This window comes from Zootoca vivipara, chromosome 2, assembly GCF_965207765.1.
Source record: "Zootoca vivipara chromosome 2, rZooViv2.hap1.1, whole genome shotgun sequence".
In the NCBI taxonomy this organism is placed as follows: domain Eukaryota; kingdom Metazoa; phylum Chordata; class Lepidosauria; order Squamata; family Lacertidae; genus Zootoca; species Zootoca vivipara.
The window spans coordinates 92066883-92355240 of NC_142584.1; the positions used below are offsets into that span (position 1 = coordinate 92066883).

The following is a 288358-nucleotide window of genomic DNA, read 5'->3' on the forward strand; positions in this document are numbered from 1 at the left end:
AGGCATTCTTAGCTCACATCTCACTCAACATGGGCTCAGTGAATTTGGCAGCGCTCAGACAATGGCTCCTCAATGACCCTCTTTAACCTGCAAGATGTGGGACTTGCAAACTGACAATTTTAGCATAGTGTAGAGTAACAGAATCATAGAAGGTGTTGGAAAGTACCCATTGGTTCGGGTCCTACTCTTTGGTGAAGGAGAAGACAAGTTTCCACCATTTTCCATGTGAAAGCCCTTCAGATATTTGAAAAATGCTATCATATCACCTCTCTCCTCCAGGCTAAACATACCCAGTTCCCTCAGCCATTCCTCATAAGTCTTGGTTTCCAGACTCTCAGTACAGATTTGTCTTTTACATTGCCTGTCCAGAAAACTTTCTGGTTATGTTTTATGTTGTTTGGTTTGAATGAGATCAGCATATTTACCTTCCATTGTGTGCTCCTTCCTGTGTGTCAGCATCACCTAGGAGCAAATCTACATGTGATATTCAATGACCTGATTCACACATAATGCTAAACCATGATTTATTTAAGAAACCATAAGTTGTCCCACAAACTTATCAAGAAAACAAAGGCTTGGCTTCTTCTCCAGCTGCTTGTACCTTTGGAGCTTGGTGAGTGTTTGGGGCATTGTGGTCAAAGTTCACATGTGCTGGGGGTGTTGGGTTCACATGTAACAGCATGCTTTAGTATTATAAAACAAGCCAAAGCTTCAGGTTGTCATTTACTGGCTGTAAACAAGCCATACTTAAGCTTGTTGACAAGATCCACACATAATGCTAAACGATGGTCCAGCATTATGTGCGAAGCAGACCAGTGTGTCTTTGCATCTAATGAGCAGGGTTCTTGAAATGCAAACTGAATCTGCTTGGGAGGCTGATCATTAACAGGATCAAGTGAGGCACAGATGGGAAATTCAATCACTTTCTTCCCTGCTGGGGTCCAGAGGAAAATCTCCTTTCTAAAGCTAGCCTTTCTTTGGGAGGAAATCCCACATTCCCACCAGTGGTGCATTCCATGTAAAGCAAATATAGCTTCAGAAGATGGATTTTCCTCAGAACCACAGCAGGGGAGAAGAGGATTACATTCCCTGTCCATGCCTCCTCTGATCTTTTTAGCTTCAATCCCACACACCCCTGCAGCTGATGCAACATTTGCACATTAGATGCAAAGACAAATTTCCCCCGTGTGTACTGGATTAATGCACCAGTTATTTTGAAAACATTGGTGCTGTTTGCTTACCGTATCAACTTTCCAGATATACTAAATTCAAATTCTTCCCAGACCAGTGATGCAGGGATAGTCTCAGATGCTCACAGTTAATGACGCAGTACATCTGCATGGACATGCAACTTAGCAAAGTGACAGCTAGTACAAAAATCCACCTCCACTGAAAATGAGACCCACAATGATATGTGTAGTACTGTCGAAATGGACAAGGGCATCACATGAACTGGGAATTGAGGTAATTAATGAGTAGCCAGGTACTTCATTTCAGATGCTGTTGAACTCCAATTCCCACCACCAGCAGCCAGCATGGCCAATGGTCAGGCATAAGTGCAACATCCAGTTGCACCAGTTCCCCATCCCTGTCTTAGCCATTACAGTGTAAGTTTACATGCAATGTGAGCTCAGGGATTGTATGGCTCCTCAGCCAGTTAGCATCCTCCGTATATATGCATAAAGGGCACTTTCTGGGACTGTATGGTGCAGTGGAAATTTTTTTACAAACTTGGGAAATAAGTCTGGATACCAGTAAGTATGTAGGAAATAAAATTGGCTACCTCTGGACTAGATCTATCCATGTACCGTGTTTCCCCTTTTTTAATACGTAGTCAGAAAGTAAGCCATGGGAGGGTTTTTCTAGAAGTAAGATAAGTAAGACGTACCCCGAAAGTAAGCCACCATTGTTCCTGTCACCTCCTCAGGCCCTCCTGTGTGCTCAGGGAGCCAGCGAACCAGCGACAGGCGTGGGGGGAAAACGCGCCTCTCAGCTGATTTCTCCACCGCCTGCTGAGCGCACAGGGAGAGGGGGGGGAAGCCTCTTCCTGCCCCTCTGGAGCAGGCCTGTCTTTCCTATTGGGGCTACTGGTGCTTTCCTTTTCGACCCTGGGAGGCAGCGAATACATCCAATGGTCAGGGCGCTTTGGGGCGCCCATCTCTTCCCGTCTGCACCTTTTCACCTCCTTCTGGGCCAGCACGCGCCCTCTTTTGCTCGCTCCCTGCCTCTCCCGTGACAATAGGCAGCGGCGGCGGCAGCCACAGCCGGCTGCAAGGCAGAGAAGCTAAGCCCAGCGGAGCCAAGGTGCTGTTGAGCGGCTGCGGGCTCCCTTTGGCCGGCCTTCCTTGTGTGCGCCTGGCCGCGATGCGCCTCCCTCCTCCTCCTCCTCTGGTGTAGCAACGGCAGCGGGAGGCTCTTCCTCCTCCGGCAACGGCAGCGGCGGCTCCCACTCGGGTATGCACCCCTCCAGCCAGCAGCCGGCCAGGCGGCTCCCACAAGGGCTGCAGCGGTGGCTCCACCCGCCTCCCTTTTTCCACCTCCACCACCTCCTCCGCCAGCCAGCCAGCCTCGTCGCCGCTTTTGGGCGCCTGCCTCCGTCCTCCTCCTGCTGCTGCCCAGCTGGGCTCCAGCTGTCGCTGCCCAGCCGCCTCCGCGGCCCCCAGGGGCTAGCAGCAGCAACAGCAGTGGGAGGACGAGGATGACACTGCTGGGTCCCACTGCCTTGAACCGAGTGGCGCTGCTGCGCGCTTTGTTGGGGCTGCAGCAATCGCTGGTTCCAGGCGCCTGCCTCCTATTGCAGCGGCCAGCGTTGCTGCTGCTGGCTCGGTACTCTCCTTCCGCGTGGAAGGATTGGTTTTTTTTAAAAAAAACCAAGATTGCTTAATAAAAAATAGATTGCTTAATAAAAAAAACCAAGACACCCCCCGAAAATAAGCCATAGGCTTATTTTCTTGAGTAAAATAAATATAAGACGGTGTCTTAAAATGTGGGAAACACGGTAGATTAGGGGTTTTCAACCTGATCCCTACCGCCCACTAGTGGGCGTTTCAAGATTCTAGGTGGGTGGTAGGGGGTTCTACGGCACAAGCTGAATCCTTCTTCCATTGAGCACTGGTGGGTGGTAAGGAAATTTTACCATCAAGAAAAATGCATTAGTGGGTGGTAGCTATAAAAAGGTTGACTACCCCTGATGATAGGGACACGGGTGGCACTGTGGTCTAAACCACAGAGCCTAGGGCTTGCCTATAAGAAGGTCGGCGGTTTGAATCCCCGCAACGGGGTGAGCTCCCGTTGCTCGGCCCCTGCTTCTGCCAACCTAGCAGTTCGAAAGCATGCCCAAAAGTGCAAGTAGATAAACAGCGGGAAGGTAAACGGCATTTCCGTGTGCTGCTCTGGTTTGCCAGAAGTGGCTTAGTCATGCTGGCCACATGACCAGGAAGCTGTACGCCGGCTCCTCAGCCTATAGAGCAAGATGAGCACGCAACCCCAGAGTTGTCTGCGACTGGAGCTAACAGTCAGGGGACCCTTCACCTTTACTTTACCCCTGATGTAGATGAACAAAGGCATATCGCCCCTTTCAACACAGTCCATGCTGCATGAGTTCTGCCTTCCTACCATAATAAGGGACATTTTGCTCTTAAATATTAAGCGTATTTCTTACTCACCCTGAGTTCTTTTAACTATCCTGGAGATAACTTTTCACATCACCAACAGACTGTAACAACAACAAAAAACAAACAAACAACAACAACAATTTTATTATTTCTATCCCACCAATCTGTAGAAGGATGGTGGATTTTCAGAATGTTGCTGCAGTTAAGAGGCACTTTGAAATCAAGTGGCAGGTGTCATAATGTAGGTTACATTGATTTGCTACCAATTACTGACAGCTAACAAGAAGCATTTAATGATCTAGCACCGTACCCACTGTGCAAAATCAAACACTGTTTTTGTAAAGAAAAAAGAACCATGCACTGGTAAATGTTTGGATCACACTTGGAAACTAAGATTTTGTGTCTATTCTAACCTAAGAACTAGACTCATCCATCAACAATGTGGAATTTTGTGGATAGATGGTTGATATCTCTTGATAGCATCTAGGATTGATGTCCTGTATGCTGGGCTGCCTTTGAAGACTGTTTTGAATCTTTAGTTAATTCAAAATACAGCCAGGAGGCTCTTGACTGGGAGTGGCTTCCACTCATTTTCCAAAGCTAATTCGAAATGCAACATGCATTCACCCAGTCAAAGTCATGTAGCTACCGGTAGCTTTAATTAGCCATGGCGGCCTAGGATCAAGAGCTCAGGTCCGGGTCACACCACTGCAAGTATCCTGTCCACATTCTCAGGCCTCCAAAGACTGGAACTGATCCCATGAAATAGGCCAAGACACTACATCAAATACCACATTAGGCATTGCTCTAAAGTTTGTTTTAAAGTTCTGAGGCAGAAGAAAAAGCCTGAAGACTCCATGAAGATGTCTGAATTCAAATGGGACTCAATCAGTATGCTCACTGTGCTTGAGAGAGATTGAAACTAAACTCCAGATTGCTAGTGATTTTTTTCCTTCATAATTGCTCTTAACTGCAATGAAGCATGTAACAAGATATTATGTGCTGATGGGGGAAAAGAGACTACTACACAATCCTTGCTCAGTGAAAGCTCATCATTTATATCAGTTATTTCACTTCTGCAGAGTTACTAGCTGTCTTTTTCTACCACTGCTGAGTGGGGAAGAGATCACAAGCTTTCAGAGTAGGGACTGAGCCTCTGGCCTCGACTACCCAGAGAAGCTATCCAGCACTTGTGGTCATGTCCTGCTTGTGGATTTCCTTATATAGGTATCTGGTTGATCACTGTGAAAGCAGGATGCTGGACTAGATAGACCTTTGGTCTAATCCAGAAGGGTTCTTGCTAATGAAGCTCTGAGTTACAAGCTCTTGCATGAGCATCTAACAGGCAGAAACAGGCAGCTCCACCACCCTTACCTACAGAAGGTCTCATGATTCCTCAGAAGCGCAGTATCTTGGAACTGCCTCCTAGATCATTGTTCTTCAGATTGGTTGGGCAGGACCTATTACTGAGATGCTTTCTAACCATACAAATACATGGCTAACAACAAAACAAACAACAACACGATACTGTCTCACTAGAGTGGTGCATGCTCTAGTTATCTCCCGCTTGGACTACTGCAATGCGCTCTACGTGGGGCTACCTTTGAAAGTGACTCGGAAACTACAACTAATCCAGAATGCGGCAGCTAGACTGGTGACTGGGAGTGGCCGCCAAGACCACATAACACAGGTCCTAAGAGACCTACATTGGCTCCCAGTACGTTTCTGAGCACAATTCAAAGTGTTGGTGCTGACCTTTAAAGCCCTAAACGGCCTCGGTCCAGTATATCTGAAGGAGCGTCTCCACCCCAATCGTTCTGCCCGAACGCTGAGGTCCAATACCGAGGGGCTTCTGGCAGTTCCCTCACTGCGAGAAGCAAAGCTACAGGGAACCAGGCAGAGGGTCTTCTTGGTAGTGGCACCCACCCTGTGGAATCCCCTCCCATCAGAGGTCAAAGAGATAAACAACTACCTGACATTTAGAAAACATCTGAAGGCAGCCCTGTTTAGGGAAGTTTTTAATTTGTGACATTTTATTGTATTTTAATCTTTGCTGCAAGCCGCCCAGAGTGGCTGGGGAGACCCAGCCGGATGGGCGGGATACAAATAAATTATTATTATTATACATATTAGTGCTGAAGATGGGTCCCAGATCTGAAAAGGCTATAAAGACTATTGTTCTAGATCACACTGACAATTCCACTGCTCTCCCTTCCATCAAATCCCTCCTCAAAATTCACCTTTTCTTTGAACCTTTTGGTACAACTCCCTAAAATCGCCAGAACTTTGGGTGCTTTAGGTCCAGCACAGAACAATACATGTCTCTCTGCCTGCAGCTTCTAGCATTCACATACACCACTCTCCCTATTGTTCTCCTACATAGCAGTAGGTGAGGCTTTCCCCCAACCCATTTGTTCTATGGCACCAAGCAACTTCTTTGGTTTTGCTAAATCGTGGTACTTTACTAGCCAGCCAGAGCCATTCACTTGACAAAGGATGGCAAGCTTGTTCTTATATATTCTGCCACCATGGATACAGGATCCCAAGAACTGGAAGGGTCCAGGGTACCCTCCAGAGCGGCCACCTCACCCAGCAAACTCATAATGGTATAAAGTGTGATTTGCGCTGTGCCTGGGTGGTTACTATTTTATCTTTTTATTGATTCACTGCACCATGTTTTTGTGTATATATATTTATTGTAGTCTAGGTGCATTTTCCCCTTGTATTAATTTGTGGGGGTCTTGCCAAAAATCAGTATAGAAATAAACAAATGCTGCTGTTGATAAAAAAAATAAAGAGTAGCAGCGGTAGTATGAACTGTTTCAATGATTATATGTTATCTTCTCTTTTTTTCATTTGAAACTGGTGAAGAGATGTTAGCTGCACTTTTAATTAGAGCATTTCCTGTACCCTCTAAAAATAACAGATAGCTCAGCTCACTAGAGTTCCAAATAGATATCTGAGGGCTGATAATGAAGTTTGACAGTCATGTCACAATTCTTTGGGATAGTATTGGAAATGTGCCAGCAGTAAAACACACACTCTTTCTTCTTCCCTGCTTCGCTGATCAGAAAGAAAGCATTTGCTCTTTAGTTATAGCATCCTACGAATGGTGTTCAGAAGCAAGTCCAGGTACAATCCAAACTCTGACCCAGCTCCCATATTACTCATTTGCCATAGGTTGTTTTTTTTTAATCTTTGCAGTTGAAAAATTACTCATAGAGAAATTAGTAAAAAAAAAAGCAAGGGGTAGCAGAATCTGGGAATCTGGGTGAGTTAGCTTTACTTTCTTTAGCTTATCAGTGGGGGAAAACATAAGATAGTTTTCTGCAAGGTACTGTACCGCATGATTCTAAAGATGTTTAGTCATATTGATAGCTATCCAGCAGAACTTTTCCAAGTGGTGAATAGCATATTGAAATCTGATCCAGATTGGGGATGATCGAATCCTCAGAAAACTGAGGAACACTATGAGGATAAAGCCACTCTTATCCATGCTGAATTTCTATGCTGCTATTGATACCGATCCAATGGAGGTGGTCAGAGTACCACCCGGCCATGCTGGTTCGGATCAGTTTCAGTGCTCAGAGGGGTTTGCCTGGTCACATGTATGATTGGCCCTTGCTGCTCTTGGCTGGTGACTGCTAACAACAGGAAACAGACTAGGTAGGTGCAGAGAGTGGTAAATGCCTTTGTGAATGAGGCCATGGTATGGCCACCTTGGAAGAGTCCCTCTTTGGACCCAGAAGACTGTTTAACCCAGTCACTAATATCCCCATTTGGGGCAAGGTGCTTGAGGTAGTGGTGTTGGTAGGCCAACTTCAAAGCATGGTTGGATGACGCAGAATTATCTGGACCTATTTCAGTTTGGATTTGGCACCCAAACAGTGTTGGTTTTTTTAATGAATAATGTTTCCAGGCAAAGAGACAGTGGGAGTCCAGCCCTGTTAATTCTCTTGGACCCCTCAAAGGCTTTTCATACTGCTGACCATGCTAACATACTGACCTGTGTATGTGAGGTGGGAGTTAAGCCATAAGTGCTATGGGGGTTCAGTTGTTACCTACAGGACCAGCTTCAGAAAGCAGCAATGGGGAGCTTCTGCTTGGCTCCATAGCACTTGTGCTGTGGTGTCCTTCAGGGATCAAACTATAAGTCATTGGGAGAGGTCATCAGAGGGTTTTGATGAAAGCTCTTCTTCCTTTTCATGAGGTTCTGCAGGTGCTGAACCCACCTCACAATCTTGGTTTCTTGCTTGTAAAGTCCTAAATGGGTTGAAACCCAAAAAACCTGAGGGGACGCCTCTCCTTGTACCAGGCTGCCCACGCTAGGGATGCTCTTCTTTGCATGTCAATTGTCACGGGAGGTCCTGTTAGTGATGGTGCAAGATATCACCTTCTCTAATAGTTGTGCCCCACTTGTGATATGCCCTCCCTCACAAGGACAACAGGCACCCACATTGCTTTTATGTTAGTGCCAAGTCAATATGTATTCGTTAGCACAGGTATTTTTAACTGCATTTTGATTGATTTGTTGTTGTCAGAGTTTGTTTGTACCCTCTGAAACAAACCCTGTAATCAATATCAATGAAGCTAGGTTAAAATAAATAAATAAATAAAAAACAAGTTGTGCTGTGAGGGGTCCTCCTTAGAAAGCGTGTTTCCAACTGCAGCCTTAGCATCCATTACAGTTTGTCATCTGGCAAATATTTTTGAATGTTGTTTTTTTCCTGGAACATGGAAGTACTATTTCATCACAGCCGCTTTTGTGTTCTGTCAAAAACAGTGGCTTGAAAGGTTTGACCTGAAAGGATAGTTAACACACACACACACACACACACACACACACACACACACACAAAACAGCTAGTGGGGGTAGGCAGGAGGACAGCATTTCTGTCAGGTTGCTTCCAGACAACCTGTCTATTTAGCATTCGTCCAGATTTGTTTGCAGGAACGTTGGGGAACATTGTGTCAAGCAATTCTTATCCCAGACTTCCGAATGCATTTACCCATCACTTTATTGCAAAAAGTTCACTTTGGGGGAGAAGCAGCTTTGTTGTGCAGGAGCACCAAATTAATTTAATTGATCAACTGGAATTTGCTGGGGTGTGGTAGAATCCCACCTGGAAATAGCAACAGTCTGGAAGTGCCTTTGCCATCCTTCCCATGGTCTGTGGGAGGGACATGCTCTTCTTCCTCCATCCTGACCTCCTAATGGCAGGACAAATGCTTCACATGAGCCTTTTTTTATTCAGTCAAGGACGCAGCTCTGGCCCCTACGTACTGCATGGATTCCTCATGGCTAACTATGGACAGACACATGCTACTTTTCTTTACCTCTGCTTTCCCTTGTTCATTTACTTATTTACTTATTTATTGCATTTCTATGCCGCTGTCCTGACAAGACAAGCTTCCTGCAGCCAATCAGAAGCCGCGCCTTGGTTTCCGAACGTTTTGGAAGTCGAACAGACTTTTGGAACAGATTCCATTCGACTTCTGAGGTACTGTAGCAGTGGCCCCCATGATTCCGAGAGATATTGTGAGAAACAGTTTGTCACGTACACAATTGCAGCTACAGGATGTTGTTCCCCTCCCCATGGCCACGGCCAGTTGCTATAAGACTATTCTCTTTGTACTAACCAGTGAGAAAGGCTCCCTTTCTCTTATCTGTGGAATGTTGCTTAGAAGAACCAAGAAAGTATGTTCAGAACAATAGTGAAGGCCATGAAAGAATGGTTGAGCTTATGTGAGAAAAGGGGAAGTTAACCTTAAAAGGAGTGAGGAAGGATGTGGTTTAACAATTAGCTAATTAGCTAATTAGCCGAAGAATTGATGCTTTTGGATTATGGTGCTGGAGGAGACTCTTGAGAGTCCCATGGACTGCAAGAAGATCAAACCTATCCATTCTTAAGGAAATCAGCCCTGAGTGCTCACTGGAAGGACAGATCGTGAAGCTGAGGCTACAATACTTTGGCCACCTCATGAGAAGAGAAGACTCCCTGGAAAAGACCCTGATGTTGGGAAAGATTGAGGGCACTAGGAGAAGGGGACGTCAGAGGACAAGATGGTTGGACAGTGTTCTCGAAGCTACGAACATGAGTTTGACCAAACTGCGGGAGGCAGTGCAAGACAGGAGTGCCTGGCGTGCTATGGTCCATGGGGTCACGAAGAGTCGGACACGACTAAACGACTAAACAACAACAATGAATATGTAATGCTTCATGTTTGTCAGCCAGAAATAAAGTATATAAGCCTCTGGGCAACCATGGCGAGGTGCTCACCTTTTGGAAGTATCCTCTGAGCCACTGCCTGCTGTCAGCAAACAATAAATTTACCTTTCCTTTTCTCTATTGCAGCATTTTGAAGTTTTCATTCAGTCTGCAAACATTCAATGCTTGGAGCCAGCAAATGGAGATGGCTCATAGAAAAGAAGTACAGTAATAACCTCAGAACTTATTGGCATAGAGAGGGAATGGTCTTGGTTTCATGACTCAGATTAACAAAGGGTTTGCTTCAGTTCTGAGGCAGAAGTCCATCTCACCAGATTTTATGAAGCCTTTGGTTCTGGATTCCAATTATATGCACATTGGTAATTCTGGTCTTTGATTTGTGCTTAGCCTTATTATTAATTATATTTATATTTATCCGAAGATCGCAGGACGGTTTACAGCATGAAAAATACAAAATGAAAACACAATATACAACCCTACTAGTCACTGTCCCTCAGGCTAACATGACCAAGACATCATACAACTGTGAATGGTAAATTTATCATGCATACTGAGAAGGACTTCTATCATATCTTCTTCCTCTGAGGAACTGTATGGTCTTGTTCTAACCAGACCTTGTCACCACTGGCAACATCAAGTCCACGCCTTCAAAACACACCCATCAAGTGCTTAAGAGCACATATGCTGTCTTCAGAAATCTGCGGGAAACAACCACAGAAATTTCTGGATGTTTCTGTTATGTCTCTTAACCACTTTATCATCCAGAGTTTAAAAGCTGTTACAAGACTGGCATATTAAACAAGCCCAAGTTTAGTTAACAGTTAGAATAGATTTATTGCCAATCTGGCTATAACATCTGCACTGCTAAATGACTTGGTAAAAGAAAAAAAAATGTGTTTTGTCTTTCTGCCAACATTTTGGGTGGCTTATAGAAAAGTTAAAATCTGCAGAAAAAGGTGCATGTGAGGCTGATTCTTTTTGCAACACATGCTAAGGAATTAGAAAGAAATTTTAGCAAGAAATGCTAAGTAATGTTGAAAGGCAAATTTAAGAGAAACAAATTCACTAAATAGGGAGCATATATCTTGTACGAGATCCAGCAGGCCCTTCATATGTATAAAATGGGTTTAGTTTGAGCAGAGGATAGGGGATGCCTAGACAGGCATAGAAGCTTCTAGGCCTAGATTGGGGAGGAGACAAAGGGGGCAGGTGTCCCAGGTCGCAGCTTGGGGGGGTGGCAAACAGCATCCTGCCCTGAGCTTGAACCATGCAGCATTCAAGAAACACGGCAGGAGAAAGGGATGAGAGTTTGTGAAAGAGGAGATGGGGACAGGGCAGCCATTGCTGCCGCCAACCCAACACAGTAAGCACCATGGAGGATGCATCAGGCCCTGGAAATTTGAATACATTGAATTAATGTAAAGTAGCTAGGTGTTCCCTTACCACTTCTTTTCCAATCTTGGGCTGCAGCTTCCTCCTTGCACCGTTTATTCTGTTATCACCAGGTTGGGCACTGTTTTCCTTTTGGGTGAAGTCAGAGACAAAGTATGTGTTGAGCATTCCATCTTCTATCTGTCGCTCAATAGCATTTCTCTGTCTTCTCCGTGCAGAGGATCTCTATACATACTGGTTTGTTCTTTCTCTTGCTTCAAAAGTAGCAAAAGAAGCCTTTTTAATAATTATTTTAACCTCTCTTGCAATTAGGGTTGCCAGACTCAATAGATGACAGGACTTCTGTGCCTTTAATTGCCCTGCTCTCTTTTGAGTCTGGAAACCTTAAAGAGAAACCAGCAGGCCTTTTGTTTAATTTCCAAGCAAAAGGTCTGCTGGTTTCTCTTTAAGGTTTCCAGACGCAAAAGAGAGCAGGGCAATTAAAGGCACAGAAGTCCTGTCCTCTATTGAGTCTGGCAACCCTACTTGCAATACATTGATTACGGTAGATTTCCCCAAATCCACCAGCTAATTTTAACATTCATAGTTGTTCTTAAATAACCAGGTTATTTAGCTAACTAATAAGTGTATGCTTTTTTGTAAACTAATGAGGCCAAATTCATGGTGGGCATAAGCGAAATAATTTTCATTTTTGCCTGAGGGGCGGGGGGAGGGGAGATTTTTTTCTGATGAATGATATTACTTATAATACCCAAGAATAGTACTACTTGCAGCATCTGCTATATAAACAAAACAAACGTACCCTGTTTCTCATATTTTAAGACATACCCATAAAATAAGCCATAGCAGGATTTTTAAGCATTCAAGGAATATAAGCCATACCCCAAAAATAAGACATAGTGATAGGCACAGCAGCAATGCCGGCCGCGGCAGGAGGAGGAGGAAAAAAATAAGACATCCCTTGAAAATAGGCCATAGTGTGTTTTTTTGAGGAAAAAATAAATATAAAACATGTCTTATAATATGAGAAACACGGTAGAAACAAAACAGCAGCAGCCATTATGGATGAGCTCTGCTTTCAACCGGATAATACAGCACTTTTTAAATCAGCCAGGTGTCACTTTAAAGGACAGCAAAGAGATCTGTGTGCGGTAATACCTAAAGCCTCTTCTATTCTTGGCAGCTGTGAGTAACCAGGTTTTAATAAAGTATAAATGTATATCCACCTGCTTACAATCAGATGTATTAGGTGTCCTTGGATTTCAATATTTAAAGCCCTGAAGCTATTTTATTTATTCTGCTCTAGAGCAGCAATAATAACAAGATGTTGCATTATTTGCTATCCTGCTGCTTGTTATTACAGAAATGTGATTGCTGCAGTCATTACTATTTGTGAATAGATTGAAGGAACCCTTGTTGCTTTGTTTTATGCATTTTTATGTCGTTATGTGGGAGGTATGCTTTTGCCTTATCACATAATGTCAGACTTCATGTGAGGCAGCGAGAAGACTTGCTACGATCATGCGCTGGCTATGTAGGAGGTATAACCTCGGAGTTATCAAGCAGTGTCAGAATCTCTTAGCAAAAAGCTTGGGAGGAGACAGTATTCTGAGAGTGTGGCCCATATTAAGAATGCTTTAGGGCAGGCATCCCCAAACTTCGGCTCTCCAGATGTTTTGGACTACAGTTCCCATCTTCCCTGACAACTGGTCCTGTTGGCTAGGGATCATGGGAGTTGTAGGCCAAAACATCTGGAGGGCCGCAGTTTGGGGGTGCCTGCTTTAGGGAAACAAAGCTTATAACACATATTGGATGGTCTTTACCAGGCTTCCTCAAACTCGACCCTCCAGATGTTTCGGCCTACAACTCCCATGATCCATAGCTAGCAGGACCAGTGGTCAGGGATGCTGGGAACTGTAGTCTCAAAACATCTGGAGGGCCAAGGTTGAAGAAGCCTGGTCTTTATCCTAGGGCAGGCATGGCCAAACTTGGCCCTCCAGCTGTTTTGGGACTACAACTCCCATGATTCCTAGCTAACAGGACCAGTGGTCAGGGATGGTGGGAATTGTAGTCACAAAACAGCTGGAGGGCCAAGTTTGGCCATGCCTGCCCTAGTGGTACCAAATGGCAAAAGGCAGCCACTGATGGTCCAGAGCGGCATGGAAAAACGATCTGATCGCTGTAATGTTAGTCACTACCTGGTGTGAAATGGTTTGGGACATAGGGAGTTGGCTTATAGTGAATCAGACCATTGGTCCATCTTTAGCTCTCTGTTGCCTACAGACTGACCAGCAATGCCTCAGAGATATGAAGGTTCCAGGAATGAAACTTGTGATTTGCACCCCAACGTCCCATGTTCTGCCAGTGAGCACCTCCTGTGCAGCATTCATAAGATTCCCGCCAAAGTTTTCAAGGTAATTGGCATCACACAACCACATTGAATGCAAGGGAATGGGTAAGTTGTATGTTTCGTGCACTAGTTTTCAGTGCATGAAGCCCATAATTCATCAATAAGAGGGGCATTTCTGTGTTGGCACACTCTGAAATGACTTCCTCCCCCCTCCCCCTCCCCAAATAAGGCCTGCACCATCAGTGATGCAATTTCAGTGCATGCTGAACACTTTTTTTGTTTGTTTGTTTACCATGGCTTTTGCTCGTTGCTGATACTATTCATGATGGAATTTTGTACTGTCTTGTCTGCCTGATGGTTTATATTTGTATTATATTTCTAATATCGACTGTATTTGCATTGTATCTTATAATATTGCTATACACCACCTTTGGAGTTCCACATAACAGGAAGAATATAAATATTTTAATAAATAAATATATATATTTGTAACTGGCTTACTGACCGAACCCAAAGGGTGCTCATTAATGGCTCCTCCTCATCCTGGAGAGTAGTGACTAGTGGGGTGCCACAGGGTTCTGTCTTGGGCCCAGTCTTATTCAACATCTTTATCAATGACTTGGATGATGGGCTTGAGGGCATCCTGAGCAAGTTTGCAGACGACACCAAATTGGAAGGGGTGGCTAATACCCCAGAGGACAGGATCACACTTCAAAATGACCTTAACAGATTAGACAACTGGGCCAAAGCAAACAAGATGAATTTTACCAAGGAGAAATGTAAGGTACTACACCTGGGCAAAAAAAAATGAAAGGCACAAATACAGGATGGGTGACACCTGGCTTGAGAGCAGTACATGTGAAAAGGACCTAGGAGTCTTGGTAGACCACAGACTTGACATGAGTCAGCAGTGTGATGCAGCAGCTAAAAAAACCAATGCAATTCTGGGCTGCATCAATAGGGGTATAGCATCTAGATCTAGGGAAGTAATAGTACCACTGTATTCTGCTCTGGTCAGACCTCACCTGGAGTACTGTGTCCAGTTCTGGGCACCACAGTTCAAGAAGGATACTGACAAGCTGGAACATGTCCAGAAGAGGGCAACCAAAATGGTCAAAGGCCTGGAAACGATGCCTTATGAGGAACGGCTTGGGGAGCTGGGTATGTTTAGCCTGGAGAAGAGAAGGTTAAGGAGTGATATGATAGCCATGTTCAAATATATGAAAGGATGTCATATGGAGGAGGGAGAAAGATTGTTTTCTGCTGCTCCAGAGAAGCAGACACGGAGCAATGGATTCAAACTTCAAGAAAGAAGATTCCACCTATACATTAGGAAGAACTTCCTGACAGTAAGAGCTGTTTGGCAGTGGAATTTGCTACCAAGGAGTGTGGTGGAGTCTCCTTCTTTGGAGGTCTTTAAGCAGAGGCTTGACAGCCATATGTCAATAATGCTTTGATGGTGTTTCCTGCTTGGCAGGGGGTTAGACTGGATGGCCCTTGTGGTCTCTTCCAACTCTATGATTCTATGATTCTATATATAATTAGTCACCAAGCCCTGAATTCTTATTGGATAAATGACACATTTTCTCCTTTCACTTTCCTTGCATCTTCCTGAGAATCCTTGACACTTACTTCAAGTCAAATGGATAAGTAAGCATATGGCTATTGCCAATCTGATTTACTCTTGATAGGTGTATCTCTAAATGGCAATGAAGTCAGGGAACTGGTATGGTGGCTCATTTGCATTTAATGGAGAAGCTACCAAATGCATCAAACTACCCGTGAACAGAAATGCAGCTGTTTACACTTCTCCAAATTCTGCAGTGCCAGTCTCCAGCCAAATAATGTCTGCAAAAAAATCACATAGAAGGGGAAGTGTGCATAAAATGCACACATTACTGAAAACAAGAAACAAACAGCATACAAAGTTGTATTGTATTAGGGGCACTGCAAACAAGCATGCATATTTTAAGGAAAATCTGCTGCTGAATTTTCATGAGGACTTTTTTTTTGAAAAAATAATAATTGCAAACTGATATGGAAATGTGGAGAACTGAGTTTAATACTGGAGGAAATGAGAAACTGAAATTTTCAGGTTCACCGACCCCTACATGAGGGGCTGTGCAGTTGGTTGGGGTAGGGTTGATAGGGAGCCTGGCATGAACCAGCCCCATATAGCTTTGAAATGAAAATACCCCAGGCTCCAATTCCCAGACCTACCTTCACCCCCCTCCATTGAAACAAGTGCTCTTCCCTGGCTACAAAATATGTGCACATTGAGGTCTGGCATTTGTGCACAAGAATACTAAACATGCCGCTCTTTTCCTTCAAGGTGAAGTGTTGCACAGAATGACAGAGACATGGAAAGTGTCACTGCTTTTCACACAGGTGCCACATTTGCTCTGGGAAGAACATTTATTGGCACTATGTTGAGTGGGTTTTATACGATGGTATAAATATGTCAATTAGTATTTCATTTAGCATCTGTGACTAATGCTGCCCACGCTGAGAAGTTATAGCGGGTGCGTTTCTTGCCAGAGGGTATGTTTTTGTTTCTTTATTATTCAAATAGAATGCCGGTGGAAAATTTCAGCAGCGGGGAATAGGACAGAGAATTACAGGGTTTCTTTCTAATGGAGGATCAGGGATTGGTTAAAAGCCTTTTAAGTGGAAGCTTGGGTCTTAATTCCCTTTTCCAGTACGGAATTCGGCATCCCACTCTGCCTTGTAGATCAACTCCTACAATCTTCCTCCCTGTGTGCAGGCAGTTATAAAAAAGTTTTTTAGAACTTTCTAAATTTTGGCAGCATTTCTCATCTTGGGAATCGAGTCATAAGCTGGTTTATGCAGAAGTAAGTTCCATACAGTTCGGTGACAAGAGGCCTTAGGAGGCTGCTAGTAGTTAAATAAACCAGTGTGCAGTTAAGTACATCTCGGGCTGCAACCCTAATCTTATTAAAATCAATAGGCCTTAAAGATGTGTAGCTTACAGCCAATTCAAATGCTCAGGCACAGGGAGAGTACATTCCTTCGGCACCACAATAGCTTTCACATAAGGAGTCGCTGTGAAAGCATTGGTACAAGATTGCACAAAACCTACACACTTCAGAGAAAGTGTCTATGCTAAAGGAAACTTTAGCATATAAAATTGGACTTGGGGTATAACTGGAATAACAAACATCTAACCATCTAACATTAAACATAGAAAAGGAACAGCAATAAGGAGAGGGGCTGTAACCAGGGGGTTGACCCCCTCCAAGGGCTGAGGCCCAGAGGGGGTGCAAAAACCATGCCCCTCCACTCTGCCTCAGGTTTTGGGGAAGCACACTGCTCCCCATGACTAGAAGTGACCCCTAGACATGATACGACTCCATTCTAAAGCTACTCCACAGCACCACAGCTATATAAAAGTACCCCCTTTACATTTATATTTATGCAAATGAATAAAATTCTTCCCAACCCGTTTACAAAACCGTTTACACATAATGTACCTCGAAACTTGTGAAGCACCACCAAAATACAGCTATCTAATTTGGAAATTCTGAAGCATGTTACAAAGGAAAGGTATAGTTTCTTCTTCTTTTCATTATTGTATTTATGCCAGTAGAGGGCACAAGCTGTTAAATCACATTATTTACATACCATAATACCAGCAGCTTTATACAATTCTTAAGGTTGGGTGTGGGGAGAGAACAAGTCCTTCTGTGGAATTTGACTGCCGTGTTACAAAACTGATAATCCCCCCAAAAGATTATTTCAACAGCTTTCCTTTTTTTTTTCCTGCTTCATTGACTCACTTGGTAGTTATTAAGGAATGTGCTGCCATAAAACAGTTGTGTGGGCTTTGGGATTGACTTTAGGAAAGCTAATAAATAAATGTTAATGAGGCCAATTAGAGTAAAAACAATTACATTTGTTATTTCTAAGCTATAAAACACTCAAGGGCTTGTCTTTAAATAATGGTTATTGGAACCGCTCAGCGCTTGCAGCTTTTAGCAGCCACAAGTTCAAAAATGGAACATTTATTTAACCAGAAGGTCAGGGCAGCAATCTGATTTCCACTTACCTGAGGGTAAGCCGTACTGAACTCTGTGGGTGTTCTGAGTAGGGAAGGAGGAGCAATTTGCTACATATCCCATTTTAATGTGATACTATCCACACTCTGCATTTCTCAAAACAATATGCAAGCCAACATGCACCTGTCCCGCAGAAGTCACACCACTCCAATTTTTGCAATGCAGGTCCCCAACCAAATAAAATGTGTGTATTAGGGAAAAGTGTGCAAAGAATGCATCCATTTCTGAAAATTGTATACAAGCATGCATTATATTGAGGGAATTTGCTTGCAAAAATGTGTATAATTGGCAAAACTGCATACAAATATGTGCATATTAGGAGAAATGTGTGTCTTATTCGGGACTGCAAAATGAACGTAGCAAACCCTACTGTATCCAAGGGGTGCCATGCCATACACCCAGGCCTGTGCAGAGGCCCCGGGTGGGAGTCTTATTAGAATAATTATAAACTAAAAAAAAAAAAAAGCAGCTGGTCCATGGCAGGGCCCCCGGCAGACTTAGCCCTTTAAAGCCCGGGGTAAGTGTACCCGGCTGTGTCCCACACACCCCCTCTACTGCACAGGCCTGAGTACACTGATTATACAATCTTTTTCCAGAGGTCTAGGTAGCACTACAAATTCTCCTGTTGTTTCCAGTTACTGTTACCAGTGGTGGGTATAGTTTTGGAAAGCTGATATTCATCCAAATGTATACTCGTGATCTATCAGGATGGACAGGCAGCTCACATCACTTGCTATCTTAGCCATCGGGAATGACATCACTTGAAGTCTCAGTCTTTCAGCCAGTAGTAGGGTTTGTACATGCTAAAGATAGCAGAGCCACATTCTAAGCTGTAGGATTCTGAGCAGCAGAAGCCGACTCTGGACAGACAGAGGAACTATTATAAGTTTTGTTGCTAATGTTTTGGTTTGTTTATGCTTTGTAGCATTTTTCTTTCTTTTAGTTTTGTTGCTTAATCAATTAGTCGTGTGTGACTCTTCGTGACCCCATGGACCAGAGCACGCCAGGCACTCCAGTCTTCCTCCCGGAGTTTTGACAAATTCATGTTGGTCGCAACCATCCAACCATCTCGTCCTCTGTCGTCCCCTTCTCCTTGTGCCCTCAATCTTAGCCAACATCAGAGTTTTTTCGGGGGGGGGGGGGCTTTCTTTTCATATGTGTTCTTTATTTAAAATAAAAATATAGATTGAAAGATTATGAAAAGTTTCCTGTCATCTTGTCAAGTTATGCTGCTGTGTGTATGTTAAACTACACTTTGTCATTTTAGACAACATATCTTCACAGCCTAGTCAAAGTTTGCTTTGGAAAGGAACAGTTTTAGTAATTACTCAAAACAAAGGCAACATTCCTTTTCGGTTTCAAGAGAGTATTTATTATAATATTCTCTTTCTTTATAATAAGGGAAAGCGTGTCTGTATTTTTGTCTTTTAAAAAGAGTAGAGGAAAATATATTTAAAACAATTACTCAATTTTGAAACCAACCTCTTTCAGCTTTCATTCATTCATTGTGTGCGTTTGTTGCTTGCAGTGCTTGATAACACTGCCTCAAAGGCCTGCCGATTTTTATCTACAAGGAACGAAAACGAACTAAAAATTAAATTAGAGCTAATTGATGGAAGTTGGTTTTTTGTAGTTAGGCTCTGAACCATGGGCGTAGGCAGGGGGCAGGAGGGGGCAGCTGCCCCCCCCTAGAAGCAAAAAAATTAATGTATTTTACAGACCATAACCAGCACTTTTCCCCTCCAAAAACTGAAGTGGAAAGGGCTTTGCTTTAGCAAGAGCAGCTAAGTCTCCGCTTGCTGGGGGGGGGGGACACAGCAGTAACAAAGGCACATCAAATAAATAAAGCAAAGTGGCTACCAGTAGTTAAGCAGTTAAGACAATGGAGCATATATCCCCAGGCAAGATTCGATAGCTGACCATTTCACCCTATTGTTCTTAAGTGGGAGCTGTTAATGAGCATTCAGGAGCATTAAGAGTTCTATTGGCGATTTAATGAGGGTGCAGACTCAGGGGATTCAATTTGACTAAGGTGGCTCTGCAAGGCTAAAAAGAAGTGAATAAGAAAGGGGGGGGCTGTAGCTTTGACAGAAACAGTGATGTTTATAAAAAGCATTGGTGTTCCAGTCTGCCCCTCCTCCTGCATCTGTATACTGTAAATCAGGGGTGGCCACCTCCCAAGAGACTCTGATCTACTCAGAGTTTAAAACTGGGGGTGATCTACCCCCTTTTGGGGGGTTCAGGTCAAAGCTGTTGAGTTTTTTTTAAAGGAAGGGAAGCCCTGTTTTTTGGGGTTTAGGTCAAACTTGTTGAGCTTCTTTTAGGAGGGAGGGAGGTCCATTTTTGTTTAGGGCTTCAGGTCATAGTTCAACTTTTTTGAGGGAGGAGGAAAATTTTGGGTGAGCTTTTTTTAGGGGTGCCAGTGACCTACCAGTGATCTACCACAGACATCCAGTGATCTACTGGTAGATCACAATCTACCTGTTGGACGTGCCTGCTGTAAATCAAGCAGAGAGAAAGCTGCTTACAAGGCTCCTGTACATGCAGAGTTCCAGCATCCCAGCGTCACCCAGAGGCACCCACAAATATGAGTTATCCCTCTCTCTATTTCTTCCTTCCTTCCCTCCCTCTTCCATCTTTAATAAAATATGGGGGGGGCAGATAAACCCCACATAGAAAGCCCATCAACATGGGGGGATGACTCTTTCAAATACGGTATTTACCAGTAATTGGGGGGGGGAGGCACCTAGGCCTCTAGGAGTTGGCTGCTATGCCTAGGAGTAGGGCAATTCAAGAAAGCAGAACGATGCATATGGTATGGTAATATATCAATAGAATCGTAGAATTGTAGTCGGAAGGGACCACAAGGGTCATCTAGTCCAACCCGCTGCAATGCAGGATTTTTTTCCTAAGGTGGGGCTTGAACCATGGTTGAAATATTATGCTGATATGCAGCAACGCCTCGGAGCCGTCGTGGCTGCGGCCATGCCTTGCCCCGCCCTCGCCCGCCCTTCCACCCCCTCTCGCCTGCCCGACCCTCCTGTCCTCTTGCTGCAGAGTTCCAGCATCACAGCGTCATCCAGAGACACCCACAAATATGAGTTATCTCTCTCTCTATTTCTTCCTTCCTTCCCTCCCTCTTCCATCTTTAATAAAATACGGGGGGGCAGATAAGCCCCACATAGAAAGCCCATCAACATGGGGGGATGACTCTTTCAAATACGGTATTCACCAGTAATTGGGGGGGGGGGCACCTAGGCCTCTAGGAGTTGGATGCTATGCCTAGGAGTAGGACAATTCAAGAAAGCAGAATGATGCATATGCTATGGTAATATATCAATAGAATCATAGAATTGTAGTCGGAAGGGACCACAAGGGTCATCTAGTCCAACCCCCTGCAATGCAGGATTTTTTCTTAAGGTGGGGCTTGAACCATGGTTGAAATATTATGCTGATATGCAGCAATGCCTCAGAGCCATCGTGGCTGCGGCCGTGTCTTGCCTCGCCCTCACCCGCCCTGCCACCCCCTCTCGCCTGCCCGACCCTCCCGTCCTCTCCAGCCAAGCAGGGTAGCCGCCAACGCTACCAGCCCCAGAAGCGCAAGGTGGCCGCTGCTGCCACCGCCACGATGTCATCAGGCCCGTTGGCCCTTTAGCCCCGCCCACTTTGTGGCCCCTCCCCTTCTGTGCCTTGGCCCCGCCCCTGAACGACCATGCTCTGAACAGCCCACAGGTATCCTGGTCAATCACGAGGTCTGTTCTTGTGCAAGGATCTTTATGTGGTAAGTAAATAGCACCTAGTTCAGATTGACAACGAACAAGCACTGGCTTGGGCCATGAACAACACTTGTGTCTGCTTCACAGCTTTGGTACCCACAGATACTCAATGCCTGAATAGGGCTATAATCTCACACTAATCACACTGCGTTCTAATTATGTGGCAGTGTTAGCTGTCACCCAGTAACAAAAACCACAGCTGATTAACAATATGAATCTCAGGTAATTAACAAGAGTGGATCCATTGCATACATTTGCATGTGGATATTTAAAATGATCCGAGGCGTGAATGACAATTCCTTTGTTTTTAATTATATGCATATATGATGGTTTGCTTCAGATATTTGTAAATTACCTTTTAAGATTGTAAACTTCCTGAGATTCCAGGATTTAAGTAAGTTGCTGCATGCATGGGAGCATGTACATTTGCACAATGGGACTCCCCCCCCTCTCCACCTGCATGTCCCCCGCACCCTATAAATCTGCTCTGAAGGATTGAAGGAGTCTCCAGAACAGATATAAGGGGCACACAGGAGGTACACAGGAGAAAGGGGGGAGAGGACAACTCAGTAAGTTGATTTCCTTCCATGAACATGCCCCCAACTACGTTGAATTCCATCCATTATTTCCTATGTGATGTGCCCTTTTCAAGATGGTGCTCAGTGCTTAACTTTTTTAAATGAACACTGCCAGATTAACCAGTGCCACCTTTCTAGATGATGGGGGAAGTGTTTAAAATGCATTCTGATTAATCTATAAAATGTTGCTGCCCTAGGATTTGTGAATGAATCTAAACACATAGAGGTTGTCACCTGAGGTTGTTACTCCAGCCTTATTTGCTTATTTCAGTATTCCACTCTTTCTACAAGTAGCTCAAGTAAACATGCATGGCTCTCTGTCGTGGTTTGGAGGAGACTGTATCAACTGCTTCTCTGCATTATTCCGAATCCACACACACACCCTTGACATGTTACACTGTTTACTTAGTTTCTCATCATTTTTTCTGTGTTGTCACCATTTAAATTACTACTAGTAAATAATAAACCTCAGTTCACCCACCAGTAGCTGCGGTTAACCAGCACAGCACGCACACCACTCTTCCCTGTGCGGAGGCTACAGCTAAGGTGTTAGGAACAAACTTGATCAGATCTGGGATTTTTGAAAAAAGGCCACAACTTTATTGATTCCAAGTGTAAGTGAACTTTGGCTCAGCCATTGGGTGTACAGTGGTACCGCTACTTACGAATTTAATGCGTTCCGAACACACATTTGTAAGTCGAAAAAAATTGTAAGTCGAATCCCATAGGAATGCATTGGGAGAAAAAATTCGTAAGTCGAAGCAACCCTATCTAAAAATTCGTAAGTAGAAAAAATCCTATCTAAACCGCATCCAAGATGGCGGACGGAGCTCCATTTGTAAGTAGAAAAATTCGTAAGTAGAGTTATTTGTAAGTAGAGGTACCACTGTATATGCATTTCAGCCTCCTGATGGAGGGTTGAAACCTTTTTCAGGGTTGTGGCAAAGATTTTGGTCTCCTCAAGACACCAGTCTATCAAGGTGGCCAATTCTTGGGCCACTGCTGGAAGTTCTATGGCCCATCTGCTCTACGTTTGGCTTCTGGGCAGAGACTTCCACCTAGAGCTCTCTAATGGGGTACCCTGAGTACGCACCTGTTCTTCGGTCACGGTGATGCACCAATTCACCCAAGACCTTGATGACTAGGATGGGAAGCATAAAACTTCCAGATGGGCCCCACCTGTTTGAAGGCAAATTCTGTCCCAGCTCCGAATTCAGCAACCATTGGGAACCATAGTAAGGTCAGGTAGAGTGCAAGGAGGCAAAACATGCAGTGTACCATGGAAGGAAGGAAGGGTTTACTCTTCTGCCAACTGTGCTGAAAGTGCCAGGCACACTTTGCTTTTAAGGGTAGCCAGAGGACCAGAGTGGAAGCATACATGTCTTAGTCCGCTAGTGAAGCTCTGCCCACTAAGGTGCCCATAATTGGTCAGTTTAAATTAAGTATTTGGCAGGCAATCCGTGCCTTGCAATGCAGCTGACCAGATGATATTCAACGGCTGGTCATGGATGTGAGTCCCAGCACCTGGGAATGGTGGCTAGCCAGTGAGGGGCTGCAACCACCACCTTACCTGTAACATGGCCAATGGCCATTCTGACATTACATTTTCCTTAAATTTAAACAAACAAAACTGATGACCCAGTTGATTTTCAGATGTTTCAGGATACCTTTTCCCTGCAATTTCAAGTCCCCCAAAACCCTACGTAAAATGCACATAAAACATTAAAAATTATTTCAAAATAATGCAACAATGACATTAATTTAAAATATAACATTACCTTAGTTGAGTTTTTTGGATTTAAGCCAAGCTAGTTCACTGCATGAGTAGGGCTGCATGGGATTAGATCAAAGTTGTCAGGTTTAACTGTGTAGTAGATCAGTTTTCTAAAGTCACGTAACTCTGTTTAAATGAATGAGCACCTCTTGTCGAACAAAGGCTGGTGCATGACTCTCCAGCTATCCCAATCAGACAGAATAAGCTGCAGTGATCTTACTCTCATTGCATGATTGCTGTTGAAGCAGATGTAATTCAATTGGTTTTGATGACGTTCCATCAGCAGGAGACCAGAGTTACAATGGATAAATTGGCCTCACTGGGCCAAAATTGACAAAAATAACACCACTACAGCATTTTATTAGCATGTTATGCTGTTTACTCTCACTGAGGTTTTAAAGGACACCAAATGTGATTGATTAAGGACTTAATTGCCAATGTAAAACAACCAAGTAATTAACATGAAGAGAAGAGTGCAAACTAGCACAGGGATTTCATCAATACAGAATAAATGCAGCAACAGTGTTGCTTATTTTAAAATATTGCACGTCAGTGTCTAAGTGTTTATATATGATTTGGTGCTGTTTTGGGGAACAGAGGGTGGTATTCAACTAGCTTTTACTCAAAGTAAACCTATTGAAATGGACCATGACTCAGTCATGTTCAGGGCAGTCTCGAGCAGGTTGCGCGCCCTGGTACTGAGGGGCGGAGATCGCGCCGGCGCCCCCGCCCTCGCAGGGCGCAGCATGGTTTCTGCGCGGCTTTGCGCCACCGGGGGTCTACCTAGAGCCGGCCCTGATCATGTTCATTACCTGAGTCTACTCTGAGTAAAACTTAGTTGAATATCACCCAGAGTACATAACAGATTTATTCCAGTGATGAAGTTGATGAAGTTGAAGACACTCTCTGTTAGACTGCAGGGCTCTAGAAAAATGCCTGGCAGAATTATTGAACAATGTGAAAATCTGAAACCTTTGAAATGCTTCAGCTTCAATGCTAAGGTCATAGAAGAAGAGCAACACAACTAAAATACCAATCTATTCTCAAGGTGTATAAAATAATACTGTACCAAAAAATACTGCATTTTTAACCATTTCCCATCAATTAATGAGAAAAGAAATATCTTTCAAAAATCAAAGGGGGTGGGACATTTTGGTGAAACTGTCACAAGGAGCAAGGTTTCACCAGTGTTCTGCACTCTGCAGCCTTCCTGGGTGCTCATGTGTCAATTAAAGCCCAGATATAATGAGGTAACTCCTTCCATGGTGCTTTTTCAGATCAGGAAGTTCAGGCAGATGGAGAGTCTGAAGAGTGCTAGATAAATGTTTACAGGAAAGGGGGAAAATGTATGCACTATCCTTGGCTACCTCTTAACGATAAAGTCAGCTCAGAACCCAAGATTAACATTCTAATGATTTTTTTTTAAGAGCCCTGAAAATAAAACAGAAAAATGGGTACTTTTTTCACAGGGGAAAAAAGACTTATGAGAAACTGGAAGATGGGTTTCAGCACAGCATGTTTATTAAGCAAACACCTGGTGAAACCATTCCTTAGGTGAATGTACAATCACCAAACAAGCCTTTCTTGCACTATGTGTTTTGAACGCGTAAACAAGATGAAATACAGAGTGAGTAATACAGAGTTAGGGGCTTCCCAGCATTAGGAAGAGCCTTTTCTGTGATGTCTCTGCGTCTGTGGGGGCATGGCGTGTGTCCTGGGAGCGGGGCGCGCTGCCCACAGGGGCATGGCGCATGTCCTGGGGCGGGGCATGCCACCTGCAGGGGCATGGCGCCCAGCATGGGTGGGGGAGCAGCTGCAATGGCACCCTACCAGGATCACGCTGCCGTGGGCAGTGAAAAGCAGCAGCAAAATAAGAACATAAGGAGAGCCTTGCTGGATTAGAGGAACAGCCAATCTAGTTCTGTGTCCTGTTTTCCCACAGGGACCATCAAGATGCCTCTGGGAGGCCCCAAGCAGGAAATGAGGGCAATAACACTCTCCTCTGTTTTTCCTCAATGACCTGGTATTCAGAGACCTCAAGGAGCTGGTATTCAGTGCCTCTTATCCTGGAGATCCTATCATGGCAAGCTGCCATTGTAGCTTTACTGATATGTCTAAATACCCTTTTGAAGCTGTCCACCTTCCTATGCTCCAGAGACTGCTCTGTAAACATATTTGCATGGTAAGGGGTACACAAGATTTGAATAATATTCATACACTGCTGGCTTTGTGTATATAAATCCAATTTGAGTCTCTGCATTTTGATCATATGGGACAACTTGTGAAGGACACCCGCCCGCTGTGTGGTGTAGATGCAAATACCACCCGCCACCCAGAAATTCAGCATGATAAGGCTAAGGAAGAACCAATAGGTGTATCCCCTCCCAATGTATAGCTCACTCAATCTACGTCCTTGACAGTTTCAACACTATTGTTCTCTCTGCAATCAAGGTGTTTCCAAATGTAATTAATTAATTCTCTACTCTTCAACAGGTTCCTATGGTGACTAAGTGGTGGATGCTTCATGTGAATTAACCCTGTGAAGTCAGAGATGATGGTGGATAAGTTTGGTTGTTTCCATTACTACTACAAAGGGGGAAGGCCACTTTTTGTCTTTGTTTTCACCCAAAGGCATAGTGCAACCCACTGAACGTCATAAAGATTGAGAATTGTCGGCCAGTTTGCTAAAGAACCATTGTAGTTACTTGGGAATGCAGCTACTGCTAAATTGCTACTCTTAATAATTAATAATTTTATTGGTTGAGCTGATTACCTAATATCCTCATTGTTTGTTTCCTTCAATAACTACACATTTTCATAAAACAATTGCACATGATTAATAGACTATATGAGACAGTTTTTGTTCTAAAATGTGCATCGCTGGGCCACCACAAATACATACGGTATTTCTTCATATATGAGTCTCGCAGAAATAAATATAATTGAGGAGAAAAGACAATTGCTTCCTTGTTTTGCTCATCACTGATCAAATTACACGAACAATATTCAGAAAGAAATTGTTTTCAACAACAAGTTTTTTGCATATCTTAAGTATTTACTATACTGTACTACAGTGGCTACCGAATTTCTGAATTAGAACTTAATAGGTGGTTTGTTGCTGGTTTTTGTTTGTTTGTTTGTTTCACTGCATTTGCTTATGTGTAATGAATCCAATTATTTATAGGAATCATTCTTGTGTTGGAGGTTAAATCCTCTTCTTTACTTCTAATTGCTTGGGAAACAGCCTATTGTTAGATTTTGCTTTCCTCCTTGGAAAGTATTCTAGATTAAACATTTTACAGTTATTTATTCTGCCAGTGCTACACTATTTTGAAAGTAATTGCAAGGGCAGAGGAACAAGGCAGAGAGCTGCAGTTTGTCATCACTACATATGGTATCACCTCCCTTTTGCCAATGCCAATATCGGGTGCTCAAATGTATGCAATGTATTATTTGCCAAAATCCATTAAGAGAACACACTAGATTTAGTAGATAGCAAAATGCCCTCCAAAAGGCAATCCAATCAATGCACGATGTAATTGCAAATAAAATAAAATAACAAAAGTTACTATATTTGGTTTAGACAGGTGGGAGACCAATAAACAGAAAATACTAATACACATGTTCTTCCCTCCTAGATAATGAAATTTGCAGTCAGAAGCCCTGGAAAAAGAACTGATAAGTACAAAATTGATCATATTTGAATGCCTAATACCTGCTGATGTCCAGATTAAACATTCATAGTCAGGTTGAAATTACACCGTTTGTTAATAAAGAAATGTTAAAACAGAAGTAGCAAAAGCCATAAAAAACTCATCAGTGGTAGTTCTCATCAGTCACTTATCTGTGATATACAAATGGCCAGGGGGGGGGATCAAAAGATAGTGCTATCATCCCCTCTTCTCATAGTCCTTGATTGCTTTTAAATTTTCATCTAACAGCCCATGAAATCATTCCACAATTTTCATTTATTTTTTCGTGTGTGATTTCACGGTGCCGTATATCAGTTTTCAGCACATAGCCTTCCTGGCATCTTCTTTCTGTAACAAATTCCACTGCACATTATTCCAACCTTTTCATTTATTTTTATGGTAGTCACCCTGGTCTGATCTATGATCTGTCTACTTGAGGGACATCCCCCCCCCCAAAGATTTTCCTCCTCTTGGGTTGTTACTTGTACAGTATGTCCAGCAACTGGGAAAGCTGAGTGTCCCTAATCTTTGGCCATTGCTCTCATTTCTCCATGTCAGGTTCTGGAGCATGGTATTGGTCACCTCATTGTATGACTGGAAACTATAGACAACTGGTAACCTATGCAACTATTAGATGCTATGCAACTATTAGATGTTTACAATAATTAGAATCACTGGCCCACCCATGAGCATAGCTGCCAAGTTATCCCTTTTTTTAAGGGAAATTCCATTATGCTGAATAGGCTTCCTCGCGAGAAAAGGGAAAACTTGGCAGCTATGCCCATGAGGCAAAGTGAGTCAACCACCTCTGGTGGCAGGATCCACAGGGGGAGCAGATTTGGCATCAAGGAATGCATTGCCTGCTGCTGTGATAACAGCAATGGCTGCAGTGTGCTCCTTGGAAACCGGATCTGAGGCCTCCTCGGCAGCTTCCCCCCAATGCCATCTCTACAGCAGTCTCTTGGCAAAAAGAAGGTGCTGCTGGTCTTCTCCCACCCTTGTTCCTGATGCAGGATCATAGCTGTAGAATTGTAGAGTTGGAAGGAATCCCAAGAGTCATCTAGTCCAACCCCCTGAAATGCAGGAATCTCAACTAAAGCATACATCCAACCTCTTAAAAACCTCCAAAGAAGGAGACTCCACCACCTTCTGAGGGCGAGCATTCCACTGTCAAACTGCTCTTACTACCAGAAAGTTATTCCTGATGTTTAGTCCGAATGTCCTTTCTTGAAGCCATTGGCTTGGGTCCTGCCCTCCAGAGCTGGAGAAAGCAAGCTTGCTCTATCTTTCATGTAGCAGTTCTTTAGGTATTTGAAGATGGCTATCATATCTCCTTTCAATCTCCTCTTACCCAGGCTAAACTGTGGGAACGTTCAGGGAGGCAGGAGAGGATATGTTGTTTAATGATATCCTTCCCAACTTGCGTTAACAAGTTCTATAAGCAGAGTTTAAACATTACCCTTTACATGCACAACAGTTTGCTTGTTGCAGGCTAGTTTTAGTCTTATAGGATTTCCTAGTAAGATCCCTTCTTGTCCCTCTTAAAAAGAATAAACACTACAATCTTATTAAAGTCAATATAAAAGTAGTTTACTCACATTCATTCCGTTCACAGTTGGATCCCTGAAGGCAGACTTATGTTACAAAAGTATATACACATGTGGAACTATCCCATAAAGGAGTTAGTTCCTAAGTGACTGCAAACAAGCAGTCACTTCTCCTAACATATAGAAAATCAAAATGGGGAAGAGCAGAAAGAGAGAGGTGTGCTCCCTGCCTTGCTCTTGTTACCCAGGCAGAGAGAGCACCAGATTAGACCACACCCACCTCTAGTCACATGCAGAGGAAGTTTGTCCCAGTTCAGGAGGAAACAAGACGTTTTCTCCTGGCTGATTCAAAGGATCCCCTAGCATGTCCACTCTAGGAATGTTATACTTGACTGCTATGTGTTTCAGATCTCACATACACATACCCAACTCCCTCAACTGTTCCTCATAAGGCTTGATTTTCAGAACCTTGATCATCTTGGTTGCCCTCCTCTGCACTTTATTCCCCCCTTGCGGCTGATGTAGATCTTCACTCATCCCTTCTTCCCTGACAGGGTGAGATCCATTTTGTGGTTTGCCTCAGGTGCCAAAATATTTTGGGCCAGCCATGAAAACTATAATATACATACCTGCTGGAAACATAGACTAGCAGCCTCATACCCAACATTGGTCAGGAATTCCAAGAAACAGACAAGCAACAGTGTTTAAAGTCAGTGGGTAAAATCAGTGCAAATGGCTTATTCCACCATTTTGATTCAATTGTATCTGAACACAAAGAAAAGCCTGCTCTTTGATCCTAGGAACCACTATGCAAAATCTGATTAAAAATCAGTGCAGTTTTGAAAGGTTTAGTCTACCACCAGGAATCCAAAAGGGCATTTAAATGTATCCAAACACAAAGGAAAACTTGCTCCTTGGTCTCAGGAACCATTATGCATTTTTAAATGATATATTAAGAGGTGTACAAATGCATAGCCAACTCTAACCAAATTGTTACCGACCACCCAACTCCTTCTGACCCAACTGGACTGTCCTCATGTTTATGTGGTACCCTCTCCTTACCAGCCTCATAACACCACTACAGTGTACCTTACTGTTCTCTCAATCCCGATACACCCATTCTCTATGGATTTAACCAAATACAGTGGTACCTCTGGTTAAGAACTTAATTCGTTCCGGAGGTCCGTTCTTAACTTGAAACTGTTCTTGACCTGAGACACCACTTTAGCTAATGGGGGCTCCTGCTGCCGCCGCGCCACCAGGGCACAATTTCTGATCTCATCCTGAAGCAAAGTTCTTAACCCGAGGTACTATTTCTGGGTCAGCGGAGTCTGTTACCTGAAGCGTTTGTAACATGAAGTGTTTGTAACCCGAGGTACCACTGTATTGCTTGGCCAATCTGATTTCCGACTCTGTACCTAAACTTTTATTATTGCAATAAACTGTCCAAACACAGGTTCCTCCTGTACACATGTCCTGACAAGTTTGTTGCACGTGGCAACAATACTTCAGGTTCTATTTTCTAAGCAGCCCAAAGCAAACTTTGCCACATATTTATTAGTATAGGTGCTACTGAGTTAAAAAAAAAAGCAAATTTCTATCCACAAGGAATAAATACATCTGCAACGTGGCAACTCAAAATATATGTTAACACGTTCTTTTGTTCTCCAAGAGTGAAAATTAAGCAAATTAATATAAATCAGTTTGGCTTTTATTGTTGAGTTGCTTGGAGATGTTTTATATGAAATGATTTATAAATGAAAATAAAGAAACAATAGTGCTACTTCTGGGTTTTAAAAGACCTGTGATTGCAAGCGGGGAGTTTAGCATTTCCAGATTCTACAGCACTTTCGGGGGAAATGCCATACTTAACATAGTCTTAACAAAATATTTCTTTCTTTCTTCCAGTAGCACCTTAGAGACACAAAAGCTCATACCAACGACAAACTTTGTTGGTCTCTAAGGTGCTACTGGAAGAAAAAAAAATTATTTTGTTTCGACTACACCAGACCAACACGGCTACCTACCTGTAACTTTAACATAGTCTTGTTTGCCATGAACCTACCCCAAATCCCAGTGCCATGCACTGATATGAAATGTTTTCAACCCTAACCACATGGAGAGTTGTTTACATTGTGCCTCTGATACAGAAAAAATCTGGAGTTGACCTCTTATTCATCTGTTTCAGTGTTTGTTCACATCAAACCTTGAATAAAAACTTGTTACTGTACTGTCAATATTAATGCTGCTTCTAAATCGCACAGATTTTTTTTCCACAACAGGCATCCTGACATTTTTTGCAAAAAACCTTAGCTGCTGTCAAAGTGCAACAAAGCTGAAGGTACTGAAAAATATAAGCAGATTAGATTTTATGGCGAGGATTGGAACGGGGGACCCCTGGAGTGGGGGTTGTATAGCTGATGTTATGAAGGAAGCCTGTGGTGTTCAACATAAGTTTAAAGAGATTCGCCCACATTTCCTTCCTCTGCCAGGCCTCCTCTGTACTGATTGAGCAAATAAAGCAAGGCTGATGAAAGGAACAAACTTGCATCCTTTCAGCATGATGATGAGTATATTCTAGTAGCACTAAGATTATGGCTTTGTCATCATGGAGGGGGGAAATGGTCAGTTGACTGTAGATGTGTGAGGGGTGAACATAACAAAACAAAATCACGTATTTACCATTTTCCCACAAGGATTGGTGGCTAACCTGAACCACCAACTCTTTTCTCATTTTCCTACCTACTGCTGCTTCAACTACTGTTGTTCCTCCTCTGTTTTAAGCTGCTGCATTCCCCAACCAGGGGCTACCCTCACCCTTCAATGTCACATTCTGTGGAAGAAGTCATTCTCAGAGTGAGGCATTGTGGGTTAGGTGGCCTCAGAGTATGCCTGCACATGGCAGTGGCAAACCCTGTTTAAAGTTTGAGACTGGTTAAATTTTAAACTGCAAGTTCTGCCATCTTGGCAAAGTTGTGGCGGCAGCAGCACAGGTGCTGTCTATGCCATCTCAGCCACAATGGCTCACTCTGAGGAAGGATCCTTACTAGTGGTGGACTGCTTCATAGCTAAGTGGTGCTCCATAACTCAATGGCGGGGTGGGCAGGCAGCAGGAATCGCAGTGGGTAGGTGGCAGGTTTTGCCCTGGCAGTGGTATAAGTGGCAGGCAGGCAGCCCATGGCTGGCAGATGGGGGGGCACAGTTTGTTCCCTCTTGTGATCTAAGACACATTTTCTTGCTACACACATGTCCTGTGTAGATAATTATATGAAGTCATAGTTATAAAGCCCTTAATACCTAAAGACCATTTGTGGAAAGTCTTGTGAACAAACTAAGAAGATTCTCTTCTGCAACTGTTGGGTTACCAAAATCTGCATTGTTAATACTCTCTAGAATGGGATGGAAGAAGAATCACTTGGGACCCAGAGACTGAAGTAGTTTAGATTCAGCTCAACGCACAAGGTGAGACATGAGGCATATGTGTGTGTGATTAACTTTGGTCTCACCAAATTGTAAAAAAACAAGTGAACTTCAGAGACCCTGTACTTCAGGGCAGCCAAACTCATCAACTTCCAGCTCCCATCCAGACTGTGCTGGCTGTAAATCATAGATGCTGTTTATTTGCCTCATGTTTACTTTAATCTCAGAATCATTAATTAAAAGATGGCAGTAACAGCATCTCCTCTTGGATTATTTTTGAAGTGCCTCTATAGTGACAGTTGAATGACAAGTAGGTAAGAAAAAACAACCTATATACCGCAAAGTGCTTCAGAGATTTCAATTAAATTAAAATAATTATTAACTATTGGTATTACAAGAACATCCAGAATTCCCAAAGCAGGATCAAGACCTCATTCTGAAAAGTGCTTTGCAGTTTCAGCAAAGCTGAAAATATTTTTCCATCCTCAAAGTATTTAATACCTGTTCATTACTTTAATGCAACCTTTGTGTGTATGTGCATGTGATGTAATTTGATTGTTTCCATAATTCACCCTGGGATCATGTATAAATGAAGAGCAGGAGAGAAATTCAAATAAAAAGTAAATAAATATCCTTCCTTCTCCCTCTTTTCCCCACCATCCCTCCCTCCCTCAAACACACACACTCGCATACACCAATATATGTACTAACATTTTAGCATTAGTATTTTCCCCATTATTCCCCCTTTATTTGAGAAAGAGACAAACTAGAAGATATATTAAATGACTGTATGCATTTAATGTTTCTTGTTCTTTACATTAGAAATGACATGCACAGGGAGCACCCACAATTAGTGAATCTGGAAGAGATTTAACTATTTCCTCCTACACCTCAGTTTAAGTTTGTTTGTTTGTTTTTTTTTAAAAAAAACCCTCCAAAAGCTGGTATTTGCCCTAGATAGAAACTTCCCTCTGGGGGGAAAGGTAACTTGGGAAGTTAGTTTTCACCAGAACCATAGTGGGTGGGGCGGAAGGTTAACATCCTTCCCCATGATCCACAGGCCCCTTTCTACAGGCCCAGCTCTAGGTAAGGTCCTGGTGGCGCGGGGCTGGCGGGGGGCTCGCGGCAAAGCCGCGCGGAAGTCGTGCTGCGCGCTGCGAGGGTGGGGGCGCCGGAGCGATCTCCGTGCCTCAGCGCCAGGGCGCCCGACCTGCTTGAGACGGCCCTGCCTTTCTATCTCTAAGCTCAGTCTCTGTCCTAGGCAGAACCACCTTAACTCTTAGCCAATTGTTTTTTGATGGCAATCAGCAGCATGCAGCCCATATTTTTCTTAGGCCTTGTGAGGTTTTTGAGTCTTGAGTCTACTCCACCATCTTTCATCTGCTACTTAACCCATCACTCTCCCAGCACCCTAAGATACCTTCCCATTCACGTTTCCCATTCAGTCTCTATGCATAGCTTCTTCTGTTCCTAGACCATGCTGCAGTTTCCCCAGCAGAACTGATCTTACAATTATTTCCCAAGAAAATGCAAGGTATAGGTTGAGCTTCGGCCGCTGACTATTCCAGGTCATTCTAGCAGTAATATTCTCATTTGTCACAGTCTCAAGGTGTTGCAGATTCCATAGTACTTTCCTTCCCCCTTTGAAAATTGTGAAATACAATACTTTTGGATTTCTAAGCACACACATGTATGCAACCTTGGGACCTAGAATTATATCTTAAGTATGAATATCAAGTTTCACAGCTCTGTACTGATGCCCAAGGGAACTATCTCATTTCAAGGGACATAAGTAGTGCCTGAAAACAGATTTGTGGATTGCATCTTCTTGGAACCTGGAATGCAAGTTACATCCTGAATGCACTTACCAAGATCCATTTACCCTGCTTCAATGGTCAAGGGAGATATCATATTACAAATAAATAAATAACCAAGTTTGAAAACTCTGAATACTTTTATTTAATCAGACCTCAGCTTCATTTGGGTAAAAAAGGAATGGGTCTTCTACTTACATATAGTGATTTTCTAAATGCTGATGATGTAATGCCTTTTTAGTACATGATGAAACACCGGAAACATCCTTAAGCTTGGATATTACATTGATGCTGATAACGTTACAACCCTAGTTATAAGAGGAGCAAAAGAGGTGAAGTAAACAAGCAGTAAGTAGGTAGAGGATGAGACAGGTTGGTCAATCAACTTTCAAACATTGGATGCGTCTCCAGAAAACAGATATCAAAGAGCTTCAAAACTGTAAAACTAGTTAAGGCAAAGTGGCAGAAAGAACCAACCCATACCTATAAAGGCATGCAGGCTTCCTTCACACTACTGCCAAACACACAGCCACTGGAGTTTGTGGCTAGTAGGTGCTTTAGCATCAAGGACATGGCTAGGAATCTGCTTCTCCTCACATGTTTGCTGAAGATATGAGGTTGTCTCCATGTCCCCTTTCTTTAAGATAAACTTTGCTAGCCTACTGCCCCCCACAAGATGTTCCCAATACCAATCCTTGGGGGTGGGGTGTCTCCATTTTCTACATCTCTCCATTCTGAAAACTGTCCATTTATTCCTAGTCTTTGCTTCCCACAACTTAACCAATTCCTGATCCACAAGAGGACCTTTCCACTTATTGCTTGAGTTTTTGGCTTAATCTTGAGTTTTTGGTGTTGAAAGTTGCTTGACAGTCCAAACAGGTCTATAGGCTTGTTGACACTCTCAAAAAATTCTGATAGTTTTGGATCATTGCATGCTGGCTCAGTTTCAGTAAGGTTTGTTCTTCTATATCAGGCATCCCCCAACTGCGACCCTCCAGATATTTTGGCCTACAACTCCCATGATCCCTAGCTAACAGAACCAGTGGTTGGGGAAGATGGGAATTGTAGTCCAAAACATCTGGAGGGCCGAAGTTTGGGGGTGCCTGTTCTATATACTTGTATTTCCTAGGAGTTTTCCACCACCTTTACCCATAGGAGCCTCAACATTCACAGATATCTCCATCAGAGACTTTGTCTGGAAATCTTGCCACCTGAGTTTAAGCAGGTGATTACCAGGTGACTATATTTTCAATGGGGACATATCCACCTGCAGCAATCAGTCAATGTTCATTTGATGCCATTGAAAAGCATAAAACTATTTCACCTTACTGTGTTCTCTTCTTTTAGTTTGAATGGATGTTATTGTTGATAGCTCTTTTTATTTGACGCATTTTTTGTTTTTAATTTATTATTGTTCATATTTACTGTTTCGTTTCTGCCATCTTAAGGCACTGCCAAGCTGGGACATAAATTGTAGAAATAAATAAGTAAAATAGCACCATAGCACAGTTCTCATTAATTATATGGACAAATAAGTGGCCATCCATGTTCCCTTAAATGTTAACAGACCATACAATATGAAGAAGCATTCTCAAGTGCTGCCCATTTGGTCTGTTCATATTGCTGAAATTTCCTAAGGAACTAAACCCTTTAAAACAGCAGTTGTTTTAATGAAATTTTCTTGTATACCTTAATTACCACATTACTTGCAAAAATTCTGTACTGTGAACATTGGAAGTCTGACTCTATAAAAATCTTCATTCAGCTCCCACACTGAAGAGACACTCATGAACTTGGCACTTTTTCTCCTGGGCTTGTAGCCCAGAAATTGGTTGGAGCTTTTACTTAATCCCCAAAGTGCACGCACACACATACATATGCACATACATTTCTGTGTGATTTTCAACTTCCCAGTTTATTCTGTTTTTAAGAAATGATAAGCTGAAAAATGAGAGCCGAAACAAGCAGTCTTTTTCCCACTACATGATCAAATGCTTTCTGTCTTGGTATGAAACTTTTGTTTACTCCATTGCCAAAGCAGGAGGCTTATTCATTAGACTGGTAAAAACTATGAAAGCTAAGATGGCTGTGGCTACCAGACTTGCAATTGCATTAAATCCCTTCCAAGGCTAATCAGCTTTTCCCAGAACATGCAAGGCAAAGTGTAGCTACAGCCACCTTATTTTCTACACAGCTTGAATTTAACTTTGTACAGTATTTTCCAAAGGGGGAAAGCTCTCTCCCCCTTTTAAAAAATGCCACTTTCTCTGCTTTTACATATCTCTTCAACCTGCTTAAAATAAATGTTCTTTCGAAAATCAGGGAACAAGTCACATACTAAAAAATTCAGAATGCCCCACTGTAGGCTATTTGCACTGAATCAGCAGCTTATAAGATTGCATATTGGAGACTAGTACTAAAACCCAAACATACGTACTTTCTTCCCTGGCATGGTATATTACTGACACAAGGAAGGGGACAGCATTGGATCAGCACTGTAAGTGAAATATAAACCCAGGAAACACAACATCATGCTTCTGTTTTCTGGCAGGCACATAGTAGTTAACCCCCCCCCCCAAAAAAAAATATCAAGGGCATTCCCCAGCCAAAGGATTGCACATGGCAGATAATGGAGCAGTTGCAGCAACAGGGGGCCACATCCCCTCCACCAACTTATGTATCTTCCCAAGCGCCGAAACTCCTCCTGCCTCTGACTCTTGCCTCCTGGCTTGTATAGCTCCCCACAAATCACTACCCCCCCTCCATGTCAGACCCTAGCCCCCCTTCCCCCAGTGTGCATCCTTCCAGTCACTGACAATAGAGGGTGAATAACAACCAGGAGAAAATTGTCAGTGAAAACAGGCCACAACTAAGTGGAGTTGGCATGGTATTGGGTAAGGATCCATTATCTGAAGTTGGATGCAGCAACTCAACACACATGCTGAGGAATGCTATGGGAATTGACCAGCATACAAGGACCCAGTGTGGTGCCTTCCATGCAACTGGAACCCTGCTGCTAAATGTCAGATGAGTAGAGCCATGCCTTACCTACTCAAGCTTGCACCATGATCTGGTGTGACTCCTCAAGAGGGCCCCGCTTATTTGTAGATTCCGCCCAATGCCATTTCCACCCAAGTTGTGACAAATAGCTATGCAAAAGACACATAACAACTACCGTACTAGCCACTGAGAGATGTGCAAAAACATTTCAACCAAAGGCAAGTGGTGGTTAATAGAAAAATGTATTTCTAGCTCTGTAAACAAGCATCCACTCAACATCTCAGTGGAAGACTCTAAAACTGAGGGAGGACTGGGGATTAGGTCACAGGGAGAAAGAAGGCTACAGTTGGAGCCAAATGACTTCTTTAAAGGGGCTCACTGCCTCATTCCTTCCCAAGATCTCGCTGCAGATGAATCCCCATAAGATCCCAGGGAGAATTAATGCTCTTTCAGAAATGGACATAAAATTTTTAAAATATGAACAAGAATTGAAAATGAGAGTTGATAACCAGATTGGACGTAAACTTTGTTTCTCAGGTTTGGAAATATGAACACGCCACTTCCTGCATTGTAATCTGTGCAGTTCCCATGGAATTTGAGACGAGCAGGATGTCAGCAGACACAACATCATCTGGCTCTTTAGACTTTGTGGACTTTTGGAATTGATTTTGGATGTGAGAGATGAATTGCAGCAGAATAATATACAGATTCACAAAATAAGACTGAACTGTGTGGAAAGTGAAGGTGAAATGGTTTCACTAGAGAATGAAGAGAAGCACTTCCGGTCCGTCGCGCTGGTGGAAAGACGCAGAGACCTCGAGCTCCGAGGTCTCTGGCATCGCAGAGGGGGGGAAGTCCGCAGGGCGCACAGACTCCCCATAAAAACACCGGGAAGAGCGTCCCGGTGGCTTAGTAGCCCAGCAGAAGCTCCGGATGCGATTCCTCCGCTGCCCGGGAGCTCAGTAGAACGACCGAGAGCCAGCGGAGTGGAGTCGCGGGAGCCATCTTGGGAACCATCGTCACCTCCTTGAAGCGAAGCTCCGAGTCTTCAGCCTGCAAGCGGCGGATTCTTTCCAAGAAAAACAAAGATTTCTACAAAGTAAGTGAAATCTCTATTTGGAACTTTGAAAGAACAATTGGAAAATAGGAAGAGATTCTAAAAAAACGGAAGTCGATCTCTTCCTAATGGCAAATCAAGAGGCACATTAAATATCCCAAAGCCGAAAGGGAAATTAATTGCTTTTGTAACCCGAAAGAAAGAAAGACTTTCTTTTTACCCTTCTCAACCCCTGGAGCCGGCACCCTACGAAGCCCAGCAAGATTACTAAGGGGAAAAGTGCTGTGACAGCTGTCAAAAAGGAATTTAAAAATAAATAAATTGGTGAATGGTGTAATTTGTTTTATGAAGAAGTTAATAACAATGAAAATGGTTAGCCAAGATGCATGCTACCGTTTCGAAGGAAGGAAATTTCCATTGCTCTTTGTCTTCTAATCTCCTGTCTGCTTGCGGTTAAGAGAAAAATGACAACACCCTATTCACCAGCCTTCCAGAAAGCTGTTTTGAACTCTTTGCAAATACTGATAGATCTCTACAAGGGACTGCAACAATCCAGTTCACCATGCACTGATATTGTGGCTCAGGATCAAAATTCAGAGGACACTTTTGAATGTGAAAGGGACCTTGAAAAATATGTACTGGATGAAGTACAACAGAAAGTTGAAATGGAAGAAGACGAAGTCAACTATGAAGAGAAGAGTTCTAGTCCAATTGAGGAAGCAACTGCTGTGGAGAAATATTACCAACAATGGGAAATGAACATTGAAGAAAAGGGGGAGGCTGGAGAAAATATAGTTGGGAGAAGTCAGATTGAGGAAATGCAGAAGGAGGGGAAGGCAGAGGCTTGGATTTTGAAATGGGGTAGATTTGGCGTGGGATGAGAAATTAGTAAAATGATATTTAGGCTGGTCGAAAAACGGTTTTTGAAATCTTGGCTGGTTAAAGGAGATGCTGGACTAATTAGGGGAAAGACTCTGGGGAGGGGAGGAGGGTGTGTTTAAAAGAATAATGTTAAGAGTTTGGTTTGAGAAATGATTGTATGTAAATAATTGATTTTTCTTGAGGGAGGGGGAGGAATGGCTGGGGGGGGAATTGTAGATTTGTACATTAGTATTGTTATATTTAGGGACGTGGTTGGGCAGATAGCTGCCTATCTTCCTCCCTATTGCCCTGAAGCCCCTGGTGGCAGGGGGGGCTCTGGGGAGGAGGAAGGGGTGGAAGGAAACCCAATCATAAAAATGGATCTTCTTTAGAAGGTCGCACCCCATGGGTTCCCCTTGTGGCAGGAGGGGACCTGTGGGGAGGCAACACGAAGAAGGAGGGAGACAATGTTGATATTTAATGAAAAGGCTTGGAATCAAGAATAAGAAACCCGCTATAAACATATTAAGAAACTAGGGAAACCAGGAAGAGGAGATCTGAGGAAGTCACAATCACAATGTTAAGCAAGTTAGAAATGGATATTTTTTATTGTTTGTTTGTCTGTTTGTTTATGCTCGAGGATCAGCTGGGGGGAACCCAAACCTCAATGCTCCTTCTATCTCCGGGCCTCTTGGTGGCCAGGGGGCGGGGGATGGAGGAGGGGGGAGGACAAACTCAGCCTTAAAATGGACTACCTTCGGTCTCGACACCCGCAGGATCTACTGGTGGCAGAAGTGGACTTGTGGGGGGGAGGGAGGGAAGGTGGATGGATATGTTTTTTATGTTTTGTTTTGTCTATATAAAACTAATAAAAATTATTTTAAAAAAATAGAGAATGAAGAGAAGCAAGATGAACAAGCGGACAATGTAAATGACTTTATAGAAGAGGAGGAAGATCCATCAGTCCTGGACAATATAATTGAACTTAAAAAAGAGGAGGAAGAAGTATGGAATATTGTTCCCCCAGTGGAAGAGGGGGAACAAGACTTATGTTCGATTCAAGGAGTCCTCAAAGAAGAACCAGTGTGGAATAATGTCCTCCCAGTGAGAGAGGGAGGGCAGGATCTATGCTGGGGCCTGAGCTCAAGTGGAATAAAAATTGAGATAGGGCTGAAAAGTGGAAACATAGCTGGATGATATTGTGCTACAGTTAGAAAAAAAATGGGGGGGGCAGCAGGGGACAAAGAAGGGAGAGTGGTGGATAGGGGGCGAAAGAGTGGGAATAGGGTGAGGAGTAACAATGGGTTATTTTCTGATTGATTAAGATGGTCCAAAACTGGAACGTTTTATGGAACTGGTTGAAGCATCTGGGAGACCCGGATCCCAGGGGAAGGGGGGTAGAATTAGATCAAAGTGGTTAAAGGTTATTTTGATAGAAGAAAACATATTTGAATGTATGGAAAAAAATTGGGGTATAAATTGTGAGGCTAAAGGAAGAATTAGAGATGGATGGAAAAATAAATTTAGATTTGGATTAATGAATTACAGGTTGAGGATAGTTGATGGTTTTTTTTCTCTGTGTAGATTAGAATTGGTTGAGAGATAATGGAAAAATTACATTAGAATGATTTAAGATGATAAAGGAAAATTGCTTAATTTAGATTTAAAAATGGATCCAGTGTGGGGGGAATCAAGGAAGTCTACAATGTCAAGTTAATGTAAGAATTGATATGTTTCCCCCCCTTCTTTTTCTCTTTTGTTTATGTCATATTGCTATTTCCCCCCCCTCTTTGTTTCTATTTTTGTGAATTTTTGTATTTTGAAATGTTTGAAAATCAATAAATATTATTTGGGGGGAAAAAGATCTCAGGGAGAATTGGCTCCTTCCCTGTCTTTGATGATGGCTGCACCACTCTGCAAGCTCGTTCTCCATTTGATTCCTTGCTGGGCCATTATTTCCTTTGCAATAAAAGGTAGTTATGGAAATGGAAACCAAGACATTCATTTCCCATTCATCAAGTCATGGAGTACCTTGTTGCCCAAAGGATCATGATGGAAAACTTAAAATGAAAAGGGCTGTAAGAGTGAGTGTGCTGTAGTCTTTCATAATTTAAATGTCTTCAATCTGAGGCTGGTTGGTCTGCACTTTGAAAACATATGAACCCTCCACCACAACCTGACTACAAGAAGGTTGCATTGCATTCCCTACATGGGAAAATGTATTATTATTTTTAATTATATGTATTATTTTCTAAGAGAGTATCCTCACAAAGCATCTAACACAGAATAAAAGCTAAAGAGTCATCCATAAACAGTACATAAACACCATTTCAAACTTCAAATCAATAAAAAACTACAAATCAATAAAAAGATTCAGCACATCAATCTGAAGGCAAACAACAATCAGCCCAGCATAATCATAAAACACAATGAGATAGAAGAACAGCCCAACGGTTCCATAGTCAAATTAAACTCAATCTATAAAAGCGGAATACAAAAGTCTTCAGAGCCAGTTTAAAAATGCAATGGAGCGTCGGGGGGAGGGGGAGTTTCTAGGGGGCCTTAACCAGTATTAAAACTTTTGATTAGTACACGATGCTTCACCTATACCTTGCGGGGGCTTACTCCCTAATTTGGGGAAAACATTTGTTTTGGAGGTTCCGGTCGCAGGAATGGCTGACCCTTTTTCCATCTTTCCGACCTTCATAAGGAATTTGGCGGTTGCTAGGGGAGTAAATGGCAACCTCCCCACCTCTCCGGGGGTTACGGAGAGGGCCGCAGGCCCGCAGATGCCCCTAAACCCACCCCGACTGTTCAAGGGGCGGGGGGGGGGCCAGGGCTGAAAGCACTTATGGAGGAGCGGAGCTCCCCGGACGCCGACCTGCGTAGCGGGATCTCCATGATCAAAGAAGATAATTGGGCTTAAATTCATGGACGTGCTTCAAAAAGGAAGGGCAGAAGCTCTGTTTATTGCCAAGGAATTTTCGCTGCTGAGCGTGAGGAGTGAGGGAGTATATCATCGGCAAGAAAGATTGATTGGGACGCCACGAGAAGGGAAGTGAGTCTTCTTTATCCTTTCATACACTCTACGAGTTATTTTATACCTTCCCGGACGTGATGTCCTGTTTGTTTGGAACAAATGAGAAATGGAACTTAACTGTGTGAGTTAGACTCTATAAAACTATTGATATGATATGGTTAGAAGCTGTAAAACTGTTGAAGAGAGGGCCCCCCCCCCAACTGGACAATCGGAGTGCGGCTGGAAGCGTTTGGATTTATGAGGTGTGACGCACTTGGAATTTGAACAGCGATCTGAAGTTAAGTTCAGCTATAGGGCAAGGAGAGCTATAAATCTGTTAAGAGTTTCTACATAATGTGACAGCTGTGCCTATGCCCGGAAAGCTGTAAATTTTACTATGATCGTCTGCAAAAAAAAACGTCGAGAAGAAAACGAAAGTGATCTGAGCTTTTCAAGATGGCGCTGTTTTGTGTTGAAAGACCTACGCAAGAAGAAAGCACTCCAGACAAAGAGGATTTATGGGGATTTAGGGGGAGGCCGGACTGATTAAAACTCACACAGGAGAATGAATATATGGGAAATCTCATTTGATGCTTATTTCAGCAGCGGTGGAAAAATCGGATGAATGGATGAAAGAAGAAAATATTTTAGTGACTGCAGGGGAAGATCGAGATTATCATGGATTATGAGTGACTATTTGGACTTTAGAATAAAGACGGCAGTAAGCAGTTGCGAGAAAACCCCAATTTTTTGAAGCATGGGAACTCCAAAATTGTATATGATTTGGTATAATATTCGGTTTAATTGATATGGATTTGTATAATTTGGAATAATGGATGTGACATAGTTGTATTTTAATTGGAAAATTAATAAAAATAGATTGTAAAAAAAATAAAAAAAATAAAAAAAATGCAATGGAGCGTCGGGGGGAGGGGGAGTTTCTAGGGGGCCTTAACCAGTATTAAAACTTTTGATTAGTACACGATGCTTCACCTATACCTTGCGGGGGCTTACTCCCTAATTTGGGGAAAACATTTGTTTTGGAGGAAATAAAAACAGTTTTCATAAAATTAGCCAGGTTTTTCAGAGGAAGGGGTGCACATGTTCAAATCTGAAGGTGCATCTTTGCTGTTGGTTGGTTCAATCTGAAGGCAAACCATAGTATTGTAGAGTTGGAAGGAACCCCTAGGGTGATCTAAGTCTAGCCCCCTGCAATGCAGGATTCCCAGCTAAAGCACCCATGACAGATGGCCATCCAACCTCTACTTAAAAACCTCCAAGGAAGGCAAGTTCACACCCCCAATTTGGTGACCTAAATTGAAGTTTCAGGAACAGAACAAGTGGTGAAGTTGTTTATGTGAGCCCTTCACTGTGTTCTCAGTTTGATGGTGTTACTATAAAGCTGCCCAAAAGGAGTTGAGCAGTGACATGATAATGCAGAAGCACCACAATGAAGTAGGCTGGGTTGGGAGTTGACACATCTGTTTTACTCTTTGCCAAATTCAGAGGAGATTCATTCACCCCATGTTCTCAAGTTGCCTCATCAGTCTGGCTAGGAGAATGATTTCTCTGTCTGTCTGTCTGTCTATCTCACATGTGCACATGCACACTCACACTTTGTATTTTCAGATAGGACAAATCAATTAATGTGAAGCCAGGGTTTACTAACTGGAGTAGTGAACATTCTGGAGACTGTGCAGCTTCTCTTCCAAGTTTACATCCTCTGTTTAGGGATGCAAAATGAACCTGGTGCTGATATACTGCACACCGGTGGCTGCAGCAAGCCAGGCAGATTGGTTTCTATAACTATGCGCTGTAAAAGGATGCAAGAGTTCCTTTCAACTCCCTGGCTTGAGCCCAAGCCAAAGGCTTCTTAACGCAGGCAAGCTGTTGTGTGACTGCTGAAATGGAAGATTATTTATTTAAAGCAGAGACTTTTTTTCTTTTCCATCCCACCCCCTCAACCCCCAGCACTCAGAGAGCAATCAGTGCTAAAGGGAAAGATGGCAAAGCTCAGCGTCTCCAAATTGAAACTCAAGCCAAGGGTAGAGAAATGCCCTGCAGCTCATCCCAGCCTGTGAATGGCAATAAATAACTGGCTAAGGGGATGCTATTGAAAAGTGAGAGGAGGGAGCAGGACCGGTCGGCTCTCTTTCGAAATTTTTACTCCCAACATTAGCCTGAAGAGATTGTGAGGGATGCAGAGGAACCCCTTTCCTCTGGCTAAAACACCCCTGGCAGAAACTGAGTAAGCAAAAAAAGTGGTTAATGTATCAATGGAAAATAATAGCATCTGTTTTATCTTCTGGAGGACAGGATGGGGGGGGCGGGGGCTTGTCAGGTAATGTGGCATTTTGGATGGCCTGATAAACATAGTGCTGTAATATGGATTAGGGAATTCACATGTCAGAAACTTTTGACACTCCTGAGAGTCTGCTCCTGCTATCCATGCTTAAGTGCAGGTACATCCCATTGGAATGAAATGAGGCTGCAAACCTGCCCACATCGAAACCAAACATGCCCTACTTCTGAGCGAGCAGAATTGAGGTCATAAGAACGGGTTGCAGCCTAGTTTTTTTTTTGGGGGGGGCTATCCTCAGGAGAACTTCCCTCATCGCGTTGTCATAATACCAAATATTGGTGGTGGTGGTGGTGGTGGGGCCGGGAAGAGCGCCCACAGATCTAAAGAAGTCATATTAGTGTTAGGCAGGCTTGTTTCCCTTCTGCAGCCACGAAGCAATCGAAACTGGGATCAACTTAGTCCCAGCAACGCAAATCGCCTCAGAAATAAGTCCCTGGTTAAATGCACCCAGGACTGCAGCTTCTGCGTTGTTGCGGATAGCGAGCCCTTAAGGCGCGTCTCCCACGTCCGCGCCTTCCCCGCTTCTTTATCAATGAGGCGAAGCGGAGGGGGAGGGAGGAGGGGAGCAGCAGCGAGCATGTGCAGAGTGCCTTTTCCACAGGGCTCTGCCAAACAGCGAAGAGCGAGGGCGGTCGCCCTCTTTCGTATGATACACGCATACATACATACATACACACTGTACTTAAATATAGTACAGCAATACCTAAAACCCCCAGCCTCTAGAGCGTCTGCCCTTGGGAGAACAAGGGACACGAAGCACGTTCACCACCAACGCGCCGCCGTCCACACACACGAACACCGTTATTTCGGCAAGGTGACGTCCCCTTGTGCCGGGAGGAAGGCGCGCGGGGTGGGGAGGTGGGCGCTGCTAAAAAGGAAAATTAATGCGGGAGAACGTGCGAGAGGGCGCGCGCGCCTGTGTGTGCAGGAGAGAGATGTGAAGCGGGATGTTGTGTCTGTGTGCGCGCGCCCTCGCGCGTGTGTGTATGTGGAGGAATCCGGCGCTGCGCGAGAGCCTTTCCTGCTTTTCCCGCGTGCTCGCTCCGCGCCCTCCTCCTCCTCCTCCTCCTCCTCCTCTTCTTCTCTCCGCCCCTCGCCCTCCCCTCCCTCCCCTCCTCGAATATCGCGGTGCCGGCGAGCGCGGCGCTGTAGTCGCAGCTCCAGAAGAGGCGGCGGGCGCTGCGGGAGGAGCCGCACAGGATTACTTACCCAGGCTTCGCGGCTGCTTCTCGTGGAAGTGCTGGTGGCTCAGGAGGGGGGGAAATAAAACCGGAATAGAGCGCGCCGACGACTACGGCAGGTCGGTGGCCGAACTAGGGCGGGGGGTGGGGAGTTTCTGTCAGGGGGTCTAGAACAAAATGGGGGGGGGGGTGCAACGAACTTTTGCAACGAACCTAGTGGGGGTCTCCGCCCAGCCCAGCCTGCCTTGGTGGAGGTGGGGGGTTCTTCTTCGGTCCGCGTCTGCCGAGGGAGTTGGGAACAAGGGAGAGTTGGGGTGTGGGTCGGGATGTCACGTTTCCTAAGCGCCTCAATTTGCTTTCTTTAAACTTTGGGAGCGAAGTTTATTTTTGGGGGGTGGGGGTTGTCTTATGGTGGTATCGATGCCTGCCCAGGCTGCTTTCAGGTGGTGGGAAAGCTGCGAGACGTTTCGGCGTTCTTCTTTTATTTCTGGTGCTCTCTAAGCTTCTTTCTGCTTAATTGTTGAGACAGGGCGCTGCTATATTATTTGCGAGGCGCCAGGCTCAAGTTTTTGTGTTTATTTCTTCCCCGTCTCCTCGCCGCTCTCTGCTTGGTCCCTTTTTATTTATTGCCGGCATCATTTCCGAATGCACAAAACAAAAAGCCAGCTGTCACCTTTCCTCTTCTGCTGCTGTTCGCAGCAGCCTCCTTCTTTTTTAGCTCTGAGACGCCAAGTCGACGAAAACCTTGCATTTTGTGGGGTGGAAGGAAGACTCGAGGGGTTGTTCTCTGAGGCGCTGTCTGTCTGAAAGCAGCTCCCCTTGATCCTCCTGCCTCTCCCTTTTCTCCATTGCTGTTACTTCGTTTGTAAGAACAAACTCATTGTAAAAACAAAACACAAAACAACTCTTTGTACTGTATTAGTTTGATGGGATGGTAAGCAGAGAGCAAGTAGGCACCTCTGAGAGCAAACAAAAGTTCACTCCTTGTGTGTTTGTTTGTGGTGTGAGTTGTGGCTTCTTAAAGACTGATAGATTTGCAGTGCAAGCCCCTAATCAGAAGGAAGTGTTTATAAGGATTGCAGCCTTATTGTGGTACAAGCTTCCATGGAGTTGGAGCCCACTTCATCAGATGCATAAAGTGTTATTTAGTTGTAAATAATAATAATATGCAAGCTTTACAGCTCTGTGCTTTCACAGAGTGCATTCCTTCACTCCTGTGCTCATAGGAGGAAGCGGGACGAGGGAGGGAGGGTGGGTTTCTAATGTGCCCCCAAACTAAAATGGGGACAGGATATCAGCAAGGCAAAATCTCAACATCAATTGCAGTAAAAGAAATGAAGGCAGAATAATCCACACGAGCCCCACCTGGCGCTATATTGCTCTTGTATAACAATATTGCACTTAAAGCGGAAGGGGGGGAATCTGTTTTGGAAGTGTAGATATTATCAATGATTATTACAGAGGGCTGTCAATGGCTCACACCATCTGCATTACTCATGGGATTTTATTGTTAAATCACCTGTAAAACAATCACATTCCCCGTGTCTTTAATTTGTGTTTAAATGTTATCTTGCAGTACTGACTGCATTCCCTAAAAACCATTTTTTAAAAGAACCACCCCTGACATTTGGAGCTAGGAAAAATACTGCTCCATTCTCCTGTGGTTCTCCTTAGCAGCATGAGCAATGGAAGATGCTAATGCTGCTCTCTTCGAACCGATCTATAATGTTAGCTTTACTGACTGAATATCTTTTTTTGCTCTCACTTTTGTGAGCACTAGGGGTCAGATGGTTTCTGCTGATTATTAAAAATGAGCTTTCATTGAGCATTGCTTTATTTGTAAACTAAAGTGTTTGATTTATATAATCCAATTAGAAGGGTGACAAAACTACAGTCTCCCTCTCTAACAACCCCCAGTCAAAAAGATTCATTGAGAGTAAACTTGCTTTGCTTCATATTTCCAGTTTATAAACAATAAATTACATCAGGGATCCTCTTGAGACAAAAAAGATTTCATGCTTCATAGTTTGCTCTTGGTAAGGGATTGCAGATGAATAGGTGGTCACTATTAAAATATCAATTAATCTTACTGGATCATTTAGATTGGCAGGTCATCCTGCCATTCTAGGGCTATTCTCTATAACACGTCCCTTAATGCTTGGTACTTTTAATTTTGAATGTATTTGCCGGTCCATTTCTCAGTGTTAGATACTGTGACTTAGACTTACTGATTTATCACTCTTGGTTCTTTTGTGGCTGCATTTGATAGGGTGGTTCTGAATTCCTGGATTGAGCAAGAACTGGCTTTGATGTTGTTTAGGTTGCAGTTTGCAGCCTTAATACCAATTTACCTTGGAGTAAATTACAGTACCATTGAACTAAAGAAACATGATTCTAAATAGACTTGTACAGGATTGCACTGTGTTTGTTTTTACCAGTTGACTTGACCGCAGACATACTGGTATATTACATCTTGCTTTTTTCCAAAGTCACAGAGTGCATACTTCTCAAGAAGAAAGTCCCAACTTCAGTCCCTGGGGACTGCATTGAAAACTATATTGTATAATATGGCTTGGAGAATCCCCAGTCTTGGAGAGCCACTGCCAGTGGAGGGTAGACAGTACTGGGCTGTATGAACCAATGATCTGATTTTGTAGGTGGCAGCTTCTTGTATACACAGATGGTCAGAAAGACCATTGGATACCATTTTTTTGCATTCAACGAGGCTTGTAGTTTAATCCCTTTCAACAGCATGTGATAATGCTGGCAAATGCAGCACAAGCTGCGTTACCCAATTTTGACTGTTGTGGCTGAAGTTTTATGGGCACTTTGGAAACTTGTTATAAAAGAAATTTGATTTCTGACTGAGATGCTTGCATGCAGAGTTTCAGATAAGAGTGACTTTTTTAACGGACAAAGCCATAAACAAGAAATAAGGATTTATAACAGAGCTTCTCTCTGACGTTTATGGCACTGCAAATAACATTTCTGAGATGCATGCAGACAGGTGTGGAAATGTATTCATTATAAACGCATCTTGGTTTCAGAGGCACATGAAACATGATTTAAAAAGGGTGTTTGACAGAATTATTTAATAGAAGCTTGTAACATTTAGCTGCAGAAATCCTGATCAATTCTGGATCTCTAAAAAGTTCCACTTCCTGATAGTCTTGGTCACAACTAGATTTTGCATTTTTGTCTTGAGGGCAACTGATGTTCATACTTTGACATTTCAGAATTTTGAGATTCCAGATATGCTGGAATCTAGGCATTATATCTTCATTATATTTTCACTAACTATTAAGCCTTTATATGGCACAAACAGCATGTATCTTACGGTCATGCAGAACTAGGGAAGGAAGCCCCCTATGGAATATAAATAGAATAACTTTACACCCCCCCCCAATTAGGCATTCTTAGAAATTTAGCTATATGATTTTTTCCCTAATGTAAATTTCTGAACAGAATACCCAATAGACATGGGCATAACTTCAATGTTGGGCAATGTTGGACCTGTGTGAAAAAGTTCCAGTAGGATTGTACTGTACTGTATCAGATCTGAAGCTGAAACTTATTTAAATATTGATATCTGACTTTCGGTTTAATTTTTGAAAGGTTACTAATAAAGAAACGCCTATTATTCTCTTGTCAGGACAAAGCAAGTGTAATAAAAATTTTGTTTGGGAAAGACAGTAGAGTTAAATTTTGTATTGTGTTAGTCAGGCATGTATGAAAAGAAAACCACACATCATGCAAATACTTGTATATGTGCTTTTCATGTTCCTATCTTGCCTGGGAAGGTTGTGTGCTTATATATGGAAGATTTCACCTTTCACCATCTCTTTACATCATTGCTTTAACATGAAATATATCAGTATTGCATGCGTGGGTTCAGTAGCGTAGGAAGATAGGGGCGGTGGGGGTGCGCCGGCCCTGGCAGCGCGATCCCAGGGGCGCCATAATGGCTGCCCGCCCACGCTGGGCATCCTGCCCCAAAACACGCGCCATGTCCCTGGGGGCAGCGCACCTGCTCTCCACCCCTGGTGTGTGACTTGTCCTATCTGTGTAGCCCAGGAATAGGCAACATGGTGTCCTCCAGAGATGTTGTTAGACTTCAGTTCCCATAATCCTTGACTATTGGCCATACTGTCTGGGGCTCATGGGAGTTGTAGTATAACAACATCTGAGGGCACCATGTTGACTACCTATCATTTTTGTCTATTTTGAAGTGAGTTGTTCAAAACCCAGTATGCTTTGAGAGAAAGCATGTAGAGCATGTTTGGTTGTGAATGAAGAAGAAGGTTTGTAGCGCTGGATCAAAAGACCTGCTCTACAAGGTCTGTAATGTTCTTGTCTGCTAATGTTTCAAAGAGGCACTGAAAAGTTCTCTTTAGAGTCACCTTTGTATATGTCTGGTTGATTAGATGAAGCCTGTAATTTCTTTTGGATCAGGGGGAATTATCAGAAGCTGGTAGTAGCTTCGGGAGTTGTGGCACTTCCCATGGAATTTGGAGGACGAATTACTACATTTAGTGTTATACCTTCAATTTGTATCGCCACTGTAGGCCTGCTCAGAAGTTTCCAAAACCTAGAAGAACAAATTAGACAATCCAGAAACCCACTGTGTTTTTAAATTTAATCCAGTAAATCTAGGGTTGCCATATTTCAAAAAGTATAAACCAGGACACCCTGAAAGTTCATGAGCTTTTTTTTTAGGAAGATCCCAAAATTGTTGAACTTTTTTATTAAAAAAATTGTTGTACAAAAATGCCCAAAACCTTGTGATTTTTTGATTGATTTGCCTAAGATGCAGGACAAAGTGCCACATTTAGGAAATTCACCCCGGATGTTATTTGTACCTTTGAAATTGTATAATATGGCTTGGAAAATCCACTGCCAGTTGAGAGTAGGCAGCACTCGGCTGTATGAACCAATGATCTGATTTTGTAGATGGCAGCTCTAGTAAATCAAATTATTCCTGAATCAGAATGAACTGGAGTCCGTGATCTCTAACAGAAAGACTCAGTTTATAACTGAACGCCGTATCCAGCTTCTGAAAAAGAAGCCTGACTTGGAGATCCTTGGCTTGATAATGAAACGACAGCTGTTGATAGCTTTTCAAGTTTGGTAGTTTACACAATTGGTAAATGGAAATAGGGGCTAATTTTTAAAAAGAGTTAATGCATGTTTCAAAAGCAACATGATTTAGCATCACTATCACCTTGTGGTTAATCGGAGTAAAATGAGACTTGAGTCAACCCTTCCCAGTGATAACACTTGATGGCACTCTCAGCAAGAATATCACTTTATCTAACCAATTACACAGTGCAACCATCATGTTTGGCATGGCAGCTTTTGAGCCATACACTGCATACATAGGTAGTTATTGAAAGTATTTCTTGGTAGGAGATACTTGCATGACCACTTCTATCTATTGCCTTTATCAATTCTATTTCTGTCATTTTTGAAATGCCAACAAAATAATAATTTTAAAAGAAATGATGCATTGCAGCTTGTTATTTTTTTAATAAAACCATTATGATTTATATGTCTATTTATTCCTGTATTTTCTTTTATACATTTAAATACCACTCTTCAACCAAAAGCTTCACAGATCAGTTTATAAGGGAATAAAATAACAATAGCATTGGTGTAAGCTTTCACGCAAACACAAAATCAATAAAACCAGAAATTAATACTGCAGATTACAGTACCCAACATTTTAAAAGGCTGAGGGGCAAAAGAATATATTTGCAGCTTCTGTGTTAAAACTGGATCTAAAGTTCGTCTGAATTGGATCTAAGTAATGCATCATGCAGAAACTTTTGAAGCTGTGTGGCCTCCACTCATTCAAGCAGTTTGCCTATATTGATTGATACACTGGTTGATAGCTGCTGAAATTCTCAGAATCCAGGGAAACTTCCCGGGTGCAGACTCACAATAATCTCTTGGAAGATATGATATATCTTCTAATACAATTATCAAAGATTAGGTGGTAGATTCAGAAAATTTGTCCTACATAATTAAAAACAACATTAAAAAAACCCTAAATTTATTCCTTGTTTCTTCAGTTCTCTGGCATTTCCAAGCACCCTATTTACTCCCGTGCACTTTCTGGACCTATAGGACATAGCTTGGGCAGTATTACATGTTACCTAGTAGTTCTGAAATATGTTCATTAAAAACAACAAGAAAACCTTAAAATAGAAGTTGCATTTAGAAGAAATTCTGATGTATAAAGCTAACATATAAGAATCAACAAAGAAAGTAACTGAGTAACTGATTTGCATATTTTGAAATGATTCTTTTCTACTGTTTTGTTACTTTTTTGCTACTTTGCATTGTTCCTTGCCTGCAAAGGAAGTCTCATGAGAGACTGTTAGCTCCCCCTTCCATGCCCAGTGCTGTGAAATAATTTGCAAATGGATTTATAGAACAAGAATTTGTAAAACCCTTTTTCCAGCCTTAGGTCAGATTTTCCCATTTGTTTTGTGGTTACAGAATGAATGGGAAAGGGAGGTTTTAATGATAAGAAGAAAGCAAACTGTGCAGAATTCAATTGTTCGCTGTTTTCCTATTTCCAAAGAGCATTGTGACTCTTGATTACTACATCGTGGGTTGAAGTTGGTCAGAGCAACAGTCTAATATGGATTCTGTAAGAACAGGGAAATGGCTTCAATTTGCAGGCATTTCCTTATCAGTTTCTTGATAGAGATGTTTGGGTGACTAATGTAATCTGCCTCTCATTTTGTATCCAAATAGGAGAGGCCCAGAACTACTCAGTAGTATGCATTTGCTGGTTGCAGTAACTTTTGTTGTTGCTGCTGCCTGTTCTGCAATTCATGACCTAAAACGGATCTTTCTATCTTACTAGATGTATTTTGCCGTTTAAGATTGCCTGTTCCAAAAGTTGGGTTGGGAACAGCAGTGGGGCATCTGTTTTACCTTATGAATTGCCATACATCTGTGATGGCAATTCCCTGAATGTACCACGGGGAAATTTGTGCAAATGTCACCTGAGCCCTGGCTATACAGTTCACAATTTGAATCAATTAGATACCAGCATCTTTAAATATTCCCTCCACAATCTTGGCTGATAATGAAGTTGCTCCAAGAAATGAACAGAATAACAAAATGCTCAAACCATTGATTTTTAAAAGTTCTTCATTTAAACTTTTGAAACTTTGTATGCATGGGTGAATTTGAGAAATGCTGAAATATGAGGCTTTATCAGTTTGAAAAAGGGGATGGCTTATTTCTCCCTCCTTTGCATTAATTTATTTTTTACTTAGTTATAATTTTGCTACTATATACAACAACTTCAGTGGTAGCCTTTAAAATTTATGCAATCAAAGAAGAAGCATTTTAGGCATCATATATTTTCTCTACCGTACTTTCTTCTGAACATTGCAACTGGCTCTTGCTAGTGTTGGGGAGGTTTGATACATTGACCTGCAGCTTGGACCTGCAAACAGACCAGCAGTAAGCGCATGGTTGTGTCCAACTAGTTCCTACTCACAGTAGACCTAATAAAATTAATGGATCTTAGTTAGTTATAGTCATTTATTTCAATGGGTCTTCTCTGAGTAGGACTAACATACAACCTAGAGCTAGTAAGATCCAGTTCTCAGTTCACCTTCCTACTGCAGACAATTTCCTATAATTACTGCAGAGTAAGACAATTTCCTATAATTTTTTATATGAAAATTAAAGGGAGAATAACATTTCTCTCTCACACACACATAGACACACAAACACACTGTTCACAGATGTTTTCTGTATATTTTTTACATCCATCTGCCATGCTTATGGCTTTGTTTTGTACAGATTTCACAGTAGTGTAAAAAAGTTCAAAACAAACAATATTAAGCAAATATATCACATTAAAATTAAAAGCATCAGTCAAAATGTTAAGAATAGAAACCACCAGGAACAAAATTAGCAGATACACAATGTGATGCTTTTTTGAAAAAATATAAGTTTTAAGTTGCATTCTTAAAGACAATAAGGAGGAGGATTTATGTCAGTGTGGGGGAACCTGTGGTTTTCCAGATGTTTGTTTATTATTAAATTTATATTCTACCCTTCTTCCTAAAAGGAGTCTAGGGTGGCAAACAACAAGTGATAAAATAATAAAAGCATCTTAAATGTTTTCCGATGCTATTTGACTCCAACTCCCATCAGCCCCAGCCAACATGCTTATTCATTAGGGATAATGTGTGTTGAGTCCAGCAACATCTGAAGCACCACAGGTTTCCTCATTGTTGTTTTATGTGCTTCTCTTATAAGAAGATTCCAGAACATGGAGTTGCCACTGGGGAGGCCCTGCATTTTTATTGAAGATTATTGCTCCCATGTTCACACATGCAGAAGAATGGCAAATCGAAACATATGATACTACCTTATATTGAGTCAGACTTTTGTCCCATCCAGGTCAGTACTGTTGACACTGGCTGGCGGTGACTCTTCAGGTTTTACCAGCCCTACCAGGAGATGCCAAAGGCTGAACCTGGGACCTTCTGCTTGCAAGAATACCTCCCAGATAAAACACTGACCCATCCCCAAGTGAGAATGAAGTGGAAAAGTTTTGATGTCATAGAGTGGACTGTGTTATTTTGGGTGGTGAGTGGGGGAAATTGACACTTTCAAATTATTTCATATGTTAAAAATGCTCCATATACAGTCATACCTTGGTTTAAGTACGCTTTGGTTTGAGTACTTTCAGTTTAAGTACTCTGCCGACCTATCTGGAACAGTTTAATCCCCTTTCCATTACTTTCAGTGGGAAAGTTCGCTTCAAGTTAAGTACGCTTCAGGTTAAGTACGGACTTCCAGAACCAATTACACTTATACTTCGGGTTAAGTATGCTTCAGGTTGAGTACTCTGCGGACCCATCTGGAACGGCTTAATCCACTTTCCATTACTTTCAATGGGAAAGTTCACTTCAGGTTAAGTACGCTTCAGTTTAAGTACTCCGCGGACCGTCTGGAATGGATTAATCCATTTTCCATTACTTTCAGTGGGAAAGTTCACTTCAGGTTAAGTACGCTTCAGGTTAAGTACAGACTTCCGGAACCAATTGTGTACTTAAACCGAGGTACCACTGTATATATTTATATATATAAAGGTTGGCTTACTTTCCTTAAACAAGGAGATGAGAGGTTTTCTACTTCTGGGGGGAGGAATACCTGTAGTGAGCATGAGGTATGCTTGAACCTTCTGAGCACTCCAGGTTTCCTGGTAGGGGCAGGTGAGGAGGTCCATAGACATGCTCTGATAGATGGGTATTCTGGTTACCACCAGCAGGTAGCATGGTAGGAGCAGAAGGTTCCACTGGACCTCTGGCTGACTTATTTAGATGCCCAGAGAGATTGTGAGGCATACCTAAAGCTTTCAGTCCTGCCAGACTTGGATAGCCAGAGTACTCATGGGAACAATCCTATGCATTCTGTCCTGCCCCAGGCATGGTTTGTCAGTTTTTGTGCACCTCACATTTATTGTGGGCAGTTGCACAGGGTTTCTGCCTAAGTTAAAAGTGAGGAAACACCCTGCCATGTAATTTAAATAAAGGAAACCAATCCCTTTTCCTCCACCAAAGGCATGCAATATTTTTTCCACGTCTTGTTACTTTGCTGTGGATCCTCCCCCCCCCCCCTTACACAGATGACACAACAAAACAACTGAGCTATAAGTATCAGACAGGCTCTTTGAAGAACTGAAGCTGTTTTGTGGGATGTTCCCAATACTTTTCTTGTCCATCCCCACAAATAATAACTCTACCTTTTCTTTCTTTCTTTTTTCTTTTTGCTATTATATACTTTGATTCTTAAAAAAACGACAACCCTGAAATGCAAATTGTGACTTTAGATTGCTAGCTGCAGATATTCTGTGCAGACATGTAATACAATGAAATCTTTCTTGGTAATTTAATATGAATTGACTGAATCCATTCTCCCCCCAGTTTTTACATAATTGTGTTAGCTATTTATGGTTATTGGGTCAGTTTTCCTGAATGTGATTAATATAAAATAAATAAGCAGACAGAGTAACAGAACACTATTAACAATGGTTATACTTTATGCATTCATGAAAGTATAATCTCTATATGACTAAGCTCTTCTGCACTTCGGAATATATTAATTTTAATACATTTAATGTTCTTCAGCTTCTCATTGCAGTGTGCTATACAAGGACATTTTCTTCTTTTGCATTTGTACTTCATAAATTTGTCACCCTTTGTCATGGTATCTAAAATCTTTCTTGCAACCAAGTCCAAAGCCAAGATAGAAGAGTTAGTTTCACCATTTTTGTCAACGTACTTCAAATGCTGCTGGAGGTGATAGCCAAAGCACTATGTGCATGTAAACTGCCCTTGTGTGGTAGCTAATTTTTAACATTAAGTTGAGTTGCATATATTATGTATTTTGAGGACTATTTAGGTACACACCTCAGCTAATATGCAGGCAGGCTAATTTGTGTGACTGCAATCCCATGCACACTTACTTGTGTATTAAGTCTCATTGAACGCAGTGTCACTCCTGTGCAAATGGGGCTATAAGATTCCTGCAGTACAATCAGATGGGAGAACTGGGTCCAAAATTAACAAAATGAATTTCAGTAGGGTCAAATGTAAAGTTGCACACTTAGGCAAGAATAACCAGCTGCACAAACACAGATGGAGGACACCTGGCATGCCAGTAGTACATGGGAAAACAATCTAGAGGTCTTAGTAGACCACAAACCTGACATGAGTCAACAGTGTGATGCAGAAGCAAAAAAAGGTTAATGCTGTTCTAGCTTGCATCAACAGAAACATAGTGTCGAGATCAAGAGAAGTAATAGTACTGCTCTATTCAGTTTTAATCTGACCACTCTTCTGGATTACTGTGTCCAGTTCTGGGCGCCACAATTGAAGAAGGATATTGACAAGCTGGAACATGTGCAGAAGAGGGCAACAAAGATGATCAAAGGTCTGGAAACCAAGCCTTATGAGGAACAGTTGAGGGAACTGGGTATGTTTAGCCTGGATAAAAGAAGACTGAGAGGAGATAAGATAGTCATCTTTAAATATCTGAAGAGCTGACATTTGGAAAATGGAGCAAACTTGTTTTCTCCTGCTGCAGAGGAGAGGGCCCAAACCAGTGGTCTTAAGTTACATGAAAGGAAATTCTGACTAAACATCAGGAATAACCTTTCGTCAGTGGAACGGACTCCCTCAGAAGGTGGTGGACTCTGCTTCCTTGAAGGTTTTTAAGCAAAGGTTGGATGTCCATCTGTCACAGATACTTTAGTTGAGATTCCTCCATTGCAGGGGGTTGGTCTAGATGACCCTCAGTGTACCTTCAAACTCTAAAATTCTATGATTCTGTAATCTTAGACAAGTCTATTCAGAAGTACATCCCATTGAGTTCAATGAGGCTTCCTTAGGTAAATTACTAAAGGACCGCAGCTTTAGTGTCATATACAGCCTTTAATTACTTTTAAAGAAATTATTAAGCATTAGAGGATTCATGGATTTCAAGTCCCCTTATTTAAGGTCAATGTGTGTCTTTGTAAGAGTAGTTCCTGAAATTTATGTTGATAAGTTCTTAACTGTGCAGCACGTTTTTGTTTTTGCTTCTGCAGCTCTTCTGAAATTGCATTGACATGCTAGTAATTTTGAAATCTTGTTTCAGTCCAACAGAGCTTGACATTCAAAAGATGTTTTATGGCTACATATATTTATCTCTTCTATGATATTAAAGTATAATCAATTGCAGGTTTTTATAGTTGTAGATTTCTCCTGCAATAAATCAGTGAAGACAATCAAGAAGCTTTACAGACTTTGATTTAGTAAAGTGCTAGCAGTGTAATACTACTTTACGCTGGGGATGAAAGAAATCATTGGTGGCATTACTGGTGTAACCCAGCCTAGAGCAAGCAATTATGATAAACTTTGCTTAGCTTACATGATGGAGATTTTCATTATCCTTTGGCAGAAAATTCCATGGTGCCCAGTGTTGCAGGAATTGAGTTGTACTTCATTCAGTAATGCATGTAAGTCAGAATAGTTGGCATGAAAATACTAAGTTACTGCATTCTAAACATTTTATTTAGTTTTGAACATTTTGTCTTTTTTCTATGGGACTGGAATGGTTGTTTTACTCGTTCTTTTTGATCTAATACATTTCCATTGCATTAAGCTCATTGTGTGGGGCCCCTTTTGGAAGGTTTCTGTATTAAATTCAACATTTAGAGGTTGCATTGCTATGTTTACGCAGGCCGGCTTGGTTCATGCTTAACACTAAGACAAACCATGATGTTGTGTGAATGAGCAAATGCATGAGCTTTGAGAGAAGAGATTCTAGCACTTACTCCTACCCAGTTGTTTTGCCTCTGTGCTAAGCCATGTTGGCACAGTGCAGTAGCAGAATGAATGGTGAGGAGCAAAGCAGCTGTGGGTTACTGATTTGTTTTACAACTCAACATTAAGAAAACAAATGGTTTAGTGATGTGGCGGTGCTTCTCTGTTCCAGTCAGCCTTTCAGTTTAATACAGCTGCAGGAAAGTGCAGTCAGGGTAGATGTTTAAATTCTGCCCTTGTCATCATTCAGAGTTGTAAAGGCATTTAGCATTTTCTTCCTATTTTCATTAAGACTTATCTTAAAGCACCTTGCATTCTACAGTTCACAAATCAAGAAACATTACCATGCTTAACCTTAGGTTATTGCAGGCATAGGGAAACTCGGCCCTCCAGATGTTTTGGGACTACAACTCCCACCATCCCTAGCTAACAGGACCAGTGGTCAGGGATGATGGGAGTCGTAGTCCCAAAACATCTGGAGGGCTGAGTTTGCCTATGCCTGGGTTATTGTGTACGACTCACTTCCTAGGGTTCTCATGATAGATAGATAGATGATAGGTAGGTAGGTAGGTAGGTAGGTAGGTAGACTGTTACTGTTTACACCTGTCAAAACATGAAAGAGAAATGAACTGTGAGTCCCTGTCCATGACTTTAAATTTGCTCATACAATATAGTGCATGTATGTTTTAATTTATCAGTTTCAGGGTCTGCATGTACAGGATGAGTGCAATTATACTCATAGTGAATATCCCAAAACTAAAAAAAAATAGCAGGAGGTCAGAATAACTCATTCCAAAATCTATTTGGTGCAGGAGGAATGGTGCACATCCTTTCTTCTGGTTCCAGGTAATCCCATCTGTACAGCATAGAAGACACTAGTGTAAAGGCTATCAGCAGAAACAGTGCTGATTGAATGCCCTTCTCTTAAAAATGCTTTGTGCAGAAGTGGAGGTGAAATGACTAATCAGTGGTCTCCTCCTCTTGCTAGTACCTCTGCATGGCTTGTAGCACCTTAAAGCACCTTGCATTCTACAGTTCACAAATCAAGAAACATCATCATGCTTAACCTTAGGTTATTGCAGGCATAGGGAAACTCTGCCCTCCAGATGTTTGAGTCCCCAGTTAAGGACCAAGATGAGTATAGAGATGTGAAAGTGACAGAAGTGCAATATTTCCATTACCCGCCTCTTCTGTATGCATACAACTTTTCCTGGGCCCTTCTGTACTTGCATTCTTTCTGAAATGCCTGTCCTAACATTCTAGCCCCAGACAGGCTTTTAAAATCTATTGTATTTGTAAGCAAACCAGTGGAGGCTGTATCGAGTTTGTAAGTTGTTATCCCAGTTTATTGGTAATATACAGTAATACCTCTGTTTGCTAACTGTCCTCCTTGTGAACGCTTCAGGTTATGAGCTCCCGGAAGTAACTGCTCCCATTAGTGAACTTTGCCCCAGGATGCGAGTGGAAATCACGCGTCAGAGTCCCCATTTGCGAAAGCGTGCCTCAGGATAAGAACAGTTTCCACTTACGAACGGATCTCTGGAACGAATTAAGTTCGTAACCAGAGGTTCCACTGTAAACAGATTCACAGTGACTGAAATCTAGCAACTGCGGAACAGTGGATGTGAAAGTAGGTTGCTTACAGAAGTTACTAAACGTGAGATAGGTTGAACTCGGAGTCAAGACTTTTCTGTAGACCTTAGGGAACTGCAGTTAAAAGATAAGGAATCTTCTCTGTTTTTTCTCCTGGCATATAAATTAGTTATGGCATGTAGTCTGTGCTGTCAGTTTGGAAGAGTTAATGTGATGTTTACACCACCATTAAAAGATAACTGGGTAAGTATCTATCTACTATATATGGTGTTTTTGAAGAATTGGTTCTGCCTTGGGCAGTGGGAGGTATATGCCTCTAGCTCTTTAGGAAATGTACTAATGTTTTTGAATGTATGACTGCAGAGATTATTACTTTTTTTAAAAAAATGTATCTGGCTTATACTTAATTTTCTTCCCATCTGCTCTAATTTTTGCCTCCATTGCCTAAATCGGTTAAGAACATAGCATTGTGCAGATACATGAATTTGAGCCAACACATATTTGAGTTGAAGGAGCTGTGTTTTCCGACTATTCCCTGCATTCTGCTGGATAAAATTGGCATGTAATTTAATTCTGCATCGGCTGTTGAAAAAGTTCTTAAATTACAGCCTGCATTGTGTACAGGAAATAAATCTTGTACATATTTATTGTACCATTCGCCGAGTGCTTTATTCGTAATGCCAATTGAATATGCAGATGTACGTGGGAATAAATCTCATTGGGGCTGATTGGAAAGTATTGGATTGCAGAGTGATATGGAACTTTGAGATTGGTACTCGGTAAATAGGGGCAGTGTCAGTAACTGGCACCTCGGCACTCTTGTAGGTCTCACAGCTGATGCCTATCCTGGGTTGTCTTCTGCCACCCAAGTCAGCAGCCTCACCCTGCATAAGGGCTGGACCGATGTCTCTTTCTGTGTGCTACAGTGGTACCTCTGGTTGCAGACATGATCCATTCCAGGGTGCCGTTCACACCCCGAAAAATCTGCAACCAGAGCGGTGCTTCTGCTCACGCACGAAGCGCAATAGAGTGCTTCTGCGTGTGCGTGCGTGGCAAAACCCGGAAGTAAACACTTCCGGGTTTGCCGCATTCAGAAGCTGAAAAGACGCAACCTGATGCAACATGAGGCATGACTGTATTTTCTTTAGTTGATCTGCAACAGTTGTGCCTCCCTCTTCTGGAATGCTCTCCCCAGCGGCATCTGCCTGGTGCCATCATTAACATCTCCCAGGCAATTGACTGGTTTGATAAATGTTCTGCTGCTGAAATTTTGCTGCGTCTATTTATGGGTCATTGCAATTACTTTATTATAAGACATACTTTTTGTTTTTGTGCTCTTCATATGCTTAGACTTTTTTGTAGTGAACAAGCAATAAGTCAAATGAATGATAATTGTTCATGCTAATTATTTATACAATGAGAAGAGGACTAAAACTAACAAGTGATATTTTTACATCTTGGTGAATATGTTTGTTTTCCCACCCTTTAATTGTTTAAAAACTGGAAAGATTCTTAGATTTCTAAGAATCTTTCCAAGATGTATAATTTACTGCTGGAGTAAAATAAAAAAAATCCTTCAGTAGCACCTTAAAGACCAACTAAGTTTTTATTTTGGTATGAGCTTTCGTGTGCATGCACACTTCATCAGATACTGCTGGAGTGGCAAACAAAGGACGAGCAAACAAAATTGGCAATGATTGAATGGGCTAAAGATGTTGGGCATAATATAATGATCGAGGATTGGGAAAAGTTTTGGAAAAAATCGGTCAAGTTCACTGCATGTAAATGTTGAAAGAAAATGTTATGAAAACGATGTATAGGTGGTATTTAACTCCAGTTAAATTAGCAAAGATGTATCACACACATGACAATAAGTGTTGGAAATGCAAAGCAGTGGAAGGAACATTTTACCACATGTGGTGGACTTGCCCCAAAATAAAAGACTTCTGGGAAAGGATATATAATGAATTGAAGAAAGTTTTTAAAAACACTTTTATAAAGAAATCAGAGGCCTTTTTATTGGGAATAGTCAGGAAAGAAATACCCAAAAAGGATATCACATTCTTTTTATATGCCACAACAGCAGCTAGAATTTTGATAGCAAAATGTTGGAAGACTCAAGAAATAACGACGGTGCAAGAGTGGCAGATGAAAATGCTGGAATATATGGAATTAGCTGATCTGACCGGGAGGCTTTGCGACCAGGGAGAAAAATCGGTGGAAGAAGATTGGAAGAGTTTTAAAGTTTATTTGAAGAAGAATAGTATTGTAATTAAATAGAAAGAAATGGATCTTGATGTATATATAATGCTGTAGTTTAAGATTTGGTTCGGTGGTGAAGGAAAATATGAAATATGATAGACAATGGTTTTGTTTGGAATTAAGAATAAGCATAAGGATAAAAGGATTATGAAGTAGAAATTGCTAAAGTGGAGTAGCAGTGAATCGCAGTAAGGAGGATCCGAGGAAGTCGCAGTACAATGATTAGATAAGAGGTTAAGCATATGAAATTTTGTATGTCTTGTTTTGTTGCTGTTTGTGTATAATGGTTTTTGTTATTTGTAGTGTTTTGTTTTTATTAGATGTTTTTATAAAAATAATAAAATTTGAAAAAAAATGTTTAAAAATTGCTTATTAGGAAAAGATCCTTACATACTAAAGAATATAATGTCAATTTTTAGGCTTTGGCAAATTATTGATATTGAATTATCAAGTTATTATAAATGTGTTCTGGAATCTGAGCATTTCTTCCTGTTTTATATTAACGTCTCATTAAGTGGGCGTGACTGGGCAAAAAGGTACTATGGACAAATTGTACTGCATGAATGAATGATTGAATGGGAAATGTTGAAATGGTATAAATAATTGATACCAACCCTTAAAGAGATTCTGAGTGTTACTGTAAAATGAAATATGCAAGAAGTCAGCATATGTTTGAATATAATGAGGCTAGGCATGAGTTAATACGTTCTTTTTTCATCTGCAGACCATACATTTTAGATAAGAGGATAGAGTGCTGGACTTAGCTAAAAATCACGCTCTGCAATGAAGCTTGCTAGATGACTTTGCGTTAGTTACAGTCTTTGAGCCAAAGCTACTTCACTAGGATTTTTGTGAGAACTGGAATACAATGGATTAAAGCCCTTGTATGCCACCCAGAGTTCCCTGGAAGGAAGATATAGGGTGCAAATGAAACATTTAGCCTCAAAGACTGACTATGCCAGGCATCCTCAAACTTGGCCCTCCAGATGTTTTGGGACTACAATTCCCATCATCCCTAGCTAACAGGACCAGTGGTCAGGGATGATGGAAACTGTAGTCCCAAACATCTGGAGGGCTGAGTTTGGGGATGCCTGGACTATGCTATCATTCTGCAAATAAACTGTTCATCAGAAAGCAGGCAGTGGTTTATCGGTGGCATATTCAAGGATCCACAGTTTTATTTGCCAAGGCTTCCTTCCAGCTCTGGATATGCAGGGGGAGAGGCGATGCTCACATTTTTGGAAGTGCAGTTTAAGGTTTGGAACAAGATCCTTGAAAGACAACACAGCTGGCAACCACAAATCTTTAGTTGGTCATTGATGAATTAGGGTAGATTTGTTTACAACATATATGGTTTTCCTGAGAAAGTTGCTCCTGGCTAGTTTGGCTGCTTGTGATGTTCTCGGACAGGTTCCAGCCTTATTTTTGTGTATTCTGAATTGGGCAAGCAAATGTGGTTTCAGCCAGTCTCCCCCACAGTCATTTAGTAACAAAGTTTCAAGGTTGTCTTTCCCTACTCTATGTTGTGTAATCTATCTTGTCATCACAGTTGTCATCAATTCTTTTAGTTTATTCATTCTCATTTCATTCATTCCCATTTCCATACCACTTTATATTTAATAAAAAAATCTCAAAGTGGTTTGAAACACATTAAAACATCAAATAAAACAATCCAGAAAAAAAGAAGGAAGTCCAGATTACTTGAAGAAAGTCAAATATAAAGTATGCATTCAAAACAACATAATTAACAGGAAACTAAAATATTATCTTAAAGATTTCAAAACTAAACTTTACAAAGGAGGGCAACAACAGAGTGCACATTTAACACAGAAAAGTTAACAAAGAAAAATATTGAGCATTTCAAAAGAAAACATTACTAAAGGAAGTCAAATATAAAATGCACAATTAAAACAGAATAATTAGCAAGAGAATAAAATATTATCATAAGCATATCTGTTGTTGCCAATCCTACAATGGTGGTTCATCATGGTGGGTGGTGGCTGTGGAAGCTCAGGCTTGATGACCTGGGTCTGCACTAAGAGACATCCAAGATGGCCTCTGGCCTCTACAGCAGCCTCAGCTTTTGTAACTGGAGTCAGTCAGGACCCCACGCTCCTAGGCCAGTTAGAAAAAGGCCTGCAAAGGCAGGGGGAATTTCTTACAGGACCCCCAACCAAGATGGTCTCTTCTTAGCTTCTTTCCCCACATTTGTCTAACAGAATATGGCTATTTAATATATGTCATTCTCTTCTCCCTGAATGCGGTGTATGGTGGTAAAGGGTTAAAAGGAACTGCAACTGTTGCTCCTCCTATCTCAGTCAGTGGGATTTATGTTTTGTATATTTCAGCCCTTTACCAGTTCAGTTCTGTGCAAGATTGCCTCAACTAGACCTGTTTATTCACTTGTTTAATGAAGCAACTGTTCTGATGTTCTCTTGGAGTCACTGCTCTGGTGCATTGTTAACAAGAAGGTGTGCAATCATGTGAGTATGTACAATATGACATTGAAGAAGCAAAACAAAACAAAAAACAAAACAAAACAAACCTGTCATCCAGTGATCCCAAGGTTACCAGGAACTGTGTCCTTCAACTACTGTACTGTATCAGGTTTTGTTTTTTTTAACTAAACTCTTCCTGAAAGTTGATAACAAGGGAGATAGACACACCTCATCAGGGAAGGCATTCTGGAAACAGGGAAATGCCACTGAAAAGGCCCTGTCACTGCTCAACAGCAACCAGACAACCTCCAGTGGTGGCAGTGCCAATGAGGCCTCATCTGATGATCACAGGGCCTGAGATGGTTTACTGGGCAGTTTACTTTCCAAATAAGATTGTGGTTTAGTTTCTAATCAAGGCATTGGATTTTTGCAAAATGTTCAAGAACTTGGACCGCAGTTCTACTTGTTTCGTTTTTTTCAAGGGCTATATCCTTTCATTCATGTCTCTCATCAGTCCTATCACAACTGAGCTGCTGAGCTCATGAGGTCATAAAAGACTCTCTCAGAGATGTTTGAAGCACCTAAATTATTTGCTCTGATTAAAACCCAAGCAGGAGAAGAATTGCCAGCTTCCCTGGTAGACAAACGCTTCACATGGCCAAGTCTTCATCAGCCAAGGATTGTGTGAGGCACTTTGGCAGCCAGAACTAGCATTGCTTTGGCTGTCAAAGCTCCTACTGTGTTACATTGAACAGGGTTGATTTCAAGATATGTATAAACCAAATCAGGGCCGTCTTAAGCGCCCCTGGCGCTGTGGAGCGACAGATCCCTCCGGCGCCCCCCCGCCCCGTTTCCCAGCGCAGTGGGCGGGTGGGCGCAGTGCGCAGCGCGGCGGCGTACAGGCAGGCACAGCGCGGTTGTCGAACCGGCGGACCGGCCGGCCAGCGGGCGGGCGCAGCTCGCGGCGCCCTCCTGGCGGGCCGGCGCCATGATGCCCTGCGCCACCGGGGGTCTACCTAGAGCAGGCCCTGAACCAAATCTAAGGGTGGGGAATAGCGGGTGTGTGTGAAGGCCTTCTCCTACACAGGGATAATCCATACCCTTCCATTGCATTTGGCCTCCACAATGTCATCTCTCGGCTCTGTGGAAACTAATTGAGCCATTCACTTCTGTGGGGGAAGGGAAAGGCTCCTAAAACTTGTTATGATTGGGGGGCGGCGCTGTACTGTGGTTGGAAAGACTTGGGTAATTTCTGAATGAATTCAAGAGGAGCTTCAGGAAGCTTGCCCAGCTCTAGTACTAATGGTGAAGTTTTGGATCACAATGCTCATGAATTTTTGGAGACGTGTCGCTGCATTGCTAGATTGCTAGGAATGAGTGTTTAAAAAATGGCTCTTTGAAGATAACATGGATGGTGGTGAATTAAGTGACAAATCTCTTAAAGGCATCACCAGCACTGCTACATGTGTTCCTCTTAATGTGGCTTAGTCTACAATACTAGACTCGTATCTAGAAGTAAATCCTGTTCAGGGTCACCATGTCCCGTTTTGCTGCTTGAGGCAGAACAGGAAGTGCCACGCTGGCAATTATGAAAGATCAGAAAAGAGAAAGGCCACCCCCATTGTTCAGCCCGGACACTGAGGTCCAGTGCTGAAGGCCTTCTGGCAGTTCTGTCCCTGCGAGAAGTGAGGTTACAGGGAACCAGGCAGAGGTCCTTCTCAGTAGTGGCGCCTGCCCTGTGGAACGCCCTCACATCAGTTGTCAAGGAAATAAGCAACTATCTTGGTTTTAAAAGACATCTGAAGGCAGCCCTGTTTAGGGAAGTTTTTAATGTTTAATGCTGTATTGTGTTTTTAATATTTGGTTGGGAACCACCCAGAGTGGCTGGGGAAACCCAGCCAGATGGGCGGGTTATAAATGAATAAATTATTATTATTATTATTATTATTATTATTATTATTATTATTATTATTATTATTATTGATGAGCCTAATATAAATGAGATTACCTGGCAAAAGCAAGCTCATACCGTTTATTGAGTTTGTATACATACTTAAGGTATGATTGTAATTATATTTTGGGAATGATTCATGTTCTTATGTTGCTGCAATGTTTCATATTTCTGAATGTCCCATGGTGTGACGACCAGTGTCCCACTCTCTCTTACTATCACTGTGGCACAGGAATCCAGAGGGGAAAACACCCACCCTCTTCTCCTGCCGCCTCAAAAATAAACCCCTTTTACTAGTAAGGAGAGCCTTCCAGCTTACGTGGCCTGGTACCTTAGGAAACTCTAGGCTGTCCGATGGCATAACCTCTTGCCTACAGTACAGGGTCTCCCTCAGTTGGATTCCCCACTGTAAAAGTTTGCCCTTTTCACTCTGGCAACTTCTTGGCGCCTCAGGTTACCCTACAAAGCCTCCCCCGTGTAACCCCAGGACACAAACTGCCACCTCCCTGCCTGAGGTGAGTTTTGCCCTCTCTTGAGCCACCACGGCTGTGAGTCCTGGTACCTCGCTGGACAAATAAGGACGAACCTTTTTTGGCAAAACAGAGATGAAGTTTTATTGTTTTAAAAGCATAAGTGTTTCTTTTAACGTGTCATGTATTTATTTGCCTTGTTCCAGTTGTACAAAAAAAACCTCAGTCAAACATTTAACTTTAAGTTTTCCTAGCCTCTTCACTTTCTTCATACAAGCCACCACACCCTCCTCCCTCTCCCTCCTAACTGACCAAACGACACTCCCTCCTTTTGAACCGGGCACAGTCCCGCCCCCATCAGAGTTCTATGTCAGTCAGGCTGGAGGTGGGTTAACTCTTTGCCAGCCGGGTAGGAATAAACATTCCAAAAGTGCTTCAATTTGTCACACATGGTCATATTATATAGTAGTTGTGTTCTATGTTGCAAATCATGCTGGGAGTTGTTTCTTTTTGTTTCCCAAAGTATTTCTTAGTAATAAAAATTTGGTGTGGTATGAGCAAATTTTTGTTCTGAAAGTGTGGCCCAGATAAAAAAGTATGAGGATCACTGGTCCTGTAATCCTGGACGTGAGAAACTGATCGTTTTCCTTGGTTTGCCTCATATACTAGGTTGTACATATTCTTTCTACTCTGCGCTGTGCTGGCTTTTTTGTTCCATGATTTCCAATTTTCAGCTTTTCATCTGATGAACTATCTATCTCAACTCAAATAATTTCAGCTATTCCACTAGGGGCTTCATCCCATGTGACTATGGGTACAGCAGCTGCACGTGGAGGAATCCCATTAAGCATAATAGTGATCATCTTTCCACCATCCCATTGATATGAAGTCATGGGCACTCAGTGGACAAGGTGTTATGGGGAATAAAATGTCTCTGCATGCATTTCCTGTGCATTCAGTTAATGAATGAGATTTCCAAGCTTTCTTTCCTTGACTGAGTGGAGGGTAGATTTCCAATAAAAGCTTGATGAAGAATGCATGCTGAATGGCAAGGGGTCAAGCAGGGCTCCATTTTATCTGTTGCTCTGTCACCTCTGTAGGCTTGGATGTTCAAGGCTTTTATTTACAAGAATATAGACCAGGCATCCCCAAACTGCGGCCCTCCAGATGTTTTGGCCTACAACTCCCATGATTCCTAGCTAACAGGACCAGTGGTCAGGGAAGATGGGAATTGTAGTCCAAAACATCTGGAGGGCCAAAGTTTGGGGGTGTCTGATATAGACACTGCTTTTTCCACGTGTGTATTTTCAACATTTTTTTTTTTTGTTAGCAACAGATTACCAATGTGTTTAAGTCAACTGAAATAAATGGGTTGGTTCCAGGGGAAGAACCTTGAAGTCATGGTGTGCTGCGGGCAAACACTTGTCTTGAGACATCACAAAATACTTTTGCAAATGTCTGTGGAATAGCTGGTGCTAGCAGACCTTAGGCTTCAGAGCGGGATTGAAGGGAAGTAAAGTCAAAGGAAGTTGGTTGAAAAAAAACCTGGTTAAAATGCTTTAAATGAATAAAATAAAGTATATGATTGCAAAATATGAGCTGCTAGGAGAAGCACATAGCTGGAGTTTGGTTGTCTTTCTCATGCTAGGACTTTGCCCTAAGTAGGCAAAATCTCTTCCATACTGTGGGCAGCTCAGGCTCCAATTTACTAGCTTTAAGCTTGGTTAACTCTGCTGAATTATGTTTTATAATCTTATTTTTTAGTAGTTTTGAAGGTGTGGATGAGCCCTGTTGCTGGTTTGTTTTTTGGGGGTGGGATCGCATACTGGCAAATTCAGGTTTCACAATTACAGCTGATGCCGTGCAACAAACCAGCTTCCACTAAAAAAATTGGGACTTTCTGTGATAAGGAAAGCATATGGGAAAAGCACTGGAAAGTGTGGGGTTTGAATTGTGATGTAATGGCCAATTTTTACAGTTCAGGTTATTTCAAAGGTAACCATGCATAGGATTGCACTGCATGAATGCCAATGCCTTCTTGCTCTTGTTCTCTTCCCCATGTTGAAGTTGTAAAAGGAGAAGGAACATAGACATTGAGCAGTAAAAGTTGTACTGATGCAGTATGAGATGTTTGTTTCATTCTTTGCGCTTGTACTAGCAGATCCATTACAAATGCCTTATAAGAAGGTTAATGTATGGATGCACTTAAGTCTAAAGCTATTATACGTCTTGATTTTTTTTTAAAAAATATCCTATTCAGCAGCCAATACTTTACAGTCTCTGCTCTTAGATCCCCACACAAGCAGCGTGCTTGAGAACCTTTGCTTTGTTAGTACTGCTACAATTAAAAGATGAATCCATATTGGTGACTAAATGACATATTTGTCTGAAAATTAACTTGCTGCACTGGTGAAAAGAGAGACTCCTGGTGTTTTGTTTTTTAACCCCTGAATAAGGAGAAGTTACTTTTCGTAAAGAAGATAGGCTACTTTGAATGAGCGGGTTTGTTGGTACCTTCTGTTGGTTGTTTTGATAACATGTTTATGATGGTTTATGATTCCTTGTCTTATGCCCAAGTTCACTGAAAACCCTCTACTTCCCACGAAGCTAGGATCTGACAGAGTCCTCAGACGCATTTGGCTGGCACGAAATAAGTTTCGTTTTCCTTCCCCTCAAAGATTTCCCTGTTCTGTGGATCCATGTTGTAATCTGCATGTTGCAGATTACATTGGAAGAAGCAAATCATAGCATTGGCACATCTACTGTAGCTCATTACTGTCTAAACTGAATGGCTGTGTCTTTTCAGGAGGTTGAACCCAGGACCTTATCCATACAAAACATGTACTCTGCCACTGAGCCACCACATGAAAGCATTTTTCTACCATGATTTTAGGGGTTTAGGGGTCATTCCAATCCTCTGCAGCTTTTCTGCAAAGGCAGGTATTCTTTCTTGTCTGATTCTGCAATTTCTTTCTTGTCTGGTTCTGCAATTCTGCAATATGCCACTTAGCACCCTCACGTTACAAATAGGTAAGCAAATTATTTCCCCCTTGATGGTGATAACTTGGTGTTTTTCGTGCACAAAGCAGGGCTACTTGTTTGAGATTTCACCTGGGACAGGACATTCCCAGCAAGTATTTTAGGATTCAAGTCAGCTGGCAGACTGCCCCACCCCTAGCAACAAATTTTAGGTTGCTTGTTAGTAATGTGAGCTTGCTGCTTGCCAAGGGCAACTGCTATATACCGGTATGTGTGGTCATCTGTCAACTGTGCTTACTGGTGATTTTTAATCTCTGGCTTTTCCATATAAAGATTTGATGCAATAAGACTATGCAGAATAATACGTCTTTGTTGTCTTAATGTGTCCTTTGTTTCCTTGTCATACAGAAATGTAGCGATTTTGTTGCACCACATGGCATACTTTGTGGAGATGAACCTTATATTGTACTGCATTTCCTATGGTTTTATAAATCATCAGAGCCTTTTTGTCTTAGCTGCACCATTTTAAAAAGAAATGTGTAGCTGAAATCTCTAATTTCCCCCAGGCCATCAGCTGCCACTTAATACTTTTGAGTTAGCCAACAGCTACATTAAGAAGGCACAAAATGAACATTTCACATAATTTTGCATAACAAAAATGAAAAATCTGTGATCTTGTCTTGTCAAACGTCTTTGGCACAAACTATACAGCAGTACATGTCCTGTCTCTCTGCCCAACCCACTATTTAGTGTTTTGTTTTATGAGGTTTAAACAGTTAAACAGTAAATCAGAGGAGCGAAGATTCCTTAGGTGGCTGGCATTTTGACAGGACAAACTCTTAATTGTAGGTACATGTAATCTAATGTTACTAGCCACAAAAGACTAGTGGGCTATTGACCAGGAGCAAAATCTAGGGCTTATCCACACTTCCTCCTCCCCCACTTTCCCCTAGGGAAAGCAACTCTTTAGCGCTCAATTGGAGCAAACAGCAATTCAGTTTTTGTCTGGATTGACGTTTGTGCTGATTTAGCACCAAAGAGCAGGTTTCTCCTGGGAAAGGAGCGGGATAAGGGGAAAACCACTTAGACCCGTGCTTTCTAGACATGGGACAAGCAGAAGAGTGGACAAGCCCAGAGTTGAACTTTGAAATATTATGACTGGGTTCTCCTATAGTTTTAAAAAGTGTTTACAGGCACAATTCAGAAGCCCACGTTTTGATTAACATTACCCCTTTGTTGCCTTACCCCAGTTGTAGTGCTTCTTCCTTTGAGTTTTTTTGGGGAGAGCGTAAACCCTGTTCCTTAGCAACCTCTGCCCCAGTTCAGATGTAATAATCTCAATAGATAAACCTTGAGTTGTCATCTTCCCATACATTCCTCGTCCTTTTCCTGGCACCTCTTCCTTACAAGATCCTGGTTTGTATACAGCAGTTAAACCATAATATCACAGACAGTATAGTATGGGTGTTATGGGGAACTATGATTCCCCCCCCTCCAACCAAGTCAGATGATATGTGAGGAGGGAGTATGAGGGTATAAGGCTTGTTCTAGATCTGATTGTATTTATTGATGATTGTTGTCTGAAAGGGGCCTTTACCCTAATGTAATTTATAATGTCAAGAAATAGATTGTGGAATCTTCAGACTTAGTCTAATAAGGTGAAGATTGCCTATATGTTGTATGTTTCCATGTTTTCAATTTTAGCTCTTGGTTTCTTGCAAGCAAAATCAACATGTAGCCTTGCATTGATTTAAAAGTTATCACAAAGTTAATTTCAGGTATATTTTCAGAAATGCTACCCATCCAGTATTCTCAGCAGATGAGTTCATGTTTAGGGGTTGGCATAGATAGCTCAACAGAATTTTTGGCCTTGGCAAAGTGTTACCTTGGTAGACTAAACTATGAGGGTTTCTAGTTTTCTCAAACATTTAATTTAAACATAAATCTTTTTTAAAAAGAAATATCCGAATTTGGTTTCAGTTTTAAGCAATTACATTAAAAAGTTACTTTTCATTATTTAACTCAATCAGCCTGAAATTAATAAAATCTTTACAACCACAAAAATGTGCTGATTAGGGCAAGCCAAAAGCCAGAGACTGCAAAATTAAAACAAGAAGTGCATGGTAAAGTACAATAAAGTTTCTGATATTTCACTTTAGATTTGGGTCATTCCACATAGCTCTCATATTTAATATTCCATGTAATCTTATGTAATTACATTGAGTGAAAAAGTGTGTAATCCCCCCCCCCCTTGGGGCCGGAAAAGGATTTAATCTTTTTACATTATACCATAGATTTGATTCTACGGATTTTATCCACACACTCTGATTTTTGGCAAGTAACTCATGGACAGAATGGCGATGTGCATCTTTCCCTCCCCTCTCCTTTTTCCAATCATAGAAGTTAGAAGCCATTTCAAATAAATCTTCACAAGAAGAAGAGGAAGAGGAGGAGTTTGGATTTGATATCCCGCTTTATCACTACCCTAAGGAGTCTTAAAGTGGCTAACAATCTCCTTTGCCCTTCCTCCCCCACAACAAACACTCTGTGAGGTGAGTGAGGCTGAGAGACTTCAGAGAAGCGTGACTAGCCCAAGGTCACCCACCAGCTGCATGTGGAGGAGCGGGGAAGCGAACCCGGTTCACCAGATTATGAGTCCACCGCTCTTAACCACTACACCACACTGACTTCTTGTGCACTTCTTGTGTTTGTGCTGCTGAGGAACGGGTATCGTTTGTAATACAATGCTGCAAATAAAGTGTACAGTAGAGATAGAGAATTCCAGTTGCTAATGTATGTGTGCTCACCGGCTAAGATTAACACTTTGTGGCTTCAGCCATTGTCTAATTCACAAACACTCTTGTGGTTATTTTGCGTATCTTTTTGCCTTTTATATAGACCAGTGTTAGGGAAGATATGGTCAATGATCGGCTCCCGTGGACACAGCCAGTGGTCAGGGTCAGGGATAATGAAGGTATCATTCTAGTAATATCTGGATAGCCACAGGTTCCCTATCACTGTTTGGACTTTGGAAGATGCCTCCTAAGGATGGTAGAATGATTGGCCACCCCTGATGTAGCCAATTAGAAGCTGATTTGGCATTGAAGCAACCACATTTTCCTTATGCTTTACTGATGTGGTCTTATGTTTCTATAGATGTTTATGCATTTTATCATGTTTTACAATATGGGCTGTTGTATATGTTTTTAAAGCAATCCGGCAGTTCTCTTTAATGCTTAAAATATTTTTTTAAGTTTTCAAAAAATGCTGGCAAAAATGCTCTTGCTAAAAAAAAAATGCAGAGAGATAACTATATTGACACTGTGTAGGGAGTGGCCCTTGACTATATGTTTAAAATACAAAAATGGTAACTGTCACAGTGGCCGGAGTGGGCTACTTCAGAGTAACGACGCTACGCAGCTCTGCATTTTATTCTTTTATTGGTGCTGCGTATTTACAGTGCTGAAGTCATTGCTATTTACACGGAGTGATGTGGTCAGTCGGTTTCAGAACCTCCGAATGGCTTTTGGCGCGTCTTTCGCCAACACAAAAGCTTTGGCAGACCCATCCTCTTTCCCCTCCTCTTTCTGCGTAATTCCGGAGTTGGGGGGATGGGTCTCCCCCCCTTATTCGCCCCTTCCTGTCCCACCTGGGACCCTGGCTCCTCTACCTTGCCTGAGCCTCGGACCCGACTTCCTGCTTCCCCACTGGCATCGGAACTCTCTCTGCTTTCCCCTGTGCTCGGGGATGGGCTTGAACTCAGGAGGGGAGGGACTTCGCGATATCCCTTGTCCCTCACATCCACCCCCCTCCCAAGCTCTCCTTCACCCCTCCCCAGGTCCCCCCCAGGTGTCGGTGACGACTGGAAGCCTAAGAACTCAGTGCTTTCCGAGCCCGTAGGTGTGAACACCTCCCCCCAGTCCTGCGAGCCCCCCCTTCCGCCTGGGAGGACGGGAATCCCAAAAAGTCCGTGGCGTCAGAGCTGGTAGGGGTAAAAATGTTCTGCCAATCTGCTCCTTCCTCTGACTGGGTGGATCTCGGTGACACCCATACCTCATTCTCTGGTTCCTCAAACTCCGCTTCCCAGCGCCATGGTGAACTGCTCTCCCGTGCTTCCTCCCCCTCCCCCTCCCTTTCCATGTGCCAGGGCTTGGGTCTATGGGGAAAGAGGGCGTGAAATTCTTCTACCAGGAATTCCTCCTGTATCTGAGTGGCTAGGACCCATTCATTCTGTGACGGTGGAGCATCCTCCCATGCCATGAGGTACTCCAGGCCCCCCACCCCCCACCTTGAGTCCAGGATGGCCGTGGCCTCATTGAGTTGCTCCCTGCCGTCCCTCTCCCCCCCTCCCTCAGGGGTTTGTTCGCTGTCTCGGAGCCTGCTGCTTTCCCTGTACGGCGACAGCAGCGATCTATGAAACACTGGGTGCACCCTCATGTCCTCTGGCAGTGCCAGCCTGTATGCCACCGGGTTGACCTGTTGCGTGACCGTGAAGGGGCCCAACCTTCTGGGCGCCAGCTTTTTGCACCTCCCTCTGATGGGAAGGCCCTCCGAGGACAACCAAACTTTGTCCCCCACCCTAATGACCTCCCCCGGTCGCCTGTGGCGATCTGCCCCCTTCTTGTACGCTTCCTTGGCTCTCTCCAAGTGTTCTCTGAGCTGCTGGTGCACCGTCTCCAGTTCCTCTGCCCAATCCTCAGCCTGTGGGCCCTCCTCCTCCTCCTCCCCCTCCCTCTCTGGGAACGATCTGAGGTCGCGCCCGTAATTGGCCTTAAAGGGCGACACCCCTGTGGAGACGTGCACCGCATTGTTGTAGGCAAATTCTGCCAGTGGCAGGCGATCCACCCAGTCCGTTTGCCGCTGGCTGACGTAGCATCTCAGGTACTGCTGCAGAATGGCGTTGACCCTCTCCGCCTGTCCATTGGTCTGCGGGTGTCTAGCCGTCGACAAGCTGACCTCCACCTGCAGGAGGTTCATGAGCCGCCGCCAGAACCTGGAAACAAATTGGCGGCCACGATCCGAAATAACCCTTAAAGGTAATCCATGCAGTCGGAATACGTGGTCAACAAACAGTTTGGCTGTCTCTTCTGCAGAGACCGCCCTGGCACACGGTATAAAGTGGCACATTTTGGACATGAGGTCCACCACCACCAACACTGCGGTCTTGCCCCTGGAAGAAGGCAGATCTGTGATGAAGTCCATGGACACCACTTCCCACGGCCTGTGTGGTGTGGCTAAGGGCTCCAGCAATCCTGCTGGCGCTGCTCTGACCACCTTTGCCCGCTGGCAGGTGTCACAGCCCCGTACATAGTCTCGAACATCTTCCCGCACCCCTGGCCACCAGAAGTGTCTCATGACTAGGTGAGCGGTTTTGTCCCGCCCAAAATGACCCGCCATTGGGTTGTCGTGCATCTGCTTGAGGACCGTACGTCTAAGCTGGGTGGTGGGCAGGTACAGTGCACCCTTGTAGAGAAGCAGCCCCCTGCGTGCTGCAAAGTCTTTTGCCTGCTCCCCCCCCTCTCAGTTCTCTGAAGATGCGGTTGGCAAATTCATCCGCTGCCGTCAGTGCTGTGAGTTCTGCCTCGCTCACCACTGCTGCTCCGCAGGACCATGCTGACGGGGGGAAAATGTGCCTGGGTGCCGGTGGTGCCTCCTCCTCCATGTACTCTGGCTTGCGGGAGAGGGCATCCGCCCTGACATTCTGCTCTCCCGGGATGTAGTGTATGGAGAAGTTGAAGTTCGAGAAGAACTCTGCCCACCGTATCTGCCACTGGTTGAGCACCCTGGCCGTTCTCCAGAACTCCAGGTTTTTGTGGTCCGTGCACACCTGGATGGGGTGCTTGGCGCCCACCAGGAAGTGTCTCCAGTGCTGGAACGCAGCGTGGATCGCAAGAAGTTCCCGATCAAACACCGTGTAGTTTCGCTCTGGCTGGGTCAACTTCCTGGAGAAGAAGGCACAGGGTCTCCACTCTCTGTTGGCGTCCAGTTGCAACAAAATGGCGCCCACAGCTTTATCAGAAGCATCTGTCTCCACGCGTAGGGGCGCGTCCTGAACCACGTGGAACAGGTTCTGGTCTGAGGCGAACACCCTCTTGAGGCTTTCGAACGCTGCTTGCGCCTCTGGTGTCCACCTGAACTTCTGCTTGCCTCTCAGGCAGTCCGTGATGGGAGCCGTAACGCGAGAGAAGTTCTTGATGAACTTCCTGTAGAAGTTGGCGAAGCCTAGTAGGCGTTGGGCATCTTTGCGCGTCCTGGGGCTGTGCCAGTCCAGGATGGCCTGCACCTTGTCCTTGTCCATCGCCAGCCCCTTGTCTGACAGCTTGTAGCCCAGGAAGTCCACCTCCTTGGTGTGAAACTTGCACTTCTCCAGCTTCACATACAGGTGGTTCTCCTTCAGGCGCTGCAACACCTCCCTGACATCTTTCACATGCTGCACTGGGTCATCGGAATATATAAGGATGTCATCCAGGAAGACCAAGCATTTCCTGAAGAGGAGGGACCCCAGGACGTGGTGCATGAAGGCCTGGAAGCATGCTGAGCCCCCTTGCAACCCGAAGGGCATCACCAGATATTCAAAAGAGCCCAGAGGCGTGAACATCGTGGTTTTCCATTCATCGCCTTCCCGGATCCTGATCAAGTTGTACGCCCCCCTCAGGTCTAGCTTGGTGAAAATCTTGCCCCTGCGTGCCGCTGTCAGGAGATCATCCACTCTGGGCATGGGGAACGCCACTGGCTCTGTCACTGAATTCAGCCGTCTAAAATCCACCACAAGACGGCGCTGTTGCGTGGCTTTCTTGTCCACCCAGAAGACCGGGCTGCCCCCTGCTGCCTTGCTTTCTCTGATGAACCCCCGCTTGAGGTTCTTGTCGATGAAAGTGCGCAGATCCTCCAGTTCCTGGTCTGACATGGCGTACAGCTTGGCTGGGGGTATAGTTGCCCCTGGCACCAGGTTGATCTGGCAGTCAAAAGGCCTGTGCGGGGGTAGGTGGTCGGACTCTGCTTCGCTGAAGACCTCCTGCAGGTCCCAGTACGGCTTGGGTATCGCCTCACCCCCTTTGACGTGCATGGTGGCCACCGTGGCTATTGGAGGCCCCTCCCCTGGTTGGTGCTGCATGCAATGTTCCAGACAAAAGTCCGACCCAAACGTGATGCATCTCTGGTGCCAACTGATGGAGGGGTCGTGGCGCGCCAGCCAGCTCATGCCCAAGACGATGGGGGGGTCTGAGATGGTGGTGACGTTGAATGCCAGTGTCTCTGAGTGCCTTCCCACCGTCATTCTCATGGGGGGGGGGTTTGATGAGTGATGGCCCCTCCCAGCAGCTCTCTGCCGTCAATGGTTGCCACGTGCAGAGGAAAATCCAGCTGCAGAAGCTGGATTTGGTGCTCTTCTGCAAAGTTTCTCGAGAAGAAGTTCGCCGACGCCCCACTGTCAATCAGGGCGAGGACCGTCAGGGGATAGCCATTTGGGAGCGTGAGCGTCACTTCTAGAACCACTCCTGCTCTGGGAGGGGTGGGCTGGCTCTGCTCCTCTCTGTGCGGGTGGGTGGGCTGGGGCTGTTGTCTGCTGACTGTGCCTGGCTGCTGCCCCTTGTCTCCTGCAGCCAGGCTTTCCCGTTTCCCTGCTGTGGTACTGCGTCAGTGGGGGAGGGCACAACCGTTCCCGCCTTTCCTTGCCACTCCCTGCGATGTGGGCAGTCTCTGACGAGATGCTGGGGGGAGTTACAGAGAAAGCAATTCCCACCCCTTCCCTCCTTGCGTCTTGGCGCCGCTGGGGTTTGAAAAGCCCGCGCGCGCGCTATCAATCTGCATGGGTTCCTGGTCCTGGCTGGCCCCAGGCGTGGCTTGAAAGGGTTGTTGGGGGAGTGGCTTCTCCTGCGACCGTGGGAACCAAGCCCGCTTTGCGCGCGTTGCTTGCTTGTCGCTCCATCGGGATTCCTGTCTCACCCCCACCGCCAGAGCCGCTTTGCTCAGCTGATCCATATTACTGGGCTTTGGACCTCTCGAGAGCTCATCCTTCACCTCCTCATGCAACCCCAAGTAGAACGCCGCTTGCATTGGGGGTGACTCTAGTTCCCACCCCAATCTGTGCACCAGCATGGTGAATTTCGCCCAATACGCGCGAACTGTCATATTTCCTTGGCGTAAATTATGAAGTTCCTCCTTAGTCTGGTCCATATGACTATCGGACGAATACATCGTTTTCAAACCTTCTAGAAAAAGTTTGACATTCTTCATGCAAGGATTTTTTGTTGCGATTAACGGTCTTAGCCACTCCCTGGCTGCCCCGGTAAGGTGCTCCACAATAAACGCTACCCGGTGCTCATCATCAGGGAACTCATCGTGGTGCAGCTCAAGAGCATACACAATCTCCGTCTCAAAGCCCTGATATTCCCTCGGGTCTCCATTGAACTTGCTTACTAGGGTCCCGGCTCTCCTTCCTGGCAGCACTTGGACTTGGGGTGCCCCTCCCGCCTTGTTTTTCTCTGCATCCAGCTTGTTTTGGAGGTCTACCGCCACCGCCCTTAATTCCTGCTCTCTTTCCTGTAGCGCTCTCACCTGTTCCGCAAGTTGTAGCCGGTCGTCCTGGACCTTCTTAGTCTCTTCTTTAGCTGCCTTCAATTCCCCCTGCGCCTGCAGCGACAGCTGCTGCAGTTCTTGCTGGGCTTGCTCCGCGATCTGCCGCCATCTCTCCGCCTCTGACACGCTCATCCTGGCAACTCCAAAGTAGCCCCAAAAAGGATTCGGAGGTTGCTGTCACAGTGGCCGGAGTGGGCTACTTCAGAGTAACGACGCTACGCAGCTCTGCATTTTATTCTTTTATTGGTGCTGCGTATTTACAGTGCTGAAGTCATTGCTATTTACACGGAGTGATGTGGTCAGTCGGTTTCAGAACCTCCGAATGGCTTTTGGCGCGTCTTTCGCCAACACAAAAGCTTTGGCAGACCCATCCTCTTTCCCCTCCTCTTTCTGCGTAATTCCGGAGTTGGGGGGATGGGTCTCCCCCCCTTATTCGCCCCTTCCTGTCCCACCTGGGACCCTGGCTCCTCTACCTTGCCTGAGCCTCGGACCCGACTTCCTGCTTCCCCACTGGCATCGGAACTCTCTCTGCTTTCCCCTGTGCTCGGGGATGGGCTTGAACTCAGGAGGGGAGGGACTTCGCGATATCCCTTGTCCCTCACAGTAACAATAAATCTCCTTTCTACTTGATTGGCCAAACATATATAGTGCTTTATAGTATGACCAAAAATGACACATTCCTACCCCATGGAGTTTCTGTTTAATTTTTTGGCCTTGTGGGGTGAAAATGAGTTTGACAGGGTTGAGAGGCAATAGCTCAAACTAATTCCTTCTGCTGAAGGAACAACCCTTGCACAATTTTTTGAATTTTGAATAAACTCACCTTTGATTTTCATACTGCGAAGTTAAAAATGGAATAGCGCTTTGAATGGTGCTTCACTTGCAATTCAGGCTTGTATGATTTTTTTGTGTATGTGTGTTTAGTACAATGAGATTTGTCACTTATGGGTAGAGAAGACCAAATTTGGGAAATCACATTGAGAAAATACAGAATATTATTATCCGTATATTATGGATAATATAGTTTCTTTTAAAATCACGAAGAAGAATGAGCTCTTGACAAATTGCCATAGCTAACCCCGTGAAGCCAGGTTTGTGTATAAAAAAGAATCACTGTTACAAATACCAAATACTCTTTTTCAATGAAAAGAATCACTCAGTGGGGAAGTAGGTTTGCAAAAAGTGTGGAGGGAAAGGCAATGAATGAACTTCTATAGAATGAATATCAGTAGGGTTCTTCATGCGGCATGAGCAAAATGTTTTAAGAAAGTGAGAATCCCAGTGGGGTAGATAATATTTTTATTATCATTTATTAAATTTATATACTGCCCTTCACCTGAGGATCACAGGGCGGTTTACTGATAAGGAGTATGGTATTCAGTAACTGAAGTCTGGGAATAATATCACCTAAGATACATAATATCAAGCATTGGGATTTCCCTATTTGGCCTCTGGATTTGGGGTAATCCACTATATGTAATGAGGTCACTTCATCTCACCAGAGGACAGTCTGTTTCCTCACCGTCCTGACATAATCAATTTATCACACATTATTTTATTAATTTGGGGGAAAAAACCTGCAATAATGTGGAAAAGTATGATATAGAAACTATTGCTCACATTATCTAGCTGAATGGCCACTTCTCTTACTTGGCAAATAAGGACATTCAGAGGAAAAAATATATGTATTTGAAAATGGTCAATGTGCCGTATTAGCCTTTCCAGAAGCACAGCCAATATTCTGTTTTTCGAGAGCAGGCCTACCCATCAAATTTTGTTCGTATCATATGGATGCCTGAGACAGTTTATAATGGCACCGAAGTATTCTAAATAATATATATTGGGAGGAAGAAACATATTGGCAATAGGTAACTGATAAAGTCATAGGACTGGAAAGTAGTCGCTGATTTAGTAGTTAGAATACGAAGTTAGAATAAATGATTCTTAACCTCTCTGAATAACCTAATTAAAATATCCCCCACCCCCAAACAAGTAAAAAATTTTTTAAAAGGGCTATATTCTATTACATTGTCTTTTCATATTTTTTCTTTACTGTTCAGCTTAATTGAGGTTCCCTGTGTACTGCAGAGTTTCCTGCTGGGACAGGATCAGCCACAGGCAGCTCAGCAACTTCTACCTGTGAAGGCTGCTTTCTAGTAAGCAATACTGTTGCACAGATGAAGTGCAAAGATCTAATGAGACCTCCAAGGAGCCAAAGTGCCTGGCATTCTCTTCCTTTCTTTGTCCTTTCTCTGTTTCTTCTGGCACAGACATTGCTTTGCCCAGCTTGCAATTAGCATTGGCTCTTCATCATATACTGCATGCAGTATATCTCAAAACCAGCCTGTTTTATTTTTCATAAGTGACTAATGATATTTCTGTACGGTTATACCTCGGGTTGCGAACGCTGCAGGTTACATGTTTTCGGGTTGTGCTCACGCATGTGCAGAAATGCAAAATGACGTCATGCGTATGTGCAGAAGCGCCGAATCGGGTTGCGAGCGCGCCTCCCACATGGATCACGTTCGCAACCCGAGATATGACTGTGTTTAATTTAGCAGGATGCAACACTTGCATATTAGCACTGCTTACAGATATGCATTTACCATAACACATTTAGCTTATTTTCTTCTTATATTTGCCTCCAGGGTTCAAACGTCGGTGCAATTTTAGGGCTACACCAAAAGATGGGGTACTTTTCATAACAATTTTCACAAGTGAGGAAAAGCTCTCTCTCTCTCCCCTCCCCACACTTTTTAAGGAATCAACAGGATTTTGCAGCAAGTTAGATGAAGGTGCAGAGAGCAATTGATGATCTAATTAGCTGGTTCATCCAGCACAAAGCATTGCCTTCATTATCATTGACTTCTTTCCCCTCATTGATGTTGTATACACAATTAGATTTGTATACACAAATCTAATTGGTTAATTGTGATGTTATCATTTTACAAGTGATCCCCGATTCACTGGAATCACTCTAGGAAAAAGAATTAAGCCATAAGCAGATATAAATGTTGCCAAAACCACCAGAGAGACAAAGTGGCAGCGAATAGCAGCCAAATAGGATTGATATAAAAATAACTTACAACTATTAATTTAACCAGGCATTCTCAACTTTTCTCATAATGGGTTTATGCAAAGAAAAGAAAGCATTACTGTTCTAGTCAAAGTGAACTTGGACAACAGGAGAACACTTTTGTAAGGTCCATTTCCCAGAAGATCTGTTAGTTAATTGTATAATACCATCATAGATTATGTGCTTTAAAAGCACAGGAAAGCAGCACTACTTTTCAATATGTATTTCCTTTTACTTTGCAGATTTGGTAGTGTTAACGACCCTCTTGTTGCTTCTTCCATCTTCTGGGAAATGAAATTATTAGCGAGGCAATGGAGGAATTGGTTGGACCTTGCAATCTTGGCAGAGTTTGAGTTTCCGCAGATATGGGGGTAGCTGAAGCTTCCCATGACTGCTATATCTCTCTTTGAAAGTTTGGTAATTTGCTCTAGGAAAAACATAATCAAAATCTTCTGTCTTTCTTGGAGGCCTATAGCACCCACAATAAAGTCACTGTTGCATAGCTGCCAAGTTATCCCTTTTTTTAAGGGATTTTCCCTTATGCTGAATAGGCTTCCTCGCGAGAAAAGGGAAAACTTGGCAGCTATGCACTGTTGTTTCCTTCTCCTGCAGTTTTTACCCATATACTCTTAACCTGCCTTCCATGCTCTAGGTCAGGCACACCCAAACTGTGGCCCTCCAGATGTTTTGGCCTACAACTCCCATGATCCCTCGCTAACAGGACCAGTGGTCAGGGATGATGGGAATTGTAGTCCAAAACATCTGGAGGGCCGAAGTTTGGGGATGCCTGCTCTACGTCATGGATCTCTTTTACAGGAGGAAATATCAAAAGATAAGTAGAAAATGGAATTTCAGCCGGTGTATATTCCATGACAAACTTTTTGGCCCTGGTAGGTGTTTGGCCTGTTGTTCAGATAGTGTTTGGCCAGATTTGGATCTTTTTGCTGGTCTTCTCTTTCTATTGGTTTCTTGTAGTTTATTGGTTTCTTTTAGTTTATCACCTGGTTCCTACTTGTTGATTCTTGTAAGTTTGTTGTTCGTATAAACTAAAGAACAATATTGGTTCTTTCTTGTTGTTTTTATATAAACAAAATAGGCCAACTTCAGTGCCTCTTTTGAGGTGGGAGGCACATGTTTTTAATAAATACATAAAAGCTTATTTGCAGTCTAAAATTGGTATGCCAAATCCCATATAGTGGCAATTATGGGGAAGTATTTCTTAATTAAAATACTTGTACACCTTTCCATCTTAAACAAGATCCTCCATCTTTAATGAGATCCTCCAAGACAGTTAACACAACACTACAGGACTGAACCCAAAGAACACAGCACTTATTTGCCTAATAAAGTGGCTTGCAACTAGTTCCTCCATAGACCCAAAATATGTATAAAGGCACAGTCCTCAAACCACAGGCCTTATTTGCAAATCTTGCTGCCTTGTTTCTGAGTATTCATGGAATACTATCATGATAATTCATAACTTTGGGTGGTATTCAACTGTGTTTTACTTAGAGTATACCCTTGAAATAAATGGGACTGACTTAGCTGTGCTCATTAATGTCAATGCACCTACTTTGAGTAAAATTTGATTTAATCCCATCCTGTACTTTTTTTAAAAAATGAAAGCCACAGACATCTAAAAATCATTTTGAAGTTTAACAATAATATGGGCTATGAGTGTAATGAAACAACTTGGTATTTACGGTAAAGGGGAGTGAAGCAACATAAACTTTACAAACTTTTTAGACTGCAGTTAGTTTTGTTCTAAAATACCAAATGACAACAACAATAAAAAAATAAAAAAATTATCACTGGGGTGACTGGAAAATGTAACATCATTTAAATTTCTGCTGTATATGGAATGCAGTCTAAAATTGGTATGCCAAATCCCATATAGTGGCAATTATATGTTATATATATATATTATGGTTTTATAAACTCTTGGGCAAAAGCAAGCATATTAACGTTCAAGGAAGTCACCAGTAATTTTGAGGAAGAGTTCATTTAGTGGCTGAAATGAAAGGGAAATAAAAATGAAATGATGCTGCAAATGTCTTGGAAATATATGTGTAAATAGGAGAGCTTGTGGATCGTCTTAGCATGTAATCATAAAACAAGTCATGAACGTCTCTATAAACAGAAAATAGTATAGATGATTAAAATCCAAGCCGTTATGTGAGTACAAATTAATTTAGCAGAAATAGTTATTTAAACAGTAAAAGAGTCTCAAGTAGCTGGGTTTCTCAAGATAAGAAAAGACATTTTTGTGTCTTGGTGATTAGCAGGATGGTGCAGAAATACCTGTTGTTGTGAGTGAAATGAAACAATTTGCAAAGATAGTGTAATTGGTAATTACATGAGCATGATTTCGCTGGTAATTGTGGATTTTGACTTTCAGTGTGGAATCAGTAATTTGGGTTTCATAATCCAGACTTAATTATGATGATAACCTTTTCGAGATGAAGACAAAGCAAGTCTGTCAGAGGCTTCACAGTGAAGATCATTCCATTTCCGATTGCACCTCTAATTAAGACAAAGGCTGAAAATAGTGGTATGTCCCTGTAGTGCTTCCAACTCAGCTGTAGGGGTTTTCCTATGCTTCAGGCAGATTGTTGTTGTTTTTAATAATTTCTAGTCTGTTGTATTTTTAGACTTCCTTTACAAATAAAAAAGTAAGGGAGTGGTGCCTGTAGTTTTTGCAAGAGCCATCCATCCAAAATTCTGCATACCTGGCTTCTCTTTGGCTCAGTAGGAGTGCATGCAAAAAGCCCCAGGTTGAATACGTAGCATCTCTTGGGAGAACTTTGGGAGACTCCTGCCTGAAACCCCTGGGGAGCTACTGCCAATCAGCAGTATCAAGCTACATGGACCAATCGCCTGACTTGTTATATGGCAGCTTCCTTTGCTCCTAAAAAAGTTTGTTGTCACAAGAGAACAAGGAGCGGAAAGTGGGGGCTTATGGGTCCAGATCTGTGTGTCTTCAGCCTTGCCAATAAGCCCACCAAACTTTAAAACATTAACAGCACATCCTGCCCACAAATACGTTGATTAGATATTGGTGACAATTATTACCATACCCTTCCAAACGAGTGGACATTTTCAAGACTTGTGTGTTTTGTATTTTTATATTATTGCCTTCGTTCATCTCAGAGAAATTTGGCATATTGTGAGTTATCATAGGCCTTTCGGACTTGGCCCCATCTGTGAAATGTGAACTTCCTTCCTTCCTTCCTTCCTTCCTTCCTTCCTTCCTTCCTTCCTTCCTTCCTTCCTTCCTTCCTTCCTTCCTTCCTGTATCCATTTTTAATCTCTTTTGGGGGGGGATGTATGCAAAGAAGGTTATTGGCTCTTGTATTTTTGATATTTTTTGGCGAAGGTGCAGTTTAAGAACATAGTAGAAGACCTGTTAAAAAGGTAAAGGGACCCCTGACCATTAGGTCCAGTCATGACCGACTCCAAGGTTGTGGCGCTCATCTCGCGTTATTGGCCGAGGGAGCTTCCAGGTACAGCTTCCAGGTCATGTGACCAGCATGACAAAGCCGCTTCTGGTGAACCAGAGCAGTGCACAGAAACATCGTTTACCTTCCTGCTGTAGCCAGGCCCGGCTCTAGGTAGACCCCCGGTGGCGCAGGGCACCATGGCGCCGGCTCGCCAGAAAGGCGCCGCGAGCTGCGCCCGCCCACTGGCCGGCCGATCCGCCGGTCCGCCGCGCAGCTGCGGCTGTGGGAGCCGCGCTGCGCGCAGCGCCCACCTGCCCACTGCGCTGGGAAACGGGGCGGGAGGGCGCCAGAGAGATCGCGCTGTGCCTGCCCGCCCCCCCGCCGCTGCGCCCACCCGCCCACCGCGCTGGGAAATGGGGTGGGAGGGCGCCGGAGAGATCCGGCGCACCACAGCGGCAGGGGCATTTAAGACGGCCCTGGCTGTAGCAGTACCTATTTATCTACTTGCACTTTGATGTGCTTTCGAACTGCTAGGTTGGCAGGAGCTGGGACCGAGCAATGGGAGCTCACCCCGTCGTGGGGATTCGAACCGCCGACCTTCTGATCAGCAAGCCCTAGGCAATGTGATTTAACCCACAGTGCCACCCGTGTCCCCCTGTTGTTGTTTAGTCGTTTAGTTGTGTCTGACTCTTCGTGACCCCATGGACCAGAGCACGCCAGGCACTCCTGTCTTCCACTGCCACCCGCAGTTTGGTCAAACTCATGTTGGTAGCTTTGAGAATACTGTCCAACCATCTTGTCCCCCTGTTATGTTAGACCAAATGCCTGTCCTGTAAAGCACCATGTTTCCCATGATGGCTAGCCTGAAGCCTATAGGAATCTCACAGGAAGTACATGGATATAATAGCCTTCTTCAGGCGTATTATCCATGAATTTGTCTACCCCCCTTATAAAATCAATGCCTCATCTTCTGAAGACTCACATTATGAACTGTATGAAGAAGTACTTCCTCTTGTCTATCAAGAGTCTTCTACCACTTGGCTTCATTGTTTCTCACATTAAAAGAGAGGCACAATAAATTCTCCCTTTCTCTATTTTCTCCACATTGCACATACATTCTATTATATCCTTCACTGATGGGCTTCTCCAATTCTTTGTTAATACTGGTGGTTGTTTTCTGCACCTTTCCCCCCCTGTTGAGTAAGACTTCTGAGTAGACATGGTTAGGGATTGCACTTTAAATGTGTATACTTTTTTTTCTTGTTAACTTTAAAATGGGCTGCATCATCCATTGTGTTAAAAGCTCCAGGCTCCTTTAAAATACTTATTTAAACAATGGCCATGTCTAAAATATATATGTCAGAGTGCAGATGTCATCTAGCTATTGAAAATACCAATTTCAAAAGAAATTGCAATGCTGTCTGCTCAAAGAGGCATTAGAAGAGAAGGAAGATGGATTAGGAAAGAGGATGAGAGCACAAGAGAGATTTATCCAAGCATATTGAACTTTGGGTCTCTATGGGCAAAAGTACCCAGAAGTAACATGTAAACCTCAGTTCTGCCACTACTACTATTTGTAAAAAGAAAGAAAAAATGAAAGAGAAAAGACAGATAATGTTCTCCCTCAAGGACAGTGCCAGAATAATAGCTGGACAATAATGTTATAGGATAAATCCCATGGAGGATTGAAGAGGTTTTGTCTTGACAGTTCTATAATAATGTCTAGACAAAACAGAAACCTTCATAGAATCATAGAGTTGGAAGAGACCACATGGGCCATCCAGTCCAACCCCCTGCCAAGCAGGAAACACCATCAAAGCATTCCTGACATATGGCTGTCAAGCCTCTGCTTAAAGACCTCCAAAGAAGGAGACTCCACCACACTCCTTGGCAGCAAATTCCACTGCCGAACAGCTCTTACTGTCAGGAAGTTCTTCCTAATGTTTAGGTGGACTCTTCTTTCTTGTAGTTTTTTTTAAAAAAATGTATTTATTAAACAAAAACATACAAAAATACAAAACACGAAAATACAAAGTACAAAAAATACAAAGTACAAAAAATACAAAAACAAAAATTCTAATTTATAACCCTTATTTCTAATCTATTGACTTCCTCATTCCACCTCCTTCTGCGATTCTTTACATGTCATCCTTAGTAAACTCTAAATCTTATATAAACTCTAATTATTACTTTAATATTACCTTATTTCTCTATCTTTTACATCTTATCCTTTTACACTCTTATCTATATCTTACTTCTTAATTAAATTATCATTATCTTCTAACACTACTTATTTCACACCATTGTATTATCTACAACCTCTTTGTATCTCCCTCACATCCACTGATTCTAATCTATTATATGCTTATTCTTTAAATAAATTTTAAATTTCTTCCAATCTTCTTCCACTGCTGCTTAACTCCGATCCCGGAGTCTTTCTTTCTTGTAGTTTGAATCCATTGCTCCGTGTCTGCTTCTCTGGAGCAGCAGAAAACAACCTTTCTCCCTCCTCTATATGACATCCTTTTACTGTATATATTTGAACATGGCTATCATATCACCCCTTAACCTTCTCTTCTCCATGCTAAAAATACCCAGCTCCCTAAGCCGTTCCTCATAAGGCATCGTTTCCAAGCCTTTGACTTGTAATATTATATGCATATAATATTAAAAGTATAATATGTTAGAATTGTTTATAATTTTTAGTGGAACCGATAAAAAAAACCTCTCTTCTTGTCAAGATCAAGAGATCAAGATGGGAAGTTTGCAATATGATTTGCAGAAAGATCTGTTTCTAGGAGGAAGAAGGCATGAAGATATTGTGGGTTTGCAGAGTTGGTTAAAGAACATACCACTGATGGGTTCTGCTCAACCCCATACTACCCGTACGATGGCATCCATCTAGGTTCTGTTTTAACTCCTATGCTTTCTAACATCTCTGTCAGGCTAAGGAACCTTTTTCAGCCTCATTCTCTTCTGGGTGATCTTCCAAGGACGACATGCCAGTGGTGGGTGGGGCCAGAAACAAAAGTGGGTGGAGCAAGGAATGCATACTTTAGCTTTGTATGGCAGACTACACACACTCGCATACCCTACTCTGTCCTTCATCCAGAAAGAGGCATACAGCCAGGCTATAATACTTGAGATTAGGTGTGTGACATGCGGAGAGTTCTGGTTGCTAGCAGGGTTTGAGGTTCCCCTCTACTGATTTCAGTGAAGCTTTTGAGTGAGTTCACTTGAGAATTTGTAGAACAAGTACCATTGGTGTACTGATGACGCTGAACTCTATTCTCTTCATTATCCGAGTCAGGTGAGGCTATGTGGGTGCTGAATCAGTGTTTGGAATTGGCAATGGACTGCTTGAAGACTGATAAATGGATGAGATGGAGGCACTGTTCGTACCTAGTTTTCATGTCCAGGAAACTGGTGTTCAGCCTGTTCTAGATAGTGTTGCACCAGACAGATCAGGTATGAGATTTGGTGCTACTGATTTTGGCCCAGGTGCCTTAGTGCCTCAGAAGACCTTTTGGCTGGTTTGCCAGCTGCTGCCATTCCTACTTAGGTATAGCATTGACATGGAAATACATTCTCTGGTAGCCTTCAGGTGGGAATACTGTAATGAGTCAAATATGGGGCTCTTCTTAAATACTTCGTCGGTTTTGCTCTGTAACTGAAGCTATTGCTTTTTCTCAGTTTCTTCCCACCACTATTAAGTCCAGTTTTCCTAAGTTCAGTTTTCCATATTTCCACATCAGTTTCCAGTTTATTTGTTTTGTTTTGTTATTTAAGTCCTAATGAACCTACAAGTTTACCCTTAAGATTGCCTTACCCTAAATGTGCCCACTCAACTGCTTGTTGTTGTTTAGTCGTTTAGTCGTGTCCGACTCTTCGTGACCCCATGGACCAGAGCACGCCAGGCACTCCTGTCTTCCACTGCCTTCCGCAGTTTAGTCAAACTCAAGTTAGTAGCTTCGAGAACACTGTTCAACCATCTCATCCTCTGTCATCCCCTTCTCCTTGTGCCCTCAATCTTTCCCAACATCACGGTCTTTTCCAGGGAGTCTTCTCTTCTCATGAGGTGGCCAAAGTATTGGAGCCTCAGCTTCACGATCTGTCCTTCCAGTGAGCACTCAGGGCTGATTTCCTTAAGAATGGATAGGTTTGATCTTCTTGCAGTCCATGGGACTCTCAAGAGTCTTCTCCAGTACCATAATTCAAAAGCATCAATTCTTTGGCGATAAGCCTTCTTTATGGTCCAGCTCTCACTTCCATACATCACTACTGGGAAAACCATAGCTTTAACTATACGGACCTTTGTTGGCAAGGGGATGTCCCTGCTTTTTAAGATGCTGTCTAGGTTTGTCATTGCTTTTCTTCCAAGAAGCAGGCGTCTTTTCATTTCATGACTGCTGTCACCATCTGCAGTGATCAAGGGGCCCAAGAAAGTAAAATCACTCAACTGCTTAGAACAGCAGAATTGGCAGTTGTTCAGATGCCACATTATACCCGTTCCATTTTTGTAAGAACTCAATCATTTAGTGTGGCAGCACCTGCACTTTAGAACACTCTGCCTGTTGAGATCAAGCAGATGCCTTCACTGTACTATCCGGCACCTGCTAAAAACATTCCTGTTTAGACAAGCCTACCCAGATGCTTAGAAAGTTGAGATTCTGTTTTAGTAGCATAACTTTTGCATGTTTTCTAATATGGTTGTATTTTTTCTTGATGTTACTGTTTTATCTTTTGTAAACTGCTTTGAGGGGTTTTTTTGCAATCAAGGGGTGTATAAATTTTATTAACTAAATGAATGAATGAAAACTCTGCATTTAAATGTAAACTTATAGACCATCTATGCATATTTGCCATCAGCTGTAGTTTTGGAGTCAGAGTGTTGGCCCACTAAGTGAGTTGCCTAAGAATGAAGTGAGACGCAGAAAGAAAAATCCCTACTTCTGTAGTTTTAGAGTTTGGGTACAATTCTAAGGATCAAATTTAATGTCTATGTCCAACCTAATGGGTAATCCTGATGGTGTGTCAATAATTTGGTTATTTCACTGTATGTATGTATTAATGACTTTTGTAAGCTGCTATCGGGTAGCATTCAGGACATTGATCTTAGAAATAAATATATAAAATAATTTCAGTTTTTTGGGTGAGACTGTGGATGACAGTGCATTTCAAAGCATCTGAAGGAGTATTCAGATATTGGTTAAAGATTGCAACCTGTGTAAATTTTAGTAAATGTCTTAACATATATTGTGTAATTGCTTTACAATTTGACGTTGAAACAAATGCTTGGGGAGAATCCCAAGACATTTATTTTCTGCATTTTAAAAGCTGGTAATCTGGTTTATATAATATATGAAATATATTTCACTTTGAAATTTTGAAAAGTATCAATGAATAGTCTGAGGCAAACACCTATATTTTCACGAGCTGAATAATCATGCCAGAATATAATTGGAAACATAATTTTTCATTACTTTTGTAATTTAATCTCTTGATGCACTTGCGACCTCTGTGTCATGGTGATAATACTGCTGTTTCTTCAACGAGTAATTGAATAATGATGAAATTTTTGTTCCCCTCTGAGGTATTATAGAGCAGACTCTGTTATACAAATGGAACAGCAATACAAGCTCTGCAGTTTTGTTTTTTTAAAAAAAGCAAAAGTACTGTACCTGACTGAGTTTAAATGGCAAGATTATTAATACTCCAACTCAAATTCACATTGTGGTTCTTTTTCTAAGATAAGATGCAAGAATTATGCATCAGGGGAGTGCTGCCTTAAAGCCTTAGCAAATGTTCACAAGCACCCCTTTTAAACCCCAACATTTGAGTTCATTTAACACTATCAATGCTCTCTGCATTTTACCCTGGATGTGGCTTTCCCCTTTGTTTAATGACTTTCACTGAGAAGTTTATATGACTGTTGAGATTTCCAGTGCATGAAAGCATCAGTGGTTGTAGTGGATTAAAAGATGTGAAAGGCAGTGAGAACTGTTGGGACTTAACAGTCCACACATTTATTTGTCTTCAGCCCACAGACATCCAATACATACATACATACATACATACATACATACATACATACATACATACATATTTAAAATCTCATATTGGTACTTTTTGTAATGCAACCAAAGTCATGGAAGTGTCAAATATATTAGACACATTAGCCAGTACTTACAGAACACTGCAATTACCACAACTGGTTTTTAACATAGTTGTTTCTTTGAATCAACCTAATCATTTAATCCAGCCTCTGTACAGTACCCAAGCACTAAGGTTCGTGGAGATTTGTTGGGCTAACATAGCAACATTAGTGTGTGTGTGTGTGTGTGTACACACACTCACACACACACACACACTCACACACACACACACACACACCGATATATATATATATAAACAACCTGTTTCGATTTCCAAATGAAGATAATTCTTATAATGCTGAGCTGCATAAGTACCAGGAGGAAGACTAATTTCCTGGCTGCCTTTCATATGATCTTTATTGTATATCCATGATTGTGTCACCAGGCAGAATTTAGTAATACCATTGATGGTTCACGCTGGTGCAGAAATAGGAAATATGCTTTCATCTGTTAGGGGCTGGATGGAGCAAAGGTGAGGTACATTTCAAAATGGCCGAGGAGAGGAAAGAAGAAGCAAATCAAGCAAATAAAACCCCACAAATCCCTATGAACACAGAGGAAATCTACCATGTGCCTGTGACTATTATCTGTGAGGAGCTGTACTTGTAAAGCATGTGATTTCTCTGTGGAGTTTGGTCTAAGGTTTAAGAAAGCTTGAGTAGGTCTGTTGATGGGATTAGTGTGTGCACTTTAAAATTCTGGTATTTGTTTGACTGAACCATTGCTGTGCTTGAGAGTATTGCTTTATGGCAATAATTCATTTATTTATTTTTCTAAATTTGAGAATGAATTTGCATACACATCTAGATTATTTTCCTCTTGTAGTCAGAGGTGCTATCCAGGTCACTGGAATTCCAGTGCAGTTATAGTAATTAATAGAATAGTATGTTAGGATCATAGGAAATAACCTTATACTAAGTTGGAGGCATTAATCCATCTAGCTCAGTTACTGCCTACATTGACACATTGACTGGCAAAGGCTTTCCAGTCTTTCAGGCAGGGGACCTTCCTAGACATAGCTGCCAAGTTTTCCCTTTTCTCGCGAGGAAGCCTATTCAGCATAATGGAAAATCCCTTAAAAAAAGGGATAACTTGGCAGCTATGTTCCCAGACCAACCTGGGGGATTCCAGGGATTGAACCTGATACCTTCTGCATGCATCTTTGGGTTCTGTTTGAACTTCCTTTGAGTCCAGTTGGAACTGCCTAGAATAACATCTATGTCTACCATTTCCCCATTTCCCACATTTAAGATGAGTCTCCTCTCTGATGGTCCTTTGACATCGGCAAGATAAAGTAGATTTTGGAACACACCAACTCTGCTTATTGAAACTACAGCAAAAACAGTACTCCCAAAGAAATAAGATTACTTGATTGCTAGCTGGCACAGTGTGTAATTCTCTAATTCTAAGTATAGTTTTTTACCGAGCCTGAGTGAATAATTTTTTTATGGCCATGAGGGAGCGTCAATCTTCCTTCCATTAAAAAGTTCATTTGACAGGTAACTTGCTTTTCATGTGGTGAATCCTATAATTAAATTATTTGTGTATTCATGTTGTTTTAACAGATTAAAGGTTCTGTGTGGAAGACCTAAGTGTACTGTTCATTTGAGGCTGGACAAGAACTTCTAACTTTTGGCAGCTGAAGATGTTGTTACTATGGAAACAGATGTTCCTGCTTTTCTTTGTTGGCTGCCTTGGAGGTGAGGATATATGTTTATCTATAATTTCTAAATTAGAGCTGCAACTGAATCATTCCTTTCGAAATAAAATGTTGCAACAGTAAAGCTAAACTTCTCAGTCCATTAAAAATAAGTGCATTATAAAGTTGGAACATTAATGGGGTATAAAAACAACTTCATTTTCCTGTGTTGGTTATTACATGCAGCTTGCAAACACTGACATTCAAAAGAAGGAGGGCCATTCCCTAAAAGTCACAAAGAAAAATATGTGGTGGTGATAAACCTAGATGCATGCATTAAAATGAACACCGATATACTGAATAAATAAGAATGTATATTTAAAATATCACATCCAATGCAAACAAGCAGACAAATCAGCATAAATACCCAAGTGGTACAGCAGCAACAAAATTGTTTAAAAGTTTGGCAAAGGCATTCAGCATGACAAAATTATTTCTGCACAGCTCAGTGGTGGCTCGATCTATCCATTTTGAGAATTCTTCACCATGAGCAAAACTGGAGCATCCTTCACTGTTGAAATTGATGGTACGATGTTTCTAAAAAGAATAAGGAGTTGGGTGGAATTTAGTGCACTCAGGGTGCAGGGTCTAGAAGCAATAATCCACTCAAGGAACAACTTTATTTTGGTTTTGGAACAGTAAGAGTAGTGTGGCATTGAGCAGCACTACAGTTGGCTGATGTTCCAGTCCTGCCCAGTTGCCAGGTCCACTAATATAGGTCAATCTGATAAGCCCCATAGGCAACCTGGGGTGCTGTGGCCCAGCAGCAACCCTATCCAGCTGAGCTTTTGTACAGACATCAGCTTGCCAAGATTCATGAGGGAGACCCACCCAAAGGGAAGCAGGGTGCCCCTCCCCTGCTCACCCCCAATCATATTACATATACATTCTCAAGTTTCCTACGGTAATTTAATCAGCACATAAACCAGTACAATGCATATCACTGTTTATAAAAGTTGTGTATCTATAATATAAAACTATTCAGCAGAAATACAGTGCCACGTGGAGTTTGACTCTATCACATGTATTAACCATATCTTTGCATATAATTTTGCATATTGTTTGCTTTTGGGGGTGGATGGGAATCATGTAAGAAAAAGGCTCAGATATAAGACAGTGCTCAATGGAAGAAGTGGACTGAAGTAAGCAAAGGTTGATCAGGTTGAAACCACCAAATACCACGTATAAATACAATTAAAACAGATTCCTTCTCTGTTGCTAGTAAGGAACCACTGAATTTCATTAAGAAGGTCTTAGAAAGCTGTCTCCAGATGATTTGTTTAACATTGCATGAGGTCTTCAACAAATAACAAAGGTATTAAAAACAAAACCATACAGAGCTGTTACAAACACTGCCTTGTGTGCACTAAACTACTGTGCATCGTACAGTGAAGGAAGATGAAATATGCCTTCTTGGACTTTGCAAGCTGAACTCAAGTTATGAAAGGACACATATATACACTTCATTCATATGAAGGACAACAATCCTGCAACCACTTAAAATAGATGGAGATGATGTACAGTGCTTATAAAAAGCAGCTCAATTCCAACAGTTCATATAATCATAGAATTGTAGAGTTGGAAGAGTCATCTAGTCCAACCCCCTGCAATGCTCACAACAACCCCTGGTTTGGCTCGAACCACCACCCTTCTGGTTAACACCAAGATGCACCAAGCCATTGTTGTCACTGGGGGCTCTGAGCTCTGTTTGAACTCATGCTGCAATGCCTCAGTGTCCACATCCATCAAGTCATGGGACTTGAGGTTTTCAATAGCAAACACTTCATCAACATGAAGTTGGTGATATCTAAATACGAGGACAGTAGAGCACATGCTTTGCTTGTGAAGGGTTCCAGGTTCAGTCCTTGACATTGTGATGAACTTACCCTAGTAGGAAATATTTTGGTTTCCACCTGTATGAAAAAGGGTTAATACATCTCCAACCTTGAGTGACAGCACATGATTATGGGGGTGGGGTTATGGACATTCTATAAGGAGGGAACGGCAGTTAATGACAGTTGAGAGGGAAGAAGAGGGACGAGGGAGTGAGAGAGATATAGTGGGAAAATGGGGAGGTTTTAGTTGGATACTTGGATTAATCAAATGTACTGGTTTTATGGATTAATCGAATACTATGAACTAAGAGTTTAAACAAATGAAATCATAAAGAAATATACATGTTCTCCAGTTAAATAAAGCTTTCATCTATGTTGTGTCAAATTGGATGTTCCTCCTTGTTCCAGCAACGTATCTAAACTCAAAAGGGTGGTGACTGAAGAGTGGAGATAAAACTAAGCCTGAGGAGCAGGTGGATAGTTTGCATCTCAAAGTCATGCACAGGGGAGGCAAGTGAAGGGATACAGTGCCTTGAAGTAGCTAGAGTGCTGAGGCAAACAGCTGCTGAGGTGAACCTGAGTTGAGAGGGAAACCTTACTGAGGGCACAAGATTGTTCCTGTAAAATTTGCCTAGAGTTTTTAAGGATACAGAGCCACGTTATTTGGAAAGCTGGAATTGTACTCTATGTACTAGCAAACCCATAAATAAACAGGGAGTTTATTTGGGAGAAAGAAGGAATAAGGGTTTGTGTGATCCTCAACTGAATTCCTTCAGCACACTGTTAGTAATAGAGAAGCGAGGTTCGTCACAGACATTTCCAGGTAGAACTGGGAAAGACAGCTGCCTGAAACCCTGGAGAGTCACTCCTGGTTGGTGTGAACAGTACTGAGCTAGATGAACCAATGGTTTAGAATCATAGAATCATAGAATCGTAGAGTTGGAAGAGACCACAAGGGCCATCCAGTCCAACCCCCTGCTGAGCAGGAAACACCATCAAAGCATTCCTGACATATGCCTGTCAAGCCTCTGCTTAAAGACTTATTGATTTGGGGTGGCTTATTTCATCCCTATGGGTGGTTCTCCAACATTGTGTGAGCAGACTTTCACTCACCTTTCACCCCCAGTTTGATAGAGAGTTGCTTGCTATACTTGCACCTTTACTGATGCCATTCAGGTTCCCTGCTTTGCCTAACTACGGAATTGCTATACAGTACTTGCCTTTGAGAGGTGTTGGAATTCCTGATTTTGTCTGTGGCTTCATTCACTGAATGAGCAAAATGAAGGGAAGGGCTATAGTTGTTGCAAGTATTTACACCTGGGAGCTTCAGCAAGCCTAAGTGCTTCTCTGTAGTGACAAGGGCAAAACGAGAACTTACTCATACACTTCCACACATTGTTTAGCCACTAATTTGCTCTGTCTGTTTGTTCTAACTGTTCTCATAACAGTTCTTGTCCCCAAAGGATTTTGAAGGCTATGAGTGAGATTATAAACATCTTGAAAGTGCAAAGGGTAAAAGAAAAGGCAACGCTTCTCAATTTTCTATAAGTGGGAAAGCCCCTTGAGATGTAGGAAGGAGGGAACTGCTTGGAAAGCTGTGAGAGAGAACCTGATACAGCTCTGAGCTTTTATATGAGAAAGACATTCTAGCTGTGCTGGAAGTTTGACTATGGTGCATTTCATGGTATCTGTTCCATCATGTTTGAATGTAAGCTTTTCTCTGCAAGTTTTTTTAGTGACAGTTAGGTTTAAGCTATTGCTTCTGTTTCTGAACATGTATTGAAAGAGCCTTATGTCAGGGACTCTTTCGGTGAGCAGCATTTGCTTACAAAGGTGATTCTTTCTAATATTGAACCTAGTCCGGATCTAGACACATCAAAGAAGTGTTCCAGTTAAACGCGTTGTAAACTTTGTATGAGAAATCGGGTTGGCAAAAACAGAACTCCACGGCACCATCTGGTGTCACAATGTTATAATGCATATACTGTATAAGACATATAAAGCATTTTTTTCTTTGCCAATGTAGCTGAGTCCTTATAGACATGGACCAAATACTAGACTAGTTTTCCTCAAGTCTGGTTTTCCCATTGTACTTAGCCATTGTAACATTGCTGTATGAATCCTTTGGTGTGATTCATTATTTGGTATTTACCTTAAATCATTTCTATCCTATATTTCTATATTTAAAAGTAGGAAAGGCAGAAAACTAAGCTTCAGTCTCAAGATTGAATTAAACTGTGAATACAGCCACCTGATCCGGTTCTTGGGAGTCAGTGCACACTATCATAACAGGGATTTAAAGCATATTCTACATTATGCTCACACTGCATCACTAGCTCTTAATCATAGCCTCTGACACACAGTGATGGGAGAACCTTCCCTACGTCTGAATCAAAACGGCTCATCTAAAATTTGGTCTAAATTGGATCAAACTAAGAATATAAGAACATCCATAACAACCTGCTGGAGCAGGCCAGTGGCCCATCTAGTCCAGCATCCTGTTCTTACAGTGGCCAGCTAGATGCTTGTGGGAAGCATGCAAGCAGGACCTGAGCACACCAGCACTCTTCTCTCTTGCAGCTTCCAGCCGCTGGTATGCTTATGTCATAGAACTTGGCTATAATGGTTAGTATCCATTGATAAACTTGTTTTCCATGAGCTTGGATCACAGGTTAGGTCATCAGTGTCAGATGAAGAGTCTAAGCCCAAACCCCTCATCTCTGTTGGGAAACATGCTGATGCCTGGACACCTACCCAACTCCTAAGAAGTGGCACTATCTTCTGAAAGTCACCATTATGGTGCCTGCCCTCTTTATCTGACCAACCACACCCTTTTACCAGCCTTGCTTCATACCCTCCTTAGATGTTTTTGCCTGACTAGAATGTATTTGAGACCTAATGGAATAAATGTTATGATTTCCTGCTTGTCTGCGTGCGTGATACAGTTCTGTGTGGCTGTCCCTACTGTTAAAACTCTGTTTTCAGCCAACGGGGCAAGAGCTGTGCTTTCCAGCTGCTCCAAGAATGAGTAAATGTAAGGGCAGTCTGCTTGTAGAAAATTGGTTAAGGATAAAAATTATGATGATAACTTGTCCAATCTACACACCTACCCGGGAGAGATAGATCAGGTGAATTCACACAAACAAAAACAGAGCCCCCTAATTCCTCTACAGCCCTAATGTGGACCATTTCTTTCCAGAGCAGTTTCACAGCAACTTGCCTAAGAATGGCAGGACCAGGATTGGGCTCGCTGTTATCCAATGAGAACTTTATGAATTCAGAGTTTGCTTGTTTTTTTAGGGGTGGGGTGGGGTGTAAAAACTGTTTTCCAGTGTTTTTAGTACTGGGGTGAAACTGACGAGTTCTGCTCTTGGCTCTCCAAACATATACATAATTTTATTTGCAGGCTGCCTTTCCTTAGTTAAAACCATGCTCAAGATGGCTTACACCATGTAAAAAAATTGATAAATTGCAAACAAAATGAAATTAGTAAGAAACAATGAATAAAAATTTAAAAGTATGCAAGCTATTACCACATAACTCATAAGGAGATCTAAAATAGAGATACAAAATATTAATCTAAAGAACAGTAACACCCCTAAACAGCCCAAATGTCTGTTTAGCAGCCTCCACTTTTGTAGCTGGAGTCAGCCAGGGCCTCAGCCACCCAGGCCAGGTGAGAAAAAGCCTACAATGTAGGGTCTCAGCTAAGGTGGTCTCTGCCCATCCTATTCTGCTGAGTTGTTCAACTAGCATGATCTAGGGAAGGACTCTTGAAGACGTTTTTGTCCATCTATTGTAGGGCTTCATACCTCCAAATAAAATATGCAATAAATTGTGTCTTTTTGAGGTCATATTTTAAAGAAGCTTATTTGAGCTCTTGTTTTTGTTGTCATGGGATAATTACAATTCTCAGGATTAAGAATAAGCTGCAAAGGCAATTTATTCTAGCTGTATTATTCGGGATTCTGAATTCACTGGGATAGAAATAGCTTTGCAGAACTGTTGTTGTTCTAATATGCCAACTCAACTTTAGAGAAGATGCTATAATGAATCAAAATGTGTAAGAATGACTTAGTGGCAATTACATAATGTAATAGCAGATTTTATGTAATTCACCATTAACAGCAAGACATACATGTTTGGGAGTTTTAAGAGTGAAATGTATAACTTGTGAAGAAGAGAGCGGCTGGGGGATCTTCAGCAGTAGCATTAGATCACTAGCTTGAAATTCACAAATGTACTGTGAGCTAAAATGTTCAGTTTTCTTAACTCACCTGCTTCAAAGTTGCATTAAACAGTTAAATGTTTAAGTAACTTGCACAGTAAAAGTAGAATATATTTCCAATGTTATGGTCCTTTCAGGAGTTAAGTTCATTTCCCCGCCCTTTTGGGAATCAAGCTTCCCCTTCAGAGATGCATCACAAATTAGACTATATGAATTGCTACTGGAGTCTATAATGAAAATGTTTTATGAGGTCTTCATAAATAAGGTTTTATTATCTATTGAGAGCAGTGAAGTCCCTTCCAGTATTCATATAATACTGTACTAGTCATAGCTGGTAATACAAGCCTATTAATCAGATTAGCCTTGGTATGAAATGCATAATTTACAGTGACTAATATAATGCCAAGAAAATGAGCCACAAGCATTTGAGGTACAAGAGATTTAATTTGAATAATATTGTCTCTTGCAGATGGTAATTTTAATTAATACTTTTTACAAATTATGCATTGATAAAAACATTTTAGGTTATTAATTCATTGTCAGTTTCAATAATAAAATATGGCTTGTAGAAAACTTTGTGAGTAGTGGCGGTGGTTGTGTATTTAGTCTTCTTGTTTTTCTAGCACTTGCCTTTGAAAGCTTTGTAATTAAAAAAATGAGGCAGATAAAATCAAAACTCTTAAAACAAATGAAGACTGCAATCCTGTTACACATTTATCAGGGAATAAGCCCCATTGGATTTTATTTTAAGTAAACATGCAAACGATTGTTCTGTCAGATTGTGCTCCAAAAGTAGCATGAAGAATTAAACATTTTCAGCTTCAGTTTTACCCATACAGGTGGCGACCATTTTAGGCGCATCTAACTGACCCGCAATTGCCGACGCTCGGGTCTTTTTGGACCTGCCGGAAGGCAGAATCAGAGGGTGTGGAGGGACGGGGTGTGCTTATGTGTACTCCACCAATGGGGGGGGGGGGCGAAACGGAACCTCTGTGCAAAATGGTCACCACCTGTGCTGAAGAACAGTTCCACTGCTATTTTCTGTATCCTTACATGATGTTAGGCCAGTAGAGTATTCAGATTACATGTTTGCTATGCAAATTCTTTGAAATAAACTATCATTTGCTATCTAATCCAGATCTGATTGCATCTTGTTGTTGTTTAGTCATTTAGTCGTGTCCGACTCTTCGTGACCCCATGGACCAGAGCACGCCAGGCACCCCTGTCTTCCACTCCCTCCCGCAGTTTGGTCACACTCAAGTTACGGTAGTAGCTTCGAGAACACTGTCCAACCATCTCATCCTCTGCCGTCCCCTTCTTCTTGTGCCCTCAATCTTTCCCACCATCAGGGTCTTTTCCAGGGAGTCTTCTCTTCTCATGAGGTTGCCAAAGTATCGGAGCCTCAGCTTCAGGATCTGTCCTTCCAGTGAGCACTCAGGGCTGATTTCCTTCAGAATGGATAGGTTTGATCTTCTTGTAGTCCATGGGACTCTCAAGAGTCTCCTCCAGCACCATAATTCAAAAGCATCAATTATTTGGTGATCAGCCGCCTTTATGGTCCAGCTCTCTGCTGTCACCATCTGCAGTGATCATGGAACCCAAGAAATTTTGTACATTCCAAATTTTTACTATCCTAGATTGCATCTAGGATAGTCAAAATTTGGAATGTACAAAATTGGCTACTTTCTAATAGCAGCTAGACTGACCCTCAGACACTTTTGGAAATGCAGTAGATGGATAAAGTCATGGTGGAAATCTGGCATGACAAAGTCTGAATTTTAGCTATGTCAGAAGAGCTAACGCAAAGTATGAGTTTGCACAAAGGGAGATGCTTCATCATCATCATCATCATGATCATCATCATGGTTATTAAATTTAAAAGATACCAAAAGGTCTGGTCTGGTTTGAGTCTATTAAATATATAAATGAGGGAACAGGTGCCCCAAGTACACCAACAACATATGGAAGTTTATGGAATTCTTTAAGAACAAAAAGCCTTGATGTCAAATATCACTGACCAGTAACTTGGGGGGCTCTGTGCCACACAATGTCGACAGACAGAATAATCAGGCTGAACAGCAACCTTTGTTTTATATCTCATGTAGTTTATTTACTTTTATTACTTTCTGGGGATTTCTCTCATGTGTTTGTTGTTTATGATTTGTAGCCTTGTCTTTTACAAGATTGAATAAAAATTAATTAAAAACAAACAATTGATCATGAATCACTGGCATGCATTCCTTAACAGCACCTCATTAATGACAAAACTGCTCTGCCTCTAGGTTAGCCCAAAGCAGGAAGAAATAGTCCCCACTTGGTCTGTTGCTCTACACACATGTGCCAGCTAGCCCAAATGGTTTAATTTGTGAAGGACCAATCTAATCAAAATTAATCACAATCTAATCAAAATTAATCACAATCTAATCAAAATTAATCACAATCTAATCAAAATTAATCTATGATCCATTGACTTCATGAGAAATCCTTAAAGCCCGCTGAAATCAAATGATATATGCAACTATTGCTCCTTATTTCAGCAACCTTTCCTTCTCATCTTACTTCAAGGTTGGGTGAAAGGACACAAGAGGGGGTGGGTAGAAACAGCTGCAGTTGTTTATCTCACAGTGAAGAAGTGCATCCAGTGTGCCTAGATTTTGAAGTAGTTGCACTACCATCCACAGCTGAGTATCAGCAGAAGGGGAGCAAAAGAAAAATATTACCACTGACTGGCAAAGATTCTTAATACAGTCATACCTCGGAAGTTGAGTGCCTTGCGACTCTAATGTTTTGCTCCCAAACGCTGCAAACCCGGAAGTGAGTGTTCCGGTTTGCAAACGTTCTTTGGAACCTGAACGCCCAACACGGGTTCCGGAGCTTCCTGCAGCCAATCAGAAGCCACGCCTTCTTTTCTAAATGTTTTGGAAGTTGAACGGACTTCCGGAACGGATTCCGTTCGACTTCCAAGGTACAACTGCAGATAGTGCTATGGAATATATTTTTAAAAAACAGCAACAGTTTTCTCAGAATGGTGGGTTGTTGTGTGATGAGATGGTGTGCTTTAAAACGGATACATAAGCATCCCACAGCCAATAAACTGAAGTAATAAGCAATGCTTTTCCAAGTTCTGTCTGACCTTTTGTGATGTGATCAGCTCAATTCTGGAGAGATGGAGATGTTGCTGGTCTTCGCTTATAAACCTTGACCTCCTTTATGTTCTAACAGATGGACTTATTTGAAATTAGCTTTGCTGATGGTTTATTTTCTGCCTTGAATTGCTTTCTGTTTGTCATTTAGATCTTAATAGGAAGGATAAGAAAAGAGATCCCTTGACTTGAGAATTTGGATGAGTTTTTGACACTTGCTTATTTTGTTTTAAATGTAACCTTGAATACTGACTTTGTGGTAAAGGTGAGAAAGCACCGCCACTTCACTCTGCAAGGCTGCAACACTCAGAAGTGGATAATGGGTTCTACAGCACCAGTAAATCAAATGTTTCACTGACTTTCACTGGTTCAACTGATTATGTGTCACTGCTAATGTTAAGCTTTGGTTGTAATGAAAGGTCTATATAGAATTAATAGGGTTCATGGGCACCACCCGCTGCTTTACAACAGTTGTTTGAGTTAGTATAAAATGTGTGGTTCTAATAGCTAACATGTCTTACACTCTTTGTGATCATATTTTTGCTGGGTTTTTTTTTTTACCAGCTGTGTATGGGGTGGGGTGGGGATCATAAATTCCATGGAAAAGAGAGAAACGTGTGCGTGCACACTGCAACCACACACAAACACCTGTGTGCTCACTTGCCCTGCTCCTTGCCAGCAATTGGGCTTGAGAAAAAGTTTTGCAAATTTAGTTGGGAGAGGTGCAGTGATATCAATGTAGAGTGCAGCTGCCGACCGAAGAGTTAGCATTCCTTCCTTACCTACCTGCAGGCTCAAGGAAGATACCCCCCCCCCAAAAAAAGAACTAGAACAATTAGGCTTGAAAAAAGCCTTCTATTGGAGCTTATAAAAGGCTGTTTTAAAACCTAATTGTAGTGGGGAAGGGGCAATTTTATTGTAATAAATTGGGGGGGGGGGTAGAGAAGTTAACTCTTCCCAGTTATGACCTCCCACACCACCTCTCTGTCATTGCAATTAGGGTTTTTTTCCCCTTCAAAGAATGACCGCTTCCCCAACATAAAGGGGAGGCGCATTTTGCGTGGCCGCGTGCAGCCCCCCCTGGGATCCCTGAGGCAGACCTGGAAGTTTGGAGGCCGGCACTGCCTACCTGAGGCTGGAGGCTGGAGTCACCGCCCACTCAGTCAGCCGACCAATCTGGCTGAATGGGGCGTGCCAGGGGGATCGGCCAGGTAGGATCAGGTAGGCTTACCTGCACACAAAGAAGAGGAGCCATTCTTCGGAAGCAGCCGACTGATTCAGAGCTTTCCCACCCTCCACTCCCTAACTTTATGCTTGCTTTACAGGTTATTTACTTCCACAGGCTTCTTACTTTTCAGGTTTTTCTCCCACAGGTGTACACGCACGCAGGTGCTGCTACGTCCGGTCGCTGTTAAAGGGTTGGAAAGGACTTTCCCTGCATTGGCAGGTTTCGCCTTTCCCGTAGCAATTCGTCACAACTTTGGCGGATGCAGGCCTTGGGCGGAATCCTTTAGTCATTTACATAAAGGGGAGGGACGTGGGGGTGGTGACCCCCCGCCCTATTGCGGCGGCGATAACAGGGTTCCCGTAAACGGGCCTCGGGGGGGGGGGATTTGGCGAATCCACTTGGCTGATTATTGCCCTCCCCTTCCAGCGGCGGCGATCGGGGGGCGGGCTATCTGCTTGAACATATGTTCTCCAGAGTTAGCCCAACCCCCACTCATGCTGGACAACCCTGAAGATAACCCCACCCCCGGCTGGGGGCTGGGAGGGATATACGCCCAATGCCTGCGCCAAGGTCTTCCTACATCTGAATTTTAATAAAGTTGTGGCCAATTTTAATCCCATAAATACGTGGTCCTGTGTCATTATTCCGCTCGGGGCTGCCCCGGGGACGGGGGACGGGGACTCCGCCTGGCTGCGCAATACTTGTTTCAAGCCAAATTGTAGGGTGGGGGTAGATCTTCTTGTAGATTGTAGCTGGTGGGTGAAGATTAGCTCTTGTCTTCTCAGCGCTCTCTGCAGGAATATATCTTCATTCCCACCCCCACCCCTGCTCCAGAAAAAAAGAATTTGGGGTTGTGTGTGATCAGGGCCAACTTGCATTTTTAAACAATTATGTAGTTTGAGCCTCAGATAGCTGTTAGTACAACATGAACCTAGGAAACATAGAGCATATTAAGTGAAATGAGTAATTGAGATTGAGCTAGGTAATGGCTCTACAGTGTATATATATCAATAATTAATAATGTATTTCATCCTCTATTTCTTATTCAATACAGCGAGGAATAGCTAGTGAATATTCTTTAGCGCTTTCATTGAGTCTAATCATCCCCCCCAATATATATATATATATATATATATATATATATATATATATATATATATATAAATTCCATATTTCCTGAGGTGATGACATCAATTATGTTCTGGGTGAATAAGTTCTGGAGGTTAATTTATTGCATTTTTAAAACAACACGGTTTGTAGTACTTCTTTAATCTATTGTTTCCCCATTTTGCTACAGCCCTTTGGGGATTTGTTTGTTAGATTTCTTTGAACAAAACATGTGTAAAAGGATCAACCATAAAGTCAAATGCATATTGAAAAGGTGAACAGATTGCTCACACTTGCAGTTTGCTGTGTTGCGTAGAAAAGCATTACTACGCTATACATTTGGCATATACAGAAGACTTACCCTTGCTTACCCAATTCTGGCTGCTGGTGTTGGTTGGTGTTACCTGTTTTATTACTGTATTTACTAGAATCTAATGCTCACTGTTTTTGGCCAAATTACGTTGCAAAATTAAGGTGCACATTAGATTCAATGGCACATTTACACTCGCCAGCAAATACTTTTTTGGTTTCAAGGTTTTGAAAATTGAGGTGCACATTAGATTCAGTGGTGCATTAGACTCAAGTAAATATGGTAATTATTGCATGGCTTTATCTTTCATGTACACCACTGTGGAATCCTAAGATATTAAGCACCTTCCTTCTAGTAGCACCTTAGAGACCAACTAGGTTTGCCATTGGTATGAGCTTTCGTGTGCATGCACACATCTGAAGAAGTGTGCACGCACACGAAAGCTCATACCAATGATAAACTTAGTTCGTCTCTAAGGTGTTACTGGAAGGAATTTTTTTTTTTTGTTTCGACTACGGCAGATCACCTGTAACTAAAATTAAAAACTGATGGCTTTGTGCCAGTTAACAGAAATGGACATTATTAGTTCGTCTCTAAGGTGTTACTGGAAGGATTTTTTTTTTGTTTCGACTACGGCAGATCACCTGTAACTAAAATTAAAAACTGATGGCTTTGTGCCAGTTAACAGAAATGGACATTATGAGTTTTGCAAAACATAATTGAAATTCATTGTATTGAATATCCAATCATTTTGTAATGATAAAGACATACAATCATACCTCGGGTTACAGACGCTTCAGGTTGCGCACCACGTGAACCCAGAAGTACCCGAACAGGTAGCCTTCAGGTTTTGGTGCTTGCGCATGTGCAGAAGCGCTAAATCGTGCTCTGTGCATGCACAGAAGTGGCGCGGTGGGTTGCGGACGCTGTGGGTTGTGAATGTGCCTCCTGCACAGATGACGTTCACAACCCGAGCACCCACTGTAATAGGAACTCAGGGGCTCATCATGGGAGTTCCGAGAACAAAACCTAAGGAAACCTGCATTTCATAACTGCTTCTTTTGGGCAGTGCAATGTATCTTTTTTTGTTAAGACCGTTTGATAATGGCCTTGCTGGATCTCGCCAGAGGGGCATCTAAGCCCAGCATGCTGGTGGCCAGCAAGGTGTCTATATGGGAAGCCCACAAGCAGGTCCAGAGTACAGCAGCATACTCCTCACTTGAGATTCCCAGGAAATGGCATTTAGAGGCATAGTCAGTAGAGGTGGAGCAAACAAGGCAGCATTGCCCACCTGCCTTCCAAGTGCCAGAGTGTTACTGCCAGTTCCTGGGTGGGGTTGTGGTGGTGGTACTGAGGCATAGGGAGCTTACTTCCATGTGAGCAGCCATCATGGCTCCGTGCATTTGTCTATAAATAGCAGACCTTATGCATTAGAGAGAGAGTGACAGAGTTTATTTCTGTAGTATATAGAACATTTAAATGGTTCTGCAAGGGATGAGCCGCATTGAGTGCTGTTGGCATCAGTTAAAGTAAGAGTTGGTTGAGATTTTTTAATGGCTGTGGGAAAGTCATTGATGCTGAAGAGAAGATGATGATGATGAATGAAGTCCAACGGCAGTTGCTGAGAAGTTTTAGTGTCAGCATAGGGCAGGCTGGGGTCACGAAGAGTCTGACACGACCAAATGACTAAACAACAACAAGGGCAGGCTGGGTTCCTTAGGCCAGAATTGTACATATTCTCCCTTTTAATCTTTGCCATGTCCTATAGTCTGGTGTGGCAGAGAAAGGAAGAAGCTGGGATGGCAGCAGAAAAATAAACTGCTTCAGAATATTCAGGGGTTTAATGCCTTCATTCTATGAGGAGCCGTTTAACACCCACAAAATCCCCAAGACCTCTGTACAGAGCTCTCTGTTCTGGACAAGATTTCTGGTGAAAACCAGAATCAATCAATGAGTAAGAAATGGAAGAAGGCACCAATAAAGGGAATCATGGTGCTATCTTCCAGAAGGAATTACTATTTCTGCTGGATGTGAGGGAAAGATGCACATTTAAAAGTTCAGCATTGTGTGTGCATTTAACTCTAGAAGGAAAACTGTCTCAGCACAGCAAAATCTGTTCATTCAGTCTTTATGGTGTTCACCAAACAAAGAGAAATCTGTTGCATGACAACTCCACAGTACCATCTATTTCTTGATCTGCAGGTAAATTATTGGTGATGACTGAAAACTAATCAGCTGCCTTTTCATTTCAGCAATAGGCCAAACCCTTGAATAGAGAGCAAGGTGCTGCTGACAGCTACTGTTTTTCTCACTGTGTAGCCTTGAATCACTGCAGCGCTGCCACTATGGTGATGAAAATTACAGGGGAAGAAATATCTGCTTGTGTTCCATTTCTAAAGGAAAGTGAAGGAGACGAAACGACATTTGTGAAAAGACACAAGCAGGGCATGCCGTGTGCCTGGCTTGCCTGGCTTGATAGTACTATTGACATTGCCATTATAGCTAACAAGACACACACCAGAACTATAGAAATGTATGATTTGACAGAGTAGCTGTGAAGCAGCAAGCACTGTCTTTCTGCCAGAGTCTCCTAATGGGATACTTGTTCCTAAAAATCAAGCAGTCTACCTGATTGCAACCTGGCTGCCAGAAAAGCCTCAAGGTGCTTGTGGGTGGCCTGACTTTGAAGATAATTATTTAAGCAGAAAATGTGGATATGCAGTATTGTATTCTGAGGCTCTGCAGAAGCTTTACAACTGCAAAATGAAAAGATGTTTTGGAGAAAGGAGAGCTTTGTATACACCCAGGAACTTTTCCTAGTATGGTCTATTGATTTTATGATGAAAAAAATTGCATCCATCTCCTTCCTGCAATAGAATTTGGAAGTAACCTGTTCATCATCTTGAAGGAATTCATATTACAGATAGCACTTGCCCAGTTTGCAACTGGAAGTTTGAAATGCATCAATTTAATAGGTTTCCTAATTATGTCAGAGACCTTCAGGGCTTTAACTAGTCATATATGTATATGAAGCACAGTAGAAAGCAGTAATTAATGATTTATAGTAGAACACTATTTGATTTTTTTTTTTGTAACCATCAATTGCACTGAATTATGAATAGATGAAATTTAGCTCTGAATTTTCTGTAGGAAGTCACTCCCCTTATTTCTGCTGCATTTACTCAGAACAGCCTGGGCCTAACATAGACCATGTCTTGAGTTGATGTCAGTTGATGTTGTCATCAACCTGTACCTTATACATTAGTTTATGTGCATAGATGGCAAGGCAGTTGCCCCATAGTGCTGTGTTTTGCCAGTTCCAGAATATGGTCAAGAATACTACTACTACTACTAATAATAATAATAATAATAATGTGGTAATTGGTTCTCAAACTTAATCCGTTCTGGACGTCCGTTCCAAAACCAAAGTGTTCCAAAACCAAGGCACACTTTCCCATAGAAAGTTATACAAAATGGATTAATCTGTTCCAGACTTTTAAAAAACAACCCACAAAACAGGAATTTAACATGAATTTTACTATCTATCGAGACCATTGATCCATAAAATGAAAGCAGCAAACAATGTACTGCAGTCACACAATCAATCAGTAGCTGAACTGGGTTCCACACAGTCACAAAAACAAAACATACCTCAGCGTAACACTCAAAACAGATGTGTGGCACTTAAATCAGAAGCATAACACTCCAAACGGAGCATGTTCGGCTTCCAAAAAAAGTTCGCAAACCGGAACACTTAACTTCCAAGTTTGCAGTGTTTGGGTTCCAGGTTGCTTGAGTACCAAGGTACCACTGTAATAATAAATTTATTATTTATATCCCGCCCATCTGGCTGGGTTTCCCCAACCACTCTGTGGCTCTGTGGCTATGGTCAAGAAAGCCTTTGCCTAGCTTAAGATGGTGTCCCAGCTGTACCCATTCCTAAATAAATAAATTTGGATTGGCCACAGTCCACATGCTTCTTACATCCTGATTAACTTATTACGATGGGCTGCATATGAAGCTACCTTTGAAGTGTCTTTGGAAATTTGAGTTGGTCCAGAATGCAGAAGCAAGGATATTATTGAGTGTGGTACCAGGATACCTTAGGGGCTGCATCCTTGCATACCAGCCAGCCAGCCTGCCCTCTATGATCTGGTAGGGAGGCCCTTAGGCATGTCCTTTCTGTGACACAGCTGTATGTGTCATATACAATTGGCCCCTTCCATTGATGTTTTCCATCAACTGGTGAAAAGGTCCCTGTTTTTATGTGTTGAACTGTATAGGGCAGGCATCCCCAAACTGCGGCCCTCCAGATGTTTTGGCCTACATCTCCCATGATCCCTAGCTAACAGGACCAGTGGTCAGGGATGATGGGAATTGTAGGCCAAAACATCTGGAGGGCCAAAGTTTGGGGGTGCCTGGTATAGGGCATTTTTATCTGCTAAGCCTGGGATTTTTAAAGTTTCCACTGAGACTGGTTTATGTTGTTTTGTTATGGATTGTGGTATTTTGCTTGCTTTAAGACCCTTCCAATTAATGTGACTGCATTAGATGGAGGGGATGTGCATTTAAAAAAACAAAACCATGAATAATTCTATCAAATTCATAAATTCCCTCACAGTACCCTCCTTTACTAATATAATGCAGCTAAGGTATCCTCTTTTCCCTCACTCTGGGATGCCATTTGGCTCACCCCCCTTTCCCCCCTCATCCCCCCCATCTCATGTCCCTTGTTTTAATCTTTAGAAGTCAAGTGCAACTCAATGGTTCTCAATGCAATAATAGCTAATGATGTTTTCCCATGGCAGCTTCTATTTAAAGAGTCAAGAGGCAGACCCATAATGTATATAATTACACTGGCTGTTGAGACGTTGCTTCATTCCACAGAGCTTTTGTTTGTTTGTTTGTTTGTTTGTTTGTTTTGTTTTAAAAAGAGGCATTGCTACTTATAACATGATCAAAGTGCTGTGGGTGCCGGCACAAAAGGATTCAATTTGGCAATAATAAATACGTAAGTTAGTAAGAGATGCTGGTTACCATCACAAGAAAGCACTGGCATTATGCATTCTTAGGACTATGATCTCCACCCTGGGCTGTGTAACTGAAAATCTCATTTGGAGATATTATTTATTTATTTTGTGAAAAGCGTGAACCTACTTTATTGCAAAAACAAAAACAAAACAAAACCAACTTCAAAGTGGTTTCTGATCACAAATACCCTGTTTCTCATATTTTAAGACATACCCATAAAATAAGACATAGCAGGATTTTTAAGCATTCAAGGAATATAAGCCATACCCTGAAAATAAGACATAGTGATAGGCACAGCAGCAATGCTGGCCGCAGCAGGAGGAGGAGGAAAAAAATAAGACATCCCTTGAAAATAAGCCATAGTGTGTTTTTTTGAGGAAAAAATAAATATAAGACATGTCTTATAATATGAGAAACACGGTACAGTACGCAACATTGATTTCTCCCATTTAAGGTTTTCAGTTAGGAAAATTAAGAAATTCTCCCATGTTCTGATGAATACCAGGAACCTTTCAGTGCTAAGGATATGGAAAAGTCTGACATATCGTATTTTTCAGTCTGTAGGACGCCCCATGTATAAGACGCCCCCTATTTTGGGGGATTCCAATTTAAGAAAATGGGGGAGATGGCCCCCGTTTAAAAGACACCCCCAAATTTTGGAGATTAATTTTTAGGGGGGAAACCTGGCCTTATACACGGAAAAATACGGTATGTGGTCATTCTGTGCCAACTATAGTTAAGCCTGATTATTAGGTTCCTTTTTTTCATCTGTTAAAATTCCTCAGTTCTAAAAATAATTTCTTCGGGATGTGGGCCCCAACTAATGATAGTCTTATGTTCCGGAGTTTTAGTGAAAGCTAATGTTTCCTGGGTTTTTACATTCAGGTCAGGAGAGAGGTTCACCAGGTAATAGTCACAGGTGCATTGCTGTTATTTATTTTTGTCATGGTCACATATGTGAGAATCTGGCTTAAAGCATTTTTATCGTCCTAGGGAAGTGCTGTGACACCAACAAATGAAACAATGCATTTTATTCCCTAATCCCAGCAGTCGAAAGCCTACAGCTATTGGCACCATAGTGTCATTAATTCAGCTGTGACTCAGAGAAGAGTCTCATTTGAAATATTAGAAGCGCTCTCTCTCTCTCTCTGTGTGTGTGTGTGTGTGTGTCGTATTCTAGTTCTAAAAATAAAACTTATGTCAACAAGGATCTGGTAGGATGAATTTGCAGCCATGTATCCATCCATCCCCTGGAAGCATAAGGGATTAATTTGTTCTACATGCCCGGCTTCCTTATTGCTTCTATTAATTATTTATATAACAGTTAAGGTGTGCACATATGCTTCACAAACTGCACAGTACCATTCCCTGGCTAGTTGGACTTACTTTTAAGATATAGGGCACAGTTGAGTGCGAAAATTCAGGAGGGAAAAATGGAGGTAGTAGAATAAGGAATAACTCTTACAGGCTAATAAGTGCTTAGTGGGGGGGGGCGGGGAACGTTATGTGTTGCTTGGGATGTCTTCTGGCATCCCTGACAAATGTCTTAGCTAGGTAAGAAAAATAGTAGCAATATTGTTTAATAGGTAGGTGGAAATTCCCCGGTCTCTACAGCACAGCTGTGCCACTAAACTCCACCAATTTTATGTCATTATGGCTCTCTTTCAGCATTAGGTGTCCAGTAGCCAGCCGGTTCTGCATACACTTAACCAGAGTTGAAACTGGCAAGGGTATCATATACTGTAGATGGGTAAGCTATAGGAACGCTAATCCAACCTTCTTTGGGTAATAACTCAAGCATCTTATCATTGGAGTTGTTTAGAGCAGTGTTTCTCAACCAGTGTGCCTCCAGATGTTTTGAGACTACAACTCCCATCATCCCTAGGTAGCAAGACCAGTGGTCAGGAATGATGGGAGTTGTAGTCCCAAAACATCTGGAGGCACACTGGTTGAGAAACACTAGTTTAGAGGACATGGAGATGTAGAACCAATTTCCCCCTTGTGGTCATATTAAGCACACATGTTTCATTATGAGTGGATCAGCTGAGACACTGAACTTGCAGTTGCTTCCTGTGGTCCGTGCCCAGCTATAAATATCAGTACAGGCTGTGGGCTGCAGCAGCACATTGCCATTGTCCACTTCCTCTGGTTGAGCTGTCTTTGGCTAGTAAGTAACTGGGACAGGAAGAAACATAACTCATTACCAAAATACCGGTAGGCCTGAGCCGTGATAGTTTCACCTTTTCCATAGCAATTGCTGAGCAGGTTGGGTTGCAGTTCTGTGAATTTGTCACAGCTTTTCCTCTGATGATAGACAGTGCTGGGCAGGATCCATAGCATATGAAAGGATCCTCATAGGAAGTATTGTGGCTTGTGTTATAAACCCCCAGCCATAGCTTGGAGGACTGCAGTGGCTGCTACAGCAGTTCTGCTTGCCAGCTTACTAGAGGGATCCACAGGAACAGCTCATGCAACAGTGTGGCTTCTTGCCTGGCAACGCCTGGTTACCCAGCAAGTGGGTGAAACATTGGCCAGCAGGCTGTCTGTCTGATAGACAGACCTTTACCCCATTCTATGGCCAACCCTGATGTGCTGTAACTAGTGATGTTAAATTCTCCAGAATAATCTTTTGGAGAATATTCTTGATTAATGAGAATATTAGAGAATTATCATTTAAAATAGGAGAATATTCATTTCAATGCATTGAAAATGATATTAGTTAATATACATGTTTATTCATGGGTAAATTTGTTCAGATAGCAACCAAAAACTGCACAGATACTTTTATTCAATAAGGCAATACAGTGAATTCACATTCTTTGATTTTTTTGCACCAAACTTGAAATTGAAAATTCAACAAGTATGACTCATGTTAATCACTAAGCCTGCCACTAACCGTATATTTACTATCAACTTTGAATTCTAATTATGTTGTGTATGTATGAAATGTAGCTTTTAAAGTAAAAGGAATATATATATATAAAACCTCAGGTCCGCTACATGTGTATGTTCCTTAAAAAGCATATCTACGTGGTACAGTATTTTTAGTGCAACACTAATAAAATCAATATAAAGTTTAAAATAAATGCTATTAGTTCCATAAAATAAAACACAAATAATCAGTAATGACAAGTTACATAACATCAGGCACTTTGTATCACTGCAAAAGCCAGTTACTGGTACTATATAAAAAATATAGAAACGTCAACTGTTTAAATCAAGGCCACCTCACATGCTGCTACACAAAATTGTATAGGCCTGGGTACTTTAAGTGTATAAAGCAATAAAGCAGGAACTTCCTGCAGCCAATCAGATGTCGTGCTTTGGTTTTCGAATGTTTTGGAAGTCGAACAGACTTCCGGAATGGATTCCGTTCGACTTCCAAGGTACGACTATAGTGTAATTTCTGCCCAGTTGTAAGCATTAGTATAGGGAATAACATATTTCCTCTGTTTCTTTGTTGTTCTGTGGATCCAGCCTGCCCTTTGTTTCACTGCTCTTGAATTCCATTTATCTAGGCACATTCTAAAATTAATTCTAGAACTGGAGCATGCAGTTTGCCGTAGCTTTTAGTTCAGATCGTTTGCCTTCTCACACTTTCCCCTTTCAATTAATTCATGAAATTGCTGAACATTTCAATTCCAATAAATGTTTTTGGGGTTTTTTTTTTAAGAAAGCTATTAGTATTTAAAGACAGGCAGTTGATAAAGAAAACTTTTTTGTAGTTGCATCTAAATTGATCCTCAGTTGCTCTCTCTGTACAGCCAGAAGAAGAGTGTGTCCTATAAAAGGAGAAATCATATTAGAGATTTCAAAGGTACAGATGAAAAGAAAAGGGTTTATACAGTGATGATTAATGCAGTCTTCTCAGTAAAGTGCACAATGACCTTATTGGTTTTCACCTTCTGAACACTCAAGACATTACATAATAATAGAAAGGCAGTTGGATGATTTTTCTCTTTGTGAGTAAATAGAAGTATTGATCTCTTTTCTGCACTGCATTTAGTGTGAAATTCTTTCTAAAGAACAAAGCAGAGGACTGAACCACATAAATGCCAGTATCCTAATACTGTTGTGTCTGTGAAAACAGACAAGATTGGATAGTACAAATAATCTTCTTTAAAAGTAAAACTGTGTGTGTGTGTTTTAAAAGAAGATCTAAAATAGCTTGATAGTTCTAAAAAAAATAACCAGTAAAAGACTTGATCCAGTGTCAGGTGTGCAAGCTACCTGGGGCTGCACTATTTCAGATGTGGAACCATATGTTCAGATGTTTCAACATGCAAAAATCTAACATATTTTCCCCTTCCCCTATGTGCTTGTTTTCTATCAAAGAGACTGTAATTTTTTGGACAGAACAAGTAATCGGATATGATACGCCTTCCTCCCGTCAGCACCCTGCATCCTAAAGAGAGAAAATTTCTGGATGACTGTATCACATAGTTTCATAGCTGCCAAGTTATCCCTTTTTTAAAGGGATTTTCTCTTATGCTGAATAGGCTTCCTCGCGGGAAAAGGGAAAACTTGGCAGCTATGCATAGTTTATGAAGATAAATATTATCCCTGAAACAAGGGTTTGGAGTTTCTCAGCTATTGCTCAGGTGATTCGATTGTGAAGTGAGTGTTTAGTGTGGGCTTAGCTATGTGAGTTGCAATTAGCCCCGAGGACTTGGATGAAAATATATATGTTTAAAGTGAAAGCGCGCTCTTGTAGATGCAGAACCTTGTTTCACATTGCAAGCTGTACGAGGACTTACAAGGGAGGCACCAATCTATTCTTATTGATTGCATAGAAGCATTACAATCTAGGCAAATTCATATTCTGCACCAGGTAAGTACAAGGTTTAGCACCAACCCCAACCCCCCCCATCACACACAGATCACATACCAATTTCCTGGTTCGTGAAGATCCTGAATGCTTTCAGTGATAATCGGTGAACTTTCTGTGGTTTGACTTGAAATTGTAATGATAATATAAGACTCCGTTTATTTATTGTGTTGCTATCCCTCTTTTATATCCTTTGCACTCAAAGTGGTGACCCATCTGGAAAATATTTACTTGTAGTGGGTAACCTGTGGCCCTTCAGATATTGTTGTTCCTATCAGCCATAGCCAATATGGCCTGTAGTCATGGCCAATGGGAGGTGCACCCCAACAGCATCTGGAGAACGCCTTGTTAGTCACCCCTGGTTTATTGGATGCTCAGAATCATTGCAGTGCTACATCAGGCCATTTCTAAATTAGTATAGCACCCTTTTTGCTCTGCTTTCCCAGCAGTTCCCCTTCCCTTTCTTTTCCACCCATAGAGAGTTCTCCAACACGGTAGACCTCAGTCAGTAGTCACTAATGCACAGGGCCACTAGAAATTACATAGAAATGGTATTTTGATTATGCATAGTAGTATCTAGGGCCTGATTAATTACAGATGGTAGAAAGTATAGTGTAGAAGTTCATTTTTGGATTTCCCGCTGTAAGCCGAAATGATGGCTTAGATCAGGCATGTCAAACCTGCGGCCCTCCAGATGTTTTGGCCTACAACTCCCATGATCCCTAGCTAGCAGGACCAGTGGTTGGGGAAGATGGGAATTGTAGTCCAAAACATCTGGAGGGCCGCATGTTTGACATGCCTGGCTTAGATGGTTTTAGATGTTCCTACTATTGCTCTGTTTAATCACTATCTTTCAGACAGTCTTCGAGATGAGACCTCCATTTCACTGAAGCTTGTTATAGCTGCAGTTTTTGTGTAGCTCAGCGGTTTTCTCACTAGGTCCTTTAGAAGAGACCCTTAGAGATGATCGATAATGGTGAAAAAACTTACTGAACAACGGTATGCCCATCATTAAGGATCTTCCTCTGCGATGTGCTGCTGCAAGAGAGTAACAGATGTGTTCTAGGTCACACTCTCATGTCATATGGACAAATAGTGGTGCCCCCAAAGCCTGCGTCCCCTAGAATTTCTCCCCAAACACTGCAGTAAACTGCCTTTCATGTGGATTCCTAGCCAGAGCACTCAATGTGGAAAGCATTTCCTAAAAAGACATAAAGTTTTGGTGGGGGGACCAAGCATCTAGTCGGATGCCATCTTCTCTGGGAGATTTAATTATGTGTTAAAATTGCTCTTTTATTTATTGCAACTGCCACTATAATAAAATTCCGATTTTACTCACCGGGATATATGAGTGAGCTATGTACATTACAAATGGAATCACCCGTATTCTTCTTTTAAGCAAATACTGAACAAATGTGCACAGCCAAACTGACAAGGCCGAATCGATACAGCATAAGTCATGCAGCCTATATGTAAAGTGTATTGTACTGCTTGAATACTAAATGTTTGTGGATAGAGGAGGACTTGGTTGTTCATAGCTGCTTGCCATTGTTTAACAAACTGTTGTTCATTCACGAGGTTAAAAACTTTAATGCAATATAAAATGACACCACCAAAGCATCAGTGCTGGGTGGATTAGCACTTTTTAATGCAGGAAGGGATACCTTGCATTTCAGAAGATTTCTTTCTCACAGTCTGGGATGCTAGGCTAGCAAAGGAAGTTCATGTACAATAGGTTCATGATAGGCAAAATAAAATATTTTTTCACACAATGACATGGGGCTGGATTCAATTACCCTGTTCCTCTAGCAGAAGTCAGCACAAGGATTCCTGCTAGCACAGTGGGCTTTACCCTTTCTCCTTCCAGTGTGGTGTAGTGGTTAAGAGCAGTAGACTCATAATCTGGGGAACCGGGTTCGCGTCTCCGCTCCTCCACCTGCAGCTGCTGGGTGACCTTGGGCTAGTCACACTTCTCTGAAGTCTCTCAGCCCCACCCACCTCACAGGGTGTCTGTTGTGGAGGAGGAGGGGAAAGGAGATTGTTAGCCACTTTGAGACTCCTTCGGGTAGTGATAAAGCAGGATATCAAATCCAAACTCTTCTTCTTCTTCCCTGTGTCCCCCTCCTCTGACTATGGAGCGCTAGGGGGGAAAACCCAGACACGCATGTGGGGAGAGTAAAGGGGAGATCATTATGTTGGGCTTGCACTTATAGAACAATCACCTTAGCACTATAATGAATTCTACTGATAGGGTGGTATTTAACTATGCTTTACCCAGAGTAGACCTGTAGAAATTAATGGACTGAACTTAGTCATCTTCATTAAGGTCAGTGGGTCTACTCTGAGTAAAAAATTAGTTGACTACTACCTATTGCAGGCATCCCCAAACTTTGGCCCTCCAGATGTTTTGGACTACAATTCCCATCTTCCCCAACCACTGGTCCTGTTAGCTACGGATCATGGGAGTTGTAGGCCAAAACATCTGGAGGGCCCAAGTTTGGGGATGCCTGACCTATTGGGTTGTATTCAACCTCTTGAAATGAATGGGCAACTAACCGGTTCATTGATTTCAGTAGGTCTACTCTAGATTTTGATTTAGTCAGATACAATACAATAGTACTTTATTAACCAGTACACCTGTGATGATTACCATGGGAGAGGTTCACCTCACCAGCTCTGTCAGTAGAAGTCCTGAGCTAGAACTCGCACTTGTGCAACTCATTCATAAATGCATGTTTCTACGGTATGTAAGTGAAAGTGAGAAACAGTTAAAAGAAATGCCACTTTTGAAAACTTATTACAAATATTCTTTGACACTTATTAGAGTTATATTAAGATATTTACTGAATTCCATCTTTCTTAAAGGTTCGTAAAGTAATGACTAGATATGTTCACCTATTGTTATTTGCATGTAGGGAAAGAACATGTCCCTAGGGACTCGACTAAAGCGCAGAAAACTGCCTTTAATACCGGTTCCCCATCAATCTTTTCATGTGCACAATTTGTCAATCTTTTAAAATGTATGAAGGAATGCCATTCTAAAATAAAAAGCCATTTGTTTCTTTTATAGCTTGCTTTCTAATTAACTACTGTTGTGTTCACTATTGCTTTTACTGGAAGTAATGGAAATATAAACAGCCCCCAAGAGATGAATGCTTGGAATTTGCATATTTAATTTTTTCCCTTTGAAAACATAACAAATTAAGTCTGAGCAGTAATTGCCAGAGAAAGATGTGCAAGTGTTTCTAATACTATAAAAGAGACAGATTAACTGGGCCACTACCGCCCCAATTTTATTCCATAAACATCAATCCAGAATTCATCAATCATTTGTTCCATGAGTCAGAAGATTTATTATTGAGCATGATACCCTCTAAATATAACTGACCAAAGCAGTTGCCTAGTTTTTTAAATGATAATACACCTGGCAGAAGGCAGTGGTTCCCAAGTAAAATTTTTACAGTTGTACCTTTGAAGTCGAACAGCTTATTTCCCAAACATTTTGGCTCCTGAACATCATAAACCCGGAAGTGACTGTTTAGTTTGTGAACTATTTTTGGAAGCTGAACGTCCGAGGGGGCTTCCATGGCTTCTCATTGGCTGTAGGAGCTTTCTGCAGCCAATCAGAAGCCATGTTTGGTTTTTTAACGTTTTGGAAGTCGAACAGAATCCGGAATGGATTCCGTTCAACTTTCGAGGTACGACTGTATCCCTTATTTCTACCAAATGGTGTTCATGGTGGCTAAATATTTAAATATTTAGTTTCACGTCCCAAAAGAGATGAACAGATACCAGAACCAGAAGTCCCCTGCCTCAGTTGCACTTTCATACTCAAAAAGAAGAGAAAGGACATCTCATGTGAAAGCTGTTTAAAATTTGAAAGCCCTCCTTTTTTCATTCTTTCAAGATTTCATTTCATTTTTTCATTTTTTCAAGATTTTGTAGCTAGTCTACAAAACAAACCCTTTATATTTCAGTGATACAGTTCCAATACCGGAAAAGGTCCCTGATAGACGATTGTTGCTTAGGCTAATCATGGTGTCTAGGGCTTCCTTGTGACAGTAAACAATTCATTTATTAGAACTCTTTCATAATAAATGAAGTTCTTGGCACTAAAGTGAAATTGTCAGGCTTATTAGGACTTTGGGAAGGGTTTGTAATTCCTGTTTTCCTTTGAAGTATAATGCAAGCCAGAGGGATGAGGGGCAGATATCAATGTAGGTTCATTTTTTTTCCCTTAACACAGAAGGATGCTTTTGAATTTTGCTCATATTTCCATTCAGTATGCTGTCCTTCTAATACCCTCTTCAGTCCTGCTGAGACGATGTCCTAATTAACCTATGAATAAAACTTCTGGGCATGGCGGGGGTGTGGGGACATGATAGAGATCCAATGACACATCTAATTAAAACTCTCAAAGGGCAGGTTTGTCTTGAGACTCTCTGAGTTTTAGCTGCTGAACAAATGCAGCCAATTAAGAATCTCTTCATTCAAGAAAGCACCAAAGGCAAGTTAAATGCCACGCTATTCAGTTCATATTTTCAGCATTGCGGGGCTTTAGCCTTGTAAGTGAATAAGAATACACAATATATTTTATTTTATTTTGCTGTTGACCAACTTGGTGTAAGAATCTCACTGTAAAAATATTGTTCTGTGCATAGTTAAATGTGACATTTTAAAAATGGAGGCAGCTGGGGAAAAAAACAAAAATTGTTGCCCCTGAAAGAAAGCATTGTGAAGAGAACTATTTACATCAAGTAGTTTATTCTGGTTCTCTCGTCCCCCCCTCCCCCCCACCTCTATCTTTAGCTGAATTTAATGAATGAATGTAAAACAGCATTAACTTTAATGAATCGACTTTAACAAATATCTAAAACTAGAAGAGCTTAACTGTAATGTTTTTGCTTTTGGACATTACTTACATTACATAAACCTCATTGGATTTACTTTTGAGTAAACTTACATAAAAATGGTCAGCATGTCTGAAACCCATAATGTATCCATTTTTAACTGGACTGTGGAATAAAGTGATGGGTTGAACTAGGGCCACATTTTAGGAATAATGAAAGTTGTGTGCAGCTGGTGGGACCTTATCTCCAGAATATAGTTTGAGAAATACATTGATCCACCACCACAGTTTTCATAAATGATAAAGGTTTATTGCTTATGTTAAAATTCTGCATATCTTAAGCCAATATCTAAAAAACCTTTGGTATATTTTCACCCATAATTGATAGTGCATACTCTTTACTTTGTGGATTAGCTGAAATGAGGGAGATACCTAACTGGTGTGCATTTTACTTCATTCTCTCCACACTTGACCTTTTGTATGTGCTGTATTTCTTTAGTCAATCGAAGATTTATCACTGTAAAAATAATGCTGAAAGTATCATGCTCCACGGAAATTGAATAGTGAGGTTTTGTTTTGTTTTTCCAACCAGCCAGGAACTGTGGTTAAAACACTTGGGAATTATTTTTGTTTTAAACAAGACTGGTTATCTCAAAATCACAATTCCAAATATTGATGATTATTGTAAACAAATCTACAAACCAGACCTACAAACTACAGAGGAATATACAAGATGATATACAAGACTGTCTTATGTATCACTATCAGTTGACACAAAGCAGAAAGATGCAAACTTTCCTAATCTTTCCATATTTAAGGGGAAAACATTCAGTGTTTGGTTTAAATAATGCCAATTTTCAATTTGCCTTCGGTAAGCATTTTTATTCTGTACCCTCAATTACCTTATCTATGATATACTGCCTAAAGCATTCCTTGCATATTTACAAAGAGGAAAATCAGTGCCTCTCTAGTGTAGCAAGTGCCTGATGTATATTATAAAACGTAATATTCTTCCAAATAATGTCACGTGTTAAAGTGCAGTGTAATCTTAATAAATAATGGAAATACTGAACATGAAAATTTATGTAGATGTTTAAAGAAAGCATGATGTTAACAACTCAAATATCCTGTTTGTTAAATTATCACTTTTTGCACAACATAGATTTTTTTAAATAATAAAAAACAGATTCTGATTTTTTAGAAAAAGTAGAAGTGATTCATTGTGTGAATGAAAAAGGTAAAAAAAGGTAAAGGACCCCTGGATGGTTATGTCTAGTCAAAGGCAACAATGGGGTTGCAGCGCTCATCTCGTTTCCAGGCCAAGGTAGCCGATGTTTATCCACAGACAGCTTTCCAGGTCATGTGGCCAGCATGACTAAATTGCTTCTGGCACGATGGGACACCGTGACGAGTGTCAAAGCGCACAGAAACACCATTTACACTCAACACCACAAATGCACTCTCACATGAGTTGGTGATAACCACCAATTTGTGGGGCTTTACATCTGGGGAAACCCAGCCAGATGGGTGTGGCATAAATAATAAGTTGTTGTTGTTGTTTGTTGTTGTTGTAAATAGGAGCAGATAAACTCATATAGGATAAAGCTATCAATGTCTACTAGCCACAATGGCTGTGTTTTGTGTTCACTGTCAGTGACATTATGCCTCTGAATACTAGTAGTTGCTGGGAAACAAAGGTGGGCAGAGTTCTGTTGTGCTGAAGTTCAACTTGCAGTCTTTCTACAGGCATCTGGTTCGGATGATAGATTAGATGAGCCATTGCTTTATCATGGTCTTATGTTCTTCTGTTCCATCTTCTCAATTTGGGGTGTATGGTGTATTAGGGGAGGGGTAGTGCCTCTGGTGAGGGACCTGTAGTGCTTCTTTGTTAGTTACCACCTTTGGTCCCTACTCTGCATTCAGCTCTCACCTGTGGCCTCTAGGAACTGTTACCAGGAGTTACAGGTAGGTAGCCATGTTGGTCTGTCGTAGTCGAAACAAAATTAAAAAATTCCTTCCAGCAGCACCTTAGAGACAAACTAAGTTTGTCATTGGTATGAGCTTTCGTGTGCATGCACACTTCTTCAGATACCATACACACGAAAGCTCATACCAATGACAAACTTAGTTGGTCTCTAAGGTGCTGCTGGAAGGAATTTTGTCACCAGGAGTGGCTTTGACTGGCTGGCTAAATCCATATGAAATGCAAATAGATAAGCAACCCTTTCAGACTTCCCCCTTCTTTTAAATGCTTCATTTTTATTTTTCTGTACATTTATGCACACAAGTAAGAGCCATAGTGAATAATAAATCCAAATCAATTAACAATTCATGAAAAGCTTATCTAAATTCCTTGTTTTCATAATACTCCTGAAGAAAGACCAAGATTTCTCAGAACACCTGGAAGTGTTACTTAGGTCATGCACATATGCTATTAATCTTTCCATTTTAACAATTGTTCCAATTTTATAAAGCCATTTATTGATAGAGTACTATTACAATACCCATTCAACAAACATTCTATACAATATCATAATGATCCTGTCTATTCAGATGTTTATGAACAAATAGAGTACAATTCTATATACGTTTACAGGGGAATAAGTCCCATTGAAATGAGTGGAACATAAGTAGACATGTACAGGATTTCACTGTTAATTGGTAAACCTGATTACACATAGGAATACCCCAGTCCAGAAAACATTTTCACCAAATATTGCTCTTTATTCACTACTCTGCATTTTATTTTAGATTTAATATATGCAACACCTACGATAAAGTCTGAAGGTCCAATTACAGTGGACCCTCCAGATACGAACTTAATTTGTTCCAGGGGTCCATTCGCCCCTCCAAAATTACATAAATAGAGGCGTGCTTCTATGCACACAGTGTGATTGGGCACTTCTGTGCATGTGCGTGGCGCAATTGAGCGCCTCTGCACATGCGCACGTGGCGAAACCTGGAAGTATACACTTCTGGGTTTGCCGTGGCCATAACCGAAAGATTCCATATCCAGAGGAATAAGTAAGTAGAGGTGTACAACTGTACACTGTTTTAATAATTTGAGTCATGAATCACTTTGCAAGCCAAATTGAAGACAGCATAATATGAAAAGCTCAGACTGTGGCAGGTCAATATTAAGAGCAGTGTGATATACAATTTTTACAAGGGGTGACAAAAACAGAAACAAGTGCTCCAGAAACGTTATTCCCCCCAAATGAGAAATAATAAACCCAGTGAAAGAACATGGTTTCCTCAAATATTGATTGAGAGAGCACACTCACTGAGGCAACCCTTCTTAAGGGACACTGGTTTTTAATAGATATTGTTAGAATTACAAAATGGTCCATTAAAACCAGTTCCAAACCCTAACAATAAGAACTGTATCTGTGAGCTTTTTGGTAATCGCTCCTTTGCCCAACATGTCAGGATAGCTCCACTGACAAAAGACCCATACAATTGGATAATCTTTGTACCTTCAAATTTTTATATTGTACAATGGATACTTTACTTGAACATATTGAAATAAAATGGGAAAATATATTAAGTATTTAAATATTTGCTTGTTCTAAAAGTCTTATTTTTTATTTAGGCCAAATATTATCACTGTGCTTGTCAGAGTTTTGTTTTGTTTTTTAAATGAATGCTAGGGAGTCTAAAATGTATTGGTACTAATGTCTCAATTTGCTGATGGCTCTTCCATATGTTCCCTGGGAGCACTGTTGACACCTAGATATATAGTTAGGTTTTGGTTTTCCTTGAATACAGTATTAGTTATCACAGTGCTAGCTACTTATCACAGTGCTAGCTACTTAAAACAGAGTTTTGAGTTTATTTGTGCCTAAAGTGAAAAATAAGGCTGGACTAATTAGCAACAATCAAGATGCCACAAGCACTGAGAACATGGCCTGCTGTGAAACTAGAGTGGTGATTCCCTCAACATAACAGGGCAGCTGGAAGTACAAAATTTTATCTTTCTGTGTGTCTTTGATGTGCCTAGAAGCTTTATTTCTTTGATCCTTTTATACATTTTGCTTTTATTTTCAGTGAATAAGCAATGTATTACCCTTGAACATGAGTTGTTTCTGCTGGAGAGGGGGAAATTACCCATTTAACTAAATACTAACTAGAGTATTTTAAAAATTTAGAATAGCATTGTTCTTGCAGTTGACTACTACTTTTGAACAATACTTCTGAACATTGGAACAGTGACCTTTTGATGCATCATAATTAATCAAAGACTGGTTTGTTTGTTTGTTTAAAAAATAGAAATGGAGAAACCTTAAAGTAGACAAAGACTTTATATTGTGTAGAGAATGGAATTTTCTTGGCATTGTTTGTAATTGGAACATTGGTTTTCCTGACTCATTAGCTACTTCAAATTATCCCTATCTCTATCTCTATCTATCTCTATCTCTGGAAGAGTCTAAGATGTATTTTGTGCCATTCCCAAAAAATATCTAGACTTTAGTGTGAGCACATATAAATCTGAATTATACATGTAGGATCATATGTTTGTCCCACCATAGTTTTTCTGTGCAACTCTGAACAGAGCATTCACATTACCCACCTTCTTTAAAATAGGAATAATGTTTTTGCTCTTGTTATGACTGGTGTGTACTCCTATAATGACCAAATGAGCCATTTGGTACCTGCAGTTTTCAGAAATGTGGTTAGAAAATGAATATCCATGTGCACAATTCAGAAAAGTCAATGCTTTCAGACTCAAGATTGCTGTGAAGATAAGAAAAATTAATTGTCCATGAGGTCCAGCTTCCCAGTCTAGTACCCTCACATCTGATATTTTGGACTACAATTCCAATAAGCCTTAGGATTCATGCATGGCTAATGGTTATAGATGACGGAGTTGTTGTTTAAAACATCTGGAGAGTGCCACGATGAGAAAGGATATATAGACATTTGCTATGTGTAAAATATGAATGAATATGTATTTATTCTGTAGATCTGTTAAACAGCATATCCTTATCATCTAACAAATACACGTAATTTGTCCCTAAGATCGGCCTCCATAACATAAAGTCTGGAAAGTACCCAATATAACACCAATTTTTTAAATAAAAAAATGGAACCAGAGTAGATATAGAATACTACAAGCTGGTTAGGATAGCATCAGCTCTGTGTGTACTATTTATAAACTTGGTATTTCTTTTTTAAAAATATATAAAGAATGATTAAAGATAAACTTATCAAGCATCTGGGGGTCTTTTTGGAAAAGAATTAACATGGCTTAAGCAAAGGTACCATAAGTCTTCTCTCACAGACCTTATTGAACTAAAGGGCCAACAAGCATGTGGAAAAGAGCAATTCAGTTGTTGTTGTTGTTGTTGGTTTTTTAAAGTACAATTCTGCTTGCAGGAAAGCTTTTGACCAGACTACTTATTAGTCGTGTGATAGGAGGACTTATCTTCTTGTGGATCAGTAACTCTCTAAGGAAAAGAAATTAGAGAGAAGGAATAAATGGACAGTTCTTTCAATGGACAAATGCAAGATGTGGGATCCCCAAAAGATCTGCATTGGATTGAATGTATTTTGTTTATAAATGATCTCGAGGTAGGATTGAGCAGTGAGGTGCCCAAGTTTACAGATGACACAAAATTAATCAATATGGTAATACAATGGTACCTCCAGCTGCAGACGGGATCCTTTCCGGAGGTCCAGTCAGATCCTGAGGTTTCTGCAAATTGAGGATCGTTCTTGCGCATGCGCGCGCAGCGAAACCCGGTCAAATCCTTCCAGGTTTGCCACTTTCACATCCTGAAGTTTACATAACCAGTGGGTTACGTAACCAGAGGTACTACTGTACTACAAAAGTTTCAAAAATAGTCTTTCCAAACTGGGGAAATGTCATTAAAATAAATGCTTTTCATTGTAAGAAAGTGTGAATTGATCTATGGTGGGGCAAAAATTCTCAACTTTACATCTACACTGGCAGGGTCTCAGCTGGCAGTGACTGACCAGGAAACAGATGATCTTGGACTAAATGTAGCTAGCTTTGTAAAAATGTGACCCACACTGTGGCAGTTGTATTTTTTAAAAAAAACAAAACATAACACCAAGTTAGGGATCATTAGAAAAGGAATTGAAAATAAAGCTATCAGTATTGAAAGTGTGACCCTACCTGGAATAGAGTGTACTGTTCCGGCTGCCTCACCTCAAAAGGATAATGTAGAGCTGGAAAAGGGGCATAAAAAGGCAAGCAAATTATGAGGGGGTTTGACATGTTTGAGATGTAAAATATTATTGAGGGTGTGGAAAAATGTTAATGCATGCATTTTGCCCCCTTTCTCATAATTGTGGAACCAAGGTCATACAATGATACTGGGAAATTCAGGCATCTTTAGGCATCTAGTTTAGCCCTGTGAGAACAGTATACTGGAATAAATGGGTTTTGCCATGATCCAGCAGGGCTTTTCCTATCCATGTGTTATTACAGTGGTACCTCGGGTTACAGATGCTTCAGGTTACAGACTCCTCCAACCCAGAAATAGTTCCTTGGGTTAAGAACTTTGCTTCAGGATGAGAACAGAAATCGCGGGGCGGCAGCAAGAGGCTCCATTAGCTAAAGTGGTACCTCAGGTTAAGAGCAGTTTCAGGTTAAGAACGGACCTCCAGAACGAATTAAGTTCTTAACCCAAGGTACCACTGTATTTGAAGAAGTAATTCCTCAGGGTAGGGTAACATTAGGAAAAAAAGAGGAAAATAGCATAAAAGAATGTTTACCTAATTATTTGAATACTAAACATCTAAAGAAAAATATTTCTGTAGGCAACAATTTTAGAATATTCCGTTTTAGAATATTCAACTGCTATAATGGCTTCTTTTTAAATAATGTGATAATGTCCACTGTTCATACTATATACCAATATAGTATAATAATGTGATAATGTCCACTGTTCATACTATATACCAATACTAATAGGTAAAAATGAGTGTGAATTGGAGTTATACTGCCCAGCATATGCATTAGTTTCACATAGAAAATGTGTTAGCATTTGTAGGGCTGCTACATTGCTTATGCCTCCTCTGAATTGTCAGGAGCATTCTTTTCACAGGCTTTTGACAAGATACAGGGCATGCTGTGCTTTCCTCTCTCTGCTGATGCCTTGCCTAGCACTATTTGCTAAGGCATCTTCATTCTTTTTTATGTAACAATATTTTTTGCTTTCTGTAGCTCAAGGCTTTTTATTAAATAGCTGTTAACAGTATGCTTTTGAGGATTACACTACCCAGCATGGAGCAATTTAGCTCACACTAGAGATCAGTCGGTATATAGTAGATTAATTACTTAAGGAATCTGTTTCGACAGCAATAGAAAGATTTTTGATCTCTGGAGTGTTTTATTTTGTTATGTACTTGTCTCTCACTGTGCAAACCTACTTGGTAGCACTGTGTTTTTTATAGAAGAAACATCAATAGTTAGAAACTAATGAATAGATAAAATAAATCTCCACCATGAATTGTATTGTTGGAACATCTAGATGCCTCATGGGTTCTTTTCACTTTATTTTTTCTCTCTCACCAGAAGTAGTTGCTCTGGCAAGATGTAACTTCATATTCAAACACATTTTTGCAGCCACAGAAAGCATGTAAATTATCCAATGTAATGTTCAGGATACGTTGAAAGTTTGTCCAAAGACGGCCTCTGCTGTTACCTGTTGGACCTTTCCACAGCCTTGACAGTCTTTACCCTAATTTTGCTTTCATTCATGTGTGGTGTTACTTTGTCAGAAGTGTGACTACAAATCTCCATTTACCTGTCTTGGTTAAAAGGTTTAGCTATCAGTCAGTTTCCATAGCTGTCTGATTGAGCAATATCTAATGTAATGCCAGCGAATGCAAGGAACTTCCATGATAACATAAAAAGCCATGTTGGATCAGACCAAAAGGCCCATCTAGTTTAACATTCAGGTTACTTGCTTGCCAACCAGATGTCCATGGGAGTCCACAAAGGAAGACCTGAGTGCTACCCTTTTGAGATTCCCAACAACCTGGTAGTCTTCATACTGCCTCCAACAGTGGAGATAGAACATCGCCAGTGACCAGTAGCCATTGGTAGCCTATGCTCCATGAATTTGCCTAATCCTCATTTCAATCCATCTAAATTGATGGCCATTGTTACTTCTTCTGGGGTGAATTTCATAGTTTATATGCTCTGTGTATAAGTATGTGCTTTATTTTGTCTTTCCCGAATCTTCCAACATTCAGCTTCATTGGATGTTCCCAAATGTTATTGTTACAACAGAGGGAGAAAATCTCTTGTCTCTGCAGTGGTACCTCCGGTTACGAACTTAATTGGTTCCGGAGGTCCGTTTGTAACCAGAAACTGTTCTTAACATGAGGCACGCTTTAGCTAATGGTGTTTCCTGCTGCTTGCACACTGCCGGAGCGCAACTTCCACTTGCAAAGTTTGCAACAAGGAGACCTACTTCCGGGTTAGCGGAGCGCGTAACCCGAAGCATTTGTAAGGGGGACTGTGCATAACACGAGGTACCACTGTATCCACTTTCTCCATTACATGCATAGTTTTATGCACTTCCATCAAATCACCCATTACTTATCTTTTCGGAAAACTAAAAAATACCTAGGTGCTTCAGGGTTCCTCTTAGGGGAGTTGCTCCATCCCCTTGACCATTTTGTTTGTCCTCTTCTGCATCTTTTCCAGCTTTACAATATCATCTTTAAGTGAAGCTGCTTGAACTGTACACAGCATTCCAAGTATGGTCACACTATAGCTTTATGCAAATACATTGTGATATTGAGAAATCCTTTGTGAAATCAGGCTAATACCAGTGGATATCACCTGTTAACATGAATTCAAGACATCAAATTCAGCAAGATGAGAAATGTGGCTTCTAAATATCTAGTGTTTAGGGTTATGTGTACCCCTGGGTCCCCCCAGAACAAAAGCACAGGTTTCGCCTGAATTTCCCTGACTTCATTGTACTGTCACAGAGTCTTTGTCACAAGAAAGTTCTAAGGTTCATCATAAAAAGAGGGACTGAAATCCTCTTTTTTGATTTTTGAATGCATAGTCCTACCAACTGTTCTCTCCTTTTTCTTTATTGAAAAGTGGTCATTATAAGTGGCCATTAATTTTGTTTTAGTTGTCTTTGGTTATAATTGAGTTTTTTTAAATAATAATGATAATATTATAATCTGTTTTTTAAAAATAGTACCAATGTCTTTGAGCATTGAAAATCTCATTTCATGTACCTTTTATATTTACTGCATAGTGGGAAAGCTCTTTCTGTGAAGAGGCAGTTTCCTTTTGAGTGAAGAAAAGTTAATATTAACTTTTAAACTTTGCTGCAATTTCTCAACTTTGGTTTATTTCTCTCCTTTTCAATGGGGTATAAACATCTTCCCATTGTTTCTGTTTTTCAGTTAATGTAAGTTCCCTGTAAACTCTCTTACAATGCTATTGCTATGCTTCATGGTTTGGGGTAGTGTTGAATTATTTTCTCATTATCTCTTATGGCTTCTATAACTATTTAGTCAATTTAAATTGGTTACTTTAAATGGGACATACTTTTAATCCAGATATTCTTGAAACCAGTTTGAGTGTTTTAAAACTCATTTATTTAAATTGGTGTTCATAATTACAATAGAGAACAAGCTTTCTTGCTAGGCCTTCATAAAATCTTGCTTATGGTATCAAATCAACAATCTTGTTGATGTGTAGACATTGCATTATGATGTGATGTGATATTATATGCTTCAGTTTGTCTGAGTTTATATATATTCACACTATAATGTAAAATTGAATACCATTATGCAATCTAACAGTGCAGGAATCATGTTTTCATTTCATCAGATAAATTACTGGTAAAGTATTCTTACTAAACTAAGTTGTTGGTAATGAAATTCTCTCCCTCTGGAACAAGGGTTGCGGCTGTACAAGCCCAGGCATTATCAGTGACACATTAATTTGATCCACTATGTGAACAATGGAGGATTGTGATGCAGCTAATTCACTGGATCTTCCTGTGCCTTTGGGTATACATGAACTCAGGACGCAAGGGAGAAACGTGCTAAGAGGAAGGCACGCTTGGCAAATCCACACTGTGATCAACTCCCACCCGGAAACCAATGTCCCCACTGTGGAAGGATGTGTGGATCCAGAATTGGCCTCCACAGTCACTTATGGACTCATTGTTAAAACTGTATTTATGGAAGACAATCTTACTCGGCTACGAGTGGTCGCCAAAGAAGACTGACCATGGTATCCTTCTGCACTGACTGACTGAGACAGAAATTGGGGCTATTCTGTTCCAATGATTTTCTTCCAGCTTTGCAAATTGGTTTTAGAAGGTGGTGCAGGTAGGCCATTGTTCTGCACCATGCTTCTTCTGTTACAGCTTTCTGCAGAGTTCTGCTTTGTTTCTCGAGCTGAGTGGAATCATCCCTTTATCTGCTATATTTTGGAACAGCCAGCTGCCCCCAACGTCCTGATGTCACACACCTTAATAAACTAAATCTTAATCAAAGTGACTTTTCTGTGGTATACTAAAATCTGTGGTATGCTAAAATCTTTTGTTTATCTGCCCGGACTTTTAATGTCAATACATTTGAAAGTGCTGCTTTAGATCTGACTGTTTTACAGCTGGTTGGTCTGTTTTATGTTTTGTTAAGGAAATTATTTTAAAGATTGCAATTTGTTTGCTGCTTAGTTTGGTGTAATCCATTAGGATATTTTTTAATGATAAAGTCAGGGTATAAACTTCAGAGAGAGAGAGAGAGAGAGAGAGAGAGAGAGAGAGAGAGAGATGAGCAAACCAGCACTTTTGCTTCAAAATAGTAAAATCTCAAGCATATTGTAAATAATTCAAAAAGAAACATCCCCAGCTTCAGAAATGGATGAGAGTTGAGATTCAGAATGAGGAAATGTACAGTGATGAACACTGCAACATATAGGCCCAGTTTATTAAGGTTGATATGTATAAACTTGTGCCCATTTTCTCAATCTGGATGTCATCCAGAGCCAGTGTGGTTAAGTGGTTAAGAGCAGTAGACTCATAATCTGGGGAACCGGGTTCGCGTCTCCGCGCCTCCACATGCAGCTGCTGGGTGACCTTGGGTTAGTCACACTTCTTCACACTGGGTGTCTGTTGTGGGGGAGGAAGGGAAAGGAGATTGTTAGCCACTTTGAGACTGTTTTCTTCTTCTTCTTCTTCTTCTTCTTCTTAGAATGCTGCAATTAATCCAAGATGCCTTTGATTCACCATAAATTCCTGTTAGAACTGGAAAACTTTGGGACCAGTCAGGATTGTAAACTCAGGTTCAAACAGGGGAAAAAGGCAACTAAAGAGGAAAAATAAAATCTAATTTGTTTTACATCATGCATCATCAATCCATTTCATTTCCAGGGCTGAAGTGAAGTATGTTCTGATAACGTTAAATAGCTTAAAAAGTAAAGTATATTGCTTAGCCAATGTTTACCCCATGCCGTGAACACTTCTTTTGTAAACTGCTGTGAATGTACTGATGAAAAGAGAGCAAGAACAACATTAACTTGTTTATTGTACACTTCTGCTTTAGCTGATAATGGGCAAAACAGTTAAGCTGTGTGAATTCGACTTGCTGTGTTTGTTTAAAGGGATTGTTGGTCATCAAGGCAAGCTTCTTTCAACCGCTAACTGGGATGCTAATCAGGAGCTGCGAAAGGAGTGTGGTGTGGTGCCATACCCGTCTCTGCTGAATTATAAATCTGTATGAGATACAATGCAATTTGACATTTCACACTGCAGTTCAATTCCTGCAATCCAATTTCATAATTGTGAACCAATTAGAGTTGGGAAGGAAGAAATGTTACTGGTAAGGCAGACAATTTATTGTTCAAGCAGCAGAAGGATTACCTATGCCTCTTGCCTACATTTCTAAAATGTTTTCTATGCACATTTTGGAAGATATTTTTCATTCATATATCAAGTGTGTGCTCACTGAAGCCCTAAAGCAATTTTTGAAGTTTTTTCTAATGTCTTCTGATAGTTCTGATTTTTTTATAACTGATCTTTTAACGCTATCATTGTTAAACTCTCCAGTGAGGAAAGGGGCTCTTTAGTTTGAGGAAAGAGTAAATTATGAGGAAAGAAGGGAGATAGACAGAGGTTTTTCTTCCTCTCTCATAATATTTGGACTCAGGGTCATCCAATGAAGCTGAATGTTAGACGCTTCAGGACACTAAAATAAGATACGCAGATAATTAAACTGTGGAATCGTGTACACAAAATGTATTGCTGGCCACCAACTTTTACACATTAAAAGAAGGTTAGATTCACACATGGAGGATAAGACCTTTGATGGCTCCTAGTCATTATGGCCGTGTACTCCCTCTTGTATCACAGATTGTATGCCTCTAAACTCCCAACTGTTAGAGAGCCCAAGTGGGGAAAATGCTGTTGCATTAATATCCTGCTTCCTAGAAGCATGTAGTTGATCTAGCAGGGCTCTAGTGAACTTCCATTTACAGAGGTACCTTGGTTCCCAAATGGCTTGGCTCCCGAACGCTGCAAACCCAGAAGTGAGTGTTCCGGTTTGCAAGCATTTTTCGGAAGCTGAACGTCCGACGCGGATTCCGTGGCTTCCGACTGAGTGCAGGAAGCTCCTGCAGCCAATCAGAAGCCGTGCCTTGGTTTTCAAACCATTTCGGGAGTCGAAGAACTCCCGGAACGGATTAAGTTCGAGAACCAAGTGTTTAATCATTCCTTCCTTCCTTATTTGTTCAGGGTATTAATGCATTGAGCCAACTCCCTTCTTTCCTTTCATTTGTGTCTAATACATCTCCTCCAGTTCTTTAGATTATAATTATGGGGACAAGGCTTGATATTTTAAACAGTTGCTTATATTAGAAGTATATTAGCTTTAGGTTTAGTTTGGGAGATACTTTATAAATAATTATTATTAACTTGCCCACCCTGCAATGAATTGCCAAACTTGTAATAGAAACAAGAAGTATGTAACAAAATGTTGCTGTAAATAACACTGGGCCCATAATATTTATTTATGCAGAATGCTTTCCAGGAAAACTGCTGTGCCACAGCTCATTAGCATTTGAAGGTGTTTGTTTGCTTTTTATGTTGCTTTCATCTAGCTTCATAAAGGTGGTTGTTATGCATACAGATCACCCTCCCTCTAGGCATCAGACCAGACTGGGTTTTGTTTTGTTTTGTTTTTGTGTGTTTTGGTAAATGCTTTGTAAGCTAGTGAATACTTCTATATAGTCAGTGCCATGCCTTTGTCAAGTAAGGTTACCTTGACTCTAATCAGGTGCATAGGTTATCTCTATATTCGTTAGAATTAAAGGATGCCATTTAGATGCCGGCTAGGGGAGCCTAAAAAAGAGAAGCATTTCCAATTTAATAGGCCTCTTAAAAACAGCAACAAAATCTTTTGTAGACCATCGAGATGCTGATTAAAAAGTCACTGTGCCTCCATTTTGATGTATTTCTGATCTTCACTTAAAATTCCATTCCAAGGATCAGCATATACAGACTACTGTAGGAGAAATAGATTTCTTTCTGGTGTGCCAATTTCCAGTTCTTCAGTTTGCCTTGCCTTACCTATGTGAATAAACGGGCATCTCACTTGGAAGCCCCCATCTGCCCTTTCCACAATTCATTCAACAATTTATTCTCCATTTGCTCTGCTTTATTTCATTATTTTACATTTTATTATTTCATATTTAACTACCCAAGTTAGCAGGCAGGGTTGCTCATATTCCTTGATTCTCATACAGGGCTCCTAGCCTTTTCACAGTTGCATGACACAAGCAGCAATCTACTTTTCCATTTTCTCGCTGTGAGGATATGGTGACTGAGCAGCCACTTCCACCATAGCAAAAGGCAGAGGTTCACCTCCATTGCCATTGCCAACTGCAGCTACACATGTAAACCTATAATGCAAAATAGTCAGAAACGGCCATACCATTAGGCAGAATGAGGTGGCTGCTGCAGACAACAGATGCTGGAGAAGACCCAGTGGCAGGAACATGCTGGAAAACAGCTATATTTTCCATATGGTCAGTCCTGCACCTCATAGGCTATCCTGTTGCCCACAGGTAGAGTGGAGGATGCTGTCCCATCACCAGTCAGATTAAAATGCTTGGGTGGCTTCTGTAAATTGAACTGGGGCATGTGCACCACCTTTGCCTTCTCCCACGGAAGCAAAATGCTGTGAAAATGACATACAAGCTGTCACATAAGTGTTTCACATTCAGAACTGCATCCCCCAAGATGCCATGTGAAAGAGAGAGGCACAACGCATTCAAAGATTTATATGGAAGGTCCTGGTAGAGGGCGATTTGTGGAACGGGGACAAGTGGAAAAGGACTGGAGCAGAAAGACAAATGGAATAACCAAATGAAAAAGGAGAATCGCCATTGTCTATAACTGGAATGTGTGACGCAACATATGTTATGGAAAAAGTGGAAAACAATATATATCACTTTTTAAAGGAATGGAGATGAAAAATATAGACTGGAATAAAAGATCCTAAAATGTGAAAACTTCTAATTGTTTTGTACTGCCTACAGTGTTATAGGACCTGCTTCTGCTCTGCTCTTCTCCCAATCTTTAGGTATTTTTAAAAATCGTTTTTATTAAGATTCTCTTGGGTTACAAAAATGCATGCATCATCTCTGGTTTCAGATAATAAAATCATTTCTTGGTTATATTCAATCTGAGACATTAATGTTGTACTGTAGGTGGTATAAGGCTGGGGGAGAAGAAAGGTTTTCGTGGCAGCATCACATGGGTAGGTTCTCTTTCTATTCATTTATTAGTTTTCATTGGCGGTGAGAGGACATTGTTTAGCTTCATGCAGTTCATCAGATTTTCTGGCAATGATCAACTACGTTTTTCTCAGAGTAAATTCATTAAACTTAATGGACCTTAGTTTATCAAATCAATTAATTGAGATGTGTCTACTCTGAGTAGGTCTACCATAAGGTTATATCTAACCAAGTCATCAAGTTAGTACAACGACTTCCCCTTGCAGATCAGGACTTCTCTGTGCTCACCACAAATTTGTTGTAGGGGTTACCCTAACCCTCCATAACAGATTTAGGGTGCATACGGGGGAAGAGGAGAGGGAGAGGAAGTCCATACTGCAAACAGAAGTTTTTGCACAAACCAGGTGACTGTGTTTTGAGTTGTACACGTCATTTACTACTCTCTTTGCAAGTTCACCAAGTAGGAATATGTAAACCTTAATAGAGTATGACGCCTATTTTTGCCATTTATGCTGCAGTTTAAAAGATAAACACATTTGTGCCTGCTTCTCATGTAAAATAAGATGCTCTCTTGAAGCAACTGAATCCCATTTTTGTGTGCTATTTCATAACACTGGCATATGCATTCCAAATAAGCAATACCAAATTCAGTACTAAAGGAAATGTAAAGTGGATATATATGTTATGATGGAAAAGGAAATGAAATTACTATTTCAGAATCTTGGAACATATACAGCTTCTTTCTTCGGTTGTTGTTAATTTTAAATGTCCTTCAATTTTCCAAGCTGTAAAATAGCAATAACATTTCTATCTCTTTGAGAATCCGGTTTTAGGATCTTGGTTTTCAGCCCAGTCATTTAATTTTTATAAAAGAAGAAACACACACCTACATAAGCACCATTGCTGATAATGAACAGTTTTTACCACTTCAGAATTATTTCCCCTGAAATTACAATCTTAAATCACTGCTCATATTTAAGCATATCTTCCATCATTTGCCATATGGAAAAAGATACACTTGTTTTCCATTATGGACAGAACTGCTTCCGTACTTGAAGGAGAGACTAGTTGTTTCACTAGCAAACCATTCCCAGTGTTTCAGAAAGCCCCAGCACCATCAAGGAAATATTGTTAGCCACAAATAGGTTTTAGATCTCCAGAAGCTGTACAGTGGTACCTCAGGTTGAAGACCCGATCCATTCCGGGGTGCCGTTCGTACCCCGAAAAGTCTGCAATCCAAGCGGCGCTTTTGCGCATGCGCGAAAGCGCATAGAGTACTTCTATGCATGTGCGAAGCACGCAGAATGCTGTGCATGCGTGAAGTACGCAGAACGCTTCTGCGCATGTGTGAAGCGCGCATAACACTTCTCACACAGTGAAACCTGGAAGTAAACACTTCCGGGTCCGCCACGTTCATATCATGAAAAAACGCAACCCGCAGCGGATGCAACATGAGGTATGACTGTGATTTATTATGACTATTATTATTGGGTGACATTCATTGAGGCCCACCTGATGTTGCAATGGACTTCTGCTTACGTTACAAGGTTTCCCCCTCTTCTCCATCAACCCCTGCACACCCTCAAAAATCTTGTCTAGAGAGGTGTGTGCTGTGGACTGCAGTGGGAGGGAGGGAGTCTCACTCCATGAGTGAAAGTCCACTCACACAGAGTTTGGATATCACTGCATTTTTAAATATTTATAACCTGCTTTTGTCTATTGATATCAGGGTCAGATACAGAACATAATATGAGCCATGCATTGCATTAATTAACTATGCAATAATAAAAACATAATTAAAACAAACAGAGGCATACCCTGGAGTGCCAGCAATCCAAATTATTAAGATAGAAGATATTCCAGGACTTGGCAATGGCTGCTGTTAACTGATGAGAGAGAAATTATTTTCTTTTCATGTCCCATTCAGTTTCCATATACAGGTTCAAAAGCACCAGGTGGAAAGATAGAGCAATTGTTTGTTTGATCTCAGCAAATACCTTATTCCAAAACAGAGCTGGGGGTAAAATGATAATATATTTTCTAGTCATACATCTATAAGAGGAGACCATTATATATATATATATATATATATATGTAGACATTGCGTGCACAGAGGTCACAGCCTTTCTCCGTAACCGCTGAACTGTAATGTAACAAATTTGGCCACAACGTTCCATGCCCATCAGTGAGGGATCTGGCATAAAAAAACATTCAAAAAAAGCAAACCTTTCATACCTAAAATAATGATTAAGCACAAAAAAGTGGCGCTCAAATTAGACATCACCAGCAGAAGCTCTGAAGACTCCAGCAGCATCCAATAGAAAGGCAGATCGCCCACTGCTGCCTCCAAAGCAGCGCTACAAGATGACATCACAAAATTCCACAGCAACCAACTGAAAACAGGCCTTTTGCAGCAACAAGGCCCAACATTGCCAAGTGGAGGTAGGGGCCTGCCGGGGGTGGGGGTGGGCAAATAGGGGGCAGGGATAGGTAATGGGTCAGAACAGAACAGACATTTTAGAAAGTGTTACTATTCTCACGTTTTGCAAGGACTGTGACTGCCCCATTGGAAAGAGAGGGAGTTTGGGTATGGGGAGCAGGGCATGCTGGATATTGCAGGTTGCCCAGTGATGGGAAGATGCCAGTGAGACTCACCGACTCAAGGGGGCTTCTCACCAAAGCCACACCTTTCATCTCCAAAGGCTTAATAGAAGCCCTTCCCATAGTCCTTGACAAAACTGTGGGCACCACAATTCAAAAGGATACTGACAAGCTGGAACGTGTCCAGAAGAGGGCAACCGAAATGGTCAAAGGCTTGGAAGCAATGCCTTATGAGGAACGGCTTAGGGAGCTGGGTATGTTTAGCCTGGAGAAGAGAAGGTTAAGGGGTGATATGATAGCCATGTTCAAATATATAAAAAGATGTCATATAGAGGAGGGAGAAAGGTTGTTTTCTGCTGCTCCAGAGAAGCGGACACGGAGCAACGGATTCAAACTACAAGAAAGAAGATTCCACCTAAACATTAGGAAGAACTTCCTGACAGTAAGAGCTGTTTGACAGTGGAATTTGCTGCCAAGAAGTGTGGTGGAGTCTCCTTCTTTGGAGGTCTTTAAGCAGAGGCTTGACAGGCATATGTCAAGAATGCTTTGATGGTGTTTCCTGCTTGGCAGGGGGTTGGACTGGATGGCCCTTGTGGTCTCTTCCAACTGTATGATTCTATGATTCTACCTGCTACCTATACTCCTCCCCAAAGCTGCTCCCTCCCCATGCTCATTTCCAAAACCTGCCCTCCCCGAGCTCTCCAAAACAACCCAATCTTCTCCCTTCGGACTTCTCCCAAATTCCATTTCCTGGCCTCTGCTGCTCACCAGCCTCAACCACCTGTTAGCCTGCCTGCCTCTGGTTCCTCCTCCTTCTGATGCTGCTGTGATAACCCAGCAGGTCAGAGACCCTAGTTTGTCATTGTGCTGTAGTTTGCAGTGTCACCTGTTGGTGACCATGCAAATTGCAGCATGACAACATTCTTAGGAAAATATGTTACAGGTAGGTAGCCGTGTTGGTCTGAGTCGAAGCAAAATAAAAAAATTATATAAATATAAATATACATTGTCAATCTTTCACAGCAAACACTCAGCCCAGCTGAGGAATCCGTCCTCTCACGGGGTCTATCATTCTGCCCTGCTAAATCCCCACACATGATTCAGTTCTGCGGGGACCTGGAAGCATTTTTCCGCCGTTTACGCCTGAAGGAGTATTTTCATCACAAACAAGAACAAGACAAAGTAGAACAAACTACATCCCCACAACACAACACCTCTCAACTTACTGGGGAACAACCATCACCCTCCAAACGCATTAATGAACAGAACATCGACCACCAACCACCACCGAAAAGATGTTACACAAAAAGGGACTCCACGTGGACCCCTCCTGATGGACGCAATACCACACTAGATCTGTACATCGACTGCTTCCGCCACAGAATCCAAACGGATGTGACCAGAAAACACCATCACTTACAACAAAATCTAAACCATGCTGAAAGGAGAGCCATAGAAAATCTCAGGAACAACCCAGACATTATAATTAAAGAGGCAGACAAGGGTGGAGCTGTCGTCATCATGAACAAAACTGATTACATCCAAGAGGCCCACAGACAACTTTCCAATACTGCCTTTTACATGAAATTGGACTCAGACCCCACACAAGCATACAAAAAAGAACTGAACAAGATTATTAAGGAGCTACCCCTACACATCCAAGAACAGATCCTCACAAACACACCAGCGGAACCTCGACCAGGAACTTTCTACCTTCTACCTAAAATACACAAACCAGGAAATCCAGGACGCCCCATCATCTCAGGTATTGGCACCATTACAGTGGGTGTTTCCGGCTATATGGACTCTGTTCTGAAACCATATGCTATCAGTGCTCCCAGCTACGTACGTGACACCACAGATTTTCTGAGGAAAATACAATCTTTGAACAATCTTCCTAACAATACTATACTAGCCACTATGGATGTGGAATCTCTATACACCAACATCCCACACAATGATGGTTTACAAGCCATAAGGAACACCATTTCAGATAAAACCACAGCGGACTTTGCTACCAAACTCTGCCACTTTGTCCTTACCCACAACCACTTCAAATTTGGTGATGACCTGTTCCTCCAGATCAGCGGCACAGCCATGGGCACCCGCATGGCCCCACAGTATGCCAACATCTTCATGGCAGATTTAGAACATCGTTTCCTAGACTCCTACCCACTCAAACCTCTCTTGTACCTACGATACATTGACGATATTTTTATTATCTGGACACATGGACAACAGACCCTGGAAACCTTCCACCAGACATTCAATGACTTTCACCCCACCATCAACCTAACAATGAACCAATCTATGCAAGAAATACATTTTTTGGACACTACTATAAAAATACAGGATGGACGTATAGACACCACCTTATACAGAAAACCAACTGACCGACAAACATATCTACATGCTTCTAGCTACCATCCCAAACATACCAAACAATCCATCGTATACAGCCAGGCCCTACGTTACAACCGTATCTGTTCCAACTCTACAGACAGAGAATCTCACCTAAGAGATCTACAGCAAACCTTTTTAGAACTAAAATATCCACCTGATGAAGTTAAACAACAGATCAACAGAGCCAGACTGATACCTAGGGAGAACCTGCTGCAAGACAGACCCAAAAAAGAAAATAACAGAACACCACTAGTCATCACATACAGCTCCCAAGTTAAAACAGTACAACGCATCATCAGAGATCTACAGCCTCTCCTGGACAATGACAGCTCCCTTTCTCAAGCTCTGGGAGGAAGACCTTTCATTGCCTACAGACAGCCACCCAATCTTAAACAACTCCTCACCCACAATAATACAACCACCAGACTTAACATGGACACTGGTACCAGAGCCTGCAATAAACCCAGATGCCAACTTTGCTGCCACATACACCCGGACAACATCATTACTGGCCCCAACAACATCCAACATACCATCTCAGGACTATTTAATTGCTCATCTTCTAACATTGTGTATGCCATCAAATGCCAACGGTGCCCTTCAGCTCTCTATATTGGACAAACAGGCCAAACCCTACGCCAAAGGATAAATGGACATAAATCTGACATCAGGAACCATAAGACTGAAAAACCAGTAGGAGAACACTTCAATCTCCCAGGACATTCTATACAAGATCTCAAAGCAGCTGTTTTATTACAGAGAAATTTCAGGAACAGACTGGAAAGGGAAGTTGCTGAATTGGAAATCATTACCAAGCTTAAAACCATGGAAGCACCTGGGATGAATAGAGATATCGGATTCTTATCTCATTATGCATGATCAAGCTTTCTTTAGCACCTCAGCCCAGGACTAATTGCAGCCATCAGCAGCCATTAACACCCATCTACAGGTTTACCACTCCCATCAGCCCATCTCCCATTCCCACCCACCCCCACCACCCTCTGTATATATATAGGGTCTGACACTTCTGTTTCTAGTGTATCTGAAGAAGTGTGCATGCACACGAAAGCTCATACCAAAATATAAACTTAGTTGGTCTTTAAGGTGCTACTGAAGGAATTTTTTTTATTTTGCAGGAAAATATGTATTAGCAAAGAAACACTGCCCTGCACAGAAGGGGAAAACTAGGACAGTTGCACATAGCTACAAAAGTATGATCAGGGAATCACAGGCAGCTGGAGGAGGTGGAGAGGACAGAGGGTGAAGAAAGAGCTGTGAGTGGAATGAGGTCCTCTTCCCATCCTTTGGACCTCCTGGGAAACTCAACAAACCTGCTATACCTGGAACTGGGTGTAGTGCAGCTGAATTGGTCACAGCTGTGGGCAGCCTGAGGAAGTCCCATCCACCTGCCCATAAAAAGCAAGTCTAGAGTGAGAGACTAGGGTGATGTCCACTGTTTCCAGGTACTCTTCTCATTGTCACCTTAAAGACCAACTAAGTTTTTATTTTGGTATGAGCTTTCGTGTGCATGCACACTTCTTCAGATACCAGTATCTGAAGAAGTGTGCATGCACACGAAAGCTCATACCAAAATAAAAACTTAGTTGGTCTTTAAGGTGCTACTGAAGGAATTTTTTTATTTTACTTCGATCCAGACCAACACGGCTACCTACCTGTTCTCATTGTCAGACTTTTGTGGGCGAGCTGAGAGTTTGTTGGAACCTGAGTAAGAACCCAAAGGCTGAAAGGGAGAGTGTTAGAAGAAAAAATGAATTGATACCGATTTTTATGTATTAGTAACTTTGTATTAACGTAACTTTATATGTAACTGTATATTTGTAATATTTTCATTATATACCTTTAGGCACAAGGCAAAAACATTCCTTTTCAACCAGGCCTTTGGTTGAGTTGATTGACATCCTATGCCCTTTTAAAATGGGGGGGGGGGTTAGGGGGTTATTAGGTTGTTTTTAGTTTGATAGTGTATTTTGTGGTTTTATATTTTTATTTTGTTCTGTGAACCGCCCTGAAACCTCCGGGTATAGGGTGGCATACAAATAAAATAAAATAAGTTGTCTGTTGTTGCTTAAGTTTTCTGTACACCGCTTAGAGATATTTTTAATAGAAAAATAGGAATTAAAGAATAAAAAAATAATCAAATATGTTTCTATCCTTGCTTTGTGCATTCCAGATGAAACCTGCAACTGTGAAGGAATTAAAAGTGCTTGCTAAAATGATATATTACACTAGTAATGCTTTGCATTTTGCTAATCTATTATCAAGAATTCACAAGTGTGTTATTTATGTGTTATTTAGTTAGCTATTCTAAAAGCCTTAAAAATAACCTGGATGAGGCTGCAGTACACTCACAGTGGTGTGATTGCATTCAACAGTTTGTTCTTTAGAATAATGAGGCATTGAAATGCCAAATTACTGTACTGTTGTTTAAGTGGCTTTGGTGAACATCTGCTGTTGCTTTTTTAAAAATGTTGGGAAAGACTTTACATTGCACGGAATAACTATTTTTGGTCACTCCACCATTTTCATTATGTGTTGTTGGAAAGATAGTTTACTTTGAAGTGTCCTTTGGGTGCATCATTGAACATCTGTACCTGAGTAGCTATGCTTTATATAGCTGTAAACAAAAATACAGGCTGTTGAAACTATTGCTGCCTGGCAGTTCTCTAACCTGAGTGAATTGAATGTACCTCCCTCTACTCTAGTTTATAATTAATTTGGAGAAAACAGAGTGTGTCTATGGAGGGGTGACATGCCCCAATAAACATGGGGGAATGTGCAGTATATATGGAGACATCTAGATGAGAAATGCATTAGAGGTATTTTAGGAAAATAGCTAACTTGGTCCTTTAATCCTTATGAGTGCCCAGGCTGTTTAGATGAGCACCATAGTCCAGATTTTGAAATAGCTTATTTCTCCCCTATCAATTTACACCTGCCCTATCCTACTGCCGCCGCCCCCCCGCTTGTATCCTATACTAATAAAATGCATATGCACACACACACACACACACACACACACTAAAATGACACATTGTTGTAAGCGGTGCCACTCCTACTCACAGTAGACCCACTGAAGTTAATAGACCTGGCTGGCCTAGGTTAATTTCAGTGGGTCTACTCCCAAGTAGTACTTGTTGGATACAATATTAAAATATAAGCAGACATAAAACCATTTCCAACCATAGCATTAAAGCAACTAAGCTGCAGAATGGCCAGGAAATACATTAACTGAGAAGCTATTTTAAGTGGGCATGTTTTAACGTAATTTTGAATACTGCAGATGAAGAATCCAACAATCCATCCTCTATGGAATAGTTTGATAAGGGAGTGGCCTCTACTGAGAAGGCCCTGGCATAGTGTCAGTATTAAAGGGAAGGCATCATCTGTTTGCAGCAGATCATGCAAAGACAGAGCTTGCCCATACCCTCTGCATTTTGTGTATTGCCCCAGAAGGACAAAAAGAGAAAACAGCTATCTTCTGCAGCTTCTTTGTATGCTATCTGGTAAAGTCAACTTTGAAACAAATTTATATGAATTATTCTATAGACCCTACTGTTATTTTTAAATGTTGACCAATTGTTGTGTTAGGGCTGATTTTACTACTGTTTTAAATTAATATTAGATAGTTTTTATTGTTAGTTGATGTATGTTCCCCATGGGAGGAAGGGTTGAATATAAGACAGATGAAATAAAACAATCCACACAGTATAGTTAGCATAAAACTGGAATGTGCAAGTTACAAAACACTGTGCCTTGCTCTTTACAAGAAAATGTTTTTATCTCTTCCTAAGCAATATTGCTTATGTTTAAATCTGATAATTAATTTCTTTTTCTTTCATTCTTTTTACTGCCTGATTTTTAATATTTGCTTCAGGACAGTATAAATCTAGGCTTTAAGAAACGGTGTTCAGAAAACTCTACCAGACTTTATTCTGGTTATGGCCAACAATTATAAGTGAGACTGGAAAACACTTTCAAATAGTTTTTCTTCTGTGAGTTACCAAACCTCCCAAAACTTTAGCTTGCAATTATTACTGCTTTAGCAGCAGCTGGTGTTCCAGTGTTGAGAGAGATGTAATCTATCTCTCCATTTTCCTACTCTTTTGTCTAGACCCTGGAAAATATACTGTATTTTTCCGTGTATAAGATGCCCCATATTTGGGGGGACTCCAATTTAAGAAAATGGGGAAAGATGGCCCAAAGTTGTTGAGCTTTTGGGGGAAGGGTTGCCCAGAGTTGTTGAGCTTTTGGGGGGGAGGAATGTCAAAAATGTCACTCACCAGACTGACAAATGCTGCCAATCGCACTTGTCACAGAAGCTAAGAAGCACCTGTCCGCTCGCCGCCAGCAAGCGTACGCCCAATTGACGCAGCACCAGCCCTTGCCGCATACAAAAATCACCCACCCAATCACCATAACAACAGCCAATCCAAGGGAGATCTTGTTGCAGCCACCAATCAGCCACCTAATCGCCGCTGACAAACTCCTGCTCGCGGCTGCAACCAATCGCCCGTCTCCCCTCTGCACTATCGAAGTATAAGAGAAGCCCCGATTTTGAACATTATTTTAGAGTAAATAAAGCTTGTCTTATACACGGGAAAGTATGGTAATTTTCCTCGGTTCCTGATGTTAACGTGGTTATTAAGTGCCCTGGGGAAGCTCCAGGTGCCCAGAATGATGTCATAGCAGTGTTCTAGGTGGTAGGGAGAAGGAACAAGGGGAGGAAGGAGAGACTCCCTCACCGCTTTTCCACTACCATCACCACATCCTGCCGCTCCTAGCTAAATAAGTGAATGTGTGGAAGTGGGAAGGAGGAGAGGCAAGCGTTGTAACTTGCTGAGGTTTGCTCTTATGCCGAACCAACGACTGATGAACCTTGGAAACACCCCTAGCAATAATGGACGTTCTGTAGAAGCATTTCATACGGAATTGGCCCCCCATGACCAATTATCTCATTGAAATTAATGGGGGAACTACTATTTTTAGGACAAAGGGTATTGAAACAAAAACCTTGCTCTTTTTGTTGGTATCTGTTTGCTAACACATTTATTTCCCTTCTTTTGGAAAAAATAAAATAAACAGATCTTGAAAACCTAAAGACAAAAATAAGAAGCACAGTGTCTGTACGAGAAGGACAAGGGGTTGTTCTGCTGTGTGGGCCACCAACTCATTCTGGAGGTAAGAAATATTTGGAAATATTAGTACTCTTCTCTGTGGCAGTAAAAAAAAAAGACAAATACTGAATGGTTGCAGTATATTCAGGAGGAAATAGTATTCATGCAGTGAGATCAGACTATCGGTGTTTGCCTTGGCCTATGCTGCTCTGAAAGCAAGCATTTCAGAATCAAATTAGGCATGACATAATTTGGCATCATTTATGTCTTTCGTCCTTGTGTGTTGATTTTTATTAAATAGATAAATAGCTGGAATTGGAGGGTGTGTGTGGGAAATTTCCTCCCATTGTAAATAGGTGGAATGGGACATTTTGTACTGGGATTACTGGGGGGGGGGCTTTAAGCCCCCTCCTCAATGCTGTGGTGCAAAACTGGCTTGGGAGGCCCTGTGCTAGTTATCCCTTTTTCGTGTGGGGGAACGGGCTTTCATCTAAATAAGTTTATTGTTACTGGTTTCAGAAATGCAAACTCTGTTTCCCCCTTCAGGTTACTTGAATCTAAAATGCTTGCCACCACTTCAAAACATGTAGTGGCAAGTCTAGCAAAAAGGATGGGACTTTTTTGTCCTTTTTGTTCTCCCACCTTCCGCCTGCTGAATGGGCAGGCGAGAGTGCTGTCAGTGGGCTATCCACAGACAGCATAGCTGCCAAGTTTTCCCTTTTCTCGCGAGGAAGCCTATTCAGCATAAGGGAAAATCCCTTTAAAAAAGGGATAACTTGGCAGCTATGACAGACAGAACCCAGCAAAAAGCCCTGAAACTGGGCATTCTAGGAGTGGGGTGGGCTGAACCAGCCTTGGATCCACTTGATCCGGAGCTGGTCATGTGTTGGCAGTGGGGTTGATTGCTGCACCAGCCTGTAGCTTGCAAAGCAATCAGGCCTGGGTTGATCTGCTTGTCTTTCCCCTCCCATCTTCCGCCATGGCTCCCCTGAGTGGTAGGGCTACAGATAGTAGGGTAGCCCAAATATCCTGCAAAAGCCCACCAGTTGATGGGGGAAGGGAGTTTGGATTACACTCAAAGTCACGATGGATTTTAAGGCCTACAGAAGCTTAGAGTCTTAAAAAGTGCTCACTGGTTTCCTGTTGTTGTTTTTTTAGCACATTAGTCAGAACCGCATATCTAAAAATAGCTTAGGTGAGATTTCCAAACATATGGACATCAAACGTTTTCTTTTTAAGCATAATCCATTTTTCTTGCACTATTTAAATTACATTCGCAATGGGGACCATAAGATTATTCCCTGCCACTAAGTAACAGAATTCAAACCAAACATAGCAAATTATTGAACACCAGATCGAGATCAAAATAGGTCTGCTAGTGAAGCATTTTATTTTATTTTTTACTTTATTTTTTATCACAAAGTGTGAAAACGTATCCTGATAAATATATAGTTGGCAATATCCTGGTCAGTTTATATTCAAAGCCACTTTATTTACATTTAACAAATTGTAAATTGGTTTATGATTTGGAATAACGTGTGAGGCAGAAGCTCATACAACTGTGCTGATGCACCTCTGTGAACAAAATATACTTCTTTGTTCATGGCAGCTGCTGCAGTGTTGTTAAAGGAATGCTTGCTCATCACGTGTCATACTGCTCATTTGGGAACATCGCTTGCATGAGTAAAGTTCAGAAATAAGCTGTTATTAGCTCCACAAACAGAAGTCCATTCGTGCAATACAACAGACACAAGGCTTTGTGGGGTATTCTGTGATACAATTTCCACCCCAGTATCTGCAAGTTTCCTCAGTCATTGTAAGCTTATAAGATACAATACATATAATAAATAAAAAGATATAATAACAAATCTTCAGGAGAAGAAAAGCCTAAGGAGCAAACCCTTCACAAATCCAGAGTAAAGTCCCTAGGGCAATTGGATGGCACCTGTACAGTGGCTACATAATCGCATGAGCACTGTTCCAGAGTATTTTTCATTCACATGTATATTATATCTATTCGGGAAAAAGATTGGTTAATGAAGAAATTACATATCTTTCTACTTACGAGTGTTGAACTAATTGGCTGATGAAGAATTCAACGAAACAGTAGTTGTTATCTGGAAACACTCTTAAGCAGAGTTCAGAGTTGGACATCAGAATTGGACATTTTTTGATTATACAAAGCTTCACATCTTGTTCTCCGCCGGGTAAAGTCTGGCACCGTGATTCATTTAAGGACTTCCAGAGACTTCAGTTTGTTAGTTTTGATGTTTTCAATCATTCCATAAAGTTTTTCACATTGTAATTGTATCTGGCCATCATGTTGCTTTTGATATTGCTGAAACATAATATAGGCCAGGGGTGGGGAACCTGTGACCCTTCAGATGTTGATGGGCCAACATCCATCACCCCCAACCAGTATGATGGGTGATCAAGGGTGATAGGAATTGCAGTCCAGCAGCATTGTCATGTTCCCCAGTCATAACATAGACAGCAATCACTTGTAGATATAGCTGATTTTCTTAGTGTGATAGTTTAAGATAATATTTCCCCCTACTAAATCTTTCTCCCACTATATTAGGCACCAATATATTGATTTCTATGGAACCTGGTCTGTGTTTTATCTTTCAGGAGTGCCAAACAAATTTTATCTTTCAGGAGTGTAAGGCCAATGCTGATAAAGAATAATTAAAGTGACATGAGCTATTTTCATTCGGTATAGTTTAAATTGTCACAGGTTGTTTTATTGACAACTTCTGTAATGAGCTACAGTCTCCTGCAAGTTGTAAAGTGATTTGAATATGGGGGGGGGGGGAGAGAGAGAGCTATAAAGCGCTGCAAGTGAAAAACCTTGATGACAACTTAATGGGAAATTTGGAGAAAACCTATAGATAATGAAGTAGACTTTGTTTCAAAGCTGACATTCTTTTTGTCAGTTCAGGCACCAAGTACAGCCTTTATTGGTTTGTTCATTTTAAACTTTTATAGCCACCTTCCATTTCACAACTTCCAAGACAGGAATATAGGAAGCTGCCTTGTACCAAGTCAAGCTATAGATCCATCTAATTCAGAATTATCTGCACTGATGGACAAGAGTTCTGTGGGGTTTTAAGACAGGGCTCTCTCCCAGCTATACCTGGAGATGCTGAGGTTGAAAGCAGATGTTCTACTGCTAAGCTACAGCTCTTCCCCTACAGCAGATTACAAGAATAATTAAGATCAATAAGATAATTTAAAACAGCCAAAAGCTGCAAAAAGAAACATACCAAGTTCCTCTAGGCCAGCATCCTCTTTCCAGCAGGAGGTGGAAGCCTGTAAGTAGGAAGTGGAAACAACAGTGTTTCTCATTGTCTCACGCCCAGCCCTGTCTCATCTCCTGAATAAGGGGTATTTGGCCCCTTGCTGGTTTATAGGAAGAGAGCAGTACCAAACCCTTGGCAGAAACAGCAGGACAAAGTTCTGTTTCAAAAGCCTTATCTGAAGCGCTGCTGGCTATCTCTGGCCATCAAATGCGGCTGCTTGTTAGCTTTCCAGCTCCAGGGTTGCACTGGGCCCCGCCAGGAGGAACGGGCCCATGTAGGTGTTGGCTTATGGCATTTGCCAAACGAGTGCAGCTCCCCAAGCATGTAGGTTTGTGGCAGTGCAGTTTTGTGCTGGAAGAAATTGAGACCGACTCCAACTCTTCAGTCATTTCAGTCCTTTACTGACAGGTCCAAAGCCTTAAGGCAGTTTCACTAGATACAGGCTTCCACTAGATCCCTAGTAGAAGGTGCAGGCTTCAAATGCAAAGCAAGTGCACCTCACAGCTAGGGTTGCCAGACTCAATAGAGGACAGGACTTCTGTGCCTTTAATTGCCCTGCTCTCTTTTGACTCTGGAAACCTTAAAGAGAAACCAGCAGGCCCTTTGTTTAATTTCCAAGCAAAGGGTCTGCTGGTTTCTCTTTAAGGTTCCCAGGCTCAAAAGAGAGCAGGGCAATTAAAGGCACAGAAGTCCTGTCCTCTATTGAGTCTGGCAGCCCTACTCACAGCATACCTACAGCACAGAATCCAGTATCCATCTGGCAGAGCTTCCTTGCAGCAAAGCAAAGAGGCAATGTACAGCTCCCTCTTAATATACCCAAGAATGACCACACCCTTGGCCAGTTGCCAGGTCACAGTGACCTTCAAACACTAAATCACAAGACCTGCAAGATAAGGGAAGCACATGCACCAGATTTTCCATAACAGCAATTAAAGGAACCTCAACAGATGCATGGGAGACTGTTATCTGCCACCCCCACCCCCACCCCCATGGCATCCTGACGCTGGATACTGCATGTGGAAACACCACTGGTGTTAGTATTCAACCTGCAGTTTTTTCCCCATTGCTCATCTCATCTCAACCCCTCCAGCAGCAAAAATCAGCAGGTGGAGATCGGTGTACTCTTCAGCTGGCTTGTACTTTCCTAACTTCCTGTATACATTCTAGCTGTGCTTATATTGGCTTGGTTTAAAATGGTCTTCCAGCATTCTGATTTCTCCATCTTGTGCCTTCTTTGTCTCTTCCCTTTCATTTGATCCTTTCATTTTTGACAGGTTTTTCCCCTTTGAAATTAAATAAGATAGAGTTTAATTGCATGAATGCTTTGAAACATGCAGGCCACTAGAGCTGTAATTGGCAGTCCTCCTATGTTAAGTACCAATCATTCTATATCAAGTGGACTTGCTTTTGACACTTAAGTCAGTGGGCCTGAGTTAGTTTAAGTGAATTCATTTTAATAGTTGGTGCTTTGTGCCCTAGGTTTCTATTAACACATTTAGAGCATAAGAATCCCTCATACAAATTCCACTTGCCTTTTAAAATGTTTTGGGGAGTTATATATAAGCGACAGACAGTGGCATATCTTTTTGCCATGTGTTCCTATAGATAGATGGCTGTCAATCATCTACCTAATAACATCATGTGTGAATATGTGCACTGACTTTTAAGCACTGGACTTCTTCAGAAAACTCTTGTGTGAGGTGCCAAACAGAAGCTGATACAAAAAAGCAGGATGATATTACTAAGCATTGCAATAAAAAAAAAAAACCACACATGGTGAAAGGTGAGAATTATTTCGTAATCCACAGATGGGATCTTACTAACACCCACACTAGAAAGCTGTTTGTTCAGTGAAATGCTTGTGCAGGAAGAGGCAATTTGAAGATAGTTTCCCCCTCCTTTTTGAAAACGAAATCTCCAATAACCATTTGGACAGGTATTGGTCAGGATATCTGTCGAAGAAAAGAAGGCAACCAGTATCTAATGATGGGTGAATTCCGTTGATTTTGAAATCTCAAGTATGTGTGTTTTAAAGAACTCTTAGGGTTGTCTTTTCTCCAAGAATACTAAACTGACTTGTAATGTTGGTTTCACTTTATTAAACTGATATGTTTTTGTCTGTTTTTGATTAGCCAAGTGACAAATAAGCCATAACTATGGGGAAATAATGCAGAACCTGTAATAAAAGTTTTTTCACGTGATATTGGCCCTTACACAGGGAAGAGCTTCATCTGATAAGCTCATGGACTACAAAGCCTTTTAACCTCTTGGTAGCTTCCCTGGGCCTGCCCATCAATTTAAAGTTTCCCGCTGAAGCTGTTTACTTAGCACCGCTTGAGCAGTAAGTCATGTATACAACTTTAACTATGTTATTATTGATTTTTATTATTTTAGTTTATGATTTATTATCTGCCCTTCAGTGTAAAATGAAGGGCTAGTTACAATAACATAGTTGTATAATTTAAAATCAGATTAAAGTATTTAAATAAAAAAGCAATGCAATTTAAATAAGAACCAATGCAGTTTAAATCCAAGAATAGAGGTAGACATTAAAACACATCTCAGCTGTCAAAAGCTGAGGGTAAAGAGGTTCATCTTTAGTACCTGACCAAAGCATTACAGTGAAGATGGCCAGACACACCTCTGTGAGGAGGAAATTCCACAATTTAGCTGCTGCCAATTTAGGTGCTCTCAAGGGACCGCCACTCCCTGTAGTTCTTTGGGTGTTGAAACTATCTTAAAGCCCTCCTCTGTCAATCATAACACCAAAGAGGGTCTGCAGGGAAGGAAATGGTGCTTCAGATATTTGGGGCCTCTGTCATTTAAGGCTTTGAACACCTTGAATTGGGCCCAGAGACAAATTGGCAACCAATGCAACTCTTGTAATACGTGGGTTAAAAGAAGTTCAAAATGGAACCCTGGTCACTGCATTTTGGTCCACCTGAAGCTTCAGAGTGGTCTTCAGGGATAGCCTAATATAGAGGCAATAACACAATCAGAAATTTACCAGAGTAATTGAGTACAATGGCCAAGTCATATCTGTCCAAAAGGGACCATCACTGGTTATCCAGCTGGAGCTGGAAATAGACACTCCTAGCCATCAAGGACATCTGAGCCTCCAGTTGCAATACATGTTAAAATAATTACCTCTGTGTGTGCAGACCTTTGTTTTACATTCCAAGCTGTGGAAGAACTTTGAAAGAAATAATATTCTATTTAAACTGGCTTTACAAAGTAAGTAAGTTGTACTAGGTAATCGAGTTTCATCAGTGTCACAACAATTGATTTTTTATATAGGTTTTTCATATCTCGACACAGAGTTGAAAGTGTTGTGAAAGAAGCTAATAATTTTCATTGGTGTATATGTTCATATCTTTTGTTCACTGTTACCTCTGGTTAAACAGACTCTGCAGGTTTTGGATGTGTAAAACCTATGTATGAGAGGTAAACAGTGGATGAGTGTACACACTGTAAGGAGTGATACCTTTTTGAAAACTGCCTTCAGAGTTCGGGGGAAACAACACAGTTTTTGGTCTCCTTCTAAAGATTCTGACCTCACATTTGCTATAATATTTTGTATATGTAGCAACAAGTTATTGTATTCCTCAGAGGCCTGAGTTCATTGACTGAACTTTGGTTTTCCTTTGGGACACTATGTAAAACTGGCAGTTCTGTCCTGAAATAGACAGTTAAGGAATTGCTGTAGATATACTTGTGGGAACTTGCAAATCCCCTGTGCATTTTAAGAAGGAGGCTGTGAGGTTATGCTCGCTGTTACAAACCTCCCTGTCAGTTTTCACTGTTTTACAGCAGAGCAGTGTTACTTCACAAGGCGCCCCGTGTATCACTTCTTACAGCCTTTGTATCATACATCCTGGAAGAAACTTGCTGAGTAAATCATTTCCACTACAATGTGAAGAGTTTGTTTGGCATACAGTGCGGTTTTTGTTGAAAGAGGAAACCCCTTTGCATCCTGTGTAGTATTGTGAGCAATAACTCCGAAAAGAATCTGACAATTTCTGTTCCCATCAGTTTTGTAATTCAACGAAAGGTGGTGGAATGTGGAGAAGATATGTTTGGAGAGGGAAAAGTCTTAGCTGACTTCACGTTATTCTGAAAAAGTAAAGAACCACCTGCCACTAATTCAGGCATTAGATGCCCCAAATCTCCAATTATAATTACGTTACCTCCTTGTGAATCTACCTCATATAAGCCATAACCATTGGAATTGCCATGCCAGTGGTTGTGGTGCTGGACATCTAGGGGGTGTTGACCATATCGACAGGAATTATGGAAGGCATGAAAAGTAGAGGGGGAAGATTTGACTCTGCAGTATCTCCATCCCTCATAATGCCATATTCTTTTATTTTCTTTCAAATCTTTCCACAGGATTTGTATGTAAAGTTAGGATATCATAAACTGTAACAAGGGGTTAATGCAAGCTCAAACTCATTAAACTTTTCCAACTTTCTCGATTCAGAGACAGGACTGTGAGAAAATAGTTTAACCCCCCCCCCCCGTTCTATTTCTATGGATTGTAACCAGCCCCAGTATATTTGTATTGGATTTAGTGTAATTTTACTTGATTTATCTCTGTTTTTAACCTGTACTGAATTTATCTAAATGGCGACAGGCACGAAATAGGTTGAATATGTGAATGAATGAATGGTTCCATCCTCATAAACCACTTTACAGAAGTAGTTTGCTCCTGCTCTAAAAATTAAATGGGCTGTCTTGAATCAAAGGCCTACAATAAAGTTCAGAGTATATATACTGTCTAGAGGATTGTGCCTGTTGTATATAACATGGCATCACTATTTGGGCTCTGAACATAAAACTCTAAATTAAAATTCAGAGTAGATAATATTTGCTGCATTTTAACGGGGCCTTTCACAACATTAACACTGCAGCCCACATAAGAGAAATTAGTTTTAAGAAAAGAATGGTAAATTCTGTTAAATACTATTTTAAATACTATTTTAAATTCTGTTAAATACTATTTTAGAACATTTACCCTTAGGTATGTTTTATAATGCTTACATAGTTTTATGTTCATAAGTTGTCTCTTTTACCTAAGAAATAATAATAATAACTTTTGTCTTTTAATAATTAAAAAAACCATTATAGACAGGAGGCAATTTATACAATCTTCAACTATTAAAGACACAACAGTGTTGTTAAAAAATGTTCAAAGCAATTGACTGCAAAGTTCTTGGGAATTGATTAAAAGATCCATTTGTCACTTGAAATGGGATATGGTTAATGGAAATGTATTTTTAAAATTGCTTCCCAAAGCATTTTTTCACTTTATACATTCAGAATAAGATAAAAAATGATCAGAGTCATAGCACTTTGAACGACATTGTTAGTCTGAAACAATTAGCTCAGGAATAAGATAAAAAGGAATTAATCTGTCATATCCACACAGCTACAGGGGAAACTAAATGGACATTTTGTTCGTTAGTTCAGCCCAAATGTGTAAAAGTAGTTTTGCTGGACTATTCCATTTAGAATCCCGGCTTCACTCACAGCAATAGGCAACATTTAACTTGTAAGTCAAGGAGCACTTTTTTTTTTATTAAAACGGCAGAAGTCGCATCTCTCCTTGGAGATTTACTTTTTTTCCTTTTCCCTCAGCAGTGCTGTTAAAACAGAAAATGATGTTACCAAAGTTTAATTTGAAACAAATGGCTCACTAACCATCAAATCTCATGTGTCTGAATAGTGTTTTTTTTTTAAAAAAAGCAGGTGCTGGCTGTTTTCCAGTTTTTGACAAATGTTGCACAAGTGCAGAATTCTTCCACTGTTCCTTCTGATATGATGCCTGTAATCTTTACCCTCAGTTGACTTGTGATTTCTGTTGTTTACCCAAATGAATGCTACTTTGCCTGAGAAATGAAAGAGAAAAGTAACTCTGGGGAATGGGGAGAGAGAATCAAAGACAATGCCATGACCTTAACATTTCCAAGGATACACAGGGCAGCGTTCAAAGTTTGCCAGGCACATTTTGTGCCTGGTTATTGACAACTTGTGACCAAGTGAAGATGCCCGGGCGCCAGGATGGCACTTGACGTCTCCACAATCTGGAGGCTCATGCCTGAGAATCTTTGGATCTTGCCTGTTTTCACACACCAACACATCCTTTAGAATTTTATCTGTGAATATTTTATCTGCACAATCAGAGCAAATTTCAGGAACCAAAAAGACCTATTGAAAAATAGGACTTGCAAGCCGGCTGGCCCTAAAATGGCAGCTAGACATTCCGTTTTGGCGACTACAACCTTGGTTCATGGAGCCATTTGGCACCTAGCTTATATAACTGAGTTTCTAACGCTGCAGGGTTAAAGCCTGCAGTCAGCTTTCGGGTAGCCATATTCCACCCAATATACAGACTGAACTGGAGTGACTTCCACAAATCCCAAGGTGTTTGCCTCATCCAGTCTTTAGTCCAAGAAAACACACTGTGTGTACCTGAAAAGTACCCCAATCTTGCCACCAGAAAAAAAGTTTCATGAAGGGGACTCTACACAGCAGATGTAGACAAGTGACTCCCTTAATATGAAACAGTTTGTGGAGGGAGTAAACCTTGCATCAGGTTGCCGCTTGTAATGCAGGACTAAAAAGTGCACACTGCCTGAGAGCTGACATAGCAATTCCTGGTATGGCAAGCCAGGATGGCCGATGCACTACACTGAGATAGTTACAATTCCTGTTTTGAGCAGGGCTACTCTAGAAGGAGGAGACACTGGTGGCGCTGTGGGTTAAACCACAGAGTCTAGGGCTTGCCGATCAGAAGGTTGGCGGTTTGAATCCCCACGACGGGGTGAGCTTCCGTTGCTCGGTCCCTGCTCCTGCCAACCTAGCAGTTTGAAAGCACATCAAAGTGCAAGTAGGTACACTCTGGCGGGAAGGTAAATGGCGTTTCCGTGCGCTGCTCTGGTTTGCCAGAAGCAGCTTAGTCATGCTGGCCACATGACCCAGAAGCTGTCTGCGGACAAATGCCAGCTCCCTCAGCCTTTAGAGCGAGACGAGCGCCACAACCCCAGAGTCGGTCACGACTGGACCTAATGGTCAGGGGTCCCTTTACCTTTACCTTACTCTAGAAGGCATCTTGAGGGGCAAATTAATGACAAGATCAGGAGGGATGAGCAGTTTAGGATGCAGTGGATCTCCAGTGCAGCCAATGTTAAATCCAGCTCAGCTGCACATAAGCCACAGAGGAGCTGGCATAATTTGCTCTTCTTGGCTGGGTTTAATTTGTCTGAATGGAAGCCAGTATAAGCCCCAAAAGAGGGTGTTCTGGGGGCAGGACCAGACTTGGGTTGCATCCTAAGCCCATTTAGCTTTTTCACATGGCCTGTTAACCCCACTTAGGACACTACGGTATTTTAAAGGCTTGGTTTCCCTCTACTGAGCGTAGTCAGAACAGCAGCATCCCTTCTGCTGAATGGGGTTTGGGGCTTAACTTACACTGGCTTGCTTTATACCAACTTCTTGTGTATAGGATTGCACCTTAAGAGAATTACTGTGAATAGTGCAGTCCACAAAGAAACGATAGATGCAGTTGGTGCTTCTGCTCCACAAGTAACAGTGATTTGCCGTACTATTCTCTGTTTGCTATTTTAACTTCTCCTGAAGCAAACATGACTTTCATCTCTGTTCCAGTCATATTGCCTTGCTTAAGTTTTTACCCTACCAAAAAAAAAAAAAAACCTGAGCTGCTACACCAGGAGTGAATAACCTTTTCCAGTGCAAGGGCCACATTCTCCCCTGGGCAACTTTCCAGGGCCACATAGCAGTGGTGGGCAGAGCCAGACAGAAAAGTGGATGGAACAATCAATGCCTGTTTTATTTTATCTTTGCACAATAGGCTACTTTCTGCACAAACTCTACCTTCCCTCTATTCTCCATCCAGGCAAACAAGGGGAGGCATTTTCAGCGTTCAAGAACATATTCTACCCAGGTAAAAACACTCAAGGAGGGCTGGTTGGAGAGGGGTATGTGGCCCATGGAGAATGCTGAAGGCCAGTTATAGAAGCCCGGAGGGGTGTATTTGCCTTCCAGGCCTGAGTTTCCCCACTTCTGTACTTAACAGATTTGCGAAAATCAAGTAGCAGCTATATGGGTGGAGCCATATAGCACGAAGATATAGCACGAATGAGTGTGTTGTGTCTCATTTCTATATCCAGTTTTCGATTTGAATAATGTTGGCCATTTGACTGTAGGTGGAAACAAAACATTAGGAAGATCACTCTTTGCTTCAGCAGAGAATTTGCCAGCCCTCTTGGAGTTAAATTTTCCACATTTTACTACACATTATGTAGGTAATTGCTCTCATAACTTTCCTTGTTCTGGTTTTCTGAAGAGGTGACATGCATTTTCATCCCCACATCAAGCTGGAAAGTCACCTTTTCGGATTTTATCTGCTGAATAATTAACCTTTTATGCCAAAAAGATTAATGATTTGCATCTGTTTCAAATCAAAATGGTATTGTAAGCATTTCAGAGGGGAAATGGAATTTTGCTTCCAGGCTCACTGTTAATGTCTGGTAGAGTTTAACATATATCTAAAAAATGAATTGTCCACATTTCTAAACCATTTCATATGCATTTGCATTTGAAGGTTGAATGCATTTTTGACAAATAAGGCAACGGCAAAGAAAACAACATTGCATATGGTTAATTCTGAGTCCAACTTATGCAACATCTGTCATAAACTACATTTAAATATATCAGAAGAAGTGTGCATTCACACAAAAGCTCATACCAACAACAAACTTAGTTGGTCTCTAAGGTGCTACTAGAATGATTTTTTTTTTATTTTGTCACATTTAAATGTGGAAAGGCAAATATCATTACGTACCTGTGGAAGTTCAGGGGTATTTTCTCAGGCTAGCCTCACTCCCTAAGATTTCTGTGATGATAAAATGGAGAAACACACACACACTTGATTAATTCCAATGCTGACACCTTTTCTAACCAAAATGATTTGTTTAATTAATTAATTTAAATATTTATAGCTCAGATTTAATCTAAAGAGCTCAGGGCAGGGAACAATAGCTTCATTTAAAAAAAGCAATGTTGCAGAAGAAAAATCACATAAGGAAAGACAAATCAAGGGTTCAGCTATGTATTGCCCTGCATTCAAAGATCACAGGGCAGTTCAGAACATAAAATTACAAAATAAGAACACAAAATAAATTACCAAAAATCAAACAAAAGGAACCCCCTTTAAACACATTTAAAAGGTTGTAGATTGTTTAATCGGTCATAGCCCTGGTTATAAAGCCCTGGTTTTCACCTGGCACCTTCATAAGTGCAGGGGCAACAGAGTTTCGGGGTGCAAGTGTAGAGTCAGTGAATGTTAGAAATTAATTTAGCTGATTTGGGGAGTATTGAAGGGAAGATGCCAGGCCAGTGGGAAAATGCAGGCTAAGCTTCCTTTCCAGGCCAGGGCCATTAACATGACAAAAGAAATATGGAGCAAGGACTGAAGGTGGACAGGATTTAGTTTTGGATTGAAGGCTGCAACTCATAAAAATCCAGAACTCAGTGAGCTGGGTTATACGAGATTTTGTGTGTGTTTGTACCTTCACACAAACAGGTTAAAAAGAGAACTGGTGGGAATACGGTAATGTAATGTAAGTAATTTCACTTCAGCCATTACTGCACGCTGGACATACTAAAAGCACCCATGCTCAACTCTATTCTCTCAATTAGCCCAGTTACACATAGACTGTTGTAAGTTTGAAAAAAAAATTATATGTTGTTTCACTAATTAATTTCACAAATTTTATACTATTCATCAAGAAAACATCTGCTCAGTTTCCTAATTAGGTGTTAATGGGGAAAACAAACAAGTGGATGGATCTGTAGGCACAAGAACTGTCAAGGTTGATCTGTATTTTTCAGTGTTCTGCTGTTTAGCAAGTTTTTTAAAAAATGCAAGGATTGAATCACATGTATAAAATTTGTATCCATATGCCTATTAACAGTGCTTTGGAGATAACCACTGGCTAGAGTGGTCACGCGCTCTGCCCCGGCGGCCTGCTGCAGGTCTCCTTATACAAGGGGGCATCTTATAGTTGGAAAAATATGGTAGATATACCGTAGATTAGATAGGTAGATAGGTAGATAGATAGGTAGATATAATGAAACAAAAATCACATGAGAGGTTGTTTACTACTGTTTTATTTAGGAAACAATGCAATTTTGTTTTGATTTCACCAATACAAAATTAAATTATTGCAGATGGTTACATTGCACTCTGTTTTAAAGTGCAATGAACATTTGATTAAGGCTGTAATCCTATGCATATTTTTATTTCTCGTTGTCAACAACAGAAAATTTTGCAACAGAGATTACTTGTAAAATTATGGTGTGATCAATTCTTGTTATGTAGCAGCAAGAATTAGTAAGGAAGATTCCTTGAATCCAATTTTTTTATTATAAATGTGTACTTTCTCAATAAAACATAGAAACTGAAATATAAAATAGCCCAATATTAGAAATAATCTATACATTAATGCCACATCAGTGTGCCACCCACCTCAGTGCTTGGCAAGAGGCCTCCTCACCAGCACTGGCAGAGGAAGAGGAGTGCGGGGGGAGTGCACCGCCCCCGGAAGCGTGATCCCCGTGGGGTGCCATTGTGGCTGCCCCCCACTTGCACTGAGCGCCACGTCCCCACAGGCGGCATGCCATGCCCCCAGGATGTACTCCAGCCACGCCCCCGCCTGCTCTTCGCCCCCCAGTGCTGGAACATGAAGCTCCGCCACTGCTCACTAGTACAGAGAGCTGAGTAATAGGATGCCTCTGCTGAATCCAAACATCCCACAGCCTGGAACGATTGTTCTGCTATTGTAAGAAAATGCAAAATTAAGCAGTACCAGCCTTTAACACTGCAGTCCAGCATTATATAGTAAAAAGAACCAAGACTTCTGCAAAATTAAAACAGAAGTCAAGCCCTGTTAACGGCCTTGAGAAATGTAGAAATGTGAAAATATATTCTAAATTGGGTTCAAATCTGCTCGTTTAATATTTTGTGGTTGAAGAAATAGAGAAGAAATTGAGTATATATTTTTTTTAAAAAAAACCCCCACCATTATTGGATTTGCACTCTGTGAGTGCCATGTCCAATTAACAAATGTTTTATGGGACTGGCTGTAGAGGAAACATCTTTACCTCTCACTGCCTCAGGGTGCAGGTCAGAGCTAAAGTTGCTTGCTCTTCCCTAAGCGCAGGAATTGGTTGCTGACCTTGAGCCAGACATCTTGGAGAGTGAAGTCAAATGGGCCTTAGAAAGCACTGCTAATAACAAGGCCAGTGGAAGTGATGATATTCCAGCTGAACTATTTAAAATTTTAAAAGATGATGCTGTTAAGGTGCTACACCCAATATGCCAGCAAGTTTGGAAAACTCAGCAATGGCCAGAGGATTGGAGAAGATCAGTCTACATCCCAATTCCAAAGAAGGGCAGTGCCAAAGAATGCTCCAACTACCGCACAATTGCGCTCATTTCACACGCTAGCAAGGTTATGCTTAAAATTCTACAAGGCAGGCTTAGGCAGTATGTGGACCGAGAACTCCCAGAAGTGCAAGCTGGATTTCGAAAGGGCAGAGGAACCAGAGACCAAATAGCAAACATGCGCTGGATTATGGAGAAAGCTAGAGAGTTCCAGAAAAACGTCTACTTCTGCTTCATTGACTATGCAAAAGCCTTCGACTGTGTCGACCACAGCAAACTATGGCAAGTTCTTAAAGAAATGGGAGTGCCTGATCACCTCATCTGTCTCCTGAGAAATCTCTATGTGGGACAAGAAGCTACAGTTAGAACTGGATATGGAACAACTGATTGGTTCAAAATTGGGAAAGGAGTACGACAAGGTTGTATATTGTCTCCCTGCTTATTTAACTTATATGCAGAATTCATCATGCGAAAGGCTGGACTAGATGAATCCCAAGCCGGAATTAAGATTGCCGGAAGAAATATCAACAACCTCAGATATGCAGATGACACAACCTTGATGGCAGAAAGCGAGGAGGAATTAAAGAACCTTTTAATGAGGGTGAAAGAGGAGAGCGCAAAATATGGTCTGAAGCTCAACATCAAAAAAACCAAGATCATGGCCACTGGTCCCATCACCTCCTGGCAAATAGAAGGGGAAGAAATGGAGGCAGTGAGAGATTTTACTTTCTTGGGCTCCTTGATCACTGCAGATGGTGACAGCAGTCACGAAATTAAAAGACGCCTGCTTCTTGGGAGAAAAGCAATGACAAACCTAGACAGCATCTTAAAAAGCAGAGACATCACTTTGCCGACAAAGGTCCGTATAGTTAAAGCTATGGTTTTCCCAGTAGTGATGTATGGAAGTGAGAGCTGGACCATAAAGAAGGCTGATCGTCGAAGAATTGATGCTTTTGAATTATGGTGCTGGAGGAGACTCTTGAGAGTCCCATGGACTGCTAGAAGATCAAACCTATCCATTCTTAAGGAAATCAGCCCTGAGTGCTCCCTGGAAGGACAGATCGTGAAGCTGAGGCTCCAATACTTTGGCCACCTCATGAGAAGAGAAGAATCCTTGGAAAAGACCCTGATGTTGGGAAAGATGGAGGGCACTAGGAGAAGGGGACGACAGAGGACGAGATGGTTGGACAGTGTTCTCGAAGCTACGAACATGAGTTTGACCAAACTGCGGGAGGCAGTGCAAGACAGGAGTGCCTGGCGTGCTATGGTCCATGGGGTCACGAAGAGTCGGACACGACTAAACGACTAAACAACAACAAGCGCAGGAATTACTCAGATTTGCATTCCTACCTTTTGGCCACCTAAAATGTCCTAATCTTCTGCTATGAATATGAAGTAGTCTTGCTTCATAAGCTTACCTACTTTGACTAAGAATTAGAAGGATACCTTCAGTAGCACCTTAAAGACCAACTAAGTTTTTATTTTGGTATGAGCTTTCGTGTGCATGCACAATTGTGCATGCACACGAAAGCTCATACCAAAATAAAAACTTAGTTGGTCTTTAAGGTGCTACTGAAGGAATTTTTTTTATTTTGCTTCGACTCAGACCTACCTGTAATTAGAAGGATAGTTTAGGAATTTGAATTTACTGTAAGTAGAAGGTTTTGTGACACAAATGGGATTGTCAATGAGATAAATTGCAAAAAGTGCAAAGGAAACAAGTGGGAGCTGTTACGTTGTAAGAACTACTTTGCTCTCAGTTAATGATGAAGATGATATTGAAGAATAGTCTCATTAAAGGGTGGTTAATTTAAGTGAACACGGCAAATTGGACATTTTAATCTCTGAAGCTAAATGTTACCATGTTAATCTCTGTCCAAACTGTTTGAACGGTGTTGCGACAATTGTTCCAATACTAAAGTTTTGAGATACAGTATTCATTTTAAAACTTAGTTACCTAAATAATATCGCTAAACCCTGTTTTAAAAAGAAAAAATGCCAGAACAAGCTGTCCCAAGGTTTGAGGAACCACATACAGACATAAATTTTGTGGAAAAGCCAGGGAGGAATGATGGAAAGCTATGTTTGCACCTCAACACATTTCTTCCTTGTTATACTCCCTGTTCAGGGAGGTGTTTTTTAATGTTTAATAGATTATTGTGTTTTATTTTTCTGTTGGAAGCCGCCCAGAGTGGCTGGGGAGACCCGGCCAGATGGGCGGGGTATAAATAATAATATATTATTATTATTATTATTATTATTATTATTATTATTATTATTATTATTATTATACTGCTCTTTGTGCTGTATCTGTTTTCTTGAGTGGGGTGCTATGTATCATTTACTGCAACTCTTTGCTTATGCGTGCAGTTCATCCAAGCTGTAGTGGATTATTTGCAGGCACAGCCTTTCTCATCTTGTTATGTTCAAATTTCACTCAGTTTGTATGCTGTGGTTGATTCAGAATCTATACCTGGGTGTCAGAAGTCACTGCTTGTCACAGTTCCTTGAGTTGGTTTGATCCAATTTTCCTGGAAGGCCTTCACAGTGCACTGGGAATTTCACTGATTTTGCAGCTAGTATATTTTGAAATAATGTTGGTTATTTGTTAAGCACTAAACTTTCCTTAATGTATTGTTTAATAGTTGGAAGCTTTAGGCTACTTGTTAGCCACCTACATCTGATTAAGACAGTTAAGCAGTTTCACATAGAACTAGGGTTGCCAGACTCAATAGAAGACAGGACTTCTGTGCCTTTAATTGCCCTGCTCTCTTTTGAGTCTGGAAACCTTAAAGAGAAACCAGCAGACCCTTTGCTTGGAAATTAAACAAAGGGCCTGCTGGTTTCTCTTTAAGGTTTCCAGACTCAAAAGAGAGCAGGGCAATTAAAGGCACAGAAGTCCTGCCCTCTATTGAGTCTGGCAATCCTACTCAGAACTGTTTTAGTGTGTGCAATTCTTGTTCCATAGTAGCAAGAATTAGTAAGTAAGGATCTCTTCATTCCAATTTCAGTTTTTTTATTATAAATGTATGCTTTTTCAGTAAAGCATAGACATCAAAATATAAAATAGACTAAGATAATAAATAATAGTTACAATACATTTCTTGTAAAATCTTTACACCTTAGGATTTCAGCAGGGTAGCATCTCTAGGAGAAAGTAATCTTGCCTACCCCTGTTCCAGCTGGAGAGTTTACAGACAAGAAGCTTAAGATGGCAGAAAGCAAATTTGTTTAGAACTTAGAGCATATTTGTGCAATTTCTAAAGATTGCATCATGTTGAACTAATCTTTAACATAAACGAAGAATCCCATAAATTTGGGCTTATATTCTTATTATTCTGTTATGTAAATGTTCTCATATAATTAGAAGATGATTGGACACGGACACATATGTTTCTTATAGATAAGTGCTACATTTGTGTATTTCATTTTCTAGATAAGAATTGGCAGGTCTTAACGCAGAGCTACTATCTTACCCTAACATGGGAGTGTAAATGTTACAGCTTTTAACTGATAAACAAAACTCCAAGTAAACCTCTGACTTTGAGTGACAGTTTTACAAATCAACTTTCTCCCTGATTGACATGATCTTGTTTATATAGTTACCCAGAAGACATCATTAACATGAACTGCTTTTGTGTCTTCCCTTAACACAAAAGCAATAAGAAAGACCTTTAAATTTGTAATTATTTTCATATAGATCGTGTCAACTTGCCTTCTGCTTGCCATTTCCTTACAAGATACTGTACCTTGTATCACTGATGGAGATGAATCAGCAATTTCTCCAGTGTCTCTTCTCATCCCATCTCATCCAGAAGTGCTAAAGCAACTGATTTTGCTAATAGAAAGCAGGTGCCCCCCCCATGTTACAATAGTTCCATGCCTAACTGATCCATGTCCTGTGGTTCATTCAAAAAGTGCTGATTATGACCTACAGACCCACTTGGGATCTGAAAAACTGTCTTCTGATTCTACCACCATATGAGCCTGCCCACGGTTTAAATATCTTAATCATCAACTGAGTTCTTGTGGACATTGTAAATATGCTGCAATTTGTTCAGATAGAATTAGTTTTTATTAGTATGATTGATTTACCTGGCTTCTTCGTTTCTGATATTCTGTATTTTAGTTTTAGTTTTACTGTTAGATGCCTTGTGGACCTTTGGGTGAAAAGGCAGGGTATAAATTTAAGAAATACATAATTAGAAACTGTTTCAAATAACCAGAAATCTACTTGTTTTCCATTGTTAGCTTTTTTTCTAGCTTACATAATGATATAACTTTATAGTTTAATAAAGGGCAATTAAAGATAATTGGAAAAGCAATCAAATTTTGAACTTCTTTCTGTTGTTAACAGATACCATAAATATTTCATTAATTTACATTAGTTTGTTTTTAGTTTTGTGCTACATTTTACATACTGTGAATTAACCTTTCTGTTCTCCTATTTCTTGGCAAAGCAATACTAATAATACCAGTCGGTGATTTTCTTTTTCTGTAGCTGCATGAAAATAATTTCCCAGGCCCACTTGTAAATTACTAGGTTACACACGGGCAAAATTTGTAAAGGCAGTGAGGAAGTTTGGCAAGATGTGTTAATGACTACTAGGCAGGTCAGTTAGATTATAATTAACTGAAATCAGTTGCTATAGAAGCTGTAAAGGCTTTTATATTCATCTACTTATTTTTTAAAGATGAACATTTTATCTACTTTTGAAACTGTGTTTTAAAAACCTTATTCAAGCATATGAGCTTGAAGAAAGATAGCATACCAGCTCCTATAGGAAATGGCTTTTGATACACACACCCATATTCTGCCCATAAACTATGAAACCAAATTACATAGCAACTGCAGTTCTTATCGGATCTAATCCCATTGCCATACTACTTCAAATTGACTAGATGGCAGTGGCACCAGTCCAATACCAAGTTACATGCTGAAAATCCTAATGAACCTTTGAGTGTGGTTACTGAAATTTGTGACGTGTGGCATGCTAGTGCCTCATTTTTGGCTCTTCTTATATCCACTTCTCCTATAATCTAACAATTTGCCCTAAGTGATTAGTCATCAAGTGAAGTAATATGGAGTCAAATGTGTGTGTGTGTGTGTGTGTGTGTGTGTGTGTCACACTTGTTCTAGAAAAGCACCAAAAAGCTGTTGTTGCTTTAGAGATGTGAAGAATTGTGGGTGAAATCATATGCGTATGGTGCTATATTATTCCTACTAGGTATGGATTCTTTCCCATAACTGTATGCAAGCAAACAACCTTGGGATTCATCTGCTTATGAATATATCTAATTTAATGCATATTTTAATTTATTGACTTTCAGAACATTCTTATGCTTGGATCTTCAATGAATATCCATCATTTGTACAAGAAGACAGTCGTCGATTTGTTTCTCAGGAAACTGGGCATCTCTACATAGCCAAAGTAGAGCCATCTGATGTAGGAAATTATACATGTGTTGTGACAAGTACCGTAACAAATGCCAAAGTTCTTGGCTCGCCAACACCTTTAGTGCTGCGTACTGATGGTATGTTTCTGCTTATATAATGTAGCAACTAACAGTTGCTTAGTGTGATAATAGTTTCTAATTCATTGGAGTACACACTTCTTTCAATGCATAATTTATCTCTAACAAAAATATTTATGTTGTCTTTGCTTTGCTAGTTATGGTTCGTGTACTTTCTTTTAGTGCCCCATTTTTGGGGTGTAATGTCATCATGTAGGATACTGTTAAGCGGTGATTCTGATGCAGTACTGTATATTGAAAGAACCCAAAGATAAGAGTGGCTACTAGGAATTGTCAACCAAATGACAGTTGTAAACCAAAAGACTACCAGGGAAGCTAAAAGAAATAATAAACAATCAATCCCTTCCTTAAAATATCCAAAGAAGCCTTATTGCATAGTTGTTCCCTGGGGCTCAAAGATACAAGCCTCCTTCCCTAATCACTCTTTTCCTTTTCTGGAATAACAGGAGTAATGGGGGAATACGAACCCAAAATAGAAGTTCAGTTTCCTGAATCACTTCCAGCTGCTAAAGGTTCGATAGTAAAACTGGAATGCTTTGCCCTTGGAAAGTAAGTTTGTATTCATGTTTATCCATATTGCAATAGCTGGAAACAGAAAAGTTACGTTGTATGTTAAATGGATGACGTGAGATCATTTTAAATATGCCATAATTTTTACAGTGGTACCTCGGTTTATGAACACAATTGGTTCCGGAAGTCTGTTCATAAACTGAAGCGTTCATAAACTGAAGCGAACTTTCCCATTGAAAGTAATGGAAAATGAATTAATCCGTTCCAGACAGTCCGCAGAGTACTTAAACTGAAGCGTTCATAAACTGAAGCGAACTTTCCCATTGAAAGTAATGGAAAGTGGATTAATCCGTTCCAGACGGGTCTGCAGAGTACTTAAACTGAAGCGTTCATAAACTGAAGCATGGGTGTAATTGGTTCCGGAAGTCTGTTCATAAACTGAAGCGTTCATAAACTGAAGCGAACTTTCTCATTGAAAGTAATGGAAAATGAATTAATCTGTTCCAGATGGGTCCGCGGCGTTCATAAACCGAAAATTCATAAACCGAGGTGTTCATAAACCGAGGTTCCACTGTAGTTGCAATAGTTACATTCTTTGTGTCCAGTTATAAACTAAACAACTTATCACTATTATTGCACATGTGATACATTAATAAGATTTTTCTTGCTGCCTTGTGTAAAACAAATAAGTACATACTTTGCCTCCTCCCCATTCTATCCTCACCTGTGAAGTAAGTTATACTGAGAGTGAATGACTGGCTCAAGGTCATCCTGTGAGTTTCATGTCTGAGTGGGGATTGAACCATGGTCTCCCATGTCCTGCTACAGCACTAACCACTATCCCACATTGATTCTAAGGTGGTATGACTGTTCACAAAAACACATGTTTGACAACCTCCTGAGCTAGGATTATAGTTATAGTGAACTATGGGAGTCTGCAGGATTTGGGCTAAATTTCACTTTGACCCATGGATTCCCCCCCCCCCATCTGATTTTCGTGATGATGGAATTAGAACTGAAATTAGAATACCTCTTGAGAATTTCCAGAGACCTAAAGACTAAAACAATAACACATATTTATGCTTTCGGACCTAGAGTGTCTGTCATTCCTCCCTAGGATTAATGTATCCATCCAACCGCAATGAAGTCTTGGCTCACTTGACTATGTCTCAATCTTAGATAATGACTGAGTATCAAGTTCTAGATTCCCAGTCAATAAACGTGTAACAGGTACTCTAGAATAAATTATCACAGTGGTGTGTTGGTGTTGTTTCAAAGTACAAAATATTGTTAATTCCTTTGTATGCTGCAATATTTTGTTTCATTTTTAATCAGGTTTTTTTTTTAAAAAAAAAAAACTTCAAAAGCCTTAATTGCATTTGGTTTCTGCAGCCCAGTACCTCGGATTAACTGGAGAAGAGCTGATGGGATGCCATTTCCAAGCAAAGTAATGTTGAGGAAATCCAATGGCATGATTGAAATTCCAAATTTCCAACAAGAAGATGCTGGTCTCTATGAGTGCATTACGGAGAACTCTAGAGGGAAAAATGTTGCCAGGGGGCGCTTGACATATTACGGTAAGAAACCTTTTGGGTTGGTTTTTTTTTTTTAGAAAAAATGTTGAAATAGCTTCAACTTAACATGGCAAATGCCCGATTTTAATGTGATGCAGTTGTATAAATATTAAGTCAGAACAAAGCCCAGCTGCATTCAGTGGGACTTCAGTGTAGAGATGCCGCTGCCTCCTTCAAATGCATGAAGGGTTATCTTTAGTTTTATTATAAATGCCCATTCTCCCAGTTTAGTGAGAGCCATTTGGGGACTCCTTCTATCCCTTTCAGTTTTAACCACCCTTAGGAATTTGGTATGTTCAGCAAACTTGGCCTCCTCACTGTTAACCTGTGCTGCTTTGGGAAGAAGGGTAGGATATAAATTGAAATGACAGTGATAATGGTGATGATTTTAGATCATTTATTTACTTTAAAAGCACTGGTTCAAGCACAGCCTCCACTGATTACAGCCTTCCATTGTTCCCCAGTCTTCGTGTTCTTCCACCAGTTTCTAATCCATAAGAAAACCTCCCCTCTTATCGCAAGACTACGTTTGCTCAGGAACTTTGGTAGTTTAAAAGTACCACTTTCATCTATGTTCTGAACATCCTTCTGGAGGCACAGGTTTCCAGGAGTACTTTTTATCCACATTTTCTGGCTCACCAGCCACTTCCCTGCCTAGAGGAAAAGGACATCCCATGGTAGCCTCCTACCGGTAACTAAACTATGGGCTGCCATTGCAGGTTTGTTCTATTGGGAATGCAGCAGCCAAATTGACCTATGGTACTAATCAGAGCACATTTCTGGTACTGATCGGAGAACACTGCATTGTACAGTATTATCTTAATGGGCGGCCAAATTGCTTCCAAACTCAATTCAAGATAGTGCTTATCTTTGTGGTCTGCAACCAGGATATTTGAGGGAATGCCTTCCCTATGTACATGTCCCGCCACTCGCACTATTTTAAAACCCAGTGCACTAAGCTAACGGTCACTTCAGATCATACCTTTCCCACACTCGCCCCCAAGTTGTCTGCTGAGGTTTGGAAGATTCATGATCTTATTAGATTTCAGTAGCTATCTGTGACTTTTGGGGTTCTGTGGGGGGTTGTCTTTGGCTGCTGAGGTTTTATTTAGAATGAGTTTTATTGAATTTCTAAAGGTTTTGTTTTAAACTGTTGTTCCCATCATTGAGCTTTCTGTAACTGAAAGACAGGCTATACATCTTTTCATAAATAAAACACAACTTCTAAGGAAACTGCCCACTGTTCCCTCTGGGTCTGCTTCCGATTTGCAATAAGAACAGAGAGCAGCAATAGATCAGACCTGTACAGGTGTTCTGTTGCTTTAATTCTTCTAAAGCAAGTACTGTACTTCTGGTAGAAGAAGATGATTGCCAAGTATTTATCTTCAGCAAGATATATCCCATTGGCCAACATCCAAATAATTGCTTGACTAATTAAAGAAGTATGTTGTCCATCTTAAGCAACAGTCCTTCACTGAACATACCTAAAGAAGCTCTTTACAGTGGAACCTCGGTTTATGAACACCTCGGTTTACGAATTTTCGGTTTACGAATGCCGTGGACCCATCTGGAACGGATTAATTCACTTTCCATTACTTTCAATGGGAAAGTTCGCTTCAGTTTATGAACGCTTCAGTTTATGAACAGACTTCCAGAACCAATTACACCCATGCTTCGGGTTAAGTACGCTTCAGGTTGAGTACTCCGCGGACCTGTCTGGAACGGATTAATCCACTTTCCATTACTTTCAATGGGAAAGTTCGCTTCAGTTTATGAACACTTCAGTTTATAAACAGACTTCCGGAACCAATTGTGTTCATAAACCGAGGTACCACTGTATATCCCAGCAAAGTTTTTGATACATTCCTTGGCATCAGTGACTAACAGTGCAATCCTATACAAGTCTACTTAGTAGCAAGCTATGCTGAGCTGAGTGGGACCCCCAGGTAAGCACATGTAGGATTGGAGACTAAGGCATAGGGTTACAATACAAATGAAAAATCCTATGCCAGGACAAGTGGGTTAGGATCCAGCAGGTCTCCAGCTGAGCTGGGAGGTTTATGACACAGCCAGGCTATGCTGACTTCACTCTTTCATCTTCGGTTCAGCTGGGCATAACCCATGCCATCCCAGTGGCTCTCAAAGTGTCATAAGATCTGGAAAAAACAGGTGTGGTATGGCAGGACCAGAGAAACTGGTCTTAAGCTGGATCCTAAACCTATTCAGCTCAGTCACATGATCTGGCAAACCTGGCACCGTTTAAGCCAGCAAAATGGTGGCTTAAATGGTGATATAACTGAAACACTATTTTAAAGGCTTGTTTTTTTCTCTCTGCTTAGGCTGGCTCAACCAGTAGTAACTCCACTCCTGAACAGAGTTCAGAACTTCTGATGGGTGGAGTTTGGACCTGGCATCACTTTACACCAGCTTAATTTACATCAGCTTGTTTTAAGCCAACTTCTTTTGTATAGGATTGCTCCCTCAGATTTCAAAGTTTAGTAGTAGTGTTTGTGAATCCTTCTGTAATGTGCTATTGAAAATTCTGTGTGGAGAACTAAAGCAAACTAATTGACTGTAGCAACTGAATCCTTAGATATCTGAAGCTGGCATTTTATTCTTTTGATGCAAAGGTCATAGCTTCCCAGTTGCCCCACAAGCTTGCAATACCATACTATGTCTTAGAAGCCATTCTTTGTTTTTGTATCCAGTTGTCTGATTTCCCCCCCTCTAGAATCCTTTTGTGAATCTTAAGGGCGCTGTTGCCCTCCTTTGCTCTCTTTTTTTAACATAATTGTTGCTTTGAGAGAAGTTGCTATGAGATAAGAAGCAATATAATGTAAGAAATAGATGCAGAATACCAAGATAACCTCTTGTGCATTTTAAAGTATGAACACACTGAATGCCAAGAGACTATATTGCTGTTTTCTTAATATAAAATGATTTTGCAAGCTGACAATTTTTGTTTTTAAAAAAAGTCCCCAAGAAAGGCATTTCTTTATTGTAGAAATAGCAAATTATGGAATGTTTCACTTCCCATCACAAAGGCTAAACAATGCACACAGGCAGCACACAAGAAATGCAATCCCAAAAATATTTGCGATATATATTGTTCCATAAAAGAATATAACACTACAGTTTGCTATGTATTGTATATATTAAATAATAATTAAAAGGCAGTCCTTCCTAGCCTTATAAGGTGTAGCTGACCTCTGTCAATTGTGGGCCCTCCTGCAGCCGCAGAGAGAGCATGGTGGGTCAATGGTCAATTGACGCTACTGTCAATGGTTTTCTTGTTATTGGTAAATGGCACAGAATATTGACTAGGATGTATGTTGAAGGGGTGTTACAGTGACAGCCACAACACTGCTGGATCTGTTATCCTGTGGGGAGCCTGATTTGGAACCCTCAGCTGGCACAACAAAAACAAAAAAAGAAGTAGAAAATGCCACAGAATGATGACCTTTGCAAACTGACAGGGATTCAGGTGCAGTTGTCAAATCTGCTAGTCCACCACTGCTTCCAGACACTTGTGACAATTAAGTTTGAGCTGAAAAACAGGTTGTTCATCTGCTGGCTTCCACTGTTGGAGGCAGTATGCCTCTGAATGTCAGCTTCTGGAAATCACAAGTGGGTTAGCACCCTTAGTTCCTGCTTGGGGGCTTCTCACATGCATCTGGTTGGCCACTATGAGAACAGGATTCTGGACGAGATGGACCATTGGCCTGACCCAGCAGTGTTCTAAGTGCCGGATTTACGTATAAGCTAAACAAGCTATAGCTTAGGGCCCCACTCTCTTAGGAGCCCCCAAAAAATTTGAAGGAAAAAACCACTGGATGTACATTTCCAAATTATAAGAAAAAAAACAAATAAGACAAAACACACAGCAACAGTGTTTTGTGTTGTGTAGGCTCCTATGATGTACATAATGGGCCCCGCCTGCTACCTAAAATATCACTGGTTTGCTCATTTATATATTTAGGGTGTCTACATTCTGCATCTTCTGCCAACCTAGCAGTTCAAAAGCACGTTGAAGTGCAAGTAGATAAATAGGTACCGCTCTGGCAGGAAGGTGTGCTGCTCTGGTTCGCCAGAAGCGGCTTAGTCATGCTGGCCATATGACCCGGAAGCTGTACGCCGGCTCCCTCGGCCAGTAAAGTGAGATGAGTGCCGCAACCCCAGAGTCGTCCGCGACTGGACCTAATGGTCAGGGGTCCCTTCACCTTTACATTCTGCATGGACTGGTTGCATGGCAACATGTGCAAATGGCTTTAGATACCTATTAGGTCCATAAATTACCATATAGCATATATTCAACACAAAAACAGCAGCCATTTGTTGTTGACAAAGGACAGCTGGATGTATAAAGAGCTGCATTACCTTCAGTAGCTTAGGGCCTCATCAAACCTAAATCTGGCCCTGAGTGTTCTTCTTATGTTCTTACACTGGTTAAAATAACTGATCATACAGTAAGTAGTATGCTATGCAGTGGCAATGATGATGTACCACCACCAGCAGCAGCAACAAGAAACAACACATGCTCACATATGCACCCACACATCTATTGTTTGGCTGTATGTGAAGCTTTCCATACCATACAGTGCCCCAACCTTCAGATGGCCCATCAAATATGTTTGCGTTGGGTGGGATTCAGTTGCTAGGCTAGCCATAAATAATCACCTCATATGTTATATAGAGTTTATATTATCAGTTCTCCACTGTAATCCATGTGACAGGATTAACCGGTTTTATTTAATCTTTCTTGCTTTGAGATTTGCCTGGGTGACGCTTGTAGAATGCTAACTGGTTTATAGTTAGAAAATGTATACTTATAATTAAAGTTTTCATCCTTTTCTGCATACTGGGAGATTTTCTTTTCTTTTTTTGATTAATATATCTTTTCCATAAATTGAGGGTGATATCACCTTGTGACTCAAAATATGAACTTGTCACAATGTGTGAGATATCACAGCTTAGAAACCTTATGAATAAGCTAAACCATTTGCACATTTATCTTCCAATAAAGTAGCAACATCAACTTTTCTGAACTTCCTGTCAGAAGTTACTGCAGGAAACAGCGCGTGTCATATTTAAGACCTTTTAGATACCACCAGTCTTCCAGAAATCACTAAAACACTGGCTGTTTTTGGTTCTTCTTGTTGTTATTTACTAGAAATAATTTCCTATGAACCAGGGATCAACCAAATGTATTGGAGAGCAAATTGCTCAAATATAGACTTGAAAAGGAATGCAGATCTCTGCAGTGGAATCTGGACTATAACTTCCTCATTGTAATCACACCAGACACAGCTTCCACTGAGACAAAACGAAAAGATAACCTGCTCACTGGTACAGAGATTAAAACTTAAAGGATATTATCGAAACGGGGGTTATTTTTTTCAATATAGTCACTGTAGGCATCATTATATGGAAAAGCACTTTTCATGTACAAGTTCTCATATACAGGTATCAAGTACAAAAGATACTGGTTCCCAATGTTTAGTAAAGAAATATGGACATAAAAGTGTCCCAATATCCATTTCTGTGATGAAGGAAGTATTTTTGCAGTGAGAGGAATAATCCTCAAGAGAGGAAATGTTTCACCATTGGAGAAAGCCCCGTTAGGGAGTAATACAAACCAAAGATTCAATAGTCATATCCCCTTTGCTTAGTCATGTGGCCTGGCAACCTAGTATATGCAAGCAAAAATGGTGTAAGTTTATTTTAAAGCTCAGCCAGCTGTAGTCCTGCACCTGATTGGCCCTGGTGTGCTCTATACTGGCTGTCTGGCTGCCCACACTGACTCCCGTTAAAGGAAGTTTCACTCTGACTAGAGGGAGAAGGAAATCTTGTTAAAAGCAAAAATAAGAGCACTACAAGCAGAGACCAATAGCAATAAACATCAGCTTAAAACTATGTTTAAAACCAGTAACAAAACTTTTAAGAGTCCAGTCTCTGTTAAAAACTTGCACAAGCTCCATTAGAAGCCTACACAAAGAACAGTGTTTCAGTTGGCACATAGAAGCCAACAAGGAAAGTGCTAGGTGAAATAGATCGGGGAAGGGCTTTCTGCAAGCAGTGTACCCCAACTATATTCCTGTGATCCTAGAGGGCATATATTTCCTGGTTCTCATCCAAATGTACATCACCCTTTGTGGGGTTTGATTTAGGAAAGCTCTAGGATGTAACCGGTAGGTAGCCGTGTTGGTCTGACGTAGTTGAAACAAAATAAAAAAATTCCTCCCAGTAGCACCTTAGAGACCAACTAAGTTTGTCAATGGTATGAGCTTCCATGTGCATGCACACTTCTTCAGATACACTGAAACAGAAGTTACCAGACCCTTGTATATAGTGGGAGGTATTTCTCAGAAGTGTAGTAGGAGATGGGTGATTGGCTCAGTGGATGTTCTTTCCTAAAAAGTTTAATTACAAACATAGGCGTTTAAGCATAAGTTCTATGCTCCATAAACTTAAAAGCTTCATCATTGCAACATTATTTAAAGGTTTACTTAATGATGTATTTCAAATGTGATGGAATCACAGATTTGGCCACTGATATTAAAAAGTACAAGAAAAGTAATACCCAAAATCTATGGGCTTGCATTCGCCTCCTGTTTGATTGTAGTAGAGCAGAGGCTGAGGAAGGACAAAGAGGTAATAAATTTGCGCAATTGCAAATGTAGCTGTTGAGTCAAGGGCACCCTAGACTAGGATGGTGAAGGTTGAGCATCAGCTGCATTCTCCAGGGTTACAGGAATTAGATATTAGAAGAGTTTAGCAGAGCTCTAAGACATTGCCAGAGTAATCCTGTCTGTGAGTTATGCCCACTGGTCAGGACTACTAATTCTCCTGTGTGCAGAGCACAATTCTGCACTGGCAGGAAAAATTACGACAGTGTGGTAGTAGAGGAAAAATACAACCTTCACGACTCAGCCACCTCACAGAGGAAAATTAGGATGCGACCTGGAGAGGAGCAGACTTAAATGAGAATCCCATGTTCATTTAGGATCTCTTTCTCAACATGCACATAATCTTAAACATGCAGAATAACTGGTATAGCTTTGAACATTCCCATCCGAATCATTGGAGAACCCCAGATAATTCACCCTAGTGTTGAACCACAAAGGGGATAGGACTAAGCATGTAGGCCATTATTGCTATAGCAGCAGAGGTATAAATTTCAAACAGGGAAGACAGATCTGTCTCTTATACACACTGTTTGATATGGTTCTTATTATGGAATGTTAATGTTAACTATTGCAAGCTACCTTGAATACTATACACATTAGAAAGGTACAATAAAAATCTCAATATAAATAAAATACATACAAGGATGAGTTTTGAGGCTACAAGGCTTCTTGGTGCATGAACAGGACAAGCAGTTACTATTGTGGAGTTACAGCTCCATGTGCCAGTTGGAGAACAGCCTTTACCAAAGGTGTCATGCACTCAAACTCAGAACACAAGGGAGAAACGTGCTGAGAGGAAGGCACACTTGGCAAATCCACACCGTGATCAACTCCCGCCCGGGAACCAATGTCCCCACTGTGGAAGGATGTGTGGAAGGTCCAGAACTGGCCTCCACAATCACTTACGGACTCATTGTTAAAACCGTCTTTATGGAAGACAATCTTACTTGGATACGAGTGATCGCCAAAGGAGGAGGAGGAGGAGGAGGAGGAGGAGGAGGAGGAGGAGGAGATTAATAATAATAATAATAATTTCTATTTATACCCCGCCCTTCCCAGTCAAGACCGGGCTCAGGGCGGCTAACAACAAATAATATCAACACAAATATAAAAGAAACAATTCAGTTAAAACAACAGAATAATACAATGTTAAAATTCAATTTTAAAATTAAAAAATCTACGAATAAGATAAAACCATTATAAATAAAACCTTAGGGGAGGGTAACCGTGGGGTCAGACTGCGTCAATCCGAAGGCCAAACAAAACAGCTCTGTCTTGCAGGCCCTACGAAAAGATGACAAATCCCGCAGGGCCCTAGTCTCCTGGGACAGAGCGTTCCACCAGGTCGGGGCCAGTACTGAGAAGGCCCTGGTCCTGGTCGAGGCCAGCCTAGCCACCTTGTGACTCGGGATCTCCAATATGTTATTATTTGTGGACCGTAATGTCCTCTGTGGGTCATACCGGGAGAGGCGGTCCCGTAGGTACGAGGGTCCTAAGCCGCATAAGGCTTTAAAGGTCAAAACCAGCACCTTGAACCTGATCCTGTACTCCACCGGGAGCCAGTGCAGTTGGTAAAGCACTGGATGAATATGATCCCGCAGCCGGGACCCCGTAAGGAGCCTCGCCGCGGCATTCTGCACCCGCTGGAGTTTCTGGGTCAGTTTCAAGGGCAGCCCCGCGTAGAGCGAATTACAATAATCAAGCCTAGAGGTGACCATCGCATGGATCACTGTGGCTAGATCAGGTTGAGAGAGATAGGGGACCAACTGCTTAATGCGGCGGAGATGGAAAAATGCCACCTTGGCTGTGGTTGCAACCTGTGCCTCCATGGAAAGGGAGGCATCCAAGGTTACCCCCAAGCTCTTGACAGAAGGGGCTGACACTAATTGGGCCCCAGCGAAAGATGGAAGTTGGCCCCCCCGCCCCATGTCATCCCGACCCAGCCAGAGGACCTCTGTCTTCGAAGGATTTAGCTTCAGCCGACTCCCACGTAGCCATCCAGCAACAGCTTCCAGGCACTTGGTCAATGTGTCCGGGGCCGAGGCAGGACGGTCATCCATCAACAGATAAATCTGGGTGTCATCAGCATATTGATGACAACCCAGCCCAAAACTCCGGACAATCTGGGCAAGGGGGCGCATGAAGATATTAAAAAGCATTGGGGAAAGGATTGCACCTTGCGGGACTCCACACACCAAGGAGTGCCGCGGTGACAACCCCCTCCCTAGCGCCACCCTCTGTCCCCGACCTGAGATAAAGGAACGCAGCCATTGTTGGACTGTGCCCTGAATCCCCACGTCGGCAAGGCGGTGGTCTAAAAGCTCATAATCAACCATGTCGAAGGCGGCTGACAGATCTAGAAGAATCAGCAGCCCCGACCCGCCTTGATCCAGCTGTTTACGGAGGTCATCTGTTAGGGCGACCAGTGCTGTCTCGGTCCCGTGGCCGGGACGAAAGCCGGACTGGAATGGATCTAAAGCCGATGTTTCATCCAGAAACCTACCGAGCTGTTCGGCAACCGCTCTTTCAATTATCTTACCCAAGTATGGAAGATTTGAAACAGGGCGATAATTGGATAGATCTAGCGAATCTGACGATGCTTTCTTTAAGAGCGGACGCACCACTGCTTCCTTCAACTCCTCTGGGAAAGTCCCTGAACTGAGAGACAAGTTGATAATCTCAACCAGGGGGCCCCGTACCTCGTCTGGACACGCTCTAATCAGCCAGGACGGGCAGGGGTCTAGGGAGCAAGTGGTGGGCCTCCCAGCCTGGAGGAATCTGTCTACATCAGCGGGGAGTATGTGGTCGAAATGGTCCAATACTAAACTCGAAGACAGTCGAGGGGCCTCTAGTTCCGCTATTGTATCAAAATTGGCAGAAAGGTCACGGCGAAGTGTCAAGACTTTCTCCGCAAAAAAGCTCGCAAATGCCTCACAGCTATGGGTCGAATTAGTGCCTAAATTTGACTGATCCTCAAGGGTTGTTAGAGACCTGATTGTTCGAAAAAGTTGTGCCGGGCGAGAGCTAGCGGATGCGATGGAAGCTGAGAAGTAAGACTTCTTTGTGGCTTTCACCGCCATCTCGTAGGTTTTCATAAGCGACCTATAAGATGTTCTTGAGGCTCCGTCGCGAGTATGCCGCCATACTCGCTCAAGCCGTCTGAGGTCCCGCTTCATTTTCCGAAGTTCCTCGGTGAACCAAGGGGCCCGGTTTCGGCGGGGTTGCAGAGGGCGCTTAGGTGCGATCTCATCAATGGCCGCCAAGAGCCGGTTATTCCAGTTCTCGACCAGCTCATTTAACGAGCCACCAGGGGGAGCAGGGTCCCGTAAAGCCTGACGGAATCTATCAGGATCCATCAGCCTTCGCGGACGAGCCCAAATCGGCTCACCACCCAAGCGGGGCAGAGGCGGTAAGTCAATCCTGGCTTTCAGAGCGTAGTGATCAGACCATGGCACTTCCATAATTGGGGACATGATCACATCTATACCTGCACCAAAAATCAAATCCAGCGTGTGGCCTGCTTGGTGTGTGGGACCCAAAACAAACTGGGAGAGCCCTAATGTCGCCATGGAAGACACCAGGTCCGGAACCCGTGAGGAGGGGGTGGCATCGGCATGGATGTTGAAGTCCCCCAAAACCAATAAGTTAGGGAACTCCAAGGCCCAGCCGGCCACCACCTCCAACAGGTCCGACAGGGTGGCTGCTGGTGCGCTGGGTGGTCGGTACACCAGCCAGACAGCCAAGCCCTCCTTGGTGCCCCACACTAGGCCAACACATTCAATGCCGGTGATTGATGGTGATGGCAGAGCCCTGAAAGAGCAATCCTCCCGGATTAACAACGCCACCCCTCCCCCCCGACCCACAGTCCGTGACTGGTGGAGGACGGAGAACCCAGGGGGTGTTATTTCATGTAATGCAACTACTTCACCTTCACGTACCCAGGTCTCCGTCACACAAGCCAGGTCAACCCCCAGTGAGATAAAAAAATCTCGCATAGTGGCGGTTTTATTGCCTATGGACCTGGCATTGCACAACACCAGTGACGGAGGTGGATAATCCCTGCTCACCCTACCCTCGTCCCTCGGGATGGGGCGTAGATTGGAAGGGATTCGAGCATCACCACATCTCAAAACCCTTCGTCTGTGAAATCTACCCCCACCACCATACCTCCCTCGCCCATCGACAGTGGTGATCCCTAGCCCCGTGTCAGCGTCCTCCCCAAAGGAGTGATGTCCCTTCAATAACAGATCTGCCCTAGGCCCAGTCTCTTGAATAGGAAGGATATAATGATGATATGTAGAATCGGATGGACAGACATCTCCAGTAGGTATAAGTATAGATTGTGGAGTTACAGCTCCATGTGCCAGTCATTGTGGATGGCTACCGCAGTGTATTGAACCATACATCTTTGTGGGCAGATAGATCTCTTCCTGACACCACAATGGCACCCTTTGGCACACCATAGCACCACTGTCAGGGGCCAGACACATAATCCCTCAACACTGTTCTCTAAATCTGGCTTTCTGGAGCAGGGGACATTGCTTCTGGTTCTGCTTCATCTGCCTTTCCCCCCTTTGAAGTTATTGCTGCTGTCAACCACTTTGCATGATATTATAGACATTGCCTTCATCTGTGCATTTTTCTAAGTTGGGACTCAAACCCATGGTTCATGTTGACTGCTTCACTCTGCTTTCCCACCAAGCTACTGGACAAATCGCAGTGTTGCCCTCCCCTGGGTTAGCTATTGTAGCTTTCATTCTTCTTGCAGGAATTGTAAACATGTATGCAGATGTTCCAACATAAGACTTATGTCCTCCTGAGAAGCCTCTAGTTTTCTATGTTGGGTCTTCTTATACAGTGAGAAGCACAGTAGTCTCTTTTCCAGTGGCCTAGTTATACATTGTAAGAGTGCACTGGATTGTGTTATATCATGAGCTCATTTGACTACCACCGTGCTATGATTAGTGCCTTCTGTGCCTGGGTGATGTAGGCGTATTACTGTTCCGCAACATCCTTATTTCCAGGCACACTGTGGCATTGCCTACCAGTGCTGCTTCTGTTAGCTGTTGTCTGTTCCTGGATGTGCTTTGTATTGTGCCTCCCTTATGTGGGCATGAAGCCTGCCATAGTAACCCCATATTATGTAGTGGAACAAAAGCATCAGCATGCTCATTTCACTTTTGCATAACAGTACTTTGGGTGTAGAACAAATAGTTGTCGTCTTTAAAAAAATGACTTAAAAGGCTCAATGAATCAAAGATGCAAGGAACTATTTTGCTGGGTGAGGAAATTTCATGGCTGCGTACTCTCCTCTATTTGGAAACTTTCCTCCTGGCTGCTTATGTGTCAGCGAGGCATGACATCAAAATCAGCACCTGCTGCCATAACGTTAGTCGTGTTAACAGGCCCAAGTGAAAACGCAATGTGACATTAATGTATCATTTAAGGAACTTTTTTTGGGGGGGGGGTTCAGAACATTCCCTGCATTTACTGCCCTTTAAAGCCCTAAACGGCCTCGGTCCAGTATACCTGAAGGAGCGTCTCCACCCCCATTGTTCTATCCGGACACTGAGGTGCAGCACCGAAGGCCTTCTGGTGGTTCCCTCGCTAGGAGAAGCCAAGTTACATGGAACCAGGCAGAGGGCCTTTTCGGTAGTGGCACCCGCCCTGTGGAATGCCCTCCCACCAGAGGTAAAAGAGAGCAATTATTACCAGACCTTTAGAAGGCATCTTAAGGCAGCCCTGTTTAGGGAAGCTTTTAATGTTTGATGGATTTCTGTATTTTAATGTTTTGTTGGAAGCCACCCAGAGTGGCTGGGGGAACCCAGCCAGATGGGCGGGATATAAATAATAAATTACTACTACTACTACTACTACTACTACTACTACTACTGTTGGTCAGCTGCTTCCCTAATTTGCTTCTGTTGTCGCATTGTTATTAAAAAATAATATCCCTCTTTATTAAGGCTTTCTTAACCTTTTGCTTTCCTTTAAAGCAAAGCCTCACTGGGTTCAACTCATAAAAGATTTTGAAGCTGCGGTGGAGGACAACTTATACTGGGAATGCAGAGCAAGCGGCAAACCCAAGCCGTCCTACAGGTGGCTGAGAAATGGAGAGCCTCTAGCATTGGAGGTAATGGTGATTGTTCCTTCTTTGGGCAGGGGGTGGGGTAGGCATTCTTGCATATATGTAGACCATGGACTCTGCACAAGTAACTCAAAAGGAGCTGACAAAGAATAATGTTATGCCTCAAATAGCTTCTGCAGTTAATTATTTACCAATAGCAAAATATGTTTAAGGATTTATTCATTGGCAGCTGGGCTACACTGCAGTGCCAATGTACATGGTGGTGTTGGCACATGAAGGTTGTGCGCCCATTATTTCTGCCTATTTTTAAAATTACTGTTGAATTACTTGGTTGTACTGGATGTAATGCTAATCCGAGTCTGTTTATGAATGCGATAAATAAACAACTCAGAGCAGATCCATTAAAATTAATGACCCTGTCAATCATGTCTATTAATTTCAGCGGGTCTATCCTGTGTAGGACTAGCACTGGATACAACTCATGGTTCTTACATTTACATGAGCAGTTAGCCAGGTTATCTTTCCTACAAAGTAGGGTGCCTCCAGGCTTAATGAAAGTTGTGAGAGATTGTCTCCTGGCTTCCCTCATATATAATCATTTCTGCACTACTTATGTTGCTCACTTATGCAAATCAAATGGAAAGGTTGCACATAAATGCACAAGAAATCAAATCTATTGAGAAGTGTCTTTTTGCCAACTCAGTCAGCTTCCCCTCACCCTTGCTGAATAGACAAAAGCAGTAGATGGGAAAGGTAAGGGGGGGGGCAGAATGGTACAAAATTTATTGGCAGGCAGTTACTATGAAAATTGCAGTCTAACAGATGTTTGTTGTCTCACTTTTAGTATCATCTACGTATGTGAGACTGAGAATATCAACTTTCTTCAAAGTATACTACAGTGGTACCTCGGTTTAAGAACAGCCCTGTTTACAAACTATTCCGTTTACGAACTCCGCAAAACCGGAAGTAGTGTTCCGGTTAGTGAACTTTACATGGTCTATGAACGGAAGCCGAACGGTGGAAGGGCACTGGCAGTGGGAGGCCTCATTAGGGAAAGCATGCCTCGGTTTAAGAACGGCTTTGGTTTAAGAACGGACTTCCGGAACGGATTAAGTTCGTAAACCGAGGTACCACTGTATATCACTTTTGCACATTCCTACCTGGTAGTTGCTGGTTTCAGGATCAGCATTGTCAGGCAGCTGTTGTTCAGTTGGACAAGATTCCTAGTAGACCAAGTACAGTGATGACTAACTGAATAGTAGGGTGATGAATAACTAAGAGAGGAATTTGGTGTAGCGCTAAATTAAAGTCCCTTAGCACTAGCTGATTTTTTTGTGTGCTAGTGGAATGGTACTCATGGCTGGTTGCACAACAATTAGCTTGGTTTTGCTGTAATTCTGATACTTCCTGTTGTGCAATCTGTTGCACAACAAGCTTTCCATGAGCATAGCTGTTGAGCAGGATTTCATTCATATTGTGCCCCCATTATTCTTGCCCTTCTGTTAGCACAACAACCCTCCCTCTGGCAATCAGAGAATACTGAATCTGAGCCTAGGGTTGTATCCAGTCCTAGTTCAAGATTCTATATACATGTATGCAGGATGCTGGTGGCGTTGTGGTCTAAACCACTGAGCCTCTTGGGCTTGCCTATCAGAAGGTCGGCGGGATGAATCCCCACAATGGTGGTGAGTTCCCACTGCTCTGTGCCAGCTTCTGCCAGGGTAGCAGTTCGAAAGCACACCAGTACAAGTAGATAAATAGTTGCCGCTGCGGCGGGAAGGTAAACGGCATTTCCGTGCGCTCTGGCACTCGTCACAGTGTCCCGTTGCATCAGAAGTGGTTCAGGCATGCTGGCTACATGACCCAGAAAGCTGTCTGTGGACAAATGCTGGCTCCCTCGGCCTGAAAAGTGAGATGAGCACCGCACCCCATAGTTGCCTTTGACTTGACTTAACCGTCCAGGCGCCCTTTGCCTTTACCTATACATGAACATAAGTAATTCAATAGGAGGTGATTATGTGTGTTGGGGGGGGGAACTGTACACAGACTTCTATTAGGTTTGCAAAAGGATGTAGGAGGAGGGGACTCTATAGTCTATAGACTCTGAATTTGAAGATAATCCTGGATCTCCCCTGCCTATGAAAATATGGAAAGCAATATTCTTAAATGAAATGAGCATCTTAAGAGCATATATTGATTACAAACTTGAACTAGCAAATAAAAAAAGGTTCCCAGAGAGTTAATGACTTTGAGATTATGGACCTAATAATAAACCTAATAATTGCAGATAAATTAAGTGGGCTAAAGTGTAAAGTTCCCCAATATGATGAGCAGTTTCTTCGTGCCTTTATTCACAGACTGAATGATCTGAGAAATAAGACTCCTAACTTTATTTTGCCAGTAGCTGAAAGATCAGAGTCGAAAGAATTGGTTATAATTATTCCTCACCTCTATGCACCTTTGAAGGTGAGGCAGGGAGTGATACAGGAGAGGGCCTTTTCTGTGGTGGGACCCTGTCTTTGGAACTCACTCTCCAGGGAAGCTTACCTAGCACCATCTATGTTATATCTTTAAAGGTAAAGGTAAAGGGACCCCTGACCATTAGGTCCAGTCGTGACCGACTCTGGGATTTCGCGCTCATCTTGCATTATTGGCCGAGGGAGCCGGCCGACCTTCTGATCAGAAAGCCCTAGGCTCAGTGGTTTAACCCACAGCGCCACCTGGGTCCCTTTATATCTTTATGCAAGGCAAATAGTGTTTTTATTCGCCTAGGCATTGGAGGATGTTTACTTCTGCTGATGGGATTGCCAGACTTCATTTCTTCTTCTATCATGTTGTATTGTATTCATCTTCATTGTTATTACTAGTGGGGAGTGATTTGTAAGGATTTTACTGTGATTTGTAAGGATCTATTGCTAATTTCTCCTCTAGCCATGTTGGTATTCTTTCTTTCTCACAACTCCAAAATGAATCCCTCCGTGGCTTAAAAAAGTTCCTAAGTGAGAATCATGGACCACAAAAGTGATGGTGGAAATGTGATACTGGCCAAGGGGGCTGAGTGCTGCTGCCCAGATGATCAGGCAAAAAACCTGCGCTATTACAGTCAAGGCTGATTGATGTTCTCTAAGTGCCTCTAAAGATAAATTATAAGATCTTAGGTTTCTTTCTTTTTATTCAAGTGTGCATAAATTGTGATAAATGGATTGCTGAATGTGATAGTATTTAACATTATTATTTGCATATTCATTAAGCAATGATATGAACTACCACCTACAGTCTGAGTTTATGCTTCACGTATATATACCCTGTTCAAGGTGAACAAGACTTCTCTTTCTTTCTCAAAACACTACACCCAGTCTCTGGAGTTGTAATATGACTTGACATTCTGAAGGAGCAGAATTGAACCCCCACCCCATGCCAGGCTGCAAAACCGTTTTATAGAAGTAGGCGTGCTTGTAAGCACCAAAATTAAAGTGAGTTGATCCCCAGGATTGTTAGGAATAGGGCACATTGACAATCAAATCCAACTCAATTTTCTCAGAATTCAAAAGAGGATTTTCAAAGCTGGTGTTCCAGTTTGAGGCTTATATCTGCTGGATAGCACATAAAGCCTTGTAGCTCATAAAAGCCATTATTACTATTATTATTGTTGTGCTACTCTCTTTGGTCAGAGCATGCCAGAAACTCACAGTTGACTCAAGCATCAGTTAAGCTATGTTTAAACTCTTCAAATGAGATTTGATAAAGGCATGGGGTATAGTAGTGCAGTCAAAATAGCTTCCTGTGTCTGTTTTACCAGTCATTTAAAGGCATATACATTTTAAACTTTTGCTTTTGTTGTCCAGGGAAGAATACAAATCGAAAATGGGGCTTTGATCATAACAAACCTCAACTTGACAGATTCTGGCATCTACCAGTGTATTGCAGAAAACAAACATGGGACAATATATTCCAGCGCTGATCTCAGAGTTGTAGGTAGGTCTAAAATTTCCTGTCTCTTTCATAGAATCATAGAGTTGGAAGGAACCCCGAGGGTCATCCAGTCCAACCCCCTGCAATGCAGGAAACCTGCCCACAGTCATCCCTGGGTGGGCTCGAACCACCGGCCTTCTGGTTAACAGTCAGATGCACCAATCCATTGTGCCACTGTTACTATATATGTATTTCCATGCCATGTAGTTGTCAGAATGATTGCCTTAAGAAAAAACAAGTGGCAAAACTTGGGGTGTTGTTGTTTTTTTCTCATTGCAGCAAAGCAACTTCTCGTTGTGGTGCTGCAATACTTTACTCACCTGCATCTAGAGGATGTATTAGATGGGTGCGGGGGTGGAAGATGAAGCCTGGTGTGTTTTACAGCCCAATCATTCACTGCTTTAAAACGAGGACACCAAGATAAATTATTAATTAGGGGGAGAGCAGAGACAAAGGCTTGGATGCAGTCCCAGAGATTAAAACTAATCACACGATCTGGAAGCAACTTCGGTTCAGCACATTACTCAGGTGTACTGATCTTCTGCATCACGACCCTGGCATTCCTGGGAGAGCAATGTCATTTAAAAAGCAACAACAACAACAACTACAACAACAACTACAACAACTTATTATTTGTATCCCACCCATCTGGCTGAGTCTCCCCAGCCACTCTGGGCGGTTCCCAATCGAGTATTAAAACAGTACAGCATTAAATAAATGTTTAAGAAGCTAACCAACAAAAATACAGTAATGTACAACTCAACAATCAAATCTTCAGCAATGGGAGGGAAATAAAGCAGAGAACTGAATAATTTAAGGAGATGCAGATGGGTTCCTCTTCATTCACAATCTTCTGTGCAATCTATATTCCGGAAAATACATATATGGTCACACCTCAGTATCTTCTCCTTTCAAGCTTGCTTTTTTTCCTGGGTTCCTGTGACCCCTTCCTTGATTATGGAGACAGGGGCCAGTTACTGAGGTTATGCAAACTTGCTTTTGAAAACAAATGGCAAACACTCATCAAGGCTGAGTGCTTGACTCTTGGCGCTTCCACAGAATTCTAATAACAAGCACCCTTTCTCACTGATAAGGCAGTTGAGAGAGAAGCCTTGACAACCACCTCATGCAGTTTCCTTTTAAGCATTTCTAAATAGCTACCAGCACCTGTTCATTGTTACGATTCACAAAAGTCACACAGCGAACTATCCTCACAGCTATATACAGCATGTGGGGTAGTATCCAGCTAAACAGTTGAAATTAGTGCAAGTTCTAAATCCTCTCCTTTCCCTGTGCAACCCCTAAATCTCACCCACAACAGATTTAGGGGCCATGCTGGGAGAGAAAATGGCAGGGAAGTTCCTCTGCACAGTCCAAAATTGTTATGCTAGCAGAACTGTGTAGTTGGAACCACACATGGGCTATATTTGGCCAATTGTCTCACTCCATTTGTCACTTGTAATATAACCTGCTCTATTTGTACTGAAGAGCATGAGGAAGCCAAATGGAGCCCTGGTAATGGTTTGAGGTTGATTGCAAGGTTATTAGTTTGAGAGGTTTCTTTTGTGCCAAAAGCAGTTCTCTGATATTGCGGGACTCAATCAATTTGCAAAAAAATAAAAATAAATCACTTAAATATGAGCCCAAAATCAAACTAAAGGTCAGCTCACATGGCATCATTTTAGCATTGCCCTTCTGCTCTTTGAAGCTATCCTAAGCTGTGTATTCCAAGGAGACCTGTTCTCCTTCCATTTTGTGTTCCCTCATTAGCACCTTGGCTGAAGAGGTTCCATATTTTCCAAAATGGTTGGGCTGGCAAAGATCTCGCAAACCAAGCCCTAAATGTGCTTGAAAGTCTCCTGCCAAAATCCTCTGCTGAAATGAACAAGGAAGTGCCTTTGCCTTCTGTCCATTTCCATAGCACTTCCCAAAAAATGTTAATGTTAAGTCTTCCTCATGTTCCTGATCTAATCAAAGCAATGCTGTCACCTGTTGATTAGCCCTGAAGAACACTGAGATTATTTTGTAAGAAACTATCATTTTGAACTCCACCGGAAGCCTAGACCAACTGTTTGGTGGCCCTTTCCAGTCCTACTAGTAACATCACTGAAACTACTATAGTATGTGTTTCTTTGCTGCCACTAGACTGGTAAAATGAAGCAGTCATCAGCAGTATCCTATTGTAACCCACATCCTGACATGCTAAGAGCTGTGTCCTTGTGCAGTTTCTAAAATCAAATTATATTCAGAAAAGCCAGTTTCTCTGGATAGCAGTCGCTGGGAGAAATTGGTGGAAGAAAGATGTACCCTGCTTGTGAGCTTCCTGCAGGCATCCGGTTGACTGTTGTGCAAAATGGAATTCTGGACTAGATAGACTTCTAGTGCGATCCAGCAGGACTCTTCTCGTGTTCAATGAAATGAAAATGAAGTATGCGTTTAATTCCAGCTGAATTCAATGACAATTTAATGTGTGATAATGTGCAATGGTAATTCAGATTCTTTGGTGGTTAAATGAAAGACGAGCCTATTTTAACTCGTGGGATCCACTGAGGCCATGGCAGAGAAAGTTGTGTTTCATAGTTAATATTCTTTCTTCTGCTGCTAGCCTCTGCTCCTGACTTCTCTAAAAGCCCGATGAAGAAGCTGATTCAGCTTTTAATTGGCAGCACAGCTCATTTTGACTGCAAGCCGAAATCTTCCCCTAAAGCGACGACTACTTGGAAAAAGGGAGGTGAGCTGCTCCAAGAAAATGAAAGGTATTATGTGAATCACGAGTGCTTCCATACTACAGTTTAAACTGTTATTTTAATCCCTATCCTGAATAATAATAATAATAATAATAATAATAATAATAATAATAAGGCACTAATCTAAACTAGGTAACAAACATGCAAACACAGCTTTTGAAAAAGTAATTGAGCTTCTCTCCCCCCCCCCCCTTTTTGGATTCACCAGAGTAACATTCAAGGCCACTGAAACAAAATCCTGTCTCCCCAGTCCCCCAGCAGATACACTGCACATACGCTGGATCTTTTTCTGATTATATGGCTAAGAACGTTAGCTAAAGAAGTGCTGCAGAAGTGTTGCAACACTTCAGAGAGTGATTTATTGTGACGTGGTCTTTCATACACAACAGCCTGCCTCGCAAAATGTATGAGATAGGGTGTGTGTTTGTTGTAATGTAATATATAAACACAACACACAAATGCACATAGATTGCAGCATCAAGGGATTTTAAAAGATAGGAACTGAAGATACCAGGGTTACAAAAAAGGAACAAAAGCCTTAATAGCTAAATAACCTCTGGTTACAGTATAAGACAAAGGCTGGAGGTGGAATGCTACACACTCTACTAGGGAAGAAGTCTGACTGGTCTTTTTTTCTGAGTAAACATACTTTTGTGAGTTTGCAGTGGGGGTTAGGTTGTATACCTGACCAGTAAAGTGAAATTGAAGTATGTTCCTAAGCAAACAAAAACAAAAAAAACCTTTATGCCTCAGGAAGCTTATAATCTAAATTCAGATAGTCATGAGCAGGAGAAAGAATAGTGGAAAGTAAGGAATAGGAAAGGCAGGGAATGGATGTGAGCAACTCCAGAACATGTACCTGGGCTTTGTTGAGCATGAGACCTAGGGAATTAAGACAAAGGCTTCTCGGATGAAGGACATTTTCAGCTGAATTTGAAGAAAGGAGGTCACTAGGTAGGAAATTGTAGCATCAAATTAGGTTTAACAACTTGACAGCATTGCTCCAGGAAGCCTTGCCAGGTTGGAATTTTATCAGCAAAGAGCACATGGGTGGTGGTTGTTGCAATGTTCAAACCAAAAATGAAGAGTCCTCAGCTGCTTCATTCAGTTCCTGACGCAAGTACACAAATCTTGCCCCCTTGCTCCTTTTTTTAAACATTCCCCAAAATACGGGGAAATACTTCCACAGAAAGAGAAATTCTTAAACACACACACACACACACACCTCAGTGTGGTTCAGCACAGCACTAGGTCAGCAAATGCATGATGCCTTCTAATGCAAATAAGGATGCATATCCCATTGAAATGATCAGTTCAGTGCTGACCAACACTACGTTTCCATCAGTCTTGTGCAAGACTTGATGCATTTAGATACCTTTTCTTTTCACCCAACTAAATTGGATAGATCTGAACATGAGGAAAGTTGGGGATAACTGTCAACACCAGTAGAACAACAATATCAATACAGTATTGAAAATGCAACATCGTGAATATCTATATATTCCCGAATACTAAATTGTGCCACCAAGATACTGTCTAGGTGACAGAATATAACTGGCCTGGTGTATGTGAAGTTTTGTTCCTTGAACTGTGTGTGAAAGGGAGAGAGTGCACAGCTGATGGAAATTAGAGGGGGAAAACACAGTAGAAGCTATATATTGAGAAAAAGGTGACGTACTCAGGTAATACTGCAGGCGTAATATCATTTCATAGAAACTCATGCCCTTTTCCAACAGTTGGGAGTTTTAGCACAAATTGGCCTTTAGCACAAAACTGATGAGACATTGTCGTTGTCTCTGGAGATTTGATTTGTGCCACAGTGATAAGCAATATTTGAAAAGTGAGGCATGCACATAAAAGGAACAATACATTGTAGATATTCCTGTTAAGAAATAACTGGTGCTTCACAATGGGTCGCCTCCTGTTGATTTCTAAATAAAATGCATTGTGAAGAAGTCGCAATGCCATAGCAAATCAGCGGACGATACAAATTATTCTGGAGAGTCAAAGTGGTGCCAAGGGAGCTAATAAAGCCAGGCAGCCTAGCAGCACCTTGACAGTTCAGAATCAATGCTGACAAATGCAAGGAAATGTGTGTTGGAAGGGAAAAATTGAACTACTCATGTACAGGACTAGGGTGTAATAAATTAACCTGTAACTGCTTAGACTGGAGCATCACTTGTGGAGAGTTCAATGGAGATATGTGCTCATTCTGCAGCAGCAGCAGCAGTCAAAACAAAGTGAACTGAGAAATGAAGAATGAGATAGAAAATAATAGTGGAAATCTCATTCTGTTGTTACATAAATTGATTTTAATGCCCTTAGACCTTGAATGCTGCACACTGTCCCGATCATCCTAGCTCAGTGATATAAAGAGACTAAGGGATGGCAGGTGAAGATTTTAAAAAAATTGCAAAGGCATCTCTATGAACTGTGAGTAGGAAGAACTCAAGACTGATTTAGTTTGAGGAAGACTAATTGTATGGGAATCCTTAGGTACAGAAAAAAGCATTATCAGAAGCTTTATATTTACCTTAATATAGCTTCCATTCCTAAGAACAAATGAAAAGCAGTGCATTTAAGGCAGCAAGAATAAGGAGCTTATGTTGACATATTACCATTAGCATATAGTATGGTTGAACCAATATTGTGGAGCGACTAGAGTGTTCTGTTTGGAACCAAACGGACAAGTTTTTTGATATCCGGAAGTGTTTCATTTGGGATTGTTGAAGGAAAGATGGGACATAACAATTTTTCTAAATGTGCCAGATTACTGAAAGGATTGAAATTGGGGGTGGGGGTGGGGAGAGAGAATCCAGTATAAATAATTGTCAGTTGTGGCACTATGCGCTATGAATGGAGAGCATGAGAAATTGTTTTGAAAGATACCATAAGAGTTATTTCAGCCAATTAAGGTAACTTTTCATGAAAAGAATGCATCAGCATTCATAGTTGCAAGTTAGGTTATTTGTTTCGAGTAGAGTTATCTGTGCAGAAAACTACTGATTATTCTTATATTCCCTTATTCTTTTTGACAAGCGTTGACATGTCCTTCGTTATGACTAGTAACCAAATGGTTTTAATATGGAAAGACAAAAGCAATAAGGAAATGCAGAAGTAATGTTGTTTACTGCATCCATTTCTTTTGTCTTTGGTATGAGTATCCTAGTGTAGGGAAAACGGTTTAGAACTATCAATTCTATTTATTTTTTATTTTATTTTTTAAATCTCAGACATTTCTATGCTGGCTTGCCTTTTGCAGTGCACCAGGAAAGAGATATTCATTAAACACTTCATTGGAATCCTTCCCTAGCCATTATGGTCATACATTGTTGTTGTTGTTTTAAAAAATGTTCTATTTTCTGTAGAGAGAGCGATTTAGACCAGGAACTGAAAGAAGAAACACAGCTTTTATAAAGCCATCTACAAATTCCTATGACCATAGCCCTTATACAGTACTATATTTGGTCTTCTAGGAAGAATTTGTAATACTCTGATCATAAGGAAACCTTCCTGTGATTAATTGCTACGTACCATTAGGACTTCTTATCCATGAGCTATCCAACTAAGTCATCACATGAGCAGAACAAATTTTGCTAATGTAACAGTATTCACCACTCCCAGGGCAGATTTGGGCAGGTGCGGGCTGGGGTGGAACAAATATTGTTACTTGTTCAAGTAAAAGTGCAAATACTTAGATACAGCCCAGGGGCTTCAGCAGCAGCACAATCCTCTACATGTTTACTCAGAAGTAATCCCTATAGAGTTCAATAAGACTTACATGCTGGTAAGTGAACTGCTACTTATTTTACACTGGCAGTGTCCAATTCAACTGCATCTATCAAGAAATGAGCAAGAAGGTAACATATGCAGAAGCTATTCAGCAAGTTGAAAGCCACTGAATTGACTCTTTTCCAGAGACACGTCTGCTTTTAACATTCCATTGTCAAAACAACAGTTATATTTATAAAGTGTTGTTTGTCTAGCCGTATGCCCCTGCTTGAGCTTGCATCGTTGCTTTGGTTAGGAAAGGAACCCAGAGGGAAGTTGTTTCTTAAAAATACAGCAGCTGAATTTCTGACCTAAATCTTGCAGTGGCTTATGAAATGAATGCATTAGATTAACCCAGGATTAGCTACTTAATTAAAAGTGAAGTGTGTTCAAAGCAGAATAAAACTGTGTACATTTTGATGGAAGTACTCTAATTCTTTCGCTTCTTTGAAGTGGATGATCTGAAGGGCTGTGTAAACCCCCTTGTTTTGGGTGATGGACTGATCTCCCATCCCAGCAGGAAGGCTCCCTAGCTCTGCCCTAACTTTAGATTTCTTCATAGAATGCAGGAAAACAGTACTTGCACTTCTATCAGCTTCTTGCTTTAACTACACACAAGACTGCTTCCTTGGTGGAAGATGAGGTGGAGATGAGATCAGGTTTTATCTTGAGCTTCTACTAACATATAGCTACACTTGAAGTTGCTTCAGGGGAGCTAATTCATAGGGCAAAACACTATTGAAATCTGGAGAGCACATAATCTCTGCCCCTTGCTCCCCCTTGTACTCTCTTCATACAGTATTATGCTGACCTTTGGGTCAATGTACTGAAGAAGGTGGAGTGGAGGTTCCAGTTCCAGGCATGCTTGGAGGAAACTTGATTACTTGGATCCATTCCAGTCTTGCTTCGTGGCACTGAAACTGCCTTGATCGCCCTAGTTGACAACATTTATTGGGAGAGAGATGGGGAGAGTGCTTCCTCATTCTTCTCAGTCTCTTGGTAGCTTTTGATACTGTTGACCATGGTATCCTTCTGGAGTGTCTCAGGAAGGCAGGAGGTGCTAAATAGCATGGGGGACAAGATGGAACCTTGTGGGACACAACAGGACAAGTCCTATAGTACCAAAGATAATTTCCATAATTTCTTTCTTGAAATAACCTTGGAGATAGGAGTGGAACCATTGAAGAAGTGCCCCCATCTCTAGGAAGCCTCTGAAAGCTGTTAGCAGGAGTGAAGTGCCATCAATATGCAGGTAACATCCAGTCACATATCTCCATACCATCTGAATTAGGGGAGGCTATTCAGGTGAAAGCATCATGTGACTCATTCTCAGACTGAAGAGAGATGGAGCTAGCGGGTGAGAAAAATGGGAGGTGCTTCCTCTCCTTTCTGAGTAGGTCATTCAAACTTGCCTCACAATACAGTCCCCATTAAGCACATTCTTGTGCTATTCAGTATCTGTATATGAACTGAGCTACAGTCTCAAAACTATGACAAACTAGAAATCAATGCATACGAAAATAATGTTGCTGGTTTTCTGTTCCAGCGGTGGTTTCCCAGGGTCACATCAAATGCTGCTACAGAGGATGCCCCAGTCTTCAAGATGGGATACCTAGGGAGCATGAAAGGCTGCTATGGGAAAGAGCAGTTTAAAAAGACTTGGTTCACATATGGTTCTGTGCATAGTCCTTGGAACCTGGCCTCTGAAACCCTATGTTTTACAGTAACAGAAACTGGTTGCGCAAGAGAGCCATTCTGCTTCCCTTCTCCACTCCTGCCACATACACAAAAATGTAAAACATCCTATGGCTTTGTAAAAGTGAGAAGAGGAGGAGGAGGAGGAGGAGGAGGAGGAGGAGGAGGAGGAGGAGGAGGAGGAGGAATCTACTAACAGCTGTCAGAGGCAGCAGCATGCCTCAAAATACCAAATACGTACTTAGAATTTAAATCAGGACACATTTGTTCTCTTCATGTCTTATTTGTGAGCTTCCACTATTGTAGCAGAAATAGTGACTTGGTGGACCTTTGTTCTTTTGCAGTAAACTTCTGCTTATGCTCTTATGGAACCATTCACTCTGCTCTGCTTTTACAATTGTTGCCCTAGGTAGCATAGCTGGAAATAGAATGCTGTGCTAAAGGGACCTCTGCTTTGATCCACCAAGTCCCTTGGGTTCTTATACAGATAATAGTTCTGACCTATAATTCCACAGTGTCAGAGCAGTGGATTTTGACAGTCTAGATTCTCGTGTTGATATATAATATAATGCCTTGCCTTGGTTTCTAGACCTTGTATACTTACAGATATCCACCACCCCCACCCCCAGTAGATAAAATGCTGTGAAAACAGATGCATATACTTTTTATCATGTTGCAAAACCATTCTATCTCTATTACACAGAGAGAGAAGTTGCTGTTTTACTGGCAGTTTTAGGAACATATATAACCATATTCAATAACTGTCTCACAAGATTCTATTTAAAGTCCATTAATACTTTGCAGACACCTAATAACAGGATGAAATTCCTATTAAGGTAGTCTGTATTCTGTTTAATTCTAATATGCAAAGCAAGTTTCTCCTCAAATATTTTCCTCTGGCGTCTGTGATATAGTTCAAAAAAATTGGGTGATAGCAAAAAACCCAATTACTTTTGAACATGTTACTCTTTGATTTCTTATACAGTCGTACCTTGGTTGTTGAATGCCTTGGTATTCGTACATTTCAGCTCCTGGACGATTGACACCCGGAAGTGAGTGTTCCGGTTTTCTAAGATTTTTTTGGGAAGCCGAACGGCCAATGTGGCTTCCGCGGCTTCTGAATGGCTGCAGGAGCTTCCTGCAGCCAATCAGAAGCCATCCTTTGGTTTCCAAACATTTTGGAAGTCGAATGGACTTCCAAAACGGATTCCATTCGGCTTCCAAGGTACGACTGTATTATAAAAGTCATTTGTGCTGTCTTCTGAGTTGGTTTCATCCATCTTCCCAAATGTTCTTACATATCAAACAGATATAAACAATTATTCATGGTGCCTCATTGACATCCCAGTTAAACTGGAACAATTTGATTAAACATGTTTTGTTATGTCCCATTGCAGCTAACATGACAACATATGTTCAAATCCATAAACTTTAGCTTAAATAAAGGATCTTTAGGAACCATTGGTACTTTGGTCCCATATTTATTTCAGCCATCCTGCTATAATTATTTAGGAATGTTCATATTGAAAATTTGTTCCTTCTGAAAGAAAGGGAGAAAGATGTCCAATTATATATGTTTGCTGATGTGCCTGTATACTTGATAAGCATGTTATTACGGGGGAGGAGAGGCATTTTGATCCTGGTAGTTAGTGAGGCCACAGTTCAACTTTCTGCAAATGTTAAGCATTTATTACAGTTTCATCAGTGTTTGTACCCTCTTCAGAGTCTACCAACAGTCCACTTATAACTGCTGAAAATTGAAATCTAATATCTGAAAGAATAGGCAGAGCTCTTTAGGTACTAGACAGAATTTCAGTAGAGTATTGATAAAGAGAGAACCATGCCTTTCAGTTATAAGTGAAGCATAAAAACTAGGGCATTTCCAGTCATTTTTAAATGAGTGCCATATTAGACTATGTGGGTTATTTTCTCTCTAAGTCATCAAACATTTACAATTGGACTGGCTTCTCTTTCAAGCAGGAAGGGTTGTTGATAGCAGATATGTCAATGTCTTTTTTGTAAAGCAGCTTAGATAGCTGGTTTGGGGGGGTTTCTTTGCTAATAAAGGGCTTTTTTAGAATACATTCTTTCTGCCATTGATTTGCTTTGTGTATATCAAAAAGAGTGATTCTTAAATAAGCAGTTTAAACATACATTATCAACTCAGAGACATATTTGACTTCCAAGTACCTCAAAGTACTCTACATTGTTTATTTTAATTAAACAATAGGCATTGTTGTAATATGCCAGGTCTTTTTTCTTTGCCAGCTCAGTACTGCTGTCAACATTGTTTTGCATTGATGTGGCAAAGCCGATAGATGTGAACCACTAGAACCCTCTAAAAATGGAATTTGAGACTGTATAGTACCAACCCAACCACATACTGCTATAATCTGTGGTGCTTATGAAATGCACCAGTCATTTTTCAGTTCCATTCATAAGCTGCTTTCAGAGGTGCCCTTGAGAGCAAAGACAAATTTTGTAGCACAGATTTAATGCACAGATAGCTAACTAGCAGCATGAGAGGTAGATCTAGTCCCAAGGTAAGTTCATCTGTTTTTTGCCAAATTTTAATCAATTCATCTGGAAGGAAAAGAAGAATACTTAATATAAATTTGGGGTGGAATTCAAAGTAGCACTAAGGAGACCACTCCATTATTAGTAATAGAAAAACAACTACCAGACTTTCAGAAGACATCTGAAGGCAGCCCTGTTTAGGGAAGCTTTTAATGTTTAGTAGATTATTGCATTTTAATGTTCTGTTCTGTTGGAAGCCGCCAAGAGTGGCTGGGGAAACTCAGCCAGATGGACAGGGTATAAATAAATTATTATTATTATTATTATTATTATTATTATTATTACTACTACTACTACTACTACTACTACTACTACTACTACTATCCATCATTGCACATGTTTCTGCTTGCCATACAATCTCCCCCTCTTCCACCACTTATTCTTCTGGGCATTCTCACAACCCCCTAGACCTGTGCAGGGGGAGAAGAGTGGGGAAGCCCTTTTGCACTAGTGGGACTCATACTGGTTCCAGCTTTAGTTGAATCTGTTCATTAGTCTGGAAAGTGTAATACAGTGGTACCTCAGTTTTCAAACATAATCCGTTCCGGAAGACCATTCGAGTTCCAAAACATTCAAAAACCGAAAACTCAATACAGAAGCCTCAAAACAGAAAACTCAGTACACAAGCCGTGCTTCATGTTCAACTTCTGAGGCGAGTTCAAAAACCGAAGCATTTACTTCTGGGTTTACAGTGTTTGAAAACCGCTCATCAACAGAGATGTTCGAAAACCGAGGTACCACTGTATATAGTGCTTTTAATGGTTTTAGTGGTTTTATCCCATTCACTCCCCACTACTGCGGCCTCCTCCACTACCACTTCATTCTGTTCCCAAACTGGGCGACCAGATGCCTATAGGAAGCTCATAAGCAGGATGTGAGTCTAACAGCCCTCTCCCTACATGTGATTTCCAGCAACTAGTATTTAGAGCAGGCATCCCCAAACTGCGGCCCTCCAGATGTTTTGGCCTACAACTCCCATGATCCCTAGCTAACAGGACCAGTGGTCGGGGAAGATGGGAATTGTAGTCCAAAACATCTAGAGGGCCGAAGTTTGGGGATGCCTGATTTAGAGGCATAGGGCCTCAAACACTGGAGGGGGAACACAGCTAGAGGGGGCAGTAGTAGTCCATTGAAGAAGCCAGCAAAGACTCTGAACCAGTCTTTGCTTGTTGTGAAGGCACTCCTGCAGCATGGCTGCAATGGGAAAGTATGTGCTTTCCTATTACATCCATTTGTAGCCTGGATGTATTGCTTTGTTACAAACCTGCATGGTGCAGCTGAGTGCTGGATGAGAACTAGGGCCAGTCACTATCCGAGCATGATAAAATAGGATGGGAGAGAGAGCTCTGCACTCTGCCATGAGGTCCTTAGAGGAATAGCAAGATATAAATGTTAGAAATAATAAATCCAAAACCCCTTAAGCTCCCTTTATTATTCTGGAGCTCTTTTCAAGAACTTTCTGTTCCACTATTGGGTAAACACTGTAAAGCAGAGATGGAAATGAGCTGAGGAAGTATTATCTCATGCCATTGCTCTTCTATAAGCAACTCCCAGCTTGAACTCATCCATACTAAAGGGTTACATAATTATTATTTTCTCAGAGGAGTGATTAATTTTAACGTTTTTGTGTTGCTGCAAGATAGAGCTAAAAGGACTGAATTTAAACTAATTTTTGAAGTCATATATTTTTGGCTTGCATTACCATTTCATTCACCTTTTAGAGGATTGTGTGCATTAATCATACACCTTATACATAACATTTTCCCTTCTTGAATATATGTATCTGACTGCTGCTTGTAAAGTATTATGCAGTTAACAAGACAAAGGGGCCCAGTGCTCCCTGTTCACTGCCGCACAGTTGCTTTGTCCAGTGCACTTGTATATCCAGGTATTGTATGCTATGATTATTCCAAACTCGAATATGCCATAAATTGTGGGCTTTAATTTCCCTTCATTTCCTCCCTTGATTTCTCTGGTGCCTCTTCCTCCCTTGCAGTCTTACCTTCTTCCAAAAAATAAAAATATAAATCCTTCTCCTCTGTAGCTTTATAGTAATATCCATTACCAACTCATAGCCACTGTGTGCAAAGCCTTTTCCCCTCCCGTGTGGAACAATTCTGTGATAGTTGTCCTTTCTGACTCTGTAAAGCAGCCCAGTGTATCCCAGAAGTTGATGGACTCAACTCCCATTAGCCCAGGCAGGATGGTCAATGGTCAGGAATAAGAACATAAGAACCTTGCTAGTCCTTGTTGTCCAGCACCCTGTTCTCACTGTGGTTAACTAGATGCCAGTGGGAAGCCCAGTAGCAAGACCTGAGTTTAAGTGTACTCTCCCTTGAAAAGGATGACGTGTGTTGTTGTCCAACAAGATCTGGAGGGCACTAGAAAGCAGCTCTAAAGAACACTAATCCAGGAGTTTATTTAGTTTGTTCAGGAAACTCTGCTCACTAGTACAGTCCAGAATACATCATCTGAAGTTCCTATTATCCAGACCAGCCTTTCTCAACCTTGGGTCCCCAGGAGTTCTTGAACTTCAGCTCTCAGCAACCCTGACCCCTGGTCATTCCACTACAATAGGAGTTGTAGTGCATGTTGAGAAAGGCTGAGCCGAACTGCTCCTCTCTTTATAACTTTTTCAATGGTTAGAGAATTTCACAGGTTTTGGGTTGCTGTTTTGCTGTGTACCTCACATACACACAGCATCTCCAAGGCATGTAACTGTAGGGTTGATGAAGCTGCCACATAATGTTCTTACTCTGTAGGCAGAGAAGGTTGGAATAGAATCTATTATTTCACTGTCTCTTAAGAACATTAGGGAGCTGTGTGTGTATGTGTTGCAATTATGTGTTGCAAATGTGTTGCATCTGAAGAATACACATATTTCTCTTTGCAAAGCTACCCTCTTTTCCCCCCATCTCTCTTATTTTTAGAATATCACTATTAAAAGATGGAGGCCTCCGAATAGCTAATGTGAGTAAATCAGATGCTGGAAGTTATACTTGCCTGGCAGAGAACCAGTTTGGAAAAGCTAGTAGTTCAACTAGCTTATTAGTTACAGGTAATTAGATAGCTAATTGTCTATCAGTAGCAAATTGTATGAACTGAGAAATTTGTGAAACAGGCATTCCAGTTTTGAATTTTCAGTTTACTTTCAATTAGTACTGCATGCACAATTCATGTGAAATATGTAATCAGTGCTCTTGCTAAGCTCATAGGAAAATGGTTTTATATATTAGACTGTTTTTATTGAATGCTTTATATTGCAGAGTTTTTTATATAGTGATGTTTCAGCTTTTTCTATGAAACTTTCTGATAGTCTCCATGGACAGCCATGTGAAATCTCTGTTGCCTTAATCTTAGTCTACACTTGACCATGCATTTGTAGAGAGGGAACAGGTTTACGGTTTTGAAATGGAACTAATTTTTGCTTTAAAAATATATATGACAATTCTCTTACAAAAAAAAAAAAGCAGGAAAATTGAGTTTGTGTCAAGGACAGTTCTGGAGATTTGAAATGCTTTTTTTCATCATACATAAAAAGGCGCATTCCATATTCTCTGGTTGTCATTCGGCTCAATTCTCTCTTAGGTTTTTATTTCTGCAGTATGTTTATGCCTATATTCTCCAGAGCTTTATTCAGATTTCCCCTCTACTTTTGAGATGTCTTCTAACATTCCTGAAAAATGCTTGATTGGAGTTTGGAAAATCTTTGAGGCAGGGAAACTGTACTTAAGTCTTTGACTCAGTTTTGTGTGTGTGTGTGTTGTATAAAAAAATTATACTTTAAATAAAAACCTATGCAGGAAAGTAGACCAGTAATTCAGACAGCTGAAATTGACTCTTCCTGTCCTCCACAGAACCAACTCGGATAACTCTGGCACCTTCAAACATGGATGTTTCAGTAGGGGAAAGTGTTATCTTGCCCTGTCAAGTTCAGCATGATCCACTGCTGGACATTAGTTTTACATGGTATTTTAACAGCGCATTGACTGACTTCAGAAAGGACGCATCTCATTTTGAGAGAGTAGGTGGGGTAAGTTGTAACGTATTTATTTATCTTCTGGTTGTTATCTTTAGCTATATAACTATAATGGTCATCTGGAAAGGGCAAAAATGATTTTACTAAACTTAGTACATTTGTAGCTTTACAATGACAAAAACAATAATCATAATCATTAAACATGATAGTGTGGGGTTTGCTGCATATTATTAATGGATTTGACGGTAGAGGAATTTCTGCAAAATAAATCTCACCTTTTTATTAGTTGTAGAAATGTACTTACAAGTGGATTGAATTTACATACAGTGGTCCCTCAAATTACGAACTTAATCCGTTCCAAACGGACCTTCGTAAGTAAAAAAAAAAACGTAAGTAGAAGCCTATGGGGGAGGGGGAATCCGTAAGTCGAAAAAATCCTATCTAAAAATTCGTAAGTCGAAAAAATCCTATCTAAACCGCATCCAAAATGGCGGACGGAGCTCCGTTCGTAACTCAAAACATTCGTTAGTCAAGTTATTCGTAAGTCGAGGTACCACTGTATTCCCTTTTGCAATAGCCCATCCATTTTGCCAGGATATTATTTTGCTCCACTCATTTATGTACCCTTTTTTGGGGCTGGACATAACACCTTCCGTCCCTGGAAGATATAGCTGCTCCTGTTATGTCTAGGATGACTCCTACCATATAAACCTTCCTGTAGTTTATGATCTGCTTTGGCGGCTCTGCCACAAAGGTCCGGTTTTCATGTCACAGTAAGCCAGAGTACAGCTTGTCATGACTTCCTGAATGTGCTGGCTCCTTAATAGTTGCTCACACCCACTATGTTCCTCTCTAAGTTTTTAGATTAGCACAGGACTGCAGCTAAGGGATCATAGTTAAGCTCTCTTCTTCTTAATCACAGTTTATAACCTTGGGACAATCCTTGGCTACAAATCCCACAATCCTGGGTTAAGATGTCACAATAAGCCAAACCTTAGCTCAAATGCCCTAAAAATGCCTGAGAAGGAGCAATCTCCTCCTTGGGACCAGCACATTTGTGCCAAGCCATGGCTTAGCATGACAAGCAAATGCAGCCAAAATGAGGCTAATTGCAGAGAACATTGGGCAGAGGCTATGGAACTCCCTCCCTAGGAAGGTTAGAGTGGTTCTTTGGTTTTAGGCAAGCTATTAAAACTTACTTGTTCTTTGTAGCTTTTAATTCTGCTTTTTCTCTTTAAATGTGCTTTTTTCTTGTTCCTAATCTGTTTCTCATAATATTGCTTTGAATTAAAGTTTTTAAATTGTGTGTTGCTTGGCTGGTGTGCTTTTGGATCAAAATGCAAATTCATAAATAATTTTATGAATAAATAAGAGAGTCCAAGTACCCATGGAATTGTGGGCTATATTCCCCTATAAAGTTTAAGGCTAAATTCGACCTGACATGAATCACATGATTGTGTCTCCCCACCCCCTTTATTAAACATTATGCTTTTTTCTATTCCCCCCCCCTGCTTTTCTTTTGCTACATTCAGCTGGGGGGCAACCCAAATTGAGGCAGTGGGAAAAGGAGCTTTAAACTTTCTGACCACACTTTTGCAACTTATTTGCAGAAACAAAAAAAAATTGGATTGGACTCATTGGCAGGATTTAAATAAACATTTACAATTTTATTTACAGAGAACAAGAAATGTAACAGGCAATAACATAGTATTATGTACAAACAGCATAATGTAACATTTGATGTAATAAACCAGAAGTTGGGGGAAGTCAGAGGGAGGGGGGAAATTGGAAAATGAATTTTAAGTAATGATATTGGATATTTGTTATCAAAAAAGAAAATCAATAAAAATTGTTTTAAAAAATAAAAATAAACTTTCTGGCCACACTCGCTCCCAGGTAAAATAGCAGTCAAGAATGAACTCTCCTCTTGTTATAATGAAACTATCGTTTTTCCTTTTTTTTCCAAATGAAAAAAGACTAAAATTATAATGAAGTTATATGTAATTATAAGACTGGATTGTGATAAAAATGCAATGTTGGTACTATACAGCTTTATTCCACTAATTGCTAATGGCAGGGATCCAAAGCACGGCATGTAGTGTTCCACATATGTGCGTGGACCAACTTTTTTCACTTCTAGTCTGCCAGCAGTCAATTCCCTCCCACCTCTTTTAAAACAAACAAACAAAGCAGAGGTTTTTGAAACCTCTCCAGCACAGCACCTCTTGAGGCCTTGAAGAACTGGGAGGCAGGGAGGGGCAGGGAAATCACATTACCATCATACAGTGGTACCTCGGTTTAAGAAATTAATTCATTCTGGAGGTCCGTTCTTAACCTGAGATACCACTTTAGCTAATGGGGCATCCCGCTGCCACCGCGGCGGCGCAATTTCTGTTCTTAACCCACGGTACTATTTCTGGGTTAGCGGAGTCTGTAACCTGAAGTGTCTGTAACCTGAAGCGTCTGTAACCCAAGGTACCACTGTACCTAACTTAGACCCTTTCAAACAAAACCTGGCCTCTTTTCAGGTGGCCGGGTGTACTACCCCAGTGTTAAGCACCGTTCGTTAGAATTGTTTCATTCAGCTTTTATTTTAAAGGGTGACATCTTAATGATTGGCTGACAGGGGCTGAGACAGAGAGTGTTATTTCAGAATGAGACACAACTTATTATCTCCTGCCTAATTAAACTTCTCACCCTGGTTTCTAGCACTGAAGATGCAGCACCCATCTTCTGCAACTAGTTCCGCAGGTCTTTTCAAGCCAAAAGAACAAGTCTTGGGATCAGCTTGTGTGACCGCATCCTATTACGCTAGGCTTTCAGTTCTAGCCAGCGCTGCCTCCTTGACTTTTAGAACTGCATTGCTTGAGAGCAGGGTAGCTTTTCAGAGCACGTATGCCATGAAGCTGTTGAGGAAAAGAGGGCTGGACACTTAGACATAAAGACAGATCAAGTGATCGCTGCTTGGCATGTGGCAGAAAGTTGAAAGTGTTATCCCAGCTTCTAAGCTCCACTGTCTTTCAACTTCCACACCACCTCTGAAATAAAGATATAGGAAAGTGAATGAGTTGAACTATGGGCCACAGGGACTAACAAACCCTGCGCAAGGATTTTCGCTTGCACAACAGGGCTTTGTACACAAACACACCGTCTGAAATTGACTCTTGTGGAGTCAAGCGAACCCCAAGAACAGGGGGGAAAGTGAAGGGAGATCGTTTCACCTAGCAAGCTGCAATGCTTGTGCAAGCAGAATGATTGGTAGAGGGTGATGTTGAATTCCACTCCACAGTAGACCTGGGCAATATATCAGTATATCACCCAGGACAGCTTTGATGGGCAGACCACAATGACAGCTTCACTCACCAGTATATCGCTGGTGAAAACGCTGCTGCTACTGAGTCCCTCTTTCCTTCAGCACACTGGGCACTGGAGGAAAACAATCTGCTGGCGCTGGAGGCAGAAGGACTCAAGTGGTGGCGGTTTCACCAGCAATATACCGCTGAGTGAAACCACCACCATGGCCTGCCCCTCATACTGGCAGAGGGAGATACACTTCTTTAAACTACTTGGCTGAGGAGCACATCACTGCCCTTGCCTCAGCTAAGCAGTTTTATGGAGCCTCCAACTCACCACCAGCTTGCACAAGCCAGCTGCGGAGGGGGGCTCTGTTACAAGTGCTCCCGCTTCCCAGCTGAGGGAGCCCGGACCCAGCTCCTGCTTGCACAGGAGCAGAAGCTGGATCGGGTCTGCTCAGCTGGAGCGGTGCAGGCTCCGTCACACTTTTCCATTGAGGGATTCCCAGCTGCATCCCCCTCAATGGAGAAGTTTAAAGGAGCACCGCTTGGCAAGGCTGAGGCAGCCCGGCAGCTGCATCAGAGGCGGTGCAGGAGCTCTCAGATGCAGCTGCTGGGCTGCTTCCACCTTCCCTGGCCCCAGCCCTTGTTCTGTCTGGCTGCCTTCAGGTGGTGCAGGGGCTCTGAGCAACCCCGATCTTGCTCCTACTTGCATGCATTGTCCCCAGCCCGCCAGATGCATGGCTGAAAGTGCCTCAGGTCCCGCCATGACAGCTGAGGCAGTTTCTCCCAGCGCCTCGCCAGCTTGTTTCAACATTGCGGTTTATCACCAAATCGCGATCTTTTGCTGGTGATGCATTGTGATGTTGAAAACCTAACATCGCACAGCCCTACTCCAGAGCTTTATTCATTTAGATGTCTGCTCTGGAAATAGTTAAATCCAGATTCAGGCCTATTTAATTGCTCATCTGCTAACATTGTGTATGCCATCAAATGTCAGCAGTGCCCTTCAGCTCTCTATATTGGAGAAACAGGCCAAACCCTATGCCAAATAATAAATGGACATAAATCTGACATCAAGAATCACAAGACAGAGAAGCCAGTAGAAGAACACTTCAATCTCCCAGGACATTCTATACAAGATCTCAAAGTAGCTGTCTTATTACAAAAGAATTTCAGAAACAGACTTGAAGGAGAAGTTGCTGAATTACAACTTATCACTAAACTATGGAGAAACCTGGTCTTAGTATCTGAAGAAGTGTGCATGCACACGAAAGTTAATACCAAGAACAAACTTAGTTGGTCTCTAAGGTGCTACTGGACAATTATTATATCTATAGTTAAATCCAGTCCAATTTATGCACAGGTGTACATCCATCAAATTTCCTCATCTCTTTAAAAGCAGGGGATTAAAATTAGTAGTTTTGCCCAGATTTCTCCAGTACTGTGGCAGTGAACTACAAATGATTTTTGATAGTGTATGCTAACTGAGGTGACACTTATTCAAAAAAGCAGACATGAGACAGGCTAGAGAGCACAGATGCATGCAGGAAGATATGTATAGTCCTTAAATATTACATTTTGCCTGGTGTGTAGTAAGATACTCTCTGCCCCCCCCCCACAGATGTCCAAGCAAAGTAAGGATTAAACAAACATCTTGATGGATGATGCACACAGCTTCTGAACATGCTACCTATATACCACTATAGATATTACTGTGTCAGAAAGCCTAATATTGGCTGAAACTGGGTAGACATCCGTATTAGAAATGGTTACAATATGGTTACTGGTTTTAATCACCAGACTGCTGGTGATTTCTGTTCAAGGGTCAGCATAGTGCCAGTCAGGGAAGGTGACCTTCCTGTCATTGTGACTTGTCCACAACAACACATATCTCATTTCACTGGCTGAAGATGTGAATGAAATCTCTCCGACTGCCAGGATTCCAAGAAACATTGACAGTTTGAGAGCATGTTGCTGCAGCAATTTTGTAGTGCTTTCATGATACCCAAGACTGAGTTACACGAAATGCTAAGGCTTTGGTAGCGCATCCTTGCTGATGCAGTGAATGATTAATATTGGAACTCAACTTTTACTCTCTCTTTTTCCATCATGATATTGTTCATTGTGATTAGATACAGCATTGTTTTGTCTATTCAAACTTGTCATCGGAGAGGTGCACAAGCTATATATATATATATAGAGAGAGAGAGAGAGAGAGAGAGAGAGAGAGAGAGAGAGAGAGAGAGAGAGTGAGTTTGAAAATCCCACAGGCAAATTTATACTTAGTGCAAGATTTATTTCAGCAAATAAATTACTGCACTGGAAAGGGTAAATGTGGGTGTTTTAGCCTTGAGGGTTGCTTTACACTGTCAGTTCTCACTGTTGTGTGAATTTACATGTTGTGCTCTGGAAGAATTTTGAGCTGCAGTTTTTTAAGCCAAACATCACACACTTTCCCATTAATTGTATACAACACTTTCAAAAATGTAGCTTGTATTAAACATAGAAATGGTCAATCGTTACCAGGTACATAAGTTTTCAATTAAACTAGTCACTTCAAACAACTGACTGAGAAGGCAAAGAGAATATTACATTTGGTTTAAGACACTTTCTTTTAGATAGGAGATGAATTTGTATTTTTGGAAAGCAAGGGCCACTGAAAACAATTTAATCAAAAGATTCAAGTGCTGCTGGTTGAGATCATAAGGGAAACAGAAGGAAAATAAAGTATCGAAACCATATCCCATATCTAGGGAACTTTTTTGAGCCTGGGGGTTGTGTTTCCTGATTGCCAGTGTTCCAAGGTCCTTATGCAAGTGGTGAGTGGGGCCAAAAATTGGGCAAGGTGTGTGCATGAACATGCATGCATGCACACCACACATGAATGCAGCACACATAGTGTGCACACACCACTCCCAAAATGCAAAATCTTTCCAGCAATACAAAGAAGCACAATCATTAACATTCCTTCTTTCCATCAGTTCATAAAAACTCTCTTACCCAACCATCCCACCACAAACAAGAAATCCCCATCCAAAAAAGACCCAGTAAACCCTTAGCAACAAAGTCAGCATTTCTTTTTCTTATGAACATGGCTTCGTGCTTAAGAAGCTCTTGGTAAGTCGTCCTGTTATCTTTTCTCTCTCTTTCTCTTAACGGGATTGATTTTTGGCTCTTATGCACTGCTGTTTTTGTAGCCTTAGAAAAGAAAATGCTTGCCTAACTCCAGTCCTCTATTTAGCTGTTATTCTTCGTTTCTTCCATTATTTATTGTTGGCGTTATAGATTGTGAACAATCACAATAAATTACTGGTGGTTTCCTGTAGAAGCATACATGCACAGTGTGAGGTGATTTTATTTGACAGAAACACACAAGTGTCTATCTGACACTGATGCATTGTTAAGGGTCATACAAAGTGTGATGTCTTGAAGTGTGAAGTCACAGTAGACATTTGTGCTTCGGGAAGATAAAGTTTTGCAAGTTTGAAAAATGAGACACACACACACAGAGAGAGAGAGAATAATAATAATAATAATAATAATAATATAATAATAATTTATTATTTATACCCCGCCCATCTGGCCGGGTTCCCCCAGCCACTCTGGGCGGCTTCCAAAAAAACAGAAATTCTAAAATACAAAAATCCACTTGTCAGCATTCTGTCACTAGAACTAGAGTTTTTAATGCTTCTAAGAGCTGCTCTCTTTTTAAGGGGATCCTCGTTACAAACTTCTCTGGATAGAACAATGAGTACTCAAGTCATTAAGCTTCTTCTTTTTTATAAGGTCAGTTTTATATGTGCTGCGCACCTGACTGCCCAAGTTGGGGCTGGATGCTAGTTTCATAGATAATATCAGAGTCAGATGGCAGGCAGAAGGTTAAATTGCTCAGGCTAAAGAGAAGAAGCAAAGACCTGGGATAATAAGGGACCCATTATCCCCATGGATAACTTGGCTGGTTATGTAGTTAACAAGGCTCAGCCTGGGCATGGCAGGTGACAGGTGTTTTGTGCCCATAGTACATGGTGGCACCCAGCAGCAGAGGCCTACTTACTCCTCTGTCTTTTGCCTTACTTGCACAGGCAGAAAGAAGCCAGAGTTTGGCTACCAGGACTCCCAATTCAGAGTCCCATGGTATCCTTAGACAGAGTTTCTTCCACTAAAATGAAAGTTTCTCCCTTTACAGCTGGGACCCTTTGACCCTTACTGAGAATCCAATCTGGCGTTGGAGTTGTTTTCTTGTATGCTTGCTTTTAGCATCTTACATTTGTACTTGACATTTTTATTTATTATTTTAAAAAATCCTTCCAGTAGCACCTTAGAGACCAACTAAGTTTGTCATAGGTAAGAGCTTTCGTGTGCATGCACACTTCTTCAGATATTATTTTTATTATTAACTTTCTATACTGCCCTTCATTTGAGGATCACAGGGCAGTTCACAACAAAATCCAAATACAAAATGAGAACACAAAAACACACAATAAAACAAAAACAAACCAATAACACCCCTTAAAAGGCGATAGAATGTTAAACAGCCAAAGGCCTGGTTGAAGAGGAACGTTTTCACCTACCGCCTAAAGATGTGGAATGAAGGCGGCAGGCAAGCATCCCTGGGGAGAGCATTCCACAAGCGGGGAGCCATAGCAAAAAAAAAAGCCCCATTGTCGTGTTGCTGCCCTCTGGACCTCTTGTGGAGGAGGCACATGAAGGAGAGCTTCAGATGATGATTGCAGTGTCCAGATCAGTTCATAAAGGAAGTCAGGTCACAGCCATAATCCCAGTTCTTTTATTCATCTAAATTTAAAGGGCACCTTTTTATTTTCCCCCTCAAGCTTTCTCAAAATTCCCCAGGGAAGCAAATCTAGCTACTGAAAATAATTTCGTCTTCCTCTGTCATATTCTGTTCTATCTCTGTTGTGCATGCACATGCTAGTGCACGCTAGATAGACTGCATTCCATGCAAGCAATTATTTATAGAAGTGTTACCGTACTTGAAAGCTGGTTTCTTCCTCTTGGGGACAGGTTTCAGCTCAGTGCATATGCCACATGCTGTCATGCAAAAGGTTCCAGGTTCAGCCCCTGGCATTTTCAGTTAGGGCTGAGATGGGCTCCTGCATGAAACTCTGGTGAGCTGTTGCCAGTCTCTGTCAACAATACTGAGCTAGATGGACTAATGATCTGACTCAGCACCAGGCAGCTTCCTCTCTTTCTCTCTTTACCTGAAAAAAACCAAATGATGTTGAACCAAGAACAAGCAAGCTAACTGAATATAACTTTATATATATATATTCTTCTGAACAGAGTGCATCGGGAGACTTAATGATTAGGAATATCCAACTGAAACACAGTGGAAAATACGTGTGCATGGTGAAGACGGAAGTGGATAGTGTGTCATCTGCAGCAGATCTCATAGTTCGAGGTATGAGCAATGCTACTTACTTACCTAGGCCAAGGGATTGATTTCTTGGGGTGTTTCCAGATTGAGTTTGCGAGTTCTGTTGTTGTATCTAAGTGTCAGACACTACCTTGCAAACCTCAAGAAAGTGTTCCTTTTTGCCATGTTGATTTCCTGCTGGTTCAATATGTACATTGAGATCTAGCAGTAATGACAGAAAGAGAGAGACTGTATCTTGGAACTCTGGTTGATGTCCCTGTAGAGGATCAGGTTTTGTCAGAGAGTGCTAAATTAGCGGTGGTTGGAGATAGTTTCTGAATGTTTCTTTCCAGCTTCCCATGGGTTTCTGAGATGTTCCTCCTACTTCCTGAGATCTGAGGAAATGAACAGTACACAATACACATATGTAGTTTATATGTTGCAGTGTGAGGTGTGCAAATACAGCAACTTGTTGCTATTGAAAGCCCAATTGCTACTTAGTCTCTAGCAATGAATCAGGGAAGTTCCTAAAATTATATATTTTGACAACTATCCAGGAGTCTCCTCTCTCTCTCTCTCTCTCTCTCTCTCTCTCTCTCTCTCTCTCTCTCTCTCTCTCTTTTACAAATTACAAGCTGCAGAAGGATTTTAAACATAGGATGGGATCATTTAACTAAGTTGTTTTGTGTATGGAATGAGGCCCACCCCTGCAATAAATATTCTGGAGGCTTGGGGGGGGGCAGCACAGGTTTAGGGGGCACAAGGGAGAGGGGGAAGGTATTACTGTGTGCAAGTATGCATCAATTCACACTGTACAAATTAGTATAGCCATGGATGAAATTTGTCTTTATGTGTAAAAGTGAATGTGACAATCTTCGTCCGTGGCTACACTATTTTACTTCAAAATAACATTGTATTAGCTCTTACTTTTTTATTTTAAAATGTATTTAAGAAGAAGAAGAAGAAGAACACAGTGGTATATTTTGTAAACTGAAGAAAATCCTTATTTCCAGGAATGCTTAAGAAAGCTTTCAGGGTTAAATTGCTGTCCAGGGTGCTGATGCAGTGTTGTGGAGGGGAGAAATGACTACCAAGCGAACATCATGGCGAAAACTGCTTTAGATAACAAATTGTCAAACCAAAAAGATGTATTAGCAGATTCAGGCAGGACATCAAGGACCAAAGTAAAAGACGCTGATTTGAAAAGGTAGTGAAAAGTTGCTGAATAAAGGTCCCCGGAAGAATACATCATCTGCTCTCTGCTTGTGAAACTGCTGTTTCAGAACTTGCTTTTACAACTATAAAATAACCAAGCAGGAGTTTAGTAAATGTAAAAAAATGGCACTTTTATTGCAATCTAAATTGTTTTCTTCCCCCCACAGTGCTGGCAAAATAGAAATCAGCTGGCACTGTGTTTAAAGATTTGTTGAATAAGTGCTGCCTTCATAACACCTTTCCAATTTAAAAATCTAATATCTTATTGCATTAGGCTCACCTGGACCACCGGAACGTGTAAAAGTGGATGAAATAACAGCTACCACAGCCCGGCTGACTTGGCATGAGGGCTTAGATAATCACAGCCCAATCGCTAGTTATACAATACAGGCCAGGACACCCTTTTCAGTGGGATGGCAAAGAGTCACAACAGGTAGAGGGAAATATTTTTGAAGTGTTTATGAAGACTGCATTTTAATATTCTATTGTTATGGAGGAAACCGGGAATTTGCAATTTATTTCAAAATACTCTGTTACAGTTCCTGATGTCATTGATGGGAAGACGTTCACAGCCACTGCAGTAGACTTAAACCCTTGGGTTGAATATGAATTCCGTATAGTTGCCAGTAACAAAATTGGAGGTGGAGAACCTAGTTTACCCTCAGAAAAAGTAAGAACTGAAGAGGCAGGTTAGTGGGTTTTTTGTTTGTTTGCTTGGTTCAATTGATGCAAGTTCAGAGCAGCAGGTTTTCAAACCTTTACATTTTTTTAAAAAAACTTTTGTAAAATTATTTGATTTTTTTTTCATTTTTATGCAGTTCAAGAGATGAGTGCTTGGCACTCAGTGACTAACCAGATTTATAATACATAAGTGCTTGTGTGCTCAGGCAACTTTTACATGAAGTTACATATTAATGTATATACTGAAAACCTTCCCCTTGTACTAAATGATGAACTAGAGAAGCTTGCTGCAGTCCTGAATTCTGTTCCGTCCAAAGTGAAAAGTGTCACCTATCTGTTCTGCTAGAAGTTGTTGCCATAGCACTGCTTGACAGAATGGCTTTTGCTGGCATGTCTAATGCTTTGCTCTTGGCACCACTGAACATTCTTAGGTGAGGCATAGCAAAGCACATATACTGTGGACCCTCACATCCTAAGATAAGGAAAACCAATTTCAGTCACCACAGGTTGGAGATTACTGGAGAAGGTCACTAAATAGTTGTATTTGATGTGCAGCCCTGGAATATTTTAGGTAAAAGGGAGAAATAAGCCTACACAGGAATAAGAAAAATTATTCCACAGTATTGTGGCTTTGCCATTGATGTTTAGAAAGTAGGGGGGAAAATGTGACTACAAGTGAAGATCAGAGTATTCTCTGCAGTAGTCAAAACAACCTGTTTATATGGTTTTTAAAAATGGTAGAGAATAAAGTAGGTTTGTTTGAGTATTGAACAGGAGCACTCAGATAGAAATTGCTTAATGATTGTTTCTTCTTCTTCTGAGACTCTGCCACCTACGTTGACAAGGTGACTGCAACCTTTATGTAATGCTTCCACATACTTCACGGGGGTTCCTTTCCTCTTTTTAATACAAACATATATATTTTCTCTCCTTAGAATGTGATTGTGCAGTTTAATCAGCAGAGCACTGAAAAGCAGGATGTCTCAATTCTACTATGATAAGAATTCAGAATGGATCTCTTAATTTTTGTGCAGCTTTTTTAAAAAATGACTGAGCATAAATGTAACACAGAAACCAGCTCTGTCCGTCTTTGAGCTACAAGAATTCAAGCACTACCTGGGAAAAATCTGCCAGTCAAGCAATACTCGTAGAACATACTCAGCACTTTGCAGACTTTGTCTGAAGAAGGGTTCCCTTCTTTCAGGAGACTTAGTAAGGTTAAAAAAAACTTAATTCACTTCTGAATATTAAGAATGGTTATTCCCACTAATAATGAATTTTGACTGTTGAGCACTCACTCGGGTGACTCCAAAATAAGATAGTGGCTTTTAGGTAAGCTGGAGACTCCCTATGAAGACAGAAACATACAAGTTTGTAAAAAAAAAAAATTTTAAAAGAAGTTTTCAAAGAAAGCAGAAGCCAGGAGGTCTCTGTGAGTCTATTCATTTGTTGCTGGCATCTGTCTGTCTCTAGTGACAATGGAGTGTGCCACCAGGGGTGAAGTAAAATCGCTGCATTAGCATCACCAAAATGACCTCCTCAGGGTGCAAGCCTAGGAGGGCAGAGAAAGAGAGGAATTGACCTGCTTGACCCCTCAACATTATAGTAAATACCCTGGAGAGGGAGCATTGGGGCCGAGATACATGCCATGAGATAAAAGAACCCCTCTTTCTTCACTATGCAGGGATCTAAATAAATTCTGTGTCATGATATAGAACTGATACAGTTTCACCTCTGAATTTCTGGGACCATTCAATTAATGTGCCTTCTGTTATATTCATGTGCAGCTAATGTGTGTTTTCCCTGTACAGTTCCCGAGGTACCACCATCTGAAGTGAGTGGAGGAGGTGGCAGCAGGTCTGAACTGGTCATCACATGGGATGTAAGTGTTCTGCTTGGAATTTATTTCCCAAAAGTTGCCTTTTTCATTATCTACTCAGTGAAAAATTACCCAATAATTGACGTAAACTTTCATTTATCTGATACAGCTGACTTGTTCTGTTGTCTTAATATGTATGCTTTTCCTGGTCTCTTTCTAGAATATTATCAGAGCAATATTTAGCTAAGCTTATTGGAAAGTTATTATATTTCATAGGTTTTCAGAGTTAACACAAAAATTAAAACAGCTACTTGGATACTGAAAGTACCTCTTCGCATCAACTTTATTTCCCCAACAAACAGCATATGTTTTCAGAGTTTTGGTCTGAGTTTTCCTGTAAGATTATTTGACACATAAACAGAATCACACAGATGCATCCCAGTCTGGCTGAGGCCATCTGAAAAATACTCCAGTAGGAGAAACCTGTAGATGGAAAGGGTGTGAAGGCCTAATATTGCTTCCCTTAGTGGTATATCCCTTTGATGGCAGTGATGACATTGGAAAGAGGCTTCTTAAATCAACGCTCTGTAAAATCCTGGGTGTGTTTTGCCTTAACAATAGACCCAACTCCCAGCCTTCCAAGCCTTCACATAGTGGAAACCCAAACATGGTGTCTCTTACTAAGATAGTAATCCTAAAACTAGTTAGGAACTGAATGGGACCTGCATCTGAGTAAACACACTTCGAAATTTGTTCATTAAGGGCTAATGAATGCACCAGTCCTTAGTCTCTTTAGGGATAAAGCTTATTGTATTTCTGTTGTGGCTTTGTTTTATGTTTCATTCACTCCTATTCCCCAGGTTACAATCTTCATTCAGTTAGTGCTCCTTTCTTCCCTTTATGGTTTCTTTTTTCTAATTCCCACCTTTGTTCCTTTTCCTATTCTCTTCCTTGTAAATGTAATAATCTCTCTTTTGCCATCCATCAGGCTGACTCCCCTCTATCTTTCAAACCCTTTCAAACAAGACATTTCCTTACTGTACCTAACGGATGTTATCGCTTCTCTCCCTTTGTTGGTTTCCTATGTCATCTTTCTTTTGCACTGCACATGTGTTTATTAGATTATAATATTAACTTTCTGTGTAGTTTATTATTATGCATTTTGTGTTACTGGTTTGGATAGGGAATGGGGCCTGATCTGTTTTATATTCTGTGCAGCTCTTAATTAATCATCTGTGCTTAATAAATGACTGACAATGATAACTCGGCTTAATGCTGTATGGAATTTATGCCACAGAATACTGGGGCTGAACTGAATGTCCTCTCTGTGAAACATTTAGTGATTAAAAAAAAACAACTTGCTAAATCAAGCAATATGCATGCTTTGTAAAAGCCCAGAATGTCGCTGGAAATGGCACTATGAGATCGTATTGCAGTATTTCCAGTGACATTGTACAGGGGAAGAATGAGGTGCCACTAATGGTAAGTCGGGTCTGTAGACTTCCTTGGGATATACTGCTAAATACATGTGCTAGCACATGCATTCCTAATGTGCCCGTAAAGGTAAAGGAAAGGGACCCCTGACCATTAGGTCCAGTCGTGACCGACTCTGGGGTTGCGTGCTCATCTCGCATTATTGGCCGAGGGAGCCGGCGTATAGCTTCCAGGTCATGTGGCCAGCATGACAAAGCCGCTTCTGGCAAACCAGAGCAGCACATGGAGACGCCGTTTACCTTCCCGCTGTAGCGGTTCCTATTTATCTACTTGCATTTTGACGTGCTTTCGAACTGCTAGGTTGGCAGGAGCTGGGACCAAGCAACGGGAGCTCACCCCGTCACAGGGATTCGAACCGCCGACCTTCTGATCAGCAAGCCCTAGGCTCAGTGGTTTAACCACAGCGCCACCTGGGTCCCTTAGGTTGTGCCCTTAGGTTTCTTAAATTGGATCAAACCCTCAGGAGTCAAGCTTCTCTTCCTCATAAAGTTGATTAAACAAATTCTTTTTGAGACCTCACCTCAAATAATTATTTTACTAGATTTTTTTATGTTTACATAGGTTGAGTTTTTTGTTGTTGTTATTTTAGTATTTCATTCATTTACAAAATTTTTGCTTAGCCCGTTCCTGAAGAATTACAAAATGGTGAAGGATTTGGCTATGTTGTAGCTTTCCGACCTCTTGGCGTTACAACCTGGATACAGACAGTTGTCACGTCACCTGACACACCCAGATACGTCTTCAGAAACGAAAGCATCTTGCCCTTTTCACCATATGAAGTCAAGGTTGGTGTGTATAATAATAAAGGAGAAGGACCATTTAGCCCCGTGACCACAGTGTATTCTGCTGAAGAAGGTGGGTTTTTGAATCATCTCTTATATACCTGTCGTTAAGTTATTTCCCATGTCAATGAGTGAAATATAAATATTTGCTTTGCTAGTATCTGTGAAGCCATGTTAATTAGTTGGCTAGTGAGTTCGTTAAGTTTCTTTGTTTTTCCTGATTCCCCTTCCACCCTGGGTTTTCTTATTGTTTTCGTTTCCTAATGCAGAACCCACCCTAGCACCTTCTGGTGTATCTGCAAACAGCCTCTCATCTTCTGTAATTGAAGTCTCCTGGGTTTCCATTCCTTGGAAAATGAGTAGTGGAAGATTGCTGGGCTATGAGGTAAAAATAAAACCCTGTGAAAATGTTCCTTTTCCTAGAAGCTAACATGACTGTGATAAGGTGTGGTGTTTTTTGTGTTTTTTTAAAACTTTCAAATCATTATTCAGTTGCCTGTTGGAAGCCAAAGCTTGCTGTTAAAATCAGCTGCTCTGTCTTTGCTTCTTTATGGAAAAATGAGTCATGCAAACATCTGGTGGTGTACTTTTTTCTCCCCCCCCCAAATTTTGGAAGGGAAGTTGCTAAACAGGCCTGCTGTTCAAAACTAGAAAGGGAGCTTTCTGCTCCTGAACCTAGACGAACACATGGCATAGTCACAAATACCATAATCTGTTATTAGGGAGAGTATAAAAGCCAAATGTAACTATACCCACTTTTTGTATGTGCAAAACTTGAGCTTTGCCTTATTTCCTGGCCTCATGCCAGATCAATTACTGCAAGCTCACTAAAACGGCATTGAGAATGGAAATCAGTTGGCAGTCAGCTCTGCTTTTGCTATCTGTATATGCCTGCTTGGGTATCTACAGCATCTCTTGCTGTTTCTCCAGCAATGATAAGTTTCCATTAATAAAAACCCAGTTGCATTTAAATACCCATGGTTGTGTTCCTTTCTGCTTTGGGAAAGGTAGTAAAATTGCATGTGCATGATGACTTTATGTAAACTGGTATTTAAGCTGAGTACAAAACAAGCCAGGCACAAAATTTGATACTGACATTTGCAACACTTAATAGCAATAGTCTTGTGTGCCCATGTAATGGGAGAAAGCTGCTGAGTAACTGCAACTTCTACGAAAATAAAAACAGAGCTGTTTCTCTGGGTTTTAAACAAAAACATTGGGTGGGGGGGTAGGATTCCCTTTCAATACTGTGCTATTTTCCATGGTAGTCTGAAAGTCAAATTGCATTCAGACAGTTGTACCTGCTAAGCAATAGGTGATAAACTGCTATATCTGAGTAAGTGGTTAACGGATTGAGGTTGAATCCTGACAAGACAGAAGTACTGTTTGTGGGAGACAGGAGGCGGGCAGGTGTGGAGGACTCCCTGGTCCTGAATGGGGTAACTCTATCCCTGAAGGACCAGGTGCACAGCCTTGGAGTCATTTTGGACTCACAGCTGTCCATGGAGTCACGGGATAATTCTGTGTCCAGGGCAGCTGTCTACCAGCTCCATCTGGTACGCAGGCTGAGACCCTACCTGCCAGCGGACTGTCTCACCAGAGTGGTGCATGCTCTGGTTATCTCCCACTTGCATTATTGCAATTTGCTCTACGTGGGGCTACCTTTGAAGGTGACCTGGAAACTGCAACTAATCCAGAATGTGGCAGCTAGCCTGGTGACTGGGAGCAGCCACCGGGACCACGTAACACCGGCCCTGAGAGATCTACACTGGCTCCCAGTACGTTTCCGAGCACAATTCAAAGTGTTGGTGTTGACCTTTAAAGCCCTAAACGGCGTTGGTCCTGTATACCTGAATGAGCCTCTCCACCCCCACCGTTCAGCCCGGACACTGAGATCCAGCGCCAAGGGCCTTCTGGCGGTTCCCTCATTGTGAGAAGTGAGGTTACAGGGAACCAGACAGAGGGCCTTCTCAGTAGCAGCACCCGCCCTGTGGAATGCCCTTCCATCAGATGTCAAGGAAATAAGCAGTTACCCTAATTTTAAAAGACATCTGAAGGCAGCCCTGTTTAGGGAAGCTTTTAATATTTAATGCTGTATTGTTTAAATATTCAGTTGGGAGCCGCCCAGAGTGGCTGGGGAAACCCAGCCAGATGGGTGGGGTATAAATAATATATTATTATTATTATTATTATTATTATTATTATTATTATTATTAGCAAGGTCAACAATATCTTCTAAGTAGCCTACTCTTTGTACCCTTTAGGTGAGGTACTGGAATAATGGTGGGAAAGAGCAGTCTTCCAACAGAATAAAAGCCATTGGAAATGAGACATCAGTAAGAATAACAGGCTTGATGAGCAACCTTGTGTACTATACAGCTGTTCGAGCATACAACAGTGCGGGAGCAGGTCCTTTCAGTGCCACTGTCAATGCTACCACAAAGAAAACACGTAGGTATCATCACTAGGGGCAGGAGGGGGGAATGACACAATGGGGTTCCTTTTCTTGCAAGGAAAACAAAATAAACTTTTAATAATGCTACCATAAGCTCTGTGGTGCTTTGGAAGCATGCTTGCTAACCAAAGAAGTTTCAATAATAGACCTTTTATCTATTTTTTGTGTCTTCTGGGAAGACAATAACAGAACTGGTTCATAATGGGAGCAGTGCCTGGGCTGTTTACAGATATAGGCAAGCAACTGGGCTTCAATATACTTAAACCAAAGCATTCTTTGTGTGCCTGAAACAACATTCCTGTTATACTTTTTTTAAAAAACATTCCTGTTATACTAATAATCTGGCGGTAACCAATTTGTTGCTCAATAACTTAAACCTTTGGGATTCTAGAGCTACATATCAGTCATGTATCGTTGGAGTTTGGTTCTGATTCCTTTAGGAAGAGGGAAGTCTTTCAAGCTGTGAACCCTGTCACTGCTGAAGAATATGTGTAGCTGTGTGTGTGTGTGTGTGTGTGTGTGTGTGTGTGTGTGTGTACACACACAAACACACACACCCAACAGTGAAGGATACTGTTTCGCAGACTAGTGGGTATGTATACAATTCAGATGTGGGTAATATGCATAATATATTTGGATTTGCACCTGCTCCATTCTGCCAGCTTTGGACAGGTAAGAGCAAGGAAGTTGTTATTACTACGGTACTCAGTCCCGGCTCTAGGTACAGTCCCGGTGGCGCGGGGCGCCAGGGCGCCGGGCTGGCAGGGGGGCGCTGCGCGGCGAAGCCATGCTGCAAGGGCGGGGCGCCGGAGCGATCTCAGCACCAGGGCGCCCAACCTGCTCGAGACGGCCCTGTTACTACTACTACTACTACTATTACTACTATTGTTAGCATAATTGGGACTCTGGGGGAACCTTCAATATAGTGGCAATGTTATGGTACATATCTTACATGATTCTCCTTGAACTGTTGTCTCTTGATTTGACTAGAAATGGGCAAATAGCCCCCATATGGTACTCGGAGTATCTCAGAAATAAACCACTTTGTCCTCCAATATAACAAAAAACAAATTGGCTCCTTTCCCAAGGCTTTTTAAAAATGAAGGCCTCTCCCCCCCCCCCAACAACAACCCCGCCATGCCAAAAGCACTCCCACCTAATGAGCATCCAGTGTTGCTCTCACTGCTGCTCAACTTCAACATAAATTTGTATACAGTATGACTCAGATGGATTAGATTAGTCCCCTAGGTGTTAAGATGGAGGTTAGAATTAGCATCAAAATCTATAGTTTAGAAATCTGAAATACCTCCCCTCCCTGTTGGTCAGAGGACTCTACTCCCTAGTGCTCATTTTTAATTTTAATTTTATTTATTTGAAGGTTTATAAACTGCCTCACAGCCAAAAGGTACCAAAGCAGTGTTCAGTAAAATAAAGTAAGATAAAATATAAAAGAAAATGGTGTACAGACTTAGTAAATTGATTGCCTAATTTTAGCCGCCTATACACACACACACACACACACACACACACACACACACACACACTCATTACACACGCTGCGATCATGTACAAATTTTAAAGTTGCTGCCTGGTGATTGAAGATTGGCAGGTCGTCGATATGCAGAGCATCCAGGGGACTGGGGTGGGGAGGTCATGGGAGAGGGAAATCACCGATTTGCCTTTTAAAACTTGGTTTTACTGCTGGCAGATCAGGTAGGGCCCAGTACAGAGTATCAGTTCTTCAGAACTACTTAGGTGTTCCCACAGATATGCCGGTAAATATCACTTTGTGTCATCATTTCAGGAATTTAGCCTTATTAGAACACTTGGGGGCAGGGGGAAGCTACCCAATCCAGTTTAATTTCTGTCGCTCTCAGATTCAGCATGAGTTCCAGCATTATCATCACGGTCTATTATTGCACAGTGGGTCCGTAATAATTGAGGCTCTCTCTTAATTGCAACTTTCTGAGGTGATGTGGAGAGATGGAAATGTATATTTCAATATAGATTTGGGAACCAGTGAAGAGGCTCGTAGAAATTAAGCAAGGAGAAACTAGTAATAACCCCTGCAGCTGAACACAGCTATTCAGGTTATGATGTTACAATTCCGTAGTAATTGAAAAAGTAAAATCATTTTCAATGACCTTTGTCTTTTTAATTATAATCCTAATGTAAGATTGAAAACTGCCTATTTATCTCATAAAGGTTGGAGCAAGTCAAGGGCACATGCTACAGAGTTGATTGTTATCTCTCCCCACCCCTGCTCATCCCTGCAGTAGGCACTGTGGAAAATGGAAGTTCCCCTTTCATGCTTGCTTCCCCTTCCTTAAAAAATAATAATATTTGAATGCTAAGGTTGAAAAACACTTGCATGCAGGGCTATTATTATTAATTAATAACGACCACGACAAGGGACTGATGTCCATAGCCCCCACTTTCATATCACTCTCTTCCTGCTCAGCCAAGAAACAAGGTCCAGAATGTGGCCTGCCATATGCATCTTGTTGTTGTTTAGTCGTTTAGTCGTGTCCGACTTTTTGTGACCCCATGGACCAGAGCACACCAGGCACGCCTGTCTTCCACTGCCTCCCGCAGTTTGATCAGACTCATGTTCGTAGCTTCGAGAACACTGTCCAACCATCTCATCCTCTGTCGTCCCCTTCTCCTTGTGCCCTCCATCTTTCCCAACATCAGGGTCTTTTCCAGGGAGTCTTCTCTTCTCATGAGGTGGCCAAAGTATTGGAGCCTCAGTTTCACGATCTGTCCTTCCAGTGAGCACTCAGGGTTGATTTCCTTAAGAATGGATAGGTTTGATCTTCTAGCAGTCCATGGGACTCTCAAGAGTCTCCTCCAGCACCATAATTCAAAAGCATCAATTCTTCGGCGATCAGCCTTCTTTATGGTCCAGCTCTCACTTCCATACATCACTACTGGGAAAACCATAGCTTTAACTATACGGACCTTTGTCGGCAAGGTGATGTCTCTGCTTTTTAAGATGCTGTCTAGGTTTGTCATTGCTTTTCTCCCAAGAAGCAGGTGTCTTTTAATTTCGTGACTGCTGTCACCATCTGCAGTGATCAAGGAGCCCAAGAAAGTAAAATCTCTCACTGCCTCCATTTCTTCCCCTTCTATTTGCCAGGAGGTGATGGGACCAGTGGCCATGATCTTGGTTTTTTTGATGTTGAGCTTCAGACCATATTTTGCGCTCTCCTCTTTCACCCTCATTAAAAGGTTCTTTAATTCCTCCTCACTTTCTGCCATCAAGGTTGTGTCATCAGCACAACCCATCTCCCTCCCAGTAAGCAACAGTTCCCCACCTAGCAGGAAGTTAGTGCAGTGAGCCGCTTCTGTTTTCTGCTATGGCTGTGCCCTGCACTTTGCAGCTTGAGCAACCAATACACATTAAGTATAACAAACCACAGGATAGGTCATTAGCATGTTTTGAAATCAATGCCGCAACAGCCATGCTTACCCATTTATCACTTTAGCGGATACTAATATAATTATCCTGCAGTTTTAGGAGATAGTGATTTGTTACAGAAGCTCTGTGGCTGAAAACCGGGATAGGACCTAGCCGTGTGTGTGTGTGTTTGTTTTTCTGAACAGTTTAGGCAGTATCTAAAAAGCAGCCCCACCCTTAAATATTTTTTTGTTACGTGGTGTGCATTCACCTATTGATGAGTTGTTAACCTCTCTCAATTGACTTTGTTTGCCCTCAGTTTACATAAGCTCATAGACCAACCTGATTGGCTGCGCAACATTCTGTTGGAAATGTTTGCTACGTGACCAGCAATCACATAACTGAGTATTGCAAGGAGATGAAAGAAGCCTAATAAAGTCTAAATAAAGGAAGGCTAATAAAAATCCTGCCAAAGCAGCAGCCAACAGAGAACAATGACATGAAACAGCAATGTCTAAATTTCCTGGAAACTGAAATGTTCAGTACATCTCTAAACAGAGGTTAAAATGTTGGTTTAAATTTCAAAATTGGGCTAATGGGACAATTTGCGCTTTATTTGCGTGAGTGCGCACACTAACTTTAAACAGTTAGAAACACATTCAAGTTCACCATCTCATTACTACCCAAAGTGACAGCTTGATAAATAACAGTTTGTTTTTCTTTGACTTTAATTTACTTTTCATTTAATTTAATTTTAGTTCCACTTTGAAAAGCACCCCCATTGCAAATTCCACCTAAACAATGTTCTGTCGTGGTATGATTGAGTCTTTAAAATGGTCTCTTTTATATGTTGCAATTTGTAGGGTCCCTTTACTAATCACTTAAGAAAGAACAGAAAGGAGTACAATGAGAATGAGACCTCCGGGTATAGGGCGGTGTATAAGTTGAATAAATAAATTAATAACCAGATCCCCCACTAATGAAGTACATGTAACAACAACAACAAAAAGTTGCAGAGTTTTATGCTGATACTTCTCTGAGGATATTTAATGGAAAGTCCAAAGTCATTTTAAAAGATAATAATATTTACATGCCTCTCCATATTTTAAGAAATGAATCTAGAGTACAAATGAGATGGTGCTTTGTGAAAGTGCTCCTACATCTAACATGTCATGACAGTCAATTTACCTGGACTGTTATTTGCTCCCACGTAATTAATCTCTAATGCCAAGTAAATTAAAATCATGTTTTCATTATGTATTTCAAGCACCCAGCCAGCCTCCAGGAAACGTTGTGTGGAACGTTACCGACTCCAGGATCGTGCTGAATTGGGAGCAGGTGCATGCAATGGAAAACGAGTCAGAAGTCATTGGTTATAAGGTAAGTAACCAACAAGAGTGCAGTGATACCATTCAGAATGCTTGCTTAGAAACAGGCTGTTTGCATCAACGCTGGGAAATACTCCTTTTCCACTGATTATCTTTTTTATTAAAAAAACAAAAACCCTCCTATAATATAAAATGTAGGGCTAAACAAAAATGTGTCAGTAACCAAGACTTAATATCTCCACAAACTCAATTCTGAGGAAAATTGTATAGGATTTGGCTGTTTCATTTATTTATTTTCTTACATTTATATTCCATCTTCCTTCCTTCTTAGAGCCCAAGGTGGCATGCAGTTGGTCACCCATCCAGGCACTGACCAGACTCATACCTCCTTAGCTTCAGCAAGGTGCTGGTCTTACGTGCCTTCAGACCATACATGTAATTTTGATCGTCCTTGCTAAAATACACAACCAGTTTGTATGGGTGTCTTATTTCCCTTCGGATTCCCATACCTCCTTTTAAATCTTCATGTTTGACCCCTCTTTGAGCCAAGTACAACCTATGAGCTTTTCCTTTCTCAGTACAGTGCACACACCCAGTACGATGTATGAAACCACATAGAGTAATGACTTGCTTGTGGCCTCAGAGTAATCGTCATTTCTATGCAGGGAATTTTTTTTTAAATCCATTTCACCAGTCTAACATCCAGCACTCTGCCTGGTATACTACATCATGGGTAGGCAAACTAAGGTCCGGGGACCGGATCCGACCCAATCGCCTTCTAAATCCAGCCCATGGACAGTCCGGGAATCAGCATGTTTTTACATTACAGTGGTACCTCGGTTTACAAACACAATTGGTTCCGGAAGTCTGTACTTAACCTGAAGCGTACTTAACCTGAAGCGAACTTTCCCATTGAAAGTAATGGAAAGTGGATTAATCCGTTCCAGACGGTCCGTGGACTACATAAACTGAAGCGTACTCAACCTGAAGCATACTTAACCCGAGGTATGACTGTAATTGGTTCCGGAAGTCCGTACTTAACCTGAAGCGTACTTAACCTGAAGCGAACTTTCCCTTTGAAAGTAATGGAAAGTGGATTAATTCTTTCCAGGCGGGTCCGCGGAATACTTAAACTGAAAATACTCAAACCGAGGCGTACTTAAACCGAGGTATGACTGTAGTAGAATGTGTCCTTTTATTTAGAAAGCATCTCTGGGTTATTTGTGGGGCCTGCCTGGTGTTTTTACATGAGTAGAATGTGTCCTATTATTTAAAATGCATCTCTGGGTTATTTGTGGGGCCTGCCTGGTGTTTTTACATGAGTAGAATGTGTCCTTTTATTTAAAATGCGTCTCTGGGTTATTTGTGGGGTATAGGAATTCATTCATATATTTATTTATTTTCAAAAATATAGCCCGGCCCCCCACAAGGTCTGAGTAACAGTGGACCAGCCCCCTGCTGAAAAAGTTTTCTGACCCCTGTACAGTACTGCATCAATTCTTTGGCAGTATCAAATGCTCCTGCACACATTCATCGGTATCTTCACAGCAGGCTCCCTTTCGAATGCTCTAATTAGCAATTGAATTAGGCCTAGGACAGGGAAAACAACCACTTAAAAATGTTTTCCTTTGTTTAAAGAGCCGTACAATTTTGTGCAGAAAATCCCAGGCATTTGCACTTCTGATTGAAAGCAAAAAAAGATTTGCCTAAAATATTTTTTATAAAAAAGATTCAGAAATGATATCATTGTGTGTTACATTAATCACACAGGTCATTATGGACTATATGCCTAAGATTTTCAGCACTAGCCCTTAAGTTATACAGTTTATCATGCTTGATGCCTGGCAGCCATATGCGTTTGCTCCATTCATGGTAATTAATTCTACAACATATTGGAAACATGCAAAGCCCAGAAGAGTAACCATTACACAAAATTTTCACACTATTTCATACCTTTCTCTCTCTATCCTATCTTACCCCAATCCCAGTTTCTGATTTAGCATCAGAGTGGAGAATTACCCACAGAGTAAGCAATCTGGAAAGAACCAGTGTGCACACAGGTGTCTTTCTCTAACTATTAATAACACTAATTTATTGTTTTGGAGTATTCCAAATTCATTAGAGGTGACATGTGGTTTAGGTTAGTTTTCAGCTTTTGCTTTGTCAGCACAATTTCTTTATTTTTCAAAAAAGGTGGGGAGTGGGGGGAAGAATTTTCACACCAAAATCTGAACTTCTGTATCTCCGTGTCTCATGACTGGCCTTAGAAATCCCAATTGCCAAAATCACCTCTTTGTTAATTGCATCTTGCTGTGAGGTTTATTGCAGTGGAACGCAGATGTTGTAATAGACTGCATGAATTTAATTTTTTTTTAAAAACCCAGCAAGAAATATTAATTCCAAGGTAGAATAATGACTTACTACATACAAACTTTCTCTCCACATAGCCCATAATTCTTCACTTTCTTGTGTGCTTGACACCTCAGTATCCTGACCCTATTTATTGCTTTGAGTCATTGATCAAGGTAATGGCAAGCTCCAAATAGAGTAATAATTTATAGGCAACCCCATTGCTGAGAAACTCAATAGAATATATTATGTATTCGTTGTTGTATATTCTTGCATTCTAGATCAAAGCTGTGATAAAGGCACTTGACTGATGCTGTATACTTTCAGTGCCTTGGTAGAGATTAGGTAGAATTCTGTAGTGTGCTATGCCTCCCTCTTCTTCTTGTGTTCCCCCCTCCCTTCCACCTTAAAATGACATTAAATGTATCATGTTAGATGAAATAACATCCCTAAAATTATCAGCTTTCTTGTCTATATTTCAGGTTTTGTATCGGACTAGCAGTCAAAGCGAGCTCAGTGTCCTTATGACAAACAGAACATCTGCAGAACTTCTGCTCCCTTTAAATGATGACTACATTATAGAAGTGAAAGCAGTGACTGATGGTGGAGACGGCATTAGCAGCGAACAGATTAAAATTCCTAAACTAGCAAGTATGTTTACTAGATGCTGATGAATGGAGTTTCATCATAAGTAGGACGTTATGGTTTATCTTTAAAGACTGAGAGTTGGCGTGAGATTAATTTCATTTAGCGGAAGAAACTTGACTTAACCCTTTGCCAGGAAATTGCTTCAAAGCAAGGTCACATTCACATCATACTTTTGAAGCACTATGATGGCACTTTAAACTGTCATTACTTTCCCCAAATAAGTATGGGAGCTGCAGTTTGTTAAGGCTGATGAGAGCTGTTAGGAGACTCCTATTCCCCTCGCACAGAAGGATTGATTGTTAAACCACTCTGAGAATTGTATTCTAGGGTGTTATTATACAATTATACAATGGAATCTCGTAAATATAGGCTTAGATTTCAATTTCATTTCACTTTCAATTTGTATCCTGCCTTTCTGTATATACAAGGCAGTTTACAAGCTGAAGACACAACAAAATATGCAACAAATATCGCACATGTTAAACTCAGAATTATAGGTGAAGAGGTACATAATTTGGTGAAGTCAGTATCTTGGAGGGGAGCAGATGACATAGACCTACGGAGGCCCACTGCTCATTAGATTTAAATTGAGCCTAGTGGAAAAATAGGAAGAACACGGGCCTATCCTATCAACAAATTGAAGGCACTGGATTGGACCATGTGAACAGCACGGAAAAAATTATAGATGATATTGATAGATGATATTGGTTCAGGTGGTTTATAATCTGCTGTACCCCAGCAGAGAAATACAGGTAAATCTCAGTTGCATTCCATTTAACTTGAACTCTGCAAAAAGTTGTTGGGCAGTGCTGCTTTTGAAATTGAGTTTATATTGATTAATAAAAGGGTGGGGTAGGGGATTTATGCACTACAGTAATCTTATGAAAAAGAATCCAATTAAAATTCTTCATGTTCCTGTGCATGACAAATTGCATTCAATTGAGCTAGTAAATTACCATGTAAATTAGACAGCGGTATGTGTAGGAGAATCAGTTTTTAATTTTTCAGTCTGTTTTTCAGAATTGGAGATAGCTGAATAAATATTCCAAATATTTATTTGTTTCAATTGTTTTTAAAGTATATACAATATATGACTTATCAATTGTTTGTCTAAGATCAAGGGTAATGCCTCTATACAATAGCTGGACAGCATAACATCATTCAGGGGAAATGTAAAGCTATTTCTTAATAGCTCCTGGGAACTAATGGAACATTGTCCTTACAACGGTCTATGGGAACTAGTCTGTTGCAAATGAAGCTTACCAGTCAGTGGTCCCAATAGAACAAATGGTTCTACAATCTCAGAAGACCTCCCTTTTTATATGTTCCTTCATACCTCAGCTGCTCCCAAACCAGCCTAGAAACATGTTCAGGATTCTGCCTATGTGGGTGCTCTCTCACTGCTACTGGAAGGATTTTTTTTTTAAAAAAAATTGTTTCAGTTACAAACATGCAGTTGATTGCATTTTCCAGAGGCTTTGGTGCTATTTTACAAGACATAAATATCTATTACTATTTTATTTTAAACTAGTGTCATTCAGCCCGTTCAGTTAACGGGCGCTAGCCAGGTGGGAACGGAGGGGAAGCCCTGGGACTGCGCAGGCGTCACCTCCGTCGAGCGCCTGAGGCCCACCGGCCCCTCCTCCGCCTCCTCCCGCTGTCCCGAGTGGCGACGGCCTCCTCCACCTCCCTTCTCCTCCTCACCTGAGGAGAAGGAAGAGGCTTCTGCCACCGCCTCCCGCAGCGCGCCTCAGGTAAGCGCGCCGCCCCTCGCTCTCCCGCCTCGCCACCCCCGCGTCACTCCGTCGCAGCTCCCGCTCTCGCCCCACCCGCCAGCGAGCGCCTGAGTCTCTGCGTCCAATCCCTGTGTCCGTGAGGCACATGCGCAGTAGCGTGGACACAAGGACACAGGGACTGGACGCAGAGACACAGGGACTTTATTATATAGGATAGTTCTAAACCAGCCTTCAGCAAGCAGATTTCATGGTGGTGTGGAATAAACATGTCGTGTCACTGGGCATAGTCCCATACCAATATGAGAAAATGTCAGGAAGGGAAAATGCAAATAGGTCCTTGCCCTATACACAGCTATATGAAAGAAAGGCTCATTGAATTCCGTTAGTTTTACTACCAAGTAGACATGCAGTGCATTGCACTGTAAATGCATAAAGCTATGGCATGTGGAAAGGCACTTTTGGAGATGAGCAGTTGGGGAGATTTCTATGATGTAAAGCAGTAAGCACTAGTGAGAGCTGAAAGAAAGGGTTGTATTTATTTTTTCCAGGATTGAGAACATGCACATTTTGCTTTCCAACTAATCATATCTTTTCCCATCTGTTTTAGGTATGGATGCAAGAGGTTCTGGGGCAGCAGTCTTAAATGGTCTATCCAGCTATATGTCAATAACACTATACTTTATCTTTAAAGTGGTATTGTGTTGATGTATTTTCACAGATAGATGAAGGCCAGGTGAATAATTTACTTTAAAAGTGCTTTTTAAAACAACAATAGCAGCACCTACAAATGGTGGTTATGCATGGATCTGCTACCATTGATTTTAAACACTTTCTATGAATTTCATTCAAAAAATAAAATAAAGAGCAAACCATCTACATATTAAACAGTTCCTTCTAAAGGAATATAAAATGCCTTAAAATGTAATGAACCAAAGGACTTTACACATTACATGCTTCAGAAATAACAAAAATAAGTGGATGCACATTGCAAAAAAAGGAAAAAAGATGTGAGAGTTCCATTTTCCAAGCAACTCGGAATTATTTTAATGTAAATTGCAACAAATTCATACACATACACACAGATGGAAGATAAAAACAAATCCGTATTTCAGCAGTATCTGATGGGAAACTTTGAGTTATTTTCTAAAAGCCTCACGATGAATGGTAACTGGATAACTATCATTCTGGCATTTTGTTTTGTGTCCTTTTTTCCTTACTAATTAAACACCACAAATATTTAGTTTACTATTTAAAGTCCCCCTTGCCCCCATTTTTTTGTCCCATCTACATGAATGTTCAACTGCTTGTTCTTATTTTGTTTTTTTTAAAAAAAATAGATTTAAACAGTCACATTCTTTATGTTTTCAAGCTTTTTTCAATCGTAAAAAAGAGGAAACTTTCTTCTAGATGCTGCACTGATGGAAGCTCTTATAATTGTGTTCTTGAAGGATTTGTATGTCTGTACAGCATCACATAAGAACATAAGAAGTGCCTCCTAGATTGGGCTGATGGGACCATCTAGCTGAGCATCCTGTTCTCACAGAGGCCAACCAGATTCCCATGAGAAGCCCAAAATCAAGACCCTAGCACAAGAGCACCCTCCCCACCCTCCCCTCCAGCAACTGGAACCACAGTTTAAGTATCAAGAGGCCCAGGGCTTATTTTCACACTGGAGCACTAAATGGTCCTTGGCGTTTTACACCAGTGTGTATTACTGCAGCAGAGTGCTCCTCTATGAAATTATGAATCAACAGTTTTAGCTTAGCATAACGATCAAACCTCCTAGTGTAGGGGGTGCTAGAATGTTCTGGAAAACCAGGTATTACTTGGACTCCAGTCTTTCCGCCCAGCAAGTATTACTGCCAAGAGAGGAACGTTCACCACAGAAAGACACGGCAAATAAAATATGACCACTAGCCCTTTGAACGGACCTACTTCCATTTTCTATTCAACTAAAAGTTGGTAGCTCTAATATTGTTCAGCCATACAACAATTACAGCATCTTGAGCCTAACAGAAAAGCCTTCTGTCACATGAACTTAGACTTTTCCTAATATGTTCAATACACTATAAAACATTCTTACTTAGCTTCCTTTAACATAGGCTTCCTTGTTCTTTATTTGTAACCTATAACTCCTCTAGTTCCTTATATTTTGACATTCTTCTCTACACATCATATTTATCATTGTATTTTTAAAAAAACAAACAAAAACAAACACAGATGAAGTGCCCAGAGTAGAACATCACACTTTTTGGTGCAATGCACCAGAGCCTTATAGCCAGGGAATATTATCGCCCTAAATTATTTGTGGTGTGTCTGAATATGCAGCCCTAAATCTGTTGCCCTTCTATATACCACTGCTACATTTTGTGTCCCGTTCATTGGATGCTCTTTGAATATTGGTCCTGCTGCAATTTTTCCACTTTTTAGAATGATCCTGGATGATGACAACTTCACTGCCATTTTCTTATTTATCAGCAGAGACTTTTGTCAGTATCATTAACTGGACTGTTTTAAATCAACATTTTCATAGCAATGGGATAATATATAGAGGGGGGAAATCTATTCTTGGTACATTTGAATGACTACAGTTTCAATGTTTACACAATTTACATCTCAAAATTTCTTTTTCACACTTACTCCTGACAGGTGTCAGCCATAGAACAATTCAGATATCACTCTAAATTTTATTATGCATTCAGATATTATATTATCATACAGGCCAAACTTTAAAACATGCTCCTTTTCCAAGTGTCTTGGGAAAATCTGTATATAATGTACATAGTAAAAGAACATAAATAGTTACTTGCTCTTCAACATGGCAAACTACTGATGCTTCCAAACACTTTCCAATAGGTGGGAACAAACTCCTTTTTTGTGTAAATCATACTCATGCAATGAGAGATGAATCTGTCATTCTTGCTATAAGAAAGTTATACATCATGTTCCTGTATTGCCATTTTCATGACCATCCTCTTGAATTTAAATCCTCACTCTATTGTCTCTATGAGATGTGTGCAGAGTATTTTGTTTCATATTGAAAAGTTTTATCAATTTCCCCTTCTAGCTGTGTGTGTATATCCTATGGTTATCTGTATGTATTTTTTTTATTCTAATAAAATATTTATAACATTGAAAAATGCCTGTGTTACATCATGTTGCTATAAAATCATAGACATTTCGTATTAACATTGCAGGCATGTACGGGTCTATTCCTTATGCTCGTAAGAATAGACTGGCAAATGATACTTCTCTCCTTTTCTGTCCATAAATGAGTTACAGACTCTGCTAACCCAGAAATAGTACCTCGGGTTTAGAACTTTACTTCAGGATGAGAACAGAAATCGTGCGGTGGCGATTAGCTAAAGTGGTACCTCAGGTTAAGAACAGTGTCAGGTTAAGAACAGACCTCCAGAACAAATTAAGTTCTTAACCTGAGGTACCACTGTAATCTCTAATTCTTTCTGTTGCTCATAGTTCAAATCCTGCTTGCGAGTTAATCATACTATAGTATTTATTTAAGCAATCCAAAAAAGGCTTCTATTCTTCCATAAAAACAATCGTCATTAGGTCCTCTTATTTTGGCTGTTAACTTTGCCAATTCTGCATAGTCCATCACCTTGCTTATCCATTCTTCTTCGTTGAGAACCAAATGGAACATGTCTTGTCAATGTTGAAACAACTGGATTCTGTGCATTCCAAGGTGCTGGGTTTTGCCCATAAGGTCCTAAATAGCTTGGGATTCGGCCATTTCCTCCTGCATGAACTTTCCTCAAACACCTCCCACTGTCTGAAATAAGGTGGGTGATACTTGTGGAAAGGGCCCTTTCCTATTGTACACCGTGACTGGGGAACACTTCCCAGGTTAGCTTGCCTGGCACTGATTCTGGTGTCATCTTTGTGCCATTTTAATGCAGATTATTGGATCTTTTTTTTAAAAAAAAATCTTGCTTGTGTTTGATGGCTGGTGCTATTTTAAAACGATCAATATTTTAATGCCTTTATGAAAGAGTTAAAGAATACTGCAATCCATGGGTATATTCTGGGCTCGGTTGCCTGATGACACCCAACAGACCTGGCCAGGGTCCTATAGAAACTGATCTATACGCACTGGAGCATGAACCTAAAGTAAAACATTTTAAACCAGGAAATTAGGCTGTCTCTGAACAGTATCTAAATTAGAATGTTACTACTGATGAGACTGGCAACACAATCCTATACATGTTCAGTCAGTTGTAACTTTCATTGAGTTCAATGGGGGTTACTGTCAAGTAAATGGGTTCGGATTACCACCTTTACATGTGGGAATTGCTTTACATGTTGAGAATTTGGGGCAAATTTGTGGATTGGAGAACTGTGCACAAGGGTCATTTTTTTCCCCTTCTAAAAGCCATCTTGCAGTCTAGCGCTCTTAATATGAACATTGCATACTATAAAGTAGAAAGAAAGAGTGCCCCCAATTTGTTTTCCTGCTTATTTCCAACTAATGGCCTGTTTCAGTATTCTTCTTACAAATATAATGATTTTCAGCATATGAGGAGAGAGAAAACAAATTGGCCTTTTCTTTCCTTCCTCATTGCTCTTCACCTTATACTTGACTCATTGAAACAGTGAGATCCCTTCCTTTGCTGTGTCCCTCTAATCATTGCAAAACACGTGCATGCAGACCCACATTATCAAGCCAAACACAAGGGAAACGAAATCCATTTTTGGCTTTTCTGCCTTGTTATAGAATGGGTTTGGGAGTCGCTGGGCAATGTTACTAAGAAACAGCACATCCTTCATGTGTTGCCAGTTGCTACCAAGCCCAGCAGTTAGTCCAATGAAAGAGCCAATTAGAACAAGCTGCAATTACATGGCCTTTACATGAGCATTGTGATGCCGATCCAAGTGCTGGAAGACAAACAAAGTGTTAAGTTCAATATCCATTGACAAGGTGGCATGATAGGAAATTTAACGGCAAACTGGGTGCCAGGTTCTGAAGGACTGAAGAGAGGAACCTTTTGAATGAGATAGGGCCCTGCGCTTAAGTATCTGCCTATGATTTGCATTCGTTGCAACAGGACTTACACAGTAGAAATCAGTACTCTACAATTACAGGTGAACAGATGCTGATTGAAAACAGACCCAGTTCAGATGCACTGTTACTGGTTCTTTAAACCAGGGGTCAGCAAACTTTTTCAGCAGGGGGCCGGTCCACTGTCCCTCAGACCTTGTGGGGGGCCAGACTATATTTTGAAAAAAAAAAAATGAACGAATTCCTATGCCCCACAAATAACCCAGAGATGCATTTTAAATAAAAGCACACATTCTACTTATATAAAAAAACACTGATTCCCGGACCGTCCGCGGGCCAGATTGAGAAGGTGGTTGGGCCACATCCGGCCCCCGGGCCTTAGTTTGGGGACCCCTGCTTTAAACCATGGTTTGTAAAACTGAATACGCATTAAGCCCACACACTTCTCCCTCAGTGCAGAGGTCTTAGTTTGACTAGTTAAACAGATGAGCTGGGATTCAAAACATGAAGGGGTAGAAGTATATGAAAGCCTTAAGGGACTGTAGCTCCACTTCTAAGGGCTGGTTCAGGCATGCAGCATTGCAGCATGAGCATGGCTGTATCATAAGGTCATGACTTGTGCATGTAAATAACCCATCGCAAATTTGGGGGGGGGGGTACCAAGGCAACATTGCTTACATAATACCTTCCTAGTGGTGCAGCAATAAAACTGCTAGCACATTTGCAAAGCTAAGCAGGGTCCAGTATGGTTTTTAAATTGGATGGGGAACCACTTGTTGAGTTATGGTCCCTTCCAGCTCATTGATTCTATGATTCTTTAAGCAATCTTTATAAGTTTGTGGTCTGACTGTCATGCAAACTCCCTTAAACCCTTTTGGCTGAAACATAATGGCCTACTAATAAATACCCTCATGTTCCTTCGTTTTGGTAGTTATTTCCTGGAGGGGTTTTGTTTTTGTGTGTTCTAGATTTGTGATAGACCAGTTACATGCACAAGTTGTGACCTGATAATACACAAGCTGACGTTTTACTGTGATTGGAACTTGCATGTCATCCGCTGTTGTATCCAACTAAACCCTATGCAGAGCTGAACCACTGAAATCAGTATTACCTGATGAAGTTAAACAACAGTATTACCTGATGAAGTTAAACAACAGATCAACAGAGCCAGACAGATACCTAGAGAGAACCTGCTGCAAGACAGACCCAAAAAAGAAAATAACAGAACACCACTAGTCATCACATACAGCTCCCAAGCTAAAACAGTACAACGCATCATCAGAGATCTACAGCCTCTCCTGGACAATGACCGCTCCCTTTCTCAAGCTCTGGGAGGAAGACCTTTCATTGCCTACAGACAGCCACCCAATCTTAAACAACTCCTCACCCACAATAATACAACCACCAGACTTAACATGGACACTGGTACCAGAGCCTGCAATAAACCCAGATGCCAACTTTGCTGCCACATACACCCAGACAACACCATTACTGGCCCCAACAACATCCAACATACCATCTCAGGACTATTTAATTGCTCATCCTCTAACATTGTGTATGCCATCAAATGCCAACAGTGCCCTTCAGCTCTCTATATTGGACAAACAGGCCAAACCCTACGCCAAAGGATAAATGGACATAAATCTGACATCAGGAACCAGAAGACAGAAAAACCAGTAGGAGAACACTTCAATCTCCCAGGACATTCTATACAAGATCTCAAAGTAGCTGTCTTACTACAAAAGAATTTCAGAAATAGACTGGAAAGAGAAGTTGCTGAATTGCAACTTATCACCAAGCTCAAAACCATGGAGGGACCTGGTTTGAACAGAGATATCGGGTTCTTATCTCATTATACATGATAAGCGATCTTCAGCCATCTCAACCCTTGCTTTTTCATGCAAAACCATTTGCAGTCGTTTGCGGTCATCAACAGCTATCAGTCAGTCAATCACCCATTTCCACCACCCTTCTGAGTGATCCCCCCTCCCCATCCCCACCCCTCCCCACCCCTTCTCTACATAAGTGCCTGGAAACTTCCATTTCACTGTATCTGAAGAAGTGTGCATGCACACGAAAGCTCATACCAAAATAAAAACTTAGTTGGTCTTTAAGGTGCTACTGAAGGAATTTTTTTATTTTACTTCGATCCAGACCAACACGGCTACCTACCTGTAATCAGTATTTAGGTTAGGTATGACCATTGATTAAGGCACGTTTGGATACAGCCCCAGGTGTTTGGGTTCCTTTTCAAACCAAGCTTATTTTTACAACTTATGGACAGCAGTGTCCCGTGAAAAGATTGGTTCTCTTAGTGAGATACATACTTTTATTTTTAAAAAAATTATACCGTGCCCAACTGGCATAGCTTTCAGAATAGATACTACAGTATCGTAAACCATGATAAAAACAAATAATAATAAAATAGCAGCTATTAAAACAGCATAATTAAAACAGAAGGGAAGACAAAATAGAAAAGTAACGCAGCTGACATATCAAAAGGCCTGTGGACAAAAAAAAAATGCCTTCCCCTAGTGCTGGAAAGACACTGCACTGAGAGCAATATCAGCTTTCTTGGGGCGAGCACCAGAGAAGGACTTCTGGTAATAGATTTAGTGTATGTTGTTTATTTAAATATTTCTAGCCCTCCCCCCATTGTCAATGCGTTTCAGGGCCAAGGACCTACCATGAAGCCACAAACAATCACATTTAATGCACAGTTCCATGAGAGCAAATAAAATGTGGTCAAAACAACAAAGTCTACAAGAGAAGAGCAGGTAGCATCTTTCCAGCCTAAAGCTACAATGCCAAGAGCCAGCAAATACATCTTCAGTGGGTGCTGAAAATAGCAAAGAGGTGGGGTAAATTAAGAGTAGTGCAAGGGAGTAGAACAGAGTGTGATGCATGAGCAGGTATGGTTGCGTGGAGCATCTTAAGCTGAGAAAAGGCATGGGTTGTTTTTTTTGTTTCTCAGAAAGTTCAATAAGCAAAAGGTTCACAGAGGTGTAAATTCTTGGGAGCTGTTTGAATTCCTGTTGATAGGAATGCCTCCTGACGGCACAGCTCCTGAATCTTTTAAGAGCTACACCACAGTCAGGAGTTCAAGTGCTGAACATTTACCTGTGGCTGCATTTCTATGACAACCAAACTCTTTCCTTCTGAATTTCTGATATAGCATGTTTTTAAGTGGACGGCTGAAACAACAAGATCTGCAGCATAAGACTAAAAGACAGAACATGTTTACCATGTTATATACCATAGTCATTTTTCAACTTATGACCATACTGCCTTTCGTTCACCTGTTCATCCTCTTGTACAAGGGCCCTTATTCCTCCCAACCATATTCATACCAGGTGCTCATGAGTTCAGCTGTAACTTCTGCAGCAGGAAAGTTTTTCTACTCTTTAAGGCACTAGGAGAAGGGGACGACAGAGGGCAAGATGGTTGGACAGTGTTCTCAAAGCTACCAGCATGAGTTTGACCAACTGCAGGAGGAAGTGGAAGACAGGAGTGCCTGGCGTGCTCTGGTCCATGGGGTCACGAAGAGTCGGACACGACTAAACGACTAAACAACAACAAGGCTCTACCCACAATGTGGAACCCTGATCTATCCAAAGTTACAGCTGAACTCATGAACACAAGCTGAATTCATGAACTCAGTTACAGCTGAACCTGTGAGCAGCACAACAATGTGGGGGTTGGGAGCAAAGGCACTGCTGAGGTCCAAGCTATCTGAAAGACCATACTCCTTCATATGAACCTGCCCAGGTTTTGAGATCTTCAAGGGAGGCCCTTCTCAGTGGATGCTCCCAGACTCTGAAACTCCCTCCCTAGAGAAGCTAGACTAGCTCCCTCCTCGTTCCGCCAGCAGGTGAAGACTTTCTTGTTCCAACAGGCTTTTGGGAATTGAGTGCTTTGAACGAAAGGATTGGCGCCTGCTGTTGTTATTGTAATTAGCTATATTTTTTCAACAGATTTTATATATGGTTTTAATTCTGTTAATGTTTACACTGAACTCACCTAGCTTTGGTCCACTGACCACCAAAAGCTCTCCAGGGTTTAAGGTGGGCATCTCTTAACAGCCCCACCTGGAGATGTCAAGGATTGGGCCTGGGACCTTCTGCCTGAAAAGCAGATTGCCAAGCCTCAGGGAATTGGCTTCCTCCCCTATGGCCGTAAATGAAGAGATCAAATGAAAGGAATTCTTACCAGTTAGTTTCTTTAATAAACACAGCGAAGGACAAAAGAAAGCATCTACCCGGAATGGCAGTGCTCCCAATTAAGGCTCACACCCCCTCCACCCCTATTAATCTACATCACATCACTCCCACGTCTTGTAATCTGAGTTTGTACCCTCTGCACTTTCTGTTCTGAGACCTTCTGAGCTCTTCTTGACCTTGGGCTGGGTGGAGGAATGCTGTCCAATGACTGTGAATCTGTTAACCCTCTCTCTTCCAGTGTCTCTTCTCCTAGCTGTTCCCCATCCAGTGTTTCCCAGCTTCTGCCTTCTGAACTATGCCCCCTCTGCAAACCACTGTTCCAAATCTATACTGTCCTCTTGCTCCTGGAAAGATGCAGGAGCAGGGGAAGGGGGTGGTTCCCACCATTCCTCTTCAATGCAGCCCTCTTCACCACAGTGCCTGACACAGATGCCCGGCCACTGAACCACAAAGAGACGGGTCAACCATTACTAACCTCTGTAAATAAGGACTTTAACCAGTACGGGGCTATTCACCACACGCCTTGGAGGAAAAAATGGCCTCTCCAGGGGAAGGTAAAATAGCCACACTGGACTGGGCTGATTGAACTGTAGTCAGAAGCCACTTGCAGGATGGTGCTGAGCCACTGCACTAGCTTACTAGCTGGAGGGTCGCTGCTACTTAACGGGAGGAGGAGAGGTGAGATGGCAAGGAGGTCAGCATGGTGCAGACGCATCAGCAGGAGTGCTGGACTAGCTCTGCTGGTGCATCCCCCCCTGCAAACCCACCCCCTATCGTGTACCTTGTCCTCGCAGTAAACAACAGCAATCCACCTGACAGGAATCAAGCATAGTCATTCCAGCAGGTTGCTTCTAGATATAATCCACAGCATCTGGAGAACAATGGGTTCCACCAAATAGCCAAAAGACATAAAAATAGCTTTATCATGTATAATGAGATAAGAATCCAATGAGATAAGAATCCAATTCAGATCAGGTCTCTCCATGGTTTTAAGTTTGGTAATAAGTTGCAATTCAGCAACTTCTCTTTCCAGTCTATTTCTGAAATTCTTTTGTAATACAACAGCTACTCTGAGATCTTGTATAGAATGTCCTGGGAGAAAGAAGTGTTCTCCTACTGGTTTGTCTTGTGAATCACCTGGTCTGAATAGAATAGACACAAGGGATTCTTATCTCATTCTACATGATAAAGCTATTTTTAGCCATCTCACATCTTGCTTTTTCCTGTAAGACCAATTGCAGTTGTTAACAGTCGTCAACAGGTTTACCACACCTATCAGCCAATCACCCATCCCCACCACCCTTCTGAGTAATACCCCCTCCCCACCCGCCCACTATATATAAGGGTCTGGTGACTTCTGTTTTAGTGTATCTGAAGAAGTGTGCATGCACACGAAAGCTCATACCATTGACAAACTTAGTTGGTCTCTAAGATGCAACTGGAATGAATTTCTTTTCTTTTCTTTTGTTTCGACGGCAGACCAACACGGCTACCTACCTGTAACTAGAACAAAACTCTTCATACTTTTAAGTGCATCCAATTCTGGGGGCACTTACCCCTGTGCCTCACAGTTTTCGGAAGTTAATATGCCATTTTACTTTTAAGAAAGATCAGAAATTAACATTTCCATCCTTTAAAACGCTGGTAAGCAGCAGCAGATAGAAGTGGGCAGCTCCTGACTGCATCTGCATGTAATACCTTAACAGTATTACAGTAAAAACTAGCAGCTCTGCGTGAGAGGATGCATTAATCTGACAGATTTCAGACTGGAAAATATAGCTGTGAAATACTGGGTTTTAAAAAAAGAAAGAAAGAAACAGTTGTGGGGGTAGGCACAGGGAATAAAGAATTGCCCTGCATTATTTTACCCAAATCATCTCCAGGACAGAAAAGCAAAACTTGGCATAGCAAATGCAGATATTTTTACATGTGCATTGTCACTTTTTGATCAAACATAGTAGTAAATGGAGACATTCTTTATACTGCTGCACACTTACATCAAGTTACCATATAAACAAAGACGCACTGTCATTATGCCACATGAGATCTTATTTCTTTCATATTTAGCAGACTCCATTTTACTTGTATGATAGCAAACCGTCCTGTAGGGATCTCTGCTTCTGCCTCCCCCTTCGATAGAAGCTGCTCCAACACTAGGGCTGGTTCTGCTTCCTTTTTTCTTGGCTGTTGGCTCAGAACAACAGAGAACATAGAAGGGGGTTGTGAGTTATTTTCCCAGGCTGGTTTTCTCTCCCCCCCCCCCCCGTTTCTGCACTCCCTTCTGTTCCAATGTATGCAACTATCATATGCGTATGATGCAAACCTGGTTCTCCATCTAGTTTTGAACACCAAAGGTTGTAGACAATGCTAGTCCAACTCAGAGTAGACCCACGGAAGTCAATAAACATGGCGGACATAGGTTTATGATTTATGTTTGGAGCCCGTGGTGCTTAGACCCTATTAAGTATTTTTAGGATTGCTCTTACTGGTTCCCACAGCAAATTAAAAGGGTAGGGGCGGTAGGGGCTGACAGATAATGGCTTACCTAAAGCCACCTATTAAGTTTGTGGTGAGATTCAGATAGTGTTGGTTCTGACCTTTAAAGCCCTAGACAGCCTTGGTCCAGTATACCTGAAGGAGTGTCTCCACCCCCATCGTTCAGCCCAGACGCTGAGGTCCCTCACTACAAGAAGCCAAGTTACAGGGAACCAGGCATGGGGCCTTCTTGGTAGTGGCACTTGCCCTATGGAACGCCCTCCCACAATCTAGCTATCAAGATGATACTATTACTACTACTACTACTACTACTACTACTACTACTACTACTACTACTTTGCACATATTCACAGTATCTGTGCTACACTTATGCAATATGCAATGCAATACCGAGCAAATTTTAGAGCACTTTTACAGGTTTTTTAATCCTGTGCATACATTATCTCAGTAATAAATATGGCAACTGTGTAAAATTGCAGATGGGAAGAGGTGTCCAAGCCTGCTGAATGCATTCGTATTAGAGGCAAATGCCTGAATTCCAGTTCAGCCTTTTCTCCCCTGTGCTACACCCACAGTTATTTGCTACATTCCTGCTTCTTTTTAAAAGTTTAAATTTTGATTTCATGGCAAAACATTGCTCAGCATATTCTCTCTGTCTAAATAGGGGGACATTTCTCATTTTATGGTAAAGCCTCTGCGAATGCCCCAAGCAGAAATGCTGTTTTGCCGGGCTCATTTTCTTTCTTGATGCGGATGGCATCTTTTTCAAGGCATCTGACAGAAAACCTCTAGGACTTGTACTTAGTTCAGTCAAGAGAAGCAATCCTGGATGGCATTGAAATGTTATGGGTCACCAAGTTGTGACAGGTAACATTCGTGATTGACCAGAAGGGCATATAAAACTGGGATGTGATTGCTTTAAGTGCTGTGGATATTAATGCTTACAAGGCTCTAGTGGGAAACTGGCACACAGAGCCCATAAAAGGCTTGCCCTCCCCCTGCCTTGCGACACACACATATGAACCTAGCAGGACAAGCGGAGAGACTTAGCATTACTGGCCACCAGGAGTTGGGTCTAATGCTAGTCCTACTCAAGGCCAATCCACTGAAATTGATTGACCAATTATTAAGACCCATCAACTTCCAGGGATCTACTTTGAGTATGACTAGAACTGGATACAGCTGCTGGCAGGTGAGCTCCAGGAGGAGATCCACTGCCACTCCAAGGAACCTCCTGGCTAGAGTTGCCACCTTGTTCTGGTAAAATTCAGGATGGAGGGGGCAGATGGGAGGTGATTTCCCACCCCCCACTTGGTTCTGAAATGACTTCAAAGAAATCCACCACAATCTATTGCAGCCTAAGAGGACGGTCCCTCTGGAATTTGTCACATACACACATAAATTTGTACAGTGGTACCTCTGGTTACAAACTTAATTTGTTCTGGAGGTCCGTTCTTAACCTGAAACTGTTCTTAACCTGAAGCACCACTTTAGCTAATGGGGCCTCCTGCTGCCGCCGCACCACCAAAGCATGATTTCTGTTCTCATCCTGAAGCAAAGTTCTTAACCTGAGGTACTATTTCTGGGTTAGCGGAGTTTGTAACCTGAAGCGTTTATAACCCGAGGTAGCACTGTTAATCTGTCTCTGCTTTGCTACGCAGGGCTTAAATACATGACCTTCCACCATTGGCATTGTTCTACATGCCAAATTTCTGAATGAGAGAAAAAAAAATTGGGACAAAGAGGGAAGCCAAGCCTTGTGGGGGAGCTACTTCCTACCCACCCTCCTGTGTCAGATATCATGCAGAAACTATGTTCAGAACTGGGGCTCTCCCTCTCTCTGACTATCTCCACTGAGCCCAGCCGGTTGCCACTTTTGCCTCTGGTCCTGCCCAGCATTGGGACACATAGTAAAGAAGTAAATGAAGCCCTCAAGCTGAGAAAGGTTCCTCACAGATCCTGGGTTGCATCACTGCCATTAACTGGGGTAGGGTAAGTGCACAACTTTTTTCTATCCGGGCAGAAAAGGGTTTGTCATCACCACTGTTCGTTTCCCTCCCCCTCCAAACACATTGGAGTGACACTTGCCTTTATTCCTGTCACAGACTTGTCAACTAGGTAATTAATGTTTTGAAGCTGTAATGGTTTGATCTTTATGAATATTGAAAAGTGAAAGTCACTGTGGAACACTTGCCAGTATAATAATGTTTTGGTTTGGAGGCTTATTGAAATTCCAGGGTATTTGTTACGTTTCTTGGAAACTGAGGTAGCCCAGGCCAAGCTTTCAGGAGCTCTTATATAAAAAGACAGTCCTTTAATTTAGATATTGTCCAGTTTTTAATGGACAGAATTAACTTTTTTAAAAATGAGAACCAATCGCCACACATTAACCTTCTAGTTGTGATAAGACAGCCCAAGATGTGATGAAACCTGGAGTTAAGAGTAGTCAAAATGAACCTCAAAGTAGACCATGCCTTTACATTATTTCCTGAGGTAAAACCAGAATGCCTTTCATATTGTCTTTGTTGAACTTAACAGGAACAGAAGTTTTACATTATATTACGACTGCAAACCTAAACAAACTTCTAGGGAAACAAGGGGACACAGTGCTGACCTCCCCACCAACTCACACCCCCTCCTTCTGCTAAACGGCAGCAACAGAACTGCCCAGAAGCTAGTGTTACAACATCACCCCACCAGAAGACCAGCTTCTCCTTCTCCTGATGTACTTCCTCCCCACCACACATTATTGTATACACCTCTATCATGGTCCACCTTACACACACACTCTTTTTTCTATACTAAAAAGCCCCAACTGTTGTAACTTTGGTTGTTGTTGTTTTCTGTTCTCCTGGCAGAAGTGGAATTCAGGGAGCACAACTTCTGCAAATTTCAGGTTGAAGATCTTCCCATATTGTGAGCATTTTTAGGAACTTCAATGTGATGCTAGCATAGTTGCACAACCTGCTTTTAGAATGTAAGGAAGATACAATGTCAACCTAAAGTAGCAACACAGGGTTGTACCCAAAGTAGCACTGCAGAGCTCATCCCATTTGGTGCAAAGATTTCCTCTTGCACAATAAGGTTTTCTCCCCCTGCACCTTCTCCCTAGATCTGTTCTAGAATTGCCCTAAACAGGCTATGCTTAAGGGGGAGGAGAGTGTGAGAAGTCCCATTGCATGAGCAGAAGTCCTTGCTCTGGTGCGATGCGTTAGTTGGATGGCACTCTTTAGGAAGGAGGGCTAGCTGGGAGACGAAGAATGGACTCAGAGTTGCAAATTCTATGTAATTTATACAATCAAACCTGTTGCACCCCTAACACTTGGTGACTTTTTAAATTTATTTACAGACATTTGCAGGTGCACCATTTTGTTGTTGTTGTTGTTTAGTCGTTTAGTCATGTCCGACTCTTCGTGACCCCATGGACCAGAGCACGCCAGGCACTCCTGTCTTGCACTGCCTCCCGCAGTTTGGTCAGACTCATGTTCGTAGCTTCGAGAACACTGTCCAACCATCTCGTCCTCTGTCATCCCCTTCTCCTAGTGCCCTCCATCTTTCCCAACATCAGGGTCTTTTCCAATGATTCTTCTCTTCTCATGAGGTGGCCAAAGTATTGGAGCCTCAGCTTCACGATCTGTCCTTCCAGTGAGCACTCAGGGCTGATTTCCATTTTAAGTGCTAGTTATTTCATCGTGCCCTTCACTTTATTTCAAACATCTGATCATGACTGCACTGCTTTCAGAACTTACTGTCCACCTAGGAAGAGAGAACAATGAAATTGTGTTACAGCCACTGTGCAACTGTCACAAGTGTTTACATCTGCTGTGCAATTAGTCGTGAATAATATTTCCCCCTCTATGTTAGCATAATTTCTGTGCCAAACTGAGTTGTTTATACTGGAATTCTGAGCTGTCTATTCTTTATCCGGCTTTCCAAAGCAGCAACTGGCAGGCTTCCCCCTCTCTTTTTCTAAGTAGTGGTGGTTTTTTTGGTTGTTTTTTTAACCCTCTTTGAAGGTTAAACTCATTCTTGGAATAAAAGGTATGATCAAATAAAAATCCTTTTATCTCGGAAGCAAATAGAAAGTCCCCAATCAGACATGAGAGGCTTGAGGATTCCATCGTATACAGCCTGAAACACGTTTGTAGAGAAGCTGTGAACAAGTCAAAGATTTGTGATTCAGTGGGATCTTATTTATTGGTTGGGGGCGGCAAGAGAGTTCTTTGAGCTTAGGGTGAGCACTCAAGGTAATTGACTGCTGCCATTTTGAATGTGGAAAGCCCTTAACAAAACATACTAAAACTTTTTTTGTTAACTGGCTAATGTCATATTATTATTATTATTATTATTATTATTATTATTATTATTATTATTCTGTGTTTCTCATCTGTGTTTCCCAGCCACTCTGTGTGACTTTCAGCACATATAAAAACATAGTAAAACATCTCTAGGTAGGGATGAGAAGGACTCTTGTCTGAAACACTGGAGAACCATAACGTGGCATTGTGAACAGTGCTCAGCTAGATGAACCAATGATTCCTTCCTAGATTCCTACTGTCTTCCCATGTCAATAGCAGCCATTGTTAGACTCTTCCAAAATTTCTCCCGGGCAACTTTAAGTACTGTTAATTTCCAACAGTTTAGAAATTGCTTGAGATATGGGTGCCACTCAACTGGCTAATAGCATGCTTGTTGGCCTGATTATGTGTTGACCTGTCTTACCCATCATCTCAGATAGCTTCATCAGTCCTGTGTCGTCTTTGATCACATCTACATTTACTGTGCAGTGGGAGCAGCTGTACAGTATATTTGGGTGACTCCACCAGTCTTTGACTTTGTTGTGCAGGTTTGGGGTGAGGGTCACCATCATTCTCATTATCTCAAGAAGCTTTTTGCTGATCTTAACACACATGCAACCGTGCTTCTGCATCATGTTGTTGTTGTTGTTTAGTCGTTTAGTCGTGTCCGACTCTTCGTGACCCCATGGACCATAGCACGCCAGGCACTCCTGTCTTGCACTGCCTCCCGCAGTTTGGTCAAACTCATGTTCTTAGCTCCGAGAACACTGTCCAACCATCTCGTCCTCTGTCGTCCCCTTCTCCTTGTGCCCTCCATCTTTCCCAACATCAGGGTCTTTTCCAAGGATTCTTCTCTTCTCATGAGGTCACCAAAGTATTGGAGCCTCAGCTTCACGATCTGTCCTTCCATTGAGCACTCAGGGCTGATTTCCTTCAGAATGGATAGGTTTGATCTTCTTGCAGTCCATGGGACTCTCAAGAGTCTCCTCCAGCACCATAATTCAAAAGCATCAATTCTTCGGCAATCAGCCTTCTTTATGGTCCAGCTCTTTGTCGGCAAGGTGATGTCTCTGCTTTTTAAGATGCTGTCTAGGTTTGTCATTGCTTTTCTCCCAAGAAGCAGGCATCTTTTAATTTCGTGACTGCTGTCACCATCTGCAGTGATCAAGGAGCCCAAGAAAGTAAAATCTCTCACTGCCTCCATTTCTTCCCCTTCTATTTGCCAGGAGGTGATGGGACCAGTGGCCATGATCTTGGTTTTTTTGATGTTGAGCTTCAGACCATATTTTGCGCTCTCCTCTTTCACCCTCATTAAAAGGTTCTTTAATTCCTCCTCACTTTCTGCCATCAAGGTTGTGTCATCTGCATATCTGAGGTTGTTGATATTGGGGGCTGCATAGACAATTTATACTGGCCTCTCCCCACCCACCACCCTCCTTCCACAGAGAACAAATGCTCTCAGTGAAGTGTGGGAGCAGAGCTAAAAGCGTACCTCTTTTACTACTCCAGCATCCTTACAAAACAATTGTTTTCTTTGCTCCGTTTTTCCCCGCGACACGCTGCCAGTTGCTGCTTTTATCCTTCATCTTTGCTCCTTGCTGGTAAGGAATAGCAAATGCATTCTTGCACCATGGGAATCCTGAGACTTAAAGAGATCAGCTTCAAAGACAGCCACCCGTGTTTACTTGGGAGGTGCGAGGCAGGAATCCTTGGCTTGTAGCACAATTTGCAGGTGGGCCTGACATAATGTGACAGTTTTAAGCATCTCATTCTCCGGCTTTCCAGAATTATGTGAAAGATACACATCTCACTGCCTCCTAGAAAGGAAAATTTAGCTGCCTTTGGTCAGGGGTAATTGCCTAGCAGCAACCCATCTCAAAGTAGGTTTGCAAAGTGGCAAAAAAGCAAATAATATATCATTGTCTATTCCCTGGAAGAGGCTGAATTGAGCCCAAAGAGACCTGCGTGACTCCCATTCAAAGTTATTAGATAGGGAAACATAGTGCAACTCTCTTCACTTCAGTAAAATCACTTGGCTGCTTTGGCTGCCTTTGTTTTGTGACCCCAGTCTAGATCAGATCAGATCAGATCAGATCAGTGTACATGCAAGTCCTGCTTTCTGAATGCAATGTGTTCCCAGTAAATTGTTCATTAGGTGAGTATTCACATAACGAGCTGATAATTTCCAGATTTTCCTGTGGGAACATTTAAAACCCATGATTTGTCCAACCTCTCTCCCCACCCCACCTGGCCCCAACACTACATGGTTTCTTCCTAAAAGAGACACAAAGGAAAAGGTTATTTGTTTGAACTCCCTTCCCATATGGGTTCTGCCTTTGGCCAGCAAAACACAAACAAGTAAGGAGGTGACTGAAATTCCCAGGTGTCAAAAAAGGTTATTTATGTATGCTACTACTGCGCCCAGTGTTTTGTTAGCCCCAAAATGGAAAGCGATCGAGGTCCCAACTAAAGAAGAATGGCAACTTAAGTTGACAGAATATGCACAACTCGCAGACTTAACATATAGAATAAGAGAACAAGAAAAAACTTACCTTTAAAGAAGATTGGGAAACATTTATTGAATATATTGGAAATAATTGTGTACAGCTGAAAACGCTGGCAGCATTAAGGTAAATTCAACAGTGTAAACAAGTTTTGTTGGATGCAGTAATAGAATACTGAATGGTATAGTTTTTGTAAAATATGCAGGGGATTTATGATATGTTAAATGAACCATGGAAAGAGAAGAAGGGACGTCATTGATATCTTTAGGATGTAAAATGAGTATTTTAAATGGTAAAACAGAAAATTTAATAAAAAGAGAGAGAAAAGAAGAAGAAGAGAAGGGGGAGGATATGGGCAGACTCAGGCTGTTTGCATATCTGAATCTATGGTGTGTTTGAGAACTAATTCCTCTTGTTTAGAAGTGAATATTCACATACCAAACATTCAAAAAGCAGGACTTGCATGTGTATGTATCTAGTCATCAGACAGAATACCGCAGAGGGTTAACACATTGCCATATGAAGGGGGAAGGTGATAAAAATTAAACATAAAATTAAAAGTTATCTATAAATAAAAAATAGATTTTTTTTGTTGTTTAGTCGCTCAGTTGTGTCTGACTCTTTGTGACCCCATGGACCAGAGCACGCCAGGCACTCCTGTCTTCCACTGCCTCCCACAATTTTGTCAAATTCATGTTGGTAGTTTCGAGAACATTGTCCAACCATCTCATCCTCTGTCATAACATTTGCACATAGCCACATATATTATATAAAAACATAGGCAAATTTAAAAATCTGAATCTCCTTGGCCAGACACAGCATTCTCCCTTAAACACTGCACCCCTAACATTAGCACATGTTAAAATAAATAACATTTACTCAAATTATAACATTGCATAAAAGCATAAACAAATGTGAAATTGTGAATCTCCTTGGCATGAGACAGGATTCTTTCCTAATTTGATTGCTAAAAAATTCTATGTTTTCCTTGACCATGTTCATGTTAATCATCCAAGCACATTGCTTCCTGGCTTGGATATGCCAATGATTTTTCAAGGTTAAAAATGCAAATGCACTACTTTCATCTCTGAGCCATGTAGGAAATATGCATCATAATTTAGGATACACAGACTTTAATCTTGAAGATCAGAACAAAGCTCTTCAGTTTGCTGGGGAGGATTATAATCCCTCTTTCTATGAAATACAAAATAGCCTTTAATCCAAGGGAAGCATTGCTTTAGTTATACAGTCATACCTCGGGTTGCAAACGTGATCTGTGTGGGAGGCGCCTTCGCAACCAGCAGCATTCGCAACCCGCAGCGCTGCGATTCTGCGCATGGTGCCATTTTGCGTTTCTGCGCATGCGCGAGCGCCAAAACCCGGAAGTAACCTGTTCCGGTACTTCTGGGTTCGGCGTGGAGTGCAACCCGAAAATGTGTAACCCGCAGCGTTCGCAACCCAAGGTTGCGAAATTTGTCTAATCCTCTTTTAAAGCCATCCAAGTTGGTGGCCATTACTTCCTGCCACGGGAGTGAATGCCATAGTTTAACTATGCACTGCATAAAGAAGTACTTTCTTTTATCCAGATTTTTAGAAGACATCTGAAGGCAGCCCTGTTTAAGGAGGCTTTTAATGTTTAAGAAATTAGTGTATTTTAATGTTTCTGTTGGAAGCTGCCCAGAGTGGCTGGGGAGGCCCAGCCAGATGGGCAGGGTATAAATAATATATTTATTATTATTATTATTATTATTATTATTATTATCTGTTGTTGTTAGTATTATTAAATTTATATATCGCCCTTCACCACAAAATCTCAGGGTGGTTTACAGAATAAAATACAAGAGAAAAACACAAGTAAATAATTAAAACAAAAACAGTAAAACAAGAATCTTTCAACATCCCAATCACCATCCAATCACCCTTTGATCAGATGAGAAGACTGGTACCCCTTATGTGCAAGGATAATCGGCAAGAGGACAAGTCTAGCCATGCAGCTGAGCCAGGTGGCATTGCTTCCAGTGATGCGGCATGAATTGATACCTAGTGGAGCAAGAGATTTTGGTCTTCGCATGGGTGGGGTACCACCTGAACCTTGCTTCAGGCAGCAAAATGTCTTACAGAATCCATATTGTACTCTGCCACCCCATGGCAGCCATTTTCTGACTGGCACCCACAGCACTTTCTCACATTCCCATTGTGCCCACTGGCCCAGAAAGGTTGGGCCAGACTCCTTTGGGGACTTCACACACCAATAATAATACATTGATCAGTCATGTCCTAGCAGCTGGTGCACAGCTTTTAGCAGTGATGTAATATACAGAGGTGCTTTGACCAAAAGCACGATATCTCAGGAAGGAGAGTCCCAGATTGCCATATAAACTTGATTTGTGAAAACCACTCTGGAAAATCTATGCCCCAGCTCCGGCTTTTGAACACTCTTCTGCCTGTCTACCTTGCAGGTATAGCCATTTCCTTACTTAAAGTTCACCTCTTGCTAAGTAAGTCTTGAACTGCCTCTGCGGAAAGCCGACTTAATGTGTGGCTTGAAGTGAAAGCTTCTTGTCTGACCTTCGTTGCCCTGCCAACTCCAAAGCCAAAAATCTAGGAAGAGGATGGATGTGTGCACATTATGACCCTCTCAGGCACATCCAGGCTTCAGAATGGTTATCCTTTCCAGGTCTGCTATCAGAGGGTAAAATAAGGGGGGAATTACAAGCTGGTAAGTGATTTTATTCTTGCTTCATCATGCCAAGAAGTTCAACGCTTGCCTTGTTCTGTGGCCAAAGTCAGAGCTTAGACATTTGTCATGTCTATTGCTAAGCCTTTAAGAAGTGAAGTGATAGTATACAGTGTGTTTGCCAGTAATGGTACTGTGCTATTAGTTAGCTGCTGTACTGATGGTAATGTCAGGGACTGGGAGAGGAGGAGGAATGGTGGAGACTGCCTCCCCATCCTCACCTTTCCAGGGAGGAGGAGGAGGAAGAGGAAGACAGTATAGCTTTACAATAGATGTTTGCGGGAGGTCACAGCTCAGAGGCAGATGAGGGGGAAAGTTGGGAAATAATGGGAGAGGAGGAGCAGGCAGAGCCGGAGCAGCAGCTGGCTGACACGTTGTCACTAGAAAGCATTCCAGACCCTCCATCTCCCAGAACCTGGCAAGCCTTAAAAGTAGGAGAGCAAAGAGCTCAAAGACAGATGGCACTTAGCCGGCATCCATAGAGGAGATAAGGAGGAGGAGGAATGAGACAGTGGGAGAGAAAGGAGTGGGGAGATTCACTTGGGACAACGCCATTATCCAAGAGGCTAGGTTCTATAGCCTCTCTCTGTAAAGTTTGAAATAAAAAAAGGACTTTTCCTTGTCTTTATACTTGTTGGGATTCCTATACACTGGCGAAAGCAAGTCCTTATCTCCCTATGTTCACGTGATGTTTTCCACGGTACTCTGTACACTTTCTCTTTTGGCTATGCAAGATGCCAGACGCTACGCTGCATCTCTCTCTCTATAATAAAGTAGTTAGACACTACTTATTGATTCCTGTGTGTTGTTCTTCAAGCTGAAGGCAATCACAATGTGCTCTGGCTTCTGTTAGCTGCGTGGGGCAGACTCACATCTGCCCCCCCCCGGCTATGGAATGCTAACAATACTTTCCTGGGCAACCAGCCGGGGGGCACTGACAACACCCTGACAGGTATGCTGCTGCAACAGTACAAGTGGAGCTACAGGTTCAGATATTTCAATTATGTGCTTGGCTTAGGAGCCAATGGGATGAACCTACTACCTGACAGATTACAACTGGATGCCTCTAAATCAGCATCCTGCTAAACAGAATGATTTCGCAGCACCCAGGCAACAGTTGGCCTTCTATCGCTAGGTCACTAAAGGGAGTCATATTTCACCCATAGTGGACCACAGGTTTGTGGGCAACGCACGGCTAACTTGTTCATATGTTATGATAATAATGACAATGAACATTTATTTTAGACTCTAGCGCCTTCATGTTTTATATCAGCATATCTCTACATCAATGTCATAAGATGAGTCAGGTGCGTTCCTGGCACACAGCTCAGTCTCACATCCCACTGAACCAGAGGCAGAACTTGAAAAAGGAAAGAGCAATGCCAAATTGAATAGATCTTCCTGCCTACCATATCTTTCTTCATTTGGTTACAGGTAGGTAGCCGTGTTGGTCTGACGCAGTCCAAATAATAAAAAAAATCCTTCCAGTAGCACCTTAGAGACCAACTATGTTTGTCATAGGTATGAGCGTTTGTGTGCACCGGAGCGTCCAATGCCTTCGCAGAGGCCGGGCCTTCGCTCCGGGCCTTCGCGGACCCATGGGAGCACCTCCATAATTGCGACCCAGTCTTCAGGCCTTTGCGGAGGCCTCCATAGGCCTCAGAAACCTCGGTTTACTTATTTCCGGGTTACAATCGTTCGTAAACCAAGGTTCCACTGTACAGAGTTGGACTGATCAATGGTTTGATTCTGTATAAGGTTCCTGCTGAAATAAACGAAGCTTCATGAGATCACAGTGCCATCAGATAATGCTGCACCCAAAATAAGTAGCCTAGAAAAATAACATGCAATGCTGTTTTATGTAAATGAAAAACTGCATCCCATACCTCCTTCAACTGAGAAATGAGTTGTGGCCATCAATGAATCCATATAAATACCGGAACCCTGTTTCATTACAAAACAAATTGAGAAGCCTACTTGAAAACATTTGCACATTTTAAATAAATGTACTTCATCTGCTTAAAACATTGCGCATTTTGCTCAGCCCAGAGAAGCAGGATTCCCAGAAAGGAGCACAATGGAAGGGGAAATGAAAAGATTCAGCAGCTGCTATTTAAGGCTGCTGTAAGCCTTTGCTTGAAGAAATAATTCTATGTACCGTGTCCCACTGCTTTAGAGACAGGGATTATTTAAGTCAGGGCCAATTTTTGGCAGCAAACAAAACTACGTTGTGCAAATTCTCCTGAGAAAGAGAGTTCAGTTCTAAAACATGTAGACGAAGTGGAGGGTGTGTGTGTGGGAATGGCAGACAGGAAGCAGTAAATCCAAATGAGCTCCAGAGGAGTTTTTATTCTGGGAAGATGCTAGCGTTACTTATACTCTGGTCTTCTGCCCACAGGACTCACAAACCACAGTACAGAAGAAATATACACAACAGAATGCAGATCAAACTCACCCCCCCAAAAAAAAGTTCACATGAAAAACACAACAAAATGTAAACTGAAGAAACTATACATGCAATCTTAAAAAAAAAACACAGTGCAAAACCCAGAAACGGGAAACCTTTAAATATTAAAAGCCTGTTGAAAGAGAAAAGTTTTTAGCTTAGAGCAAGACAGGGCAAGGGAAGAAGCCTGATGTATCTTCACCGGAGGGGCATCGCAATGTTGTTATTGAAAAATGTGTAGGTAGCCACCAGGAAATCTTCATAACAAATGTTTTTTTTATTTGATTCATTGATTTAGAGGATTTTTTTATCCCATCCCTCATCACCTCTGGGCAGTCCAACACAATGTATCATGCATACACAGCTGAGATATTTTTTTCACTCTCTTTTGAAAATGGTTTATCTTGAGACTTTTTCGCCTTTTACTAAAAACAAAGAAAATGCCCTAGCTCCGGGACTTTTATTATTTTATATATTCAGAAATTTTGGCCACATTTAACTTCTTATGGAAAAGTTTCCACACACCTAGAATCGGGAGGAACATATACTCCCTCTTACAGGGCGCTGCAGGAGGTTAGAGATAGGATTTCTTAAACGAACAGAAAGAGGAGGAACTGTTCTGTTATTCTGTTGCGCCTGTTCTGTTATCTTCTGGGTTTACACAGGTGTCATGCTGGCGATAAAACAAAAGGGGGGGACTTGGATTCCCCCCTATAAAAATTAACTTTTAAAAAATCAAACCAAATATTTATGAGAGCATAAGATATGGGGTGGACATGTTTAATAGTGACAATCCCACTCCTCTTAAATAGTTAAAATCAAGTTTAGCAATTCTAAAGCCTTTTAAGAATGTTAAGGAGGCAGTTCTTTCAGTCAAATGTCTTACCCCAGCAGATTTTCAAGCTGCCTCATTGAAGAAAAAGTCAAGACAGATGAACAGGTAGCAGCTTCCTAAGTACAGGGGGCCCTAAACCTCAAATTCAGACTTTTAAAAACTCCTATATAGAATAATAGAATTGTGGAGTTGGAAGGGACCCCAAGGGTCATCTAGTTACTGTACAGCCCTTTGCAATGTAGGAATCTCAACTAAAACATCCATGACAGATGGCCATCAAACCTCTGCTTAAAAACCTCCATGGAAGGTCTGCTTGAATCACTAAGAAATACCCAAATAAAGGTTTTCAACAACGGTTTAAGTTTCAGAGTATAAAAGACAAAATAATTGCATCATTAATAATGAACAAAAATAATGTAACAATTAGTTTATATATCATACAATGAATCTCTAGATGATGATGTACACTAATATAACACAAAAAACAATATTGGGCCAGATTCAACTACCGGATCCCACTAGCAGAAGCCAGCACAAAGACTTACAGACCCTCCAAGTGTCCCTATTTTCCAAGGACATCCCTGATTTAGAGAAGCCGTTCCGGTTTCTGATTTGATCCCGGAATGTCCCGTTTTACCTTAGGGTGTCCCTATTTCCATTGGAGAAATGTTGGAGGGTATGGACATCTGCTAACACAGTGGGCCTTTGCACCTTATCCTCCCACCTCTTTGTGTGCCCCATGTACCTGTTGGGAGATTCATTCCCCGTGTGCAGTCATAGCTTTGTTGTGTATCATATGACTGTATGTGTTTTCATTCCACAGAGTGGAAGTGACGTAGACAGGATGTTTGTCTTACTGTATTCCTAAGTGGAACTGTTGTTCCTTTGTTCTTTCTCTTTACTGCCTGTGATGCTAGAGAGAGGGAGCCATGATGAAGAGCTCCGGGTCTGTTTATATGTAAATAAACTAGCTTAGCCAGAATGCTGTGCTACTGAGTCTGTTACGCAACTGCGCAAACCTCTGCAGATGTGGAAGGTGTGCTGGTGCTTCATCACACCAGTCACTGTGATGTCCCAGGAGGGAGGGAACGTATTTGATGGATTTTAATGTTTGTTGGAAGCCACCCAGAGTGGCAGGGGAAGCCCAGCAAGATGGGCGGGTTATAAATAATAAATTATTTATTATTATTATTATTATTATTATTATTATTATTATTATTATGTGTTGCTGCCATGGCCTTACTCACGAGTAGGCACCCTCCTGGACATGCTGACAGTACCCACCCCCCAAATTGGCTCAGGGGGTTGTCAGGAGAACCCCCCAGAACACTCTGCAGTGGGGGGAAGAGGAGCTATATTTCCACCGGGGAAGCAAAAAAAAATTGCACTGATGGAGCGAACTCCTTTATCTCCATAGCACCATGTTGAATTTCTTCCATGATGTATAAATAAAATAGAAATAGAAAACCAAAAAACCATCAAAAATAAACACTCCAAACCTAGCCTAAACACAAACAAATATCAGCACTTCCTTTTCTTCTTTCAACATTTGTAAACAATAAACTTCTTCCAGTTCCAAAACAAGACTCTTGACCTTAGATCATGTTAATAACTTTCCGTTCTTTGATCCTCAGTGTCCCTGGGCTAACTTTGAAATTAACTACTTAGGACTCTTGTTTATTCCTATGATATTTCCTCTCATCTTCCTGGAGATTATCTTTGATTAGCCTGCTCTTTCAATGGTTCTGTCCTTACTGAAACATTTGCTTTTGTTTCTTAATAGATGGGCCAAGAGAGCAAGAGATTGGAATAGGAGAATACAAATAGGTAGCCAGGGTTGGTTGGTGGGTAATAAGCTTTGCGAGAGAGAAAAGACTAGAAAGGCCCCCATCTCTAATCCACATCAGTCCAACTGATCTTGGAGGTGGATCCAGGATCAGGACCCTCAAGGCCAATTTTGATGCCTGGGCAGGCTCATTGCTGGTCAAAATAGGCAATACTTTGGTCCAGGAATTGGACCATTGGTCTGAGAAGGCAGTTTTATATGCTCATTCATAGGAAGTGACCTTAGATGCCGGCAAAACCTGGATATAAAAACATGATGATCCTATACAGAGTGCAGAATAAATGCCGATGACTTGGGAGTGTATTCATTCTAACGGTGTTCAATTTCTTTTAAAGCATTAATGAAATCACATGGACCACCTAGATGAAAAAGGAAGGTATGAATCAAACAAAATAAGGAGGTCAGCAAAGATGTGGGATGCCAGCAAAGCAGTTCCCTCCGACATGAACTTTCTATATTATTACTGTACAGTATTATGCCACCACTCCAGTCATGTAGACTGTTCATCTGTGGTCTCTGGTGAAGCTGATCAGGTACAAGCACAACATGGATATGCCAATGCATATATAGACGGTGTGGCATAGATGCACATATTTCCTCCTCTGGATGCACTTTGAACATTTGTGTGGCTGTGGTGGCCATGCCTGTTGCCTGTAGGGCTGCTTAGCTGACATTCTCAATGGACCAGACACAGCTTCATCTATCACCCCAGTCTTACAGCTTCTCCTATGAAGTTCCTGTTGTTGTTTAGTCATTTAGTCGTGTCCGACTCTTTGTGACCCCATCGACCATAGCACGCCAGGCACTCCTGTCTTGCACTGCCTCCCGCAGTTTGGTCAAACTCATGTTCGTAGCTTCGAGAACACTGTCCAACCATCTTGTCCTCTGTCGTCCCCTTCTCCTAGTGCCCTCAATCTTTCCCAACATCAGGGTCTTTTCCAAGGATTCTTCTCTTCTCATGAGGTGGCCAAAGTATTGGAGCCTCAGCTTCAAGGTCTGTCCTTCCAGTGAGCACTCAGGGCTGATTTCCTTAAGAATGGATAGGTTTGATCTTCTTGCCGTCCATGGGACTCTCAAGAGTCTCCTCCAGCACCATAATTCAAAAGCATCAATTCTTCGGCAATCAGCCTTCTTTATGGTCCAGCTCTCACTTCCATACATCACTACTGGGAAAACCATAGCTTTAACTATATGGACCTTTGTAGGCAAGGTGATGTCTCTGCTTTTTAAGATGCTGTCTAGGTTTGTCATTGCTTTTCTCCCAAGATGAAGTTCCTAGTTCCTGCCTGTATGGGCACACTGAGACCACTGATACACCTAGACACCTAGAGTGTTAGAAATCACTCCATGAAAATAGCTGCTCTCAAAACACACACAAATCGAGAGAGCTGGAAAGAAAATTGCATGCTGGGCTGCCCTGGGATTCTCTTATTTAATTTTAACTCCATCTTCTAATCATGCATGCATTGTTAAATGAACTAATACATGGGGTTGAAAATTACCAGGCAGGTGTCTGAAAGACTTCCGTAAGCAATTCTGCTGTGGTCTAATTAGTGTTCTAATATATTTTACAATGCACAGTCATCATTATTTCCTCTTCATTAACTGCTGATATACAATGCATGTTTTTGGTTGTGTTACTATTTTATTTTATTTTAAAGGCAGCAATTTCAGGGGGCCCTATACAAACAACAAAACTACTTGTTTTTCCTCTTGAATTCAAAGGCAATGGGAATATGATTAATGCAGATAATTTAAAGTATGTGCATAAAACATTAAAAATCATCATACCATCGCAGCTTAATGTTCATTTGCAAATTGTCAGATTTTCTTGTCAACATTAATAATTTCAATGCCTGGCGCACTTCTTGGAGCACAAGCAAATGCAGTCAACAGTGTTCTTAAAGCTGCTATTCTGTTAGCAAAACCTTCACCAGGGAGCAACATGGGCAGAGAAACCCTAACAGGCATCCAGGGAGGCACCAAGGGGCAGATCTGTTGTTGCTGCTGCAGCAGCCAAAGTCCAGGGCAGACATTCTGGGGAGTGGATTTTTGCTCATTTTTGTTGTGTCAGCTCCATCCTAGTGTAGCTAAAAGGTCCATGTACTGGGCCTATCAGGGAATCCTTGGGGCTTTGGTTGCAAAATCCCTTGTACATCCCTTGAAGCCCTGCATCTCTGAGGCTTTCCACTAGCAAATACCTGCTGACCACTTGCTCCTCCTTCCAGCAATGCATCTCTCTGATGACAGAGGCCATTGGAGGCTCTGTGCCATCCCATTTGTGCCTCTGCCCCCCCCCCCGGAAGCCATCAACGTACACTTGGGGTGGGGGGAGTAGGATTGCTCTGCAACAACCCAATCCTATACTTTATTCACAGGGGCTTTATTCTCAGGTAAGTATCTATAGGTCTGCAGCTTCAATGTAGAGGCTCAAGATCTATCCCAAAGAACCACAGGCTTGATATCCAAGCAAGTCGTGTCACATGGAAGTTAATGGGTTTATGATGGTATTTATAAAAAAAAAATACCATCTGAAGAAGTGTGCATGCATTATTTTTTTTATAAATAATATCTGAAGAAGTGTGCATGCACACGAAAGCTCATACCAAAATAAAAACTTAGTTGGTCTTTAAGGTGCTACTGAAGGAATTTTTTTATTTTACTTCGACCCAGACCAACACGGCTACCTACCTGTAATAAAAAAAAATGTCGCTGACATGTTCGCAGGTGCTTAGCTTCAAACCCAGCTACATCTACTCTCAGAATAAATAGACACTGATGGGAACAAAACCTATTGGTTTTGATATAAAGGAACCGTCTATGACTTCATTTTGTTTTAGGCAGAACTGGATTAAATTTACAGGCTTTTTAGCCCCTTCTGAGAGGATGTACACTGCAAGGTTTCAGATGGAAAGCATCAATGGTTTTCCTGTATGGCCAGCACTTAACATTTAGAGGATTCACTTAGCCTCCCTTATTGTTTCGTGGGCAATTTGTATGAAAATATTTTACATGAGAGAGATGCCCCTGGTAGGAAACATGCTAAATTATAGTCAAATTGGTCCAGGGTTTTTTTTTCTGTGCTAGACACCTTTAAAGTTGATGTGGGGGGAGGGAATTTTCTCCCATACCTGTGGTTTTGTGGGCAACAATTGTATTGTGAAATTGACATACAGTGTAGAGATATCCCCAGGGAAAGCAATCTTCAAAATTTCAGAGGAATGGATGCAAGGGTTAGGGAATGATGACGTACGAGGAAAAAATAGCTTCAGGCTTTTTTCTCTCCCAAGATCCAGGTCTGAATTGTCTCAATGTTGTTCTCTCCATGGGAACTTTTCTTAAAGTACCAAAAAGTCCAGATTGCTGAAATCACAAATGTTGCCAGCTTGCTCATCTGCTAGACCAAACCTACTTCTTGCTTCTTAGTCCCCTGTAAGCAAAAGCCATTCGCGCACACACGTAACTGTTCTGCCCTGGTTGCTAGGCAGTTGCTAAGGCTTGGAACTATTTCTTATCAAAGTTCTGCCCTGCAAAGCTCACAAGTTTTCAATACAACTGGATTAACTTAATTTAGTAGGGCAGCAATAAAATAGCTAGCACATTTGCAAAGCTAAGCAGGGTCCGGTATGATTTCAAATGGGATGGGGGAATTGTGTGTTGACATTCCTGCATTGCAGGGGTTGAACTAGATGCCCCTCAATATATCTTCCAACTCTATACTTATATGATTCGATGAAAAGTCTAGAATAGAATATATAGGTTTGATACAGGGTTTGTTTTTGTTTTGTTTTTTAAAAAAGCCTTATATGTGAATATGTCATAGCATAAATATCACTAATGAGCATTAAAGGTGGCCAAATGCACAAGTTGGTGTTAGTGCTTCTGCTCATTAGGGTTGCCAACTTACTAAAACCATGTTTAACAGTACAAAATTCATTTTAATTATGACACCTCCCTCTCCCCCCAAAAAAAACTGCAAAGAGGAGGAATAAACAAAAACAGGCTGTGTCTGCTTCGCCTAAACAAAGAAGAAGTGGAGGGAGAGGCAGCAAAAGAGAGAGTAGCCTCAAACAAGCCACAAATGCATCTTCAAGGCCCACAAACCCACTGCTTTCTTTGTCTTTTCCATCGGCCTCTGCAAAAAATCCTAGTTACTTCACCCTGGTTATTTGCTCTGACTGTTCAATCCTTCTCACTGAGCTTACCTGGGCTGTTTACTCCTATTTGCAGACTGTTAATTAGATCTCACAGGCTAGGCATAGGGCTCAAATTCTCAACAATGGTACTCAAAACCAAATAGGACTCAGGTTAAATATTATGGTTCCATTGCTTCTGATCCAAAAAAATTGCCAGCTAACAATTCTGGACAATGGGAAGCTTTGAGTCAATTGGCTTTTGAGGTATCCTTACCTGAACAAGCGTTACAACTTCTATACCAGTAAACCATTGATGTTCAAGAGGCTTCGTTTTAGATATTAACTTTCGCTTTGCAGACCCCAAATGACTCTGAAGGTCAATCAGGTGTTTGAACATCACATGAAGAATTAAATCATCAGCAAACACATCAAATTTTTTTACTCTGATCTCGCAATGCTGTCGGGAGAAACATTTTGTTGCAGTGTGCTTTGCATCTTTCCCAGGTCTCTTGGAAATGTATAAAGGAAATAGTTTGGAGTTTGAACTTTAAAAGAATTATGCCACAAAGATATATGTCAAAGCTCACTCTCATCTCTCAGCACTCAAGGGAGAGATAATATTGCAGTATGTTTTCTGGCCTCCTTGGAAAGAGATGTGTTTATTGAGCTGTGATTTGAACCTGAAGTGGAGAGTTTGTGTCATAAACATGCATACCAAGTTTCTTTGTGATCTCTCCACATGATCAAGGAATATATCACACTGTAATTCGGGTCTTTCATAAGATCATAGAGCATAAGAAGAGGCTGCTGGATCAACTAGGTCAATGGCAGATCTAGTTCAGCATCCTGTTATCATAATGGCCAATCAGATGCCTGTGGGAAACCAGGGAGAATAACATGAGAAAAAGAGGACTCTCACCTCCAGTGTTTTCCAGTAACTGATTCTTTAGAAGCATTGCCACCTCCAACTAAGGAGGTAGAGAATAGCCATTAGGGTGACCTTGGGCCAGTTGCTGCCTCTCAGCCTAACCTACCTCACAGGGTTGTTGTGGGGATTGAAGGAGGCGGGAGAGAACCGTGTGTGCCACTTTAAGCTCCTTGGAGAAAAAAAGTGGGATATAGATGCAATAAATAAATTAAAGATAAAATTAAAAGAAGACTAGATTTTCTGTTCTGCATTACTGTCTGAAGATGCTTAATGATGATAGCAAGGTAACTTGTAAAGATAATATTACTTAAGAAAAGTGCTTGAAAGCCAGGGGAGCAAAGAAAGAAATCCCCAAAACAATTGGGTTACCTTGAATGATTTCTCACATACTCAGAAAAATCAATGTGCCGGCTGAAGAAGCTGAGCATCTATCTTAGGTAAGTATTGGAAGACAGTAGCATTACGAACCTTGAAAAAGGGCATCATTAATGACTTTAAAAGGGAGGGAGGGATAAAAGATGGATTCCACCACCACCACCATTACTCCTACCCCTCTTAGTGGACCTTAACATTATGTAGTGCCAAGAATGTGCTGGTTTCTGCACAGAAATGTAGCCTTTCCCCCCAGAGAACCTATGATCTACGCTGAATGAGCAAGACAAATGTATGGTGGGGTAGTGAGAGAAAGTGAAAGCATAAGCTAATAGAAGTCTAGTGCAGATGGAGTAGGAGTCAAGTAACAGATTAGATACAGGAAAGTGAGGCTGTTATTAAGGATGGATGGGTCTGTCTACGTTCAGTTCGTGTCAGTTTCACATGTACTGAAATGCTTGCTCAGGTAAGCGTTGCCTCAGAACTTGGTTCATCAAAAGCATGGCATGAGGGCAGCCATCTTTTCTCCTGAGAGGGATAGCACTTCATCATACCCCATTGTTCCCTCAAGCACTTGTGGCTCTATTTTCAATATGTGCTGCACTTATGACCCCTTTTATGGTTTGTTTAAAAACAAGCAAAACGCTCTTAGATCTGTAGAACACATCGTGGTTCAGATTCTGAAGGGTGAATTCGCTTCAGAAGCCAGACCTATGAATTCCTAAGCACCCTCAGTTATTGCAATGTTTGTTCAATAAAGGATTTGGGGAAGAACAGGCAGGGTAAGAGGGAAATGATTTGGTTTATAGAGAATGGTGAAGGTTGTTGTAGTTCGGCTTTCACCAACCTGGTCCGTTCCAAATGTTTTGGGCCACAAATCCCATCAGCTCCAGTCAGCACGGCTATGCTGGCTGACGCTGATGGGATTTATAGTCCAAAATACATTGAGGGTAGCCGGCTGGCAAAGGCTGCTGTAGACACCAGAAAAAGCATGGGGAACATCATTACAGAAGAGAGAATACTTGTTAAATATTTAAAGCTAGAATAGTCAACATGGCCTCCATTCTGCCAAGGGAGACATGATTAAGTAACTTGCCCAGGCCTGCAGCCAGGATTATTGGAGGCACAGAGCAGATATTTGTTCCTTTCCTTGCCGCCTTCATGCCCACTCAATATTGCTCTGATGGGGTTTGTCTGAGAACACTTGACGTTTGCTTGTGATGCAAGGCGTAACAATTCAGCATGGCAAATAGAATAAATGAGTGTGTAATGGAAATGATTGATAGGATTTTGGTCTCTTTTGCTACAGCTGGAGAGCACAGAATGCTGACGCATGAGGAATAAAGGCTGCTAGCCAGCATCCCCTCCTCCTCCTCCTCCTCCTCCTCCTCCTCCTCCTCCTCCTCCTCCTCCTCCTCTTCTTCTTCTTCTTCTTCTTCTTCTTCTTCTTCTTCTTCTTCTTCTTCTTCTTCTTCTCCTCCTCCTCCTCCTCCTCCTCCTCCTCCTCCTCCTCCTCGAATGGTCTGCTTTTCTAAAATGAGGAGGCAACGGTGTCAACACAATGTAACATGAAATCCATTCAGTGCAGTGTCGTATTAGCTGTATTTAGACGTTTTGCTTTCTTTGTACATACCTCAACTCAGAGAAGCTATTGAACTCCTACTAGGTTGAAGCGCCTTTCTGCAACTCACTATCCGTTAGAGCAGATGAAAACTTGGTAAGATGTTCTAAAAAACAGTATGGAGTTCCCATGATTGGTTTTCGGTGTTGAATGAACTACACACAATAGTTAGCAAAGTACATGCTTGCAAATGGTGTTGGTTATGGCATTAACTTCTCCTAGTAAATACAGCAAAGCAAACTGCTAAGTATAATTAAACAGTTGATGGTTGATGACTTCTGCAGTATTGTTCCACCAACTCCCAGAAGACTACAATAGCACCATTTGTAGGTCATGGAAAACAATGGGAAGCTTTAAGTTGGTTCCCCCTATAATTCTTCTTTCATGGTTTGGAAGAGACATATGCAATGTTGACACCTCCTAAGGACATCCATGCCTTGCCTCAGAACATGAAACTGTATAAGCTGAACAAAGATAAGCAGGATCTACTGCAGCTCAGTGTCATAATTTAACACTAAGACAGCTTTAGGACTCAAAAACAAAAGACATGCAAACATCATGTCAGACCAGACAACAATTGCCTATGATCTTGCTGGTGTAAAACCACATTAGCACTTCAGCAGCTACCAAACCATTCTTTAAAGCTTCCTTGATGGTGAGCTGTTTGAGGTAGCCAACCCAGGAGCTCTTCACCAATGCTTTCATGCTCTCGGTGGCCTTAGGAATTTCAACAGGAGTTAGGGGAGCCAACTCAACTTTAGCATAGTACCAAATGGTGACCAGGTAACGCTTTGAAAAAGTGATAGCAGCAGAGACAAGCTTGGGCTCTTCGGTGGTGACGGCCAGCTTCTGTGTACCCTGTGGCATGCCAAGACTGAGGGATGAAGGGAGGAGAATTAGAAGGAAGGGAACTGCTACAATATGTGATACTGGTTTTCCCAGTAGTGATGTATGGAAGTGAGAGCTGGACCATAAAGAAGGCTGATCGCCAAAGAATTGATGCTTTTGAATTATGGTGCTGGAGGAGACGCTTGAGAGTCCCATGGACTGCAAGAAGATCAAACCTATCCATTCTGAAGGAAATCAGCCCCTAAGTGCTCACTGGAAGGACAGATCCTGAAGCTGAGGCTACAATACTTTGGCCACCTCATGAGAAGAGAAGACTCCCTGGGAAAGACCCTGATGTTGGGAAAGATTGAGGGCACTAGGAGAAGGGGACGACAGAGGACGAGATAGTTGGACAGTGTTCTCGAAGCTACGAACATGAGTTTGACCAAACTGCGGGAGGCAGTGGAAGACAGGAGTGCCTGGCCTGCTATGGTCGATGGGGTCACGAAGAGTCGGACACGACTAAACGACTAAACAAGACAAGGGGAGTAGCCCCTGTTCAGGATTCCACCCAATCAATTTCCCTGGATTTCTGTATTTCTTCTAACAGCCAGACAGCACCCCAGACTTACTGAACATGCTCAACAGTCCTTATTTAAATGCCCCCCCCAATATATTTCTGCAAACCTCAAAGCTCCCCCAAGACTGCTGATGGTCTTGTGCCTGGGTAGTGTAGTTTTTGCTACGTACGGACTGCTAGCGCAGGAACTGCTATTAGAATATATACAATTGATGCAAAATGTAGCGTCATGTTTAATATTTTCACTAAAAAGTCTCCTGTTTATGAACCGAATCATCAGTTTGGGTGACTTTCACACAACTTGGCTTTGCATCTCTTCTCTAAAGTTTTGACTGCTTCCACCCACCCACCTTGGTCCCTCTTTTTGCAACTTGAACAATTACCTGCCCCCTCTGTCTCTTTCATCCCTGACCATCAACCATGCAGTCACCTCTCAGCCTGCAACTTTTCAGGATGAAAGCCCCAAAGCATCAATTCTTATTCATTTCAAAGGGTGTTTTTTTTCAAGAAGCCACCCCTTTTTTATTTTTACTGTGCCCTACAAATTAAACATACATGGAAGACAGATTACTTACCCCACAGGGGAGATATCATGATGAAGACTGGAAGACAGATCTTCAGATGAAGTCTTGCTGGATTTGAACTCTTGAAAACTTGGTAGTGTGATCATGGTCCCTGGGGACTATTTGTTCACAGAGATCCATTTTGCCACTGAAACATGTCACGCCTTCCTTAGAAACTAATTGGATTGATGGTGCAAATGTTTGTCAATTCCTCATTGGGAATGTTTTTTGCAGCTATCCTCTAAGAAAGATCTTCAAAACAGTTCCTTATCCAGAAGCCCGTTGTCAGCTGCTTAAAGGATTCTTAAATACAATAACAATATTTTTTATGCTATATGGTTTTTTTGGACACCACACTGAAATGTACTTTGCAGGCTTTTGCAGGCCAAATAAGGAGGTTCATTGCATGCAGCTTCTCCCAGAACCACTTCTCACAGAGTCGGCACTCTGACACACCTGTAAATGTGTAACTGGGTGCAGGCCTGCAAGCTTGTGTCTCTTACCAATGCATATCTTTATGAGTCATTTTTTTTAAATTTCCAACTATGCTAAGCAGACAGCAATAGTATAGTTCTTCAAATCTTATAACGATTCCATCAGTGTAAAATCATTATCCTTGGGCATGAAGCAAGCCGATTCAATTATGATGTTGGCTGAAAACCTGAGGATGAAAAGTTGTAGTACATATTAAACTTGAAGGTGGGGGGGGGGAAGCACACACACACAGCAGCACATATTAAAATAGTATTACAGAAATCTGGGCATTGAGGCTAACAAATGCTAATATGTTCTTTTGTTACCATCTAATTTAGATGATTCATGTAAGCCTGCAGCAAGAGAAAACTTGTTCTAAATTTCATAAGTGCTCCACACACACACACACACACACACACACACACACACACACACACACACACTAGCCATGCAATGAATTGTAAAGGTATTAACATTCATGTCTAGTTGTGTTATTAAGCTGTACACATCAAATCTGGTAGTACAAGTGGAAAAATGTCATAATGAAGTAGAACAGCATTTAATCAGAAAAATTCTAAAGGTCATTGGAGCATTATACAAAACCCATCCATGCAAGGCAGCCTTCCAAAATAAATAACTGAAAGTACGCTGAGGGGAAGAAAATGGAATGTGAATGGTCCAAGCGTTCTGCATTTTTGCAAAGGATATATCCAGATTAAGCCTTTGACGGTCTCAGAAGCAGCCCACAGCCACACACTTAACACGTGTTCACATTGCGTAAAATCAAAACCACCTCTGCGCACGGTGGTCAAAACAATGGGCTGTGCTGCTCTCTCCTCATTAGTCAGAGTAGACAAAATGTGTGCACTGTAAATAGCTGATGATTTATTCATATTTTCCCATTTTCAATAGCAATGTCTTACCGATCTCATCCTTGGAAGCTCTTTCGGTCCTTTAAATATTTCATATTAAAGTTCTGAATGGTTTCGGGTTTTGAGGGTCCCAGCGCAGCACAGTGCAGCCGAGCAAAGGTGAACACAAGCCGAAAGATGTTTTCGGCATTCCGCAGCTGAAAGCAGGACCTGTGCAACATTCCTTTATAGGTGGGATTTCCCCTGCCCCCCCCCCCACCTACGATTCAAGCACTTTTTTAAAAAACAAAAAACCCGTATCATAGAAGTGCTGGCATGGATCAGGCTTCCTTTGATGTGCCTGAGAATATGCTGAAACTGAGCTAACCCCAAGAATTTTAAAAAAAATGTGCCTTCCCAGATAAAACCTTACAATGTATTTGCAGGTGTCAGTGGAATTACATGTGCCTGCCAGTAAAAAAAGTTATCTCTCTCCAGTTAGTTTTCCACTCTTTTCTTTTGTAATGTACAGTAAGGCTTATACTCTATGCATGTCACGAGGTCACAGAATTCTGCCCCTAGGAATGATGAAAGGGGGATGCTGTGCCACACACACACACACACACACACACACACACACACACACACACACACACGTTACATATACCAAATGTTCCTCTTTTCTTTCCATAGCTCTTCAGTTACTTTCCATTCCCATGACTATATCAGACTAAAATGCAGATATTCTTTTGCATAGGATCTGTGCAGAGTAGAACATAATCCTTACATACCCTCCGACATTTCTCTGGTGAAAATAGGGACTCTGGATGGCTTCCAACATATATAAAAACATAATAAAACAGGCTCTCCATCCTGCCCCCCCCATCTACAAGCAGGTTTTGTCTCCCCAAGTTGGCCCAAATGTATTCCCAGTAGCAGCGTTCAACTGACCCCCCAACAGCTGAGTCACTGGTGCTTACTCAGAGGGAGGGAAGGAGACTGCTGAGGCAGGAGGGAGGTCAGTTTGTTTACACCAGGCATCCCCAAACTTCAGCCCTCCAGATGTTTTGGACTACAGTTCCCAGCATCCCTGACCACTGGTCCTGTTAGCTAGGGATCATGGGAGTTGTAGGTCAAAACATCTGGAGGGCCGCAGTTTGGGGATGCCTGGCTTACACAGTACCAACCTTGCTGCTGCCTCTCCCCTCCCCTCCCTGCTACTTCTTAGTAAGCATCACTGACTCAGCTGTTAGGAGGTCAGGTGAGTGCCACCACCTCACCCCACTGTCTCCTACTTGGTTTCCCCGCAAATCTCACCTTTCCCAGATGTTCTCTTTTTTGGAGTTATGGTTTCCAAAGCAGCAAACAAACAATATCTGGATATTACCAATAAATGGAAAGAAATATGGGTAAGGTGGGGAGGGGATCTTCTTCCAGATTATTGGGCCATCTAAATCGCTGGTTTGGAGTAGAGTTGATCTAAGTTTGTGATTTAGGAACAGATTTTATAATTACAGAAATTAATGACCCATATGCATAGATCAGACAGGACATTTAACTTACAGAACTAATTGCTTGCAGATAAATAGCTGACAGTACATTAGGAGGAACATAAAAGCAACGTCTTTCGCAGGGTAATCCATTTTCTATAACCAGGGTGGCCGGAGAGCAAAGCCTTGGGAGTTGCACATTTGAATGATTGCTTTGCGTCATAACATGCCTCTGTTATGCCGTGGAATGCTACCACAGCAGTGCCCTCAGCACTAGGGCGGCTGGGAAATGGACCAGGAATCCTGGAGGGAAGCCTCCTCTGCATAGAACTTACAGTATCTGCATTAGCTGTAGTGAAGTATCAGACCACAACACAGAGTGGCTCCAATTCTTCTGTGGTGCAATGAGCTGAGGTCCTCAATCCAACTTTTCCGTAGCACATCTCTGACTCAACCCTGTTGAGGAAATTCAAGAGGCTCAGCTAGCATTGCCCCAGCAAAACAAGACAACTTTGCCTTCTGTGTTCAAGGCCAGCATGCACCTTAGAAGCAAAGCTTGTCTGGAGTTGGCTGTAGGGAAAGAGCATGGCAGGGAAAGGTGGATGAAGTGGAATCCAAGACTCCAGTCCTCTTTTTCCTATGATACAATTGCATGAGCCCTGGTGTGACAGCAGCTGAGAAAGCTGGACCAAAGCATCATTCTACTCCATGGAGATAACATCTACTGGCATCAACAGATATTGATTGCCCCCCCCCCCCAAGAAAAAAACAGTGTTTAGAAATACATTTTGGGGGGAAATGAAAATACCCTTTGAAATGTTGCCTAGGTAATGTTTCTAATAATTGGTGGCTGGTGATTTCCATTATTTTTAGGCTTTCTTTTTGTCATACACATACAGTAAACACACACCAGGTAGGACAAACTGAAGAAAAGAAAGGAAGAGCTGGATGGAATATGTTTCAATTCTTCTTCTTAATGCTTTGCAAGTTCCTATTAGAACAATGTATTTGAGTATTTACATCTCCCTCCATGTCCCTCCTTTTTAATGGTGCAATTTTATCTTACAATTGTAATCTCATTGTTTGGAAGGGAGCACAGAATGCTCTTTGATTGTGGCTTCTCCCTCGACTTTCTCCCATGTTCTCTGTAACAGAAAGGCAAGTACCATTACAAATCCCACACAACAAATCATGTTCCAAGCACCCAAATGCAGTCGCTATATTTACTTTCATTCCCACCTTTGTTTGCTTTTGTGTGAGACACAGAATAGCTTCATAGAGCAGGAGGAAAGGCAATTTCAAGATTTCCCTGACCTACTAACAAGAAGGGAAACAATCAGATAGAAATGCAGCTGCTTCCATAATGTGGTGGCCCATTCCCCATTGCTATGTACTACACTCCAACTGCAATGTCATGAGGATGTGTGCTATTTGCAAAACAGCTGGATGGCAACCCCCAACAACCCTTTGAGACTAATCAGATTGCATAGGAACACAGGAAGCTGCCTTATAGCAAGTCAGACCCATCTAGATGTGCAATGGGTCAGCGTGTCTGGCTATTAACCAGAAGGTTGGTGGTTCGAGTCTACCCAGGGGTGGCTGTGGGCAGGATTCTTGCACTGCAGGGGGTTAGACTAGATGATCCTCAGGGTCCCTTCCAACTCCAACTCTACAATTCTATGATTCTGTGCTCTAGATGCAACACAGGTCCATCTAGCACAGTGGTTCCTGATAGGAGTCTCTCTAAGCCCTACCTGGAAACACCACCAGGGACTGAACCGCAGATCTTTAGCAAGCAAAACAAGTTATGTGCCACTGCTCTGCCTGCTGAAGCATAGCAGTTATTTTCTTTATTGGGCTAGATTTATTAATATGACACCATTCTATACATTCCTATAACTGGAGATGAAGATACCCGTCGTGGTACCTGCTATAAAGATGCACTGTCCAGGAGTCTATGAAGGGGAAACCTAGATTTCAATCTAATGTTATCCAGGGCACTGTGGAAAGCGGGGTGGGTGCTGGAAAGCTGTTTATGTTGCCATGAACCTTTGAACTGGACCTACATTGGGGAGGGGAACGGCTACAGATATTGTTTGCATCTGTAGCTCTCAAAGGCTTCTGTGCAAAGAGCCAGCTGAAAGCATGGCTCAGCAGAGCAAAATGCATACAGAAGACAAGTGCCTTGCTCTCCACCTGAAGATCTGGTTTTATGTTCAGTTCAGCTAAAAATAGGATGATGGAGAGGGAGAGAATTTGATGGGGGGGGTGGAAGTTGACAAAAGAACATAGGTAGCATCTATGGAGACCAGGTCAAGGTTTGTCTAGTGTACCATTCCACTTCCACCACAGAAGTCAAGCAAATGCTTCTGGGAAGTCCTCAAGCAAGACTCATCCCATCTATATCAGTCCCAACCCTTCAGCTGGAGCACAGATAACTCAGAGACACTACCACTGCCCTTTCCTTTTCAAGGATTCCCTCAGTCCCATTCTTAACATGTTTCCACTGTGGTGGGCAGAAGGGTGCAGAGGGAAAAACATGCACAGCACCCTTTGTGGCCCACCCTGTGCTTCTCTACGAGGAAGGGGTCCTCCTCAGAGCAAGACATGAGTGAAGAGTGCGTCTGCAGTCACTGTTTTTTAATGCAATGGCTAGAAACACTTTTGAAGAGTGAATTTAAAGTTCAAGGAGTTTTAAACTTTTAGTTAAACTGAACCGAGAACTTCCAGCTGCTGTGGGGAAAGGGAGCACCAATGTAGCCACTCTACTGCGCCACCTAGAACAATACACTTTGATCTGAAGAAGAATCTCCAGCCTGGTCTGCACTATACATTTAAAGCAGTATCATGGAAAGCCACGGCTTCCCCCAGCGAACTGTGGGAATTTCAGTTTGCTGAAGGTTCTGAGAATTGTTAGGAGACCCCTGTTCCCCTCGCAGAACTGCAATTTTCCAGAATGGTAGTACAGGATTTTCTGCCTTGGGTGCCAAGTTATTGTGGCCAGACCTGGTGCCATCTACCTTGACTTGGTGGGTAGGGAGGTTGTGTTGGCCACTGGCAGCAAAATGTTTTGGATTGACCAGGGGACCAAGACCTGTCACCTCCACCAACAACACTGCTGCACTCTTCAACCCAGCTTGTCATTCTTATCTTTGGCAAATGTCAAAAAGGAGCATCGCCTACACCCTGCCTCCTTGACCCAATCTCTGTCTCCCTAGTTTCCCTCCCCCACTCCAACAAATCTGCTATTAGCTTCCCAGATCAGTCAAACAGATCAGTCACCTTAAAGCATCAGCTTGTTCGTGATGTGTATTTTTATCTTTTAACTTCTCCAAAGCCCCGATTTGTCTCTTTTGAATCCATCCAGTTTTACTTTATCTACCAACAGATCTGACAGACCCCTATAGTTCTCAGTTATTGTTATGCATTTAAAGAAGTCTCACTTAGTATATCCTTTCTGATGGGTATTAGCACTCATTATTCTTAAGCTGGCTTTAACTTGTCAGGCTGGTGGCAGCTTGATGGAACACCCAGTAGTTAACTGGAGCCCAATAAACCACCACAAAGATTTTTCTTGGCCAGTTAACCCTTCCTACAGCAGTTGAAAAATCTGGGGAGTAATAGATACACACCCAAACACACAATTAACTTCAAATACATTAATAATTGCAATGTTCATGGAGATGTTCCAAAAATGCTTTTCTCCCTCTGCGTATGTGTTGTTGAAATTACTGGCTCTGAGAGTTAGAGAGAGAGGGAATGAAATTTTGGCAGGAAATTCTGTACAATCAAGCTTGCTGCTCTAGCCTGTGCCACTGCTGTTGTGCTTCTTGTAATTACCTCCTGGTCTGCAGAGGGTAGGAAAACAAGCCGCTACTCACAATGGGAAATTCTATTTCCTTCCTTGCTAGGGCACACTTGCTGTGAGGAACTGCTGAGGGCAGGATCAATCTTTATGTTGAAGAAGACACAGAGGAGATCAACAGTCAAAGAGAAACCTTGGCATTCCTGAAAGGTGTTCAGGATGAAAAAAAGTCTGTTGTAGTCAAGCGCAGTGAACACAATCAGCCACCAGACTCTGGCCTTCCTCTCTACTCAAGAAAAGCAACAGCAGCGACCCTACTGCAGGCCTGTATTTAGAACCATGTCAGGGAGTTGTATACTATAGGGTTTAACAAGCCAGTTACATTACCAGCATCTGTGTACAGCATAAATCAGCAGCTGAGATTCTGCAAGAAGCATGAAGTAGATGCACAGTGTTTGGCCCCACATATAAATATTGACTTATTATTTGGGTGTTATCAGTAAACTTGGCTGCCTCAGTGGTCATCCTGATTTCATATCTTTATGAACATGCTCCAGTAGAAACCCTTGGAGGAACCCACTTTTCCTACCTTTTACCTAACATGCTAACAAATTGCTCAGAAAATCCAGAGTTCAATTGAATTTCAAAATAAGGAATTTTGTCAAAAATGAAAGGATGTGTTAAAGGAAGCCAAAAGTGGCTAGAAGCTTCTTGTGTGCTTCATCAACCAGATTCAGGCATTCCTAGATGAGATTAATTTTCTGGATTTGTTTCAGCTGGGGTTTAGGCCTGTTTTTGGCACAGGTAGATTACCTTTGTTGGGAGAAAGACAAGGAGTGTGAGCATGTAGATCCTTCTTGTCCTCTCGGAGGCTTTCAATGCCATCAACCATGCTATCTTTCTAGAATGGCTTTCTGAATTTCGGGTAGGCGGTACTGCCTTGCACTGGTCCCTGTCCCACCTGGATAGTTGATTCTAGAAGGTGACGGATGTTGCTCAGCTGCATAGAGCCTCCAGGGTGTTTCAGAGGAAACAATCCTATCCCTATGCACCATAAAACTGCTGAGTGGGCTCACCTGGAGTTTTGGAGTGCATTGTCATCAGTATGCTGCTGACCTGCACCTCTGTCGTGGCCTTTTCACCTCTAGCGGATGTGTCAGTGGATATGCTGAACTGGTGCCTGATTGTGGTAATGGACTGGATGAGACCCAAGAATCCAATCCACATAGGACAGAGTTATGGTTAGTAGGTGACTCGCTCATCGAGGTAAGTGAAATGCAACTGATGCTGAAGGAAAGACACGTCCCCTGAAGGAACAAGAGAGAAATTTCAGGACAGTCCTGGATCTACTTCTCTTACTGGAGGCACAAGCGACCTTCGTGTTGTGGAATGCCTTCTATGAGCTTTGGCTGGTGGCCCAGCTGTGACTTTATTCAGGTGGAGATGGCCTGGCCTCAGTGATTTGCAGTCTTGCTTTGTGTAACCTCTTGCTTAGATTACTGCAACATATTATAGATTGAGCTGCCTCTGAAGCTCTTTCAAAAGCCTCAGCTGGTGCAGAATCTGGCTGACAGGGACCAAGCTATAATAACATATGACATGAATTCTGGCCTGGCTACAGTTGCTGCCAATTCATTTCTGAGTCTAATTCAAAGTATTGGTTTTAGCCTATAAAGCCTTTGGTAGCCCAGGACACCAATAACACCAACGTGAGACATTATTGGGAGGGATGAGGGAAGGTAGGAAAGAAGAATGGATAGATGGCCCCTTTTATCCATGTGAGCTCACTTGGACCCTGAGATCACTATCAGGAGGCCCATGTTTGTGTTCCACCCAGGGCCAGGGCACCTATGAGGCAAGGTGAGGTGACCGCCATGAGTGGCAGAATCCACAGGGGCAGCAGATTCCGATGTAGATCTTCATTCCCCACCCTGTTCCTGATGTAGATGTTCACTCATCCCTTCTTCCCTGGCGGAGAGGGGGCCACCATTTCATGGTTCGCCTCAGGCATCAAAATGTCTTAGAGGTGGAACCAGGGCCAGCCCAAGAGAAGTTCAGAGGATGCTAAAGGGAGAACAGGTTTTTGCTCCCAGCTTCTGTGGAACGTTTTCTGAGGGATGTTCTCCAGGTGTCAACCCTGACAACTTTTTGTTCCCAGGTACTTTATTCTTCTCCGTGCATTTGCAGACTAATAGTGTTGTGCCCTTTTTTTCTGTGTTCATCCAGGTATGGAATGTATAATCAATATTTAATCAATTATTGTGGGTGAACATTTGTAATTGTTGCATTGCTTTTAAATTATGCATTTGTGACAAATTGTATGATTGTGCATTTTCACTGTTGTGGGTTGTTTCAAGCTTGTTTTTGCAATGAGGCAATGAAATAATAACAATAATTCTGTGGGAATGAATGCTCTGGGAAATGTATGTTGTGCAAAACATCTTTCAGCAAGTTAGTACTGAGTGAATTTCTGTTTTATTCCTTTTTTCTTCTATTTCCTATATTGAAGACTCGAGAGTCTACACTGGAGAAAATTGACTTCTGCTCTTCTAAAGAGCCTGCCAGAGCTATTTACGTTTGTTTGGTGAGAGAGCCTACAATCCAAAGAGTCCATTTAGGGGTTCATTGTGTTCTTGGAGTGAGTTTTTCCTCTATTCCACACAGCAGTGCTGCTTTCAGAAGTCCAAATTTCAAAAATTGCTCCCAGTCTGATGCATGGAGTGAGGATTGGGGTGTGTCTGTGTGGGTTTTTTTGGGGGGGTGCGGCCTGCTGTCTTGGAAAATAACCCATTGTATATGTGTGATAAGCACTTCACGGGATCCTGGTCAGTGGCCCCGATCCAGAGACAAAAGGTCAGAACAACTGGAGGCCTGTTTTTCCATTTACACTGCAATATGTTTTGAAGTTAATTCTTCAATTATACATACCATTGTTTATGTAAAAGATGCACACGGCAATGCAAAGTGCATCAACCCAGTCTAGCAAGGCCATGTGGCCTAGCTCTGAGGCATGTGCATCAACCCTCTTCAGTCATTGTTTCCCCCATCTGAGTGTAATTGTCTGAGGGAAAGAGTAGGGATGAGCCTTTTGGAGCTGTTTAGCACCAGGTTCATCACCTTTCATGTGCTGAGAAGGGGAACAGGGGACCTTCACTATTTCTAGACCCTCTGTATGATTTAGAGCAGGCATCCCCAAACTTCGGCCCTCCAGATGTTTTGGACTACAATTCCCATCCTCCCTGACCACTGGTCCTGTTAGCTAGGGATCATGGGAGTTGTAGGCCAAAACATCTGGAGGGCCGCAGTTTGGGGATGCCTGATTTAGAGTCTGGATCTTCCAGCAGGGGCGTACCCAGGATCAAAGCTAGGGGGGGGGCAAGGCAAGCCATAGTAATTTAGGGGAGGGGCCAAGGCACAGGAGGGGAGGGGCCATGATGTGGGAATATGGGCGGGGCTATAGGGCCCGCGGCGGCAACTGCAGCGGCCCCCTTGTGCTTCTTGAGGAGCCTGGCAGCTGCAGACCTCAAAGTCAGGGACCCAGGAAGGGAGGGATGGCGCCCCCCCCCACCCTGCCCCAGAACTTCACCCCCAAAGTTGCACAGAATTAACTGCCCAGTTGGCAAGTTGGAACCCTCCCTAATTAACCGCTTCCTCTCCACTCCCAAGTGGAGTCTCCAGTTCTTCCAATTCTGGTTCTCCATTCCCCCCTCCATGTTTGATCTAGGAAGAGCAGCAGCAGAATGAGCTGAATGAGCGAAGGCTGTGGGGAGGCAGCCCGGGCGAGCTCCAGCAGGAGGGTGTTGCGCTCTCTCCCCTCCTCTCCCTCGCCGTGTGCGTTTACACGGCGGCAGTGGCCACCTCAGCCAGCAAACAACTGTGCCCACCGCCACTCGCTCTTTCCCCCAGCCCCAGTGGCACGTTAGGAGTTTATTCTCCTGACTTCCGGTCTGTCGCGGCGGAGAGAAGGACGCAGGGACCTCGCGCGCCGATGTCCCTGGCTTCGCGGAGGGGGGGGAAGTCCGCAGAGCGAGCGGATTCCCCGTAAAAACACCGGGTAGAGAGTCCCGGTGACTCACGCGCCCAGCGGTTGCTCCGTTTTTTGCGGATCCCCCGCTGCCCGAGAGCTCAATAGAGCGATCGAGAGCCGGCGGGGTGGAACCGCGGGAGCCATTTTGGGCTATATCTTACCTCCGAGAAGTGAAGCTCCGAGTCCTGACCCGGCAAGCGGCAGATTCTTCCGAACAAATTTAAACTTCCAAAAAGTAAGTGGAATTGCGATCACGGACTTTAAATTCGTTAATTGGAAAAACAGGAGAGGCTTTAAAGAAACGGAAGTCGGTCTCTTCCTAATGGAAAACTGGGAGGCGCTTTAAATAATCTTAAGCTGAACGACAAAAGGCATCTGGGACTGTGGACCCGAGAGAAAGAAAGACTTTTTTGAACCCTCTCAACTCCCGAGTCCGGCACCCCTTGAGGTACAGCATTATTAAGGGGGAGAGTGCTTTGACAGCTGTCAAAAGCTGTCAAGCTGTCAAAAGACCGGGTGGATTTATTGCATTGTTGTAATCAGTAAAAATTGACTGAAAACGTGGTAGAACTATTCAATATTGGAATTAAGAATGGAGTTGTGATTGAGTTAAAAGACAAAGGAAAAGAACAGCCAAAATGGAGTCGACCGTCTGAGGAAGGAATTTTCCAGCACCTCTTTGTTCTCCACCTCCTGTTTGTCTGCGGTCAGGAGAAATATGAAAACAAAGTACTCTCGAGCCTTCCAGGAGGCTGTGCTAAACTATCTACAAATATGGGAGGATATTTATAAGGAACGGCAACATCCCAATTTACCAGCAGTCGAGGATGAAGTCCAAGTCCAGGATTTAGAGGAAAATTTGATCTTGGAGACTGTGGAGATTGAATCTGGATGTCAGGAGAAACAACTAGATGAAAATCTTAAAGAGGACTTGGACTATAAAAAATATGTTTGGGATGAAGCAAAGCATGGACCTCAAAAGGAAGAAAATCAAGCAGAGCAAGAAAATGAGAAGCAAAGGAATTTGAGGATTAATGGACTTGAAGATCCTGGAGGGGTTGAAATGTGGGGTGATGCTAGGGAGGAATGGGAAAGACAGGGGCAGGGGGGGACAAGGGTCTGGAGACGGATATGGGAAAGAATGGGTGTGGGGTGAATATTCTAGTTAAAAGATTTTGCTTTTAGTCCCTGAAAGACGGTTTTTGAAATTTTGGCCTGTTAACGGAAATGCTGATCCAATTGGGGGAAAAGACTTAGGGAGAGGAGATGGAGTGTAAAAATGAATGGAAAAAGTTGTGTTTTCTGGAGGGAATTATAAGAACGGCTTAGGAAAGAATTTAAGTTAATGTAAATTTTTGTAAGTTAAGTTAGGTTTAGGCAGAAAGCTGTCTACTCTCCTTTCCTTACTCTGAGATACTCAGTGGCAGGGAGTGCTCAGAGGGGTGAGGAGGGGATATAATGGAACCTTGGAAATGCTGTGCCCCACAGGTTCCTCTTGTGGCAGGAGGGGGCCTGTGGGAGGGCAGCATGGAAAAGGAGGAGGGTTGAGTTAATATTATAAGAAAAGGATTTTAAACTGAAATAGAAAACCCGCCATAAACTTTAGGTTTTTGTTTAAGGAAAACCAGGAGGAAGACTATCGAGGAAGTCACAAGTATAAGGTTAAGGTAATAAGAATTGGGGAGTTAAAATTCTCCCCTATTATTGTTATGTTTGTATTTGTCTAAGTATACTTATGAATGAGCTGGGGGAAACCAATCCTCAGAGCTCCTCCATTCCTGTCCTTTCAGTGGCAGGGCGGGGAGAGGGGGGAGGAGGGAGGGGGAGGCCAAACCCAACTTACAATGGACCCCTTTGATTCTCAAAGCACACGGGTTTCACTGGTGGCAGAGGTGAACCAGTGGGTGGAGGGAAAACGAAGGGACAGTGTTATATTGTATGTTTGTGTAGTTTGTTTAGTTTTGTTTGTAAAATTAATAAAAATTATTATAAAAAAAGGAGTTTATTCTCCTCAAGCAGTTTCTTCCCGCGCTGAGGGTAGGGGTGGCTGGGTTGCCTTTAGGCTTTGTTTTTTTTAGGGGCTGCTGTGGAGAGGGAAGGGGGGTTTAAGCAGCTCGCTTGCCAAGATGTTGCTCAGGCGTCGCTCTTATGAAAGTTAAGGGAAGCAACTCCGCAGCTTGAAGTGATTTTGAGGAGGTGGGAGGGGGAGAGGAAGAAATTGAAAATGGGTTTTAACTGGGTGGTTTTGCATAAGGAGGCGCGGGAGTGTTTCCCTTTATTTTTTGCAGCGTAACCCTCCGTCCTATGCTCCCAGATGTCAGTGGCGTGGGGGGGGGAGTAGAGAGGAAGGTCAGGGCCCGATCCGGGGGAGGCCGAGCGGCGGCGGCAGCTAGGAGGCGGCGAAGGCGGCGAGGGCCCGATCTGGGGAGGCAAGGCCAGGAGCAGCAGGAGGCAAGCGGGGCAGTGCCAGTGAGCAAAGCGCGAGCCAAGAGGGAGCCTCTCAGCTTGCGCGCCAGTTTAAACGGAGCCGGGGGCCCGGCTACGCTCCACCCCCAGCCACCTGATTGGCTGGCGATGACGTGGCCGGGATCACCCAGGAGGTGTGGTGAACATCCACGCCCCTGGAGGGGAGGGGGCAATCTCTTTTTACTCTGGTAAGAAAACAGCTGCGGTTTGTTTGTTTGTTTGCGCAAGCTGTTTTTATACCATTTTTTTCCTTTTACCATTTTTTTCTTTTTCTGCTTCTGGGGGGGCACCTGCCCTGCCTGCCCCCCCTGGGTACGCCCATGTCTTCCAGGCTAGTCTCCACTCCCCCCTCTCTCATGTGAGCCTTGAATGCCTCAAGAGGGCTAGGAACTTGCCCAATTATCACATACAGGAGTGTTCATATGTGTACATTTTCCTCCTTACAGGAACATTATCTCCCAGTGAGGGAAAACGTCTAAGGCTTTGGGGAAGTTCTTGAAGAAAGGTCTGTAGCTTTTAGTGTATCCAGTGCCTTCACCCTTGAGCCACCAGCACCTATCCTTTAGCAAGCAGGCTCTGTGTTTCAAGGGTGCCCACTATACTAGATCCAGCCAGAATACAATCACCTGACCTGAGAGACTGAATATTGCCAGCTGACCTCAAAAACCAGTTGCGGCCTACCAGAGCTCATGAAATCCAGATGTGCTCCTCAGTCTGAGCGATTGATCTCACGAGTGGTAGCACAGATAATTTTAGACTCACTTCACCCTCATTTGTGTTTGATCCAGAACTTCACTTTCAGCCCCTCTTTAATCACATCACCTGCCTCTTCTTCCACCAGAATTGCACACCTCATCCATGTCATGTGACAAAATGCCATGTGTGAAACCACCCAAAGGGCCAGTTTGTGTACTTGTCAAAACAGTGGCATCATGATATATGCCTCTGTGATTTCTCGCAGAGACACATGAGGCAAATTCCACTCTGTGTTGTTGTTAAAGATGCAGAAAATGGCAACCGGGAGCAGGAGCACAGCTGCCAAGTTCTCCCTTTTTTAAAGGGAAATTCCCTTATGCTGAATAGGCTTCCTCGTGAGAAAAGGGAAAAGTTGACAGCTATGAGCAGGATAGGCACTGGAGGTTTCATCTACCAAAAACGCAGTGTGGTTCATAATAAAATTGTTGTTTCATGCCTCTGTAGTCAAGGCGTACAGCATATAATGTGTTTATTACTGTATTAATTCATCTTCTTCCTGTTTTTCAAATTGCCCCTAGGCTTCCTTACACTGGGTAGATTGGAATCAGCTTTTCAACCAGATGTCTTTTTAGCATTCAAAAAACCGAGTTAATAGTTTTTCTCAATGTAGGGCATTACCAAGATCACCCTGTCACTCACCTCCACAGATTTTCTTGCTGTAAACATATGCAGGATTATAAATGCTGAGCCAAACGCTTTTTATCACTTGATCGATGAAAATCTTTCATTTCAGCTCAGTATTACCTGGGGATTCTGTGGGGATAAGAAAGGGTCGCTTTCTGCTTTTGCATGCATACTTTTAAGGAACAGCTCCAATTCCTTAATGCCCCATCAGGGATGCCAATCAGTAAAACCACAGGTGCCTTAAAAATAACAACAGAAGCGGTGGTTCAGAGGTCCCTAAATGTCATCTAGTCTGGACACTGCTCTCCAAAGCAGCATCCATCTCCCCACAACACTGTATGAGTTGGAGCCATCATGCACTAAATCACAATTGTCAGTTGTAGCTGACATTGCCTGCCTTCACATGTATTTACTTATTTACACATTTTCATACCATTTAATGCAATAAGAAAGCGGTTTACATAAAAAGCAACTAAAATACAACATTCTATAAAAATGATTTCTAAAAATGGCACATAAGCAAAGCAATGATGTATATCGCAGATGAAACCGAGTAGTGTACAAAACAGAGAATTAAAAATTAATAGTCCAGGAAAGCTTGAAAAACATATCAGTTTATAAGAGGCATTTAAGCATCATTACTGCTCCCACCTCACCAGTTACCCGAGGGAGATCATCTAGAGAGTGTATGCTATCACCAGGAAGGCCTGTTTCTGCCCTATTTCTTCCACCAGGAGGAAGCAGGCCCCTTAAACACAACTGTTCTCTATTGCCTTAAAGTAGAATATGGGTTGCGGAAGGGTTAACAAGATATCCCAGGGTTGGAGAGGCGGGTCAGTTTGGATGGCCACATGGTTGATTGGTGGGTTGAACTGTTGCTGGGGAATTTAGCATGTAGCAAATGATTGGTTGACAGCTTCTGCACTTAAATAGGCTTAGCAAGCAGCTTTTTACCCACTTTTGCTGCTTGCAATGAATCTCCCACCCGCCCTCCTCTTATTTTAGGTGTTCTTGCTTTGACCTTGCTGAGCCTGTCATGGGGTTGCCTGTTTTGGATCAGGGGCCTGGTAGGAATTTTGCCACTTGGCTGATTGGCTTGTTCCAGGTGTTTTTTGCCTACTACGTTGCAATAAGTCACAACTTGTAAGGTTGGCAGTTAGGCATTGGTTCAAATTGATTTTTTTTAATATCATTTTTTATTAATTTTTCAAAAATAGAATATAGAATAAAGTACAAACAAACCATAAAAGAAAAACGCTCTACAACAAAGAAATACAGATAAGAATACAACAAAAATAGGATAAAAATATAAAAGCTTCTTATATCCTTTACTAATTCCTTTCTTGTATTTGGTGACTCCCTCCTTCCCTCCCTCCACGTTTCTGGTATTAACTATATCAGCGCTCTTGTTTTCAACATTCTTTACTTTTTCTAATACCAACCTATGATTATTATCATTTCCATTCTTCTCATCATTCTTTACTCTTATACATTGAATCTTATATACTTATAAAAACAAATATATTCCTCCTTACTTCTTATATACTAGTGCCTCTATAGCATCTTCGTACTTCCACTCCCTTACTACTCAGTTTTAATCTTATAATTCTTTTCCAAATATATCTTAAACTTCTTCCAGTCCTCTTCTGCCTTCTCTCTTCCTCTGTCGCGGATTCTCCCAGTCAGTTCAGACAGTTCCATATATTCTATCAACTTCATCTGCCATTCATCAACCGTCGGGAGATCTTCTGTTTTCCATGCCTTTGCTAATACAATTCTAGCAGCTGTTGTGGCATACAGAAAAAAGTGGTATCTTTCTTTGGTATCTCTTTCCCTATAATACCAAGTAAAAAAGCCTCTGGTTTTTTAACAAATGTGTTTTTTAACACCTTCTTGGTTCAAATTGAATGGTGGAGGGGTACGGATTTTGGTTGGGCCTGCCCCTCGTGGTTGCTGCTGCCTTTAGGGGTATTCCATTAAAGGAATCCTGGGGCTCTACATGTTTGTCCGTTTATCCCCGTTAAGGGCCAGGACCGTGCATGAGCCTCGGGGAGCATCAGAGGGATGAGGTCAAGGGCTTGGGCCCCTGCCCCGATCTCTCCCAGAGGGTGCTCACCTACTGGCTCCCCTACTAGGCTAGTGTGAGTCAGATCTGTCCCAGGCAGGGGACAGATGGCAAGAACCAATGCCTATTTAAATAAAGTTGTGGCCAAAATTAATGCCCCAAACCTCAAACTTAAATATGGTGTGATGTGTGAGTTATTGGGGGGATATCTTGGTACCTCGGCACGCAAACTACAGGAGCTCAAGAAGTACAGCGAAACACAATGCCCCCTGGGTGTGGGATGGCCAGCGTGGTTTCCTCAGGAAGATCTTCAAGATTGCCATGCTCTGTGCTGGGAGGGTCATTCTGCTAGGTGTCCTGGTCCCAAGTTGTTTAGCACTTGAAATGCTTTTAAAGAGCCTGAGTGTGCAGGGTTCTAAATTGTATGAGGACCCCTCCCCCAATTGAGTAGAGAAGGCTCTCTGATCCAGTGCTTTCAGCCGCAAACGTATGGGGGGGATGTAAGCTGCACATTGCCACTTCCCCTCATGATCTCTTTACACATGAGTAAAAATCCCATACGCCCCAAAGACTCTGCGTATGCCAATTAGGGGAAATAGGAAGCCCTGAGCATTTGTTCTTCAGATGCCCCCTATATGAAGAAGCTCGAAGGGAGATCCTGGATCCCATACTGGTGAGGTTAGCAAGCCTCCCGGAAAAGCAATTATACAACCTGCTCTTGCTAGGCAAAGACCTGAAAATAACCAGGGCGGTCAACAGATTCTGTGCCCAAATATGCAGACACAGACTTTCTTCCTCAATGGCACCCGGAGCGAGCTAGGCTCAGCTTTCTGCAGCCACTATTTTAAGGGTTAAACTTTTAGCATTGTTATATAATTAATAATTTTCTTTTAAATCTTGTTCAAAGCGACTTTTATACGTTATGCTCCCGGAAACTGTTTTTTTTTCAAAGGGATCCGTTTTATTTTTATTTTATTTTTATTTTATTTTACTTCTAAGAGCTGGTCCTCGACCATAATAAATAAATAAATAAATAAATAATGAGTAAATATAGTGCACAAACACGGCTTTAGAGAATCTGCAAAATGGGAGTAGTTTATCTTGCAGACGTAAGTTTATTGTGCCTTTGCAAGACTGGAAATCCTTGAACAATAATCCATTGCAATACAGGTAGCAGCAAATCTGGGATGTTACTCTATTTTTTTTTTTTAAAAAAAAGCTGACTAAGCAGATATGGACACAGAGAAGTCAAAAGACAAATGACACATTTTATACAAGTTGGCAAAGTTTTATTGTATATAGAGCTGATAAGGAACATGATTGGCAGCTGCCATCTGCACGCGGATTTTTGTGGAGAGATGTAGTGGGATAAGGAGATGTAAGGTAAATGTAATGCCTTTCTCTTTTGTAAACATAATGATGGAAAGGAATAGCAGGCTGATGTAACCATGAGAAAACCAATATGCCTCTTTCATTTTCTTCCTTTTTGTTGATCTGTTGCATATTTTCTAATAAAAAAAGAAATATATAATGTAAAAAATAACATTCTAATGCTTCCATGAATTAATGTGAATGTTAAAATACAATTTTAACATAATATTAAGAAATTAGAGTTGGAGGCACAAGAGACAAGCATTAGCACTGAGTGGGTTCATTTGCTCCCGTGAGAATTTTTGCTTTTAGTCATCTGTGTGAAATCCTTGCCTTCTTAGGGGAAATCACTTTCATTCAAATGCTGCACTATTTCTGACATCTCAGGAGGGTGAGTAAACAAGGTAAAATGGAGAGTGGAAGAACTAAATGAAAATGTTTGAAAATTGCGATTCGCCATCAATACCCCGAGGCTCTGATTTATGCTGTTCTTTGTCAGAAGCACATCTGTTTCAATGTTTATGTCAACACTCTCTATAGATTACACCACTGATTGAAAAATGACAGTGCCAAAGGATAGATTCCGCCTCCTCCAGAAAGCAGTCACAAAATAGGATAAAACTATGGCTCCACAGAACCAATGGCAAAACACATGACACACCGCTCAGTGCTATGAGCTGCTCTGCCTGATGGTGTAAGTGTCCTGAGCCCCTGTGTGCTTATGAACCAAGCATAAGACTTGCTGTGCCAGCAAACAGGAGTTTAGGGATGCAGTGTACTGACTTGCTGAGATACCATCTGCCAGCATCCTGTTATATGGGAGACTGAGGGCTAATCCACACTTCTGTTCACCTGGGAAAACACATGCTTTGGTGCTGAAATGGAACAAACAGCAAGTGGGTTTTCATCAGATTACCCTTTGTCCCAATTTAGCATGAAATCATGCGCTTTCCCGGAGAAAGCTGTGGGGCAAAGGCAAAATCGCTTGGGTCCATGCCTAGAAAGCATAAGACAAGAAGAAACTCTGTTGGACTCACAGGACAAGCAGAAGTGTGGACAAGCCCTAGGTGCAAGAAGTGGATGTGGAGCCAAGCTGTCTCCAGAAATATTGGGGGAGGGAGGAGTTTCCATTGTTCTTAGTAGCTTGGGATTCCGCCCCCCTCCAAATTCTAAATCATCAATAACCAAGAACTTAAAGTGGACATTACCTTCCCTTCATTGCTTTCAGGTGTGGTTAGATTTCGATTCTAGGAACTGAATAAGGACTGTTGCAAACCATGACTTTTAAAGCACAACAACAATGAAGAACTCTCGGGTCTTTCAAAGAGATATTCCATGTCACATGAAACTTTAAAATGTGGGGAATTTTAACTGATCCACCATAATTTTCAATGAAGAGCCATGAACTTTAATCACTCTCCATTTTGATAGCTCAAAGCAGCAATGTGGAATATTTGGCCCTCTAGCTATTGTTGGACTACTGCCAACATACCTGACCAATGGCCATGATAGCCGGTTCTGGTGGAATCCCACAGGTTCCCTACACCAGTGTTTCCCAACCTTGTGCCTCCAGATGTTTTGGGACTACAACTCCCATCATTCCTGACCACTGGTCTTGCTAGCTAGGGATGATGGGAGTTGTAGTCCCAAAACATTTGGAGGCACAAGGTTGGGAAACACTGCCCTACACCACAATTCATTCCGGAAAGTTGGTGAAGAACTCCAATATATCATAAGTTCATAACTGTAAATTGAGTAGGGAACTTACCAGGTGGGGAAATAAAAGTACCCCCTGGAGATACTTCAAACCTTCCTTGAAGAACTACTTTTCACTCTCTTTGTCTTCTCCACCTTGGGCATTCCACATGCATTGGTAAAGAGTAGCACAGTAAAATCTGTGCTGTGTCCAGCAGTGTCCCTTACAATGATGGGCGGTTCTTGGATCCAGAGAAGACTTATGCCACCCACAGCCCATTTCACCACCACGCTCGTTCTTCCGAAGAGCCCCCTAATTCTCTGGAGCAGGTTTTCAGGCCACATGGAGAATGAAATAGGGAGATGGAACTAGCCAAAATTGCTTCCCTCCCTTCCTTCTGCTGATGGAAAACCTCTGCTGAATCAAAGAGCCTTCCACCAGCAAGAGGGATACCACTGGATTCAACCCCAATATTTTGAAACCTGATAGCAAATACTGTATACTTAAAGAGATTGGAATTGCCTTTGTCCTTTAAAGCTAGCTCCTCCAAAGAATTGTTGTTATTTTGTCGTTTAGTCGTGTTCGACTCTTTGTGACCCCATGGACCAGAGCACGCCAGGTACTCCTGTCTTCCACTGCCTCCCGCAGTTTGGTCAAACTCATGTTCGTAGCTTCGAGAACACTGTCCAACCATCTTGTCCTCTGTCGTCCCCTTCTCCTAGTGCCCTCAATCTTTCCCAACATCAGGGTCTTTTCCAGGGAGTCTTCTCTTCTCATGAGGTGGCCAAAGTATTGGAGCCTCAGCTTCGGGATCTAGCTTTCCAGGGAGCACTCAGGGCTGATTTCCTTCAGAATGGATAGGTTTGATCTTCTTGCAGTCCATGGGACTCTCAAGAGTCTCCTCCAGCACCATAATTCAAAAGCATCAATTCTTCAGTGGTCAGCCTTCTTTATGGTCCAGTTCTCACTTCCATACATCACTACTGGGGAAACCATAGCTTTAACTATACAGACCTTTTTCGACAAGGTGATGTCTCTGCTTTTTAAGATGCCGTCTCCGTCTAGGTTTGTCATTGCTTTTCTCCAAAGAAGCAGGCGTCTGCAGTGATCATGGAACCCAAGAAAGTAAAATCTCTCACTGCCTCCATTTCCTCCCCTTTTATTTGCCAGGAGGTGATGGGACCAGTGGCCATGATCTTAGTTTTTTTGATGTTGAGCTTCAGACCATATTTTCTGCTTTCCTCTTTCACTCTCATTAAAAGGTTCTTTAATTCCTCCTCACCTTCTGCCATCAAGGTTCTGTCATCAGCATATCTGAGGTTGTTGATATTTCTTCCGGCAATTCCAGCTTGGGATTCATCCAGTCCAGCCTTTCGCATGATGAATTCTGCATATAAGTTACATAAGCAGGGAGACATTATGCAGCCTTGTCGCAGTCCTTTCCCAATTTTGAAGCAATCAGTTATTCCATATCCAGTTCTAACTGTAGCTTCTTGTCCCACATAGAGATTTCTCAGGAGACAGATGAGATGATCAGGCACTCCCATTTCTTTAAGAACTTGCCATAGTTTGCTGTGGTCGACACAGTCAAATGCTTTTGCGTAGTCAATGAAGCAGAAGTAGATGTTTTTCTGGAACTCTGGAACGCCAAAGAATAAGAATGGCTTATTGTTTCTGGGAAAGGTTCAGTCTTAGAACCTCTCTAGCATATCTCTGAAGAAACTTTGTTTTCCACAGTTGTGAGGCAGCCAGCTATAGCACATCTCTGAATTTTGTGATGCTGTTCAGACTTGGAACAGGTGTATATATTCTCCTTTTGCCATCTCTGGGTTCCTAGGATGAAGTTAAGCATCAAAAGGAAACAGATACAAGATCCTTATCCTTCCGTTTCTTTTTCTTTTTTAAAAAATCATGCATTCTTGTCATCCTCTAGAGTGAAATAAGAAGTGGAAAGAAATAAGCAATAGAGATAAGAGGAAATGCCCACAAAGAAAGGATTCCAACTCAATGGAAATACAGAAGGATCTTTAACGGCACTCTTGCTTTCTTGTCCCTCTACAGTGGTACCTCGGTTTATGAACACAATTGGTTCTGGAAGTCTGTTCATAAACTGAAGCGTTCATAAACTGAAGCGAACTTTCCCATTGAAAGTAATGGAAAGTGAATTAATCCGTTCCAGATGGGTCCACGGAGTTCGTAAACCAAAAATTCGTAAACCGAGGTGTTCATAAACCGAGGTTCCACTGTAATAGCTGCAAGATATGCTAAGGGATCATTTCATTCCAAAGCAGTCACTCTGCCTTTAAGTAATCTTGTGATCCAAAGAAAGTAAAAGGACCTCATTTTGCTCACCTCATGTTAGTTATTGCTCATCTCCATGCCTTTTGCTTAGGGTTAGACTTCTTGGCATGCATGAAAGATAACTCAGTTGTCACCTCCACCACAAATCACTCGCATTTATGGAGAACTAGAAGCTGACATTTACAATACATTCAAATGAAGGCGTCCCTTTCAATGGATAGTCCCAACAGTTTTTAAATGTCTGTTCACCTGGGATCTCAAAGTACCATGCAGGGTGCAATCTGGCTCATGCTTTTACTCCAGGCAAATAACGGATTTGCCCCTCTCTTCCAAGGGGTTGGTATATTCAGCATCATTGTATCTGGGTAAGTTAAGAGTAGCTGATGACATGGGAGCAACCGGTGTCTCCCAATGTGCCCGGCAATGCAGAATGCAGAAACAGTCTCATTCTTCCAGACTTCTTCTTCTTCTTCTTCTTCTCCTTCTTCTTCTTCTTCTTCTCCTCCTCCTCCTCCTCCTCCTCCTCCTCCTCCTCCTCCTCCTCCTCCTTCTTCTTCTTCTTCTTCTTCTTCTTCTTCTTCTTCTTCTTCTTCTTCTTCTTCTAATTTTTATTGGTTTTACATATAATCACATTATGTAACGTCATATCCTCTTATTTCATCTCTTTGGCTCAACTGTCTTGATCTCACTGGTTCCGGATTCTTCCCGTCAGTTTCGCCAGTTCTGTGAAGTCCAACAGCTTCATCTGCCACTCTTCTTTTGTTGGTAACTCCTGTTGTTTTCATCTTTGGGCTAAGAAAATTCTTGCCGCAGTTGTTGTTAATAATAATAATAATAATAATAATAATAATAATAATAATAATAATAATATATTATTTATACCCCGCCCATCTGGCTGGGTTTCCCCATATACATGTTACATATAATAACAATTTTTAATCTTGTCTCGGTTCCCACTATCCCCAATAAAAAGGCTTCTTGTTTTTTAACAAAAGTGTTTTTAAACATTTTCTTTAACTCATTATATATCATTTCCCAGAAAGTTTTTACCTCTTTACATGTCCACCACATATGGTAGAAAGTACCTTCATTTTTCTACATTCATTTTTTGTTCTATACATCTTGGCCAGTTTAACTGGTGTTAAATACCACCTATACATCATTTTCATAACAACATCTTATTATTTTGATTCCTTATTTGCACTTAGAGCCTGCCTTTCACCAAGTGTGGTGCTGGCAAGGACGACGCGAGAATGACAGGATGGTTTTGCGAAAGGCTCCCGGGCAAACCCAAGCGCTCCCTTTTATTGACAGGCATTTTGACAGTTAATGATTATCTTGTTAGTGTAACTTCCCACCAATGACAGCGATCTGTCTCCATACAAGGCAATGCTTCCTGTGCACGTCACTTTCGGCAACACCCCAAAACTTTCCTGCAGGATCTCCATTGCATACGTGCTGTTCCTCACGCACTCTATCCATGCTCCTATTACATGCCTACTCTCCAAACACCCCTCCTTGACCAGCTCACGACCCTCTCAGTAGTTTTCCAGGACCCCATTGTTCTCTTCAACTTGCTTCTCCTTATCCGGTCCCAACCTGTCAAACCATGCTTCCTCCTGTTTTGCCTTGCTCTGCTCTGTTCCACCCCGCTCTGCCATGACCTACTGCCCTGCAATGTCCTCCTGCTTGATATGTGTATCCTATCCTGACGTTTAGCGTGGCTTGTCAGTGCTACACTCTTTATGATTTATTCCTGCACTTTGACAGGTTGACGCGGCATGTCGACGTCACCCTGAAATCGCTACTACAACCAAGTAGTTCCAGAGTGTATTACAAAAATATCTCAGTTGAAACAAGCATTAGTTAGAATTAAAATGATTATGTTCATCAAATAAAACCACAAAAGGTGGCTACATATACCACCACCCTAGTGCACTATACAAACTAAAGCCAATATAATTTCCCTACCAGTTCAGCAGTGGAATCAGCTTTCTGAAGCTGAGGTGGGGAACCTCAGACTCTCCAGATGCTGCTGAACCACAACTCCCATCATCCTTGATCGTTGCCCATGTTGGCCTAATGAAAAACCACAAAGCAAAATCCTAAGCACATTTACTCAGCAGGAGCAGCTAGTAAATGGCAGGGTCAGTGCCATTTACTGGGACAGTATGGGAGTGCTTACCTTCCAAGTTCCGGACTGCAGAATCCGGGACCGGCAGCCATTTGACACCGGAAGTTGCGTCGATGTAACTTCCGGTGTCGCTTTGCCCTTCTATGGGCACCCAAAATGGCTGCCGCCGGCTTCGAAAATCGCTTGTGCGCATGTCAGGAAGTGCTCCGACGCAACTTCCAGTGACGCTCCGCCCATCTATGGGCACCAAAATGGCTGCCGCCAACACCGGAAGTGACGTATATGCACTTCCGGACATGCGTACATGCGGCTTTTGAAGCTGGCGGCGGCCATTTTTGGTGCCCATAGAAGGGCAAATAGGAAAGAAAAAAATGGCCGCCGACAGGAGAAAATAACGGAGAAAAACGGGAGATGAAGTGATACGGGGGACCACCGGGAAAAGGTAAGTAAAAAAGGGGTTTTCTCGGGGAAAACGGGAGACTTGGCAGCTATGTGGGAGTGGAACTGAGCAGCCATGAGGTCTGGGCTAGGTGTGTGCCCTAGCAGATGTGCTGGATTCGTTCCACTGGTGTCTCTGTATAACCCTAACCTTGCCACCGCCCTGCCACATTCCTGTGCTATGCAACATTGTCCCTCCTGCAGCTCCTGTCACTCAGAAGTAAATCCCACTGAGTGCAAGGGGACCAGTTACTCCCAGTGTTTAGGGCTTCAGCCTAAGTGCTTAACTAATCCTCGTTTGGAAGGTTAGCCGGAACAGAGGAAGCGACACAGTGATACGCTGTGTGTCACTGACCCGCTGCCTTGTTGGCTCGCTTATACTGTTTCCATTTTTCATTTCTTCATCTGCTTTGGAAGCTGTGCGCGAGCGGGAAATGAGCCACTGTGCCACCTTCCTGTTTGAGGCTGGCTGCATAATAAGACGTGCTTTTAGATTACTGGCACCGATTTGTCTCCTGTGTGTCAGTATGTTGCTTATCATTATCATTAGCCCAATGCAAGGCTGGTAGGTCTTTTGATGTGGGAAGAGCAGCGATTAGTTCAAGGCTTCTAACAGACTGGGGGTGGAGTAACTTCTGTTAAGAATCATCGGCGGGCTCAATTTAATATGTATTTGTGCCATATGCTGTGCTGCGGAGGGGGAAGGAGGGAGAGGGAGATGCATTTGAACACACAAGGGGGTATTTTTGTGGGGAAGGCAAAGGAGTTTGCTTTTCCTTGAAAGCTGCTTTCTGTTTCATTTGTTTGCAGACATGAAGCTGTTCAGAAACCGATCACCATCCTGTTGGACACGCACCTCGTTGGAAAATGGAGCCCCAACATTGGCTTAACAGCCACCTGTTCCCTTGCTTACTGTGGCATGCAGATTCCAGCACTGGAAGTGCACGAGGTTGAGGGTGTCGTTCTTGTTTGCACACATATGTATGTTTGTACACCCCCACACATGTAATCCCCATGAATGGATTGGCTCCACACAATAAGGTGGAGTCCCTCTGTGGAAGAGTTGGAAGGACAGAGCTGAAGCTTCTGTGCTGGGGAAATGAAAAATATTTCTGGGCTCTTACCTCAGTCAACCAGCTTTGTGGGGTCTGATGAGGATGCTTTGACCATGAGGGAAGAGAAGGCATTTCTGGAGGAAGCAGGTCACAGAGGCAGCTGATAGGTTAGGGGTGTGGGGTAGTTGTCAGCTAGACGGCTACATTCCCTTGTGAGCCACATTCTGGGGGCTGCCAGTCAGGATTGACCCCCAAGGCCTGGGGTGTCCCACCCCTGTAGTAAGACTTTGATAAGAGTAGAAGCAGGGAAATCAAGGAGGAGATTCTTGCAATAATGGAAAATCCCAAGGGATGAACTAACCTGTCCCTATGCCCTTCCCTTGTTGCAGTTGTGCCACAGATGTACAAAGTTTTTCCAGTGCCGAAGGTTAGTTTTTTGAGAAAACAGGAGAGAGAGAGAGAGAGAGAGAGAGAGAGAGAGAGAGAGAGAGAGAGAGAGAGAGAGAGAGAGAGTTGCAGGCATATGGCATGGATTGCCAATTCCTATGGAAAGCAAAGCCTGGAGTTTGGGGTTTGAGCCATCCTGATGTCCATGGAGGGACCTGACCATTCTCCTCTGCTCTCTTTCAGGACATCCTGGGGCACCTGAACCATTCTGAGGAGAACCACAGGATCCTTGCCTTGGCTCTTGAAGCAGTTGAGGTGAGTCATGTCTTTTTAAACGGATGGGGGTTGTGGTGGTAGGGGAGGAACTCAGGGATAAGATGGGGAGGCAGTTTTAAGGAAAGGGCAGTTTGTGTGTTGGAAAGCAGGGGTGGGGGAGAATGGGGCAAGGGAGACTAAGGGAGGGGGCAGAGTCTAACACTCTCCCCTCCATTTCTCCAGTTTCATGAAGGTTAAATTCTAGCTTTTGGGGGAGAATGAGGCAGACAATGACTGGTCCATTGCCCACTTCTTGCAGCTCCCCCCTTTTTTGCCTCCATGGGCTTTCATGTTGTCCCTTAGATACATGTGATTTGGGAATCAACTTGAACATTGTGAGATAATAGAAGGAACTGGGGTTAGGGCTCCCTCAGAACAATTTCACTCAGGGCTGTCTTAAGCAGGTCGAGCGCCCGGGCGCCATGGTGCGCAGATTGCTCCGGCGCCCCTGCCCCGCCCCGTTTCTTCCTGCGGCTGGTGGGCGGGCGCAGTGCGCAGTGGGGTTTCCATGCGGCTCTGCCGCACAGCGCCAACTTGGCGCCCTGCGCCACCCAGCCTACCCCTAGAGCCGGCCCTGATTTCACTCCTTCCTTTTAGGAAAGTAGGGGGATCCATTTTGCTACCTTGCCACCAGTAAGGGGGAAAATAGCAGGCTTGAAGGACCGCAAGATGTCTGCATTGCTTAGCTCTGTCTCGCTTCCAAACTGTAGTTTCTTTCACACACAGTACAGGCTTTAAACTGGGGTGTGGGGGGAGTGAGGGCAGGGGAAGAGAAGCCACCTTCCCCAAATGGCTCTCCCATTCCAGAGACGATTTCTGTACACTTCCACCAGTAGCTGCAAATGAGGGTATGTTCTGAGTCACTAGCAATCAATTTGCCCACTCAAAGGCTAGCATGGCTTGGCTAGCATTGGGAATGGCAGCAGCGTTGAGAAATAACCCAGCTGTTACCAGGGTCATAGATGGTGCAAAGGTTTTGCTGCACAGTTCAATGGCTCCAGATGAGTGAGGCCTGTGGGGCGGAGCTAGCAGGCTGCAATCTGGAACACTATTCACAGGGGCCTAGCCAGGATGAAAATCAGGGGGGGCAAGGGGTGGGGAGCAAGGGGCGGGGCCAGGGGCGGGGCCAAGGGGAGGGGCGGGGCCACATCGGAGCAGCCCGAAATCGGGCTGCTTCGACTCCCTCCTCCCCCTCCGCGATAGGAAGGGACGAGGGGGAGCCAGGATCAGCCCGAAATCGGGCTGCTCCGACTCCCTCCTCCCCCTCCGCGATAGGAAGGGACGAGGGGGAGCCAGGATCAGCCCGAAATCGGGCTGCTCCGACTCCCTCCTCCCCCTCCACGATCGGAAGGGACGAGGGGGAGCCAGGATCAGCCCGAAATCGGGCTGCTCCGATCCCCTCCTCCCCCTCTGCAATCGCTGGGGCAGGTGGAGGGAAAGCCCCAGAGCCGCGCAAAGCGGTTGCCTGGCTTTCCCTCCGCCCGCCCCACAGCCAGCCGGCTAGAAGGGACGTCTCCCTTCTCCCTTGCTGGCTGTGGGGCGGAGGGAGGGAAAGCCAGCCAAACGCTTTGCGCGGCTCTGGTGCTTTCCCGCCGCCCGCCCCACAGCCAGCCAGGGAGAAGGGAGACGGCACCGGGCGGGCAGTGGGGCAGGCTGGCCAGTGGCCCTGCTTCTAGGGGGGGCAATTGCCCCCTCCTGCCCCCCCTGCCTACGCCCATGACTATTCAGCTAAGGCAAACCCTCAGTGGCTGCCAAGGAGAAGGACTATTCCCCCACACAGAGATTACTCTTATTATAGGTACAGTATTAGTATTAGTATTAGTCTGCATTTCATTTCAAAAATATGTTATGCACAGACATTATTTCTCCCTCCTTCCCTCACACCCCCCCCCAAATACCTGAGTAATAATACCCCATTGTTGTTTTACCATCAACATGGCCTGCTGTTCTGTTGGGATAGTATGGAATATGGGTGGGTGAATCTGTCAATTTTGGTTTCTCATATTTCCAATCTTAAATTCA

General features: G+C 42.0%; 1 protein-coding gene and 1 pseudogene across 1 annotated transcript; one reads left to right on the plus strand and one right to left on the minus strand.

The window, feature by feature from the left end:
- The first annotated feature begins 45536 nt into the window (after positions 1-45536).
- Positions 45537-227209, plus strand: CNTN3 (contactin 3). Its single transcript, XM_035106611.3, has 21 exons — positions 45537-45862; positions 92594-92728; positions 144143-144238; positions 164275-164478; positions 164925-165027; positions 166381-166565; positions 179245-179381; positions 183182-183311; positions 185914-186064; positions 197029-197156; positions 197956-198131; positions 206675-206792; positions 208237-208395; positions 208502-208651; positions 210455-210525; positions 212577-212811; positions 213008-213123; positions 215003-215189; positions 219861-219973; positions 222753-222921; positions 225262-227209. The coding sequence occupies exons 2-21, from the start codon at positions 92674-92676 to the stop codon at positions 225357-225359; spliced, it is 2781 nt and encodes a 926-aa protein (XP_034962502.2). The 5' UTR covers positions 45537-45862; positions 92594-92673; the 3' UTR covers positions 225360-227209.
- Positions 227210-258635: 31426 nt separating this feature from the next.
- On the minus strand, positions 258636-258977 carry LOC148686968 (ATP synthase F(0) complex subunit g, mitochondrial pseudogene; annotated as a pseudogene).
- Positions 258978-288358: the final 29381 nt, after the last annotated feature.

What these genes read in the sequence shown, in the direction of transcription:
- CNTN3 (XM_035106611.3), top strand. Translation starts at nt 92,674, where the DNA reads ATGTTGTTACTATGGAAACAGATGTTCCTGCTTTTCTTTGTTGGCTGC. An exon ending in ATGGCAAAGAGTCACAACAG is followed by an intron (nt 208,396 to 208,501) that starts GTAGAGGGAAAT and finishes ACTCTGTTACAG; the next exon opens with TTCCTGATGTCATTGATGGG. An exon ending in CAGAAGTCATTGGTTATAAG is followed by an intron (nt 219,974 to 222,752) that starts GTAAGTAACCAA and finishes TCTATATTTCAG; the next exon opens with GTTTTGTATCGGACTAGCAG.